The 288,358-nt window shown below is 41.0% G+C and overlaps 3 protein-coding genes and 1 non-coding gene across 8 annotated transcripts; 3 read left to right on the forward strand and 1 right to left on the reverse strand.

The window, feature by feature from the left end:
* Positions 1-448: 448 nt before the first annotated feature.
* Positions 449-83,994, forward strand: MFSD6 (major facilitator superfamily domain containing 6). The gene is made up of 7 exons (XM_065931929.1): positions 449-792; positions 22,847-24,455; positions 54,434-54,531; positions 77,367-77,528; positions 78,370-78,468; positions 79,837-80,117; positions 81,966-83,994. Exons 2-7 carry the CDS (start codon positions 22,900-22,902, stop codon positions 82,167-82,169), a joined length of 2,400 nt encoding a protein of 799 aa, XP_065788001.1. The 5' UTR covers positions 449-792; positions 22,847-22,899; the 3' UTR covers positions 82,170-83,994.
* A 9,440-nt stretch (positions 83,995-93,434) lies between these two features.
* Positions 93,435-118,057, reverse strand: NEMP2 (nuclear envelope integral membrane protein 2). Of its 3 annotated transcripts, none has more exons than XM_065931930.1 (10): positions 117,888-118,057; positions 109,585-109,700; positions 104,408-104,530; positions 103,709-103,940; positions 103,500-103,572; positions 102,001-102,094; positions 101,069-101,183; positions 99,294-99,522; positions 95,402-95,578; positions 93,435-94,696 (listed from the first exon to the last, which is right to left on the reverse strand). In XM_065931930.1, the coding sequence occupies exons 1-10, from the start codon at positions 117,991-117,993 to the stop codon at positions 94,555-94,557; spliced, it is 1,407 nt and encodes a 468-aa protein (XP_065788002.1). In that variant the 5' UTR covers positions 117,994-118,057; the 3' UTR covers positions 93,435-94,554. The 3 variants fall into 3 exon arrangements, with proteins under 3 accessions (XP_065788002.1, XP_065788004.1, XP_065788003.1); XM_065931932.1 differs by lacking the exon at positions 117,888-118,057 and adding an exon at positions 115,717-115,797; XM_065931931.1 differs by lacking the exon at positions 104,408-104,530.
* A 5,017-nt stretch (positions 118,058-123,074) lies between these two features.
* On the forward strand, positions 123,075-123,146 carry TRNAG-UCC (transfer RNA glycine (anticodon UCC)). The gene has a single exon. It is a non-coding gene; the product is annotated as a tRNA-Gly (tRNA).
* Positions 123,147-222,290: 99,144 nt separating this feature from the next.
* NAB1 (NGFI-A binding protein 1) lies at positions 222,291-270,894 on the forward strand. 3 transcript variants are annotated; one of them, XM_065931945.1, is made up of 8 exons: positions 222,291-222,576; positions 233,685-234,522; positions 248,862-248,995; positions 251,512-251,563; positions 260,732-260,821; positions 262,471-262,633; positions 265,065-265,181; positions 266,714-270,894. In XM_065931945.1, exons 2-8 carry the CDS (start codon positions 233,704-233,706, stop codon positions 266,800-266,802), a joined length of 1,464 nt encoding a protein of 487 aa, XP_065788017.1. In that variant the 5' UTR covers positions 222,291-222,576; positions 233,685-233,703; the 3' UTR covers positions 266,803-270,894. The 3 variants fall into 3 exon arrangements, with proteins under 3 accessions (XP_065788017.1, XP_065788015.1, XP_065788016.1); XM_065931943.1 differs by lacking the exon at positions 222,291-222,576 and having other exon boundaries at positions 262,474-262,633; XM_065931944.1 differs by lacking the exons at positions 222,291-222,576; positions 265,065-265,181.
* The last annotated feature ends 17,464 nt before the right edge of the window (positions 270,895-288,358 follow it).

Consider the following 288,358-nt stretch of genomic DNA (forward strand, 5'->3'; position numbering starts at 1 on the left):
GTTTTAAGCTTGCTTCAGCCTCAGCTCTTCCCCGGTGAGTCCGGCCACCCCGGTTTTTTGTCTCCTGCCCGGCTCCCTCTCTCCCGGGTCACCCGAGGACTGTTGGCCAGGCCACGGTCGGTCTACAGACGCTGAGCGAACGCATTAATGCTGTCGGCGTTCTGCGTGGCACTTAATAGACGCTCAATAAACGATGACTGTGCTTGTTGCTGATCTCTGCAATTCCCGACCAGCCGTCCGTCTCCTCTCCGCCCCCTCCCCCCGGAGCTAGGCCCGCGTCGGCCGCCTTGAGGGGGGTGGTCTCAGCCGGGGTCGGGGGACCCGCGGACCGACTCTCGCGTCTGCTCCCCACCAGCGCGGCGCGGCTCCCGGGCTGGGCTGAGGCCGCGGGTCCCCCGGGGCCGCCCGGGCGGGCGGGAGGCCGGGAGGAGCTGCCGCCGACGCATCCGCCGCCGCCGCAGGAGGCGGGGCGCTGCACCTGGCGGCGGATTCTCCGCGCTCGGCCCTGAAACGGGTCCAGCCGGTAGCGAGCGGCGGAGGCCGGGCGGGAGAAGCAGGCAGGAGGGGACAGGGGGAGGAGGTCGGGCCGGCCGGAGCGCTCGGCTCGCCGCTCCAGGTCTCCCCACCGGCTCGCATTCCCCCGCCGCAGCCCCGGAGGAGCCGGCTACCCGCCCGAGATGGTGCGCGCCGCCCCGACAGCCGCCGCCCCGGCGCCCAGAGCCGCCGCCCCGCGCCGGGGGGAGATGGCGCCCTGCGCCCCGCGCAGCTGAGCGCCGCCGCCGCCCGCCGCAGGTGAGTCGGCGCCCGGGCCCCGGGGGCGGGGAGCACCCCTCCGGCGCGCACACCTGCTGTGCCGAGGCGGGTGGGGGGCGCTGGCGAGGACGGGCCCGGAGCCCGGGCGTCGCGGCCAGGGGTGTCACCGCTCCCGGCCCCGATCGCCCGCTGCTGTCTCCCTCCCCGTGGATTCCCCCGTCGCTCGTCATCTTTTGGGGTGCCGGGCCCGGCTACAGCCGGCACCCCGGCGCGGGCAGCACTTCCGCAAACGTAACTGGAGTCAGGAAAACAAAGGCGCTGCCCAAGGGAGCCCTCGCCCGGCGCCGGCAGCAGCCGGGGTGCGGGGTGAGGTTGGGCCCCGGCGTCCAGGCCCTTCTTGGCCCAGCCCCACTCGCGCCCTTGCCAGAAACATCGTCGGGAGAAAGGGAGGCGAAAACCCCCAGCCAGCCAGCGAACAGATACAGCTTGTGTGGCTAGAGGAGGAAATTAACAGCGTCTGCTTCCCCCAGGTGACAAATAGGGAAAAAACAAACAAACAAACAAAAAACCCTCTTTCCCTTGCCTGCTACCATCCTAGAAGAACTGTGCTTCTTTACTTCAACTCGGCCTAACGTGTCCCTAGAGCCATTTTGAGGTAACAGTAGGGGTTTCTAGTCCTTTGGGGTCCTGTTTATCTTCTACTCAGCCCCCTACAAATTTAAGTAGGATGGTGAAAAATCCCAAATGCAACTTTCCCCCTCATTTATCCACCCCCACGTGACCAGGCAGGTGGATTGATTACCCTTAAGGCCAGGACATGGTGCCTTTCTCCTCTCCCACACACATTCGCAACCAAGAACGTTTCCTTTCATCCAAAAATATTCAATAAACATTTTCCAGAGCTACGGGAACAGATAAAACCATACCTGTCCGTAATAGGAAAGAACCTTAGAGAGCTGAGGTTTTCATCCAGCTGGTGTCTAGATATTTGTATGCCGTCAGACGGGTCACATCTTGAGCCTCCGTTTTCTCAACTGTCAAAGGAGATGGTTGGACAGTATAGTGGACAAGCTTCCCCCTAATTGTTCTAGAAGTTTAGGATTTTGTGGAAATCTAACCTCTTCAAAATAAATGAATGCAAAAGGTGTGGTGGATGTCCGTTGGACCAAGGAGGTGATACAAGAAGGCCCCTGGTGTCTGCAGGGCATTCCTTTCCCTAAGATGTGACCACGAGTCTGCTACAGGTGTGTGCATCATTGATGTCCTTGGTAAGGGGAAGGAGGGGACAGGAGGCAGCTTCTTTGGAAAGATTGGCCTTTGACCCTTTAAGCTGCTGGTCATCAGCAGACAAGAGAGGTATTTTCAGTGATTTTGTGGTACTCAGATGACTTGTGTTTGCCACAAGTTGTAGAAAAAACTTAGGATTGCTTTAAGGAGGAGGCTTGAAAATTGCTACTGAGTCCAGAGCAAGATACCCTGGGGGATTAGGAGGAGAAAGGATCATATTTCGATAATGCATTACAGCTACTAGGCATGTTTACAGTAATTTATTTCTAAGACATTTTCAGTGTCTGTACGAATAAAGTTAATATGAAAACATGAAGCCAAACCAAAACACAGCGATAAGCAAAATAGCAAGATTTGCAGGTATTTGGTGATAACGAGGTATCAGATCACCAGGTCTAGCATATATAGTTTCTGGATTATTAACAGTAATAAGGCACTTTTTGAGCACTTAGAATGTTCAAGGCACCATCTTAAACACTTAAATTCTTAAACTCTGTGGGATAAGTCTTTTCCCATTTTATGGATGACTAAAGGAAGCTCAAATGGTTGAGACTTACACAAACCACAAAATCAGTAGGAGGTGGGGTTAGATTTGACCCTGTGTCTCTGCCTCCAGAGCCCCGGAAATTTCCACACAGTGTCCCTCCCTATTCAAGACTCACGAAGCCTCACCACCCACGCAGGTGCCTTCCTTTGCTTCTTGACTTTGACAATTAATTTCATTTTGATATACATACATTACTATGTTAACATTTATCTGTGTAAGATTGCAAGATAATCTATATACTTATAGTGCATATGTATTTATGCATGTACATTCACCCATTTGTTCTCACCATTTGTATGTTGAAGGCAAGTGTAAAAATGATCATAATCAGATATATTAGTATTAGACCGAGAGGTTTTTTGTTTTACTTCTTTTGCTATTCAGTAAATCTTGATTTAGCAATCTCATTGTAGGGAAAGGAAGTGCAATGTATGTAAACATGTCTGTTAGCTGCTTTGGCACATTATCTTAGGAAAAATATCATGATATGGTAAGTGAAAAGAGGAAATTGCAGAAGATATTTATATACAGACCTGCATACAAGCACACGTATGCCTTGTTGTCTCTTCAGGTGGCTTCCTGAAGGAAGTGGGTTCAGATGATAAAGAGAGGAGGGTACTTTTCCTTTTTACCTTATAAAGTTGTTTGGGCCTTAGAAAACTTTTTTCTTTTTTACAACAGGCACTTGTTTTTTTATTTTATAAACTAAATAGAGAAACAGAGTAGAATTGATTCACTTAATAACAGAAAATAAGAAAAAAGTGAATATGCCTAAACTCTAATATTAGAGAAGTGAAACATGGGACTTGGGATATCAAAGAGGAAAGTGGTATTCTGGAATTTGCAGGTAAGGGAGCAAAGGGTGATGAGTCTTGGCTGACTAAGTTTTATCTTTTTTAGTAATACCTATAGCATATTCTATAGTACGCCCGATTTTCCTCCATAATAAGAATGCTTTGGTACACAGACCCCAATTTTTAAAAATTATTTTATTTATTTTTTGGCTGTGCTGGGTCTTTGCTGCTTGCAGTCCTCTCTAGCTGCAGCGAGCGAGGGCTACTCTCTAGTTGCAGTGCACAGGCATCTCACCGCAGCACCTTCTCTTAATGGGGAGCAGGGTCTCTCGGGTTCGCAGGCTGCAGTAGCTGTTCCCAGGCTCTAGAGCGCAGGTGCTTGGTTGCTCTGTGGCATGTGGGATCTTCCTGGACCAGGGATCAGAGCCATGTCTCCTGCATTGGCAGCTAGATTCTTTACCACTGAGCCACCAGGGAAGCCCCCACACGCCCCAGTGTGCCTGCTGGAGAGGGCGGTAAGAACGTCTTCCTGCTCTTGCTAGTGGTGGCTGTCTTTGGAAGCATAATTGGTCTTTATGTGGAAGGTAGGAGTGCGTGTGTTGTGTGCTCAGGCGTGTCTGACTCTTTGCAGCCCAGTGGACTGTAGCCCGCCAGGCTCCGCTGTCCGTGGAATTTCCCCAGCAAGCATACTGGAGTGGGTTGCCATTTCCTCCTCCAGGGGGTCTTCCCAACCCAGGGATCAAATTTTTGTCTCCTGCCTTGGCAAGCAAATTCTTTACCACTGAGCCACCTGGGAAGCCCAGAAGTTAGGAGTAGGAGATATAAATTTTCCTACTGTGTCATTTCTATGAAATGACTTCAGATGTAATTATTTTTATAACATAATTTCATGAGCAGGAAGCTATTATCAAGTTAATCTAGTCTGATGCATATATATATATATATATCCATACACATATAGTTTAGAAACATACATATGTGTATATGTACATAATCTTGTCTGATGTATATATATACAGTCCCACAATTTGGCTTAGTTTTATATAATACTAATAAAAAACACTGCTTAGAATTCTTAAAAATGAATGTATTTCCCTGCTCAGACTTAGAAATCCAGAATCAAATACATTCACATTTTTCAGAATCAAGAAAACACATTCTTCCTTGTGTTTTCTACATGAAGGAAAAGTGAACAAGATTGGTTCATTGTAAATGTAATAGGCAATCCTGAGAAAAGGATAACTGTAAAATTATTTTGCAGAAGAGATATTCTGACAATTTTAGGTGACATCCAACATTTCCTGTAGGGTTCTAATTCTGTTTTGGACTGAGGGAAGTCTCAGTCTTTTGATTTAGGAAACTTTGTTGCTCAGTAGGTTCTCTTTAAACCCACAAATCAAGTGCAAAATTCTACCCTAGTGCAAAGCCAGTTTGGGTAAAACTTTTTCCTCAGAACAAAAGGAATGTTATTTTCCAGGACACAGCATTTTGGATTCTTGTGAAATGCAGACATATACATCTGCTGTGAATTCTGCATGGGACAAAGAAAACACCCTAATGTTTCCATCAAGAACATTCCACTTGGACATGATTCTTCCAGAGTTAATTACCCAACACTAGCTGTCTGTGGCCATTATTATACTTTACTGGCATTTTGGAGGGTGAGAAGGCCAGTGTCAGCTTGATTTATTGTCCTAAATCCTGAATGACATGTTATCCAATACTTAGCCCTATTGTTGGGTTTCAGTAACATTTGCTTTGTAGCTATTCTTCCTTCTTTGTATTTACAAGATACTTATTTGCTACTTTGTAAAATGGCATCATTTAAGTTAGTTGGCTGGGCGACTTTTGGAAACTATGAGAGTTATTTGCTAAGGTAATGGTTTATGGGCTCTCAGCCCAAATAGAAAACTAAACCAAACCAAAACAAATAAAAAATGTGGAACTCCTAAACTGTGAACCTGTGTATTAATATGTGTCTATATTATACTATATATCATATAGTTTGGTTATGATATATATATATATTGCTAGTCTGTGGGTTTAAATAGCATATGCAAACAGACACACATACACACCCCTACCTCAGCACCAACAAAAAATATCCAAAATGTTGTGTATTAAAAGTAGCTTTCATGACTTCTCTGGAGGTCCAGTGGTTACAACTCTGTGCTTCTGCTGTAGGGGGTGCAGGTTCTGTTCCTGGTTGGGGAACTAGGATGCCACATGCCTTGAGGCCTGGCCAGAAAAAAGAAAAAAGTGAAAGTAGCTTTCATCTGCCTGTATCCCTTTGTCAATTACGTTGAAGAGATGTTAAGGTTTGGAAATGTGAATGACTGGCCGTATTACCATGGAACCTGGTGGTCCTGCTGAATATTAAGGATAGGAAAGAATGGGGGCAAAGATGGGAAGAATTCTAGGCTCTTAGAAAAACCATATTCCAGAGATATAAAAGATGATTGAGGAAAGGAGAGCTGAGACATCCTTTCTGACATTTGTCCTGGCCTGTGTTTGAGTAGGGGAGACAGATTCAGAGAATGTCCAGAAAAAGGGAAGTCCAAGTCTGAATGACTCTTTTCTCAACTCTGAATGAGGAAATGTTTTGATCTGAGACCAAGAGTGGAACTTGGGGGAGAGAAAGAGATGGGATGCCGTGAATCAGTGGTGGCCGAGAGAGCTCTGGTGTGGCTTTGTGGGGGGATAAAAGGAGAACTGGAAAGAGGAACTGGTGTTGTCTCAATAAGTCTGATTTGTGTCCAGTGAAGGTGAACAAGAAGCTTAGGCTGGCAGTTAACTCCGAGTGTTTCCATAGAGGGGGGTAGGTGCTCTTACCCATGTGGCCACCATTGGGGGAAGATTGGAGATGGGGTCAGCAGAGCCCAGGACTCCCAGAGGAGGAGGAGGGGGTCCCTATGAGCCACATGCTCAATTCTTATAACTGCTCTGGGCATTTTTAGGAACTAGGTTAAGATAGAATATACTTGGCCCAAGGTAACCAAGGCCTTTCTCAGCAGTTCAGTTCATTCGCTCAGTCGTGTCCAACTCTTTGCGACCCCATGAATCGCAGCACGCCAGGCCTCCCTGTCCATCAGCAACTCCTGGAGTTTACTCAAACTCATGTCCATCGAGTCGGTGATGCCATCCAGCCATCTCATTCTCTGTCGTCCCCTTCTCCTCCTGCCCCCAATCCCTCCCAGCATCAGGGTCTTTTCCAGTGAGTCAACTCTTCACATGAGGTGGCCAAATTACTGGAGTTTCAGTTTCAACATCAGTCCTTCCACTGAACACCCAGGACTGATCTCCTTTAGAATGGACTGGTTGGATCTCCTTGCAGTCCAAGGGACTCTCAAGAGTCTTCTCCAACACCACAGTTCAAAAGCATCAATTTTTTGGTGCTCAGCTTTCTTCACAGTCCAACTCTCACATCCATACATGACCACTGGGAAAACCATAGCCTTGACTAGACAGACCTTTGTTGGCAAAGTAATGTCTCTGCTTTTTAATATGCTATCTAGGTTGGTCATAACTTTCCTTCCAAGGAGTAAGTGTCTTTTAATTTCATGGCTGCAATCACCATCTGCAGTGATTTTGGAGCCCCCAAAAATAAAGTCTGAGACTGTTTCCACTGTTTCTCCATCTGTTTCCCATGAAGTGATGGGACCAGATGCCATGATCTTAGTTTTCTGAATGTTGAGCTTTAAGCCAACTTTTTCACTCTCCTCTTCCACTTTCATCAAGAGGCTCTTTTGTTCTTCTTCACTTTCTGCCATAAGGGTGGTGTCATCTGCATATCCGAGGTTATTGATATTTCTCCCGGCAATCTTGATTCCAGCTTGTGCTTCTTCCAGCCCAGCATTTCTCATGATGTCCTCTGCATATAAGTTAAATAGCAGGGTGACAATATTCAGCCTTGATATACTCCTTTTCCTATTCGGAACCAGTCTGTTGTTCCATGTCCAGTTCTAACTGTGTGCAGGTTTCTTAAGAGGCAGGTTAGGTGGTCTGGTATTCCCATCTCTTTCAGAATTTTCCACAGTTTATTGTGATCCACACAGTTGAAGGCTTTGGTGTAGTCAATAAAGCAGAAATAGATGGCTTTCTGGAACTCTTTTGCTTTTTCAATAATTCAGCGGATGTTGGCAATTTGATGTCTGGTTCCTCTGCCTTTTCTAAAACCAGCTTGAACATCTGGAAGTTCACAGTTCATGTATTGCTGAAGCCTGGCTTGGAGAATTTTGAGCATTACTTTACTAGCATGTGAGATGAGTGCAATTGTGCGGTAGTTTGAGAGTTCTTTGGGGTTACCTTTCTTTGGGATTGGAATGAAAACTGATGATTTCCAGTCCTGTGACCACTGCTGAGTTTCCCAAATTTGCTGACATATTGAGTGCAGCACTTTTATAGCATCCTCTTTTAGGATTTGAAATAGCTCAACTGGAATTCCATCACCTCCACTAGCTTTGTTCGTAGTGATGCTTCCTAAGGCCCACCTGACTTCACATTCCAGGATGTCTGGCTCTAGGTGAGTGATCACACCATTGTGATCATCTGTGTCGTGAAGATCTTTTTTGTACAGTTCTTCTGTGTATTCTTGCCACCGCTTCTTACTATCTTCTGCTTCTGTTAGGTCCATACCATTTCTGTCCTGTATCGAGCCCATCTTTGCATGAAGTGTTCCCTTCGTATCTCTAATTTTCTTGAGGAGATCTCTAAGCCAAGCCCAAAGCCCGTACACTAAACACTTAAAGCAGAACCTTACAAAGTGACATACTTACTCTCTGTGACTTTTACAGAAATGCACTGATCCAGCCCAGTGTAGGCCAGCTTCTGTAGCTATGGTCGAGTGCCTTCTTCTGTTGGAAAATGATATCTGCAAAACTGTGTTTAATGAACGGGTAGAATCCAAACTCACCTTTATGAGACAGTTCGAATAAAAGAGTTTCAAAAGTGTAAAAATGATATCCATTTATCTTTTATTTCCTATTAATGAGGTTCCCCTGTTTTGAAGATGTTTTATCTTTTAAGAGTGTCTCAAAGCTCTTGTAACTGGCCCTTTCAGTTGTTCCTGCAGGATCTACACAGTGACACAGACTTCAATCGAGCAAGTCCCAGTGACCTTTCCGGGATTGCAGGATCAAAGGTGTCCCAGTTATCACTCAGATACTTTGTATTTCAAATAATTCCTTTTAAATGTGTATTTTCAAAGTGATACTTGTTGGGGAAAAAAAAATTCAGTAAAGTAAAAGAAAAAAAATTAAAGTAACTCCTAATTTTACTTCTCAGAGATTACCCTTAGTAACATTTTTATATTATTTTCAAATCTTTTTTCTAAAGTATATTTTGTATAAAGGACAAAATTTACAAATGTAGACTTTTACAGTACATACAATAAGTATTTTTGTGTGTGTCTTGCTTTTTTTTTTCCACTTAATGCTTTTTTTCATGAACATTTCTCCATATTCTATTAATTTTAAGTTATGTTCAGTTCAGTTTTTCATCCTGTGGGTATAAGGTTCTTTTTTTCCTCTCATGTTCAGATACGTAATTCAACTGCTTCTATTACTGATCACTTACTTTGCTTCAGTTTTCATCACTATGATAAACATCCATACACTTAAATCCTTGCCTTCTAGAAAGACTCTGCTACTCTCAGTTAATGAGAGTACCTATTAATATTTATCTTTACCAGCATTGAATGTTTTCATTTTCAAAAGTACGAGTATGGTATGTTTGTTTCTTTAATGGGCTAGGTAACCAATCCTTTTCTGAAAGGAGCTGATTGCACTTGGTAGCTCTGAATTCAACAGAGTCCTAACAGCATAAAAAGCAAGATGAATTAGTTTAGATTACATATGCTGGAATGTGCTCAGTGTATAAAATTTTGTTTTAAACTACAGTGTAGTTAGGGGTTATAAGGAAAAGCCATTGGTGATAGCTACATGCCTATGGAAGAATGTATTTTAAACTGTGAGATCTATATTTTGATCTAGATTGTAAACTCATAAAAGACATGTCTGAGAAAGAAGCAACTATAAATTTTTGTTTAGAATGCCATGTCTTATATATAGATTGTACACTCTTTAAGCCTCTTAACTTTTTCAGTGACTAATAATGCCAGAATAACCAAGTAAGTCTTTTATTGAATAAGCCAGTCTTTTATTGGATAAGCATTTGTCAAGCACTCAATATAAATATAGCATTGTTTTACACAACACACACATGTACTGATGTTCTAACCCAGTGTTATAGAACTAATATTTGGAGTTGTCTTTTTATTTCTCAGTATAATTCTTATTTTTCCAGTCTAATTTTGTTGTGTTTCTAGTATTTAGTATTTTCTGTGTTTCCAGATTTTAGACTCATAGGCCTATAATAATTGTATTTTCTCAAGTCAGTCCTTTTCTGAACAGATTTGGAAAAAAAAATGAATGTGTGTCTGTGTATATAAAACAAGCATTCATATAGGTTTAAAAATAAAAAATATTACCAAAAAGCATTTTAATAGAATTGTAATTCCTTTTATAATCATATATATTCTGTATAAATTGCTTCTGAAGTATAAAGTGGTACTTTACAGAGGAGAATCTAAAACTTTAAATAATTCAACTTTCATTATCAACCTTTTAAAAATTCTTTGTTTTATGCTTTGAAAAGATAAGAAAAGAGAAAGAAAAGCTACGATTTTTCTGTGTTAACTTCTTGGCAAAGAAACAAAGATTGTGTTTATAGTTATTAGAATAGTAAATAATTTGATAATCTGGATAATTTTCAAATGATAAGGGTTGACTTGCTATGGCTCCCACTGTAACAGTTTGTGCTCATGTTGACCAGGTTTCATGCTTTCCTTTTTGTCTCCTCTTCTAACGCAGTACCTGTTCTGTTCCCTCCAAGCTGTTTGAAGACACCGTGGTTCTCAGGCTCTGACTTGAAGCTAATTGTCCTTGTAGGGCCCCTGTCTGAGAAACCGCATAATGTTAGAAAGCTAATCGGAATTGCATAAGCATTTATTAGACAAGAACATGGAACATGTATGTACGATGCATTTATTCAGTGGTTTCAAAGACCACTGGCAGGAACTCCACAGTTTCATAGGTTAGAACTGTTGCCCTGGAGGAAGCAAGTGGCTGGCGGCTCCATGCCCACTTCTGTGGCTCCTGCGTGGAGGAGAGTCGGGGGGAGCCTCTGAGTGGGCTTGTCTTTCAAGACCTGTTGCTTACATTACAGGTTGAAAAGTATTGGGAAAGAATTTCCCCTAATTTAAAAGTTTTGCACATTGTAACTTTTAGCACTCTTGGTTCAGTCATCTGAGTACCACCACTGTTTGTCATATTATTTCAGGGGGGAAAAGGTTTCTAAGCTTAAACTATAGAAGTTCAATGAATAGTGGAAATCCAACCTATTCAGGAGCTTGGTTATTCTAAACAGTTTCATTGATGCATCTGGCTATTGGTCTTGGTTTAGAGAGAGATCACTGCACTGGTTCTAATTTACAAACCTCTGTGACCCCCTTAAATCCTTATATTGTTTTTCTTCTTGACAGGTAAATGCAGAGTGTCACTAACAGCATGTCCAGTAAATTTCACTTCCTATTTTGAACACTTATTGGATTTTTTGGTTGGAGAAATTCACAAGATATAAAAAAATTTTTTTAACATTTTTTTCCATGCGGTACTATGAACCATTGCTTGCACCTCACACTGGGCTTGTTTTAAGACAGGAGGTTTATTTGAAAGATAGAAGGAAACGAGGTTCTGGGCCTTGCTTCAAATTTATACTGTAACCTCTTGACACAATATTTAACCAAAAGCCTAAAAGGAATGAATAGAAATCTGCTTCCGTGATGGCTGATAAGGTCTGAGAATCTAAATTACAATTTTTAAAATTGATATATAAGTGTGTCTTTCACATAGTGAAAGTGAAAATCCACTTGGCTTTAATCACTAGAACCTTTTTTAGGGTTAAAGCCTATTCTACCTTTCCTCCTCCCAAGATGAAAATAATTTGTTCTTTTCACCACCGTAGCAAGTGAAGGGAAATATGTTAGAGATAGTTTCATCTCCTTTCTTTCACATTTACTATGTTACAAATATAATTAAAATGTTCCTAAGGGGGCTGTATTTTAAATGTATAGTTATTTCTTCCCTGGTTTACTTAATTATTCTAGTTCATAATCCAACAATGTGTCCTCTGATGAGCCTATGCACCTCCTCCCCACTCCCCAGCTAGGCTGTGGTCATGGAAATGGTTATGGATGTAAATTCATGAGCAATGATGGATAAAATACTAGCTGGGTTCTGGGGTTCAAGGGTGGTCCCAGAGATTACCACAAGAACACTTGGGAAGGATGCCTTCGGAGTAATGGTAAAATAAGACCTAGAGTTGTAATGAAGTATCATACCCTGGAATAAGATCACAGCCACCACCACCGAATTTTCCTATGTTGCTGTTGAGTTAGAAAAATTGCTTTTTCTTACATTATTTCGTTTAAGCCCCAGAATCCCCCTGAGAGTGAGTTGACTTGGGCTTGTGTTTTCAGTCCCATTTTACATGGAGGAAAGGGAGGCTGGAAGAGGCACTGCTGCGTCAAAGCCAGGGGAGCAACTGGGTCTTCTCTCTGCACTTCCTAAAATAAATGTCTGCCACATTAAGCCTTAGTAAAACCTTTAGAATCTTGCCATCAGGTATTTGTAAAAGATAACCAATATTTATTGTGGGCTGAAGAGTAAAGGGCGTTATACTAAGTCCTGAATTCTCCCCTCAAGGTGTTTATAATCTAGTTGGGGCACACAGGAAATATCTCTTAAAAGAGCAGTAAAATCACCCCTAAGTCATGCAACAGCTCAGGTGTGAGAACAACCTCCAGAAGAGGAGTCAGGAAAATACTGCCAGTTTGTTTGATTTCCAGACATTGTAAAAGATTGCATTAGATTCATAAAGTTCTATCTACAATGGTTCCATCACAGGATATTAGTATTTGCAATTAGTGTTAAGTGCAGTTGTTGTTGTTTAGTTGCTTTGTTGTGTCTGACTCTTTGTGACCCCATAAACTGTAGCCTGCCAGGCTCCTCTGTCCATGGGATTTCCCAGGTAAGAATACCGGAGTGGGTTGCTGTTTAATTTTCCAGGGGATCTTCATGACTGGGGTTAAACCACGTCTCCTGCATTGGCAGGCAGGTTTTTTTTTTTTTTTAATTAATTGATTTATTTTACTTTACAACATTGTATTGGTTTTGCCATACATTGAAATGAATCCGCCATGGGTGTACATGTGTTCCCCATCCTGAACCCCCCTCCCACCTCCCTCCCCATCCCATCCCTCTGGGTCATCCCAGTGCACCAGTCCCGAGCATCCTGTCTCATGCATCAAACCTGGACTGGCGATTCGTTTCACATATGATAATGTACATGTTTCAATGCCATTCTCCCATATCATCCCCCCTCGCCCTCTCCCACAGAGTCCAAAAGGCTGTTTAATACATCTGTGTCTCTCTTGATGTCTTGCAAACAGGGTTATTGTATTGAGCCACAGTACAATAAAAGATCAAATGTTAGGAAACCCTTAGTAGAGGTTGCAGTAGCAGAATGCTGCCGATCTGTTTTCCATACTGAAGTTCTGATGATCATTGCAAAATACAGATGTGATCATTCTGCCCTCCTCTTCTCTTTGGTGGCTCTCCATTATGCTCAAAATAAATAACATGCACATTCTTACAGATCGGACACTGTGCTAAGAGTTCACCAGGCATCATCTTTTTTCACCCTCACGGCTAACCTAATGGGAAAATATCCATATATCTCTCCTGTTGTAGATGAGGAAGAATAAGACTTCGAGAAGTTGAAAGCCTTCCCAAGGCTACAGGGCTTGATGGTGGCAGAGTGAGGGTCTTAGTCTCTGCCCATCTCACTCCCCACTCAGGACGGCCTTGGCATGGTGCTCAGCACCTCCCTTGCGCCTCCTTGGTGGGTATCTCTTACTCATCCTTTGAGACTCCCACTCTGTTAAGGCCCCACCGCAGACGCCTGTGTCATCCGTGCGTGCGCCTGCCTTTGGCTCACTGCCGGATTCGATAGCAGGGACAGCAGGTTCTTCACCGTTTGAATTGTTGCTCACCAAGCATGCATCGCATCTAATAATTGATGCTAGATTTGTATTTGTGGGATTCAAAACAAGAATGTCTTTGTCTTCATTGTTGTTGTTTAGTCACCAAGTTGTGTCCAATCCCTTTGTGATCCCGTGGTGTGTAGCCGGCCAGGCTCCTCTCTGTCCTTAGGATTTCCCAAGAATCCGGGAGTGGGTTGCCGTTTCCTTCTCCAGGGGTCTTGCCAACCCAGGGAGCGAACCCGCGTCTTCTGCATTGGCAGGTGGATTCTTTACCACGGAGCCACCAGGGAACCTTTTATCTTCATTATCAGTCACTAACGTAGTATTTTGTATTCTGTCCATTCGTCCCACAGCTTACTACTTGAGGCCTCCTGTAAGCTCTTACTGTCTGCTCACCTCGTTTGCCCGTCAGCCCCAGGGTTAACCTTGTAAGGATGTCTTGCTGTCTTTTCTTTCCCCCATCTCGGAGTAGCCTTCTCATCCTCTTTGCCTAAAGCATAGCCCTGCACATCTTTCAAGGGTCGGGTTAAGTCCCTCATCCTCTTGACAGCTCCCGTCTGGAATCTGGGCTCTCTCCCCTGAACTCTGGAAGCACCGCTGTTGTCAGGAACATTTTTTGATGATTATTTAGTGTTCTGTGGCTTCCATTATTCTTCTGACTTGTCAGTTAAATCTTCCTTGTGTTTTGGGCTCACCTTGTTAACTATGAAGTCTTTGAAACCCAAGGCCAGGTCTTTGGCTCCCTGGCTAGTAGCTGCCCAGCATGTCAAGAGGCAGTAACTGCTAAGAGAAGAGACTTCTCCATTTGAATCCCAGCCCTGCCACTTATTCCCTTGGGGTAATTATGTACCTTCTTTGTTTCTCAATTTCCTCATCTGAAATGTGGGGGAAGTAATCATATTGCCCCAGAGAACTGTTGTGAGGAATGAGTTAGTCCATTTTAAGCCCACAGCAAGTGGTGTTTAAGTGTTGTATTTTACTTAGTAATAATAGTGAGAATAATATAGCCCACTAAGCACCTATTAAAATACCAGAATGTTGTTTAAAGTGGGCAGCCGCAGGCTGTGAATTAGCCACCATATGGATCAGTTTGTCCCCTCGCAGACACACTTTGCTACAAGCTTGGGAAAGGTCCACCGTGAAAGAAGAGACGGCAGGTTCTGGATTCTGGGGAGGGTTGTGGGGCGTCAGTGGGTAGCACTGAGCACCCACGGGTCTCCAGGTGGACTCTGGAGATTCAGACAGGATTGACAAGCCTAGAAATGCTTTGGTTCTTTCACAATTTCATGCAGCCATAAAGTAGTCATGTCAAAATGCTCCCAGGGGAAGAGGCAGATTCCACAACACCTGTCAACATTCACCTTTGTACACTTTAGTGCCTTTGCAGTCCTAAGAGCTTTGTCTTGTTGAAAGATAATAATCAAAAGCAGTTACTAGTATCCTTCCATCACAAACTAGAAAGAGTTTTCAGATTTGTACAGATCAAGTTCTAACTGCATGAATTCTAGCCAGGTGGCCTTTATTTAGTTATTCTCCATAAATCAACTGCTGATTCTATAACAAGTAGGTCAGAGAAGGACACAAAGTTGCCTTTAAAAAGCATAATTTCTAAATTGTTCAAGGGATGATGAAGAACTAATGCCCAAATGCTAATTCAAAGTTGCAAAATACCTTATATTAGGAGGTTGATTTAAACCTTGATGAGTGACTTTCCCCTAAATCATTCTTTCCTCTCCATCAGATTCAAATGATTTTTGATTATCATAAGGTTATGAAAGTTTTCTCTTGTTACATGAGTCCAGGTGTTAAGTAGTTCTCATAGTATCAACCAAGGCAAAGTAGTGAAGAAAATGTTTCTGTAATATGACATTCAGTACCTGTTATATGAATGTCACATTCAGTAACTTTTTTATATGAATTTCAAATCTAAAAATACAAGCAAAAACTTCTTGTTTCAACTCCGAATATTAGTGTTTAGACTCTAAAAAGGAACTGAGATAATCCACATTGTGAATACAGAAACAAAATAAAGTATATTCCCTTATTTTAGTGGTGCTCAACCTAAGAAAGGATATATGAGAGGTATGTTTGTTTTTTGAGAAATTGCATATATAAAGTGTCTTTTTTCCCCCTATAAACTTGAGTCATAATTTGGTTGGGAATAGCTTCCAGGGTTATTGCTGAGATTCCTGAAGCCATTCTGGTTCCTGGTCCTTCGTATGTGACACATTTTATTCTCTGAAAGTTTGTAGGGCCATCTGTTTGTTCTCGAGTTCTGAAAGCTTGCTCATGTGGTTTGGCTTGGGTCTTCTGTATCCACTGTGTCCAGTACTCCACAGTCACTTCAGACAACTCATGTCTCTCAGTTCTGAGAAATTTTCTTGAATTAAAAAATTTCCACCTCTTCATTTTCTCTGTTTTGTCTCGGAGTTCCAGTTTTTAAGATACCTGTCTTTCTGGGTGATCCTATAATTGTCTTTTCTCTTCTACTTTCATCTCTTTTCTTTTTGTATTTTAAGTCTTTAAGTTCATTTTTTTTCTGTGCTTCACTTTATTTTTTTAATTTTATTTTTAATTGGAGGATAATTGCTTTACAATGTTGTGTTGGTTCTGCCATACAGTAATGTGAATTAGCCATGAATGTGTGTGTGTGTGTGTGTGTGTATGTATATATATCCCCTCCCTCTTGAGCCTCCTTCCCACCCCACCCCCCAAGTTAATTTTCTGTTGAAAAATAATATAGTTCACTGACTTCTTACAAAGTGAACACTTCCATTTAATAAAAGATCCAGATTAAAAAAGAAAACAATTATCAGGACCCCAGAACTTCTAGCTACTACCTCACCCCAGGGTAACTGCTATCTTGAGTTTTTAAAATTAAACCCTTTTATTCTGAGATAATTGTAGATTCACATCCTATTCTAGGAAATAATACAGACATAGCCCATTTATCCAGTACCCACTTTTCCCCAGTGGTAACATCTTGCAAAACCGTTGGTATAATAGCTGACATGGATGCAGTCCAGATGCAGAACACTTTCAGGGCCCCCGTCCCCGCCGTCCCACTTCTGTAGCCACCCCTCCTCCCTCCCACCTCCACCCCTGGCGAGCCCTCAGCCATGTCTCTTCTGTTCTCCACATGAGTAACTGTGTCACTCCTAGGATGATCTGTGAGTGGAATCATGGAGTACATAATCTTTTGAGATTGGCTTTTTTCACTCTTTATAATTCTCTGGAGATTTATTCAGGTTACTGTGTCAATCACTTATTCCCTTTTATTGCTGATCAATTTTCAGTGGTATTGAGGTACCACTGTTTGTAACCATTCATCCATGATGGACACCTCAGTTGTTTCCAGGTTTTGAGTATTACAAATAAAGCCTCTATAAACATTTGTGAACAGGTTTCTATGTGAAAATAAGTTTTCGCTTTTTTGGGATAAATGCCCAAAAGTGCAATTGCTGGGTCATACGGTAGTCACTGTTTAAATTTATAAGAAACTGCCAAACTGCTTTGCAGAGTGGCTGTACCATTTAACATCCCTAACAGCAATGTATGAATGACCTAATTTCTCTTTATTGATGTCAGAATTTGGTGTTGTTACTATTCTTATTTTATCCATTCTTATAGATATGTAGTGGTATATCATGTTTTTAACTTACATTTTCCTAATGGCTAGTGACAATGAACATTTTTTCACAAGTTTATTTGCATCTGTATGTCCTATATATTCTCTTTGGTGAAATGTCTCTTCATGTCTTGTCTGTTTTTTATTTGGATTGTTTGGTATATTTTCTGTTGAGTTTGAGAATTCTTTACATATTCTAGATACTAGCCCTTTGTTGAATATGTGGCTTGCAAATATTTTCTCCCAGTCTACAGCTTGTCTTTTCTCTTTTTTTTGGCTGCGATGAGTCTTCGTTGTGGTGTATGGGCTTAGTTGCCACTCAGCATGTGGAATCTTCCTGGACCAGGAATTGAACCCACTTCTCCTGCACTGGAAGGCAGATTCTTTACCACTGGGCCACCAGGAAAAGTTCTCTCTTCATTCTTTTAATAGTCTTTCCCAGAGCAAAAGTTTTTAATTTTTTAAAAATTCATTTATTTTTTTTTTTTTTTTTTTTTAAATATTATTTTATTAGTTGGAGGCCAATCACTTTACAACATTTCAGTGGGTTTTGTCATACATTGGCATGAATCAGCCATATAGTTACACGTATTCCCCATCCCGATCCCCCCTCCCACCTCCCTCCCCACCCGACTCCTCAGGGTCCTCCCAGTGCACCAGGCCCGAGCACCTGACTCATGTATCCCACCTGGGCTGGTGGTCCGTTTCACCATAGATAGTATACATGCTGTTCTTTCAAAACATCCCACCCTCACGTTCTCCCCCAGAGTTCAAAAGTCTGTTCTGTACTTCTGTGTCTCTTTTTCTGTTTTGCATATAGGGTTATCATTTTTAATGAGAGAATAACTGCTTTAAAATATTGTGTTGGTTTCAGCCAAAAGTTTTTAATTTTGATAATGTCTAGTTTATCAGTTTTTCCTTTTATGAATCATGCTGTTGGTACTAAGTCTAAGAACTGTTTGGTTAGCACTAGAATCTAGGGGTTTTTTTTTCCCCTAAAAGTTTTATAGTTTTACATTTAAATCCGTGATGTATTTTGAGTGAGTGTTCATACAACGTATGAGTCGTTTATTTTTTGCCTACTGATGTCTAACTACACCAGCACTGTTTGTTGAAAAGGTCATCATCTTTCTCCCACCAAACTGTTTTTGCATCTTTGTCAGATATCACTTGGACATATTTGTGTAGATTTATTCTTGGGCTCTTTGCTCTGTCCCACTGATCTATGTGTCTGTTCTTCTGCCAGTATCACACAGTCCTAATTAATATGTGGCTAAGTAATAAATCTTTTTCAGTGTTGCTTTAGCTATTCTAATTCCTTTTCCTATCAGATAAATTTTAGAGTAATCTCACCCAAATTCCCAGAAAGCCTTACTGAGATTTTGATAGGGATTGTGTTAAACCTGTATATAAATTTGAGAATAATTGAAGTCTTTGCTGTGTTGAGTGTTGCAGCCCATGAACATGATATAGCTCTCCATTTATTCAGATTTATTTCTTTTACTAGCATTTTGTATTTTTTCAGCATATAGTCCTGTACATGTTTTGTTAATTTATACTGAAATATTTCTTCTTTCTAGAAACTTTTTAGATTTCTTGGGATTTCCTACATGAACAATCATGCCCCTGTCAACAGAGAGGGTTTCTTCCTTTTTGATCTAGATACTTTTTGTTTCCTGTTTTTCCCTTTATTGCACTGGTTAGAACTTCTGCTACTAAGTTGCCTAAGAGTAATGAGAACATCTTCCCTTCTTCACTATTTTAGAGAAAAAGCATTCAGTCTTTCACCATTAAATGTAATGTTACCTGTGGGGTTTTGTAGGAGATCTTTATTGAGTTGAGGAAGATCGCTTTTATTTCAGTCTTCTGAGACTTCTCAGGAATGAGTGTTTAATTTCGTCAAATGCTTTTTCTGCATCAGTTATTAGGACCATGATACTTTTTTTTCCTTTGCTTGTTTATATGGTGGGTTACATTGACTGGATTTCAAGTACTGCAGCAGCCTTGCATCCTTGGAGTAAATCCTACATGATCATAGTGCACAATTCTTGCTAAATTTTCTTTCTAATATTTTGTTAAGGATTTTTGTGTCTGTGTTCATAAGGGATATTGGTCCATAGTTTCCTGGGTTTTGAACTGTCTTTTTTTCTGGATACTGGTTTCTTGCTTGACAATTTTTCTCTTTCAGCATTTAAAAAATATTGTATTCCTTCTTGTGTCTCTAGTTTCTGGTTTAAAAAAAAAAAACAAGCATACTCTCATTTGAATAGTTTTCCCTCTGTTGGTAAGTTGTGATTTCTGTCTCTGCCCTCAAGATTTTTTGTGTGTTTGGTTTTTGCAGTTTGACTATGTTATGTCTTGGTGTGGGTTTCACTTGTTCAGAGTTCATTCAGCTTCTTAAATCTGTAGGTTTATGTGTCTCTTGCCAGTTTTGAGATGTTTTTGGCCTTTGTTTCTTTGAGTACTTCAGTGCTGCTCTTTTTCTCTTCTCCTTCAAGGACTCTCATGTCATTAATGTTCAATCTTCTGCTATAGTCCCACAGGTCCTTGAAGTTCTGTTAATTTTTTTCAATCTATTTTCTTTCTGTTGTTCATATTTCTATTATACTTGCAGTTCACTGATTCTTCCCTCTCTGCCATTCTGCTGTTGAGTCCATCCATAGAGTTTTTGTATTTTGGTTATTGTATTTTCCAGCTCTAACATTTCCATTTTGTTTTTCTTTATATATATATTTCTTAGATTGCTGAGACTTTCTATTATTTCTGTACTTCAGCTTTCTATTTTTTTCATTTGTTTCAAGCATGTTTGTAGCATGTATGTGTCTTATTTATGAAAATGTTAATATTATATTTAAGAACTATTTTCCTCCTCATAGGACTTCTGTTTGCTCCATATTGATTTTTTTCCTGTCTGTTTCAACTCCATCTTTCCTGTAAGAGCCTTTCCTCAAATGTCTTATAATTCTTGGTGACTGCTCACATTTAGTGACAGGGCTTGTTAAGACCCTGAACTCCTGTGTGGAGTGATTTGGTTGGATTGTTTAGTTGGGGAGGTTTCAGTATCATGATTGAGAGGTCATTTCTCTTGGATTGGTCAAATTCTCCAGGGAAGAACCTTCCAGCCTCTGAGAACCTAGCGTGGAAAGTGGGGTGGGGCTTGGGTTCCAGGCCAGGGCTTGAATCTAGGATGTGCATGTTCACTCAGGGCCCCCCTCTTTTCAGTATGGCACCTGTACGCTCAGCTGTTACTGGTCCTCTGTGACTCAAGACCTCTGTTTTATTCTCTCCAGAGGGATATCCTCTAGTTGACTGGTTAGCTAGGTGGAGGGGAGCAGGGGACTGAGCCTTCTGCGCTGGGGTCCAGACTTTCCGTTAACTCTGTTGTTAGCAGCAAGCCCTGCTTTAAACACATGCCCTCTTACTTGCAGATAAACCTAGTAAGGCCAGCCCGTGAGCCTTTGAGGGACTCTGAGGAATAAATTGTAATTTGTTGTTCTTGGCTTTCCCCACTGTCCACCAGGGTTTCAGTTTTCTCAGATTCACCATTATTTACCAATTTTCTATGTTTTGGCTTCCAGAATTTTGTTTTATTGCTATTATGTACCTGTTAATTTTCACAGCTTGGATGATGGCTTTAGAAGCGTGGGTGTTTGTTGGTGCTACCGTTTTGGTCAGGTTTAAGGATGCAGTAAAACAGATGTGCTCAATCTGCCATTTTCACCAGAAGTGTCATATAATTTTTATACATTTTAAAAACGACCAATATTTCTTTGAAGTTTGAGCTCAAACTGAAATTAATTTGGAAAATAAGTCCAAAGGAGAATTACTGTGTTTTTCAGGTGATGAAATAGAATTGGAGGTACTGATTTGAGCAGGTGGAGGCACTAATGATGAAAGAAAAATAAGTAGAGAACATTGAGGAAAATTTTTTAGCTTGGCAGCAGAAGATTGGATTTTGCTTTTCCTTCAAGTTTTGTGGGAGATGAAAAAAGTTTTCCTGTATGATTAACAAAACGGTGATCTGGGAACTAGAGAGAAATGATGGTTGTACAACATTGTGAATGTGCTAAATTCCACTGAATTGTTCACTGATGGCTCATTTTTTGTTACATGAATTTTACCTCAAATTAGAAAAAAAACTTAACCGAATAAAAGAGAAATATATGAACATTTTCAAAACTTATAACTATGTTGACACCTGGCCTTTGGGGGTAAAAGATAATTTGACTTAGACTTATTACAACAGGCCTCATTAAGTTATATTTCTACTGTCTGCCTGGAGCTAGGTAGAGATTTTTAAATGTTTACAAGCATGATTTTGGAAGATCTTCAGAAATTTACTTTTCGTTTTGGGAAAAGGGAGAGCAAAATGTATTCTGAAGGGTGGAATTATATCTCTCTAGTAAAGAAACTGAAAGGAATTAATAGGTATTTAATATATACACCTCCTACATCCAAATATACTCATTGCACCTTGACAAATCTTGATGCAAGCAAGACCTTTTGACTCTTTAATCATTTGTATAATAGAAGAAAAGGAAATTCTGGGCAGTGTGGCATTGTTCCGATGAGTTTATGCGTTTGTTGTCTTGTTTATCTTTCATATGAAACACGCTGTCTCATAAAAAGATTTAATAGCACTTTATTATCCAAAATGTGGTATTTGGCAGTTTAGTGTGGTATACTAGAGTTTATGTCCAAAAGCCACAATGTCATTGTTTAGTTGCTAAGTCATGTCCGACTCTTTGCAACCCCATGGACTGTAGCCTCCCAGGCTCCTCTGTCCATGGGGTCTCCCAGGCAAGAATACTGAAGTGGATTGCCGTTTCCTTCTCCAGGGCATCTTCCTGATTCAGGGATTGAACCTGCGTCTCCTGCATTGGCAGGTGGATTCTTTATCACTGAACCACATGGGAAGCCTAAAATCATAATATTGGGGTTCAAAATCTTGCTGTGCACATGTGAGCTATTTAAACCTCATTTTTTCTCATCTGTGAAATGGAGGAGACAGTAGAGATATTGTGATGAATATGAATTAACACATTTAAAGATCTTTCAGTGTTGTCTGGGGCAGAGTTTGTACCCAGTAAACGCTATCTGCTATTTTTTTTACATTATCTTAAACTACAGTCTACAAAAGCACATCTGGAAAATGTATGTAATATAAGCAGCGTAAAGACTACTTCCTTATCATGATATCATTGTTATGGCTATAGTGACCAACTGCAGATGCAAATGTGCAATTGGGTCCCCTTTTCTCATCACATTTGTAGTTGTGGTTAAGGGCTTATTTCTGTTTTTTTCCTAGAAACTGAAATGGTTTTAGCTACCTTTATTTTCTAAGCATTCTAGACTTCACAGTGCAGTGGATTTGTTTGAAAAGTAAAACCAAGAAACTGTAAATACTGTTTACCCTCTATTTGGTTTAGGCGTAATCCCTATTATTTGTACATTTTCCCTAGGAATCAGTGAAAAGATTGAGAATGAACCAGAAGAATGAACCATTAGAAGGTGTAATTATAGCCAGTCAGTGGCCACAGAGAGAGCACTTGATTTTTGTAAAGTTATTTCTCCTTATCATTATTGTATGGCTGCAAGTGAATGGTGATGGTTCTCTCTCACAATTATTATTTTTAGTTGTAGTTTGAAACTCCTCCATTTCCTACAAGGTGAAACTCTCATGTTTAAATGTTATCATTTTTATACTAAGCTCTCTTTTAAATTTCACTTTACAGATCAACAGCCAAAATTTTGAAGGTCGTCAACTTTCTGATGGTGGTGATAAGCCATGGCGACAGATGATAAAGTTGCCATCTTAACCGACGATGAAGAGGAACAGAAGAGAAAATACGTGCTTGCCGATCCTTTTAATGGTATTTCCAGGGAACCAGAACCACCTTCAAATGAAACACCGTCCCCATCTGAAACAGCTGCTATTCCTGAGGAGGAAATAGACTGGATAGAGAAACACTGCGTTAAAATAAACAATGATCTTCTCATTTCCAAGGTCTTTTATTTTTTCTTTTACTCGGCATATGGCTCTCTCTACCCCCTTTTGCCTGTGTATTACAAGCAGCTGGGAATGTCACCCAGCCAGAGTGGCCTGCTGGTAGGTATTCGATACTTCATTGAATTCTGCAGTGCCCCATTTTGGGGTGTAGTTGCAGATCGCTTTAAAAAAGGCAAAATCGTCCTCCTCTTTTCTCTTTTGTGTTGGGTTTTATTCAACCTGGGCATCGGATTTGTCAAACCCGCTACCTTGCGATGTGTACCAAAGATCCCCCCGACAGCTCATCCCACCAATTCAAGTCACCCGTTCACTATCCTGCCGACGAATTCCTCCATTGTCTCTTTCATCACCACCTCCCCAAGAATTCGTGAGAAAAGGCACCTGCTTCGTTATGATGGGTCAGTGATGTCAGAAGCGGGGCCCAATGTCACAGAAACTGTCATCTTCTCGACAGCTCCAAACAAGACCAGTGCCCCCACTCTGCAGCCTCAGACTGATGAAGTTACTGACCATACTGTGACCTTGAACCCAAGCACTGCAACCTCCTCTGCCCCTCCAGGAAATGCAACCAGGGAGACAACCACTTCCGTGGCCGCTACCACCAAGTCGGTACCTTCTGACCAAGTCACTCTTGTTTATGATCAACAAGAAGTGGAAGCTATATTCTTGGTGATCTTGGTAGTTGTCATAATAGGAGAATTTTTCAGTGCCTCCTCCGTCACAATTGTGGACACAGTAACACTGCAGTATCTGGGAAAGCACAGAGACCGCTATGGACTGCAGCGCATGTGGGGCTCCCTGGGCTGGGGCCTGGCCATGCTGTCCGTGGGCATCGGCATCGACTACACCCACGTAGACGTGCTCATCGAAGGGAAGGGCTGTAAGCCGCCCGAGTACCGGAACTACCAGATCGTCTTCTTCGTCTTTGGGGTTCTCATGACCATGGCCTTGATTGTTGCCACCCAGTTCCGATTCCGCTACAGCCACTTCAAAAGCAGTGACAGTAAAGGGAAGGAGGTGGAGATCCCGCAGGTGGAGAGGAACAGCTCCACGGAGTCGTCTGAGGAGACACCGACCGCCACCAGCCACTCGCGGGCCTTCAGCTTCTGGGACTTGATCAGGCTGCTTTGCAGCGTGCAGTATGGCTCCGTGCTGTTCGTGGCTTGGTTTATGGGTTTTGGGTATGGCTTCGTGTTCACCTTCCTCTACTGGCATCTGGAGGACCTGAACGGAACAACAACTCTCTTTGGGGTCTGTTCCGTCCTGAGCCACGTGTCTGAGCTGACGGCTTATTTTTTCAGTCACAAGCTTATTGAACTGATTGGCCACATCAGGTAAGATCATGCCTTCTGTTGCTGCCCCTCAGCAGCCGAGCTTCATCTTTTCCTAGTTTCGAGCTCCGTTGAGCATGTTTAAGGATATCATCATTTGTGTTGGGGGTAAGGTTTAGGTGAGAGTGGGGATTTCTGTTGCTCTTTCTCTTTAAAATAGAATCAAAAGGAAGGAAATGATGAACCTAGTTGAATTACCTCAAAATATGATGTTTCCCCTCTGTATGCCAAGAGACTCTTAGATTAAACATTTTCAGGTATAAAAGCACCAATTTAGTCAACTCTATTACTCCATGGACCTTGAAGGGTCCAGCTGTCTAAGGCATTTATGAGGAAGGGTTTAAGTAGATAAAGAGGATTATGTTTTTTCAGCCTTCAGTTATTCTCAGCCACTTGCTGATGCAGAAAGACCTTGAATGTATGGTGTATTGAAGATGTCCGTTATATTTAATAAGGCTGTGATGTGACCCACCAAAATCATTAATCCATGATATTCCATGGAAGGGCATCTTATATAATTTTTTCTGTTTATTACATGGGTCTCTGCATTTTGATCTGCCATGAAAACATGGGATACTTAAAAATCTTTCTCCTACCTAAAATTTCCCATGTAATCCTTTTAAGCAAAAAAATCTATAAATACCTAGTGTTTTTTAGTAATGTTTTTTACCACTAATGTTTGTCTGAAGTTGTTTGAAATGTACCTTGCTCTTTATGTCTTTCTGCTTTGCTGTTGGCTCTAAAATGTGGAGCCAGATACACTTAAACCTTATAGAAAAGCATGGCACGTCTGTCCCTAAAATTTGAAGTTGCTGTAATTAAAAGCAGCCATGTGTGTTTGTGTGTATGTGATAATCTTTAAATCTACTGTTTCTATGAGAAAGGAGAAATAGACACTGGCAAGATCTGAGAAACATTGATCTTTTTCCCTTTAATATCCCTTTGACTAACTGAAGAAAAATATTTTCTAATGTCAAGTTTCAACCTAGAATTTTACTTCTCCCGATACAATTGTGACTGTTTTTCCTTGTTTGATTTTGCTTTGGGAGGCTGTGTCCTGTTCCTTCTCCATCTCAAATCTTTGACCCCTTTGTTGTCACAAACAAAGTCAGGCACTGTACGGACAGCTAGCATCAGAGACACAGGCTCCCTGAGGCACACTCGGTGGGACCAGTCGGCAGAGAGCCTTGTGATGTCACGGTCTGGGGTTGTCCCAGACCTTGTCCCACGGTCTGGGACAAGGTTGTTTAACCTTGTCCAGGTCATGTTTATGTTCTCCGAGCTGTGATGAGTTAGACTCACAGTGATGAATTTCTTAGCTTGGTTGGGTTGTCTGAGCAGGATCTCCCCTCACCTAATAGTGTGTTTAAAAACCACAGCCATTTATTCCCAGAAAGGTACCTTGTCAGGTCTTACTCATGAGTGGCTTTCCTAGACATCATGATTTAATCACTAAATAATGTTAATTGAATGTCGACCCAGTACAGAGTATGCATGTAGGTTTTATTTTCAAAGAAGTTGTTAAGGTCTTCTCACATGCTAAGAAAAGTAATTTCTCTTCTACCTTTGCCTTTTGTCTAAAGTATACAGTTTTATGGTAGAATCCTGGTGGGTTTACTATTGGTAATTACATAAGCTTACACTTGTGTTTTCTTTTTTTAAGAGAGAACTCATTACATAAAAACTCATTACATGAATGCTAGTATCTCATTATATAAAAACAAATGACTCACTTAACCTTGATTTTCTAGTTTTACATACAAAAGCATCTTTTTTCCCTTTAATGATGTAATGGAAGAAGAAAGCTCTTGGGGTCACGTTGTTGTTCCCAGAAGCCTACTGGGATTCCATCAGTTTGTGGTCATTTACTGCTTTTGGATTTTTACCCTGTTCATTGAAATGAATTAACTACTTTTAAAAGATTCTGATAGTTGTGGTGAGATTATGCCCACATATTTAGGTATAATGGATATGTTTCTTTTGTTGAGAATTTTTGGAGCCCGGTTAGTGGTGGTTGAGATTTGAGGGCTTAAAAATGTAGTGATGACAGTTTTACTTTTTAATTGAAAGAATATCATGTATTAGTTGATAAACAGAAATCATCTTTCTATGAATTCATAACCTTTATGTTTTCCTTGTAGGATCATAAGGAGAGATCTGTCTGGCCCGTATATATGCATGCATGTTTTTCAGTATTCTGTGACTAACTTATGGGGGGTTGTTTGTAGGAGTCAGCATACCCACAAAAATTGTAACTATCCTAATGTAGTTAAAAGTTGATGTATGGCAGAAACCAATACAATATTGTAATTTTTCTTCAATTAAAAATAAATTAAGAAAACAACAACAAAAAGAATTTTTAGAAAGTAGATTTTCATAAGTTTGTATAGGTTCATAGTGAAGAAACCATCATACCGGAAAACAGTTTTTAAAACAGCCTGTCCAATTTTGAACCACTTACTACTGTAACAGTTCTGCAGCTTGAGCCCCATTTTTCATTGATTAACATGTCTATACACAGAGTAAATTATTTCTGATTTTGATCTTGGATTTTGTCCCCTCTGGAAAGTGACTGTCTCAGGCAAATAGGATAATGCTTCCTATTTCCACTAAAACAGTAAATTTCTTTTGATTCAAAACCATAAGACTTTGGTATTTACAGCAAGTACATTTCTAGGCTAATTTATGTAATGACAATGACTAGATTTCTTTATCTAGAAATATAAATGTATTTTAAGGCTATATTTACCTTGTTGAATGTTTCAGCAACCATGAGTAGAGTTGTGATCAAAATACATTTCAACTAATCATTTGTTTGAGCAAACTCCAGGAAATAGTGAAGGGCAGGAAAGCCTGGCATGCTGAAGTCCATAGGGTCACAAAAAGTCAGACATGACTGAGTGACTAAGAAGAACAACAAAAATCATTACTATTCATATTAGGGCTTCACCTGTGTTATGTCATTCAAATTGATTTACATTTTAAGGGACACACAAAAATCTACTCAAGCGATTCTGACTTTGACCTGAAATTCTTATACTGAGTCAGTAGTTTCCAAATACTATCTGGAAGCGATAATATGTTAACCATTATTAGCCGTTAATTACTACTAAATAGTTGCTAAGTATCCAAATGAGTTGGCTGGTCATTTAGGGAGGAGAGAAGGAAATACAGGATGCTACTAGCAAGAGGAGGAACGCAGACATTGCTGGTGGGCGCTGCAGAAAGAGCAGGAGCGGATAGCAAGACGCCAGCCAGCCGCTGAGGACGTGCGGGCCAGTGTTAGCAGCCTGTCACCGGAGGGATAGCAGTCAGCGTCGGAAGGGGGAGGGAACTGCCGCTGGCCTGAGCAGGGGAGCTGACCTGGAGCTGGAGGTTTAGGATTGCGTTTGTGATTTTATTGCTTGGTATCCTGTCCCTTGTTTCTGCCTGCCTCTTCGGCCTTGCTGTCGATCCTGGACCCCTTGGCTCTTGGGGCCTCTCCCGCCCCCCATGGCAGGGCGCAGGCTTCTACAAGCTGCTTCTCCCAGCCCCTGGTCTGCTGGGCGCACCTGCGGCAGTGGTGTGCAACTGTTAGACTCACCCTGGGCGAGCTTTTAGAACTCCTAATGCTCCAGCTCCACCTAGACCGATGACCTCAGGCTGTCCGGCGGTGTGTACCTAGGTACTCCAGCCAGGGTGGTGACCGCCGGGCTGGTGAGAGGCCCGGGTGGAGGATGAGCGGGTGTGAAGGAAGGGAACAGCCTTCCCTCTTTCGTCCTGTGTGAACTTTGGAGATGGTTCCCTTTAATCCTCTCACGTGGGTCTTGCCCGGCTCCAGTGGTTTGCTCAGATGCAGGTGTTGACCGGTAATCAGCCGGACCCTGGTCTGCAGCGCTCACCCGGTATAGCATAGCGGGAGTTCCTCCTCTGCGGTGCTCAGCCCCCGCCCAGGCTCGGCCCTGCCTCCTCTCAGCCCGAGTCCCCGAGTCCTGAGCCCCCGAGTCCTGTCAAATTGCCTCTCACCGGTGGCTCTGCCCGCCGTGGGCGCTCAGCCCGCATCCTTTGGAGGCTGTCTGCGGCTTTCTCCAGCTTCTCTGGCTTCTCAGCTCTTCCACCGTCTATCTAAGCACCCTGAATTAAGATTGGTGCCTGTTTCCCCAATTACATCCTGACGTCCACAGTCCTTAACTGCTTAGAACTTATACTGGCAATCGCCACAATGAAGGGAACGAATGGAAATAGAATAACCCAATTCTTGATTTAAAAACAACAACAACAGAGGATGGACCTGAACAGTTTTCCCTTCTCTTTTCTTAATGGAATGTTATTTCTTATTTACAAAATGACTTTACCACAACAGAAAAAAGTGATAAGGCTTCTTTCTCACGTTGTCATTGTTGTTCAGTCACTCAGTTGTGTCCGACTCTGCGTCCCTATGGACTGCAGCACTCCAGGCTTCCCTGTCCACCGTCTCCTGGAGCTTGCTCAAAGTCATATCCGTTGAGTTGGTGATGCCATTCAACCATCTCGTTTGAAATTATACATGATCTAAAGGAGTAACTGTTACTCTATCATTTAAAAATCAAAACTCTGCATACTTGTTAAGTTTAATTGAACAGTTTATTTAGGCCTGGGCAACCCAGTTTAATAGGTTGCAAGGATGAACACTAAAAGGAAGGGGGTTGGAAAAGACAGGGAGATTGGAGGCCAGATAGGAGCTGGGATTAGGAAAGGAACTTTATTCTGGGTGCAGGAGGGCATTGTGGCGAGGTTCAGAGCGGAGGAGAGCCACTGGTGCTGGTTTATCTGCAATGCGGTGGGGACTTTGAAGCAGGAGCCCAGTGAGAAGATTCCTGAAATAGTCCCGGTGAGAGATCACACAGGCCTGGAGAACAGCGACAGCACCAGAAGTGGAGGGATGGAGTGTGTGTGTGGAGGTAGAATCAGTGGAATGGTTTGGTGTGAGGAGTGATGTAGAGACCTTCGTGTTTCAGTTTGGGTGCAGTGGTTCTGCCAAACCCAGGAGGAAATTGAGAAGAAGAGACAGAATGTAGGAGAGAGTGGAAGTTCATCAGAATCCAGCGATGGGTTTGTTTACCTTAAAATTGAAACATCTATGTGGGAATGTCTAGCAGACAGTTGACTGCTTTAAAAGCCCAAAAAGAGGTTAGGTTTGGGATAGTTAAAACCAGGAATGTGAACCAAGTGAGCAAGGAAATCTTGTTGTAGAAGAAGAGAAATGGGCTGAGGAAAATCAGTTATGCTTGTCTCCAAGATTCTATTTTGGGTTTCTGACCTTATTGAACTGTTGGTCTCTGTTTTATGGCTTAAAGTAGGTATCCTTGTATCCTCATGTTTGTGGGGAGTTGTATGATACTGTAGCCTGTTTCTACATCTTGCTTCAGGAGCAGATAACTTTCTGAGTACCCCTCCAATGCCATCACCTGAGCCAAGGTCTTCTAGACATGTTTACAAGTGGACCAAGGGAGACGTGAGTAAGGGAGAGAAAAAAAATAAAGGGACAAGGAATAAAAGGAACAGGGATCAACAGTAAGAAAATAGAGAAAGGAAGCAGCTGTAGTCTCCAGGGGAAGGTCTCTTCCTGTCCTTATTCATGAAAGGCAGTGTCCATAGCAGTTACAAGCATGGACTGGGAGGCATGTTGCCTAGTTTAGAGCTTGACTATGCCTCTTGGAACCATGTGGCCTTGGAGAAGTTATATAACATTTTGTATCTCTGTTTTGTCACCTCTAAGTAGGAGTATCATTAGTATTAACTTTCTTACTTTTTTTCATGAAAACTAAATGAGATAAAACACATTAATTGCTTAGAATAGTGACTTGCATATCTTAGTTCTCTTGATTTTTTAAATTATTATTTACCCAGTCTTCTAGTAGATTATGTTGCTTGATAACCACTCTGGAGACCAATTCAGCAGTCCATGGTAATGTACAAGTTGGACATTTCCTATGGCTTGATAATTGCGTTTTAAGATACTTACCTGCCTAGAGAAACTTTTGCTGTGTGCTGTGCTTAGTTGCTCAGTTGTGTCCGACTCTGTGACCCCATGGACTGTGGTCTGCCAGGCTCCTCTGTCCATGGGATTCTCCAGGCAAGAATACTGGAGTGGGTTGCCATGCCCTCCTCCAGGGGATCTTCCCAACCTAGGAATCAAACCCCAGTCTCCCATGTTGCAGGCAGATTCTTTACCATCTGAGCCATCAGAGAAATTTTACACATATGCAGAAAGACATGTACAAAGATGCTACTTGCTTACTGCAGCTTTCTAACAGTGAGAAAGAGAACTGGTCTAAGTATTCATCAATTGGGGAATAGATGCATTCAGTGTAGGATAGTCGTAAGATGGACTATTATGCAGAAAAGGAATAGACTATATCAATATGTCAACATAGAAAACTCTCAAACCATGATGTTGAATGGGGGAGAAAGCAAAATAATATACTTATGCAAATTTTAGCAATGCATTTCAAAAGTTACACATACTTTTATGGCTATGCCTAATTGTATAGGAAGAAAAGCCACTTAAATTTATGGAGGGAAAATGCATCCTGAGTTCATATAGCCCTAGCTTTCTGGACAGGACATAAAAGGAAGGGACTGGTTGGGGAAGAAAGAGGACAGGGGAAGCCCTCAGTTTATCTGTAACATTTTGTGTCTTTAAGGAAGTACAGCAAAATATTCAGTTTCCTTTCTTGGTGCTAGATATATATATTCTCTCCCTTTTTTGGTATTTTAGATTGGAAAATAGCTTGAAGCTTAGGTCTGTTTATAGTGGATCAGTATAATTATCTTCCCATGAAAGAACCTGATGTGTGTGTGAGAGAGTGAGAGAGAGTGTGTGTGTGTTTAAAGCTGCATATGTTCTAAGGAGACATATCATATCCTCATATATCAGGTAAAATAAACATTGAGATTTTGTGCCACTAATATGTATGTGTCTCAGTTGGATCCAACGCTTTCCGCCCCCATGGACTGTAGCCCACCGGCCTCTGCTGTCCATAGAATTTTCCAGGCAAGAGTACTAAAATAGGTTGCCATTTCCTGCTCCAGGGGATCTTCCTGACCCAGAGATGGAATCCTCATCTCCTGCATCTCCTGCATCGGCAGGAGGATTCTTTACCATTGAGCACCTGGGTTTCCCATTATAGTTTTCCCTAAGTAGCATACATTTAAATGATTAAAAGTCTACTTTTACATAGTTATCATGGCTTCAGGTCTTAGGCTTTAGGTCTTTTTCTTTACAATGATTAAAAGTCTACTTTTACATAGTTATCATGGCTTCAGGTCTTAGGCTTCAGGTCTTTTTCTTTACAATGAAATCAGGTGGAAATTTATAGTACCTTATTAAGAATTAATATCAAAATGTATCAAATAACCCTGATTTGGGCAGTAATTATAATATTTCTTTATATATTAAGAGATCAAGGTACTAAAATGTCAAGGCAAGTGATATCCCACAGATCATGCATTTTGTTGCTGACAGTGAGTTCAAGTATGAGTGTTTGGACCAGCTATTTAATTATCTTGAGTCATACAGTGTCAACTACTGCCTTTTTGTGCAAGTCAAAAGCCTAAGCAGTGTGGCTAACTTATTTCTACTTATTCTTGGGATGCTTGGTAGATTTTAATTATATAATTTCATTAGGATACTTTGAATAGTAGATGAGAATTCTTCTTCAAGTTTCCTTCCTAGCATACCCCTCCAAAACCTTTCCAACTGGATGAATCACACCCCATTCTTATTTCTCAAGTATTAATCATCTTTTCTTTGCCTTTTGTCTGCTGTCAACAACATCTTTGAATAGTAGTCTGGAGGCTGACAAGCAGTAACTTGTTAACTTTTTCCTTCCTTTAAAAAGATAACATGTAGAAGACATTTTCAGAAAAAATCAATGTTGAGTTATGTTTGTCTGGGGACTGTAGTTTTGGACCATGATACTGTGTGGTGTGGTTGACTGCTGAGTGCAGTGAGGACACCTCAGCAATGGATGATTAGCATGGTCCTTGGTTATAACTGTGGATGTTGGTCAGGCATTTCACTCCCCTTAGGAGAATGAACAGGAGCAGAAAGTAGATTGGCCCAGGTTTGACCCTAGTCATCTTCCCAAACCCTGGTAGGAGTGTTGGGTAGTCTAGTAGCTGTCCTGTTTCCTTGTATTCTTCTCTTTGCCAGTTCGCCTGTAAAGAGTGCACGTGTGTGCGTGTGTGCGTTTGACCTGGGTTCAAATCCCACACTTACTATAGCATCTAACTTCGTACCATTGTTAAGATTAATAAGATAATGCATAGCATATAGTAAGTGCTCAGCTGTAAACAACAGGTGGTGTTATTCCTGTTGTTATTAATTCACTTCTTCAACACGTATTTCTTAAACATGCCCTAGGTGACAGGCACTTTTGTAGGTCTTGGGGATATTTGCAATGTGTGATGAGATAGACAAAGGCCAGTCCTCGTAGGATGAGCCTTCTTTTGGGGTAGATAGTGAACAGTGCACAGATTATCTCGTTTCTGATCATGATGAATGACGACGTGGCAAAATTCATGCAGAACTCAGGTTCCCAGAGCAACCGAGAAGAGGCGACTATTTCTGCTTGAGTTGACAGAGAGGCTTTGTCTAAGGAAGAGACATCTGAGCAGAGTGGCGTTTGCACAGAAGCCACTCAGGGAAGATGAGGGAACCACAAGTGTGCATCGCCTGAATGAGGGGTGAGGAGTGGTAAAGGTCAGCAAGGTGGGCAGGGCTCGTGCAAGGGCTCCAGGTCCCACTGAGAGAGCGTGTGTTTTCCTAAGAGAAATGGGAAGTCATTGGTGAGTTTGAGCAAGAGGTGACATGAACAGATGTCTGCCTTGATGTTTCTTTAAAACACTTCTATTGCAGGAAGGGGGACCCCAACACTTGGAAATATATTGTCCAAGGAGACACACGGCGGACAGAGCGTGAGACTTTATTGGGGAGGGTGGAGAGCAGCAGGTTAAAGGAGCCCAGGAGGACTCTGCTGAGTGACTCGCCGGCTTGGGTTTTATGGTTTGTCAGCTGTGTCTCCTTGGACCATTCGTTTCCGGACAATTCATTTCTGAATGTTAGACAAGAACTCACTCTCAGGTCTTGGAAGGGGTCCCCTTCCTGCAACACTTCTCTGGGTGGAGCATTTATCATTGTTTATTCTGCCCTACTTTAGAGAAGTCCCATTTTACTTCGTTCCCTGAGTTTCAGATAAATAATGAGTTGTCCTTTCTTGCTTGAGTCACAAGCTGGTGACTCATGCATGACCTTTGTTGATGTTGCACCTTCCACCAATCCCAGATAAAACTATTTTTTTTTTTCAGCAAATTCAAAATTGCAGAATAGCAATAGAATTGCAGAATAGCAAAAAAATATTTTAATAAAAATTAAAAAATTTAAATTTTATTAAAAAATAAAAAATTTTAAATTAAGAAACCTCCAAACTTAACAAAAATTACAATTATAGTATAATATTGAGAAAATAATAGTAGTTGTTAACACTGTCATTTCAGCACTTAACTACATCCAACTGCTCTCCAAGGCATTGTGTGAAATGCTTTACCTTCAAGCCCCCATTTATCCTTGTAATAGCCTTGTGAGTTGGGCATTGCTATGTCCATCTTAGGGAGGGCAAGTTCAAGGTGCTAAGGTAAGTTGCCCACAGTCATACAGCTAGTAACTAGCAGAGGTAGAATTCAAACCAACCACTCAGACTCCAAAGCCTGTGTTCTCAGCTACCTTGTAGGTTCATAGGCACCATCTTAGATTGGCGAGTATTTTGTCCCTTTATGCAGCCCAGCCTCACATCTTGGACTGCTCTGAGTGACCTGTGTCTGGTACAACTTTTCACCTGTCCCAACCACCCTCTTTTGTCTTTCTGGTAAGATCTCCATTCCTCTAAAATACCCCATCCTCTCAAATTATCTTTTTTTACCCCCAGTGAAATGGTCATTCCTCCGGATTAACTACCCCCAAGAAGTGCAAAACTGTTTTTAATGATGACTAGGTATCATACAGAAATGTATGTATGATGACTAGCTATCATATATTACTAGGTATCATACATCATTAACAGTTAATTCACAATTAAATATTATCTTCTTTCAGTATTTCTTTAAAGACGTCTTTATTAAATGACCAGGTTCTATTCTAGGAGTACAGTGCTGAACTAGACAGATAAGGTTCCTCTCTCATGGAGTTCTCTTTCTGGTAGGGGGTGGATGACCATAACATAAAAGGAAGATACTAGGTGTTACAGACGTGTTCACTTAGGTACCTGAGACACTGGGAGTTGGAAAAGAGTAAAGCAAGTGAAATCAAGAGTTTTGGGGGGGCGGGGCCTAGTGTAGGTGGAGTGAGAAAGAAGAGTTATCTTGTGAATTGGACACCAAAAGGGTGGTGGTACCACTCACCAAGCAAGGAAACCCAGGGAAGGGGTGTCAGTTCTGAAGTGTGGGACTTGTGGAGGTCCTATCAGATGACACAGATGCCCACTAGGAAGTTGTATTTATGACTCTAGATCTTGGGAGAGAGAATGAAGCTAGAGATGTTTGTGGGAAACCTTGGCACATAGCTAGAACAGCTAACTTCATCTCGTGGTTTCTGTAACCATCCTCCTCCTCCACTCTCCTCCCTTCCCTTGAGCTAGTAAATCTGTTTTGGGCAATCACCTACCTCAAACAAGAAACATGTTGCTATCAGTGTTACTTCTGGAAGCTGTGCCATGGAACAGGACTTTTGGGAAGTGACAAGTTCAGTGCTTCTAAGATGGGGAAGAAAACTATATTCTAAAGTCAGAACATGAAGTTGTGGCTCTGTCTTTAATGCTCTTTTGGTGTTACTAACTCATAACTCAAGGACTTCATTCTAAAGTGAGTCTCCATTCACCCTTAGGACTGGGGCCCCTCATTTCTGCCTGGAGAAACGCAATACCAGAGTGCATATGATGCCCCAATCGGCCCTAATGGCTTAAGCTTTATTTTCTGTGCCTAGTGTTTATCTGTTAGGTGCGATTAAACTGGGAAAGAAAACAAACCAAGACTAGACCAGCAAACAAATCAATTATTATTATTTTTTAACACAAATGCCTGAGTGTAGGATTGCTTTTTATTACCTTACCTCTGGAATGCTACTAATAGCTGTAATATACGTTATTCCACAAAGAAGTTTCTTGTAGTTTTTATAGGGGAACACTTTTATGCTGTTTCCTAATTAGGCTAAATCAGAAAATCATTGTTTCCATTTCCAATTTCTAGATCACCAATAGAAATAAATCTAAATGATATTGTTGTAGGCTTTATAATTTGTATTGCTCAGTCATGTTTGACTCTGTGATTCCATGGGCCATAGCCCGCCAAGCTCCTCTGTCCTTGGATTCTCCAGGCAAGAATACTGGAGTGGCTCGCCACTTCTTCCTCCAGGGGATCTGCCCAACCCAGGGATGGAACCTGTGTCTCCCGCACTGCAGGTGGATTCTTTCCTGCTGAGCCGCCAGGGCAATCCCTTCTGCTCCTTACCCAACCCAAACCATACAACTTCTGATTGTTTGATTTCTAGGTCTGCTTGCTTGCGGCAGCCCTTTTCCAGCCTGTGGGTGGAGGCAGAAATTCTGGTTCACCCTGTGTCCTGCCACAGCCTGATACTTGACGTCTCTGGTTCTGCATCAGTAGAAAGGGTCTTTTGATCCATTCCATCTAGGAACCCAAAATTTTGTTTCTGGGTGAAATTTTCTTTTGTGAATCAGGATATTGGGCAGCTGTTGAGTGGCATTTGTTTTTCTACTTTCCTTTTCCTTCATGCCTACTGATTCATCAAAGTTTAAAATCTTAACCATCCTCTAAAGTCAACCTAAATTAAACGTACACGCAACTTCCTGAATCCAGTTCAGAGGTGTTTCTTCAAGCCCATGTATGGGTTTGACTTCATGCAGGGGCCTTGCAGTAGGAACAGAGCACTTTGTTACCAGCCTACAGAGCCACAGAGCAAAGGGCCTTTGACCTTCCACGGGCCTCCTAATGGCGGCCCTGTTCTGCCTCTCTGAACCTCTATTTCCTTGTCTCTGTGAAACAAGGGGGTTGGATTTGATGTTGTGTCTTTGTTGACGCTGATGATCTAATTTTTCATTTTGCTTGGTTTCTCTATGTGAAAAACCATGCGTCAGATCTCACTCCTCCACCCCACCAGGGACTTAGGCTTTCATGGTTTTTGCTGATAAGTCAGAAATGTACACAGCCATTCATGCCAGCTCATCCAGGCCATGCCATGGCAACAGACCATCTAGTCAGTGATAGGGGAGGTGATTTATGATAGCAGTCACTGGGATCTGTATAGAGAGTTTTCTTTCTCCAGCACCAGCTGACTTGAATGGATGTTAGAATCCTAAACCTTAAACATTTCTCCCTCCATGTGCTGGCTCAGATGGAATTTATAAAAGACTTGGCTGCTCTTGCTGAAATATGTGCATTGTATCTAATGGTAGTTTACACATTTGCACAATGTTTTGCGTTTTTCTTAACATGCTTATTTGATCTTTTCAAAATGCCTGTAGTATGACCCAGGCAGTTATGGCCATTCCTGAGAAAAGTCCCCTTCCTGTTGCCTGCGCCCTGGATGCCACCACTTCAGCCCAGGTGCAGCAGGTGCCCTGTTCCACTGCCCCTTGTGAAAATGTGTTAATTAGCACTGTTTGTCAAAGCCTTTCATTTTACATCACCCTCTGGAAGAGTAAATAGCAATGCCCTAGATAACATAAATGAGTCAATACAGTCATTGGGTTGTACAAAATGCTAACAATCCTCCTCTAAGGATGCAGACCTTTGACCTTAGAGGCCCAGAGAAGCTGCCACTGGTTTCACAGGCTCTATTTCTGGTCCACAGAGCACATGGCTTTTTTTTTTTTACAGTCACAGTTGCCAAGTGTATATATTTTTTCTGTTTAGCTGCTCTGGGTCTTTGTTGTTATGTGCAGGCTTTCTCTAGTTGCGAGGAGTGGGGGGTCCCCTCTAGTTGCAATGCGTGGGCTTCTCATTGCAGTGACTTCTCGTTGTGGAGCACAGGCTCTAGGGTTCTTGGGCTTCAACAGTTATGGTGCATGGGCTTAGTTGCCCCAGGATATGTGGGGTCTTCTGGAGCAGGGATCAAAACCGGGTCCCCTGCATTGGCAGGCAGATTCCTAATCATGGGACCACCAGGGGAGTCCTGGATGGCTTTTGAGTAAAACAAACTAGCACTTTTTACTCAACTTTGTTTCATGTTGGAGTTGTAAGTAGGCTTAGAGGTCATTTTTGTGAGCTGAATTGTGTCCCTTGAAAATTTACCTGTTAAAGTCCTAATCTCCAGTACTCCAGAATGTGACTGCATTAGGAGATGTGGCCTTCAGAGAGGTAAATTAAAGTGAGGCTATTAGGGAAAGACTAGAGATCTCTTCAAGAAAATTAGAGATACCAAGGGAACATTTCATGCAAAGATGGGCTCAATAAAGGACAGAAATGGTATGGACATAACAGAAGCAGAAGATATTAAGAAGAGGTGGGAAGAATACACAGAAGAACTGTTACAAGAAAGATCTTCATGACCCAGATAATCACTATGGTGTGACCACTCACCTAGAGCCAGACATCCTGGAATGTGAAGTCAAGTGGGCCCTAGGAAGCATCACTATGAACAAAGGTAGGGGAGGTGATGGACTACCAGTTGAGTGATTTCAAATCCTAAAAGGTGATGCTGTGAAAGTGCTATACTCAATATGTCAGCAAATCTGGAAAACTCAGCAGTGGCCACAGGACTGGAAAAGTTCTGTTTTCATTCCAATCCCAAAGAAAGGCAATCCCAAAGAATGCTCAAACTACCGCACAACTGCACTCATCTCGCACACTAGCAAAGTAATGCTCAGAATTCTCCAAGCCAGACTTCAGCAATACGTGAACTGTGAACTTCCAGAAGTTCAAGCTGGTTTTAGAAAAGGCAGAGGAACCAGACATCAAATTGCCAACATCCATTGGATCATCGAAAAAGCAAGAGAGTTCCAGAAAAATATCTATTTCTGCTTTATTGGCTATGCCAAAGCCTTTGACTGTGTGGATCACAAACTGTGGAAAATTCTTCAAGAGTTGGGATTACCACCTGACCTGCCTCTTGAGAAGCCTGTACACAGGTCAGGAAGCAACAGTTAGGACTGGACATGGAAAAACAGACTGGTTCCAAATAGGAAAAGGAGTACATCAAGGCTGTATATTGTCACCATGTTTATTTAACTTATATGCAGAGTACATCATGAGAAACGCTGGGCTAGAAGAAGCACAAGCTGGAATCAAGATTGCCAGGAGAAATATCAATAACCTTAGATATGCAAATGACACCACCCTTATGGCAGAAAGTGAAGAGGAACTAAAAAGCCTCTTGATGAAAGTGAAAGAGGAGAGTGAAAAAGTTGACTTAAAGCTCAACATTTAGAAAACTAAGATCATGGCATCTGGTCCCATCACTTCATGGGAAATAGATGGGGAAACTGGCTGACTTTATTTTTCTGTGCTCCCAAATCACTTCAGATGGTGATTGCAGCCATGAAATTAAAAGACGCTTACTCCTTGGAAGGAAAGTTATGACCAACCTAGATAGTATATTAAAAAGCAGAGACACTACTTTTCCAACAAAGGTCCCTCTAGTCAAGGCTATGGTTTTTCCAGTGGTCATGTATGGATGTGAGAGTTGGACTGTGAAGAAAGCTGAGCGCCAAAGAATTGATGCTTTTGAGCTGTGGTGTTGGAGAAGACTCTTGAGAGTCCCTTGGACTGCAAGGAGATCCAACCAGTTCATCTTAAAGGAGATCAGTCCTGGGTGTTCATTGGAAGGGTTGATGCTGAAGCTGAAACTCCAGTACTTTGGCCACCTGATGTGAAGAGCTGATTGATTTGAAAAGACCCTGATGCTGGGAAAGATTGAGGGCAAGAGGGGAAGGGGACGACAGAGGATGAGATGGCTGGATGGCATCACCGACTCGATGGACATGAGTTTGGGTGGACTCCAGGAGTTGGTGATAGATAGGGAGGCCTGGCGGGCTGCGGTTTATGGGGTCGCAAAGAGTCAGACACAACTGAGTGACTGAACTGACTGATTAGGGTGGCCCCTAATGGAATGTCTGACACCCTTTGAGAAGAGGAGATTGGGGCCCAGACACGTGCAGAGGAAGCCGTGTGAGCACACAGGGAGAGGGTGCGTCACCTACCAGCCAAGGAGAGAGGCCCCAGAAGACCCGGATCCTGCCAGCACCTTGATCCTAGACATAGAGCCTCCAGAATTAGAAGAAAATAGATTCTGTTGTTTATGCTGCCCAGGCTGTGGTATTTGTCATGGTGTCCTTTGCTTAGATGCTAAGTTGTGTCTGACTCTTTGTGACCCCATGGCCTGTAGCCCACCAGGCTCCTCTGTCCTTGGGATTTTCCAGGCAAGAATACTAGTGTGGGTTGCCATTTCCTCCTCCAGGGGATCTCCCTGAGCCAAGGATCAAACCCACGTCTCCTTCATCTCCTGCATCGGTAGGTGAATTCTTCACCACTGTACCACCTGGGACGCCCATTTGTTATGGTAGCCCCAGTACAGTCACTGGGGCCTAGCTTCAGCCCAGTTGGCCTCTCTCCCCCTAACCCTTGCTAGATGGTTACATAGCCTTTGTTTGGACCCTTCTAGTGATGTGAACTTGCTACCTCACAAGGCAGCTAAGATCTTGGCTCACTTAGGACTCTTTCACTTGAGGTGGCAGAAAACCTTACCCAGGATATCTTAAAAAACAAGGAGTGTATTGTTTAACTGAACAGTCCAGCAGATGGCCTTAGGTGTGGCTTTAACTGGGTCTCAGAAGGTGTGATCAGAGCCTGTGTCTCCTACGAGCTGTCTCCTATTGGGTATATTCTGGGCTTATACCGGCGGCCCCAGGCAGGTCCACATCTTCCCAGGATCAAATCCAGCTGAAAGGACAAAGTGCTGCATTCCCTTAGTTTCTGCTTAGCAGCTGAAACAACATGCCTATTTTGCTGACTGCTCACAGGTATGACTTTGGGCTCACACAGCCCACTCCCTGTTCAGCAGAAAAGCCCTTCATGTATCTGAATGTCCCTCCTACAGCTTTGCTTCTCTAGTTCCCTCAGGGATTTTCCGCAGAACATCTTATCCTAGACTCTCCTCTTTTTATCTTCCCCCTCACTCAGACTCCTTTTTTTTCCCTTTTTTGTCAGTGATCTCCTAATTGTAACCACTTCCTGCTGTGGTCTGGCCAAAGTCAAGAATAGTAGGATTATTATGTCCTTTTGGTTTGGTCATAATATTCCTTCAGCCTGAATTTTGATGGACTTGTTTACAGCATAGGGTCAACTAAAACTCCTGAGGCCTTTTTCAAATTAATTGCTATGACAGATGTCAGCGGTTCTTGTCTGAAAATTACAAAGTTTGTATTTTATGTATACCTCAGGCCATCTTACGGAAAATTTTTAAACAGAATCGTGGTGTGTATGGATGTATATATAGGTGTATGTATATGTATGTGTATTTGGTCATGTGATTTTTACCCAAATGGAAAGTATAACAACAGAACAGCATATAGTATGTTTCAGCTGGTTGGACTCCATTAATCAGGGGTCTCTTTTGGTTTTGTTTTTTTCTATTTTATTTTAAACGTCCTTATTTTTCTAGTATATGTGCTGCCGAAGCAAGCCCTAAATGTCCGTATTCTTCTACCTAGAGATATACACAAGCTGAGAAAAAGTAGACTGATAAAAACTAAAAGAGCAATGGAGAGATATACAGATGGCCAGGAAGCAGCACCGTGACCTGGCTGATGGTTTCCACTATCATTCTCTCAGCTTAGCTTGCTGATCATTTGGAGAAGGAAGATTCAAAACCAGCAAATAAAGAATGACTTATGGCCAGCAGAGACTAAGACCTCACTTTTACCTTTTCTTTTTCTAGCAGAAAAAAATGGAAGGAAATATTAGTAGCTGTAGAAAACGTATACAACTAAATGGATTTTCTTTTCCCCCCCAACTTACTCTTCGGACATATGGTATGAGTCTTATACTGTGCTCTACAAAGATGGGCTAATGGCCAGCTACACTTGACGATAGAAGGTTGGTTCTTCCAGAGTCCCTGTTGGTGATCCGTTTGGCTGTGCTGTGGTTGGCATGGCAGCACCACCGACTGACTCTCTGAGCCTTGTGGCTTGTGTGCTAGTTCTCACCCTGGTGAGATAGGCCCATGGGCGCCCAAGAGCCCTGTTATCTGCTTGTGCACATGTGCTGAGGACCCAGTGAATAGTACTCCAGGATGCCCCCCCAAAATACAAACTGCAGTCAACTGTTCATTGAACTATTGTATGTTCATAAATGACTGGATATTTATCTTCAAGCGTAGCCTGTTAACATTAATCTAAAATACTGCCAGATGTGGACATCCATTGTTTTAATCACCCTAGTTGTAGGCCTCTTTTATAAGATAGTTTATTCTTTCACATGAAAAGAAAAAGGCCTTCAGCCTTTGACTAAGTACACACATGCTCAGTCATTCAGTCATGTCCGATTCTCTGCGACCCTGTAGACTGTAGCCCACCAGGCTCCTCTGCCCATGGGATTTTGCAGGCAAGAATACTGGAGTAGGTTGCCTTCCTTTTCCAGGAGATCTTCCAGACCCAGGGATACAACCCATGTCTCTTGGATCTCCTGCATTCTCTACCCACATACCCATCACTTATTCCTATACCATGATCAAGTATCTTATTATATTATACATATGTATATAATTACAAGTGTGCATATATAATTACCAATATAATGGGTGTCTGTGTTGCAAAAGAGTCTAGACACACTCTTGCAACCCCAAAGATGGTGGCCTGCCAGGCTCCTCTGTCCATGGGATTCTCCAGGCAAGAATACAGGAGTGGGTAGCCATTCCCTTCTCCAGGGGATCTTCCCAATCTAGGGATAGAACCCAGGTCTCCTGCATTGCAGATGGATTCTTTAATCTGAGCCAAGCAGAGAAGCCCAATAGGTGCCTACATGTACATATAATTACAAGGATAGTTTGTGCATAGCTTACATTTATACCTTGTTCGCTGCCATATACCTGGCACTTAGCACAGACTATGTTCAATAAATATTTCTTGTGTGATGTTCTATTCAAAGTATTGATATTTTCCCACTAGTCGATGAGTATTTATTGAGTGTGTACTATGTGTCAAGCACAGTGGATAAATCTAAGTCAACATAATATTAAATAGATATCACCCTGCATGGAGCATACAGTTAAGTTGTCAGTGTAGAGTTACAACTCAGAAAAGGGTTATGAGGAGAAGCACATGATACCATGATCACATATAAGCAGCTGAGTGAGCTCTGAAGGAGGAGTAGGACGTCAGGGCACAGGTAGGAATGGGTGGGGACAGTGGCCCAGTGGGTCCCTTGGGAATTCATGCAGCTAGAGGACAGAGAGCTAGGCGGAGCACTGTGTCATAAAGGCTTCTGAAAAAGGAAGCTTTGTAATAGAAACTTTTTTGTTTGCAGTTTTGATTCAGAGGTTCCTATCGTATTACATATAATACTTTCAGATGATCCAGGTGGCTCTTGAAGCAAATGAATACTTTCTTAAGTTTATCTCTACAGAATGCCAATTTTCTTTGTCCAGAAGGAACCAATCATGGCAATACTGAGTATTTCATGTGCCTTTCTTAACTGTTTGTATGACTATTTGACTTATACCCAATCTCATAATAGATTCAAATAAGGAAGTAATATTGAATATTAATTAAGCTAGGATGTCGTATTGTTTTTTAATTTAGACGTTTTATTTTCTGTTGCAGTATAGTTGATTGACAATCTTTTTTTTTTCTTTTTTTTTTCTGATTGACAATCTTGTGATAATATCAAGTGAACACGGGAGGGACTCAGCTGTACATATACATGTGTCCGTTCTTCCAGGATGTTGTGTTGTTTTTAAACCAAAATAGGAATCTAGATAATGATTCCTTCGGGTCAGACATCATACATCATTTACTGCCTCTGTTTATAGCTACATGAAATGTAGTAATTGATCTCTGCTGCTGCTGCTGCTGCTAAGTCGCTTCAGTTTGTGTGACCCCTTAGACGGCAGCCCACCAGACTCTACCGTCCCTGGAATTCTCCAGGCAAGAGTACTGGAGTGGGTTGCCATTGCCTTCTCCGAATTGATCTCTATTCTTTGAGAAAGTAGATATACACAAGGGGCTTCCCAGGTGGTGCTAGTGATAAAGAATCTGCCTGCCAATGCAGGAGATAAAAGAGATGCAGGTTTGATTGCTGGGTCAGGAAGATCCCCTGGGGAAGGAAATAGCAACCCACTCCAGTATTCTTGCTTGGAAAATCCTATAGACAGAAAAGCCTGGCGGGCTATAGTCCATGCAATTGCAAAGAGTCAGACTTGACTGAATGACCGAGCACACATATATACAAGAGCACTGGACGATAACCAGTGAAGTCTCTCCCACCCTTGGGACAGCCCCTCAGCCCCCACTAAACTGTCCACTGGAGCCCATCAGTGACATGAGGGCTAGCATCTTCTTCCAGAGATATTCTCTTCACATGTAAGTGCACACATGTGTATGTAACTCTCTTCCTCTGACGTGAGGGTTAGAATGCTGTATTTGCTATTCAGCAGTTCCAAAGAATAGCAAGTAGAGATAAGAAAGGCTTCCTCAGTGAACAATGCAAAGAAATAGAGGAAAACAGTAGAATGGGAAAGACTAGAGATCTCTTCAAGAAAATTAGAGATACCAAGGGAACATTTCATGCAAAGATTGGCTCAATAACAGAAGCAGAAGATATTAAGAAAAGGTGGCAAGAATACACAGAAGAACTATACAAAAAAGATCTTCATGACCCAGATAACCACGATGGTATGATCACTCACCTAGAGCCAGATCCTGGAATGTGAAGTCAAGTGGGCCTTAGGAAGCATCACTACGAACAAAGTTAGTGGAGGTGATTGAATTCCAGTTGAGCTATTTCAAATCCTAAAAGATGATGCTCTGAAAGTGCTGCACTCAATATTCCAGCAAATTTGGAAAACTCTGCAGTGGCCACAGGACTGGAAAAGGTCTGTTTTCATTCCAATCCCAATGAAAGGCAATGCCAAAGAGTGCTCAAACTACAGCGCAATTGCACTTATCTCACACGCTAGCAAAGTAATGCTCAAAATTCTCCAAGCCAGGCTTCAACAGTACATGAACCATGAACTTCCAGATATTCAAGCTGGATTTAGAAAAGGCAGAGGAACCAGAGATCAAATTGCCAACATCCATTGGATCATCGAAAAAGCAAGAGAGTTCCATAAAAACATCTACTTCTACTTTATTGACTATGCCAAAGCCTTTGACTGTGTGGATCACAACAAAATGTGGAATATTCTTCAAGAGATGGGAATACCAGACCACCTGATCTGCCTCTTGAGACATCTGTATGCAGGTCAGGAAGCAACAGTTAGAACTGGACATGGAACAACAGACTGGTTCCAAATAGGAAAAGGAGTACATCAAGGCTGTATATTGTCACCCTGCTTATTTAACTTCTATGTAGAGTACATCATGAGAAATGCTGGGCTGGATGAAGCACAAGTTGGAATCAAGAATGCTGGGAGAAATATCAATAACCTCAGATATGCAGATGACACCACTGTTACGGCAGAAAGTGAAAAAGAGCTAAAGAACTTCTTGATGAAAGTGTAAGGGGAGAGTGAAAAAGTTGACTTAAAGCTCAACATTCAGAAAACTAAGATTATGGCATCTGGTCCCATCACTACATGGCAAATAGATGGGGAAACAATGGAAACAGTGAGAGCCTTTATTTTTTTGGGCTCCCAAATCACTGCAGATGGTGATTGCAGCCATGAAATTAAAAGATGCTTGCTCCTTGGAAGAAAAGTTATGACCAACGTAAAAAGCATATTAAAAAGCAGAGACATTACCTTGCCAACAGAGATCCACCTAGTCAAAGCTATGGTTTTTCCAGTAGTCATGTATGGATGTGAGAGTTGGACTATAAAGAAAGCTGAGTGCAGAAGCCTTGATGCTTTTGAACTGTGGTGTTAGGGAATACTCTTGAGAGTCCCTTGGACTGTAAGGAGATCCAACCAATTCATCCTAAAGGAAATACGTCCTCAATATTCATTGGAAAGACTGATGCTGAAGCTGAAACTCTAATATTTTGGCCACCTGATGATGGGAAGAACTGACTCATTTGAAAAGACCCTGATGCTGGGAAAGATTGAAGGCAGGAGGAAAAGGGGATGACAGAGGATGAGATGGTTGGATGGCATCACTGACTCAATGGACATGAGTCTGAGTAAACTCTGGGAGTTGGTGATGGACAAGGAGGCCTGGCGTGCTGCAGTCCATGGGGTCGCAAAGAGTCAGACATGACTGAGCGACTGAAATGAGTGACTTTTCGCTTGCTTTAGGTGACAGCATCAAGTGGTTAGTGGCTGGTGGGTTATTGATGAAACGTGATATATTCACAACTTAAGCATTTTAAAACTCAAAAATACAAAATCATTTGCTAATCTTTGGATGTAGGGCCAAACCTTTTCCTTGAAAATGATTCTGTTATTGGGTTTAGGATTTCCATTGGTTTTGGTTTCTTTAGTGTGGAGCACAGATGTAAAGATACTTTAAAGACAGTCTGAATATGGAATTCTACTAGCCTCTCTGTTATTTTAACCTAGGTTTTTAATGGTTGCTTTCCCATGCCTAATTTTATAGTTTTTTCCCATCTTTTAATTTTTATATGATTATCAAAAAGTACATAACCCACTATACAAACTCAAAATCTACAGAAATGCACTCCTTAGACAGTGAATGATCTATGATCACAAATCTCTAAGATAGCCATCGGTCATGTTTTAGTATCTGTGTCTTCTAGATTTGCTTATGTACTAATATAACTTGAATATGGAGACACACACTCAACATTATAACACAGTGACCAGGAAGCCTTTGTTTCAAAGAGATCTTTCTAATAGTTCCCAAAAGGAGGTTTTTAGAAGTGTATGTGTGTCAGGGGTGGAGGGGAGAGCACTTTAGTTTTCCAGAGATTGACATTTAGTGCCCAAGAGTCAGGATCCTGAACATCCCCCAGTGAATGGGGGTGTCCTGTATGATAAAAAAAATTATGCCATCCAAAATGAAAGTGGCCCATCGAGAAATACTGTTTTCACGAGAATAGTGCAGCTTTTCGTCCTCAGGTTTTATCCATTTACATAGATTTTATTAAATTACTATAGTTCACAGAGCGCTTGAGCAGAGGGGCTCCTTTTGAGAACAAGATGAAGAGGACCCAGTCCCTGCCTCCCAGGAACTCTCAGGCTTCTGTGTGCAGCACTTGTAGACTGTGATGAGCAGGCGAATGGAAACAAAGAGTCTAACAGAACAGGGTGAGATAGGATCAGTTATACCTGGGGACATGTGAGCCGGTTTCTTAGAAGAGATGAGCCCTTTCAAGGATCAGACTCTCGCTGTCAGAGATACTAGTGCCCAATGTCGAGTCTTGGAAGAAGGAAGAAGCGTGTCACTGGCTTGCCACTTCTGGGCGAGCCCCGGGCGTGAGGTGCGGCCGCTCCTGCCGCATGTTGCTCAGCTCCCTGACTCTCGGCCACACCTTCACTCTCTGTCTGCTTGTTTTTGCTACCACTGGAGCATGAGAAGTGTCCCATGATGGTGGCTCGGGTGGGAATTCCCAGGAATGCCAGCTAGGATCCATGCACGCCAGCCAGCCCTGGGTATGGGACAAGAAAGGGGAGGCAGGACACGAGCCTGCAGACAGTGACAGGGAAGCCCTTTTCTACTAGACAGAAGCGAGGACGCCCACAGTGAGGGTACATCCTGGAGGCTGGATGGGAGGAGGGGGATGGATATGAGAAAACAGGAATTCTCGAACTAAAATTTAACTCTTCAGGGCTTAAATCTTCTATTTTAGTTGTCTTCTAAAAAGTCTGTATATATATCTTCCTGCCTTTTAAAGCTGACAGTCGGGAACATCATCTTACTGTAAGGTTGTCAGTATGAACTGGTAATTATACTGGAAACAAGCTTCATTCTTCATTCACTGTTTACACTGAATGCTGACTTTAATTAGTAGCTGGTGTCTGCCTGCTCTAGAAAGACATCTGTCATGGTGTCTGAAGGAATTTGTTTGTTTGTTTTTCTGACAAGTTTATATAGATCATAAAAGAACAACCTGGGAATAATGGAACCCAGCGTTAGGGTGAGCCCATATACTGTTCATCATTCAGAAAACCTAAGCTGATTCATGTATGAGGCAAACCACAGACAGTACTCCAAGTGTCTGGTACTTATGACCACTTCTTCCCCATTAGGAATTGGTATTCCTATGAAACTCCAGCCAGGTGTAGCTAAGGACATTGTCCTAGAGGTTTGTAACCTGTCAAAATGTTACTTTCTGAATCTTAGTTTGTTCCAGTCCTAGAGCAACACTTGTGTGCGTTGGAACACTGTGTCTTTGTGCAAGGACTTAAACCACAGGTTGAGCTCATGTTCAGTTGACATCTGCAAATACTTCATGTCTGGTTGATAAAGAACATCTTTATGCAGGGTATCTTGTTTTCATCCAGTGTTCTTTAAAATTAAATATATATATATATATATATTTTTGGTTGTACTGGGTCTTCGTTGCTACACTTGGGCTGTCTCTGGTTGCAGTGTGCAGGCTTCTCATTGTAGCAGCTTCTCTTGTGGCAGAGCGCAGGCCGTAGACTCTGTGGACTGAGTAATTGTAGTGCTTGGGCTTAGTTGCTCCATGGCTTATAGGATCTTCCTGGACCAGGGATCGAACCTGTGTCCTCTGCATTGGCAGGTAGACTCTTAACCACTGAACCAACAGGAAAGTCCCATCCCATGGTTTTTCTTTGTTGAGAAACTTTTCTGTTTCTCCATTAGAGGCTTGGCAGCATGCTTGTTGCAGTTACTCATTCAGCTGAGAACGGGTTCTCTCCCTGTGGTATTGCTCTTTTGTCTCATTCATATGAGAGCATTTTTGCATAATCCTACTTCAGTCTTTCTCTGCTGCTCCTAACCTGTTTTGTCTCTGGAACAGAGGATAATTTCCAGAGTGGATCTAGACTGGAGAGTTTCACTTATCTCTTCATAAATCCTGGGACTTTGATCCTTCTTATATCTTTCAAACACCCTCTCTACCTACATATGCTTGGGGTTTCATGGTTAACCTTCCACTATTCCCTCTGCCCGTGATGCTCATCCCTCCCTCTTTGTCCATTTGCTTCTAACCCAGGTACCTTGTGGAGAAGGCAATTGGCACCCCACTCCAGTACTCTTGCTTGGAAAATCCCATGGACGGAGGAGCCTGGCAGGCTGCAGTCCATGGGGTCACTAAGAGTCGGACACGACTGAGCAGCTTCACTTTCCCTTCTCACTTTCACGCATTGGAGAAGGAAATGGCAACCCACTGCAGTGTTCTTGCCTTGAGAATCCCAGGGACGGGGGAGCCTGGTGGGCTGCCGTCTATGGGGTCGCACAGAGTCGGACACGACTGACGCGACTTAGCAGCAGCAGCAGCAGGTGTCTTGGAACCTCCCCTTTGTCATAGGCAGCACTTTGGGCGGACCTCTTGGAGTACTGTATTTAACTTAACTTGCCCTGTGTCTGTCTCCCCACTAGACTCAGTTACTTGAAGGCATGGAGGATTTCTCCATTTTTTAAGAAACACTTTTTATTTTATTTTGTTTTATTTTTTTAATTAGATGGGGCAATCATCTCCGTAAGAACTCAGGGCTCTTTCTTTTTTTAATTTTTTTAATTTTTATTAGTTGGAGGCTAGTTACTTTACAGTATTGTAGTGGGTTTTGTCATACATTGACATGAATTAGCCATGGATTTACATGTATTCCCCATCCTGAACCCCCCTCCCACCTTCCTCTCTACCCGCTCCCTTTGGGTCTTCCCAGTGCACCAGGCCCGAGCGCTTGTCTCATGCATCCAACCTGGGCTGGTGATCTGAAGAAACACTTTTTAAATGTTTATTTTTATTCACTTATTCGTCTGCTCTGGGCCTTAGTAATGGCATCAAGGACCATCGACCTTTGTTGCAGCATGTAGGATCTTTTCATTGCAGCAACGGGGGACCTAGTTCCCTGACCAGGGATTGAACTTGGGCTCCCTGAGTTGTGAGTGTGGCGTGTTAGTCATGGACCACTAGGAAAATCCCAATTTCACTTCATTTTTTTAAAATTCCCCTTTAGTCCAGCAGAGTGTATAGCACAGAGTGGTACCTCAGTTAATGTTTATTCAGCAAAGTTCATGTTCTCTGTGGTTTAGAAATGTTCTCAGGGGGCATTCAGCCATGTTATAGATGGTTTGAATTACAAAAGTAGGGCATCATAATTAACCCACAACTGTATTAGGGATTGCAGGATGACTCACAATTATTTATATCTGTATCTTGAATACTGTCTTTCTGGGGGGAAAAAAGTACCAGTTTTATTATAAGATAATCACCAATCAACTTATCTTGTTAATACTGTGGGTTATGGTTTTGTAAGAAATTAGAATCTCAAGAGTACTTTTCTCCCACCATTATATTTTGCTCAAATATTGAATCAAGGAGTTTGACGTGTGATTTGAGTTTTCCATGGTGTGGTATTTTCTGCTGAATCATCTGCACCTTACCAACTGTGTTCTTTATAGATAAATTATCCATGCCACCAGTTCTAAAATTGTCTTTATTTCTTGTCTATTTTATACTTACTGACTTCCTACTGTAAACAGGAAAGCAGTGATATTGTTTCTGAGCTGTTTCACTATAGGTGTTTGGTAGGTCTCCATATCTCACTGAGAGGCATTTTTCAGACTCTTCTGTATTTCCAGACCTCTTAATGCTCAGGAAAATTTTTGGACCTCAAACATGTGCTCTATATGCAGTATAATGAATTTGGTTGTCCAGAAGATGATTTAGTAAAACATTATAGTTTCCTTTTTATTAGCAAGTTCTTAATTCCATGAGTGTACATGTATTCATTTGCTAGAGCTGTCATCCCACAAAACAGAAATTTTATTTCCTCACAGTTCTGGAAGCTTAAAGTCCAAGGTCAAGGTGTTGGCAGGATGTATGTCTTCTGAGAACTTCTTTCCTTGGCTTGTCGTCCACTGTCTTCACCTGGTCTTCCCTCTGTGTCTGTCGCTACCCTAATCTTATCAGGACACCAGTCATGTGGGATTAGGGCGCACCCATGTCACATCACTTCATGGCAAATAGATGGGGAAACAATGGAAACAGTGAGAGACTTTATTTTGGGGGGCTTTAAAATCACTGCAGATGGTGACTGCAACCATGAAATTAAAAGATGCTTGCTACTTGGAAGGAAAGTTATGACCAACCTAGACAGCATATTAAAAAGTAGAGACACTACGTTGCCAACAAAGGTCTGTCTAGTCAAAAATATGGTTTTTCCAGTGGTCATGTATGGATGTGAGAGTTGGACTATAAAGTTGAGCGCCGAAGAATTGATGCTTTTGAACGGTGGTGTTGGAGAAGACTCTTGAGAGTCCCTTGGACTGCAAGGAGATCCAACCAGTCCATCCTAAAGGAGATCAGTCCTGGGTGTTCATTGGAAGGACTGATGCTGAAGCTGAAACTCCAATACTTTGGTCACCTAATGGGAAGAACTGACTCATTTGAAAAGACCTTGATGCTGGGAAAGATTGAAGGCGGGAGGAGAAGGGGACGACAGAGGATGAGATGGTTGGATGGCATCACGGACTCAGTGGACATGAGTTTGAGCAAGCTCTGGGAGTTGGTGATGGACAGGGAAGCCTGGCATGCTGCATGCAGTCCATGGGGTCACAAAGAGTCAGACATGAATGAGCGACTGAACTGATGTTACATCATCTTACCTTAATTACCTCTTTAAAGGTCCTTCCTCCATATCCAGCCACACTCTGAGATCCTAGGGTTTAGGACTGAGAATTTCAGCATATGCATTTTAGAGGGGACACAGTCAGCACATAAGTCGGTGAATAATGTCACAGTTTAAATATCCCATTCAGATAGTAGAGTGCTGCCGTACTGTTCAATGATTATTCAATAAATATGTATCTACTACTTTCTCTTTTCATAGACCAAAGTGCTGTCCTCCTTTCTGCTTTTCCTTTTACCTTTGATGATTTTTTGAGGCCATTGGCTTCTCCAGAATGGTTGGTGAGGAAGGAAAGCTCGTGTCCGCACTCTCTTTTGGAATTCTGGGATCAAAGTTTTATCAGAAAAACAGATACTTGGATACTTTCCTTTAATAAGACTAGTAATAATAATACCCTTTACTGAGTGCTTATTAAGGGCAACTCACTGTGTTGTAATGATTGCAATGAGCCTGCAAAGCTGATGTTACTATCTACTTGATACAAGAGGAAATTGAGGCTCCTGAGACATGGAGTAACTTGCCCTGGATACTTACTTTGTGGTTTTCCCTTTAAGGCACATGTTTGGTCCTGAAGGACTATCAGTTGTGAGATTAGAAGGATGTGGAAAACAAGGATGTATCAACTTGTATCCACTGGGCTTATTGGTGGCAGTCTGAGACCTAAGGCTCCCTAAAGTTACAGACTCCAGTGACTGAATTCCACATGGGCAGAGGTTTGAAGGTATAGCACAGTCTGCCTCTTAAACTGGGCCAGTCGATTCTGGGTTACTTGGAGCCAAGACCTATGGACCACGGCCTAGATTGAATAGTGGTTGTCATGGTAACTGGTTCAAAAGTAGGCTCAAAAGAAAGCTTCAGGATAGGCAATATGACATAAAAGACATGGGTTCGATCCCTGGGTCAGAAAGAGCCCCTGGAGAAGGAAATGGCAACCCACTCCAGGATCCTTGCCTGGAGAATCCCATGGGCAGAGAAGCCTGGTGAGTACAGTTCATGGGGTCACAAAGAGTCAGACACGACTGAAGGAACTTACCAATAAGAACACGAGGAAGATGTATTGCCCAATATTTCATGATGGGATTATGGGCAAGAATTACTGGGAGCTGCCTGGAAAGGGCTAGATCAGTGGTTCTCCATCTTTGGCTCAGTATTTGAATAACCTGGGGAGCTTTCAAAAGCACAGAGCCTGGGTTCAGCCTAATTGAGAGTGGCATGGGCCTTGATGTCTGTAGTTGTTAACAGCTGCCCAAGTAGCTCTGATGTACAAAGTTAATAAGAACTAATGAGTTAGGTCAGAGGTTGGCAAGCTGTGACCCAGGGCCAGATCTGGTCTGCTGCCTATTTTGTAGGGTCCAGGAACTAAGAATTGTTTTTACCCTTTCAGATGGTTGAAAAAAAAAAATCTCTATTTTGCAATACTTGAAAATGATATGAAATTTAAATTTCAGTATTCCTAATTCAATTTCTACTGGAACACAGCCATCCATGCTCATTCATTTACATTTTGTCTATGGTTGCTTTCACGCCACAACGGCAGAGTTGAGTAGTTGCAGAAGAACTTAAAACCTGTTTACTATATGGCCCTTTATAGAACATGTTTGCTGAGCATGAGGGAGGCGAAGCTGATGTCCTCATCAGGGCTGCCTTAGAACCTGGAAGGAAACATTTGTGTAACTTGTCGTTTGTATAGTGTACTTTACATTTTAATCTGTGGATTTTTTTGTTGTTTCCTAGCAGAAGGGCCCTGGTTGATGGATTTATAGCAAGTTTGTTCAGCTGACTTTTTATCAAACAGGTTTGAGACATACTTTTTCCCTCAAAACATACAAATAAAAAGAATACAGAATCCAAAGATTATGGTAACCCAGACCATTTCATTATTGAAGATCTCCTAAATCATGCCTAATATCCGTTTCTTATCCCATACCCACCACCTCAATCCTTTTGTTGTCTTCCCGCATCTTCTGTACATATTTGCAGTTAATACCAGCTGGATGACTCCAAGCATTTCCTTTCCTTAATCCAGTGTTGGAAAAAGAGAACATTGTTTGTAGGAATGATTTTAGTATAAAAACACAGTTGAGCAAAATTAGGAAAATAACTGGTGATTGTCAGATTGGTTTGTTTCTTTTACCTTCCAGTTTTCATTCACTTGGGTTTAAAAACAAGAAAAGTATTAAGCTTGGCAAAATTACCCAAGAAATGGAAAACAACCAAGAAAAGGAACCCCCCCAGGCTGTGTTTTGTAGAGAGAAGAAGCCACCCTTTGCTTCTAAACCAGCCCATCCGGCTCAGAAGAGAGAGATCATAAACTTCTGCTTGGATTTACCATTTTAGGCTTTTGTTTATTTTGTTTTCACTCGTAATTTTGGTGGTGGTGATTGTGAGAGTGAAAGCTAGAGGTTGATATACATTTATCAGTTTCATAAGCATGTGATATGGATTTTTTAAAAATAATAAACTTGTATCAATTGAACTCATAGGAAAAAAATTTTTGATTTCCAAATAGTTTATTATTCACCATTGGAGGATCGTTTTCAATGACCTTGAGAGTCTCCTTGTGAGACTACTTGGTGTACGAATTGCAAGTGAGGCCACATATTCATATGTTCTCATTTTTATCCTGTCCTTCCCCATCATGGTGAGGTGGCTACAATCCTAGGCATATTTACCCTACAGCCACCTGGAAGGAAGCCAGCAATGTCATTACAGATGGCCGTGTGCCCAGACTATCTTAAAAAAGCATCATCTCTGTGACTAATTAAGTTTCAGGAAGGGCGATGTTCGCTTTTATATTAACAAACATTTTGAAAAGGCTGAGAGCAGATATGTTAGAAGCAATCTTCTTAAGAGTTCATGGTTACATTTAATTGTCCTTTAGTTTCTCCATGCCTGAGTTTGGAAAGCCATCTGCTGAATTGGGGATATTTTGGGCAGGGGGAAAAGGAGTTGATGTTTGCATGTTTTGTATTTCTACTAGTGCCTCATTTTTCTTTCTTTCTTTTTTTTTTTTAAGGGTTCTGTACATTGGTCTGGCCTGCAATACAGCTCGCTATATTTATATTTCCTACCTGGAAAACGCCTGGACTGTTCTGCCCATGGAAGTTCTTCAAGGTAAGTTAATAGTTGGAGTTAGGATTATTTTCCTACCTGACTGAGTTGTGACCACGTGAAAGTTCAGTGGCCTTCAGCATCTGACTGCAGAGGAAGGGCAGGCACACTGTTTTGGGTGGGTTTGAAATGCTTGCGACGGAAGACGTGACCGCAGCAGGGCTGGCTCCTCTGTCCCTCTGAGTGTTCTGTGTTTGCAGGCCAAACACAGTTGGATCATTTCCCACACCCTGTGATTCAACAAAGCAAGAGGAACTCGCGATAAACTCTTACCTGCAGTTCTTAGGTGTGCACATCCAGAGGCGGTTTTAAATATAAGAGGATTTAGATTTTAAAGATTTTGGTGTTTTTGTCAATTAACTAATTGATAAAAATGTTTGCCATAATTATTTTATTTCTTCAGTTACTTTGATCACAGCTAGTGATTTGTAACTAAAGCTTTATAGTCAGACTGTTGTCTTCCCGTGAACCTTTAAAATCTTTGCTCAAATATCCTGACCTGAGTTCTTCTCTTTGCTTCACTGGACTGTTTCCCTGCAACATGTAACTTTGAAAAAAATTTCTTGCTGTGTGGTTTAAGAATGGTTAAAACATAGATTTCTATTCGTTAGCTCTATATAATCCAGACTGTATCCTGAGAAGGTCTGTTAGCAGCTTGGCTGTTTCATCTGGTGATTGGTATTATGATTAAAATAAAGGTTCAGGAAAACATCATTGGAATTGAGGTCTTTTGGGCCCAGGCTCCTAAATCATTAATTGTACCAAATAATCTGTGACTATATACAATTTCATTAGCTTTATTGATTGCTGTTATCATTTCCCCTAACCCTGAAGATGCAAATACAGTACCATCAACATAATTCTCTATCATAATATAGAAGATGAAAGATTCACAATTATATATCTAAATGAAATGTACAAAATGCAAAGTCATTCATCAAATGCCATCGTTTCAAGAAAAAAAAATTATCCTAATTAAAAGGTGACATAATTTATAGTCATATGATAATTATAAAATTCAAGTATGTACACACTTTAAAGATGTTTTTCTCAGGTCTAATACAGTGGTATAAATGATGGAAACAGATTCTATTCATAAATGTATGGAAAATAGAAAATGGAAATTTGGTCTATGGTAGGAAATTGTTATTTGTAATAATGAGAACTCTTGAAGAGTCTTAAGGCGGAACATACATCTCAGTGTTCTGTCATATAAGAAAAAGCACAAAATATGAAATGCAGGAAAGAAATGTGCAATGATAACAAGATATATGCAACACAGTTCTTAGGAATTCCACCTCTAATTCCTACTCTGTTCTATGAGGAGGATGCTTACCTGATATAACTACTTTATTTATTGGTATGATATCAGGTGCAGACCCTTAACTAAGAAACAGAAGAAACAAAAAATGGTATACCTGTCATAATAATACACGCATATACTTTTTTCTCTCCTTTTAATTTAATATGAATTAGATGAAAAAAGATGGTTTGCATTAGTGACTTAAGAAAATAGAGCTAATGAGAGAAGCTTTTTTAAAAAAATGATTAAAGAAGATATTTATAACAGAAGAATTTTATAAGAGGGAAGAAAACAAATGTTGTTGCGAATCAAGACACTTTTTTTCCTGTTAATTTATCAAAGACATGTTTAACAGCCAGCACAAGTCAAGCAGGATGCCGGGTGCTGGGAATGTAATTAAAAAACAATATATTAACTTAACCCTCAAGGTCTCGCTGACTGTTCTGGAAGGCAGATGTGTAAACACATACCTGCTACCCTGTGTATTATGTAATTCCACCAGATTCTGTGCCAGGTACCAGAGAAGATGCTGCAGAGAGGAAATGATCAGCTTTGTGAAGCAGAGAGTGGGAGGATGGAGATATTATTAAAAGATTCCCCAAGGAGATCATAGACGAGCAGGATGTTGAAGGGGGACTTGGACTCCAGCCGGGGACCTAAAGAGAAGTGGACGTGTTGGCTTAGAGCAGCGCCCCATGCCGAAGCAGCCTGTGGAGAGCAGGCTGGCCTCCCTGGGAGCCCGTGGGAGACCCTGGCGGGGGCGCGGTGGATTTATCCTCGGCTGCTGACCCAGGACCTGGTTTTATAAAGTGTACTTACATGCCTCTCTGGCGGTCACCCTTGCCTCCTGTGGCAGGCTGCAGTTTATACCTCTGTGTTTGATTTTGTTTGACCTTGTGCCAGCAGAGACCTAGTTACTGATCTGAAGTAAGTGAAAAGCGGGGATCTGTAAATACAGAGAGCCTCCTCGTCTAACAGGGCTCTGGGACTGGCTCCACAGGGCTGTCTGTGTCTAAGCCTGGAGGGGACGGGTCCATCCCCAGCGGAAGTGAGGCCCGAGTGTTCTGGCTCTACACCAAGACTCCCTTGCCTTTGTTTGACCCGTGCCTGCCACGGAAAACAGTGGATTATCTGTGTGGAGTAAACCCTGTGCCTTAGGAACACACTTCTGACCGAATAGGGTTGTTTTCCAGGCTGGATTCTTCCATATTTGCAAGGCTTGTCCAAATGACTGTCAAGGCCTGGTGCTGTAGGCAGCTCTAGCTGCGATGCAGTCAGACAAGAAATGATGACAAAGCAGGGAACGATTTAATTACAGGCCAAGCCCGTCGTTACGACAGATGCCCCGTAGCCCCGTGACAGGAACTGCTCCCTGACAATTTCCAAAGACCCAGCCTTAGGAGGGGAGGGTGGGGTGGGGGTGGGGGTGGCTTTCATCCCTAATGGTCAGGACAGCACTTCCACTCTTTCATTCCTCCCTGCGCCACACGAGAGGGTCTTCTTAAAAAAGAGAGGTGAGGGCTGGCTCCTCATCGTCCCTTTCACCCCTTGCCTCGTTCCCCAAGCACCATGAGAACCAGTACCGTCTGAGCAGCCAAAGGGGAGAGACGCAGGGTGTGCGTGAACCCGTATCTCGGGCTGCTCCTCTCTTCCTTTCTGGGGCTGCCTGTCACTGATGGAGGGGGATGCCTTATGTCCCACACTCCTGGAAGCTCTTTATCATCATCTTAGCGTTGGGCTCCTCAGGCCATGCTGGTAATAATTGGCAGATGGAATGGGGATAAAGCATATTTCTTCTCCTCTAGGCCCCTAGGAAGGAGGCCATGTGGGTAACTATTTGGGGATGGAGGTAAGACTGTTGGACGCTGTTGGGGATTACAAGCACGTTTCTTTTCCACGATCCTTCTCACATTTAGTAGCCAGTGTCTCTTGCAGCAAGCACGTTATTCAGTAGGCAACTGGTGCTGCCATATAAAGAAGCAGGATGAGACATCCCCTGCTCGTAAGGAGCCTGTGTGCTTTAGTAGCTGAGTCCTGTCAGACTCTGACCCCATGGGCTGTAGCCCACCAGGCTCCTCCGTCCATGGAATTCTCCAGGCAAGAATGCTGGAGTGGGTTGCCATTTCCTTCTCCAGGGGACTTTCCTGACCCAGGGATCGAACCCCGGTCTCCTGCACTGCAGGCCGATTCTTTACCGACTAGTATTTGGTAGTAAGGAGACTGTAATTTATTTTAAAAAGAGATGGTGAGTCTGAGTGCCTCAGAGCATTGCTGGTTGCAGTGGAGGGGGTGGGATAGTTTATACTTATTTATAAGATCTCATTTTCAAAACCCATAGGTTTTTCTCCTTTACTTCTGTATGAGAAGCATTTAAATATATTCTTGATTGTGAGCAGGAGTATACACTTTTGATAAAAATCAAGGTCAAATTTGTTATGCTCATTTTTATGTGGGTGGGTGTTAGTTATAAACCCTTGCAAGACTTATAGATGAATGTGATCCAGATTATTCTTGCTTTCAAAATGTGTTTAAGGAGAGTAAGGCCAGGCCAGGGCTGCTGTAACTAAAAAGGACCTTTTGTGGTACTCACATTAATGGCTCAAGCCCTGAAGGGTGAAAGTGAGGTCTGTGCCGGTTCCTTGTCGGCAGGACGCTTGATCAGTAAGATGCGGGTTAAGATTTTGATAGAAGATAGTTTTTTAATGTCACCAGTAGGAAGGCTTGAACTGACATTTATGAAGCTTTTCTTTCTTGTTTAGTATGCCTGCTCAGCCAAGTGAGAATCACGTTTCCCCTCCTCTCATGTTCTGGTAGAGTGCAGAAGAATTATGAAAGCATTAGCTATGCGGTCCTTATCTGACAGTGGAAGTTCTAGCTGTGATTCTACGCTGCTATCATCCATATTGGAAATTTTCTGTCTGACTTAACTCTTGAAACACAAGTAGCTTGTCACATGAATATATAATACATACAGAATGCTTTTGGTATTTCAGTGGGTAGGCTGACATACAGAGATCATTGATGTTACTGTGAATTTTTAATCAGAAGAATCTTATAAATTATAACAGATTATTATAAATTATTCTTTATTGCTCCCATGCTTTACAGTTACTAAAAGTTCTTATTAATATATAACATCTTCAAAATAGACATTATTTTTTCCCTTTAGAATTTATTTTAAATACCTCCTGCCCCAAGAATGCTTTGCTGGCAAATTGCATCTGACATTTAGCTCTTCCTTTTCTGAATTGTTCTCAAACTTACGGACTATGTTACAGTTTAGCACTTACTTGTTACCCAGTTATTTTATTGAACAAATATTACTTCCTGACTTGGTTTTAACCCTAAAGTGCAAAGACCACATCTTACGCTTTTTGAATTCTCCAAAGAGACATGATCATAGGAAGACATACTATAAATGCTTGTTTTTCTGGTTTCACAGTTCCCTGAGAAATGAACTATAGTTGATGTTTTCTAATTATTAAAGCTTTTGAATAATATAGGAGGTTCTATCTCAGAGACTTACAAATATGGGAAGAAAAGCTGAAAACTAAATTTAAAAGTTGAATCTTTAATATGCTAGTTTTTCCCCTAGGATGCCATCCTGCCATCCTTTGCACATTTGTAAAAACATCAGTGCATCTTAATTATTTACTTATTTATGCTCCCACATCGTCCTGTATATTATTTGAGACAGCTTACCAAAATATGCAATAATTTGGAAACCATACAGTGCTCAGCCTCGAATTAGACCATCTTGCCAGCTCCCCTCCCTGTAGGTCTGTGTCCTTTACACAAACTGCTTAATCCCTCACTCTAAGCCTCTTAGACTTTTGTGCTACAGATTAGGCTGAAATGAGTGTTAAATAAATTAACCAATGCAAAGTAGTTAGCATATTACCTGGTACACAGTTAGCTTTCAATAAATGTTAAATAATATGCAATAAAGTAAAATAAAGAATTATCATAAAAATTAGGACCAGGGGAAATACAATTTAGAAGATCCTACTCTGAAATGTTAAATTGCAACTATGCATGAAAGCCTTGCTGTACACAAAGACAGAAATATAGATCAATGGAACAGAATAGAAAGCCCAGAGATAAATCCACAAACCTATGGACACCTTATCTCTGATAAAGGAGGCAAGGACATACAATGGAAAAAAGACAACCTCTTTAACAAGTGGTGCTGGGAAAACTGGTCAATCACTTGTAAAAGAATGAAACTAGAACACTTTCTAACACCATACACAAAAATAACTCAAAATGGATTAAAGATCTAAATGTAAGACCAGAAACTATAAAACTCCTAGAGGAGAACATAGGTAAAACACTCTACGACATAAATCTCAGTGGGGTCCTCTATGACCCACCTCCCAGAATATTGGAAATAAAAGCAAAAATAAACAAATGGGACCTAATTAAACTTAAAAGCTTTTGCACAACAAAGGAAACTATACGCAAGGTGAAAAGACAGCCTTCAGATTGGGAGAAAATAATAGCAAACGAAGCAACAGACAAAGGACTAATCTCAAAAATATACAAGCAACTCCTGAAGCTCAATTCCAGAAAAAAAAAAAATGACCCAATCAAAAAATGGGCCAAAGAACTAAACAGACATTTCTCCAAAGAAGACATACAGATGGCTAACAAACACATGAAAAGATGCTCAAAATCACTCATCATCAGAGAAATGCAAATGAAAACCACAATGAGGTACCATTACACGCCAGTCAGGATGGCTGCTATCCAAAAGTCTACAAGCAATAAATGCTGGAGAGGGTGTGGAGAAAAGGGAACCCTCTTACACTGTTGGTGGGAATGCAAACTAGTACAGCTGCTATGGAGAACAGTGTGGAGATTCCTTAAAAAACTGGAAATAGAACTGCCATATGACCCAGCAATCCCACTCCTGGGCATACACACCGAGGAAACCAGATCGGAAAGAGACACGTGCGCCCCAATGTTCATCGCAGCACTGTTTATAATAGCCAGGACATGGAAGCAACCTAGATGCCCATCAGCAGACGAATGGATAAGGAAGCTATGGTACATATACACAATGGAATATTACTCGGCCATTAAAAAGAATACATTTGAATCAGTTCTAAAGAGATGGATGAAACTGGAGCCCATTATACAGAGTGAAGTAAGCCAGAAAGATAAAGACCAATACAGTATACTAACGCATATATATGGAATTTAAAAAGATGGTAACGATAACCCTATAGGCAGGACAGAAAAAGAGACACAGACATACAGAACAGACTTTGGGACTCTGTGGGAGAAGGCGAGGGTGGGATGTTCAGAGAGAACAGCACTGAAACAAGTATAGTATCAAGGGTGAAAGAGATCACCAGCCCAGGTTGGATGCATGAGACGGGTGCTCAGGGCTGGTGCACTGGGAAGACCCAGAGGGATGGTATGGGGAGGGAGGTAGGAGGGGGTATCGGGAAGGGGAACACATGTAAATCCATGCCCGATTCATGTCAATGTATGGCAAAAACCACTACAATATTGTAAAGTAATTAGCCTCCAACTAATAAAAATAAATGAAAAAAAAAAAAAGCCTTGCCATAACAGACTAGTCAGTGAACAGTTTTTTAAAGTTATCTTCGGGGAAGTGAAATTTTTACCAGCTCTGCTATAAAAGAAGTTCTCCTGCGTGACTTGCTATGAGCAGACACTGAGCAGATAGTACATAGTGTTGTTCAGTCTTGACCTTAAACACACACAGTGGTGTGTCTTCTCAAACTCGTTTTAAGATATGCCAAGGGTGAAAAGAAGAGAAGCGAAAAGCAAAGGAGAAAAGCAAAGATATACCCATTTGACTGCAGAGTTCGAAAGAATCGCAAGGAAAGATAAGAAAGCCTTCCTCAGTGATCAGTGCAAAGAAATAGAGGAAAACAATAGAATGGGAAAGACTAGAGATCTCTTCAAGAAAATTAGAGGGAATATTTCATGCAAAGATGGGCTCAATAAAGGACAGAAATGGTATGAATCTGACAGAAGCAGAAGATATTAAGAAAAGGTGGCAAGAATACACAGAAGAACTGTACAAAAAAGATCTTCATGACCCAGATAATCACGATGGTGTGATCACTCACCTAGAGCCAGACATCCTGGAATGTGAAGTCAAGTGGGCCCTAGGAAGCATCACTACAAACAAAGCTAGTGGAGGTGATGGAATTCCAGTTGAGCTATTTCAAATCCTGAAAGATGATGCTCTGAAAGTGCTGCACTCAATATGTCAGCAAATCTGGAAAGCTCAGCAGTGGCCACAGGCCTGGAAAAGTTCTGTTTTCATTCCAATCCCAAAGAGAGGCAATGCCAAAGAACCCTCAAACTACCACACAATTGCACTCATCTCACATGCTAGTAAAGTAATGCTTAAAATTCTCCAAGCCAGGCTTCAGCTATATGTGAACCGTGAACTTCCAGAAGTTCAAGCTGGTTTTAGAAAAGGCAGAGGAACCAGACATCAAATTGTCAACATCCACTGGATCATTGAAAAAGCAAGAGAGTTCCAGAAAACCATCTTATTTCTGCTTTATTGGCTATGCCAAAGCCTTTGACTGTGTAGATCACAACAAAATGTGGAAAATTCTGAAAGAGATGGGAATACCAGACCACCTGACCTGCCTCTTGAGAAATCTGTATGCAGGTCAGGAAGCAACGGTTAGAACTGGACATGGAACAACAGACTGGTTCCAAATAGGAAAAGCAGTACGTCAAGACTGTATATTGTCACCCTGCTTATTTAACTTATATGCAGAGTACATCATGAGAAACGCTGGGCTAGAAGAAGCACAAGCTGGAATCAAGATTGCCAGGAGAAATATCAATAACCTTAGATATGCAAATGACACCACCCTTATGGCAGAAAGTGAAGAAGATCAAAAGAGCCTCTTGATGAAAGTGAAAGAGGAGAGTGAAAAAGTTGGCTTAAAATTCAACATTCAGAAAGCTAAGATCATGGCATCCAGTCCCACCACTTCATGGCAAATAGATGGGGAAATAGTGGAAACAGTGGCTGACTTTATTTTTCTGGGCTCCAAAATCACTGCAGATGATGATTGCAGCCATGAAATTAAAAGACGCTTACTTCTTGGAAGGAAAGTTATGACCAACCTAGATAGCATATTAAAAAGCAGAGACATTACTTTGCCGACAAAGGTCCATCTAATCAAGGCTATTGGTTTTCCAGTAGTCATTTATGGATGTGATAGTTGAACTATAAAGAAAACTGAGCACCGAAGAATTGATGCTTTTGAACTGTGGTGTTGGAGAAGACTCTTGAGAGTCCCTTGGACTGCAAGGAGATCCAACCAGTCCATCCTAAAGGAGATCAGTCCTGGGTGTTCATTGGAAGGACTGACGTTGAAACTGAAACTCCAATACTTTGGCCACCTCATGCGAAGAGGTGACTCATTTGTTAAGACCCTGATGCTGGGAAAGATTGAAGGTAGGAGAAGGGGACGACAGAGGATGAGATGGTTGGATGGCATCACCAACTCAATGCACATGAGTTTGAGTAAACTCCGGGAGTTGCTGATGGACAGGGAGGCCTGGCATGCTGCAGTCCATGGGGTTGCAAAGAGTTGGACACGACTGAGCGACTGAACTGACCTGAGTTGAAGGGTATAATAACTTCCCAGGTGGCGCTAGTGATAAAGAACCTGTTTTCCAATGCAGGAAATGTAAGAGACTCAAGTTTGATCCCTGGGTCATGAAGATCCCCTGGAGAAGGGCATGCCATCCCACCCAGTATTCTTGCCCAGAGAATCCCATGGACAGAGGAGCCTGGTGGGCTATAGTCAGTGGGGTCACCAAGAATCGGACATGACTGATACAACTTAGCACACACGCAAGGGTAGTATGCCAGCATGTAAAATTCACAAAGGCCCCCAAAACATTGGTGTAGTAACTATAGACCTTTTTTTTTTTTTTAAAAAAAAAAGCAACTTATAAGTCTTTTTTTTTTTTTTTTTTTGCAAAGTGAAGTTTATAGAAGCTCATTTCTTCTTTCCACTTTCACTCATACATGGGAGTTAGTTTTCTCCATCCTTACCCAGGGTACCTTTTTTCCACAAATGCTTTTTCCTCACATCCCAGCCTGCAGGCCACTGCCTGCTGAGTTTCATTTCAGCCCTCTTTTGCTCAGTTGCCATTATGTGTCAAGCCCTGAGCCAGGTCCTAGCCTGTTCATTCTCTTCAGGGAGCTCAGTCAGCTCCTCTTTCAGGTGCATCCTACCTCCTTCCACCCACAAGACTGCAAGCTCTGCAGCAGTTAAAGACGTGTTCTGTGTATTGTCACAGTCTCAGTGCGGAGCAGGGGCTCTGGCACCTAGTCTGGGTGCTCCGTAAGTGCTGGTGAAGGAATAAATGAAGCAGATTCTTGCAGCGGTTTCTTAAGTGTGTTGGTGGGCTTGGGAGCATTGATTGTCGCCTGTCATTCATAAAGTCACCTTCATGCGAGACGCAGAAGGTTTGTGAAGCTTCTACTAGGACCATTGTTCTTTGTGGGGGCCTCTTCTCTTGTTGGAAGGTCCCTTGCTGTTGGTGGCCCTGACTTTGGCAGAGACTGGCTTGCTGTTTACCTGCTCTGTCCTCTTCTTCGGAGACACATGCCGGACTCCCCTTGCCTGTCTCCCTGGCAGTTAGGCATGAGCAGATGACTGATTCTGTCCAGTAGAACGTCAGCGGGAATGATGGGTCACTTCTAAACCCAGCCCGTAAAGGTTTCCCCGTGTCATCCTCTCCTCCATCCTCTGCCAGGTACCACTGCCCAGGTAGCTGTGTGTGGAGGACAGCAGTGAGCCCGCCTCAGGGGCCCCGACGGGCTGGGGAGCAGAGCTGTGCCCTCCCGGCCCCTGGCCCACTGGCCTTGATGTGAGCAGGGAAAGAAAGCGTGCAACGGGCGAAACCACTGAGGCTCCCAGTCTGTCGCTTACCACAGTAGCGTTGCCTTAGCCAGTACTGACTCCTTTTTTTATTGCCCGCCCAACAGAGGTTTTGTTTGGTTTTTCTTTTTATCTTGTGTTGTTTTCTGCGGAAGAGTCTCTTACTCATTTTTATCACGTTGATCTCTCAGAAACTTGTTTTAATCTCAATGTTTGAATGGTCCTGTGATCGCTTCTCGGCCTTTTGGCTAAGATCAAGTGAATGGTCCTGTGAACTAATTGAAATGTATGCATCGGAAAGCTTTGTCACAGTTGATTTCGTGTGCCAGGGCTAAAGGGATATGTATATTTTGTGGAGTAAGTGCCTGTCGACAGAGCAAGAAAAACAAAGCGGCCCTCGTTCCCCAGTACTTTGTCAGTTCTCAGCCCTCCCTGCCGTCATGATGTGATTCCCCCAAGCCAAGCGGCCCTGTACAGAGAGCAGCTGCCTACTTGGCAAGAAAGGACTTTTTCTTGTTCATGCCTGCCATGTACTGTGGGCCAAGACTCAACAACCTTGAACTTCGTGTGGCAGAATCAGGTGGGAATGTTGCATATTATAAGGTATAGAACTCTTTGGGGCATATAAAAAACTTGATATTATGTGTGCTGTGAGCACTTTTAGAAGGGAGGGAAAGAAGGTAGTAAGAATATACATTTTAAAAAATTGATAGGTTGTTGGGCATGTTTGATATTATCAATAAAACCTCTCAAATTAGATGATTACCTTTGTTATAGAATAATAAAGAGAAGGAAATGGCAACCCACTCCAATATTCTTGCCTGGAAAACCCCATGGACAGAGGAGTCTGGCGGTTTCGAGTCCATAGGGTCACGAAGAGTCGGACACGACTGAGCAACTAACACATACTATTATAGAATACTTTTAATAGTTATGAGGATGTACAGTTTATTTCTTAAGCACTGAAGTGCTTCAAATTCTGTCCCACTGATGTCTAAATCACTTTGGAGAAGTCACTTTGATCTCTGTGCCTTGGTTTCCCTTTTGGAAAATGAAGAAAAAAATGGTACCTATTAGTAACAACAACAGATGAGATAATGCTGTATAAAATACTTAGCACAGTTCCTGGTAGAGTAAGCTGCTGTAATAACATTATTAATGGAAATTATTGTTGCTGTTGTTGTTTAGTTGCTAAGTCATGTCTGACTCTTTTTGTGAGCCCGTGGATGTAGCCCTCCAGGCTCCTCTGTCCATGGGATTTCCCAGGCAAGAATACTGGAGTGGGTTGCCATTTCTTTCTCCAGGGGATCTTCCCAACCCAGGGATCGAACCCACATCTCTTGCATCGGCAGGCAGGTTCTTCACCACTAAGCCATCACAGACTTAAAAATTATCATTATTAATGGGAAAAGTTAAACATTAACCTTAATTCTTTCTAGTGGTTCAAAGTTATTGAAATGTAGTGTACGCACAAACAGCTAAGGTCCTGGCAGTAGGTGGTATGAAAGTATCTCTAAGTTTCTGTTAGCCTTGAAGGTGATCCTGAGGGATGCCAGTGAAGGTAAAAAAGGACTGAGAAGCTAAGTTTCCATGACCTGTGTGATCTTGGAGAATCACTAGTTGTCAGTTAACCTGTGGTGTTGAATTGCCAGTCAAACACATTTATTAAGCACCGGTTATGTGAGTTGGTGTTGAACTGCCACTTAAAATTACCAGTGGTTTGATGACAAGTAGTCAAGGAAGAGTAATATATATTGCAAGGAGAATCAGTTCATGTGCCTTTGTTACTGTTATCAGTCAGAGAGGTAACATCTTTTTAATTGTGCTGTTTGATCCACCAACTTAGTTATCTCATACTACAAGGTTTAAAAATGGATGACTCTAGTATAAACGTATTTACCCATGCCACTGAATACATTAGCTTATTTCATTATATAGAGAATAATCATCTATTCCTTTTCATAGGTATCTAATAAAAAGGCAAGCACATAAGAAACATTTTCTTTTTCCTGCTTATGATATCTCTTACCCTTTAAATTTTAAAGGAAAGTTGTTTTATACCTAAAATACAATTTTACAAATATGGGAAATGGTGGGATTTTTTTTAGATTTCTAGATTGCTTTATGATTCAAAATTAGAGGACTAGAACACAAGTGTAGTAAAAATATTGGCAAGCGTTTCAGATTATTGATATAATTACTAGAAGTTTGCATTAGTTTAAGAATAAGAACCACAACTCTATAATAGTCTGTTGTATAAAAGGTGTTGTTATCAACCGAGTGCTCTCTTGTGGATTTAGATTTGCTAGTTCTTGGAAGTAATATGGATTCTTCCATTTACATGATATTTTGAAATAAGGTGTTTCAGATAAACCAATTTTAATTTTACATCTACCTTGGAAAATGTTGGAGCATATAGACAGAATTGCTTTCATTCTTCTGCTTTTAGTACCAGAGAAAATTTTTTCTCTAAATGCTTTACTGTTTTTTCCTTCAGTTAAAGCCCTGAGTTGCTTTAAAGAATATAGTTTCTAATTATCTACTCAGTCCCCAAAAGCAATAAGGAAACTCTAGAATTCTAACTATAAAAATTTTTTTATAACTGCCACCTAATACCAACCAACAAATTTAGTTTAAAAGTATCCTAATTTTAAGTCATCCTGCTGGAAAATGCTTTCATTATCCTAAAAGACTCAAAGTTTTAGAAAGCCCTTAGGACTGGAAAGAAAAAAAAAAAAAAAGAAAAGAAACTCTTTATTATTGAAAGATTTTGTGTGTGTCCAAGCCTTCACATTTAAAAGAATAACTGCTAGAATTATATTTGATATAGAATTATAGCAAAAATATATTTGTTACCATTTGGTCACTTTATAAAGGGTTTCCCTAATGGCTCAGCTGGTAAAGAATCCGCCTGCAATGTATGAGACCTGGGTTTGATCCCTGGGTTGGGAAGATCCCCTGGAGGAGGGCAGGACAACCCACTCCACTGTTTTTGCCAGGAGAATCCCCATGGACAGAGGAGCTTGGTGGGCTACAGTCCATGAGGTTGCAAAGAGACCAACTGAGCATCATATAAATACATAGACCCATCTGTGTCTCCTTGTAAATCCTGCAATTGATTGCTGAAACATAGACATAAGCAATAGAGTTGGCATCACCATTAAAGTTAATTTAAAACCATCTCATGTGGTTTCATGTCTTTGATGATCCATCTTTAAGAAATGACTTCCAAAACCTATGCTGGTTATTAATTAGAATTGATTTTGAATAAATTTCATTTTATTTATGGGAATATTTTTGAGGTTTTTCCCTTAGTGCTAATGAAAAAATAGTCATATCTGAAAAGTTAGCAGCATCATTAATAATTATTGTTTAAATAGATATATATAATAATATTTAAATTGGATACTACTGTCAACATTTATAATTAAGATTCTATCCAGGCATTGTTCAATCCTCAGAAGGCTGGCATTATCTAAGGTACTGTAGTTGGTAAGCCAGATAAAGCAAATATTTCATTTGAATTCTGTTGAAATTAGTTAAGTATGCATACTGCCTCTAATCATCTAGTTCATCTTTCTAGTTAAAAAACAACCTACTTTAAATGATCATTGAAACATACATAAGAAAAATTATTGTGGTATTTCTCAAGGCATATAATCTAATGTACCCAGTGAAAATGTTTACTCTATTATGGTCAACCACTGATGCTGAAGAGGCTAAAGTTGACAAGTTCTGTAGAGACCTACTGTATAATCATAAGAGATTTCATTTAGGTCATACCTGAATGGTCTAGAGGTTTTCCCTACTTTCTTCAATTTAACTCTTAGTTTTGCAATAAGGAGTTCATGATCTGAGCCACAGTCAACTGCTGGTCTTGTTTTTGCTGACTGTCTAGAGCTTATGATTATAAAGTAGAAGTGACAAATAGACTCAAGGGATTAGATCTGATAGACAGAGTGCCTGAAGAACTATGGATAGAGGTTCATGACATTGTACAGGAGGCAGTGATCAAGATCATCCCCAAGAAAAAGAAATTCAGAAAGGCAAAATGGTTGTCTGAGGAGGCCTTACAAATAGCTGAGAAAAGAAGAGAAGCTAAAGGCAAAGAAGAAAAGGAAAGATAAACCCATCTGAATGCAGAGTTCCAAAGAATAGCAAGGAGAGATAAGAAAGCCTTCCTCAGTGATCAATGCGAAGAAATAGAGGAAAACAGTAGAATGGGAAAGACCAGAGATCTCTTCAAGAAAATTAGAGATACCAAGGGAACATTTCATGCAAAGATGGGCTCAATAAAGGACAGAAATGGTATGGACTTCACAGAAGCAGAAGATACTAAGAAGAGGTGGCAAGAATATGCAGAAGAACTGTACAAAAAGGACCTTCATGACCCAGATAACCACAATGGTGTGATCACTCACCTAGAGCCAGACATCCTGGAATGTGAAGTCAAGTGGGCTTAGGAAGCATCACTACAAACAAAGCTAGTGGAGGTGATGAAATTCCAGTTGAGCTATTTCAAATCCTGAAAGATGATGCTGTGAAAGTGCTGCACTCAATACACCAGCAAATTTGGAAAACTCTGCAGTGGCCACAGGACTGAAAATGATCAGTGTTCATTCCAATCTCAAAGAAAGACAATGCCAAAGAACATTCAAACTACCGCACAATTGCACTCATCTCACACACTAGCAGAGTAATGCTCAAAATTCTCCAAGCCAGGCTTCAACAGTACATGAACCATGAACTTCCAGATGTTCAAGCTGGATTTAGAAAAGGCAGAGGAACCGGAGATCAAATTACCAACATTGAAACTGGATCATCGAAAAAGCAAGAGAGTTCCATAAAAACATCTATTTCTGCTTTATTGACTATGCCAAAGCCTTTGACTGTATGGATCACAACAAAATGTGGAAAATTTTTCAAGAGATGGGAATACCAGGTTACCTTACCTGCCTCCTGAGAAATGTGCATGCAGGTCAAGAAGCAATAGTTAAAACTGGACATTGAACAACAGACCTAGACATGGAACTGGTTCCAAATTGGGAAGGAGTACATCAAGGTTGTATATTATCACCCTATTTATTTAGTTTATATGCAGAGTACATCATGCAAAATGCCGAGGTGGATGAAGCACAAGCTGGAATCAAGATTGCTGGGAGAAATATTAATAACCTCAGATACGCAGATAATACCACCCTTATGGCAGGAAGCGAAGAAGAACTAAAGAACCTCTTGATGAAAGTGAAAAAGGAAAATTAAAAAGTTGACTTAGAACTCAACATTCAAAGAAGAAGGGGATGACAGAGGATGAGATTGTTGGATGGCATCAGTGACTTGATGGACATGAGTTTGAGCAAACTCTGGAAAATGGTGAAGAACAGGGAAGCCTGGAGTGCTGCAGTCCATCCATGGGGTCACAAAGAATCAGACATGACTGAGCAACTTAACTGATGAAGACCTATAAAAACTAAGATGATGGCATCCAGTCCCATCACTTCATGCAAATAGATGGGGAAACAGTGGAAATAGTGACAGACTTTATTTTCTTGGGCTCCAAAATCACTACAGATGGTGACTGCAGCCATGATATTACAAGATGCTTGCTACTTGGAAGAAAAGCTATGATCAACCTAGATAGCATAATTAAAAAGCAGAGACATTACTTTGCCAACAAAGGTCCATCTGGTCAAAGCTGTGTTTTTTCCAGTAGTCATGTATGGATGTGAGAGTTGGACTAAAGAAAGCTGAGCACTGAAGAATTGATGCTTTTGAACTGTGGTGTTGGGGAAGACTCTTGAGAGTCCCTTGGACTGCAAGGAGATCCAACCAGTCCATCCTAAAGGAGATCAGTCCTGAGTGTTCATTGGAAGGACTGATCTTGAAGCTGAAACTCCAATACTTTGGCCACCTGATGTGAAGAACTGATTCATTGCAAAAGATCCTGATGGTGGGAAAGATTGAAGGCCGGAGGAGAAGGGGACGACAGAGGATGAGATGGTTGGATTGCATCACCGACTCAATGGACGTAAGTTTGAGCAAGCTCCAGGAGTTGGTGATAGACAGGGAAGCCTGGCATGCTGTAGTCCATGGGGTCTCAAAGAGTCAGACATGACTGAGCTACAGAACTGATGAAGACCTACAACACCTTCTAGAACTGACACCCCCAAAATATGTCATTTTCATCATAGGGGACTGGAATGCAAAAGTTGAAAGTCAAGAGTTACCCAGAATAACAAGAGATGGGAATACCAGACCACCTTACATGTCTCATGAGAAACTTGTATGTGGGTCAAGAAGTAACATTTATTAGATTGGTGCAGTGTGATTGCAGTTTCGGACTGTGAACTTGAAATCATTTTAACTAGGCTTAAAACATCTTTATTAATCAAAATAATAACAACTACAGTCAACACATTTTTGCCAATGAGAAATAAATCTGTTTATTCCTGTAGCATAAAAATCCTTGCTTCAGGATTCAGTGAACTCTTGGAAAGCATTTTCTGTCTCCTGCTGGTTATGGAAGTCTTTTACCTGCAAAAAGTTGTCAAGATGCTTGAAGAAATGGTAGTCGGTTGACGAGAGGTCAGGTGAACATGGCTACTGAGGTGAAACTTGAGAGGCCAATTTGTTCAAATTTTGAGCCCTTGATTACACGACATGTTGTTGGGTATTGCTGCAGGGGAAGAACTGGGCCCTTTCTGTTGATCAAAGTTGGCTGCAGGTGTTGCAGTTTGCAGTGCATCTCATCAATTTGCTGAGCATAGTTCTCAGATGTAATGGTATCACCGGGATTCAGAAAGCTGTAGTAGATCAGACTGGCAGCAGACCAGCAAACAGTGACCATGACCTTTTTGGTGCAAGTCTGGGGCTTTGGGAAGTGCTCTGGAGCTTCTCGGTCAACCACTGAGATGGCCATCACCAGCTGTCATATAAAATCCACTTTTTGTCACAATCTGATAGAGAAACGGTTTGCTGTTTTGTAGAATATGAGAAGACACTTCAGAATGATTTTTTAAAAATTTTTGGTCAACTCGTGAGGCAGCCATTTATGGAGCTTTTTTACCTTTCCAATTTGCTTCAATACTAAATGACCATAGAATGGTCAACGTTGAGTTCTTTCACAACTTCGATGATGGTTCTTGGTGGTTGTCAACTGCCGATGGTGGGCCACTGCACTCATCTTCAAGGCTTTTGTCTCCTTTGTAAAAGTTCTGGAATCACCACTGCACTGCGTGTCCGTTAGTTTCTGAGCCAAATGTGTTGTTGATGTTGTGAGTGTCTTTACTGTTTTATGACCCGTTTTGAACTTGAATAAGAAAACTGATCAAATTTGCTTTTTGTCTAACATCATTTACCTAAGTAAAACAGCAAATAATGTCATTAGCAAAAAAAATGAAGCGAGAAATACCCATTAAAATGATGTATCACATAACCACATATATTTAAGAATGCATTCTGATATCAAATGGTAAAGTTCTACAGTGCAAAACTGCAGTTACTTTTGTACCAACCTAATAGAACCAGACATGGAACAACTCACTGGTTCAAAACTGTGAAAGTAGTATGACAAGGCTATATATTGTCACCCTGCTTATTTAACTTATATGAATGGTACAACATGTGAAATTCTGGGCTGGATGAATCACAAGCTGGACTCGACTGCTGGGAGAAATATCGAAAGCCTCAGATATGCAGATAATATCACTATAATGGCAGAAAGTGATGAGGAACTAAAGAGCTTCCTGATGAAGGTGAAAGAGGAGAGTGAAAAAGCTGGCCTAGAACTGAACATTCAAAAAACTAAGATCATGGTATCTGGTCCTATCACTTCATGGCAAATAGAAGGGGAAAAAGTGGAAGCAGTAACAGATTTTATTTTCTTGGGCTCCAAAATCACTGCGTATGGTGACTGCAGCCATGAAATTAAAAGATGTTGCTCCTTGGAAGGAAAGCTGTGACAAACGTTGACAGTGTATTAAAAAGCAGAGAGATCACTTTGCCGACAAAGGTCCATAAAGTCACAGCTTTGGTTTTTCCAGTAGTCATGTACAGATGTGAGTTGGACCATAAAGAAGGCTGAGCACCAAAGAATTGATCATTTCAAACTGTGCTGGAAAAGACTCTTGAGAGTCCCTTGGACTGCAAGATTAAACCGGTCAATCCTAAATGAAATCAACCCTGAATATTCATTGGAAGGACTGATGCTGAAACAGAAGCTGCAATACTTTGGTCACTTGATGCAAAGAGCTTACTCATTGGAAACACCCTGATGCTGTGAAGGGTTGAAGGCAGAAGGAGAAGCGGGCAGCAAAGGATGAAACGGTTAGACAGCATTACTGACTCAGTGGACGTGAATCGGAGCACACTCTGGGAGGCAGTGGGGGACAGAGGAGCTTGGTGTGCTGCAGTCCATGGGGCGTCAGAGTCTTGCGCAACTTAGCAACCGAATAGCAATGTATTTGACTACATTCTCAACACTGTGAATTTTACCTTAGGTACTAGATATTTTTGCTTTTCTACAAATATTCTTGAGCTCTGTTCTGGAACATAATTAAACTTAGAAATGGTATGATCCTCTTGAGTCTTGCTTTTAAACATCACTTAGATGGGACCAGAACGTTATTTAAACTAGGGTTAACTCTTTCATACTACTAACACAAGACCCTATGTTTGTTTTTATCCTCAGTGGTTTTTTTTAAAAAACTTACTTTGTATTGGAGTGTAGCTGATTAACATTGTGACAGTTTCGGGTGCACAGCGAAGGTCCTCAGCTATATATACACATGTATCCATTCTCCCCAAACTCCCCTCCCATCCCCGCTGCCATGGGACAGGAAAGTTCCCTGGGCGGTACAGCAGGTCCTTGTCAGTTGTCCTAAAACAAGGCCCTTCTGAATACTCTAGCAATCCCAGGAATCATGAGTTTTTCCAGTTTGGCTGGTAGAAACAGGTACTATTCCCAGCCCTGGATGGGTTCCCAGGAGTGTTTTTTGTATTGTTTTGGGGCAGTTCTTGACCTGGCTTTGGATGGTTTCCATTACATGCACTTGCTAATCAGCACTCTGCTGCATGCTTGAGGGAAAGCCCCTGCGGATCTCTGGAGTTTCTGTGAAGCTGTCCCCTCTCTGGTTGTCTGACCTGGAGCTCCGGCTGCCCCAGGCTTCCCAGCCTGTCTGCTCCATCTCCTCGGTTTGCTGGTTCCCCTCTCTGCCTTGCAGCTGTCAGACTGACCCAGTGAGCTGGGGCCCCTCACTGTTTCCCACCTCTCAGAGATCACTCTCCTTATTGCTGATGTCCAGTGTCTTGGGAACTATTGTTTCATATATTTTGTCCAGTTTTTGGTTGTTTCAAGAAGGAAGTAAATCCAGTACCTGTTATTCCAGTTTGACCAGAAGCAGATTGTCAGATTAAATCTTAAATGAATATTAATTTTTCAGTTTAATTTTCCAAAACATGGGTTAAAACTTTCTGATATTATCTCCAAGTGCGATTATTTTCCAGGAAGCAAGTCCATAACTTAATGTAAGCAGTACCAGATGATTTTTTAATCCTTTGCAGCTATCTATAAAACCTGTTGTGACATTATCTTCCTGTTACATGTAAAGCTGTGTTCTAATAAGATTTAAATTCATACAGTGTGTAGTTGCTGTACATTAATGATCAATTTTTTCCAACCTGTTATCTTTATCCTCCTCTCCCTGCCAACCAATGATGATGATATAATGAAACTGGTAATGAGGCATTGTAAATATCCGTGCAGTCTTTTGGAAAACAAACTGGAACTATATATTAAAAGGCAAAAAAGAAAAAATGATTATATCCTTCAAGTCATTAACCCCAGTTATAGAATTATAGCCAATATAAATAAGATACATAAAAGCTATCTCTCTGAAAATGTTATAGTGCTAATATAATGGAAAAGTTAGAAATAACATTTTTTAAAAATTGTACTTGATTTACAATACTGCATTATCTTCAGATGTACAGCAAAGTGTTTTTTTAGATTATATTTCATTACAAGTTATTACAAGATACTGAATTTCCTGTTATACCGTAAATCCTTATTGCTTATCTGCTTTTTGTATAGTAGTTTTATCTGTTAATTCCATATTCCTAATTCATACCCCCCCTTCCCTCCCTCTCCCCTTTGATAACTATGTTTGTTTTCTGTGTCTGCGAGCCTGTTTCTGGTTTGTATATAGATTCATTTGTATTGTTTTTTACATCCCACATATAAATGATATCATATAGTATTTGTCTTTATCTGACTTACTTCATTATAATATTTCTCGGTCCATGCCTGTTGCTGTAAATGGGAATATTTCGGTTTTTTTGGCTGAGTTATATTCCATTGTGTGTATGTGCCACGTCTTCTGAGCCAGTAACGCAGTGATGGGCACCTTGGTTGCCGCTGTGTCTTGCTATTGTAAACGGCGCTGCTGTGAACATTAGGGTACACATGTCTTTTAAAATTAGAATTTTTGTCTTTTATTTATCTCCAGATAACTATCCAGGAGTTGGATTACTGGGTCACATGCTAGCTCTATTTTAGTCTGTTAAGGAGCCTCCAAACCTCTTTTACCATTGTGGCTGCACGAGTGTACCTTCCCACCAAAGAGTAGGAGAGCCCTCTTTTCTCCACCCCCTCCAGCATTTTCAGACCTCTTTAATGATGGACACTTAGAATAGTGTGAGGTGATACCTTACTGTGGTTTTGACTTGCATTTCTCTAATAAAGAGCAATGATGAGCATCTTTTCACGTGCACGTTGGCCATCTGTATGTCTTCTTTGGAAACATGTCTGTTTAGGACTTCTGCCCATTCTTTGTGTTGTTTTTACAGTATTGAGTTTTATGAACTGTTTGGAGATTTTGGATATTAACTCCTTGTTGGCCGCATCACTTGCAAGTATTTTCTTCCGTTCCTTACATTGTGTTTTTATTTTGTTGATGGTTTCATTTCTGTGCAAAATCTTTTTACATTTGATCAAGTCCCATTTAAAAAATTTTTTTTCTTTTTTCCATTTGTTTATTATTGCTTTTATTTACTGCTTTGGGAGACTGATCTAAGAAAATATTGCTACAATTTATGTCAGAGAATGTTTTGCCTATGTTCTCCTCTAGGAATGTTATGGTGCCATGTCTTACATTTAGGTCTTCAAACCATTTTGAGTTTATTTTGTATATGGTATGTGGGAGTGTTCTAATTTCATTGATTTACATGTAGCTGTCCATGTTTCCCAACACCACATGTTAAAGACACTGTCTTTTCTCCAGTGTATATTCTTACCTCCTTTGTTGTAGACTAACTGACTATATGTGCATGGGTTTATTTTTGGGGTCTGTTCTGTTCCATTGATCTATGTATCTGTTCTTAATGTCAAAATAGGTACCCAATAAAAGGTTTTAATATCCAAAATGTATTAAAAAATGACTAAAACAGCAAAGAAACCCAAAGAACCCAATTTGAAAATGAGCAAAGACTTGCATAGATTTTCTCCAAGATTTATAGATGGCTAATAAATGAAAAACATTCAGTATCAGTAGCTATTAGGGAATGCAAATCAAAACCACAGTGAGATACCACTTCATACCCATTGTGCTGAGTCGCTTCAGTTGTGTCTGACGGTCTGCAACCACATGGACTCCAGCTTGCTAGGCCTCTCTGTCCGTGAGGCTTCCCAGGCAAGAACACTGGAGTGGGTTGCCATGCCCTCCTCCAGGGGTTCTTCCCGACCTAGGGATCGAACCTGCGTCTCTTCATGTCTCCTGCATTGGTAGGCGGGTTCTTTACCACCAGTGCCGCCTGGGAAGCCCTCAAACCTGTTAGTATTGCTATTATAAAAACACAGAAAATAACATCTGGTAAGATATGGAAAAACTGGAATTCTTGAGCATTTCTAGTGGGATTGTAAAATGGTGCAGCTGCTGTGGAAAACAGACCCTCAAAGTGTTAAATACATTATTACCATGTAACCTAGTGATTCCACTTTTAGGTTTATACCCCAAAGAACTGACACAGGGACTCAGACACTTGCACATCAGTGTTCAAAGCAGCAGCATTCACAACAGCCAAAAGGTGGAGACAACCCAAATATCCATCAAGAGATGAATGGATAAACAGAGTGTTACATGGCTATATATCCATGGGCCATAAAAAGGAAGGAAATTCTGGTATATGGAACATGGAGGAACCCTGAAGACTTCATGCTAAGTGACAGAAGCTAGACACCAAAGATCAAACCCTGTATGAGCCCACTTGGATGAGGTCCCCAACCAGTCATACTCACAGAGATAGAAAGTAAATGGTGGTTCTCAAGGCCTGGAGATGGTATTGTTTAACGCATGCAGAATTTCAGCTTGGCTGAAAATAAATTCTGGGGATGGATGGTAGTGATGGGAGCACAAAACTGGAATTGTACTTAAAGCCACCGAACCATACACTTAAAAATGGTTAAATGACAAATTTTGTTACGTGTATTTTACCACAAAAAAGTGTACATATTATTAGATGTGTATATATGTAAGGATGTGTACACATACATGTACCTCGTTGGTAACTCACCGTCCACAAGAGAGTAGCATGAGGAGTGCTGATCAGCCCTCCCGCCTGCTCCCCTTTCTCCCCAGGAGTGACACACGCAGCCATCTGGGCGGCCTGCATCTCTTACCTCAGTGCCGCGGTTCCCCCTGAGCTGAGGACGTCTGCTCAGGGCATCCTGCAAGGCCTTCACCTGGGTTTGGGGAGAGGCTGTGGTGCCATGATCGGAGGCGTGCTGGTCAACTTTTTTGGTAAGAATGGCTTGCTTTCTTTCCCTTTCTTCTTTGATGAAACCTTACAACTTTTCAGCAACACCTCCATAAACACTCAGAATATTACTGAAGATTGCCAGAGGGTAGGCTCTCGTTTTCACATTCTTTCTCTAGCTTTCACAGTAGTCAGAATTGCAAAGCAGTGTGCTTCAGCAGTTAAAGTGATTACAGCAGACAGTTAACCACAGTGCTACACAGATACCTCAGAGGAGCCAAACAAAGGAATGAGCCCACGTGCTTTTGGTTTGAAGTGCCCTAAACCTGTTGATGATAATGCTGGAGAAAAGATAATTCATCACTGTTTTTCCATCTGGCTTTGGTAATGTCCCTGCATCTGTGATAACAGTCTGTTTGCTCCATCAGTTCCCCCTTACTGGAAATACAGGGGCCGAGGTGGAGGTGGGATTATTCTGCTCCAGGATCTTGACTAGTCAGTCATCTATAGAAGGTAGGCTCAGAGATGTCTGAATTTATAGCACCTATTAAGCTTGGCTGTTTTAACTACAGATTAATAGGACTGTGTAATAGGTGGATGGCCTTTATGAAGAGGAGAGCCCAGTGCATTTTAAAAAGGCATTCAGAGACAGTCCTTTATTTTATAAATGCAGTTTGAAAATCTTATCAGTGACAGATATCCAATACCAGCCCTTGGGTCTCTCGACAACTCTGCAGACCTGTGTTTTTCCTTCGGTATGAAGCCAGTGGCCACTTGCCGTTCTCTGCTCTGCTGCCTTTGTCAACTTTAGAACATCGACAGGTCTGGGTGAGGGCTACCCACCTTTCCAGGAATTACTGTCTAGAGTGTCGGCTGTTTTCACAGGGGCTGCTGCAACCTTCCGAGGAATTGGCATGGCCTGCCTGGTGATCCTCTTGCTCTTTGCCCTGATCCAGTGGCTGGCAGTACCAGATGAGGAAGAAGGTAGACATGCTCATTGATCCTTAATGGTTTCAAAGGCTGAAGCCAAGGGGAGTTCTGCACATACCCCTGAGAAGCCCAGAGGTGGGAACAGCAGTGTGCCTAGGACCTGCATGGCCCTGAGCTCCCGTGCACCATGGCTGCAGAGACGCCACTTGCTGTGTTGAAGAGAATACCAGTTATTTAAATAGCTTGGGGTTTTCTTCCTTTTGTTTTGCCTTATGGTACACGGTACTGGGGAAAGTATTGGTTTTAAATTTCTCTGGTATTCTAAAGAGATTTAAATTTTAAATACATAAAGGACTATACAGTGATTTTACTATTAGGGATAGGAAGTGGTATTAACCTCTGTGCCTTACCTCCATCTGGGGGGGAAAAAAGCCTAAACGTTAATTTAAAGTTTTCCCTTAATCAGGCATGAGTGGAAGTGGTAGCTGCTCAGTTGTGTCCAACCCTTTGCGACCCCAGGGACTGTAGCCCACCAGGCTCCTCTGCCCATGGGATTCTCCAGGCAAGAGCACTGGAGTGGGTTGCCATTCCTTTCTCCAGGAAATCTTCCCAACCCAGGGATTGAAGCCAGGTCTCCTGCACTGCAGGCAGATTAGGTATGGACCTCATTAAAATTATTATACAGCAAGAAGGTTATATCCAATATAATATGTGGACGAAAACAAGTTTTTAACTTATTTAGGCAATCAACTTTTAAATTTTTTTTGGATGAAGAAGGCCAACCATTAAAACAAATATTATTTCTCAGCTCTTGAGTCCTGGAACAGGCTTATCTTCTATGGTGTCTTGTCCTTTGAGGAGCATTTGCCTCAAGTACTCCAAGTGCTTCTATTAAGAGAAAAACTAACTTGTACAGAAACCCCAGAGACAGATTTTAATTCCTAGTTATTCAGAAAGACCAATACTGACTTTTCTCACTCTTGTTCTTCCATAATCCTAAGCAGATCATCTCTCTTACACAGCTTGGTCCACGCCTTCAGTAAAAGTCTAATAAAAGCATCTGTCATGTGATTTTCCTGTTTTGCTGCTTATTTTTAAAATTTCAGTTCTGTAAGTGGGCTGAAGCTATAACCTATGCCCCACAAATACGATATACTGATACATTAACAATGTATTTCATAAATATGTGAACGTCTCTTAGGCTCTGTAAGGAGACCTGCAAGGCAGACATCACATTCATTTGCTCAGTAGTCTCCCAGGTGGAGAAGCCACCCTTGCTACACAGCAACTTGCTGACATTCCCAAGCACACTAGAATGGGCTTATCGAGGTTGTCTATTTTTTACTATTTATATATACATACATGCATCTGTTTAAATATGTGGAAAACTGACAAATGATTTAAATGCGATTTTCTCTGCAGACAAGACGATGTTGGCAGAAAGGATCCCTGTCCCCTCTAGCCCTGTTCCCATAGCAACCATCGACTTGGTCCAACAACAGACAGAAGATGTTCTGCCACGCACTGAGCCCAGGCTTCCACCCAAGAAAACCAAGCACCAGGAAGAGCAGGAGGATGTGAACAAGCCCGCCTGGGGCGTCAGTTCATCCCCCTGGGTGACCTTTGTCTACGCACTCTACCAGATTAAAGAGATGATGCAGCTCACGAGAGACAGCCGTGCTTCTGAGATACAGCCTCTGCAGGTAAGGTCCTCTGCTGGCCCTCCGTCAGCAGGCCTGGTGGTTTCAGGACTTCTGTGACGTGTGCTATAGAGGTGTATACGAGGCCTCAGAGGGAAAATTCTGCCTTACACAGAAAGGCCTCACTGAGAAGACAGTACTTCTTGAAAGAAATTCATTCTGATTTTCTGTATTTCTTTAAAATGTCTCTGTTAATGGACACTAGTTACTGTGTGGATATACGGTTCTTGCTTTGATGGATTATATATATTAATCTCTAATTTAGAAATTCTAGTGGGGCCTTTCTATATAGTAGTACCTTAGTAAACATCTGATGAATTAGTGAGTACTCTGAGCCACTGCAGGGGTCTTATAGGACACCCAACTGAGTGGACTGTGGATTTGCTGGTGGGCTCACCTGAAAGACAAAAAGTGTGGTTTTTCTTAACCTTAGAGTTGTGGTCTCTCCTGAGTGGAGTTGAATCACATGGATAAAACATTGTAGGTAATTGTCACTGAAGCTATATTAATACTTTGGGAAAATGATTAAGTGTGACTCCTATGAACAGTTTAGCCAAAGTAACGAGTCTAACGTCCCTGTGTTTTTTTTAACCAAATCATTCTCTTTCACGGGATCAATCATGTCAGTTTTATATCTAGAGCAGTTTCAGAGGACACAGGAGGAAAAAAAAGGAGAAAGACTTAAAAGAGTAATGTGATAATTTCTTTACTTTGAAATACATTAATTAAATTTATCACAACTTTGTAAACTAACCTAATACCTCTGTAGCTTAAACCAAATCTGATTCTTTGCTGGTAATGTCTAGTCCATGTATGATCTTACTGGTCTATTAAGATAGTAAACTCATGCACATCTCCTGCTCACAAGTCAAGAGGGAGGGTAAGAAGGTGGGAAGAGCGGATGGGGGGGAGTCAGAGGACAGAGCGGGGCTTCTGCCCAAATGGTAGTTTCCATACTTTGGACACTTAACCTAATTTTCACAGAAGCCTGTGAGGCTTAAGCATCATTAAACATTTTTTTTCTGGTATGTTAAGGTTAATTAAAACTAGCTGGTATAACTTCTTCTTATAAAGAAGTCATCATATGATTTTTTTCTTTCACATTTTAGAATCAATTACAGAAATAAAAGTTTGTTTTTTTTTCCTTGGTCCTCAGCTATTTGAGGTGATGGGTATTAGTTCAGAGGGCAATCCATTAAAGAAAAACAAAAACATTATTTTCTGATTTTCAGAAATCAGGATTGTGGTATTTTACAGACATGGTGTAGATGATGTTTTGGAGTGATAGGTACTCCCTCAAACTAATTGGTTACATAGGTGCTTGTTTACTTTTTTTTACATGGATGTTCTGTCTTATTTGTTTAGTTAAATATAGATCAGGATTCTTCATTTCAGGACCTTTCTTTTCCTGGTCCCATCTCCAAGGCCGAGAATGCCTTCCTCACTCCGTTAGACAAGGTGCCTTCCAGCCTTGAATGCTCTGGCCTCAGCAAGCGGCATGAGTTTCCATTCCATGCTGCTCACCCAGCGGCTTGCCACAATGGCCAGCGGGGGCCCAGTAAACATTTGCTGATGTAGACTGTTTTCCTAGGAGTACAGGCATTGTGGTAGTAATGTATCCTTTATCCACAAGATACATCTGCTTATAGTGTTTATGTTTTTCATGCGGCTTTGGCAGTTGCACATAGGAAAGGAGATGAAAGGTAAGCCGTTCCACCCTTATTCCTCCATTACTTGTTTCCTGAAGTGGTCACTTCAGGATGATCCCCCATGTTTCCTCTATCTCACCTGAAAGCATATAAAAAGTTTGCTAGCACTGACTGTGGGGCACATCCTATCTTTACCTTCCAGGGGACCAGTGAGAATCAGAAAAATTCTCCAGCTGGTGGAGCCCAGCCTGGACCATGTGAGGCTCCCCCTGACCCGCCCAGAAGCCAGCCATCCCCTCCAGCAGCCGCATCTCAGACGCAGAGCAGCCCCGCTCACCCCAGTGTGGACCCGCGCGCAGAGGACAGTGAGGACCGCCAGGCCCCGCCCGCCGCCGGGGGACACTGAGGCGTGCCGCTCACCTCGCGCCCTGCATGGAACCAGGCTCCTCTGCCAGGACACGGGGAGAGGCACCCCGAACCTAGGACACGCCTCACTTGAGGAGCATAGCACCACATACGCTTCTAAACACCTGAACTCATCACCATGGAGACACTCACACGCACACGAGCTACAGTACATATTGGCAGAAACAGGTCACCTCCCACGCCCCACCGGAGTCACAGGAGGAGGACGGAACTCAGTGAGGCCTTTGTAGGTTAAGGACCACAGGACTTCCCTGCCAGGGCAGTAAGAGCTGGAAAGTTACACTAAATGGGTGGAGGGAAAAAAGTGTTTCAAGGTGAATGCTGATATAAGTTCCCTCTTCTGATTCTTTATTCTAATTATTTGGTTCTTAAAGCAAACTGGGAAGAAACAATACATCTATAATTTTGTTTCTTTTAAAAAGAACCATTTAAAAATTATAAGACTTATTTTTAAAAATAACCAGATAAAAGTTGGTAGCATCTATGCTTTTGTTTAATAAGAAAAAAAAAGGAAAAAGTTTCATCAGAAACTCGGGATATCTCTAGGAAATATATTTTTATATGTGTATGGTATATAATGAAAATAGTCAATTCTTGGAGCAGCAAAAGCTGTTACTGACCACTGCAAGCTAAGCTGAGCTTTAAAATGCCTTCTGTTTTAAATGGGCTTTAAGACCAGAGGAAGGAATATTTGAAATAAACCAAACAACTCAGTATGCTGTGGCTTGATAAACAAAGGTTTACTAAATATACTGAAACTGTAAATAGCCTCTATCACTATTTACAGCTCTCTAGTGATTTGGGCTCTAATTGGCTGATGGAATAAAACAAACACAAAATCAATGAATTCCTAAGGGTTTCTTTTAATTAAGCAGTACTACTTACAAATAAGTGCCTGGGGGAGGGATAAAATTTTTTAAAATTACATAATGGCTCAGTTTTTGTTTTGTTTTTGGTGAGGGGAAAAGGTGGTGAACAGGAAGCCAGGAACGGAAAAGACAGAAATAAGAAGTTAAGTACACTTTCCAATGACTTATGACACAAATGTCAGTATATTCTTTCCCATGAAGACACAGTCAGACACTGGAGAATTCAGGTATGAGCACACTACTGTAAATACTACAACTACAGTCAGGACAGTGGCCAGGTGACTCATGCATAAAGCTTGCTGCTAAAAGTGAAAGTCGAGATTACAGGAAGCCTTGCGGGAGGGCTGTGGACCAGGCAACACCGCTTCAGCTGAAGAAAGGGCAGTCATGCAGTGTGTACGATACTGTGGGTGAGCACAGAGGAGAGGAAAGAACAGAGTTAAAAATGAAAAACTCACCTTACTCTCTGACCCTAATTAGGCAGGACCAACTGTAAAGTAAGGGCTTCTCCACGACACCATACTTCTGCCCACGACAGCATCTGGGAGAAGAAACTACACTTGGATATCTAGCTTCACCACAGAACACAGCTTAAAAATAAAATAATGGGAAGGAATAGAATTAAGCAAATAGTTATTTTTGCACTTGACTGAAATGTACTGTACTGTAAATTATCATGACTCATTTTAAGTGACCTTTAAAAATCAGATGTATTTATTATGCTTATGTAACTATAGAAATAGAGAGATGGGTGACAGGCTGAACCTCAGCTATGAATATTCAGTATGTGGATTTGTGAAACTGACTGTAGGAAGTCAAAAAACTTCTACTGTATCTTGTGTTTACAGTTCTGATTTATTCTTCTGAAAAGCCTGCTGCTTTGGAAATGCACAGTTGACATGTTCAAATAAAAATAAATACCATTTTTAAATATTTCCTAAATGATAATGATGTGACTAAACAAATAAAAGTCCCTCGCTCTGTAATGAATGAAATCAAATTCTACAGGCCTTTATTATGAGACATTTACTGTGAGAGCTGATTCAACAATGCAGTAATTTCCATCCTTTCAGAACAGACACCTTCATGGGTTTGTAGACTTTGTGACTTCTTCCTGTCCTTAACGTGCCATTAAAAAATATATTAGAGTGCAAATTAAATTTTGATTTGAGAATTTTATAATGCCTTTTGAGATCCCCTGGAAATACCTAGGGAAGTCACAAAGCCCAGGCTGGCAATCACTGCCTTAATGACCTGTTTTCACAGTTTTCCCTTAATTGTAGAAAAAGTAAATTACACAAAGCGCTGAGCTCATGTGGGATCTGAGTAAGAGATGACACTCACACATATACCTCTAACCTCCCAAAAAAACCTCATGAAAAGTCTAAGGAATTCACAGGAAGAACATCACAGCCTTACTGGCTTATTCATCTTGTCATGGGCCACAGGAAGCAGAATGCTGGCCAAGTGCTTCCCTCTGATGTGCAGTTCCTCCAAAACTGCCAGGGTGGAGGCTGCCAGTGGCGCTGGGACCATTATTTAAGCAGTATTCCTTGCAGTCGATCTGGAGTTAGGCAGTGATTCTGGGAGGTTAGTTACTCACAGGAAGCCACACCCATCGTTACGGGGTGCTTGTTGTGTGCTGGTGACCTTGTCGTTTTGTCCTTACCACCACCCGAGGTGATACGTATCACTGTCTCCACTTTAAGTATGAGGATTCTGCAGGTAACTCAGCTTATGTTATGGGGCCCAGGTCACAAAGCCAGGATTCAAAACTCAAACCCACCAGGACTTTCCCTGACCCCAGGAGGCAGGGAGGCCTTCCCTGCTTCTGTTGTGGTAAAATGAGCCTGAAAAAAATCCCTGGTCATTCTGAATGCCCCCTCATGTGCCTGGTACTCACATGGCATGGCTGTAGCTCCATTTAGGATCGCTAGATATTCTAGATACGTGGAAGTCCAGCGCCTTCAAACTCCGGCTGTTGGTCTCACCTGTTCGTGCCACCCTGGAGATAACTTGGAAGGTTTGGCAACCTGCAGAGGAAACTTGGAGGTCAGCAGGGATCCTGAAGACCGATGCCATGGAGTTGGGAAGGGCCAGCAGACACGGCCGCTGCTCAATGTCCTGAGGCAACAGCCTTGTCGAACGGCGCCCTCTAGTGCGGCAGATGTTAGCCACAGGTGGTCCTTAAGTGGTTGCCATGTGGCTAGTGGATCCGAGGAATTCCATTTCTCCTGCTGTTTAAACAGTACCATGTGGATCTTGGCTATTATGCAGAAACAGAGCAAGAAACCACCTTTGGGAGGTCTCTGGGTCCTAGTTTTCTCATCTTCACTGTGAAAGGCTGGACCCTAAAATTAACATCATCTTGTGAAGAGGGATTACGTTACACCACATCGGGTGGTTTTAAGGACAAAAGGACAAGGTCATCAGCACACAACAAGCACCCCGTAACAACGGGTGTGGCTTCCAATGAGTAACTAACTTCCTAGAATCACCGCCTAACTCCAGATCGACTCTTATGCTGTGACAGAGCTGAATGGAGGGAAGTAAAAGATGATTTTCTCGTCAGAAATTCTCCTGTTCCCAGGTGCAAGAAGCAGAGAAAGCTACTTCTGAAGCCCCAGAGCACTCCTGTGAACACCTGGCTCAAGAATCCCAAATCCCTGGGCAGACGGGAGAGAGGCTGGTATCTGGACAGAGAGAGAATAAACGGGGGAGGGGAAGGGGAAGTGGGCTCTCAAATCACAAAGTGACTTACCTTATGCAAGGACAAACCGTGGTTTAAAATAAGACAGTAGTCAGAAACTTGGTGATGTCCAGAGGGGGAAGATGTGAGCCAGTCCAGGTGAGCAACTTACTCTCACTCAGCTCCCATCTCCATCGGGTGGCGAATGCAGGCCCACTTCCCCCACTGTGGCTCCCGGGAGGGCCCCACTTTCTGACGGCAACCCAAGGACCTTAGCATGCTGGCCGTGGAGCCCCACTGTCTGGATCTGCATCTCACTGCTGCCAGGGAGAAATTACACCTCTAAGTGACCTCCTGTGGCATCAGGGACCTCCTCTGTAAATTTAAGGTGATCACAGCATCTGCCTTACTTCTGATGTTTAATGACATACCTTACATACAGTACACACTCCATAAAAATTGCCATCATTTTTGTGTGGCAAATAGACACAAATGCTGCCTCATTTCTCCAATCAAGTCCTAGCTCTCTGAGTATTTTGTGACATTTAAATCCATTGTATGCTCCCAAACTATAGTACTATGTTACATGCTTACCTACACCCAGTAAGCTGTCTAATAAGAGTTCCAATATGCACTGTAAACATTAAGTGGTTAGAGATATTAGTTAATGGATAAAATTAATCAAAACATAAGTTGAAGAGGATGGGGGGATAAATGACAAGTAATGTTATATGCCAACAAACTGGACAACCAGAAGAAACAAATTTCTAGAAACACACAGCCTGCCAAGACTGAGTCAAGAAGAAACAAGCAATTTGAACAGATCGATCACTAGAAAAGATAGAATCTGAAATAATAAAAACTCCCTGCAAACAAAAGTCCAGGACCAGATGGTTTCATTGGGGAATTAAGAGGAATTTATATAAAGAGGAATTTATACCAAATATATAAAGAGGAATTTATACCTACCCTTCTCAAAAAAGAATTCCAAAAAATCAAAGACAAAGGAATGCTCCCAAATTCATTCTGTAAGGCCACCATTACCCTGAAACCAAAACCAGACAAAGACATTCCAAAAAAAGAAAACCAGAAGATAATCTTTGATGAATACAGATGCAAAAATCCTCAACACAATATTATAACAGCAAACGGAATCCAATAATACATAAAAAGGGTCAAATACCATGATCAAATTGGACTTACTCCTGAGTCAGAAAGATGGTTCAACATACACAAATCAATGTGATATGACACATTAACAAAAGGAAAGGCAAAAACCACATGATCACCTCAATAGATGCAGAAAAAAGCATTTGACAGAATTCAACATTCATGATACAAACTCTCATCAGAACAACAGAACAGATACAACAGCAAGAATAAGCAGACACACCAATGTTCATGCAAATCAAGGTATTATTAATTATCGAGTCTCACAGGGAGAGAGAAGAATGAACTAAGCAGTAGACTTTCACACTCAGGACTCAGTAAAGGATCTTTCACTGGCTGAGGTGGGAAAAAACCTCTCATCAAAGTGGTCTGGGAGGGGATATATTCAAACATAATAAAGGCCATTTACTCCAAAATCTACAGCCAGCATGATACTCAATGGGGAAAAGCTGAAAGCTTCCTGCTAAATCCAGAAACAAGATAAGGATGTCCAAAATAGTATTGGAAGTCCCAGAGACAGTAATCACACAAGAAAAATAAAAGGTATGCAATTAAAAGAGAAGAGATCAAACTGTCACAATTCACAGATAACATGATACTCTATACAGAGAACCCTAGAGTGTCCACTCCAAAACTATTAGAACTAATAAATGAATTTGGCAAGGTTGCAGGATGCAAGATTAATGTAACAATGTAAAATGTTTCTATACACTAATAATGAAATATCAGAAAAAGAAAGTGAAAAAAAAATCCCATTTAAAATCACATGAAGTAAAATATCTAGGCATAAACTTAATCAAGAAGGTGAAAGGCCTATAAGCTGAAAACTATAAAATATTGATGAAGGAAAATGAAGATGATTCTGAAGAAATGGAACGATATCCCATGCTTTTAGATCGGAAGACTCATGATTATTTAAATGGCCATATTACTCAAAGCAATCTACAGACGTAATGCAATTCCTAACAAAACACCCAGGGACATTTTCCACAGAACCAGAACACATAGTCCAAAAATTTATATGGGACTACAAAAGATCCCATATAGCCAAAACAATCCTGAGAAAAAAGAACAATACTGAAGGTGTAACTCTCCCAGACTTCAGACTATCCTACAAAGCTATAGTAATCAAAAGAGCATGGTACTGGAACAAAAAACAAACACTTAGATTAACAGAACAGAGAATCCAGAAATAAACCCACACACCTACAACCAATCTGTGAGAAAGGAGCCAAGAATACACATTGGACAAGAGACATTATTCTCAACAAGTAGTGCTGGGAAAGCAGGACATCAATGTGTAAAACAGTGAGATTAGAACATTCCCTCACATAATATACAAAAATAAACTCAAAACAGTTATAACACCTAAATGTAAGACATGAAACCATAAAATTAGACAAGAACACAGGTGAAACACTCTCATAAATCAGTAATATTTTCTTGGATCACTCTCCCAAAGCAAAAAAGGAAAGCAATGCAGAGCACTGGAAACCATCAACAAAATGAAAACACACTTTGAGATGGGAGGAAAAATTTGCCAATGATGCAACAAGGGATTAATATCCAAAATATATAGAAAGCACGATTAAGAAACATCAAATAGACAACCTAACTTTACACCTAAAACAACTGGAAAAACAAAACAAAACAAAAAAACCAAAATTAGCAAAAGGAAAGAAATCACGAAGATCAGGGCAGAAATAAGTGAAAAAGAAATGAAAGAAACAATAGTAAAGGTTAATAAAACTAAAAGCTGATTCTTCGAGAAGATAAACAAAATTGACAAACCTTTATTTAGCCAGACTCATCAAAAAAGAGAGAGAGAAGAATCAAATCAACAAAATTAGAAATGAAAAAGGAGAGGTTGTAACAGACAATGCAGAAATACAAAGGATTATAAGAGTCTATTATGAACAACTATATGGCAATAAAATGGATAACCTGGAAGAAACGGACAGATTCTTAGAAAAGTTGGATCTTCCAAGACTGAACCAGAAAGAAATAGAAATTATGAGCAACCCAATTATAAGCACTGAAATTGAAGCTATGATCAAAAATCTCCCAAAAAACAAAAGCCCAGGACCAGATGGCTTCACAGGAGAATTCTATCAAACATTTAGAGAAGAGCTAATGTCATCCTTCTAAAACTCTTTCAAAAAATTGCAGAGAAAGGAACACTTCCAAACTCATTCTAAGAGGCCACCATCAGCCTGATACCATAACCAGACAAGACAACACACAAAAAAGAAAACTATAGGCCAATATCATTGATGAACATAGATGCAAAAATGCTCAACAAAATTTTAGCAAACAGAATTCAGCAACACATCAAAAAGTTAATACACCATGATCAAGTTGGGATTATTCCAGGGATGCAAGAATTCTTCAATAGACACAAATCAATCAATGTGATACACCATATTAACAAATTGAAAGATAAAAACCATATGATAATCTCAATAGATGCAGAAAAAACCTTTGACAAAATTCAGCACCCATTTATGATTAAAACTCTTCAAGAAATGAGCATAGAAGGAACCTACCTCAACATAGTAAAGGTCATATATGATAAGCCTACAGCAAACATTATTCTCAGTTGTGAAAAATGGAAAGCATATCCCCTAAAATAAGGAACAAGATAAGGGTGTCCACTTTCACCACTATTATTCAACATAGTTCTGGAAGTCCTAGCTACAGCAATCAGAGAAGAAAAAGAAATAAAAGAAACCCAGATCAGAAAAGAAGAAATAAAGCTCTCTCTGTTTGCAGATGACATGCTACTGTATATAGAAAACCCTAAAGATAGTATCAGAAAATTACTAGAGCTAATCAGTGAATTTAGCAAGGTTGCAGGATACAAAATCAACACACAGAAATCACTTGCATTTCTATATACTAACAATGAAAAATCAGAAAGAGCAATTAAGGAATCAATCCCATTCACCAATGCAACAAAAAGAATTAATTATCTAGGAATAAACTTACCTAATAAGACAAAAGAACTGTACACAGAAAATTATAAGACACCAATGAAAGAAATCAAAGATGACATAAATAGATGGAGAGATATTCCATGTTCCTGGGTAGGAAGAATCAATATTGTGAAAATGGCTATACTACCAAATGCAATCTACAGATTCAGTGTGATCCCTATCAAATTACCAATGACATTTTTCACAGAACTAGAAAAAAAAATTTCACAATTCATATGGAAACACAAAAGACCCCAAATAGCCAAAGTAGCCTTGAGAAAGAAGAATGGAGCTGGAGGAATCACCTTACTGGCTTCAGATTATATTACAAAGCTAAAGTATGGTTCTGACACAAAAACAGGAATATGGACCAATAAAACAAGATAGAAAACCCAGAAATAAGCCCATGCTCCTATGGGTACCTTATTTTTGACAAAGGAGGCAAGAATATACAATGGGGCAAAGATAGCCTCTTCAATAACTGGTGCTGGGAAAACTGGACAGCTACATGTAAAAGAATGAAATCAGAACACTTCCTAATACCATACACAAAGATAAACTCAAAATGGATTAAAGATCTAAATGGAAGACCAGAAACTATAAAACTCTTAGAGGAAAACATAGGCAGAATGCTCGATGACATAAATCAAAGCAAGATCCTCTATGACCCACTTCCTAAAGTAATGGAAATAAAAACAAAAGTAAACAAGTGATTAAACTTAAAAGCTTTTGTACAGCAAAGGAAACTATAAGCAAGGTGAAAAGACAACTCTCAGAATGGGAGAAAATAATAGCAAATGAAACAACTGACACAGGATTAATTTCCAAAATATACAAGCAGCTCATACAATTCAATACTGGAAAAACAAAATAACCCAATCAAAACATGGGGAAAAGACTTAAACAGACATTTTTTCAAAGAAGAAATATAGATGGCTAGCAAACACATTAAAAGATGCTCAACATCGCTCATTATTAGAGAAATGCAAATCAAAACTACAATGATATCACCTCACACCTGTCAGAATGGCCATCATCAAAAAGTCTACAAACAATAAATGCTGGAGAGGGAGTGGAGAAAAGGGAATGCTCTTGAACTGTTGGTGGGAATGTAAACTGATACAGCCGCTATGGAAGATGGTATGGAGATTCCCTAACAAACTAGGAATAAAACCATCCATATGACCCAGCAGTCCCATTCCTGGCATATACCCTGAGGAAATAAAAATTGAAAAAGACACATGTATCCCACTGTTAATTGCAGCACTATTTACAATAGCTAGAACATGGAAGCAACCTAGATGTTCATTGAAAGATGATGGATAAAGAAATTGTGGTACATACACACAATGGAACATTCAGTTCAGTTCAGTTCAGTTCAGTCGCTCAGTCGTGTCAGACTCTTTGCGACCCCATGAATCGCAGCACGCCAGGCCTCCCGGTCCATCACCAACTCCCGGAGCTTACTCAAACTCATGTCTATTGAGTCGGTGATGCCATCCAGCCATCCCATCTTCTGTTGTCCCCTTCTCCTCCTGCCCCCAATCCCTCCCAGCATCAGAGTCTTTTCCAACGAGTCAACTCTTCGCATGAGGTGGCCAAAGTACTGGAGTTTCAGCTTCAGCATCAGTCCTTCCAATGAACACCCAGGACTGATGTCCTTTAGGATGGACTGGTTGGATCTCCTTGCAGTCCAAGGGACTCTCAAGAGTCTTCTCCAACACCACGACTCAGTCATAAAAAGGAATGCATCTGAGTCAGTTCTAATAAGGTGGATGAACCTAGATCCTATTATACAGAGTGAGGTAAGTTAGGAAGAGAAAGATAAATATCGTATTCTGACACATATATATGGAATCTAGAATAATAGTACTGAAGAATGGGCAACAATGGAGAAAAAAACAGAGAGAACAGACTTATGGATGTGGGGAGAGGGGAGGGGAGGGTGAGATGTGTGGAAAGAGTAACATGGAAACTTACATTACCATATGTAAATTAGATAGCCAACGGGAATGTGCTGTATGGCTCGGGAAACTCAAACAGGGTCTCTGTATCAATCTAGAGCGGTGGGATGGGGCAGGAGATGGAAGGGAGGTTCAAAAGGGAGGGGATATATGTATACCTATGGCTGATTCATGTTGAGGTTTGACAAAAAACAACAAAATTCTGTAAAGCAATTATCCTTCAATTAAAAAATAAATAAGTTAAAAAAAATACAATACTAAATGAAAAATGCCAGAAACCAAAGGCTACAAGTTGTATGAGGCTATTGACTGAAGCTACAGAGCATGCGTGCATACACTGATATGAAATGTTCAGAATATGCACATATAGAGAGGCAGAAAGTAGACTACTAGGTGCTATGACCAAGGGAAAGAAGACAAGCAAAACAGTGAGTGACTGGTAACAGGCACAGTGGTTTTTTTCAGAGTGACGGAAATGTTCTAAGATTGATTATGGCAATGGTTGTACAACTCTAAATATATTAAGAATCATGAATTGTACACTCTAAACAGATGAACTATATGGTATATAAATTATATCTCAATAAAACCGTTATTAAAAATATTTATGTAAAAGAGGAAATAAAGAAAATACAGAAAGTATCTGGCTCTTAGGGTCAGCTAAAAATTCCTGTCTCATTGCAAGTGTCTTCAAAATTCCACATCCATTATGTTATTCTTGCATAGGATCCCTCTTTCAGGTGGACCAAAAAAAAAAAAAAAAGTGATTAAAACATTGTACTTCTCTAAACTCTGGAGAATAATCACATACAGAAAAATATAAGATCCTTTGTCTTTTCTTGATGCCATTCTGGGGGTCTTAACTCTTTCAAATGTTTAAATATCAACTATTCCAAACCTCTTAAAATCTAAAATTTCTTAAATTCCTAGATTAAAAAAAAAAAAGTCATGAATTCAAATACTGTCCTAAATGTCAGATGGACACTCTCTTGTAATTCAGCCCCCTAAGTATTACTGGCAAACTAAACAACTAGTTCACAAAGCAATTTTTGTGGTATATGTTTTAAAACCTTTAAAAAATAATACGATTATTTAAACATGGCCACCTATACTACATCTCACCCACATATGTTGGTGTCAAACAGTCCAATTTGCTAACAACAGTGAGCTTTTATGAGGCAGCTGGTGGAAGTAGGAACACAGCAAAGGTTCCTTGGGCTCCACAACTATGCACCCATGGTGGCATGAGGCAGAGAACCCATGCCAACCACCTGCGAGGGGCAGGACCCCTGTACTCAACGCAGATGAGAGATGGGAGGTGCCTTATTCTTTACGCTGCTACTCTTCATACTCCCCCAACAGCAAAAGAGTCCATATTTGATTCTTAAAGAGAATGAATTCAACAACATCTTAACCCTTCGGTTGTTCTGCCATGTTCAGATCTTTCCTCAGACCTATCTTCTGGCCTCTTTTCCACAGGGTCAAAGCTCACGATCAGTCCCTCACTTCACTCCAGAATTAACACCATGAATCAAGAAGAAGAAAGATTTGTTCTCTATAAGGAAGAACACAAATCTGTTTTGTAGGAAATTGTTATATATAATTACACAATTTTAAAAAACAGGCCAGTAAACTTGAGGTTAAATTTCAACATACAAAGAAATACAAAAAGTAGTTTAACAATTTCCACACACACACACAAAAATTTAGAAAGTAATTCTAACTCTTCATCTTTATACATGTCTATAAAAGTCTTGTCAAAACTTTAAAATATAACCGTAGGAAATGTTTCTCTTTATTGCAGTCATCAGTTAGTTGGTATTATTAAAAAGTAAAAAAATAAGTCAGCAATACTCTGAGACCCAAGGCTGTGGAGAGATGGCCCCTCAGCTTGCTTCTAAAGGTCTCTTCTTCTACCTGAACCACAGGAAACAGTAGGGCAGGAGTTCAAGTCCCAGGGCTGCCTCTAAAATTCTCTGTGGTCTTGGACAAGTTATTTAACTTTTTCAAGCCTCCATTCCTTCAACATCAGCATTTTCTGAACATTCTGTCCAAGGAATATTAATCTCATAAAGAAGGGTTCTGTTTTCAAATTAAGTCAGAGACTGCTACACACCATTTCTCCTCTTCAGGAGGTTCACACAACATGCATTAGCATGACTAAAGGCTCTGAGAAGTCCTGCAGAATGTTTGTCTAATCGTGTATCCATCTTGGTTGACCTCAGGATCCCTTACCTGCTAACACTTTAGCATCCTGTGGATTACACTTAGGAAAACATTGGTCCAGCATATCCCAGGTCTCTTCCAGTCCTTACACTGATAACACGCAGGAAGAGCAATGCACTATTTTGTTGCAGGTTCTGGGGTTTAAGAGTAGCTTTAATGCCCTGGAGTTGACAAGGAACTTATTCACATTAATTGGTCCTTTGAAGATCAACACGATTCCCTTGTTCCTAACGAGAGTCTTCATTCAAGGAAAGAGATGATGACCGTCACACAATCTCGGCGGCCACCTACAGCACAACACACAGAACTGAACAAGAAGGATCAGTTATCTTCAATATAGTTTAGCTTTCCTTTCCAGTATGGTGGTTTGATGTTTCTCTGTAGCAAATGCTTTGGCCACTGTTCCTTGGAACAGTTCTGCCCACCTTTCACAGGATCCCTGCCCATCCTCACTTCCTTGTCCAGGATGAAGTCACTGTGCAGGCAGACTGTCACGAGTCCTCAGGTTAAAGAGCTGCTCTTCCAAGAAGGCACCCCCAAGGCCATATTGTTCTTCATGGAGCCTCACTTCTTCAGGCGACAAGTGGCTTCCTCCGAGAACAAAGTCTGCAAACCTAGTATTTGTTTTAAATAAAGTTAATGTTATCACGGAAAGCTTTATTTGGAAGATAACATGTTCCCTGGCTACTTATCCCCTTTAATTAAATTTGTCTTTGCATCAGTAGAGGATGGCATTTGCACAGTGGGTGTAAAAACAGGGATGGCTTATGTGCTCCTCCAGACATTCGGGAAAGGATCAAGAAGTAGGCAGACTTGGAAGCACCAGGTGCTGCTAAATATACCCACTCCTGTTTCCTAATTCCTTTTCTCTCTTATTAAATGTATTATTTATTCATTACTTTAGTGTCTTCCCCGCTTCAATTTTTAAGTTGAGGGCACTGCTATTTGGATAAAGCAATGAAGAAGGAAAAACAGTAAAGAAAAGAGGCTAGGGCAGAGATTTCTTTCTTGGTGAACTTTATAAATGAGTTTCCACCCCTAAAGCACGAGAAGCAGACGACGCATCCCATTCTATCTCCCTTCTCCTCTGAGTGGTCTTTATGGCCTTCCTGATACAATACATCAGATCAACATTTACTCCAGCCCTGGCTGTTCTACACTGCATCAGAGCGCTGCAGCAAAGGAAGCTCTGACAGCTTCCATGTCACGTTACCCGGGAAGCTGTCTGTTTCTGGCCTTAAGTACCTGATCCAAACTGTCACGTTATTTCCAGGGTAACTGCGACCCAGCTGTGGTGTGGGCAGTGGGGCGAGGCTTACTTTTTCGGTTCCTGGAGCCTGGAGACAGCCAGCCAGGACGGGAAGCCGGGGCTGCGGCAGGCCTGGCGGAGCTCCTCCAGAGAGCAGGTTGTGGCGGCATCAGCTTGTTCCCTGTATTCGTCTTCAGTAAGAAACTTCACCTCCGGCTTCTCTGATGTAAACCATTTCTTCATTTTCCTAAAACAGGCAGCATTTGGTTGCTAGATTCCTGGCCATATCTGGTTGCTCAATTCAACTCTTCAGATTTATAAAATTACATTTCTTAGAAAATAATAATTCTTAACTTCCTCTATATCATACTATACTTATTTCTATTGTTATCCCAATTGAGGTTTATAGAACGTGTAATTTGGGCCTAACTGTACATTCCCCCTCTTCCTGGACCAGCTGAAATAATATCTTAAGGCACTGAGGATCCTTTTTTTAAAATTTATTTGGCTGTGGCATCTTCATTGCAGCCCACGGGATCTTTAGCTGTGGCATGCAGACTTAGTTGTGGCATGCAGGATCTAGTTCCCCAACCAGGGACTGAACTTGGGGTTCCAGCATTGAAGTGTAAAGCTTTAGCCAACTGAATCACCAAGAAGTCCTGAGGATCAATTTCTGATAGAGACATAATTGTATTTTTCTTCCTTGGTGATTTCAAATCAGGCAATTAAAAACCTGGCTTCTTTTTGCCTGCCCTGCTGATTTTCTTGGGTATCAACAGCAGCAAACCTTTGAGATGTCCTTTTTTTTTTTTTTTTTTTTTTTTTTTTTTTTTTTTTTTTAATATTATTTTATTAGTTGGAGGCCAATCACTTTACAACATTTCAGTGGGTTTTGTCATACATTGACATGAATCAGCCATATAGTTACATGTATTCCCCATCCCGATCCCCCCTCCCACTTCCCTCCCCACCCGACTCCTCAGGGTCCTCCCAGTGCACCAGGCCCGAGCACCTGACTCATGTATCCCACCTGGGCTGGTGGTCCGTTTTATGGAGACCCAGCAGAATCACTCGCCACTGAGTCTAAACAGAGAAGCTGGGAAGATCTGTGGGGTATGGCCTCCATCTAGTGGTGGAGACGCTGACTAATCTCAGAAGAAGTAAACACACTTTACAAGGGTCACGTACACACAGTAATTCATAATATTAAAATCATTATTCTTTTGCTACATATGGAGGGGCTCACGATTGGAACTTTTTTCCAATCAAAAAAGTCCTAGAGAGAAGAATCTCATAGAGAGCGGTAATGATGAAGAGGTTTTAACATGTGTACTTATCAGTGAGTTTTAAAAAAATGTTTTAGGTGGTTTAAAATTTAACCAGAGATTCCCAAATACAAATGAGCAACAAAATCACCAGGAGGTGTTTTAATATATGTTTTCTTGAGGTTTGGGGCCTGAAAATCATTAAACTTTTACAGATCATCTGGTGGTTGATAAGCTGGATTAGGGAACCACTGACATTATTTCCTCCTCCTTTTCTGAACACCTAGCCTGGTCTCCATGGAGGAAAATGCGGGGCTCTGAGCAGAAGACGGGCATACAGTTTCAGTGGTGAGGTTCACCCACTGTGCAAACTGCGCCTCACAGTTCTGAGCCTCATGTTGCTCACATGAAAGAAAAATGAAAGCAACATCATCAACCTCAGGAGGTCACTGGACAATGAAAAACATTACTTTGTGTCAGATGCTTAGCACAGTGAACAGCCTACAGTAAGTGTTCTACAGAGATAAAATAATAACTACCATATGTTATCAAAATGTATTCAAACAGCTCTTTGTAAACTAGAAAGTACTATACAATCAAAGTATTATTTCTTTGGCTTATTATTTAACCTATAAGTTCCTATTTTATTTCCTAATGCTTCACAAAATTACTCACCAGCAATATGAACAGTTGAGAAAGTTACAGTACATTTTGATCATTAGGTCTGTGTTCAAGAGAATGCACAGCAAATGCATAAAAGGATCACCGTGCAGGTAACAGAACACACTTGGCTCTTGGCAGGGTAGTGGATGTTGACAAGGAAAGTGGAAGGAATTCTCTTGGGTTCCTCAGGCCACAAGCCAGACAAGGGACTAGAGGCCTGAAGGGTGTGCAGTGGCCAGTGCCCTCGTGGCAGAGGGAACTCGGAGAGCCCGAGTCCCTGTCTGCCTCTGAGACAGGGCAGAGAGAAGCAGCTGGCATCAGCCTTGCCAACATCCCCTGCAGAGCGGCCCTGCCCCGTCTCTGGTGCCTTTTCAGCCCTGTGACGTCACCACCCGTGGAGTCAGCAGATCCATAAACCATCAGCTGTCAGAGGCTCCCCTCTCACAGTCAAGCTTACCTCGTAAATATTCACTAACTCCCTCTTCTCGCCTTGATCTCACCGCCCTGCTCCAGGCCCTCCTCCCCTCTTGCCTGGGCCACTGTGACATCTGATGACTGGTCTCCTGCCCCCAAACCTGCCCTTAACCTCCACCCTCTGCACCTGAAGACAGACAGGCCCCATCCCACCACCCAAGGAGTGACTGTGGTTTCTGCTTGGATTCTGGCTTGTTGACTGTGTTTTCATTTTCATATTAGTTGCCAACATTTAAAAATCCTAAGACTTGACAAATTCCATCCATGTTCCCAACTTTTCTAGAAAACGAGGAGATCTGGCAAGGCCCATATTCTCACATGGCAATCATGAGCTCAAGCTGAGTGGTAACTGACCCCATTTCACTGGGGCAATGTTGCAGAACTTTCCACAGTCCTCACCACTGCCTTCCCTCTGCTCAGAATCCTTCACTCAGTACCTTCTGGGGCCCCAAGCATTTGACTTCTAACTCCTGTCTGGGCAGCAGTCAGAGTGCACTGCTGGAAATGCAGAAAGGGCAGCGCCTCCACCACGTACAGGATCAGATTAGATTCTCCAGCACTGCCTGCGAGGCCTCCACATCCTGGCGGACACCCACCTCGCTCGCCTGCTCTGGGATGGTAGCAAACTGGGCTTTCTCCCTCTCAGGAAGGCCTTTCCTACATTTATTCATCTGGCTATTTTGATTCATTAGGATTCAGCCCATTAGTCTCTTCTCAAGAACTTTCCTGAACTTTTTCTACATGCTACGCTTTCTGGGTGGGTTTCTCCAATGGCTCAGTGGTAACGAATCTGCCTGCGTTACAGGAGACCTGGGTTCAATTCCTGGATCGGGAAGATCCCCTGGAGGAAGAAATGGCAACCCACTCCAGTATTCTTTCCTGGAGAATCCCATGCACAGAGGAGCCTGGCGGGCTACAGTCCATGGGATCGCAAAGAGCTGGACACGACAGTGACTAAGCGTGCATACTTCCCGGGCAGGCCTATTTGAACACTTGCTCTAGCAACAATATGCCTATGTCTCAGCAAGTACACCTCCAGGGTAGGGGCCGTCTCCTTCACCTGTGCACCCAGCACAAAAACAGGTGCTCAGACTCCATGGCTTAAGGACATTTAAGCCTTATCTTAAAACCTAAGAAAAAAGAAAGTCCTGATTATATAAATTATAACTTTCAACAATTTGTTATTCAATTCTGTTCCCTTGTATCTCGTAAGCACAACAAATAGCCCCAAAAGAAAGGAAATGTAGAATGAAAGTAGAAAAGTTAGGTGACACCATGCCCAAGTAATTTTGTCACTGATTTCAGTGAATTCTGGGTGAGCTGTCATTACCTGGTAACTGGTGGCTCTGGAAGATTAACAACAGCTAGCAATGGAGTTTGGATCAGGCGCTTACATTCTCTAACTACCCCCTTCTCAGAGGGAAATCTGAAATCTCCAGATGAAGAGGAGTGAATTGTGATATCAAGTAGGACATGTCCAAAAAATTCCCCCAAAGAATAAATAAAACCAGAACTCAAAACATCGAACTTATGATGGAGGAAAGACAGGAAGCTACACACCTCCCGACACAGGCGAGCGCGCTCCGCAGATAGCGCCGACTCCCGGATGACAGGGTGAGGAGCAGGGCGGCCGTGTAGGCGAACTGGGGCGCGGACACCCCCGCGTACACCAGGAGCAGGGACAGAAGCCGCAGCAGCCACGCCAGGAGCACCACGCTCCTCTCCTCCACCAGGGGCCCGTGCTTGTAGCAAACAGCAAAGCTGACACAGCCAAGTGTCAAGACGTAGCCTGTAAGAGCAGAAAGATGTAAAATAACTTAACGCCAAATTTGCAAAGTTATGGGAAAAACCTGGCAGACTTAGAGCTAAGAACATATCAGAACACCTGCATTTTTCTTTCCCCAATGAAGCTGAAAAATGCATTTAGAGCTAGTTATTCCTCCCCTGTGAGCTGCTAGGTGGACTCTGCAGTACTTAAGGATGCATAATAAAACATTATTATAATATATAAGTATACCTGTTTTCTGGCCCAGAGTCGTAGAGGGCAGATCACAGCTGCTTTGGTCAGGAATAAGCCTTAGTGTACGTCATAGTCTGCCACAAAACCTGTTTTTAATTTTCTAATCACTAAATCACAGTGTGATTTTATGGTGGAGGGATCGGGCTGTCACCCTTGCAATCTGGGGCTGTTTCTGTCCTACTAACAGAGGGACAAGTGGTGATCCAATGTCGAGAGCACGTCACCTCTTAGGTGCTCACCAGGCATTTCATTTCTATCTAAGCAAGTCTCAAGGCCTAATTTCCAGCTTATATAAGATGTAGGAGAGAAACAAGTTAAATTATACCACAAAGGAATAATCAGAGAAATCCAGAAAGTGGAAAATTCTGTAGGACAACTAACCTGGTCTCTTCAGTATATCACTGAGATGGGGAAAAAACCCAAAACCAGAAACCTATTAAGGATTAAACGAGACTTATGGGACACAACATATGCAAAATGTCATTCTGGACTATATCCTACCTTATAAAACCAAACATCAAGGATGCTTAGGAAATTTGAACATGGCTTAGATAACAGATAATCTTATATATTAATTTTTTAAGATTTAGTAATTGAACTATAGAGGAAAATGTTCTCGCCTTATAGAACTGTTAAGTCAAGTACTTAAAGAAACACACCGTAACAGCAATAATTTACTTTGAAAATACTTTAATATAAAGAGAAAAATGGACTAAAAACATAAAAGCTTCAAATGAAACAAAAATCGGTTGCTTTTGCTTTGGGTGGGTGTACTTATATGAGAAATTGGGTACTAACAGGAGAAAATGGATTCTCCCATTCTCTGTTATTTCCCAATTAAAACTCTAAAAAGTTGAGATATTTTTGTTCTTTTAAATGACAAGAACAAGCCTCTCTGTTTCTAAAAGTCAAGTTTTCATTGGTCATTTATATTTATAATTTCTTACCTTTTGTAATAAATACATTAAGAAAAAGAAATAAAGAGCCACATTTTAGAGCAATTTTTTCATTACAATTTAGAGGTGGTTAGAGCTTAACTGCAATTTAAAAACATATTCAGTCAAAAAGAGCAAATACTGCTTTGCTCTTTTGAACATCAGAGTAGAAAACTAGGAAGAATGTCAAAGAGAAATAGTCTACAATGATATCTGATGAACTGAAACCACCAACTATGGGAATAAAATGTTATTTTTAACAATTCTTCTCCTTAGTTCAAAATGAAAATCTGAATGCCGGAGCGTATGTCAAGAGAAGGCCCCTGGCTGTACTTTTCGCTTTACCAATAACAGACTGTATTTTTTAAATCGTTACCTACCTAATACACATATTCTGCTTTCATACCACAGTCTCTTCAGCTCTTCCATCAGTTGCCCCACAACATAAAGTGAAGCAAACCAACAACCGAGCATTAGAGCCCAAAAGGTGCTATACTGTGTGTGGAAGAAAATAAATCACATGGGTTTTGGTTCATTCACTCTCATAAAAGTAGAAGTAAACAAATAAAACCCTTTGTATTTGAAATCTGTATATCAAACTACACTGAAGTCAAGACAAGACCCTCTTCTCGAGTCTCACTAGAGGTATGATCCACGCACCAGCAGCTTCAACGTCAGTAGGAATCTGGCGGGACTAAGACTCTCAGGCCCACAGCAGACTCCTGAGTCAGGGACTGTGCTTCAGTAAGACCCCAGGTGACCTGCATGTACATTACAGTTGCAGAAACACTGTTCTAAAGAATAAATTCATCTCAAAATAATGCTGGTGTTTGAGCTTTCATCAGAGTAAACGCAACGTTAGCATCATGAACTGATACATGGGTATCCTCAACTAGGTGTAGGCCATTCTTTTACTGAAGGTGCTCTGGGGGAACTAATAATGGTGAAGAAATCCCTAGGTGTTGCAACGTTGTTATTCAAGGCCCTGGTGGTTCAGCATCATGACATTCCTCAACTATGCCAAGAGAAATTTTCATTCAGCATAGGATGAGTCCCCACCACTCATAAGAAAGATGCACTATCTAGAAAATAAAAAGGGTCTCAAAAAAAGTATGGCGAAAATGTAATACTGAAACCTACACATTGTAACAAATGAAAATAGAATCTCTAAGAAAAGACACAATTTAAGCCAGTTTATACAATGTAGAAATTAGGAACTGTCATAATAAACATGAATTAATTTTAATCAATTTTTCATATTTATGAGATCATGATTTCCATTTTTTAATTCATCTGTACTTGATATACCTACCTTAGGAATGAACTTTTTCACCAGCAACAGGACAAAGACTAATGTCATTAGAACACCTAGCACAGTCCCCGAAGAGTAGAAGAAAGCAGGGCTTCTGTCAAGACGACCAGAAAAAAGCCATGTAAATGCCAAGTCACACTTTCAGTATCAGAAATGCTGAATTTGACAGAAGCCATAAAGAATATTAAGAGCAAAAACTAAGATGGCAGCTTTAATTATGTCCTATACTCTTAAAAAGTGAAATCTCTACTTGAAATTTATGGTAAATAGCTTGCCACTGACTCAGAACAGAAAGTCTGAGTTATCTTCTGTGTTCACAATCTGGTCCAATAGTAATTACTGGCGCGCCTATCATGTGGCAGGCACGTGTCCGAGAGTTGTACATGCATTCACAATAGCCCTGTATAGGAGCTACATGTGTGCTCAATTGCTCACTCATGTCCAACTCTCTTGCAATCCCATGGACTGTAGCCTGCGAGGATTTTCCAGGCAAGAATACTGGAGTGGGGTGCCATTTCCTACTCCATGGGCAATAGCTAACCATGTCTCAATTTTACATGGCAGGAAAAAGGCGCCAAAAAGTTAAACACTTTCCTCAAATCAGTATCTGCCAGTTGGGAGGAATTAGGCTTGCAGCCCAGCTCCTTGGAGTCCAAGCTTTACTCTTCAGTTTATGCAAGCAACATATAGTTTATTAAAACCACGGAGGACATTAAAGACACACTCTTAAACTCTAACAAAAAGCTCAAAAATAAACAATGTCCAGAATAGCAAGTCAAGAAGTAAAATATTATTGAAAAGAAATTTTTCAAAAAAGAAGTTATAAGAAACAAAACATCAGGAAAATATCTTAAATTCAACCTTCCATATCAGAGTCACAAATCTAGGAGGTAGTACAAATACAAGAGAGAAAGGCATGGCATCAGAAAACCTGAGTGTGAATTTCAGCCCTGGCAAGACTAGCCTTGTAATGAAGGATGTTGGTTTTCTCATCCATAAAATGCGAATACTAATCCAGAGCTCGCATAGTTTTTAAGGGAAACAAATCAGTTAAAACAACGTATACTGATACATGATACAAAATAATGCATGTGAAAGCACCATGTAACCAGAACATACCATGTTATACAAATAACTCTCGCTGGTTTTAAAAACTTTTTCAAAACTATCTTGAGACCTGTTGTTGGGAAAACCTAAAACTCTCGCTGGTTTTAAAAACTTTTTCAAAACTATCTTGAGACCTGTTGTTGGGAAAACCTAAAGCAAGAGCTACAACTAGTATGGAAATATTTAGCACAAGGTCAAAAGGGTCCTACTCTTTTTTTTTTTTTCTTCCCGGCTATGCCCTGTGGCTTATGCCATCTCAGTTCCTTGACCAGGGATTGAACTCTGGCCCTTGACAGTGAGAGCCCAGAGTCCTAACCACGGGATCACCAGGCAATCCTCCTGTTCTACTCTTTTTGACTCACAAAATTAAGAAAGTAAAAATGAATACTTACTGACTCAAGGTCTTTGCATAAAAGAAGAGGAGGATGCCCACCACAAATACAAAGAACAGTTTGAAATCCACAACTGGAGCAAAAAAAAAACACAGACACACAACAAAGATTTTGTGTTAATGTAGTTAGTGAAAGACAGTCAACTTACTTGAAATGTCACTCCAGAAAAGCTGAACCCAGAAAATCAAGTGTAATAAAAACAGACTTACTGTTTTGTTTCACACTTATTGTATAGATAAATGTCTTCCTGGCTGGCTTCACAGAGAAACAGACAGTCTCTCCATATGGATGGATGATTATGGTTATATCATTAGACTCCTCTGGTGTCCAAAAGTTATGAATCATACATTTGATGATGGATAGAATGGTTTCTGGATACTGGCAATTATACCTTTCTGTGATATATACAACACTGAGCAGGCCTGAACTGGTGATTTTCACCTATGAAACGAGAATCAACAAATTCACAAACAGTGAAGTTAAAACTTCTTATCAGCTTCTTAAAATCATGAGCAAAGGAAGAGAGCGAGCCCAGAACTGGCTGAGTAAAGAACACTCAGAGAACTTGGTCACGTTCTGATCCCACGGACGGACCTGGCTTTCTGGGTTTAGTCAACACATACGGGAGCACAGACACTTCTGAGAGCGGATGTTTCTCCCCGAGTTGTGGTTTATTTAACACCCTCTTCCAGCAGGTTACTGTGACCAAAGGCCACATGCAAACAGATGAGAGGAAATAATGGGCAGCAAACTACTGGGTTATAAACCTCAAGAGAAGAGGATTTATCTCTCCACGGTTTCCACTGTGATTGAGAAAAAACATTTCTATCTTCCGGATCAGCTGAGCATATGTGCTTCAGGCTTCTGTCACCATGTCCTCTGAAGACGGACCCAACCCCAGGTCCTACCCAACTCTCGCAGCAAAGCGCCATCCATAATGCCAAGCAGAGGCCAACAGCCCAGGGACCATTAAACGACACTCTGCTGCTGCCTTTATCCCTCTTTCTTCTGTGTCCAAGGAGAGGGCGCGCCTGAAAAGGGGAGTGAGAGCACCAGCCCTGAATCTCAGGCATCAGGTGGCATCACCCACAATCTACCTCCACCCCAAACCTCTTGGGGCTTCAGCTCTTGGCTCACCGTCACTCTCCAAATACTACTTCCTGTTATATGTCTCTGGGATTAAATTTACATAATATACACATCCTGTCCTTCCAATATCCTGGCTTCTTGGTTCCCCGAACTTCTCCCCTCTTACAGCTCCTGTTCTCCACACACCTCAGGTAATCATTCTGGCGGCCACACACTAGATCTCGTCAGTCCCAAACTGCAGCCCCAAATATAGGCTGCATGAAATGCACCCCAGTAGACAACCACCACCTCCTATCTTTCCAGTGTGCCCCGCTGACTCCCAGACGCCAGCAAGTATGGACCCCAGCACTGATCAAGCATCTTTCCCCTCCTCCCCACCCTGGATGGCCTCAGCCCCTTCTTTTCCAGCTGAGTTCCATGATCAGTCACCATGAAACAATCCCTCACATGTATCCTTGTCTGTACCCCTCCTGCTCTGTCATCCTCACTCGCAAAATTCAACCCTCCACCTGTCCCACTTGTGCATTCGCACCACTGTGCTGGAAAAACCAGCAGGGCTCTCTTCCCACCCGTGTCTGGGGACCTGAAGTGGGGCCAGAGAGGGCTGCCTGCCATCACACCACACATTCCTGTCCAGCCACTCTTCCCTTCTCTTCAACCCCAACCTCACAGCTTCTCTGTCTTCAATACCCCAGTAACTCCTCCCCTCCTCACTCTTGGCGGAGGATCCTTCCAACTTCACAGAGAACGGAAGAGATCCAAGAGAACCCGACGGGCTCCTATCCCCGTTATCTCCCCACGTGTCAGCACTGCGGGCACATGCGCTGCTTCCAGCTTGTGCATTTCAGAGGAAATTCCCACCACAAGGAGACTGACATGCTCCATTCTAAAGATAAACTCCCAACCTGTGCCCTGGATCCGACCCACTCGGCTGCTCAAGGACATCCCACCAGAACCTCCTCCCACTTTACTAGACCATTCCCGTCAGCTTATAGACACACCAGTATTTTCCTCATTTAAAAAAAATACACACATGAAAACCTTCTATTGACTTCCTTTCACCCTCCAGCCATCACCCCTTTTCCCCGCTTCCCGCTGCAATAAAATTCTTCTGCATTCTCCAGTTCCTCTCTCCTCTTTCTGTCTTTAGCCACTTCAATCAGCCTTTCGTTCCCAACAGGCTGCCCCTGACAAGGTCACCAGCGACCTCCATGTTGCTAAACCGAATGGTCAGCGTCCTGATCCGTCCACAGAGTCCGGCACGGCTGGGCCCTCACCCCCCGTCCCTGCTGCACTTCCTGGGACTTGCGGGGTACCTCCCCACCCTGCTCATCCTTCTCTCTCTCCTCTGCCGCATCCCCCCGATCTCCTAATAGCAAACTGGCCCAGTCTCGGTCATTGGTCCTTTCCTTTTCTCCATCTAAACTCACTGCTTAGCCTCATGGCTTTAAGCATGATCTATAAATATGCCTCACTGCTTCTTCTGCAAAAAGAAACACAGGAAAGAGAAGAAAACTGATTCCCTACATGTATCGAGTGGGAAAGAGTTAGAGGGATGAGATGGAGGGACACTTCTCTGAGAACATCTTTGTGTAGTTATGACTTTTGGGCCTTTAATATTGTACCCTTTTGACTTGAACATTGTACACGCTAAAAAAAAAAAAGACAATAAAATCCACTAGGATGAGGAAAAACTCTGAAATAGTAACAAATAAGAACAAATGTATCCCAAATGAATAATATAACCAGATTTAAGGGAGATGGGTGGGAATGCATGAACCCAAGTAACTTTTGAGCACAGTATTTAATTTAGATTTGTAACCCCATTAGTATTTAGATGGTGCAAACTATGAGGATAAGACCTTGTAAACAAATGCTGAGTTCTTGTTACTAGGCTTGCTTTTCACAACAGTATGGCTTAGCAACTCTGAAATTACTCCAGGAATAGGAAAATAAATCAATATACTGAGGATAATGGAAACCAGGTTTCTCACAATCCGAGAAGAGAGCTACAGAGACGGAAAGGACGAAGACTAGAATGAATCCAGTGGTACTGGAGAGGTAAGAATGCATGGTTTTTGACAGACAGATAGGAAGGAAGGAAGAGTTATGTGTACAGGAGTACGGATGTGTATGTGTGTGTACACACACATTTGACAATGATACCCAGTAGTAATACCTAACACTTAGACTCCTCAGAAAATGTACGACTCCAGAGCTGGGTCTAAGAAATCACAGGGTAAGCCAGGGAACATATTATTTGCCAGAAGGTAAAGAACTGCTCAAATAATGATAAACACAAGGTGAAAGTCACAGGAGCTAGTTTGAAGGGGCTCTTACTGGCCAAATCCAGGACAAGATAAATATGAAAATAAACAACAGAAGTAATGAACTGTAGTCCAGTGAATGAACTGGCAATCCACGAGACTATAGGGCTCTAAATAAATTGGAGAAGTAAATTCTTCCTTACAGAAGAATGCCAATGGCTGTCGAAGGAATAATGGAATTAGAAAAGCACCATTTGATAAACACTGTGATGATAACTGATTTAGGCAAGCGTCATCAATGGATAATAAAACTAGAGGGTGAAAGTTTGACGAGCAACAGAATATATGCCTAGTCTCAAATTATCCCCTCAAAATATTCATTCATGCCAGAGGTGAAAATAGTCATTTTGTAGCAGTAAAACTGCAAACCGACAGACACCACCTTAAGTGACCAAAGTGGTGTTAAGTTATCAGGAACGGTACAAAGCAGGTCATGTGCCCACCGACGCAGATGATGTCCCAGCTCTGCCCCAGCTGAGAATACCTTCCTCAGATTTCCTGCTGGGTGACTCACATCACTGAAAGTGCACTCGAATGTCACCTTTCCGATGAGAACTCCCCCAACCGCTCTTTTCAATACTGCAACTTGCCCCTGCTTCTGTCGTTCTACTTATCTTACTCTACATTTTCTTTCTTCATAGCACTTAGCAGTTTTATAATTATCTCCTCTTTTACACACATGGCGAACCCTGCCCCACCGCCCCAGCTACCCCCACATTCCTGAGAGTGTTAACATCACAGGGACAGAGATCCATTTTGCCCACTTATGGATCCTGAGAGCTTAGAATAATTCCTGGCACTTCAGTTTAGGTCAGTTGCATCCAACTCGTTGCGACCCCATGGACTGCAGCATGCCAGGCCTCCCTGGCCATTACCAACTCCCAGAATTTACTCAAACTCATGTCCATTGAGTCAGTGATGCCATCCAACCATCTCAGCCTCTGTCGTCCCCTCTCCTCCCGCCTTCAATCATTCCCAGCATCAGGGTCTTCTCAAATGAGTCAATTCTTTGCATCAGATGGCCTCGGTATTGGAGTTTCAGCTTCAGCATCAGTCCTTCCAATGAACATTCAGGACTGATTTCCTTTAGGATGGACTGGTTGGATCTCCTTGCAGTCCAAGGGACTCTCAAGAGTCTTCTCCAACACCACAGTTCAAAAGCACCAATTCTTCGGTGCTCTGCTTTCTTTATAGTCCAACTCTCACATCCATTCATGACCACTGGAAAAACCACAGCTTTGACTAGATGAACCTTTGTTGGCAAAGTAATGTCTCTGCTTTTTAATATGCTGTCTAGGTTGGTCATAACTTTTCTTCCAAGGAGCAAGTGTCTTTTAATTTCATGGCTACAGTCATCATCTGCAGCGAGTTTGGAGCCCCAAAAAATAGTCAGCCACTGTTTCCCCACCTATTTGCCACGAACTGATGGGACCAGATGCCATGATCTTAGTTTTCTGAATGTTGAATTTTAAGCCAACTTTTTCACTCTCCTCTTTCACTTTCATCAAGAGGCTCTTTAGCTCTTCTTCACTTTCTGCCATAAGGGTGGTGTCATCTGCGTATCTAAGGTTATTGCTATTTCTCCTGGCAATCTTGATTCCAGCTTGTGCTTCTTCCAGCCCAGTGTTTCTCATGATGTACTCTGCATATAAGTTAAATAAGCAGGGTGACAATATACAGTCTTGACATACTCCTTTCCTATTTGGAACCAGTCTGTTTTTCCATGTCCAGTTCTAAATGTTGCTTCTTGATCTGCATACAGATTTCTCAAGAGGCAGGTTAGGTGGTCTGGTATTCCCAACTCTTGAAGATTTTTCCACAGTTTGTTGTAATCCACATAGTCAAAGGCTTTGGCGTAGTCAATAAAGCAGAAGTAGATGTTTTTCTGGAACTCTCTTGGTTTTTTTATGATCCAACAGATGTTGGCAATTTGACCTCTGGTTCCTCTGCCTTTTCTAAATCCAGCTTGAACATCTGGAAGTTCACGGTTCACGTACTATTGAAGCCTGGGTTGGAGAATTTTGAGCATTACTTTACTAGCATGTGAGATGAGTGCAATTGTGCGGTAGTCTGAGCATTCTTTGGCATTGCCTTTCTTTGGGATTAGAATGAAAACTGACCTTTTCCAGTCCTGTGGCCACTGTTGAGTTTTCCAAATTTGCTGACATATTGAGTGTAGCACTTTCACAGCATCATCTTTTAGGATTTGAAAGAGCTCAACTGGAATTCCATCACCTCCACTAGCTTTGTTTGTAGTGATGCTTCCTAAGGCCCACTTGACTTTGCATTCCAGGATGACTATCTTGACCATATGTGAGATCAGAGGTAACTTCAGAATTTCTATAATATATATATATATAGAAAGGTTTGAGATAGCAATTATTTTGGAAAGTATGTGAGAGGATGTTGTCCTGAGCCATGTCTAAACAGCAAGCACACTGCATCATATAGTATATTTACTTGGAGCGGATGGAGAAGGGCTGATGAAGAGTATGGAGAGTTTATATTTCTACCACATCCCTCTGCTTGAACTACCGTGTGATTCTCTAGGCCGCTTTCCTACTGGTAATAGCTCTATGTCATACAAAAACTCTATGTCTATTTCTACTCTTGAAATAATACCTTTAAACTCTCTGTTCCTAAGACATAATTTGAAAGTAAGCTCTTACCTGCACAGTTGACCATATATACTTCCATTTCACTTGGGAATTTTGATTGTAGCAGTAACAGTCTGACAGAGAAGCTTTAATTAAATCCATCTCCTTCAAAGTTTTACACCTAGAAACTGAGAGATGGAAAAGAGAATATATTTCCTAAATATATAATTGCCCCAAATCTTCTTTTTTATTCACAGGGTTAATGATGGCTGCTTTTATAATTCATGAGCATTAAATTCTTCTATGCAGTAATTATAGTCCTTCAGTCTTCCCAGCCTAGCGGGAGACAAAAATATTCCAGTCCAATATCAGTAGTCACATGACAGATGGAAGGACTATAAGAGCAAAGAGAACAGGCATGTCTTCAGTCTTGAAAGAGAGGACAAGGACTCAATAGGCTTCCCAGAGAGCAGGAAATGTGAGTGGACCACTGATCACAGTTGGAGGCAGTGACCTAGAAGTCAGGGGGTGGGGATGACAAGTGTGCACAGATCCACAGAGATGAAGGGAATGATGGAAGTGGTCTAGCCATTCACGAGGATGGAACGCAGGGAATCCATGAGGACGTTTTAACACCGGCAGCTAGAGAGCTAAGCAGCAGTTATCACTACAGTGAGCAACAGGGACTTTTGGCTGAAAGCGGAGCACTGAGGAATTTTAGGTAAACAAAGCTTCAGCAGGAAACTGCTCACATGCCAGAGGGTTTAACTGGGAAGAGTTCAGTGAAGACGTGGACAGGGTTAAGGCATCAGCAACAAGGAACACGAAGTTCCCAGGCACCAACAACGGCAGAAAGCCTTCAACATTCCTAGGCCTGAGATGGCAAAGGGGGCCCGCTGTCACTGGAGGTGAGAGAGCTGCGAGTACAGCAATCCAAGGGAACACAGACACGATCGGACTGCTGCCCACCCCCCCCACCACTCTCAGCGGCCAGACCCCGTGGGAACCAGAAGGCAAAGAAGCCCAGGGGCCAGCTTCCTGGCACTGAGCAGGCGAGAGAAGGGCAGAGAACGCATCTGTGGGAACAGAGAACACAGTCGGGTCTTGGAAAGAGCATTCTGGAAGCCATGTGAAACGTCAGAGGGGAAGAACATGGCAAGCAGAACAGTGGAGGTTCCCGAAGCAATCTGAATAAGAAATGAACTAAGTTAGAGGGAGAAAGAGCAGATCAAAGAACACCTAGGAAGTGGAATCGACAGACTTAGAGATTCAGAGGTAACCTGATGGTTCTGGTGAGCGGGGAGACGGGGAGGCCCCTTATCCACATAAGGAAGAGAAGAAGCAAGTTTGTCCAGTGTAAAGGGCCTGAGTTCAGTTCTAGATGTGCTGAGTCTTGGTTGATGGGACTAAGTAAAGATGACAGGTCTGGAGCACAGGAGAAGTCTGGCTCAAAACAGATGCAGTACATACATATGTGTGTGTTCTAGGCAATATATAATATATAGTATGTAATATATAATACAGCAAAACACAGTAAAACAGAGAGAAGACAAGTGCTGCGTTACAGATGGTAAATGACTGTAGTAAATGCCACAACCAAATTAAGAAGTAATGGGGTTCATTCTACTCTGCAGCTGCTGCTGTTGAATTTAAATAAAGGGAGATGAAAATCAAAAGCCAGTCCTGGACCCAGGACAGGGTACCACCACTGCATCTGTCAAATACGGAACATCAACAGGGCACATAGAGAAACCACAGGCCAACCCCTGACTCCTCTAAGGAGAGTGTGATCAGCTGTTTCTCCAGGAAAATCTGAAATGAAGCCAGAACCACCTGCTACACCAAAGCTGGGGAAGGACTGGGTAACCAGTAATGACCAGGGAGGAACAGCGTGGAATCAGTCAGCTAGAGCGGAGATCTTTATGCTGGGAGTCTCCAATAAAAGAGGGGATCCCTGCCTGTCACTGCGGAGGGAGTGCACTCAGAGGCGGGGGAGAGGCAGGTGAAGAGTGATCTGGAGTCCCCAGCAGTCCAGACCATCATGAGAATGTGAACCCCGGCCTGCTCTTTCCTCAGAGTTCCTCCTCAAACCACATGTGTGCCCACTGTAGGGCCTCTGCAGTGGTCCTCCCAGGGTCCTTGCTCTCTCTCAGAGAGTTCCACTACTTCACAGGTTGAGTCAGTTCACACAAGTATGGGAACTGCTAGCGGGCTTGTTAGTGGGCAGGGGAAATGCTGAAGCCTGGACTTCACAGGCAAACACTACCTTCCACTGAGGTGTTTTTTCATTTTGGTCCTAAGACTGTCTCCTAAATCATTTGATATCTGTAACTCTTCATCTAAGAGCAAGATGATGCAGTCTGGGTGCAATGCAATAGCTTGACTTTAGGAGTAAATGCTCCTGTCGTCCAGATGGTGGCTTCATGCACCTGGATGAATGTAAAGGACTGCTAGCTGGTTGGCTCCCAGAACCAGCTCAATTCCCGCCCCCCCCTCCCCCCCCAAATCTATCCTCTTACCAGCATATGGACCTTTTAGAAACATCAATCAGAGCGCATCGTTTACCTGCTCAACCACCCCCTCCCCAAACGACTTCTCAAAGCAAAACCTGCTCTCCTTTCCTGGGATCCAGGCACCTCTGGCCTTCCCTCCGGCCATACTGGTCACCCTGTCCTCAGGACAATGAGCTGCCCCTGCCTCAAGCTTTCCTCCGCTTGCCACTGCTTTCCCCAGACCTTAGCAGAGTTTCTCCTTCCAGTAGATAACATTTGTGTGCTCAGACGTCCCCTTCTCAGCAAGGCCTTCTCTGACTCTGCTGTCTGAAACGGCACACTCCAACCCCTCCCTTTTTACTCTGCTTTCTTCTCTTCATATTACAAACATAATTTTTAGTTGACACTCTCCCTTCATGAAGTTCAGGACACGGCATGTTCATTACTGGATCCCAGCATTGAAGTATTCGTCTTTTACACCGTGCTGTAATTCCAGAGGACTGGTGGGTTATTTGGGCATGCAGAGTTGACCTAGGGAAGGCAAGGCTGTCTCGCTGTATCTCACTGTGCAAACTGTTTGCTGAACCCATGGGAGGCAAGGCACGAGCAGGGAAGCCAGAAGAAAACTCGAGGAGCCATAGGACCTACAGACACGCCGTATTCTCTCCTCTGGTTGACCCAGCAGACACAGACATAACGCAGTGGACACAGACATAATGCAGCCACAACGCAGCCACGAGGTCTTTTTCAGGTGGAGCTTATATATGCTTACAGAACAAAAGTAGCCCGTGGCTAACTGGGTACCTTGTGATAAGCAGTGCTATAAGTGATCTCAGCTGTTACATCATCATTATTTACAAAACGCGGGGCAAGAGAGCCTAACTACGCCATCTCGGCTAGTTTCTCTTTCCCTATAGTGGCCAGTCTTCACAAGAGCCTGGCCAGTACTGACCATAAGAGAGGGTGCTCTCCAGGCTCCCCTTGAAGCAACCTGATGCTGGACACCTGTCCAGCCTGCACCGCGGCCATCCCACCCACAGAACCCGCAGGCTCCACCGCCTCTCCCTACCCCAGCATCCATGTGCCTTGAACTAAAGGGTGAGAGCTCCAACCCTTAATATCCCTCGAGCTGGGAACCATCTTATTTCTCCTCACCAGGCAGAGGAGGGCAGCGGGAAGCAAGCGGTGGGAATCCGCTTGCTGTCATTGGACTTGACATGGTACATCAGCGCATTCTGTGTAAGGGACCTCCCAGCTGGAGGACGAGAGCTTGCTCTGATGTCACCTGGGCTTCAACTGGATTAAGGAAAGCACAGATAGAGGCAGGCTGCCCTGCTTTTTGACACCTGCAGACCCACTACTAAGAGCATGCTGCAAACAGCGTCTCCCCTGGAATTCTCCAGAGCGACGTCTGGCTTTGGCGGTGAGACTGACGCTGAATTCACACAGCACAGGAGACATCACAGACGAGGTGCTGGCATTTCGTGATATGCTCTGGCTGCTCTCACTGTTACCACCTGTCTCCTGAGGCGACTGCATCGCAGTCAACTCACACAAGAATTCCTAACTGTCTAAGGAACTAGAAACTCAAGCCACGAGAAACCGCAACCCTCGCTCCAAGGGAATTCACTCCAAGGAGTCTTAAGTCATGGACTAGTTGGACCAGCGTAAGACAGCAACTTTGACAACTAAGGTTCTGAACACTACTGGCCTACTGCCTTCCTAGAGGGAACCAGGTCTTCTCATTTGAGATCATTTATAAAGGTCATGTCCTAGGACTCGCCTCCTTTCAGTTATCTTCTAGAGACATTTCATTAGGCAGTTTCTACTTCCTCTACCTCCGCCTGAGGGTAGGAAACCAAAACTGTAGCCAGCTTGACTATCAGCTGAACTCTGTCACCTGTCCAAGCCCTGACACAAGGCTATGAGGCTGCGGGCACGTCTGCAGGTGTCATTTATTCATGCAACCTCGGTCTCTGCCCATTCATTCAGGTAACACTGGAACTTCCTGGTGGTAGATCGGGCAAATGGAAATATACCACAATAACAGCAGCATGCCCTTACAAGGCAATCCAGAAAACATAAGGATTCTATTCCAGGGATTCATACAAATGTCATAACAATCATTCACTGGGTCAGATGAGAGTAACACCTGCCCAGAAAGAGCTGCTGCTTCCCCCGGAGCTGAAACACATCTCCTTCCCAGCGGGTGTCCCCCACCCCCGTAACCTGGGTACTCACTTCCTCAAGCCTGATTCAGGTCAGGAGAATGGTCTGCAAGTGTGGGCCGGCCCAGCCCTGCCTCAGCTCCCAAGCACTTGGGAGCATCTGCAAGACCTACCCCAAGTGCCATCCTGACTGTGACGACCCGGCAAGGCCAGCACCGAGCACGGTCCTCCTGAACCACCTGCAGTCCTCAGCAGGCTCTCCTGAACCTTCCGACAGCCCCGACTTCCAGAGAACAGTGGGTTTCAGGCCAGTCGTGCCCAAACCACTGTGACGGAGCTCAGTCCTTTAAATTACCAAAGGGTTAGAGTCAGGGTTCCCTTTACCACTGAGATCCCTTAGTTCACTTAAAATACCACTCAATTTGAAAATATTTAATCTAACGTTAGGACCACATATCAAATATAAAAGAGACCACTTCACATCACTTGCTTCAACCAATAAATTTAAAATTACTTTCGTACTACATCTGTCATTTATTAGTTTTCCTAAAGGTATAAAATAAAATTAAAGAGATTTGTCGTAAACTAAACTTACCTTTTCTTTTAAGGTAAAAATATTCAGTCAAAACTTCAAAAAAGGGCAGGTAGTACTTAAACCTACTTATGGAATATGCTAAAAATAAAAAGCACAAACTCTTCACGTCTTTGCAGATTTTAAACAATCTCCAACGTAAAAATATTTCAGCAATGTTCCTTCTGAAAATTTAACCTAACATGCCCTTATGGGAAAAAATATCTTCAGATGAAATTATAATAGAATAATAAAATCACTTATTAAATCAGGCTGCCACTTTCCCCATCTGGCCTAAATGACTGCTTTTCTTTTGGGGTAAGGAAAGGGAGGGAGAAGAGTTAAAAAGCAATAAACTTGAACTACTGAGAGTTCACAGGGCAGAAGGAACTGCCTTTTGGGGGTATTATTTTGTAAGCTCAAATTCAAACTAATTAGCAGGTAGTATCAAAGTTACAAAGGAACTTCTCTATTAACCATACTTGTTGTTTTTCTAACCTGTCTTGAATATGAATCTTGATTTTCATTTCTCCAAGAAGGTGCACAGAGAATGAAACCGAAACTATCACATGCAAATGCACATTCCGGTCTGATTTTAACTGCAAGTATTGATTTTCTTCCCCAGGGATGAATTTGAAAGCTGTGGTTTCAAATGGCCTATCACTATGGTTCAATCCTGGGAATTCATTGCAGTGGTCTGAACTTCGTCTAAGGAACTTGCCTGCTGGTTCCAAACTCCTGGTGACTTTTGGTTTGAAGGTCCTCTTCCTCTCAGGCAGACAACTATCTGCCCCTCCTGCCTCTGACTTTCCTGCAAACGGGGAGCCAGAAAACTGTTCTGGCCTCAGTCTGGATGTTCTCCATTCCATGGAAGGGTATGTGTTTTGAAGACAGATTTCTAGAACAGGAAGTATCATCTAATCCAAGCATCTCACATTATAGCTGGGCCCTATTTTTGATAACGAAGTACCACCTGTTTGATTTCAAGTTTCTCATAAACCTGACTATTTGAGCAGCAATGGTTCTCAGACCCAGACAGTCTAGTCCGGGGGTTCCAATACCACAGCTGTCCAGGACACTTCAGTTTGAGCTGTAAAGTCCATCTGAAACAGCAAGTGTTACGGTAAGGATATAGAAGTTGCCATTTTTCTTAGCTATGGGCTAGAATTTTATCAACTCAATGGACATCCTGTACATCTTAGATCAAAAGCATTTATAGATGATCTGATTAGCAAAATAGAGTTGACAGTGTCAACACTAAAAGTGGTAACAGTAAAAACCTGAAAAATAATGGGTTCACTGAGGCAAATAAAAGTAAAGAAAAGGTAGCGCGCACAGTGTATGAGAGTCTGCCTGTCAATGAGAAGATGTGGGTTCAACCCCTGGTACAGGAAGAATCCACATGCCTCAGGGTAACTAAGCCTGTGAGCCACAACTACTGAGCCTGCATTCTAGAGCCCATGAGCCACAACTAAAGAAGCCTAAGTATCCTAGAGCCCGTGCTCCACAACAAGAAAAGCCTTCACAATGAGAAGTCTGCACACCTCAACGAAGAGCAGCATCCACTCATCACACCTAGAGAAAAGCCTGAGCAGTGACAAAGATCCAGCAAAGCCAAAAAAAAAAAAAAAAAAAAAAAAAATTTCCTTATAAAGAGAGAAAGGTAAGGAAAATATTGGAGAACATTCAGCACAGAAGATTTTTGTTTTACTGATGAGAAAACTATAGCCCTTAAAGATTATCTGCCTGGACCAAGGTAATTGTACAAGTGAGCGGCCGAATGTAATGACCGAAGAAGAAATCCAAGTTCTGGATGCTGGTCCAGGCTACTTACAATGTTCCGGCTGCTGCCATGCTCCGAAACTCTTTATTAGACAGATCTGTGCTTTATTTTTTTTTATCAGTATATACTGGTTACCTCTTTTACTACCAAGCCCTCTTCTGTAAAATGGGCATATAAATGGTTCCTACCCTATAGGGCCACTATGGGTATTAAATAAGATAACGCAATCAAAGCACTTTTAACACTGCCCAGTACAAAGTAAACACTTGACAAACTTCTATTCAATGAAAGCGGATCTAGAATAGCCCCCCAAGTACCTCACTGTGAGATTACCAGGAGTTGGCAACTCCAGCTGAAAATCTGGTAATTGCCTTCATTCATACACAATCCGAATTTTACCAGAGGGGGGCAGCTTTCCCCACCTATAAGCCCAAACCCGGTTGCCTCCCTTGCAACCGAAGGTGGGCAAAGAGGAAGAGAAATTAGTGGACAGTAAGTCCAGGAGATCTTTTAAAGGATTTAACGGGGAAAATTAATGAAATAGAAATGTTAAGCTCATAGCAGAACTGAATTTAGAACTCTTGCCCTGCCCAGAGTCAGGATCTTGAGAGCACTCCATAGACAGCCCATACCACCACCAGCAGCAGCTACCATTTCCTGTTTTCTCTGTTCCAGGCATCGTGCACACGTCACATATCCCAACAATCCTGTGAAATATTATTATCCGTGTTTTTTTATACGTGACCAGTAGTGGCTTGACTGACTCAACGTCAAAGAACTAGTCAGGGCAGCAGAATCTCAGTGTAGTTCTAAAGCTAAGCTTTTACCATCCCTAATCTTGAGTCCAAAGTTGCAGCTAGACAGAGAAAGATTCTTCGACCTAAATTGATATATACAAATGTCCTGTGTTGAAAACCTTGAGACAAGGATCATCTGTAACAATGACCTGTCTTCAGGTCCTTGGACAAATCCAAACTTCTCTGAGCTTTGGTTGCCTCTGTAAAACGTGGGCAATTAGCCTCCAGCTAATAAAAATAAAGGGGGGGGGGGAATAAAAAACCATGGGAACTGAGCCAGAATGACCTCTGCAGCGGCCTCTAAGCCTGAAATCCAGTCCCCGGCAGAGTCCAGGGAAGCCCAAGCAGGCGGTCAGGGCGGCCGCGCTCGCGGAGGGAGCCTTAAACCAGGAGGGAGACGCCGCCGCCGGAAGCCGGGCCGGGGTGCTGGGCGGGCGCGGGCGGGCGCGGGCGGGCGCGGGCGGGCGCGGGCGGGCGCGGGCGGGCGCGGGCGGGCGGGGAAGGGCGACAGGAGCCGGAGAGCGAGGCGGCGTGCGCGCGCCCGCAGCCCGTGCCCGCGGTTACCTGAGACGGCTGCCGCCTCCTCTTCCCAGCGCTCGGCGCCCGCGGGCCGCGCGGCCAGAGGCGGCAGCCAGAGCAGCAGCCAGCACGTCTCGGGGCGCAGCCTCATGGCGCTCGAGGGTCCGCCGCGCGCGGCCCTGGGAGGAGGGGGACGGGGCTCCTCGGGCGAGAGTAGCGGAAATGGCGCGGGGCGCAGGAGGAGGGCGGGGGGCGGCGCGGCCTGCCGGCTGGAAGGGCGGAGGGCCCGCCTCCCCCGGCGGAGGAAGAGTGCGGCCGCCGCCAGCCCCCGCCCCGCCGGGCTCCGCCCGGTCTCACCCTGGAGGGTGCGGCCCGAAGGGACCGTCTGTGGATTGTGCAGAAACCTGCCCTGACCCCGACTGCGGGGTTTTAGGGCTCCGTGTTCAGAGTACCCTTGCGTGACGTCCCAGGAAGGCTAAGGCCCTTCAGTTCAGTTCAGTCGCTCCGTCGTGTCCGACTCTTTGGACCCCACGGACTGCAGCACGCCGGGCTTCCCTGTCCATCACCAACTCTTGGAGCTTGCTCAAACGCCTGTCCATCCAGTTGGTGATACCATCCAACCATCTCATCCTCTGTCGTACCCTTCTGCCGCCAATCTTCAGCAACCCCCTTACTTTAAAAAAAAATAAAATCAATTTAAAAAATAAAAATCAATTCATCTTTCATTTTCCGTTTTGTTTATAACAATAACAAATCGGGAATTTGGTTGCTTAAATAGACTGACTTCTCACATTTCAGTATAAAGAGCATGTAAAACAGTCTCTCAAAGAAGACTCTTGAGAGTCCTTTGGACTGCAAGGGGATCCAGCCAGTCCATCCTAACGGAGATCAGTCCTGGGTGTTCATAGGAAAGACTGATGCTGAAGCTGAAACTCCAATACCGAGGTCACTTGATGCGAAGAGCTGACTCGTTTGAAAAGACCCTGATGCTGGGAGGAATTGGGGGCAGGAAGAGAAGGGGACGACAGAGGATGGGATGGTTGGATGGCATCACCCACTCGATGGGCATGGGTTTGGGTGGACTCCGGGAGTTGGTGATGGACAGGGAGGCCTGGCGTGCTGGGGTTCTTGGGGTCGCAAAGAGTCGGACACGACTGAGCGACTGAACTGAAAACATTCTCTCACCAATGTTAACATACCCCTTGAAATTAGATTTTGTGTGTGTGTGTGTGTGTGTGTGTGTGTATTTAAAAAGATACAGAGAATAGATTGGTTGCCGGAGAAGGGGTGGGGAGATGAGGGAACTGGGTGAAGGTGGTCAAAAGGTCTAAACTTCTAGTTGTAAGTTCTGAGGATGTAACGGTGACTAAAGTTAACAATACTGTACCCTATATTTGAAAACTGCTGACAGCAGATGTTAGAAGTTCTCATCATTTAAACAAAAGCCTGCAACTATGAGGAAGTATATGTTAAACAGATTATATTTACAACATATACTTTATCAAATCCCTTTGTTGTACCCCTAAAACAAGCACAATGTTATATGTCAATCATATCTCAATAAAACTGGAAAAATATCTTGAGTGGTTTTAATAGCAATAATGAGTAGAGAACTCCTAGTCTGAAACATCTTTAAACTGTACTTTTTTTTTAAGGCACAGATCCTCTTCAGGCCTTGGAAACCCATTAATGTGATTCAGTATTTCACACTAAACATTCAGTAGAACAACAGCTCATTTCCTCTTTTGTAATTTTGGGCTTCTGCTAAGGTACTCCAGAGAACCCAATTGTGACAGAAATCATCTTCTAAAAATAGTTTAACCTCATTTTCCCCAAAGGTCTGAGTGGAACTCACTCACTAGACCTTCCCTGGCTTCAAAGTAAAGTTAAACCAACTGCCTTCAAACCCCTGGTGCCATGCGTACACCCAAATATCGCTTTTTGCAAATTCAGAAATCTTATAAAGAACTCTTGAGTTCAGAAATCTCCTTGTAAGGGCTGTTGGGGAGGATGATTTTTACAAACTGTTATTATTTGAACTCATACCTTGTCTGACCCTGAAGACTACCTCCAGAGAAACAGCAGAGACCCTGACCCCACTCGCCCCTTGCACAACCTTTTTTTCTAGTCATATTTATTTTGATTTAGTCTAATTTTGAATGGCATTATGAAATGTGGCTAAAAGAAACAGGTATATTCTCAAATGACAGAAATGCTTTCCTATACCTGTATCAAGTAGAGGAATAAAAGAACAGGAAACAAGTGTGTATTAAATTAATATTTTAAGTGTTCTTCATGTAGAATATCCCTAATAAATATCTTTAGCTTCTTATTAAGGAAGCTAAATCAAAACACCACATTCTGCTTTAAAGAATAGCAATAAATATTTTCCTAGAGATAACAGAATCTTAGAAGGTGACCATTTTATCACTGGGAGACTATGATGAAATTCAACTAAACCTCCCCAAGCCTTTCTCTCTTATGAAAACCTCTCATGAAAATAGATAAGCTTTGTGTGACAATGGCAATGAAGGGGGGAAAAGATACTGTGGAGACTATCTCCACAGTATGTAAAGAACTGTGGAGAAAGAAATACAAGAAAACAGAATAAGGAGAGTTGTCAGATTTAGGAAAACTCATGGGTTCTTCCACATCATTATGGAACACCGCTTCCTTTTCATGAGAAGCAGATGGGATTAACAATCTGTGATTAGTGCAGCCTATTGTTCTTAAATTACATCAGTATTTGTGGTCCCTCTTTCTAGCAGACAACTACACTGATTAAACAAACCAAACCCAAACCAAATCTATATAAACAGGACTCCTGCAGAATCTTCTGTTCAAAGCTTTCTGGGATATTATGCAATTTGCTTTCTGTCTTTCTGTTAGAAAACAAAGAATATGTTTGCCTATCAGTGGATCAGTGAGGTAAGAAAGTTGTAGTTGGGTGTTGCCATGATACTTGCCCAGGTGATGTAAGACAATTAATTGTACCTGGATTTTAACACCAGCCAATACTTTTCTACCCCAAAAGAGATGCTTGAAAAAGGACAAAATTAATTGTCTATTTGAAGAAGTTGCCCAATTGTATTGCCTACAGATTTCAGCTATGGATTTCCAGCAAACACTCCGTGGCAAACTCTAAGACAAATGAAGCACTGCCTGTCTGGATCTCACAGGTAAGAAAGAAGTTGGAACTCTTGGCAGAATGCTAGCGGTGTGGGTAATATATAAATGTTTAACGCTGTAAAGGCAGATTCCCAGGACATACCTTCCTGAGACTGAGTCAATCCATTTGGCATAGAGACCCAAATGTCTCTTCTTAATATTTACCCCAAGTGATTAAAAAAGATTAAGACTATGAGTTTTACAAGTTTCATGCTTGAATGGAAGTAGAATTTTGGGCAAGTTTGTAATCATACCTAAAATACTCTGTGCATTTTATGTAATTTATATTGCTAGAATATAACATCTACTTATTTTTTTCAAAAACCAATGCATAATAAAGAGTTTCCTTAATATTATTTTGGTGACCCAAGTTCTTTAATTCCATTTGACTATTTTCACATGGTGTGTTAAAGATTACAATTCAAATTTCAGCCTCTGCGTTTTTATTTCTGGAGTTCTCGCTCCTGTAACTAATTAATTTTCTGTAACTGTCACAGGGTTATAATCAGTCATTATGAATCAGAAGTAAAATTTAGTTCATGTCAGAAATTATTTAGGAGCTTTCACTTGGTTTCTAGGTTAGTAGAAGGTTTAATTAAATGAATTAGAAGAAAACAGGCAAAGTTCTGTTACTTTGGATTCTTCCATAAAAGAGGATTTAGAAAGACTGTAATGATACCCAGCAATGCCACAAAGATTACAGAAGCTGTATGTTACCATTTCTTTAACAATTCCCACTTTTAGAATTTTATACATCAAGAGAAAAAAACAGGTTGTTCAAGACTTCTCATAAAAGAAAAAAAAAAAGACATTGACTTGTTGGATCATGTTTTTTTGTAGCATATTTCATGTAGAAAATACTTTGAAATTGACTTGCCATATCCTAGCTCAGTAACTTTAATAATTCACATCAGATAAGTAGCTTTTCAGTATGAATAAATGATGTTGGGAGGGATTAGAATAGCTATAATTTATTAAGAAATACATCATATGTTCTCTAAACTAAATTGCTAAAGACCTTGATAAAAGATAATTGGTCAAATTCAAATCTTTCTGTTCAAATTGAGAGCTGTGGAATTCTTTAAAGTAGTGGTTCTCACATTTTGGTGTGGCTAAGAGTCACGTCTCCAAAGATCTTTATTTATTAGGTCCGTGCAATGACGTGGGAATCCACGTTTACAATTCTGAGGCAAACAGTCTCCTGACCATGCTGTACAAGTCGTGGGGAAAAAATATTCAAGTGATTGATGATTAGTTGATGATGGCCGGAAAATAGTTATCTATGGGAAACGATGTTCTTGGTTAATCTGAGAAAAAGAAGGTAGAAGAGTTGAAGTTTTCTAAGAGTTAACTGAAGGAACTAGGATATAGGAAGATAGTCACCAGTTATCTGTTATGTTTTCAAAGAAATGAGCAAAAAAGAAATAGGTTTAAATTGCAGTGAGTAAGCTTAAGATTGCGTGTGTTAATAGATACATTTTCCCAGCACTGGGATCCTAGTTTATCTCTTACACGGATACCATCCAATCCCGCACTCCAGTTGACTTGTTCCTAAAGAATCTCTGCCAAAGTATTCTTTTCTGCCAATTCACCCTTAGGAAACTTTTTTTCTTAATCAGCTATTCTCTACAATCTAGGTGACCCACCCCCCTCCACCCCTCTGGAGTAGTCACTATGAGAACAATTTATAGTGAGATAATTAAATGTTGAAAGGCTTTTCTTCTTTCAGGGAAAGCTTTAAACTGCAGATATCCTTTCAGATGGGTTTCCTTGGGTGGCACTAGTGGTAAAGAACCCACCTGTCAGTACGGGAGACAAGAGAGACCCAGGTTCACTCTCTGGGCCGGGAAGATCCCCTGGAGGGGGTTGCCACCCACTCCAGTATTCCTGCCTGGAGAATTCCCATGGACAGAGGGGCCTGCTGCTACAGTCCACAAGGTTGAAAAGAGGTGGACACGACTGAAGTGACTTAGCACACATGCGCCCATCCTTTCAGTTAAGTTCTTTAACTGCCTTTATTAGTCATTTACTGACAATGTAGAAGATCTGTGTGTAATTTAAGGAGCATTGGTGGTATAGTGGTGAGCATAGCTGCCTTCCAAACAGTTGACCTGGGTTCGATTCCCAGCCAACGCAGCAGGCCAACCTTTGTGACTTCTTCTCGTGGCTCAGCCAGTAAGGAGTCTGCCTGCAATGCAGGAGACCCAGGTTCAATCCCTGGGTTGGGAAGAGCCCCTGGAAAAGGAAATGGCAATCCACTCCAGTATTCTTGCCTGGAAAATCCCATGGACAGAGGAGCCTGACAGGCTACAGTTCATGGGGTCTCAAAGAGTCGGACATGACTGAGCGACTTCATTTCAACTCAAACAGAGATTTTCCTCTTGTTTTCAGTTTCCCACGAGGTACTTCAGAACATCCCCAGTGGTCAAAGGCTACTCAGAAAAATCCTTCTATCAATATTCTTTCATGTGTTTTTGGAAAGAACTTAAATCTTTTGTAAAAAGAGTATATGGGGCTGGGACATGGAGATAAATAGTCTCAGATTTTGTTCTTCTGCTGTTTCTCTCCCCTCTCCAAATCAGACCTCAATAGCCTCTATTTCCAATATTTCTGTCTGTCTGTATTCTGTATCTGGCTGGACCCAAGTGTATGATGGAATTGTTACACATATTTTTGACTTTATTTTCCCAGGATGTTATAGTGACCGTGGGCGTGGAAAGATAGTGTAAGAAACTGCTAGGAAAATATTTATGTTTAATTTATAATAAAATAATACTTTATTTTTTGAAGAAAATTGACACAAGAAAGTCTCTTTCTTCTGAGTAGTCTCTATAACAAACCATAATTTCTAGGTTGGTCACGTTTCAATAGAGTTTGTAGAAAGTATAAATAATTCAACTAATGTACTTCTAAGTTTTGCTAATGTTATTGATCATATTTTGCTGATAAGGGTCTATCTGCCTGAAATTAAGTAAAGTCTGTAAAACTGGATGAAAAAAGTAATAACAATTCAGGACATTTAGCAAGTTTTACCCTAAATTAATCACATTTGTTTGCTTTGATTTACACTCTGTCCTTATAGACTGGTTCAAGAAGTCTATATTATTATCAGAGTATGTATTAGTTAGGGTATTTCCAACTACAAGTTACATAATTTCCAAATAAAAGTGTCTTAAAACAATGAAGACATTTATTGGGTCACATGGAAGTGCCATGACAGGTTGATTCAGCAGCTTGAGGATCCCATCAAGGTCTCAGGTTGTTTTCAGTTCTCTACCTCTCAACTTGTTAGACTTTGCTTTCAAGCTCTTCTCCTCAAAATTGAAAAAAAGCTGCCATTGCCCCTGACATTGGGTCCTCACACAACTGTAACAAAAAGCAGGAGCATGTTTCCCCTTCCATCTCTTGAAGAAAGAAGTAAAGCCTCGATGAGAAGCTCTCACCCTCACCCTCTCAGCTGACTCTCTTGCTGGTCCCATCAGCAAGCGACTGGTCCCATAAGCAAGGCCGATGCCCTTGCTAAACTTGAGTGGAGTGAACATTTGCAGCCTTGATGGTGGGAGGCACTTTCATAGAAGACAAAAACTGGAAGAGCAACAGATAGAAAAAATTTATTACACTGATATTTCTACAGTTTCCAAAAGCCCTCATAAATGTCTGACAATGGTAGTCTGAAATTCTATGCTGACTTAATAAGTGAGTTTTACACATTATCCTCAACTTTAATAAATGTGTTTTCTTTTTGAAATTTACACACTAACTCAAAATGGGAGTTGCTTCTACACCGGGGCCGCCAGCCTCTGGGACCTAATGCCTGATGATCTGAGGTGAAGCTGACATAATAATAATAGAAATAAAGTGCACAATAAATGTAATGTGCTTGAATCATCCCCAAACCATCCCCCTCCCTGATCCATGGAGACGCTGTCTTCCACAAAACTGGTCCCTGGAGCCAAAAAGCTTGGGAACTGCTGTTCTATACAAATCACATGTTTTTCCTTCTATTGGTCTTGTTTAGTGGACTTACATAACATCCTCATTCTTAAGCATTCAGTTTCCAAAATAGCACATATTTTCTGTTAGAATGATGAAAAAGGAAAAATTAGACAAAGGAGTGTGGGTTATAATGGGGAAAATGAGGAGAGGATAATAGGAATGGTAGGAGATGAAGAAGGCAGGGGAAGAAAGGAGGACTAGAGTGACAACTAATCTGGATGGTCTAATGTTCAGTTAACTAGGTCACTTGAAATGATGGGCAGGATAAGCCAATAAGACGCTGGAGCAAATGGAAGGAAAGTAGAAGGAATCTAACTCTTTTTCCAGGAATGCATTTTGCAAGTTAGAATTTGCCTGACCTAACCACACTGCAGGTGTGTCCCTAGAAATGCATGTTCATGTGATTTGGCAGTCGTATTCTGATGACACTCCTTTATTTTTTCATTTAAAGATAATTTGCTGAACAATGATGTGTAAAATAATCCATCTAAATGTTTAAAGGTTCTTAACTTGTCTCAGCAATAGTTAAAGTAAGGAAATATTTAGGCTCTGAGTCTCAAAAGATCAGAATTTCCAAATGATTCGGGCTTTGTGAAGATTTATTTTTCTGTGTAAAACCTAAACCCACTTTAGAAAAAAACAGCTCACCTAAACCTATCAATATTGCTTGGGTTTGTTTTAGGATTAAGAGGTTACTGTCCTTGCCTTTCATTTCACCATCTTGCCTGGTTCTTTATTGACTTTTCCTTGTTTTCCCTCTACTTGTTACCAGATATAATAATCACTGGAAATATTATAGATTCTTTTTGATACTTTATCAATCTTGAATAATATATGTGAGAGGATCTTGTTGAAATTCTCCTTTTTGTGTAATAGGTATTCTTTATGTTAAACAGGTTTTCTTTTTATTACTTTTAATACTTATATCCACTGTAAAGTAAAAAATGTAGAAAGCAATGCAAAATAAATGTATACCCCAACGAGTTGTTATAAGGCCAATACTCTCGTAGCCAAGACCTGAAGAAATAGAAATTTTCATGTATTTCAGAAGTCCTCCATGTGCCTCATTCTATCACCTCCTGCCCCTCAAAGTATTCACCATCCTGATATTCATAGTGATCATTTCCTTTGTTTCTTTATGGTTTATGACACCCAAATGCAAATTCATAGACATTTTTACCCATTAAAATGTTGTTTTGGATATGTCTTTTAAGTCTCTCTTGTTGTACTGTTTCACTCTTCCATCCTTGGTGTTTCCTGCAAACTGGCACCTGGATTCAGAGACTTCACTGGATTTGCTTTTATTCCTTTGGGTAAGACTAGAGGTGTGTTGTGTTCTTTCATGAGGAGTCATACAATGTCTGGTTTATTCTTATTTTGTGATATTTCTAACTATTGATATCTAGATCCATTGGGGGTTATAGAATGGTGACATTCAAATTCCATCATTTCTTTTTCACTATGAGCTGATATATTTTGATAAGAAGACATTATCTCTCATCTACTATTTGGTTACCCAGTGATACATTTCACAAGGAAAATGTAGGATAGGTGCTCAGGTTTTTTTCTCCACCAGTTTATTGTCCTCCTCTGAAGGTCACCAATTCTTTTGTTTTTAAAAATATTGTCATGAACCCATGATTTCAACATATCTGATAAAATTTCAATCAATAGCAATTATTACTTTTTTTTTTGCTCATATTGTCCTATCTTGGCCAGCAGGATTCTCTTGAGGTTGGCCTCTGAGTCCTTTCCATATGACTTGATTTGATAACTTCCTTGATTTTTAGTAACAGATGTCTATGTTCATCTTATATGCATCCTGTGCCAGACAAGAACCCAGTCCTGTTTCCAAAAGTCTTGTTGATTTCTTCTATGATTTCTAGACCACAATCTGGGTGGCAATGCTTATTGCTCCTGAGTTGGTTGCTTATTGCTATTTGGCCTTTTCAGTGGCAGTGTTAGGGAATCTATCTATTGATTAGTATACATATAGGTATAATTTTACAAATAAAATACTGACATTTCCAATTAAAAGTCAGTGCTCTGTTTAGTTGCTCAGTCGTGTCTGACTCTTTTTGGCCCCAGGGATTGTAGCCCGCCAGGCTCCTCTGTCCATGGAAATTTCCAGGCAAGAGTACTGGAGTGGGTTGCCTTTTCCTACTCCAGGGGATCTTTGTGACCCAGGTATCGAACCTACATCTCTTGCATCTCCTGCATTGGCAGTCAGGTTCTTTACCACTAGCGCCAGCTGGGAAGCCAAATGTCAGTACTGTGAGATTTTAACCTAGCCAATTTTATACTTTTACTTCATCTATATCTCTCTTCCTCCATAACAAGATTTCTAGTTCCCAAGGGTACAGTAGATGATGGAATTGTAATATCCCATAATACTCACTTACAGTATTCCACACTGTATACAGAACAGGCTTAGAATAACTATACACATATTAACACTACCAATATAATTACAAAGAACAGTTCAGGACTTCCCTGGTGGTCCAGTGGTTAAGACTTTATCTTCCAATGGGATATACTGGTTTGGTCCCTAGTTGGAGAGTTAAAATCTGACATGCCTTGCAGCCAAAAAACCAAAACATAAAATAGAAGCAATATTGTAACAAGTTCAATGAAGACTTTTTAAAATGATCCACGTTAAAAAAAAATATTTTAAATAAAACAATGGCTTAATTTTTTTCATATGCTCTCCTCACCCTCATCCTGTTTTTATAGTTATACTATATCTACATTATGTGAAAATATAGCTTTTACATATTATATTCTTTTAACTCTCATTTAGCATTAGTTCTTCAGATAACTGTTTTAATGTCTACCACCAATTCTACTGATGTCTATCTAATCATTTTGGTGGTTTAAAACTCATCCTCCTCTAGATTCCTCAGGAAGGGTTAATGAGAACAATATTCTCTGAATCCTTGCATACTGATAACTGTTGTTCTGTGCCTTTTATAGTTGAAAGTCGGTTTTGCAGTACATAAAATCCTTGCTTTACATTTTATTCCTTATGTCTCTTAAATACATTATTCCATTTTTTCCTGGCATAAAGTATAGCTGTCAAAAAAGCCTGATGATAATCTACATTTTTTTAACTTTTTAAGTCACTTTCGGTTTTGATTGGATACTCAATGAAAGTTGTTTCTTTAAAGTTCATTCATTTTGCTAGACATATGTCTTGGTGTTGATAATTCTGGGTCAACATTCTCAGCTACACAGTATGGTTTTTTAAAAATATGTAACTTCATATTTTATTAAAGAAAATTTCTCTTTAATTATAATTTTTAGTATTTGTTTTGTCCCCTTATTTTGCATTTCTTCTTCAAAAATCAGGGATATTATCCTGCTCATTGTTTCTCTTAGGCATAACTTTGCAAGACATTTGGCCTCAATACTTTTCTGTCCCTCATTTTTATGTAAAAATGGCTTTCCAGAACTTTTAGCAGGAGACATGGCTTTGAGTAACTTTTCTAACTTCACAAACTCTCTCTTCTGGGGTTTTCAAGAAGTATTAAGAAGGGTCACCTTGCTTTACGAGATTTCCTGATTCTGTTCCCTTCCACCACTGTTATCTGACCTCCTCTCTGTTGTTCTCTGCCCAGTTCAGTTCTGATTCCACTCTCAGCATTTCCCTTCAGTGTGACACTCGGTCCTGGCAGGCAGCTCAGCCTCTAGGCAGCTTAAGTGTCTTCAGGCTTTGTAGCAGACCCCTTGCACTCACCACCTACTGGACAGGGCAAAACCTGCCCACTTGCTTTCCAATAAACAGTCCTTGCTATCTAGGGATTCTCTTTTCAATTCCACCAAAGTCCGTCAAACTTCACTGCTTCTTTCGGCTTTTCCTGCCCGCGTGTTGACAGGATTCAGACCAATTGTTGGTGGTCTGCCCTCGCTCACATTTATTTTGAAGTTTGTATGGATGCCTTGTAGCCAAGCATCGGTATAAATGTTGTCCATGGGATTTTAATTTTTGCTAAGTTGTTGTTCTCTATGATTTTATGTTAAGATTTAGATTAAAAATTACACTGCTGCTGCAGTCATCTCCCTAGAGCCCACCAAATAGATTTAAACTACTCTCTTTAAGTAAAGCCCACATTTTCACAAGAATTAGAAACAAAAATTATTAATAACTTCCTAAGCTTTGATAATTTCATTATAACTTCAGCAGGGTTTAGAAAATGTATTCTCCATGTTATAAAATCCTAAGAACTTTGGAGCAGTGTAATCTTTGTTTTACTTCTGGTGCAATTAGAGAGACAACATTTCTTTGTTCCTGAACCGGTTAAAAAAATTAGGTGCTCCATGTATTAATGAAAACCAACTTTATATAAACCTTTGGTATAAGGCAAGTATAAGCTGATGATCAAAAAAATGATAATTTTCATTGTAGTAAAAGAGGAGGTGTGTTTGCACAGTGTTTTCACATATGTTATCTTATTTCATCCTCAAAATAACTCTCTTAGGGAGGTACTGTTATGAGTCCCATCTTTTGGAAGAAACAGTTGAGCTTAGAAGACTTAAAAGATTTGTCTCAAAAAAAAAAAAAAGACCTGTCTCAAGACACTGGCTTCGGGAATCTTAGCCTGTCTATGTGTTTACTCGTCCGCTGAGGGCTTGGTTTTGGGAGAGAATCCTGTGCAGCCACGTGGGAGGAAGTGAAAACTGCTTGGCAAGCTGAATGATCAAATACTTCTTGAGGACCCACAGGGTGACAGGTGCTGCAGGCAGATCTCCCTCACAGGCGGGCTAAGAGCCTTGTCTGGCCCCTTAGAGCCTCAGGAGACAGAGTGGCATTTGAACCTGAGTTTCTGAACTCTAGCGCCCGTGGTTTGCTTTTGCCTGCTGGCGAAGGTCAGGGCCAGCAGGGCGCTTTGTGAGACCCGCAGCACTTGGAGTGGCTCCATGTGGCATTGCAATACCTGCATGTTGCTGGACATGAGTTGCTTCACTTTGCGGTAGATGTGAAAGGACAGGGTCAGCATTTCTGGAGCTTGTAGCACGGCTCTTCCCGGGTTTACTTGGCATACTCTGAACGGCAGAGAGGAGAATCCTGTCCCAACCTCCAGGCAGCCTCTTATTGCGTGCTAATCTCTTACCGTAAAATCCATGCACTTTTTATTATTATTTTAAAAACTGTGTTTGTGCTGAGTCTTCACTGCAGCTCACGGGCTTCTCTAGTTGTGGTCCTTGGTCTTCTCTTGGTGCCCAGTACAGGATCTAGAGTGTGCGGGCTCAGTAGTTGCAGCGTGCTTGGGTTTAGTTGCCTCGGGGCATGTGGGATCTTAGTTCTCTGACCAGGGATCAAACCTGTGTCCCCTTTTAATAAATTATCTTAGGAGAGAAGGGGGCAGACTGCAAGAGAATGAATGGTCCTGAGGGGAGCAGAGAAAATCTGGCCCCAGGGAAAGGGCGTGCAAGCTCCCAGGAAAACAGTGGCAATGGGTCCTGGAAACCTCATTGCCTCATCGCCTAGAAGGCAGGTTCTTAACCACTGGACCACTAGGGAAGTCCCCCTCGTGCAACGTTTACATTCCACTTCACAATATATTTGTGCTATTGAATACAAAAAGCATAGTTTCCATACACATTGGCAAGTAAAAGTTTTGTGATAAGGAGACACAGGCTGTTCTCGGATGGCTGTCAGTGCCTCCTGGCATATTACATACTCTAAAGTGCTCCTCGGTTTGAAAGCATAAGAAGAAATACAGACATGTAGACTGGGGCTCCATCTTGGGAGTTTGAAGATTTTGCTAAATCTTTGGACTTTGTTCTGTAGACACTGAGGATCCAATGAAGCATTTCAAGAATGAAAGGGAACAGATCAGTTTTGTCTTGGAGGAATGGTTCTGAATTTCCTTGATCACCATCTATAGTAAGAAATACATGTTACATGCCAATTCATATGCATATTACATATTATACATAATATAATGCATGTGTAATATGTGATTATATATCTACATATATACATAAAAATTTGATGAAACTTTACTTACCTTTATATTGTCCACCCTAACCTCGTTCATCTAGGAAAAGTTAATGCAATCCACTAAATTGGTTGCACAACCCCTACTGCACTGCACTTAAGGTAACCAGAGAATTTATATACTTCATTAATATTTCAAATGGAACAGAACTGTACTCATTAAGAAACACTTTAACGCTTCTTCCAGGAGGGTTAGAAACGTTACTGGGAAGGAAGAGGCAATGAGGTTCCCAGGACCCATCAACCCATTCCCACCGTTTCCTGGGAGCCTGCACGCCCTTTCCCTGGGGCCAGATTTTCTCTGCTTCCCTCAGGACCGTTCATTCTCTTGCAGCCTGTCCTCTTCTCTCCCAAGATAATTTATTTCAAACAGAACCTTCTCCAATCATCCCACTTGAGAAGACCCTATAAGTGGGAGAGAGTAATCTCTGTCTTGAACTTCAACCTCCTCCCAGAGAGAGAACACCTGAGTGCAAAATGTAGCACAGAGTGAAACCGTACGCAGTAGTCTGCTAAGGCTGCCGAGACCGAGTACTGGGGACCCGGGGATCTACACGACAGAAACTGATTTTCTCGCAGCTCTGCAGGCTACAATTTAAGATTAAGATGTCAGCAGGGTTGGTTTCTTCTGAGGCCTCTCTAACTTGCTTTAGACGGCTAACCTCTCCCTGTGTCTTCATGGGACCTTCCTTCTGAGTGTGTCTCTGTGCTAATCTCATAAGGAGACCCAACCGGACTGAATCAGGGCCCACTCATAAGACATCGTATGCACTTAATTACCTCTTTAAAGGCCTGATCTCCAAATACAGTCACATTTTGAGGTACTCGAGTTCAGGACTTCAACATATGAAGGGGAGACAAAACTCAGCCTGTAAAACATTAATGAACAGAAATCTCAGTTAAGTAGAGTCGAGAGACCAGAAGGGGGAGCTCTCATGCCCTCGGATGAGCCCAACAGGAAGAAGAAAGGCTTCTTCCCTGGTAAGAGCCTGGCCTATGACAGTCAGAACTCACCCGGTGAAAAGCCGTGGACTCTCTGCTCACTACACCTGCCTCCCCCGGCACTGCTTTCCCCTCTATGAAAGAGCTCTCCTCTCCATTTCCGTGGGGCACTTGCATGCGAGGCTCACCATGGTTGCGCGCTGTGAACTGCAACTCACTGTCAGTACTAAATAAGCCCATTTTTGCCGGAGAAGTAACTAGCAGTCTATTTGTTTTAGGTTAGTCCATAGCACCATTTGTGTTTGTTTTTTATAAAGGAATCAAATACAGTAATTTTTATGTTCCACAAAATAAATGCCAAAATACCAGCATTACAAACAACATCACGGGTATTCTCATAATATAATGAGTTCAGTTACTTAATTGCATTTTCGATAGATAGATTTTCTATTTTAGTGTCCCCCACCCCCACCTCAGGAGCGTCTTGGAGGCTACCAACTTAACTTTTTAAAAAATAAGGTCTTAGTTTTTTATTTTACTTAAAATAGATAACTACTGTATACTTAATTGCTGCCCAACTGTTTCATCTTACCCTTGACTGGATGTCCTCAACACATTAAAAAAAATTGCATGAAAAGCTGATAAATGGTAATTAAAGGATTTCAGTAAAAGAGAAGAGAAAGACAAGAAATCTTTTATTTGGGATTCACTGGGCTGACTGAAAAGAAAAAAAAATCTGAGAAGCCCTTTCTCTCTTTGGGAAGTTCAGCAAGAAGCAAGCCCAGCAGATGGGAATCAGCTCAAAGGAAAAACACAGGCTAAGGGCAGTGGAAATGGGACATGAACTCTTCAGCTAAGCTCTGGTCTGATAAGGCCACTCTCAGCCAGGAAGCTCCTGTGACTCCAGATGGACGGGGTGTCTCCCGCCCGGCTCTGTGGTCCACAGACGTGCCCTGGAGCCCCAGACGGGGCTCTTCCTAGTCTGCATCCTGCAAGGCCAGTCCACGTGCCTCTCCTCTTGCCTCTTACCTTCTGCCTCTGAGCTTCCCATTTAACATTTATTTCAGGAGGCTGCTGTGGGTGGGGCCAGTGCCCTTGTTTCCGATTGGTTGATTGATTTATCAAACTTTCTAGACTCCTCACTCTGTACCTTGGCCGAGTCCTTCTCAGCTCTCTGAATCTGTAATTCATTCTAGAGATGTGGTTGTTCATCAAGATGATCTCTATGATTCCTCTTCACCCTAATGTTACATGAGTCTATTCTTCAGTTTCACACTTTCATGCAGATCAAAAAAAAAAAAAAAAAATCACATGTACAGGTACAAAAGAAAGTCAATATAGATGCCTTTGCCTAACAGATAGGAGGAGAAAAGTACTCCCTTTCTTCTTTAAGCTTATCTTAGGTAGAAAATTTAAGCATATCTCATGATTACCTATGGGTCTTCAACTTGCTCCTCTGTTCTGCCTTGGGCTACTCATTTATAGAGGCAACTCTGAGTGAGTTCCCTGCTGGAACTACAGGTAAGCTGAAACATTCTCCTTCAGTGACACTGGCAGGTTCACCACTAATTATCAGGCTAATTCAGTTCAGTTTAGTCGCTCAGTAATGTCAGACTCTTTGCAACCCCATGGACAGCAGCACGCCAGACCTCCCTGTCCTTCATCATCTCCTGGAGCTTGCTCAAACTCATGTCCATTGAATCAGTGATGCTGTCCAACCACTTCATCCTCTGTTGTCCCCTTCTCCTGTCTTCAGTCTTTCCCAGCATCAGGGTCTTTTCCAATGAGTCGGCTCTTCTCATCAGGTACCCAAAGTATTAGAACTTCAACTTCATCATCAGTTCCTCCAACGAATATTTCCTTTGAATGACTGGTTTGATCTCCTTTAGGATGGACTGGTTGGATCTCCTTGCAGTCCAAGGAACTCTCAAGAGTCTTCTCCAGCACCACAGATCAAAAGCATCAATTCTTTGGCACTCAGCCTTCTTTTGGTCCAACTCTTACATCCATATGTGAGAAAAACCATAGCTTTGACTATACGGACCTTAGTTGGCAAAGTGATGTCTCTGCTTTTATATATGCTGTCTAGGTTTGTCGTCGGGCTAACACACATATAATTCTGAAAAACATCATTTAAAAAATTCAAAATGACTATTTGTGAGATGGAATTATCAGCAATGCGTTGTTTTTCAAAATTAGAATTGCTAATGAATTGTTTTCTAATTTTTTTTGGTACCATCCTATGGATGTTTTCTTAAGATATTCACATTTGCAAAATGGCCTGGTACTGTTTTCTCTGTGCGCCCACTCATGGCCCACACATACCTGGCCTCCTACTCCGTGCTGACTCATGGGCCCAGCCTCCGCCCACACTCATCCTCAGTGACCCGGCACCCACTCTCGACCCTCTCCTTTGTTCTCCTACAAGCCCACCCACGCACCTGCTCTCCTTCACACAGGTAGACTCATTCACACTTCCACTGCTCAGCTTCACACACAAAGCACAATCATGGCTTAAGGGAGGGGAAGAATAATTTTTCCAACTATCAGTATGTTTTATTTAATTAGCAAGCTCTATCCACACATGAATAGTTGACAAACAGTTCTTTGATTCTTAAACTACTCTTCCAAAACTCCCTCATACACAATAATTGGGTTTTTTTATTTTAAAAAACCCTACCAAAATATAAGTGTATTTTCATGTTGCAATTTTTTTCACTGACAGTCGCTGTCCTTATCTTTTGTCCACACTGAAATATTCTACCCAAATCTTGAAGTGAATGGGTATACCAATGAGACAGTGGCTCGTTGGGATGGTTATTTATAATGCCAGTACCTGAGCTAAAGCTGGAATCAACAGGCTGCCTGATAAGATTAATTGGCCTTGGATCATGCCAGAGCAACTCCAGAGCCAACACCCGAAACAAGGGTCAGCCCACTCATTAAAAACCTGCCAAGGCATACTCTTGGGGAGGCAGGACCCCAGAGGAGGCGAGGAGGCCAGCCTGCTCTCCCTGTGTGTGTTTATAAGACTACTAGAAAGGTCCTCCCCAAATTGCCCTCAACCTGATGTTGCCATGCCTACAATTCCAGCATTAGAGTCATTCCTGAACTTTCTCAGTATTTGAAGTATGAAGAATTAGAAAGAGGCTGTTGGAGTTTCTTCCCATTTGTGATAACTACTTTTATCTTTTCAAGGAGCTCAGATTATATGCCACATGGTGTGAACAGAATCTATTCTGCAATATTACAAATCTACTCTTTAATAGGAAATATGAGCATTAGGGTGGATTTTAAGTAGCACACAATTGAATTTGTGTTGATACTTTTTGGTTTTGGCTTGTTGTTTGGCTATCTCTATATTAAATTGAAGTGCACTCCTTGAAGGAAGGCTAGGACCATTTCTCTTTCTTATTTATATTTCTGAGCTGTTGTTCAGTCGCTAAGCCATGTCTGACTCTTTGCGACCCCATGGACTGCAGCACACCAGGCTTCCCTGTCCTTCACTGTCTCCCTGAGTTTGCTCAAACTCATGTCTATTGAGTCAGTGATGCCATCCAACCATCTCAACCTCTTTTGCCTCCTTCTCCTCTTGCCCTCAGTCTGTCCCACCATCAGGGTGTTTTTCAATGAGTTGGTTCTTTGCACCAGCTGGCCAAAGTACCATGCCTAATAAGGCTGGAAAATTGCTACCTATCCCTGGTAATTTCTCTTATCAATACTAAACCTTTAGGGTCAATTTTATTTTACTTTTCATCCACCATTATTTTACTCTTTATGTTGAATATAACTACTTTTTTCCTTTAAATTTCCACAATGTTGGGTCTACTGTCTTACATATTTAATCACTTTCTCTCTTGTATCATATTTAATGTTAGAGCTCATCATGGCTCATAAGGACTTTTAAGTTAATCTGTATATAATTTATATATCCTATGCAAAGATCCCTACATAAAAAAACTCCTCACATAGAAAGATGCAAGCAAAGTATGAAAAGCAAGAAATAAATACCTCCTAGGCCATTGCACAGCTACAGTGGAGATTTGACTGCCACCAAGTTATTCCCAGCTGTGAACTTCTAGCTAAAGACGGCGAAATGAACACAGGCATATTATCTCTTCTCAGTAGAGATCAGAAGAGGGGTTATAAATAGATGCAAGATTTCAATACATATTTGGTGTAAAGAGAATGGAGGAAATTTAACTGGCCCAATGGGAAAGAAAGTCACAATCTAAAGTATGTGTACTTGGGGATGCTAAAGATAAGCAAGATATTTCACCTTGAAGAACCTGAAAGAGGCTCAGGACCTGGAGTCACCACATTTGGCAGAAAGTGAGTGTAAGGTGTAGGATGTAAAGCAAAAGTTGAAACCTTATATATGGGTCAGTCACCTACTCTTACAACCCCAGGCACAGAAAATCAGGAGTCAAGCTACCCTTTCCTTCTTCGAGGAGGAAAGTGAAGTTGCTCAGTCGTGTTCAACTCTTCACAACCCCATGGACTGTAGCCTACCAGGCTCCTCTGTCCATGGGATTTTCCAGGCAAGAATACTGGAGTGGGTTGCCATTTCCTTCTCCAGGAGATCTTCCTGAGCCAGGGACTGAACCCAGGTCTCCGGCACTATAGGCAGACACTTTACCATCCGAGCCACTAGGAAAGTCGAGGAGGAGGAGGGATTTATTTCCTGGAGACACACAGTAGGAAAGGCCTGGGTATCAGAGAGATCAGGTCTCCAGAAGACATGGGTAAGGCATGGGCATGTAAGCAGCCAAGTGACCTGGAGGCCTGCGTTGGGAATGGCTGGGTCACCTCTCTCCACTGCCGTACCATCAAAGCCCTGCTAATCAGGAAACTAACCCTGAGGCCAGGCTTCTTCAACCTGTGGCTTAGGAAATCAGTTATGATGAGTGGATTGGGAAATCAGTTTAATGGGTCATAACAAACACTGTCATTGGTTGGGCTCCCCAGGAAGCAGATTCTGAGACAGAACTGAGAGTTTAGAATATTCATTGTATGCTAAGTTATTTCGATCATGTCCAATTCTGCAACCCTACAGACTGTAGCCCATCAGGCTCCTCTGTCCACGGGATTCTCCAGGCAAGAATACAGGAGTCTGTTGCCATACCCTCCTCCAGGGGACCTTCCTGACCCAGGTATCGAACCTCTTACATGTTTCCTGCATTGGCAAGCAGGTTCTTTACTACTATTGACACCTGGGAAGCCCAAGAATATTCATTAGGGAGAGACTTTGGGATCAGAACTTGTAGAAGGAAACAAGAAGTAGACAAAAGAGAAAGTAGAGTTGTGATTCAAGGTCCAATGACTACTTCAGCCACAGAGGACACAGAAGCTAGAACAGCTCTTCAGAATTGTCCCAAGTCAGGCCAAAGTGGCCAGCCTTTATCCCCTTTATCCTTGATTGGGAGACCAGGTCTTTAAAGAGGTGGTTAAGCTAAACTGAGGCCCTCAGGGAAGAGCCCTAATTCAATGTGACTGGCATCCTGATAAAAAGATAAGGAAACATCCGGGGTTGCACAGAGAAGAGGCCATGTGAGGACACAGGGAGACAGCGGCCATCTGCAAGCTGAGGACAGAGGCCTCAGGAGACAAGATCCCACACGCAGCGCAGTGTGTCTAAATAACAAAAATAAGGAAAGGAATTCTGTGCTGGTCCAGTGGGTAAAACTCCGTGTTTCCATTGCGGGGGCACGGATTCGATCCCTGGTCACGGTACTGACATCCCACACGTCACACAGTGCGGCCAAAAAGAGAAAACAAAATGCTGACATCTTCACCTTGGCCTTTTAGCCCCTAGAAGGCTGGGAAAATAAATTTCTGTTGTTTAAGTCACCCAGTCTACAGTATTTTATTATGATAGCCCTAGAAAATTAATATTCCTCCCTAATTGAACGTATGACCTTGGGCATGTCAACTCTTTGAACTGAGGGGATCCCTGGAGGGGCTGACAGCTGAAGCCTGCCCACCAGCAGTACTCAGCGACTGGGGCAACCAGGCTGTCATTGCAGAGGATATGACTGGTAAAACACAGGGCCTGTCACAAACATTCAAGGAAATAAAATTCAATAGACTAAATAGAAAATATCAGAGTGCATGTAGAAGAGATAAATACTGTTTCATGAAACTTTTCTGCATAAACACACACACACACACACATAGGCATGCCTTGTATAAATGTACATATATATATATGTGAACTAGACATGATGAAAAATGATTTCTTTTTGTCAAAAATGTTTAAAAGTCACTTCCTGAGGCAAGAAATTACAGGAATGTTTTTCTGAAAAAAAGCTAAACAGACCCAGAGAAGAAACAAAATGTCTTCTCTACCACCCAAAAGTGAACTATCACCCTATAAACCCCATCCACACACACAGAGTTCCTCATCAGAACAATGCCAAAGAATGTTCAAACTGCTGTAAAACTGTGCTCATTTCACATGCTAGCAAGGTTATGTTCAAAATCCTACAAGCTAAGCTTCAACAGTACATGAACCGAGAACTTCCAGATGTACAAACTGGATTTGGAAAAGGCAGAGGAACCAGAGATCAAATTGCCAACATTCAATGGATCATGGAGAAAGCAAGGGAATTTCAGAAAACCATATACTTCCGCTTCATGGACTATGCTAAAGCCTTTGACTGTGTGGATCACAACGAACTGTGAAAAATTCTGAAAGAGATGGGAATACCAGACCAGCTTAGCTGTCTCCTGAGAAACCTGTATGCAAGTCAAGAAGCAACAGTTAGAACCAGATGTAAAACAACAGACTGGTTCAAAATTGGGAAAGTAGTACTTCAAGGCTATATACTGTCACCCTGCTTATTTAACTTATATGCTAGTATATCATACAGAATGCTAGGCTGGATGAATCACAAGCTGGAATCAAGATTGCCAGGAGAAATACTGACAACCTCAGATATCCAAATGATACCACTCTAATGGCAGAAAGCAAAGAGGAACTAAAGAGCCTCTTGATGAGGGTAAAAGAGGATAAGCGAAAAAGCTGGCTTAAAACCCAATATTCAAAAAACTAAGATCCTGGCATCTGGTCTCATTGTACCCGTGTGCTTAGTTGCTCAGTCATGTCCAACTCTTTGCGACCATTTGGACTGTGGCCCACAAGGCTCTTCTGGTTCATGGAATTTTTCAGGCTAGAATACTGGAGCGGGTTACCATTTTCCTCCTCCAGGGGATCTTCCCAACCCAGGAATAGAACCTATGTCTCCTGTGCCTCCTGAATTGCAGGCAGATTCTTTACCCACTGAACCATTGGGGAAATCCCATTTGCCATGCCCTTTCATTGCAAATAGAAAAGTAAAAAGTGAAAGCAACGACAGTTTCTTTTCTTGGACTCCAAAATCACTGTGGATGGTGAATGCAACCATGAAATTAAAAGACACTTGCTCCTTGGAAGGAAAGTTATGACAAATCTAGACAGTGTATTGAAAAGCAGAGACATCACATTGCTGACAAAGGTCCTTATAATCAAAGCTATGGTTTTTCCAGTAGTCATGTAGGATGTGAGAGTTGGTCCATAAAGGCTGAGGGCCAAAGAATTGATGCTTTCAAATTGTGGTGCTGGAGAAGCCTCTTGAGAGTCTCTTGGACTGCAAGGAGATCAAGCCAGTCAATCCTAAAGGAAATCAACCCTGAATATTCATTGGAAGAACAGATGCTGAAGCTGAAACTCCAAAACTTAGGTCACTTGATGAGAAGAGTCAACTCTTTGGAAAAGACCCTGATGCTGGGAAAGATTGATGGCAAAAGAAGGGGCCGGCAGAAGATGAGATGGTTAGATAGCGTCACCGATTCAATGGACATGAATTTGAGCAAACTCCAGGAGACAGTGTAGGACAGGGGAGCCTGGCATGCTGCAGTCCATGGGGTCACAAAGAGTCAGACACAACTCATTATATAAAAACTGAACAGTAACGTGAAAAAAACATTGTGATATAACTCTATTGGGAGAATCAGAGGAGGGTCTAAGAGGCTAAACCCACATCTTCCATAGAAAAGAGTCATAGATAATACCCGGAACTTTGAAAAATCAAGAAACAGCATTAGAAATGTGGAGATAAATACCAGAAGAAACTGCTGAAAGTGAGTGTGGTTGCTCTGGGGGTGGAATTAGAACTAGAACTTTCAGATGATTCAGGGAAAGGTGATCTCTTTTTCTTTTAGACATTGAAGAGAGATTTGGCTTTTTAAACTCTGTACATTTGTAACTTAGATGAAAATAGAAACAATTTTAAAAGAAAAATAATAATATAGGCATATTATTTTTGAGTTATGGAGGCAACCATTTTAAAAGCTCCAGGGAGTCACAGGGATGTAATGAATGCACAGGGAATACAGTTAATAAGATTTTAACAACTTTGGTGATGGGCGGTAACTGGACTTACTATGGTAATTATTTTGTAATGTACAAAGTATGAAATTATTATGTTGTATACTTAAAATTAATATTGTATGTTAAGTATAACTTAACAAATAAAAACTAAAGGGAAAGTCTGAAAGTTTTTTCCAGGGGGTTGGGGGGATGATAGAACTGGAGTTGATTTTCACTATTAAAACAATTTGATTTTGTAGACTTGTGACAATATTACATTGAATAAAATTTTTAAATAAAAATAAAATAATTAATTTGCAGGAATGATTTCAGGCGTGCAGACACTTAGGAAGGGCTTTGATTCGTAAGCCTTGCTGCTTGCAGTTTCCTCATCTTTGAAATCTTCCACATCTTCTTTACACAGTGTAAGGAGCTGATGAGAAAACATATTCTGGAAGCTCCTAGTGGATTGAAAATGATCAATAAAGGTTCCCTTCTTTCCTCTTATAGATGAAGAACTCAGGCACTAGTGTTCAGGAGCATAAACTCACTCTTTGAAACCCCTCTTTGCTTGGACTCACAAGGACCCTCCCATTACACTTTGGATATAAAAGGAATACTTAGTGTGAACATATATAGTGAAGTCATTAAAAAATATCCTATGTGAAATAAGAAATACCCTTTGTGTAATCTGACTAGCTTTGCAATGAATCTATTTTTTTCAACAATAAAGTGCAATACATACTTTACTTAGGTGACATTTCCCAAGCCTTGCTAATTTTTGAAAAAGTTCCAGATCCAAATTTTATCTAATAGTAATTAGAACCAATTTATCCATTGTGGTTTCCCATTAAAGCTCAGCTTTAATGCTTAGGAAGGTGGTTGAGAAATTGATCCCCGCATTGCTTAGGGTAGGCAGGCACCCTGAATTAGTAGCCTCTGACCAAGAATAGCCTGTTTTATGCAGATCTGAATGCTTATTATAATTTTTCTTTGAGTGCCCTGTCATGAAAAAGGTTGGGAAGCATTTCCTTAACAGGTGCCATAAAAATCCATTATAAGGACTGACAGCTCTTTAAAGTCTGAAGAAAGTTGTTTACTTATTAAATTTATAAGAATCGTTTAATTTGCATAACTTCAGACGGTTTTCAGTGTCTTCCACATCTGACTGGAAATTATGTGACATTAGGTTTATGTATGATTTTTAATTATTAAGTTCAGTTACAAGTGACTTAATAGAGACCCCAAGATAGTTGTTTAAACAATCAGATTACTCCCTCTTGCAAAAAGAATTCTGGAGAAAGTAACCCAAGGCTAGCATGGTGGCTTCATAATCATCAAAGGTCCTGCTGCTTTATTGCTAAGGCTCAGGGAATGCAAGTCAGAGCATCCACACCTCAAGGAGCAGGATGGAGGAGGAAAAGGGTGTGCCTTTTCTTTTAGGAAGACTTGGTAGAAATCACTGTCCTATCCCCATTGAAGTCTCCTTATGCAGAATGCAGTCACATGACCAATAGCTGGAAACTCAGTTGCTAGTTATGGTCTTTTAGGTAGGTGACATGATGTCCAGACTGAGCTAGGAGTTTCATTAATTTGACAGAGGAGGATATGTATTTGGTAGGGAAACAGCAGTCTTTACAGCATGGTTTTAGAAACTGCTGTGTAACTCATTCCAAAAACAATCTGTCAATTCATCATTTCATATATACTGCCAGAAAAGCTGACACAATATATATTAAGCAAGGCTAATTAGCAAGTTCATTATTTGAAGTTTTGATTATATATTTTTGTTGGATTTAATAATTCGATGATTAAGGGAGAGTAGCTAGGAGGTAAAACAGATTTTGAGGCAACTGCTTGACTTCCATCTATTAGCTGTGTGAACTTGAGAAGATTGTTTAAGTGCTCTGTGCCTTAGTCTCCTTTTCTGTACAGTGGAGATAAAAATAATCATACCTATTTAATAGGAATTTGGAAGAATTAATGAGTTAAAATATATAATGTACTTGGAATAACTGGCATATAGTAAGTGATCAGTAAATGATAGCTATCAATATATCTTTTGCTTTGTTTGTTTTACCTGCTAAGTCGTATCCTACTCTTCTGCGACCCCCTGGACGGCAGCCTGCCAGGCTCCTCTGTCCATGGAATTTCCCAGGCAAGAATACCAGACAGGGTTGCCATTTATTTCTTCAGGGGATATTCCCCATCTAGGAATAGAACCCATGTCTCCTGCGTGGGCAGGCAGATTCTTTACTACTGAGCCACCTGAGAAGCCCAGCATATCTTGTACTTAAATTAAAATCTTTTCCTTTAAAGCCAGAGGTAGCTATGACAATCTTCTCTATTAAAGAATTTCCAGGCTTGGGGGTTCCCTGGTGGCTCAGTGGTAAATAATCCATCTGCCAATGCAGGAGACATGGGTTTGATCCCTGGTCTGGGAAGATCCCACATGCCACGCAGCAGCTAAGCCCATGCACCACAACTACTGCATGTACACTAGAGCCCCAGACTCGCAACTCCTGAGGCCATGCACCCTAGAGCCCACGCTCTGCAACAAGAGAAGCCAGCACAAGCCCACCTACCACAGCCAGAGAGCAGCCCCTGCTCACCACAACTAGAGAAAACCTGTGCGTGGCAACGAAGATCCAGCAAAAACATAAATAAATAAATAAAATTAAAAAAAGAATTCTTCCAGGTATGCAAAATTTGCCAGGTTTTGCATTGGTAGATAACTTAAACATGACGATCCCTGAAGACAAACCACAGGGCTTTGAGCTAATAAATGCTACATTCCACAGTAGCATTATGAAAGGAAAGGCAACACAGTAAAACTGAACAGTAACTAGCATTTCTCTTTTTCCCTCCCTTTCTCCCACTTTCTCCCTTAATAACTTGTACTGATGATATCACCGCCTCTCCTCTCCCCGCCACAGCCTGACAGTCTCACGTTGCCCCAGGGTAGTACAGATTCTTGGAATCTTTACCCCTAACACTGAGGCATGCTTTCTGCATCCATAGTCCTTTCTAGTCATTCCTGGTGGTTCAAAATTATAAACTGCCCAGACTGAAGCAAAAACGTCATTTGCATGCTGAGTCGCTTCAGTCGTGTTCAGCTCTTTACGACCCCAAGGAATGTACCCCGCGAGGTTCCTCTATCCATGGGATTTTCCAGGCAAGAATACTGGAGTGGGTTGCCATTTCCTTCTCCAGGGGATCTTCCCTGATGTGGGACTGAACCCTTGTCTATTATGTCTCCTGCATTGGCAGGTGGGTTCTTTACCACTAGCACCACCAAAGAAGCCACTAGAAGCCACCTGAAACAAGTTTCCTCAAACAGCTCCACAAATATGAGATCTATTTTCCTTTTAGAAAAGCAATATTTAAGTTTTGATTACTAATGACATTAAGACTATAGCTAAAACACTTTCTTACCTTGTAAAAATAACAAAAATTATATTAAAGAGGTTTTCAGTTCAGTCTGTCAGTCATATCTGACTTTTTGTGACCCCATGGACGGCAGCATGCCAGACCTCCCTGTCCATCACCAAATCCCGGAGTTTACTCAAACTCATGTCCATTGAGTCGGTGATGTCATCCAACCATCTCATCCTCTGCTGGCCCCTTCTCCTCCTGCCCTCAATCCTTCCCAGCATCAGTGTCTTTTCCAATGAATCAGTTCTTTACATCAGGTGGCGAAAGTACTGGAGTTTCAGCTTCAGCATGAGTCCTTCCAATTCAGGAATTCAGGACTGATCTCCTTTAGGATGGACTGGTTGGATCTCCTTGCAGTCCAAGGGACTCTCAAGAGTCTTCTGCAACACCACAGTTCAAAAGCATCAATTCTTCAACGTTCAACTTTCTTTATGATCCAACCCTCACATCCATACATGACTACTGGAAAAACCATAGCTTTGGCTAGAAGGACCTTTGTTGGCAAAGGAATGTCTCTGCTTTTTAATATGCTGTAAATTATATTAAAGAATTTTACAAAACATAAAAAATTCCTATTTCCATTAATGTGTTATTTTCATTTTTGAACCTAAGGCAACTGCTTCAGTTGTGACCATTTCCTTCCTAGAAAGGGGGTAAATAAGGGATGGAGAACATTTCTGGTCAAAATTGGGGACTGTACACATATCTTCGGCTTATGTTCTACTGGTAAGAACCTAGTCACAGGGCAATACCTAGATTCAAAGGAGGCTGGGAAATGTCTTCCATGGCTGGGACCAGCTAAAACTGGAGGTGGGGTTTCTTTTACCAGAAGGAGAAAAGAGAACCAATGTGGAGTGTGTAGCTTTGTCACACAAATGTGTCACATAGTTGTGATACAGTAAAAGCAATTTTACTTTGCTTTTTACTTAACATTATATCAATCAAGTGCTTTTCCCCCATGTTATTACATGGTCTTCAAAATTATAAAGCAACAGCTTTATCATAATTAATGTGTGTATAATCAATAATGCTTTGACTGTTTCTATTATTGAGAATATAGATTCTTTCCAGTTCTTTACAAAGTCACAAAAGATTTTTCCATAAGTATATATATATTTTAATCTTCCTGGAATGATTCCCTTAGGAAAATTCCCAGAACTGGGAATACTAGGTCAAAGGGTATGTGAACAGTGTATGACTCTTAATGTTTTTGTTCCAAATTGGTTTCTAAGAAGGCAGTATCAATTTGTTCCCAAAGGAAATGTGCATATTTTTCTGTGAATGTGGGGAGGAAGACATATTCACACATCCTTGTAGGTAGAATATTTTCCGTTTTCAGGGTCTGGCTGGAATGATCAGGAAACACAAGAGTTGGGTTTGAATCTCTTATTCTGCCACTTCCTAGTTAAACAGCTGTAGTCAAGTTCCTTGTGTCTCAATTCCTTATTTTAAAATTGATGATAAAAAAATTCCTCATAAGATTGTGATTCTTGACACAATCTTGTTTTTTTAAGGTTGTTGACAAATATTGTTTTATCATCTGCTATGCACAGGGTAAAAATGCCATTTCCTGCTCCACTGAAGAGAGAGATAGTCATGTGACTTTCTTTAGCCAGTGAAACAGAAACAAAAGCAACAAGTGTCATCTCCAGGCACACATTTCAAGGATCTGTGTGTTATATGCCACATTCTTTTTTGCCTTTGCCATATGATTGGAAATACTTCAGATCATTTGTTGTTGTTTAGTTGCTAAGCCATGTCTGACTCTTTTGCGACCCCACGGACTGTAGCCCGCCAAGCTCCTCTGATAATGGGATTTCCCAGGCAACAATATTGGAGTGGGTTGTCATTTCCTTCTCCAGGGGATCTTCCCAACCCAGGTATAGAATCTGCATCTCCTGCACTGCAGGTGGATTATTTATTTCAGATCATACCAGCTCTTCAAGTGAGTCCTAGACTAAGGGTGGCACAGAGCAAAATCTTAAGCCAACCTGTGATGGATTTGTGAATTCAGTAAGAAATAAATCTTTGAGTTTTTTTTAAGCCACTGAGATGTTGATATTGTCTGTTACTGCAGTATAACCAGGCCTATTCTGACTGCTGCACATTTTCTCAGGATTAATAAAATAACATGAATGAGATGCTGGGCCCATGATTGGGATTCAATATATGTCCTTTACAATAATAATTACTACCCTCTATTCAATAATTCAATGCCCTCTATTTGCCAGGCAATTTTATACATTATGTCTAATCTTCAGAATAACCCTGAATATGATAAAAGCCTCCATTATAAAGGAGAAAAACAAAGCCTGGAATGGTTAGTATTTTGCCTAACATCATCCAGCTAGAAAGCTGCAGAGTTGGGATTCAAATCTGTTGTGTTTCCTTCCATCTTTTTTTCCTTGCCTTTGGAAGTCTATGGCACAATTTTTAAATTACTTACATCATTATGTGAATTTTTTTTACTTCTGTTTTCTAAATTTTATATTTAATCCTGCAACAAAACCTCTGTTTTCTCAAACTTATTGAAAGATACACAGAAATTGAACCAAAGACACAGTAGCTTGCTATTCAAGCCCCTGTTTGTTCCGCAGAAGAAACAACATGAACTCAGATACCCTCTACATGTTTCCTGGCTTGACCACACCTGACAGAAGTTAAGATTTATATACTCTTTTATATACTTTTATATAAAAAGAAAACGATGGTTTCACCAGTATCCTATCTACACGGTAGGAACAGAGATGCAGATGCAGAGAATGGAAGGGAAGCAGAGGCTGGGATGCGCTGGGGGAGCAGCGCTGATGTGCACACATCCCCACGCGTGGCACATTCAGCCAGCGGGAAGCTGCCTACAGCGCATGGAGTCGGCTCCGTGCTCTGTGATGACTGCGGGGCAGGGCTGGGGGAGGCTGGGAGGGAGGCTTATGCACACACACAGCATATTCACTTGGTGTACGGCAGAAAATAACACATCATTGTAAAGCAATTATACTCCAATTAAAAATAAATTAAGAAAGAAAAGAATGGTTTCAAAACTGGAGTGGAATGAGTCATTAGAATGAGTTGGATTAAATTCTCAAACCAAACACTGACTTTGTCTGTCTCTCTCTGTTTTTTAACAATTAAGATACAATTCACATACAGTTCAACTCAACCATTTAAAGTTACAATTCAGTGACTTTTAGAATTGTCACAGAGTTGTGTTATCTATCACCCCCATCAATTTTAGACAATTTTCATTACCTCAAAGAGAAATCCCACACCTCTTACCCATCACTGGAATCTCTCCATCCACCCCACCTCACCCTCTAGCCCCAGACAATTATGAACTTACTTTCAGGACTCTAGCTCTTTTTACAGTGCTTCCCAGTCAATTTCCCTCCATTCCCCCAAAATGGTTCGCCCTACCGTCTCACCACCCTAGCCTCACACCTAACTCTGCAAAGCTTTATTCAATTATTTTTTAATTGAGGCTTAAGTTCTTAGACTTTCTGTTTGTATCAGTCATTAAAGTCCTGCAAGGTATCCAGAGTTCTATTGATCTTAGCTGTAGGGACTCTTTCAGAGGTCTGACATGCTGCTTCAGATGTACCTCCTGTGATCAACAGTGGATCACATGAAGTGAAAGACAAATCTTTCTGCTTAATGTAGAAACTTTTCCAACAGGAAGCACTGCTATCTCTAATAAATATTGCTGAAGACAGAAAAAAAAAAAAAAAAAAAAAAAAAACCACCAAAGCTAAAGTATCTGGTGTAAGAAACTAAAATTCTGTTTACTTTGCTGTTGTTGATCAGTTGCTCAGTTGTGTCAGACTCTTTGAGACCTCATGGACTGCAACACACCAGGCTTCCCTGTCCTTCACCATCTGTTGGAGCTTGCTCAAACTCATGTCCATTGAGTCGATGATGCCATTCAAGCATCTCATCCTTTGTCATCCCCTTCTCCTCCTGCCCTCAATCTTTCCCAGCATCAGGGTCTTTTCTAAAGAGTTGGCTCTTTGCAACAGGTGGCCAAAGAATTGGAGCTTCAGCTTCAGCATTAGTCCTTCCAGTAAATATTCAGAGTGATTTCCTTTAGGAGTGACTGGTTTGATCTCCTTGCAGTGCAAGGGACTTTTTACTTACTCTACTAAAAACTCAGAATTTCCTAGTGATATATTACTAAAGATTCACAAAATACACAATTTTTTAAAAAGCTCTCATCTGTTCATGACCTGATCATCTAGTTCAAAGAATTTTCAAAACTTTTTCTTCTCTTTCATTATTCCCTTATGAGCCATTTCACAGTTTGTAAATACCTCTAGCTCATGACATAAGGTGGTCAAGTAGGTGAGATGAAGTTAAAATCACTCTCTTATGATTCTTATTTTTAAAAAGTGTTGGTTAGGAAAAGGCAAACGTTGACATTAATGGCTAAAAAGAGTACAGTAGTCCCCCCTGACCCACGGTTATGTTTTCTGTGGTTACCCATGGTCAACCAAGGTACAAAGACATTAAATGGCAAACTCCAGAAATAAACAATCCATATGCATTAAATTGTGTGCCAATCTGAGCAGAGTGACAGTCTCTCGTCATCCAGCTCCATCCTGCTTGGGACGGGACGCATCCCTTGGTTCAGCACGTCCCTCCTGTCTGTCACGGAGAGGCCACCTGGGTGGTCAGACCAACAGCAGTGGCTGCTGCTGCGGGTGTGACCCTGTGGCCCTTTAGTTCCGCTGATGCCCCAAGGCGCCAAAGTAGTGACGCCCGCAACTTCTTTTAAGTGAAAAGGGAGAGTTCTTGACTTAATGAGGAAAGAAAACAATCATATGCAAAGGGTCCTGACACCCACGGTAAGAATGAACCCTCTACCTGTGAGCTTGTGAAGCAGGAAAAAGACATTCGTGCTAGTTGTGTGCTGGCACCTCAAACTGCAAAAGTTACAGCCATGGTACATGATAAACACTCAGGGAAGACAGAAAAGCCTTAGCTGTTTTGAGAGGGAGACCACATTCACACAACTTTTACTAAAACATACTACTGTAACTGTTCTGTTATTAAATCATCTTTAATTTCTTACTGTGCCCAGTTTATAAATTTAACTCTATTATCGGTATTAAATTGATAAATATAGATATTAAATAAAACAGGAAGCAAATAAATAAATAAAACAGGAAGCAACAAAATGCACCAAAGCATTAAGAGGATGGGAGAGATGAACTGTTCCCTTGGCGGGAAGAAATTAAGGAAAAGTGAATGCTTAAATACCCCTGAAAACCGTGTTTCTAGGATGGACGGAATTGAGGATGAGTTAACCAGTTTTGGGGGTCTGGTTCCAGTCTCTACTTCTACTGTGCTGAGTTGTTTTCTACGCATTTTGGATACACGTGGCGATAGCAACCTGTTAGGTCTCTGGTAAAATCTAGTCCAGAGATATGCGAAGCCTGGACATGTGGAGCTGAATAAGCACATATTAAAGCCATGAAATGTATTAACGTTACTGGGCAGTTATGACAACGGAAAAAAACAGTGTTGGTGAGTAAGAATGCTGAAAGGGCGATGGCTTAATGTAAGGAAACAGCAGGCACTATGAAAGTTCAGAGGACATGACGTACCTTTCTTTGACTCAAGGAGCTGCCAAGTTCTACTTCCGCCCCCCCCCCACCCCCATATACAACCGCACTATTCTCATGAAGCTTACCCTCAGCAAATATTTATTCAACAACTGTAAAATGAAGTGTGACTTGGTGGCCGGGAACTGGGAGGGATGTAGAAACGACAGGACCCCAGGAGTGTGTGGGCAAACACAGATGATGTTTATGAAGCAATGAGTCCAGTGTGTAGACTACTATATTGGTGGGGAAAATGGAAGAAAGACAGAATTGAAGAGCCTGGGACTCAGATCAGTAGGTTCTTGAATACCAAATTTATGTTAGGACTTTATTCTTTGGAAAACACAGACTCATGATTTTTTTTCCTTTTAATGTGAAAAGAAAGTGATCAAAGCTGTTTCTGCCTATTTATTCATATTTTTTTGTCCTACTGATACCTTTTTTTAGACAGTAAATTTTCAGTGAACAAAAACAATATCTATTTTACTTGCTTGCTTAATGTCCAATGCAATGTGGTAGGCTATTGCTTAATATTTAGCTGATGTAAACACCAGCTGTTATTAAAAATTCAAGAGTTCTTAGTATAGAAGGAATAAAGGATGCCCATTGTTCTTAACATTTATTTAGCTAAACTACCATCTGCCTCACCAGGAAAAATAAGAAACCTAAGCAACTGTGGCAAATCATTTGCCCAAGAATGCCACTTTAAAATCCTAGTGAAGATATCAGGTACTACAAGCATAGAAGTTCTGTAAACTGATACATTTTGTATTGCATTGATTCAGCATTTCTTTCAGTATTATAACTGTGGGTAGATTCCAGAAGACTAGCATATATTTAAATTATCTAAAGATCTGGTTAAACATGATCAAACTAATTCCCCTCTTTCATTGCCCTTGATAACCTCTGTAGGGTCTCCCACCCTGAGTGATTGTTTATAATGGACAGGATGTGACAGATGCCACCCCCAGGTCCCATAAGGTAAGGGCATCTGAAGGAGGGTTGGGAAAGCCTGCGACAGAGTTAGAGGGAAGGAGGGATGATGGTGACTACAGTAGAGCCAGCACTGGTCCCTCCAGTAATTTCAAGAGGGAAAACAAGAGTTCTTGCAGTTTCCAGAAATAGGACTGACTGCCAGCTCCTTGCCATCACTGGTCTTAGACTGGCTATGGGAGAACAGGCAGGCACATGCAGGCTGACTACTCTCTTGCCTGTGACAGCGCCAGCTGACACATGTGCGGAACAAGAATACAGTGCCAGCCTTCCCAGGCCCTGGGAGCCAAGTGGGGTGAGCTGGGATGAGGTGAAGGAAAATCCCGAAGTAAAACAGAGATGATGTGAGAACTGGAAGTAGGGCTGGTAAGCGTGGTATACGGTGCCCTGCGGAGGCTGAGGGGAAGCGAGGATGAGGGCGTGAGACAGAAAGCCTCGGGCTGCCTGGTGTGCCTCCTAGGGGGTGTGGGGTGTTTGCAGAGGAAGCTGCGGGGGCCTGTGTGCGTACAGAAGGTATGTGAGGGAGAGGTTTTATTGATGTAGGAGTGGGAGGGTGTGTGCTGCAGGGTGTGGAAGGCGGGGGTGGAGAGAAAAAAGAGTGTGGAGGGCGGGAGGACTTTCATGGAGTGCCAGGAACACCCATTTCACAAAGGAAAACTGCCAGCTGCCAGAGTCAGATCTCCTTGTGGGAACGATCAGCTCCCCACGCTGGACTCTGGCCACAGATCCTAGCCCAGGGTGGCTGCCAGATTTCTGACCCCAAAAGGGAGGGACAGTTTCTGGATTTTTACCACACCCTGATCCATGATCTTTCCCAGGGACTGATGTTTTTGCTTGCGTTATTATCATAGTGTTGGTCACAGAGCAGTATTTCTTGGCAGACAGTCTGGTGAATAGAACTATAAATTAAAAAGAAAGGAGAATTTCTTGTCTTGGTTTCTTTCATGTGCTTTTTGATGGCCGTTGGAACCGTGCTGTAATATTTCTGTGTCTTGGTTCCCAATTTTCTTAGTAACAAGAAAGAACACATCAACCAGCTTAGGGAAATATAATGTAGAATTAATACCTGCAATGAATAAATAACCATAAAGACAATTAGATAATAAATTTTAATCCAGTATGAGAAAGAACTTTTATGAATTACAACTATTCAAAACCAGGAGGAGGTGAAACAGGAGGGAAGGGGACAGAGCATAACCTTTAAAAGAATGACATAGTCAAAGATTATATGACATAAATTGGTTAAAACCAACTAGGTCCAAGATGGTGGACGATCTGACTTCCCAGTGGACCTTGAGCTTCTTCATATCCTCACTGTATGTAACGCACTAGCGTGATAAATGACACATGCGCCAGGGCCATGACAGTTCTGACCGCAAAATGCCAAAATCCTGCAAGTCCCTGCCCCTTCTCCTAAATAGTTGGGATAATACTCCCATTCATTAGCCTATGAAATTACCCAGTTCACAAAAACTAACCACTCTATATTTCAGTGCTACTCTTACCTTTTGAGACAGACTGCATTCTCTCTAAGGGATGTGTATCTCTGTAGATAAATCCACTTCTTAACCTATCAAGTATCTGCCTGCAGTGCAGGAGATCCGGGTTTGATCCGTGGGTCAGGAAGATCCCCTGGAGAAGGAAATGGCAACCCACTCCAGTATTCTTGCCTGGAGAATTCCATGGACTGAGGAGCCTGGTGGGCTACAGTCCATGGAGTTGCAAAGAGTCGGACATGACTGAGCGACTTCACTCACTTCACTTAACCTATCACTTTGTCTCTCACTAAATTCTTTCTTCAATGAGACATAAGGAACCTGGGTTTCATTAAGTCCTGAGACCAGGTATATGGCTTCAACTAAAGGACAGGGGATTCAAGGCTCAATCTGAACTGTGCAGTTTCAGCGGTACTTGTCTGTCATGTCATTACAAATGTTCAAACAGAGGGAAGAGGACCAGTTGTTGGGTGTCTAGCAGCCAATGATATATGTATTTAAGATATCCTGAAGACTTATGTAAAAAACCCTGTGATGTTATGATTCTAGGACTACCCAGTGCTTTAAGCAATACAGAATTATTTCAAACATTAAAGTGCCTTAGATATGAAATGGTCATGGTATTATGGTCAACTAACAAAGAATGTCTCTGTGTGATTAGCACTGTTATTGGACAGGCTGTATCTACAGCATAGAAATGCAGAGAGAACTTGAGGCCCAAGAACTCCACAGTAACCCTGAAGCAAACTGAATATAGAGAAGAAGGCCCTGTGATATACCAGGGAAAAGTAGTCAATGCAGACAGGCTGGAACTCTTAGCAGTCACTCCTGAATAGCCTCGATTCTTACGAGCCATGCAGTCCAACGTTGTGTAGGACTGAAAGAAGACCAGGTGGTGTCACCGGTAAAGAATCCTCCTGCCAATGCAGGAGATTCCGGAGACAAGGATTTGATCCCTGGATGGGGAAGATCCCCATGGCAACCCACTCCAGTATTCTTTCCTGGAGAATCCCATGGACAGAGGAGCCTCGCGGGCCATGGTCCACAGGCCTGCAGAGTCGGACACAACTGAAGCGACTTGGCAAGAAAGAAGACCACAGGTTTCTCTTCAGTGACTAAAAACCATTCAGATGTCTGCAAAGCACCAAGTACAGATACCTACGAAGTGCTCATTTGAGAGAGAGTCAAGAAGTCCTTAGAGCTTCCTTAGCTTTCCGAGTACTGCTGACAAGTCTCCTCAAATGTCAGTGTGCCTTTTAATTACCTGGGGATGGATCAAAATGCAGATTCTGACTTAGTGGGTATGAGGTGGGCCTAAGATTCTATTCAGTATATGAAAATACTTCCTTTTTTTAAAGTATGCATGAAATGATGCATTTTTTAAATTATTAATTAATTCATTGTATCTTTGGCTATGCAATGCAGGGTCTTTTTGCTGCTGCACCCAGGCTTTCTCAAGCTGCAGCAAGCAGGGCTACTCTCTAGTTGCTGAGCACAGGCTTCTCATTTCGGTGGCCCCTTGCCAAGCAGCATGTGCCCGGAGCACATGGGCTTCAGTAGTTGCGGCACCTGGGTTCTAGAGCTCGGGCTCAGTAGTTGTGGTGCTTGGGCTTAGTTGCCCTGCGGCTTGTGGGATGTTTGTTTCTGGATCAGGGATCAAATTCGTGTCCCCTGCATTGGCAGGCAGATTCTTGACCACTGAGCCACCAGGGAAGCCCCTCAGTATATTTCAAAGAGACACCAATGATACTTGTCCACAGGTCACTCGGAGAAGCAAGGCTGTAGAGTCTACAATGTAGCTGAAAGCGCTGAGGGAACTGCAGGTATTCGCCTATGTGCCTAAGCAAGAGCACACACCGCATTAGGAGGGTAAGACTCAATACTATCCCACGCATGGAATTCATAGTATACAAGGAAAGGAGCCTTGTGATGCCATTTGAAAACCGTAATTCAGCTTTGTTCACTGGCCAAAATTTATTATGTGAGGGAGGGTGAAATCTGTGTGGAGCTGGATTGGCATCTCCTTCCCTGGTGGCTCAGATGGTAAAGAATCCACCTGCAATGTCGGAGACCCAGGTTCCATCCCTGGGACAGGAAGATCCTCTGGAGAAGGATGTCAACCCACTCCACTATACCTGTCTGCAGAATTCCATGGACAGGGGAGCCTAGTGGGCTACAGTCCGAGATCACAAAGAGTCTGACACATTTTCAAATTTTTCAACTAGAGCAGGGATAACGTGGTCTCTTAGGGTAAATGTCAGCAAAGTCTTGAGAAAGCCAAACTACACTGACAAGGAAATGATATATTTTAGTCCCTTCTTACCTGTCTTTTCCCTTCTTAGAACATGCTTTTCCCTAAGAGGCTACTTTGATCTTTTCTCTCAGGGCTTTGACCTCAACTAATTGTCTTAATATCCTCCATTGAAATAGATGGTAAAGAATTTAAGGTGCAACCTTTCCCCGCGAAATCTGTGACTCCACATTTTCAGGACACAAAAGGATAAGTTGCTATCAGGAAAATGTCAGACCCTGTGACAGGTAGAAAAATATATTTTAATAGATGGACTTGCTTTAAATGACCTTTTCATATCTCTGCAGATTGACATTACCCAGGATGAAAGGAGTGGGGGAAATTACAGTGCTGGGAAAAGTCTCGAGAAGGGTCTCAGTCTCATTCTGACTCCTCAGGATTGAGAAGGTCAAAAGATTGAAGCTTCAGTCCAAAGGAAAGACATTTGAGCACATGAACTAGCAAAGGTTGTTAACCATCTTCTGAATGGTGACTGATTTATTTTGCATCAATGAATCAGAACTAATTAGATTCCACCCTGTTTCTCACCTCAGAATAGACAGTAACTAATGTTGTACCATATATTTTTAACTATATTATAAATGTAGGAATTCTTTGCTTCAGCCATCCACAACTTAGCTCCCCAGCAGTACTGTCCATCTGGAACACAACTATAAACCAAGAATTATGCAAAAAGTTCCCCGAGTAGGCAAACAAATGTCATTAAATTCATATGGAAGCTCATAAGATCTAAAGCTCTTACAATTTACATAATCGACATCTCTGACCGCACAACAGTAATTAATTACTGACAATCAGCTATTGTACATGAAACAGACTGGACTCCTGTTTCCCATTATTTCAAATGGGAAAAATTATAATGTGTCACACATCAGCCCTGAACCACCAACAAATTTCTAAAAACATAATGAAACCATAGTAAGATGTGTCCATGTAAGTAACAAATGACATATGATGTGAAATGACTAAGCAAGCTTATTGATTATAAAAGAATGGACACAGGGGGAGGGAGGTGGGAGGGGGGATCGGGATGGGGAATACATGTAACTATATGGCTGATTCATGTCAATGTATGACAAAACCCACTGAAATGTTGTAAGGTGATTGGCCTCCAACTAATAAAATAATATTAAAAAAAAAAAAAAAAAAAAAAGAATGGACACAGAAGCTATCAGCTGCTCTTAGCATCACATCTCAGTACCAGTGACACAGAAACTCATCTCTATTGATGATGTGCACTGTTAAAAGTCTGTGCTCATGATTCTTGACTATTGGTTATTTTCCCTGTATATTTGCTTTTTAAGAATGTTCTATTGAGGTTTGAGTATGTAAACATATATTTTCCCCAGAAAAATATCAGCCCCAAAATGATATGCTGAGAGTGATATATGTTCTGTGAGGCTGGGTGTTAAAAACCAAGAGATAGTCTATGAGAAGATATAAATGGGGAGGTTTGTAGCATATGTCTGGTGGCATGCTGGAGTCCACTTATATTGGTTCACAGGAGTCAATTATTAAATTTGCTGGCATTTATAAAGCTGGTTGATGTCACATTGATAACTCAAAATTGGACATGATGGAGTACTTACACCACACCACAAAAACAGACGGATACTAGACGTCAACGACTCCTCTCACCCCTGTGAGTGCTTGCTGTTGAGCACTTGCACACGGAGTATGCCTGGACTGCATCCCACCAAGTGTGAGCTACCACTGGTTATTATAGGTTATATTACAGTAAGGATATGCTAGACTCAGGGTGCAGTGAAAGCAAACCCCACACATCAGGGGCTTACGCAACAAAGGTTTGTTTGTTTCATGCTACAAGGAGGGTCCTTCGAGGCTTCTGTTCGACTTGGTCACTCAGGAACCATGAGTGATAAAGGCGTCATCATCTCTATAAGAGGTTCAGGGTTGACTAGGTGAGAGAAAAGTGACCAGCAATCAAGACCTAGTTTTCCTATGCTTGGATTGCAAAAGAATGCAAGTCATTTTCCAACCACACCCTCTGGCCAGAACTAGTACGATGCACAGTCTCCTTAAAAAGAGCACAAAGACTGGGAGACAGACAGGCACATGAACCATTCATTTTCGTGTCTCTAAGCAGGGAACACTGTCAAACCATGACTTTAGGCTTCTGTATAAAACAGAATGAGTTACTTGAGACCACAGATTTTAAAAAATCTTTTGTCACTTTTTTGCATGCTAAAGAGGGTAAATTAATCAAAATAAATCAGTTAAAGCATTTCATACGGCTTCCCTGGTGGCTCAGAGGTAAGAATCTGCCTGCCAGTGGAGAAGATGCAGGTCTGATCCCTGGGTTGGGAAGATCCCTTGGAGTAGGAAATAGCAACCTACCCCAGTATTCTTGCCTGGAAAATTCCATGGACAGAGGAGCCTGGCAGGCTACAGTCCATGGGGTCGCAAAGAGTCAGACACAACTAAGCAACTCAGGGTGCACACAAAGTATTCTATTAAAAAAAGGAAAATCAAAAGTACAATGAGGTACTGCCTCACACCAGTCAGAAAGGTCCTTATTAAAATGTCTACAAATAACAAATGCTAGAGAGGGCATGGAGAAAAGGGAACCCTTTCACAATGCTGGTGGGAATGTAAGTTCATACAGCCCCTGTGGAAAACAGTACGGAGGCTCCTCAGAAAACTAAAAATAGAGTTGCCATATGATCCAGCAATCCCACTCCTGGGCATGTATGTGGACAAAACTCTAATTCGAAAAGATTCATGCACTCCTATGCGCATGGCTGCACCATTCACAACAGCCAAGACATGGAGACAACCTAAATGTCCATCAACAGATGAATGAAGAAAGATGACGAGGTCCATACACACAATGGAACACTCCTCAGCCATTAAAAATGAAACAGTGCCATTTGCAGTAACATGAATGGACCTAAAGATTATTATGCTAAATGAAGTAAGTCAGAAAGAGAAAGACAAATATCATCTGATATCACTTACATGAGGAATCTAAAATATGACACAAATGAATACATCTATGACACAGAAACAGACTCACAGACAGACAACAGACCTGTGGTTGTCAAGGTGGCGGGGGATAGAGCGGGGGGTTGAGATTAGCAGATGCAGACTATTACATACAAAATGGATAAACAAGGAGGTCCTATCATATAGAACAAGGAACTATATTCAATATCCTATGATAAGACACAATGGAAATGAATGTGAAAAAAATGTATACATATGCACAAATGAACCACTTTGCTATTCAGCACAAATTAAAACAACATTGCAAATAAACTACATTTCAACAAAAAAGTATTCTCTGAAACATGTGCAGAAGGCTTATTGTTCTGAATCACTTTTGAAACAGTAACTGGTATCTGTGATTTTTCTACAGACACCGTGCCACCAAGAGCATGGGTGAGGAAGCATTTCTTAAAAGTGTTCCATTTTTAGCTCAACAACTTTTCCCAAACCAGTAACACCCATTATGCATGTTTTAAATGTGGAGCTTTATGAATCCTCCTGGGAGTTGCTGGAAGGTTTTCAGACAACAGGTCTGTACTGTCTCAGATAGCCTCAAACGATTTGCTGTCTGAAGCTCTGCAGTTGTTCAATCAGGCCCTGATGGGAACAGCCAAGTCATGATATTTTCAGGAGGCTCATTTTTTAATGGACTAATTTCTCATGGATGTAGGCAACTATGTCATGACTGCTTTTGCCACTGTTTGGCAAAGTGTGGTTGTTAAAGTGTGACTGTCGTAGATTGCATCCTGATTTCAGAGATATTGAAACGTAAAAATTAAAATGAATAAGATAAAATAACTGTGTTTTAGAATCTATTAAAAGACACTTACCTAAGGGGGAGATTGCGCTAAAACTTAGCCTTAAAGATCTTTGAAAACTTGATGGACAGAGGATGGAGAAAAGGGATTTAAAAGCTATAGTCAGTTTTTTCCTCCCTAGAGATGACAGCTAGAATTCACCTTCTGGGTAGACTGTTCTCTTATTTTGGGAAAATCAACAGAATGAGTCATTTAGGTGTCAAATCTAAGCAAAGGCCTTATTCTGAGCTGGTGATTTTCAATCACGGTGACTCTGAGTTGCTAAACATCTTTGTTTTACAACTCAACAGCAAATGTCTGTTTTGTAATCTGAAGAATTACATCTCTGCACATTGTATTTCCCTTGATAAATGTTTATTATCATCAAAGAGTGAATTTAGGCTTTATTGTGCCTATAAAGTATCACTAATTCATTTGGAGATCTGTGTACACCCTTGTTCAGAAGCAAAATCTGGAGACTGCGTGGAGGAGGAGTAGGCAGGTTTGCATGTCACTAGTGGACAGTCCTGCAAAGGACAGAAATGCCTTTGGCAGGACTCAACCGGGCCCAGACTGTTCATGTCTGTGGACTATGTGTGTGATAACTTGGCTTCAGTCGTGTCCCACTCTTTGCAACCCCATGGACTGTAGCCCACCAGCTCCCCAGGGTCCATAGGATTCTCCAGACAAGAATACTGCAGTGGGCTGCCATGCCCTGCTCCAGGGGATCTTCCCTACCCAGGGACTGAACCGGAGTCTCTTACACCCTGCATTGGCAGGCAGGTTCTTTACCACTAGCGCCACCTGGGAAGCCCTGTCTGTGGGCTACATAATGTCAAATAACCTAGAATGTATTGATATTGTACTGGTGTGTTCTGATGCATTATCCTACAGGGAACCATGAGACAAGTTCATGATTCTGTTGGTCTGTCATCTTAGGAAAAGTAATCAGTCACTGGACCAAAGATAACTGGAGAAATGGGCTCCAAACCGGGGGAAGGAAACACCTCCTTCCCATGCCTGGAGCTCGGCAGCGGGCTTGTGCTTGGAGGCTTGGAGTTGTGGATACCTTTAACCCGCCTCTGGGGTTGGCCTGAGCAGGACCAGGGATGGGAGCCACAGAGGTATATCTTTGTGGAGGACTCAGAATGGCTCTGAGCCTTGCTGGGTGTGGGGTAAGCTCATCTGGTAGCTCAGGGGTTCCCAACTTTCTTGGCACCAGGGATTGGTTTCGTGGAAAGCCATTTTGCCATGGACCAGGAGGCAGAGAGGGTGGTTTCAGGACGATTCAAATGCATTACATTTATCGTGCAGTTTATTTCTATTATAATTATATCAGCTTTCACCTCAGATCATCAGGCAATAGATCCCGGAGGTTGAGGGCCGGGGGGCCAAATCCACCAGCGGTGCTACCATGTCCTTCTCTTCCGTCACTCCCCATGCTTCAGGAAGCTTGTTAAAGGTGCAGCCTGGTCTCTGAGTGCAGTGAGTTAAGGGGAGGTCTGTTGCACAGCTGAGATGACAGGATACAGAAGGGAATAGGGCACTTTGCTCTGAAGTCAAGGAGGTAGGAGTTGCATATTATGAGTGAAAGGGTTTTCCCTGCAAGCCCGCTCACAGGCTGAAAAGAGAAGCCTGAAGGAGAGAAGATTTAAAAAATCTTACATAAAGTAAGCACAAATACTGAAAGAAATGAAAAAAAACAACCACAATAAGTCTGTGGGTCTAGGTGAGAGTCAAATAGTGCCACACATCTGAGTTGGGTCCTAACATAGCACTCTCTTACAGCCCAGGACAAAATGCACATTTGTCACGACAATTCCAAGTTCGCAAGGAAAGGTTTAAGATCACACGAAACTTCACACCCACCATTGAGAAAAATGTTTATGTAATTTGTTAATGTAAAGAAAATCCTTATGATACAGAAGCTTAGCCCTCAGTTACTTAAAATCTAACCTGAGTACTGTGGGTGCTAAGAAACTTGGGGAGTTAGAGAGCTGCCTGTTCAATTCATGGCACTGGTACTCCAGGACATTTCGAAGACAAACACAGTGATTTCCCTGAAAGCATTTGGAGACGTTCCCTGTGTGTTTCTAACAATGCTCTAGCAGCTCATATGAATCTAACAAGCATGAATTTATCTAAATCTTTCTTTATCCTATTTATATTTGTGGACTACGCAACATCTTGAGGATAATGAGTTCCATATGTTTACTACCCACTGTATAAAGTAATGCCATCTTTTATTTGTCTTTAAACTACTTTCATAGAATTTCAATGGATGCCCTGAAACATTCCAGGCTTTGAGATGCTCTCACTCGAGAGCCACAGCTAGCACAGCCAGGGCTTTAAGCAGGTAAGGAAAGCCATGCCCTCTGGGCACTCTGGGGGAGGAAGGGGCTCTCCCTTTTTGGAGAGGTGCAAAGCGCAGTGAACAGGGTTTCCGTCCCAGCTGGGTCTCTTCCCGGCTCCCTCCCCGTCACCACACCCTTACCTGGTGCCCTGCTGGGTGCAACTGGTACAGAGATACAGCGCTCCTTGGCTTCGTCAAGGTTGTACACATTTTGATAAAATCCTTCCTCAGTGATCATCTTTCTAAGGGATCTTAGTCTTTCCATTAATTCTTAATTTAGAGCCTATTGAGCCTTCTCTGTCTTTATCCTGGGATATGGGGTTGTGGCAGCCATAAAACAGGGGTCAGAGGAACAGGGCAGTAACGATTCTATTTCCAGGATTTCTAATGATTTCAGTGATTCAGAGAGGACCATTTTATAATCATAGGTTAGGTTAATTTTCTCAAGACTCACTTGCTGTCTGCTGATGGCCCATGCAGAGAGTTACTATCTACTTTTCTAAGCATTTCCCAAGCTTGATGAGGTATCATTTTGTTTTATCTGTATCAGTTCAGATCTGTACCACCTGTATATGTCCCCTTTCAGATTTCATTCTCTACTTCCTTTCTGTAAATATGTTTAAATCCTAATCAAGAACTATCACAATATAAGGATAATATAATTTTAAGAAAAATACTGAAGATGATGAGTTCACTCCCCTTCTCTTAAAAAGTAATCTTTCAACCTGTTCTCTTTTTTTCAGATAAACTCACCAAGCCCAGTGGTGGTACTCGGTTGATGCTCAATGAAGGAACGAATGACTAGAGTCCTCCCACAGTCAGTCTGGTTTTGCTCCGTTTGTTATATGGAAGCAACCTCTGCTGCAAGCATTTGCAAGTTCCTTCTTCTTCTTGTTCTCAGTGAACACTGAAATCTTGGTGATGTTTGGTTTAGATGCCAGATCACTTCAGCAGTTAAGTCTAATAATAAAATTCAATTCTTCACTTTTCTTTCATCCCAGGTCTTTGTCCCCATATTTAAAATACTTCAAGCATTTCTAAAACTAAAATTTCAATAATATCTATAGATAAAATACATACTTTTCTTCTTCCTACCACAGTAGATATTTTCTGGTGGAGAAATATTCTACACCAACTTCAACTATTAGAGGTTTTTATCTTGAGCATTTTCTCTTCAATGGAGAATTCTGTTATTTTCATATTGTTTAAAGAAATTTTTAATTAGTACAAAAAACTTAAAAACACATAGTTATAAAGTGAGCAGTAAAAAGCATCCCCAGATACCTATCATACTGCTTCAACAATTTTCAATAGCTCTTGAGTTTAATCTAGTATTAAAAAAACCACCTTGACTTCTGATGTCACTGCGATGTCTGGAATTCTCAGATTCTTCCTCTTCTTGTGAGGATTTTTATTTTATTCCACAACCTCTTGTGGAAGGTTGAAAATTTATTTGTGTGATCATAAGCTCCCAATACCTCCAGGTGTATAATCCACAGAATGACCTGAGCTGTGGACGTAATTCCTAGTCACCAGGTGCTTTGAGTGCCACTCCCCTATTGTTGTTGCTGGTTATTTCTTTTTGCTAATGGAGACAGTTCTCTGAGGGTTTCTCATATTTCTGCACACCTGTGAGCAAAGCACTGAGGTATCCTTTGTTCTTTTAAAAGGATTTTGTACAGCAAGCAGCCTTGGAAGTGAAGGTAGTTTCTCTCTCTGGAACAAAGGGGAGGCATACTTCTTGGCATTATAAAAATATCCTGGTTCCCTGAGCTTGGGGTCCTTCTGTAACATGACCTACTACATGGGTACATGTCACCTGATCCTATTCTCATCCCCCCCATGGGAATTGGGAACTGATATAAAAATGCTGATGCTCAGGTTGTTGCTAGTGCTGTAATAAACCTCATCTTTGACCTAGGAATCTCAAATCTCGGGCTTTCATCATGATACTATGACAGGCTAACTTTTGGGTTTACAAGGAAGGCAAATGTCAGACCCTTTAGGGTTCTTGAAAGTTTTGGCAATGATGGTGGGATGATGACAAAGATGTGGCTTTCTGAAACAGAAAGCATGAGGGCCTCCCAGGCCAATTAACGGGATTTAAGGAAAGTCCAAGGGAATCAGTTTTGAACTGCAAATATTATGGCCAACTGGGAAATAAATGTTTTTTTGCTTGTCTTTTTTTTTTTTTTTTTTTTACTTTATTGCCTGCTAAATTGAAGGAATTTGGTAAGTACTTGCAGGCTGAATAATCAGGAAGGAGTTTCAGAGACAGTTCCTGACCAGTGAGTGCCCTGCTTGTTGCTAACTCGTCTCTGGGTGAAGGAACTTCCTCACCAACCCAGGGGCCAAACTCTAATCTACCCCACTGTAATAGCCAATAGATGGGAATACAAGACCACCTTATCTGCCTCCTGAGAAATCTGTATGCAGGACAAGAAGTAACAGTTAGAACTGGACATGGAACAATGGACTGGTTCAAAATTGGGAAAAGAGTACTCAAGGTTGTATATTATTACCCTACTTATTTAACTTATATGCAGAGTACATCATGAGAAATGCCAGAATGGATGAAACAGGAATCAAGATTGCTGGGAGAAATATCAACAACCTCAGATATGCAGATGATACCACTCTAAGGGCAGAAAGTGAAGAGGAACTAAAGAGCCTCTTGATGAGAGTGAAAAAGGAGAGTGAAAAAGCTGACTTAAAACTCAGTATTCAAAACACTAAGATCATGGCATCTGGTCCCATCACTTCATGACAGAGATGGGGAAAATGTAGAAACAGAGGCAGATTTTATTTTCTTGGGCTCCAAAATCACTGTGGATGGTGACTGTAGCTATGAAATTAAAATATGCTTGCTCCTTGGAAGAAAAGCTATGACAAACCTAGACAATGTATTCAAAGCAGAGACATTACTTTGCTGACAAAGGTATGAATAGTCAAAGCTATGGTTTTTCCAGTAGTAAAAATGTAAAGATGTGAGAGTTGGACCATAAAGAAGGCTGAGCACCGAAGAATTGTTGCTTTTGAATTATGGTGCTGGAGAAGACTCTTGAGAGTCCCTTCCTCAGCAAGGAATCAAACCAGTCAATCCTAAAGGAAATCAACCCTGAATATTCATTGGAAGGACTGATGCTGATGCTGAAGCTCCAATACTTTGGCCACCTGATGTGAAGAGCCAACTCAGTGGAAAAGACTCTGATGCTGGGAAAGATTGAGGGCAAGAGGAGAAGGGGGCGGAAGAGGTTGAGATGTTTAGATAGCATCACCGATACAGTGGATATGAGTTTGAGCAAACTGGGAGATAGTAAAGGACAGGGAAGCCTGGCGTGCTGCAATTCATAGGGTCACACAGTTGGACGTGACTTAATGAACTGAATAACAACAACACTAAGATTCATCTCGGTTGGCAGAAGGTTCCACTTGCATTCAGACAAGTTACAGGGACCCATATCCACACTGAGCATGAAAGGAAGAAAAACTGCTATCATTATGGGCAAAAAACCAGACAGTTATAGAGCTTTGGCTGATTTGCTTAGGAGTTGAGGATGTGGAGTGTGTAATGCTTATTAAGGAAGAATGACAACTAGGCTTTCTCACAACTTAAATCCTCCTGCAACCTCTAATGCTAACTTTTGATCCGTTTGGAGATGACAGGAAAAGGTCCCAGACTTTTTCTGCAGTGGATTCTGGCTTCTATAAGAGAGCACCGGCCTTCATGGGGACAATTTTTTTCTGACATGGACAAACTCCATGGGAAACCATAGATGTGGCATTGACAATGAACCAGTACTCTGGGGTGGTATCTAATGTTGATGAATGAGGAAATGATGTCCTCCTACCTCTTCAGACCTCAGCCACACTGGGGAGAAACAGTTAGAGATGGGGGTCAATATTTCCCTGTCCCTAAGGAGGGCTGAAGGTCATACACATCTATCTCAGTAAGCTGGGAATCTCGGAGTGAATCAAACTTTTACGGCTCTGTTAAACACGGGAGTCTGAGTCACTGCTCTACCTGGACATGTGGGAGGAAAATGCACACAGATCCAGCCAACGGGGTTTGGGCAGCGTTCACAGAGGGGAAGGAGAAGGTAGTCTGACTTTGTGGGTGGGGCACTTTGAGTCAATTCAATGTACAGATGTTGCTGCTTTTACATCTTTATGTCAGTAAGAATTGATGCTTTTACTTCCCTCTCTCGTAAGTGCCAGAGAGGAGTCTCCACAATTGAGGAGAGCTGCCTGTAGAGAATGCTAATAAGACATGAGCAGTTTTAGTGGTGCTGAGGGAATTATGGTATCGCTGGAGAAGCACTTAGCACATATGGAGCCCTTGCCACGCAGACGAGACTGATCTTGATCTTCAAGTGCCAGTGGTGTGGGCTCCTTAGTCTGTAATGTTCCATCAACCTGTAAAATGGATTCGGGTGCAGTCACAGCGTCTAGCAAAGTTGATGCTGTGGGGCAACACTGCTTTCAGTTGCCAGGACATTTTTCAGCATTTAGTGAGTGCCTCTACCCTCTGATGTCCAAAGTTTTCAAAACATAAGTCAGTAGTCCCCAACCTTTTTGGCACCAGGGATAAGTTTCACTAAAGACAATTTTTCCACGGACAGGGGCGGGGCTGGGGGGAGAGGGCTGAGGGGGCAGGCCAGGGGGATGGTTTCAGGATGATTCAAGTGGATCACATTTATTGTGCAATTTATTTCTATTCTTATCACATCAGCTCCACCTCAGATCATCAGGCATTAGATCTTGGAGGGTGGGGACCCCTGTTATACATGATGCCTTGTCAATGGGCAAGTCAGAAGCCTCAGTTCAACTACTCTTATTGCAGTATATCATATCCCTATTGACAGAAGTGGTAATTTTATTGATAAAGTGGCAATTTATTGATAAACCCGGACAAAAATTTAGGAGTCTGATGACCAATTAAAGTTTCTTGAAACAATGAGGGTGGATTCACAATACTCAGTATCTCTGGCAGAATAAAACAAAACCAAAGAAAAAACCTGCTGTCTCTTTGCCCTTCTATCACCAAAAAGGAGGCCCATATGGGACAGTTTGAGTATTGGAGATAGTATCTGCCTCACCTGGGGACTCTATCTGGTTCTTTACACGAGCTAACTTGCAAATTGGCATCCTTTGGATGAGACCCAAACCAAGAGACTGCATTGGAAGCTGTATGGAAAGTTATTGAGATAACACACTCTCTAATCTGGGGGCCCAAATCTCTAATGACCCCTCTGAGTTACAAAATTCTGTGACTAATGGTTTTGTTGACTGCAGCCTCTAGCAAAAGGAGGCTGTCTCCACCCAGGGATGCTCCAGTGGGGTTTTAGATTCATTATGTGCCTGATGCAACTACCGAAGATCTTCTTTTTAAAAAGTAGCTATTAGCTTACTACTGTGCTCTTATCAAAACTGAATGCCTGACCCATGGACACCTTGTGACTCTCTGATGTGATAGTCCTATTTTGGGTGAGTCAACTCAGATTCAATGACTAACAGAGGGGGATAGCCCCAATAAGTTTCACTTGTCAAATGAAAACAGCACCTTCAAGAACACAATCAGCTTGGCCTCCACAGCACCTAGATTTTACATATAGAAGTGGTACCTTCTATAAAAAAAAAAAAAGACCCTATTTTTAAAGGAAACCTCATATATATATTTTATAATTTTTGTGACTTTGTTTTTTGTTGTTGTTGTTTGTTTTGGTTTTTTTGTTGTTGTTTTTAATATTGCATTTTTGAGAATCTAACCTCTACTCTAGATTTTTAATCTTTCCTTTTTGGTACTTGTTATCAACTTTGTACCTTTAAGAACCCAATCTCAGTACCCATTTTTACTTGGGAGCGAGATCACTGGCCTGATTGCTCTCTCCCCCTTTTGACTCTCCTTTTTCTCCACCAGGTTGCCTCTATCTCCCCCCACCCCCTTTTCTTCTCTACCCAACTTGGTGAATCTCTTTGTGTGTCCTGGGCTGTGGAGAACACTTAGGGAACTGATTACTGGCTGGATCTGTCTCTCTCCTTTTGATTCTCCCTTTTATCCTCCTGGCCACCTCTGTCTCCTTCCTCCCTCTTCTCCTCTCCGTGTAACTCTGTGAACATCTCTGAGGGGTGCAGACTGTGGAGAGCATATAGGGAAGTCATTACTGGCTAGCTTGTTCTCTCCCCTTTTGATTCCCCCTCTTCTCCTCCTGGTCACCTCTATCTCCCTCGCCCTCTTCTCTTCTCTATATAACTCTGTGTACCTCTCCAGGTGTCCCTCACTGTGGAGAAACTTCATCATTAACCTAGATGTTTTATCATTGGTGCTATATAGATGGAGAAGTCTTGAGGCTACTGTAAGAATGAGACTGAAAACCAGAGGCAGGAGGCTTAAGTCCAAATCCTGAGAACACCAGGGAACTCCTGACTCCAGGGAACATTAATCGATAGGAGCTCATCAAATGCCTCCATACCTACACTGAAACCAAGCACCACCCAAGGGCCAACAAGCTCCAGAGCAAGACATACCACGAAAATTCTCCAGCAACACAGGAACATAGCCCTGAGCCTCAATATACAGGCTGCCCAAAGTCACACCAAACCCACTGACATCTCAAAACTCACAACTGGACACTCCATTGCACTCGAGAGAGAAGAAATCCAGCTCCACCCGCCAAAACACAGACACAAGCTTCCCTAACCAGAAAACGTTGACAAGCCACTTGTCCAACCCAACCCACAGTGAGGAACCTCCACAATAAAGAGGAACCACCAGACTGAACTGCCAGAATACAGAAAGGCCACCCAAAGACAGCAATGTAAATAAGATGAAAAGGAAGAGAAATACCAAGCAGGTAAAGGAGCATGATAAATGCCCACCAAATCAAACAAAAGAGGAAGAGATAGGGAATCTACCTGATAAAGAATTCTGAATAATGACAGGGAAAATGATCCAAAATCTTGAAAACAAATTGGAGTTACAGATAAATAGCCTGGAGAAAAGGATCGAGAAGATGTGAGAAAGGTTTAACAAGGACCTAGAAGAAATAAAAAAGAGTCAATATGTAATGAATAATGCAATAAATGAGATCAAAAACACTATGGAGGGAACCAACAGTAGAATAACGGAGGCAGAAGATAGGATAAGTGAGGTAGAAGATAGAATGGTAGAAATAAATGAAACAGAGAGGAAAAAGAAAAAAGAATTAAAAGAAATGAGGACAACCTTAGAAACCTCTGGGACAATGTTAAACACCTCAACATTCGAATCATAGGACTCCCAGAAGAAGAAGACAAAAAGAAAGACCATGAGAAAATACTTGAGGAGATAATAGTTGAACACTTCCCTAAAATGTGGAAGGAAATAATCACCCAAGTCCAAGAAACCCAGAAAGTCCCAAACAGGATAAATCCAAGGCGAAACACCCCAAGACACATACTCATCAAATTAACAAAGATCAAACACAAAGAACAAATATTAAAAGCAGCAAGGGAAAAACAACAAATAACACAGAAGGGGATTCCCATAAGAATAACAGTTGATCTTTCAATAGAAACTCTTTTGTTTCTATTGGCCAGAAAGGAATGGCAGGACATACTTAAAGTGATGAAAAAAAATAACCTACAGCCCAGATTACTGGACCCAGCAAGGATCTCATTCAAATACGAAGGAGAAATCAAAAGCTTTACAAACAAGCAAAAGCTGAGTGAATTCAGCACCACCAAAACAGCTCTCCAACAAATGCTAAAGGATCTTCTCTAGACAGGAAATACAGAAAGGGTGTATAAATGCGAACCTAAAACAATAAAGTAAATGGCAATGGGATCCTACTTATCAATAATTACCTTAAATGTAAATGGGCTGAATACCCCAACCAAAAGACAAAGACTAGCTGAATGGATACAAAAACAAGACCCCTATATATGTTGTCTACAAGAGACCCACCTCGAAACAAGGGACATATACAGATTGAAAGTGAAGGGCTGGAAAAAAATATTCCATGCAAATAAAGACCAAAAGAAAGCAGGAGTAGCAATACTCATATCAGATAAAATAGACTTTAAAACAAAGGCTGTGAAAAGAGACAAAGATGGACACTACATAATGATCAAAGGATCAATCCAAGAAGAAGATATAACAATCATAAATATATATGCACCCAACATAGGAGCACCACAATATGTAAGACAAATGCTAACAAGTATGAAAGGGGAAATTAACAATAACACAATAATAGTAGGAGACTTTAATATCCACTCACACCTATGGATAGATCAGAAAATTAACAAGGAAACACAAACTTCAAATGATACAATAGACCAGTTAGACCTAATTAATATCAATAGGACATTTCACCCCAAAACAATGAATTTCACTTTTTTCTCAAGTGCACACGGAACCTTCTCCAGGATAGATCACATCCTGGGCCATAAATCTAGCCTTGGTAAATTCAAAAAAATTGAGATCATTCCAAGCATCTTTTCTGACCACAATGCAGTAAGATTAGATGTCAATTACAGGAGAAAAACTATTAAAAATTCCAACATGTGGAGGCTGAACAACATGGTACTGAATAACTAACAAATCACAATGTCAAAATATGCATAGAAATGAATGAAAATGAAAACACAACAACCCAAAACCTATGGGGCACTGCAAAAGCAGTGCTAAAGGGAAAGTTCATAGCAATACAGGCTTACCTCAAGAAACAAGAAAAAAGTCAAATAAATAACCTAACTCTACACCTAAAGCAAATTGAAAAGGAAGAAATTTTGAACCCCAGGGTTAGCAGAAGGAAAGAAATCTTAAAAATTAGGGCAGAAATAAATGCAAAAGAAACAAAAGAGACCACAGCAAAAATCAACAAAACCAAAAGCTGGTTCTTTGGGAAGATAAATAAATTGACAAACCTTTAGCCAGACTCGTCAAGAAACAAAGCGAGAATATTCAGATCAACAAAATTAGAAATGAAAATGGAGAGATCACAACAGACAACAGAGAAATACAAAGGATCATAAGAGACTATTATTAGCAACTATATGCAAATAAAATGGACAACTTGGAAGAAATGGACAGATTCTTAGAAAAGTACAACTTTCCAAAATTGAACCAGGAAGAAATAGAAAATCTTAACAGACCCATCACAAGCACTGAAATTGATACTGTAATCAGAAATCTTCAAACAAACAAAAGCCCAGGACCAGACGGCTTCACAGCTGAATTCTACCAAAAATTTAGAGAAGACCTAACACCTATCCTACTCAAACTCTTCCAGAAAATTGCAGAGGAAGGTAAACTTCCAAACTCATTCTGTGAGGCCACCATGACCCTAATACCAAAACCTGACAAAGATGCCACAAAAAAAGAAAACTACAGGCCAATATCACTGATGAACACAGATGCAAAAATCCTTAACAAAATTCTAGCAAACAGAATCCAACAACATATTAAAAAGATCATACATCATGACCAAGTGGGTTTTATCCCAGGGACGTGAGGATTCTTCAAAATCCACAAATCAATCAATGTAATACACCACATTAACAAATTGAAAGATAAAAACCATATGATTATCTCAAGAGATGCAGAAAAAGCCTTTGACAAAATTCAACACCCATTTATGATTAAAACTCTCCAGAAAGCAGGAATAGAAGGAACATACCTCAACATAATAAAAGCTATATACGACAAACTCTCAGCAAACATTATCCTCAATGGTGAAAACTTGAAAGCATTTCCCCTAAAGTCAGGAACAAGACAAGAGTGCCTACTCTCACCACTACTATTCAACATAGTTTTGGAAGTTTTGGCCATAGCAATAAGAGCAGAAAAAGAAATAAAAGGAATCCAGATAGGAAAAGAAGAAGTGAAACTCTCACTGTTTGCAGATGACATGATCCTCTACATAGAAAACCCTAAAGACTGTACTAGAAAATTACTAGAGCTAATCAATGAATATAGTAAAATTGCAGGATAAAATTAACACACAGAAATCCCTTGCATTCCTATACACTAACAAAGAGAAAACAGAAAGAGAAATTAAGGAAACAATTCCATTCACCATTGCAATGAAAAAAATAAAATACTTAGGAATATATCTACCTAAAGAAACAAAAGATCTATATCTAGAAAACTATAAAACACTGGTGAAAGAAATCAAAGAGGACACAAATTGATGGAGAAATATAACATGCTCATGGATTGGAAGAATCAATATAGTAAAAATGAGTATAGGACCCAAAGCAATCTATAAACTCAATGCAATCCCTATCAAGCTACCAATGGTATTTTTCAGAACTAGAACAAATAATTTCACAATTTGTATGGAAATACAAAAAACCTTGAATAGCCAAAGCAATCGTGAGAAAGAAGAGTGGAACTGGAGGAATCAACCTGCCTGACTTCGGTCTCTACTACAAAGCCACAGTCATCAAGACAGTATGGTACTGGCACAAAGACAGAAATATAGATCAATGGAACAAAATAGAAAGCTCAGAGATAAATCCACACACCTATGGACACCTTATCTTTGACAAAGGAGGCAAGAATATACAATGGAGAAAAGACAATCTCTTTAACAAGAGGTGCTGGGAAAACTGGTCAACCACTTGTAAAAGAATGAAACTAGAACTCTTTCTAACACCATACACAAAAATAAACTCAAAATGGATTAAAGATCTAAACATAAGACCAGAAACTATTAAACTAGAGGAACACACAGGCAAAACACTCTCTGACATAAACCACAGCAGGATCCTCTATGACCTACCTCCCAGAATATTGGAAATAAAAGCAAAAATAAACAAATGGGACCTAATTAAAATTAAAAGCTTCTGCACAACAAAGGAAACTATAAGCAAGGTGAAAAGACAGCCTTCAGAATGGGAGAGAACAATAGCAAACGAAGCACTGGACAAAGAATTAATCTCAAAAATATACAAGCAACGCCTGCAGCTCAATTCCAGAAAAATAAAAGACCCAATCAAAAAATGGGCCAAAGAATTAAACAGACATTTCTCCAAAGAAGACATATAGATGGCTAAAAACCACATGAAAAGATGCTCAACATCACTCATTATCAGAGAAATGCAAGTCAAAACCACAATGAGGTACCATTACACGCCAGTCAGGATGGCTGCTATCCAAAAGTCTACAAGCAATAAATGCTGGAGAGGGTGTGGAGAAAAGGGAACCCTCTTAACACTGTTGGTGGGAATGCAAACTAGTACAGCCATTATGGAGAACAGTGTGGAGATTCCTTAAAAAACTGGAAATAGAACTGCCATGTGACCCAGCAATCCTGCTGTTGGGCATACACACTGAGGAAACCAGATCTGAAAGAGACACGTGCACCCTGATGTTCATCACAGCACTGTTTATAATAGCCAGGACATGGAAGCAACCTAGATGCCCATCAGCAGACGAATGGATAAGGAAGCTGTGGTACATATACACCATGGAATATTACTCAGCCATTAAAAAGAATTCATTTGAATCATTTCTCATGAGGTGGATGAAACTGGAGCCTATTATACAGAGTGAAGTAAGCCAGAAAAAAAAAACACCAATACAGTATACTAACACATATATATGGAATTTAGAAAGATGGTAACGATAACCCTGTATGTGAGACAGCAAGAGAGACACAGATGTATTGAACAGTTTTTTGGACTCTGTGGGAGAGGGCAAGGGTGGGATGATATGGGAGAATGGCATTGAAACATGTAAATTATCATATGTGAAATGAATCACCAGACCAGGTTTGATGCATGAGACAGGGTGCTTGGGGCTGGTGCACTGGGATGACCCAGAGGGATGGGATGGGGAGGGAGGTGGGAGGGGGGTTCAGGAGGGGGAACACATGTACACCCATGGCAGATTCAAGTCAATGTATGGCAAAACCAATACAATGTTGTAAAGTAAAATAAATAAATTAATTAATTAAAAAAATAAACAGCACCCTCTGCCTGCAGCACTAAAAAAAAAAAAAGAAGAAAAAGAAAGCAAGCAAGCTGTGGTACATATACACAATGTAATATTTAGTCAGTCAGTTCAGTCGCTCAGTCGTGTCCAACTCTTTGCGACCCCATGAATCGCAGCACGCCAGGCCTCCCTCTCCATCACCAACTCCCGGAGTTTACTCAAACTCATGCCCACTGAGTCGGTGATGCCATCCAGCCATCTTATCTTCTGTCATCCCCTTCTCCTCCTGCCCCCAATCCCTCCCAGCATCAGGGTCTTTTCCAATGAGTCAACTCTTTGCATGAGGTGGCCAAAGTATTGGAGTTTCAGCTTCAACATCAGTCCATCCAATGAACACCCAGGGCTGATCTCCTTTAGGAGGGACTAGTTGGATCTCCTTGCAGCCCAAGGGACTCTCAAGAGTCTTCTCCAACACCATAGTTCAAAAGCATCAATTTTTCAGCACTCAGCTTTCCTCACAGTCCAACTCTCACATCCATACATGACCACTGGAAAAACCATAGCCTTGACCAGACGGACCTTTGTTGGCAAAGTAATGTCTCTGCTTTTTAATATGCTGTCTAGGTTGGTCATAACTTTCCTTCCACGGAGTAAGCGTCTTTTAATTTCATGGCCGCAATCACCATCTGCAGTGATTTTGGAACCCCCAAAAATAAAGTCTGACACTGTTTCCACTGTCTCCCCATCTATTTCCCATGAAGTGACGGGACCAGATGCCATGATCTCAGTTTTCTGAATGTTGAGCTTTAAGCCAACTTTTTCACTCTCCTCTTTCACTTCATCAAGACTCTTTAGTTCTTCTTCACTTTCTGCCATAAGGGTGGTGTCATCTGGATATCTGAGGTCATTGATATTTCTCCCGGCAATCTTGATTCCAGCTTGTGCTTCTTCCAGCCCAGCATTTCTCATGATGTACTCTGCATATAAGTACTCAGCCATTAAAAAATACATTTGAATCAGTTCTAATGAGGTGGATGAAACTGTAGCCTATTATACAGAGTGAAGTAAGCCAGAAAGAAAAACAGCAATACAGTATACTAACGCATATATATGGAATTTAGAAAGATGGTAACCCTGTATGCGAGACAGCAAGAGGGACACAGATGTATTGAACAGTCTTTTGGACTCTGTGGGAGAGGGCGAGGGTGGGATGCTATGGGAGAATGGCGTTGAAACAATGTAAATTATCATATGTGAAACAAATCCCCAGTCCAGGTTTGATGCATGGCACAGGGTGCTCAGGGCTGATGCACTGGGATGACCCAGCGGGATGGAATGGGGAGGGAGGTGTGAGGGGGGTTCAGGATGGGGAACACATGTACACCCATGGCAGATTCAAGTCAATGTATGGCAAAACCAATACAGTATTGTAAAGTAATATAAATAAATTAATTAATTAAAATAAATTTTTAAAAAATGTCGTTTTGAAGTGTTGTCTTCTCTTATTCTATGCAACAACAAGAAAACATTTCTCCATTGGATTGTGATATATGACAAAAAGTGGATTTTATATGACAACTGGTAATGACCAGCTCAGTGGTTGGACCAAGAAGAAGCTCCAAAGCACTTCCCAAAGCCAAACTGCCACCAAAAAACGGTCATGGTCTCCTTTTAGTGGTCTGCTGCTGGTCTGATCCACTACAGCTTTCTAAATCCTGATGAAACCATTACATCTGAGAAGTATGCTCAGCAAACTGATAACTGCAATGCCTATAGCCAGCATTGATCAACAGAAAGGGCCCAATTCTTCTCCATGACAGTGCCAATTGCATTTTGCACAACCAACATGTCAAAAATTGAATAAATTGGGTGATGAAGTTTTGCCTCATCTGCCATATTCGCCTGACGCTAACCGACTACTTCTTCAAATATCTTGACAACTTTTTGCAGGGAAAAGCCTTCCACAACCAGCAGAATACAGAAAGTGCTTTCCAAGAGTTCATCGACTCCTGAAGCACAGATTTTTGTTACAAGAATAAGCAAACTTATTTCTTGGTGTCAAAAATGTTTTGATTGTAATGGTTCCAATTTTGATTAATAAAGATATGTTTGAGACTACTGTGGCCCTTGAAACTAATCCAGGTGAAGTTTTTGGCTCTCTGGACCATCTACAGTCTGACAACAGTGTGCTTTTTATCACAAGCCACTCAACAGCGGGCTGACAGTCAAGGTATCTGACGGACCTTCCATGCTTCCTGCCATCCACAGGCATCTGGTATTGTTAAACTCGGAAATGGGCTCCTAGATAATTGACTCAACAATATTTCCTACTCTACCTCCCTCACCTCCTCCCGGTCCACACACTTCAGGAAGATAATTAGATCACTAAATGCAACTCTCCCCAGAAAGGGATTACTTTCTCTCAGTTGCTTCCAGGGTAATGATTAGGATGAAAGGGGTAGGAAGTTACTAGGACTTTTGGGCTTCCCATGTGGTGCAGTGGTAAAGAATTCACCTGCCAATGCAGGAAGTGCAAGAGAATGGTTCGATCCCTGGGTCAGGAAGATCCCTTGGAGTTGGGCATGGCAACCCCCTCCAGTATTCCTGTCTGGAAAATCATGGACAGAGGAGCCTGGAGGGCTACAGTTCATAGGATCACAAAGAGTTGGATACAACTGAGCATGTGCACACACACACAGAGTCCTAATTAAAAATTTTAGGACTCTTCCCTGACCATTCCCAGGTAAGATGATTTTACTTTTCTCCTAATGGCAACCCCAGGCCAAAACAGTTGGTTCGCCCACTATTGCTATGAATAATAAACTGTCCTTTGTCTCTGGTTTCTTCTTCTTTTCTTATTTCTTCTTACCAGAACACCTGAAACTATGGCAGGCTAACTTGTCATCTCGCAGAGCACAGTATCAGACTCTTCAGACTTCTTGACACTATGCCAGCACTGAACAGCAATCACAGCACAGAGCTCTACAGAAATGAGGCCGACTTTCTAACTTTCTTCCTCATGTTGTCAAACTGAGAGTGACAACTCTGTTACATGCTCTTGTGGACTCAGCAAGATTGTACAAAGGACATTTTGACAAAAAAATGAAAATGAGTAGAATCCAGGCACTATTTGTTCCTTCTGCATTACCATGCAGAGGAAGAAACCGTGTATTTTCTTTGCCAGTTGCCGTCACGTTTATTGGGCCCAGGGTGTGATTACCCATTGGAGAGTGTGCCTCTTAAGGACCTTTCCTCAGTGGCCACACAATGTGTACAACAAAGAACCTAATTACAGTGAAGATTGTATGCAGCATAACTAAGGGTGGCCTAATTAAATCTCGTATCATGGCTGACAGCTGTGAATTTGTTTAAAGAATTTGTTGTGAAAGCTCCTCTGATGTTTACTATTGTTGCTCAGGCTTCATGCAGTGAGATACTGATACTGGAGGGTTAATGCTAGCTCTCACTGTGTGTATGGATGTGTGTGTGTGCACGTGGACTGCCTTTCAGAACCTTTTAATACATCAAATCAAGGCAGAGGGAGAGAGCTCTTTTCTCATTTACTGAGAAAGGTTTCTGCAGTTACCATAAAGCACAACTTCAAGAGGCCTTTGTTTATACTACCTGACGTGTAACAATTCTGACACGCAGTGCTTCGCGTGTTTTCACACATGTGTGACAGCTGCTAACTCATGGAAACCTTGAGGCTTTCCTCAAGGCTTAGGGGCCTGGGTTGAAGATAACTCAAAGACAGACCTGAATATGGTCATGGACAACTGGATGATGATACATCATTGCTGCTGGGGAATCTGTTGATGCTTCAGTAAACATTCACTAGGTACCTGCTATCTGCAGGTACTGAATGAGACACGAAGAATACACACATGTCAAAATGTTTGCCTAAATGTTTGGTGTAAAGCTGTCAGTCTATGGGAGGCAACCATGAATAGGTCTGTAAACCAATAATTACTCTACATATAAGATATATAAGATGTTAAATGGGGGCTTCCCTGGTGGCTCAGCGGTAAAGAATCCACCTGCCAAAGCAGGAGACACAGGTTCAGTTCCTGATCCGGGAAGATCTCACATGCCAAGGAGCAATGAAGCCCCTTCGCCACTGCATTGAGACTGTGCTCTAGAGCCCGGGAGCTGGAACTGCTGAAGCATGCATGCCCTAGAGCTTGTGCTACACAGCAAGAAAAGTCACTGCAACAAGAAGCCCATGCACTGCAACTATACAGTAGCTCCCACTTGCCACAACCAGAGAAAAGCCTGCGCAGCAACGAAGACCCAGCACAGCCAAAAATAAATAAATATAAATAAAATTTAAAAAAAAATTTTTAAGATGTTACATGGGAATAGAGAGGAGAAAATGATTAATTGTGTCTGGGATTAAAAAAGAAAATTGAGAGTAGAAAGTGGTTTTGGGGTCTACTACTACATTTGGACTAGTGCATACAACCCTGCATTCTGTGCTCTGTGAGGCTCAGACACTACAGAGGTGCAGGCAGAAAGGTAAGCTTTCAAGCCACACAGCTCTGGGTTTGAATTTTAGCTCAATGATTAACAACCAGTTATCAGTTATATGATTGAGTAAGGAATTTATTAACTTCTGTCAAACCAGATTCCTTTATTGTTAAAATAGGAATGGCGTTTAACCCTCTGACATAAATTGTAGCAATATTTTCTTTGAGCAGTCTCCCAAGGCAAAACAAATAAAAGCAAAAATAAGCAGGTGGGGCCTAATCAAATTTAAAAGCTTTTGCACAACAAAGGAAATTCATTAAAAAAATTAAAAAACCTAGGGGATGGGAGAAAAATATTTGCAAATGGTGCTACCAACAAGAACTTAAAATTCCAAATATATAGACAGTGCATACAGTACAATATTGAAAATACAAACAACCCTATTAAAAAATGGGTAGAAGACCTAAACAGACATTTTTCCAAAGAAGACATACAGATGCCCAACACACACATGAAGAGAAGCTTGACATCACAAATTATTACAGAAATGCAAATCAAAGCTACATGGAGACAGCTCCTCACACTGGTCAGAATGGCCATCATTGAAGAGCCTACAAATAATAACTGCTGGAGAGGGTGTGAAGAAAAGAGAGTCCTCCTACACCGTTGGAGGGAATGTAAACTGGTGCGGCCACTATGGAGAACACTATAGAGACTCCTTAAAAGCCTAAAAACAGAGCTATAATACAATCCAGCAATCCCAGGCCTGGGTATACATCTGGAAAAAACAAAAACTGTAATTAAAAAAGATAAATGCACACCAGTTGTTATAGCGGCACCACTGACAATAGACAAGACACAAAAACAATCCAAGTGCCCATCAAGAGATCACTGGATTAAGAAGATGTAGCATATATATATTAATATATACAAAATATATACATACACAATGGAATATTACTCGGCCATAAAAAGGATGAAATATTGCCATCTGCAGCAACATGGATGAACACAGAGAATATTATGCTTAGTGAAGCAACTCAAAGAAAGATAAAGAAGATATCACTTATATTTTGAATCTAAAAAATGATACAAATAAATGTATATACAAAACAGAAACAGACTCAGAGACATAGAAAAAAAGAGGAAAGGAAAAGAAAGAGAAAAGGAAAGAGAGGGAGGAGAAGGAAGGGAGGGACAAATTAAAGAGTATAGGATATGATATTGTTTATATGTGGAATCTAAAAAAAAGTACAAATGAATTTATTTACAAAATAGAAACCGTTACATACACCACAAACTTACGGTCATCAGCGGGTAAGCAGGGGGTAAACCAGGAGAGTGAAACTGCCATATACACACCGTGCAGGGCTGTGTGTAGTCGCTCGCTGTGCCCGACTCTTGGCGACCCCCAGGACTGTAGCCCGCCAGGCTTCTCTGTCCATGGGAATCCTCCAGGCAAGAATACTGGAGTGGGTTGCCACGCCCTCCTCGCCATATACACACTACTATATATAAAATAGATAACCAATAAGGACCTATTATATAGCATAGGAAACTCTGCTCAATACTCTGTAATGATCAATATGGGAAAAGAATCTGACAAAGAGTGGATGTGTGTGTGTGTGTGTGTGTGTGTGTGTGTACATAAATCACACATATATATTACATATATGTATTCACTTCTCTGTATACCTGAAACTAACATAATATTGTAAATCAACTATATTCCAATAAAAATATGAGATTAACAGATACAAACTACTACACATAAAATTAAATAAATAAGCAACAAAGATTTACTGAAGAGCACTGGGAACTAGAATCATTATCTTGTAATAACTTTTAATGGAATATAATGTGAAGAATATAACTGAATCACTTTGCTGTACATCTGAAACTATACAGTACTGTAAATTAACTACACTTCAATAATTTACCAAAAAAAAATGATGGTATCACCACATTGAATTATCAGAAGCAGAGGAAATAATCAACCTAAAGTGTCTACATGGCAGATGCTCCATAGATGTTACTGTCCCTACACTCCCACCTTTCACTCCAATCCTATACTGAGAAATGCAGAAAAGCCAAATTACCAGCTTACTGGGAATGATCATTCTTTCAGGGATTCATGGCAGATTTCAGAGTATGTTGGAATTTGAAAGCCAAATAATTTAGTACATATAGGAAAGGGAGAAACTAACAACATTTTTTGCTGGTTGCTTAACATATACTCCCTTTTTTAAGTCTCAAAAAAACCCTCTAAGGGAGCTTGTGTTTCTTCCATGTTGAAGAGTATTTCCTTACCTAATGTAATATCAGTATTACTTAATTCACTTTGTACACGTGTAAAGCTTTATAATCTTGATACAGGCTTTTTAAAAAAAACTAGTAAGGTTCCAAATTAAGGTACCCTGTAACCAGATGACAACAGTTGGCTGCAGCCACCCGGTCCAGATGTAGGAATAAGGGCTCGTGTGGAAACAAGCTCCATTGATATAGAACTTGGTGCATTTTCCCTTTATGTGTCATCTATACATACTTCTTCACTTGGAATCATTAATTCAAAATGTAAAGTTTCTTTAAAATAACTGGTAAAGAAAACAAGCCTACTTTATTTTTCAGATTCTTTTTTTTAATCAGTTTATCATAATTTTATACAGAGTTCATGACTGGAATGTTCCTTTATTACTCACCCTAAATCTTAGCTGGGTGTCAGAACTCTCCCAAGGCTTGGGTATAGCCCTAGGGCTTTGGAATAGATGGAGTAGATTAGTATCTAAATATAGTTTTTCTTATTTGGTTATGCTTTCTTCCTATTCCAGACAAGAGGGCACTGATCAGCCTAAAAAAATATGCTTTCTCTGATTTCCCTGATTTCTCTGCTGTAAATACTTCTTTTGGCTTCCCCAAAGCACCCCATTTACTGAAGGTGTGGGATACGGATGATTCTAACCAAAACGCCCTAGAATACAGAAGAGCTCTAGGAAGAAAAAAGTTTCTTTTGCTCATGTGATACAGATTGAAGGCGAGCGTTGAGGCCAGGCAGAGGGCTGTCCCATGAGGTCATTCAGGGAAGTCTGTCCTTGCAGCTGGTGCTCTGCCATGCACTAGGGTGACATTCTCACACTCTGGGGTCATGCCTGCTGAGTCACGTCTGAGTTTCAGCCCAAGGGAAGAGCAAGGAGTTTACCAAGGGGCTGTGTCCTTGAGATAATCTAGGCTGAGCATACATTACTTCATTTCCCAATGGTCTAAATGGTCAAGGTCCCTCCCAGTAACAAGGAAAACTGGGATATGTAGTTGACAACCCAACAGACATGTGTCTACCTAGAACTCAGGGAGTTCATAACAAAAGTAGAAGAGAAAGGATACCGCGAGATGACAGCAATCTCAGCCACACGCTGACAAAAGTCCAAACAGAAGAGTAGATATACAATGGTAGAGCACTTTTGTTGTTGTTGTTGTTCCAACCAGGAGGTTGCTGTTGTTCAGTTGTTAAATCATGTCCGACTCTTTGTGACCCCATGGACTGCAGCACACCAGGATTCCTTGTCCTTCACCATCTCCCAGAGTTTGCTTAAACTCTTGTTCATTGAGCTGTGATGCCATCGGACCATCTCATCCTCTGTCGGCCCCTTCTCCTCCTGTTTTCAATCTTTCCTAGCACCAGGATCTTTTCCGATGAGTTGGCTCTTTGCATCAGGTGACCAAAAATGGGCACTTCACTTTCAGCATGAGACCTTCCAATGAATATTCAGGGCTGATTTCCTTTAGGGTGGACTGGTTTGACTTCCTTGCTGTCCAAGGGACTCTCAAGAGTCTTCTCCAGCACCACAGCTTGAAAGCATCAATTCTTTGGTGCTCAGCCTTCTTTATGGTTCAACTCTCACATCCGTATATGACTACTGGAAAAACCATAGCTTTGACTACACATACCTTTGTTGGCAAAGTGATGTCTCTGCTTTTGAATATGCTGTCTCCATTTGCCATCACTTTTCTTTCAAGGAGCAAGAGTCTTTTAATTTCATGGTCATTGTCCACAGTGATTTTGGAACCCAGGAATATCTGTCTGTCATTCTCCCATTTGGAGTTTTTAGTATCTCTCCTCCACTATTATCCTTAGGCAGCAACTTCTAGCTGCATCCTCAACAGCACCTGGCCACCACTTCTGCCTCCCCCAAATTAACTGTTAACCCAGAAACCAGCAGGGTCTTTCTCAAATGTAAATGAGGCAACATCACTTCTCTAGTTAGAACTTACCATAAACCTCTCGTTGTGACAGAGAATAGCATCTAAATGCTGTACTGTGGCCTGGAAGGCTGCCCTACTGGCTTCAGCTTACATCTCTTCCTTCTCGGTACTCCGCCAACTTTTGTTGTTTTCCCCTAACAAACCAAGCTTGCTCTCATTTTGGGTCTTTCCCTTCCACTGTTCCTTCTGCTCAAGGTCATATCTTCACAAAGCCTCTCCTTCTAATATCTAGTTTCAACACAAATGTGACCTTTTCAGTCACATTTGGGTTGAAGGCCATCAGTTGAGGCCTTCCACAAACTCTCAGCTAAAGCAGCTCCACCCTCCTAGTCACTATCTGTGATATTACCCCCAAATGTTCTTCATAACATATGTCTTGGATACTATGATTTATTATCTGTTTACATGGTTATAGCATATAAGCTCCTGGAGACAGAATACTCTCTTGTTCACCACTGGATCCAGAGCTCCTACTGGGCAGCTATGAACACATCGCAGGTACTCTGTGAATATTTGTGAGCTGATGGGCTTGGGTTTTGTAAAACAGCAAAAGTATCTAACAGCCATTAGCACACGACCTTGAACCTGACAGGTATTTATTACATATTGAATGAATAGGTACAAACTCCAGTGAATCAGAGACAAGGAAGGCCATTTGAAAAGGCTTTACATAAACATTTTATGTTTAATTAGCAATTTTCTGATTATTAAAGAAATCAATAATCTTTGTAAAAAATACAGATGAGTATAAAGAGAACTCATACATACTCTTGAAAGAAAACCATCATCAACATCTTGGTAAACACACATATAGACTTTTTTCCCCTATGTATGTGCACACACACACAATATTTTAAAATTGGTATCATACATAACATGTAATTTAAATAGAAAACTTCTCAAGTATACTCTCCAAGAAATCATGCTTATTTTAAAGCATGAAGATGAATATTATGATACATTAGACTGTGGTGTACTTTACTTACTGATTTCAGATGGTGATTATAGAAAATAGAGAATAAGATTTGCATGGGCACATTTTTCACTAGTCAAACTCATGTCCCATGTTAGGGGTTCTCTGCAGAGAAAGGAAAAAAGAATTCTTAGAAAATCTTGTCAAGCCTGAGATGCTGCTTATTCTTATGTAGGTCTAACTTTCCTTCCTTTCTCCAGAAAAGCATTGATTGATTGCTTGTCTTTGAAGGTTCCTCTGTCCATGGGATTCTCCCGGCAAGAATAATGAAGTGGGTTGCCAGTTCATTCTCCAGGGGATCTTCCCAACACAGGGATCGAACCTGGGTCTCCCACATTGCAGGCAGATTCTTTACTGTCTGAGTCACCAGCAAAGCCCTTCCTAGCAAACGATGATGACAGTCGGAATTCCTGGCAGTGAGAGCTCAGTGCTTCCACTGCCAGGGGCCCAGGTTCAATCCCTGGTTGGGGATCTGAGATCTGGCAAGCCTTGGCACAGCCAAAAACAAAACAGTAAGTTTTTTTTTTTTTTTTTTTTTTTTTTTTAAGATGATTTGTATCACTGGAAGAAAACTATCAAGACCTAATATTTTTATCTTTATCATCAACTTATATATAATACAAACTCCCATGGCGGAACTGCTATCAAAATATCAGGACTGGTGTCTTCCCTGGAGGTGAGAGGAAGCAACTAGACTTGGAAACCTGGTGTACAAACGTATATGAATATACAAATGACATATATAATCCATATCCACCCATCCTCCCACGAACATATGTAGTTGGCATAGATTGGAGCAGCCCTCATTTTCAACAAAAGAATCTGAAATGAAGTATTTGGGTGCAGTCTAAAAAATGACACAATGGCCTCTGTTTGTTTCCAAGGCAAACCATTCAACATCATAGTAATCCAAGTATATGCCCCAACCACTAATGCCAAAGAAGCTGAAGTTGAATGGTTCCATGAAGACCTACAAGATCTCCTAGAACCAACACCAAAAAAAAAAAAAAAAAAAAAAAAAAAAAGATGTCCTATTCATCATAGAGAACTGGAATGCAAAAGCAGGAAATCAAGAGATACCTGGCAAGCTGGGCCTTGGCATACAAAATGAAGCAGGGTAAAGGCTAACAAAGTCTAGCCACAGGAACACACTGGTCATAGCAAACACCCTCTTCCAACAACACAAGAGATAACTTTACACATGGACATCACCAGACGGTCAGAACACTGAAACCAGATTGATTACATTCTTTGCAGCTGAAGATGAAGAAGCTCTATACATTGAGCAAAAACAAGACCTGGAGCTGACTGTGGCTCAGATCATTAGCTCATTATTGCAAAATTCAGGCTCAAACTGAAGAAAGTGGGGAAAACCACTAGACCAATGACCTAAATCAAATCCCTTATGATTATATGGTGGAGATGACAAATAGATTCAAGGGACTAGATCTGGTAGACAGAGTGACTGAAGGACTATGGACAGAGGTTCCTAACATTGTACAGGAGGTGGTGAACAAAAGCATCCCCAAGAAAAAGAAATGCAGGAAGGCAAAGTGATTGTCTGAGTAGGCCTTACAAATAGTTGAGAAAAGAAGAGAAGTGAAAGGAAAAGAAGAAAGGGAAAGATATGCCCAGCTGAATGGAGAGTTCCAGAGGATAGCAAGGGCACACAAGAAAGCCATCTTAAGTGAACAGTGCAAAGAAGTGAAAGAAAACAATAGAATGGGAGAGACTAGAGATCCCTTTAAGAAAACTGGAAATACCAAAGAACATTTCATGCAAAGATGGGCACAATAAAGGACAAAAATGGCAAGGACCTAACAGAAGCAGAAGAGATTAAGAAGAGGTGGCAAGAATATACAGAAGAAATGTACAAAAAAAGCTCTTTTAATGACCCAGATAACCATGATGGTGTGGTCACTCATCAAGAGCAAGACATCCTGCAATGTGAAGTCAAGCATTGCTACAAACAAAGCTAGCAGAGGTGATGGAATTCCGGCTGAGCTATTTCAAATCCTAAAAGATGATGCTGTGAAAGTGCTGCAAATTTGGAATACTCAGCAGTGGCCACAGGACTGGAAAGGGTCAGTTTTCATTCCAATCCCAAAGAAAAGCAATGCCAAAGAATGGTCAAATTACTGTCAATTGCTCATTTCACATGCTAGCTCAAGATTATGTGCAAAATCCTTCGAGCCAGGCTTCAAAAGTACGTAAACGGAGAACTTCCAGATGTACTAGCTGGATTTAAGGCAGAGAAACCAGAGATCAAATTGCCAACATAACATACAGCGAATCATAGAAAAAGAAAGGAAATTCCAAAAAAAAAAAAAAAATCTACTTCTGCTTCACTGACTACACTAAAGCCTTAGACTGTGTGGATCACAACAAACTGTGGAATATTCTTGAAGAGATGGTAGGTAATACCAGGCCACCTTACCTACCTCCTGAGAAACCTGTACATAGGACAAAAAGCAACAGTTAGAACTGCACATGGAACAGACTGGTTCAAAATTGGGAAAGGAGTATGTCAAGGCTATATACTGTCACCCTGCTTATTTGACTTATATGCTGAGTACATCATACAAAATGTTTGGCTGGATGACTCACAAGCTGGTATCAAGATTGCCAGGAGAAATATCAACAACCTCAGATATGCAGATGATACCCCCTAATGGCAGAAAATGAAGAGGAACTAAAGAGCTCCTTGATGAAGGTGAATGAGGAGAGTGAAAAATCTGGTTTAAAACTCAACATTCAAAAAATGAAGATCACGGCACCTGGTCCCATCTCTTCACAGCAAATAGATGGGGAAAAAGTGGAAACAGTGTCAGATTTCATTTTCTTAGGCTTCAAAATCACTGTGGACAGTGACTGCAGCTGTGAAATTAAAAGATGCTTACTCCTTGGAAGAAAAGCTATGACAAACCTAGATCGCATATTCAAAAGCAAAGACATCAATTGACTGACAAAGTTCTGTCTAGTCAAAGCTATGGTTTTTCCAGTAGTCATGTGTGAGCTGGACCATAAAGAAGGCTGAGTGCTGAAGAATTAATGCTTTTTAAGTGTGGTGTTGGAGAAGACTCTTGAAAGTCCCTTGGACAGCAAGAAGATCAAACCAGTCCATCCTAAAGGAAACCAACCCTGAATATTCACTGGAAGGTCTCATGCTGAAAGTGAAGCTCCAATACTTTGGTCACCTCATGCAAAGAGTTGACTCATTGGAAAAGACCCTAATGCTAAGAAAGATTCAAAGCAGGAGGAGAAGGGGCCGACAGAGGATGAGATGGTTGCATGGCATCATTAACTCAATGGACATGAGTTTGAACAAACGAAGGGAGATGATGAAGGACAGGGAAGCCTGCCATGTTGCAGTTCATGGGGTCCCAAGAGTTGGACACAACTTAGCGACTCAACAACAACAATCAAGTCACAAAACATAAAAATGTTGTGGGAGTTTACAGCTTCTTTTAAAAAGGTATTATTTGCATTAAAAGTATGTCTTCTAATTTCCAAAATATGGGAAATTTCGGTTAAAAGATAATGGGGGAAACAGGAAAGTACTGGAAGCAACTGGAAAAGTATGCATATACATACCACAGTCTTTTTTGTTTTCAGACTTAAATATGTGGAAGAACCCGCACATTGTGTTTCCAGTTCTGACTTTGCCCAGATGCCTATGTGACTTTCACAAGTCAATTTCCCTCCCTGGGTCTTCAAGTTGTCATCACCAAAATAAAACAAGAGAGTAAAAAAAAAGCCAGCACTTGTTACACCAGGGAGCCCACCTAAGCAGCAAAGAATGTCCCATCCAGCTCTAACATTCTATGATTATTACTGTTAAAAAATACATTGACTGTGTTATTTTGTACAGATTAATTACACAGGGTGTTGCTTTTTTCCCTCTTGCATTTTTGTTTGTTTGTTAAAAGGATGTTGGTAGGTAGTTTTGCTAAATGGTGCTTTATCTGCTTAAAATTTCTGGTGTGAAGTGACTGACGTTTCTAGTGTCTATCAGTTAAATTTTGAAAGGCTCTGATGCTGGTTGACGTTTTAGTTGAGTCAAAACCCTCCTCAGGTGGGTTTACCATGGGTGGTCGTTGTTCCTAAAAGGAAGTTGTGACTTGGCTCAGCAAGCCCGTGGTAGAGAACACAGTCATTTCAGAGCCGCGGCCAGTGAGACAGGGGGCTGGATGGGGAAACAGAAGTGTGCTATATGGTTTTCAAGAGAGAAAAGGAACTCGCCGTAAGGGATTGTTGGTATGTGAAGATAAAATTATGCTGAAGCCCTCCAAATCCTGTGAATGCTAAAGACTCCATTGCTATCCGAAACAACTCTCTGGAAAGGAAACATGACTTGAACTCTCCTGCTGTCTTGGACCAGGGCCCAGAGGGTGAGAAGGAAAAACCAACAACTGAGTATAAAAGAGATGAGAGAGAATGTCCCCATGGCAGCCACTGTTAAAATCCTCGGTTAATACTTCCAGGACAGAAGCAGCAAACTCATGAAGGTGACCCATGTAGAAGTGGAGAATTCCAGCCTAAAAGGTCAGCCACCATGCTAAAACCCTACAATAAAGTCAACAGGTTTACCATGGGTTGAACCTTAGAATAAAGCAGTTCCTTGGCTTGTTTACCACAACACTTCTTTTAGAGCGTCTACTTGAGGAATTGGGGTGGAGCAAAGAACAAAAAATATCCTTTCTGAGCTTGCCTCACATCTAGCTTGAAAGTAGAATGTATTTATTGGAACTGCTGACTGGTAAGGCCACCAGTTTACGTGGTTTTCAGCGAGCTTTCCGAGTCCAAGCATGGGTATGGTCTACTTGTCTGTGTGACAATCCTGCACAGACATTCACACATACACATGAACACACACACACCTGCCTCATTCATCCCTCTCGGTCAGTGTTTCTCAGTCTCTGAACTCTCGATATTTTGGTCTAGATAATTCTTTGCTGTGGGCCTGTCCTGTGACTTGTAGGATGGTTGGCAGCAGCCCTGTACCCCTTCCTCCCCTCCCTGCCTCCTCCCTTCCCCCACCAGATATATTAATAAGAACCAACAATGTCTCCAAACAGTGCCAAGAGTCTCCTGGGGAACAAAATCTCCCTTGGTGAGAATCTCTGCTTGAGGCTGAGATGAGGACATTTAGCGAAGGGGAAGAGAAGACTGCGACCTTTCCCGTGGAAGAGAGAGTGAGCAAAGATGCAGATACTTCTTCTTTAAGCCATTCTGTTTATGGATGTTATTCACAGATGCCTACAAGTGTTTTCAGGAAACCGGTCTTATTCTAAGCAAGCCAGTGTTACAAATACCATTTTAAACTGTAACTTAAAACTGCTTTTCCGGAGAATGTCTTATTGGATTCAAATATCTGTCTTGAAGAATGCTACTGATTCAGTCATCGTTTTTATCACTTGTGGTACTTCCCCGTGGAGAGCATCAAGTGATGTTTTGCTTTTGTCCCCAAAACTTTGCAAATTACTCTGAAATGCTGTTGAAAACACATTTTAGTAGAATGACTTTTTTTTTTTTTTTTTTAACTGTGAACCTCAAAGAATCCACCTTGTCTACTAGCTAGGAGAGCAATTCTCTTTATTCTGAATGTAACTGAGACAGAGTTATCTAGATCCATTTTATTATGTGGCTATGTAGACGTAAACTATTTTGCCACCAGCACAACTGTAACTTGCAGGCAACAATGACCTTGCTGAATAAACTTATGACCAAAAGCTCATAACTTCAGAGTGACTAAGAAGTAATGTATCTTAACCTGAAGCTTAAGGATACACCCTTACTTACGGTTTATATCTTATCTTGACTTGTATTTTGCTCCTAAAGAATAGGAAACCACCATAAATGGTGAGGTTGCGTGTGTGTGTGTGTGTGTGTTGGTAGCAGCACTCCAAGCCCCCTCCTTCTACAATTTATTTAAACCATCATTACTGAACACTGATTATGGGCCAGGATTTGTGCCAATTTTAAGCAGATTTGTATTTTGAAAAAAAAAATCAGCTGTATATCTTTTTAAATTGTGTTGTAATGAATACTTTCTCCATTATTTTGATATTAGTGAAGATTACCACAAAATTAGTTTTTTTCCAGCTATAAATTTTAGGACAGAAATCAAGAAATAGGAAAGGGACCCTATAAAAGGAAGGCTGGGTTTTTATAAAGCCAAACATCCAGCTTTATCAGATTACAGTATGTGGGGAGAATTCTGTTCCCTATTGTTTCACTATTTGTAGATAAGTAGGCAAAAAAAAAAATGCTCTTGGGCTAAATTTTTATTTTCAGCTGGATGGATGGCAGGCCCAAGAACATTGCAGGTAAAATTCTCGAAATGTGTAATTTCAGAGAGTTTCTGGGAAAAAATTTATACTTTCTGGCCTATAAGTGAGTCATCATAGTTTTCTGAATTTGCTACTGATTTACAAGAAATATGTTAAATATAAGTAAATAGGGATAACATGAATATTGCTAGTGCATTTAAGCGTCTTAACTTTAATTCTTACTTGCTTTTAGATTCTATCTTCTGTGTTAGCTGCGGGGCCTCTAATCTGGTGTTGATTTACTTGGCTGCATAGGAGTTATGTAAAATCATCCAAGTGATATAGGCCAGGTGTTCACAACTGTATGCATCAGGGACTACACTGAAAGCTTTCCAAGAGTAGGTGGCTCTGACCTATAGCAGGCAGGACAAAGACAGCGCGTGGGCCTATCCTCAGTGTCCCTTAGCGAGTTTTCTCCACAGACTCATCAACCTCCTCGAGGCTCCCTGCACCCCCGGGGCCCAGTCGCGTCCCCTCTCCCCAGTCATCTGAAAGAACTGTCCCTGGCCCCCAACGCACTGAAACGCAGGGTTTGAGGCCACACAACGGCCTTCGTGCTCTTCCACTGCCGAGCGCCCTCCTAGGAGCTGCTCCGTGGGCCCCCTCCTCCACCGCCAGCTCATCCGAGCACTACAAAGCCCCTGGAAGCTCAGAACATGACTTCTTGAAGCTTTCCAACCTCAGCTCTACATGTCACAGAAAATAGTACCTTTGCCCCCTTTACCAGTGTTATTTGTAAAACCTCCCTTGCTCTTCCTCTCAGTCTTTTCATGCTGTTTCAATTCTCGTTTCTTGGTTATTGTTTTCTAAGGAGGGAGAAGAAACAGACTGAAAACCAATTAGAGGATATTAGAGAAGGAAAGACGATCCATTAGAGGAGAGTACAAGAGGAGGATGATCAGTATTAGTTCTGGAACAAAGCTGCTGCTGCCAGACAGAAATCATTGTTTGGGGTGGGAATGCATGGCTGCAATCAGAGCCACTGAGTGGCCTGAGTCTCAGCAATGTGTTCCCAGCACTGGTGCCAGCATTCCCATCCTCCTGTCACTCATGGCTCTAGTGCCTCCGTACAAAGGCTGCTCAGACATTAGTTGAGGAAGCACAGACAATTGTTATGGGTTGAAACATGCTGAACTCCTAACCCCTAATATCTCAGAATATGACTTTATTTTTCTATTAATAAATGCAGATGTAATTAGTTAAGATGAGCTCACCCCGGAGTAGGGTGGGTCTGTGATCCAAAATGATCGGTGTTCTTACAAAAGGGGAAATTTAGATATGGACATTCACAGACAAGAAGAATACCACTAGAAGGTTGGAGTCACGCTTTCATAAGCCAAGGAACTATCAGAAACTAGAAGAGAGGGTTGGAAAAATCCTTCCCGTTGCCTTCAGAGGAATTAAAGCCCTGCTGACACCTTGATTTCAGACTTCCAGTTTTCAGAACCACGAGAGAGTACATATTTGTTTAAACCACCTAGTCTGTGGTAACTGGTTAAAAGACAGGCCAAGACAACTAATACTACAACATAGCAATGATGGAGCTGTCCTGCTTTTGACTAGGGATCTCCCTGCATGGGTACTGGCTTTGATGCAGCTAAGAAATGTGCACCATTCAACCCAAACACCTAGAATGAAACCCATGTGTGTTGATAACAGACATACACATGCAGGGACATAAATAAAAACACACTGCAACAGTTTCCAGGAAACTCCATAAAAATAATAATTGCTGAAGCTACCTGTTCTGGCCATCATGTGCATGTGTGCTCAGTCATATCCGACTCTTTGTGACCCCATGGACTGTGGCCAACCAGGTTCCTCTGTCCATGGGATTCTCCAGGCAAGAGTACTGGAGAGGGTTGCCATTCCCTTCTGCAGGGGATCTTCCCAACCCAGGGATCAAACCCGTGTCTGCTGCATTGCAGCAGGTGGATTCTTTACTGCTGAGCCACCAGGGAAACCTCTATGGCTATCATAACCAAATGATAAAAATCTGTGGTATTCTTGGTCTTTTTGAATGTCAGAGGAGCTATATTCCCACGTACCTGGACAATTTCATGAGCTGAGCATTCCAGGTCACCTCCTTCTATAACTCAGCACTATAGGCAGATTCTTTACAGTCTGAACCACCAGGAAAGCCCATAAGTCAGCTCAACCAACATTTATTAACATGACGATGTATCAAGAACTCTTAGCAAGGGCAGTAGAATAAAGCATCAGACACAATCTCAGTCCTTAAGTAGCTTACTGTATAGTAACTAATAAGGCAGAATTCTAGAATAATCTTTCATCTATCAACCTATAAGACACTCTAATTATAGCCAAGAATGTTCAAGATTCTTAGTTATAGGCGATAGAAACACAACTCAACTTGGCTTAAACAAACAAAACCCTGTGTTTTTGGAGGGTGAAAATATGACTTAGTGTAATAGTCAGGATTCTTCAGAGAAAGTGAATCGACAGGAGAGAGAGAAACAGAAACAGAAAAGGCAGGGGAAGAGTGGAGGAAAGGAAGGCGAGAGAGACAGACAGAAGAGATTTCTTTAAGGATTTTGCTCATGTGATTGTGGGGTAATTTGTAGGGCAGGCTGGCAGGCTGGAAAATGAGGTAAGAGACTTGAATCCGAATTCTGCAGGTAGTCTGGAAACTCAAGCAAAGTCTCTGTGTTGTAGTCTTGAGAAGAATTCCTTCTTGGGAAACCTATTTTTGTTCTTAAGGGTTTCAACTGATTGGATGAGGCCCACTCGTATTATGGAAGGTAATCTGATTTAACCAAAGTCTGTTAATTTAAATGTTTTGTGGTTGTTGTTCAGTTGCTAAGCCTTGTGCAACTCTTTGAGGCCCCATGGACTGCAGCACGCCAGGCTTCTCTGTCCTTCACTATCTCCTGGAGTTTGCTCAGATTCATGTCCACTGAGTCAGTGATGCCATCCAACCATCTCATCCTCTGCCGCCTCTTCTCCTGCTGTCTGTCAATCTTTCCCAGCATCACGGTCTTAGCCAACAAGTTGGCTTGTTGCATCAAGTGGCCAAAGTGCTAGAGTTTCAGCTTCTGCATCAATTCTTGCAATGAATATTCAGGGTTGATTTCCTTTAGGATTGACTGGGTTGATCACATTTTAAAGATACCTTCACATAGACATCTAGACTGGTGTTTGACTAAACAACCGGGCAAAGCCTAGAGAAGCTGACAGAAAGTTAAGCACCACAAATGGAGTGCAATCCAGGGAGTGTCCCAGAGTTATCAGGAAAATCCACCCCTCCCATCTTCCTTGGTGAAGACTTTGACTGGCTTATCTTCCAGTTCACTGGGGAACCAATCACTGTGGCTGAGGGAATATAATGCCTTGGTTGGGGTGGGAATGGGGAGTCAGGCTGCAGTGTTAAGAAGGGATGTTGAACAGGTATCAGGAGCTGTTCAACTAGAAGTACCTCACCCACCAAGGGCATGGGGAATGTGGTTTTGAAACAAAAGAAAACATTTTGTGCAAATCCAGTCCTTGGGTACTTAAAGGTATGAAGGAGAAGGGAGAAAGAAGAGACCCTTTGGGAAAAATGAGTGGTTCTTGCAGGATTGTCTTATATGCTCCTGCCACTGGAGGTGGGTAGTTACATCAGTGGTCTCACCAGAGACCATATGCAATTAACAGACTTATATTACATTAGCTAGATCTACACAACCTTTGAATCTCAAGAGATTTTCCTTTGAGGAAAATTTAATTTTTCTCATTGATTTGAAGTCAGTAATTTCTGTTCCTCTGAGCACAGAATTGCTTTTAATTATAAATGCATGACATTTAAAATTATTTAAATACAAATATTTTTACACCAAGGGGTGTGGAATGCAGGGTGTGGGATGTGGGGATGGAAGCAATGAATTTTTTCCTGTGCAGAAACTCTGCTGGAAAAATATTTTCCCTTAGTCATCGTTCCGAAAAATTATTCCTCTCAGGGATGCTTGTTATTTAAAATTAAATGGAATTGGCATTTAGAGATTCTTTGAATAATTTAGCTGGACTTGTTTCAGTGATTACATAATGGTTGCAAATGGGTCAAGGTCCCAGTTACATTGGGGAATTAATAAATGTTATCTGTTTATGTGGTCATTATTCATCTGCCTCCCCTCACCCTCATCTGCTTTCACCATCACGGCTGTTACCCCACTCCTCTCCACACTGGAAGCTCCTTGAGGACAAAAACTCCTTTTCATTTCTCTCACTCCCAGGGTGGTCTCTGAAGAGTTTACTGCCTAGGTGCATGTTGAGCTTCACTCAACATTGATATCTGGGGAGCCTGGGCTGTTAGGAAGTCAGAGTCCTGTGAATCCTCAGGGAACAAAGCTCCTGTTTTTTTAAGAATAAACGTCAACAACACTGTAACAACAACTTTACAAATTTCTAGATGTACAGCCGCCACTGTTAGCAGCCATGGACAAGTCTTACATGCAGCTAATGTCTGCCTTCCCTTGTAGCTCAGTCGGTAAAGCATCTGCCTGCAGTGCAGGAGACCCGGGTTTAAACCCCTGGGTTGGGCAGATCCCCTAGAGAAGGAAGTGGCAGCCCACTCCAGTATCCTTGCCTGGAGAATCCCATGGACGGAGAGCCTGGTTGGCTGCAGTCCATGGGGTCGCAGAGTCGGGCACGACTGAGCGACTAACACTTATATGCTCCCTCTTGACATTAAAAAAAAATTCACTTCATAAACAACTCTCTCAGCTATCCTTCCCTTTTCTATGGTCAATTCTCCCCTATTCTCTTCATTCCTTCCTATTATTGAAACAGGAAAGACCCTCCCTTTTATCCTGTTTACTTGTAAATTAGTGGACTGATTAGAATTTGGAATTAATGAATCTCATTTGAGTTTCTTTCTCTACTGTAAAATGGAAGAATGTGTTAGACTCTGAAAGGAAATTCAGGTGTGAATAAGCATATGGCGACCGTCCCCATCCATCCGCAGGAGCCTCCTTCCTCCTCTCCTTCCCCTTGGCTTTCCTTCTTGGGGAGTGGGTGGGAGAGGGGCAAAGGCAGGGTGACTCTGAAGTGCAATGATTTTAACTCCTTGAGGGTGCCGGAGGGAATCAAATGGAAAAGGTGGCTATGCTTTTTTTTACCTCTAACACCTACTTCTGGAACCTGAGCAGGGCTATGGATCATAACGACCCATTTCTCTACAGAGGGTAAGTCCATCTTGCCTTAGCCTAGCCACTTTAACTAAGTCCCTTCCCTGGATTTTTTTCTTTCTTTTGAACACAGACCAGGCCCCTCTCCTGAATTTAATCTAACTTCTTCCATTCACGAACTTTAACAAAAACTACCACTTCCCTGATAGCTCAGTCGGTAAAGAATCCGCCTGCAATGCAGGAGACCCCGGTTTGATTCCTGGGTCCAGAAGATCCCCTGGAGAAGGGAATGGCTACCCATTCCAGTATTCTTGGGCTTCCCTCATGGCTCAGCTGGTAAAGAATCTGCCCGCAATGAGGGAGACCTGGGTTCGATTCCTGAGTTGGGAAGATCCCCTAGAGAAGGGAAAGGCTACCCACTCCAGTATTCTGGCCTAGAGAATTCTATGGACTGTATAGTCCATGGGGTCGCAAAGAGTCAAGATATGACTGAGCGCCTTTCACTTCCATGTGCCAACCCAGAATAGCATTGTTAGGAGTTCACAAACGTCATTGCTAATCTGAATACAATGCTGCAAAATGGGTTAATATTGTTTCCATTTTACATGTGAGATTTCCAGAGGCAAGGTAACATCCCAAGGTCACAGCACTAAGAGACCAATCTGGAAGCCTGAGTCATTCAGCTCCAAAGCCCATATTGACTCCCAGATGTGTTCTAACGCCATCTAGCAGTTTGGCATTCATTTCTCAAAAACTGACAATATTTCGACTCTGCCTCCCTAACCTGACAACTTGGATCATAACCCCATGCCTCTTATATTATTTCTGCCCTCACTTCAGTATCTCTGGGGTACCTCACATTCCACCTGAGCAAAACTGAATTAGATACTGCTCCTGAGGTTCCAGTCTTCAACTCAGTCAAGTTAGTTGCTTAGAGACGTAGAATCCTCGATTTTCCCCTTTATCTCTTTTTTCCAAAAACTGGTTACCAAGTCCTACAGATCCTTTCTGTCACATGCACACACACACATACAGTGCAGATCTACTCCAGGATTTTCATTTTGTCAGAGTTCTAAGTGTTCTCTCCTTCACAGCTCCAGCAAAGTACGTTTTTTCTAAAATGCATATTTAATCCCATCACTCTTGCTTTTAAATTCACAGGATAAGGTCAGATCCCTTAGCTAGGCATAGGCGACCCTGTGCTCCTCCCACCCCACTAGTCCCTACCATAACCTTGACTCCTTAACCCATTCCCACCTATTATGTCTTTGGAATTCTTGCTTTCACATCTGCTGAACTTTCATGCTCTTTTTCCACGTGGTCTTTTCCATTAACACACCAAACTCAAGTTCAAATGTCAGTTGTGCTGTAAAACCCGCCCTGACTTCTCTGGAAACCTTGGTTGCCCTGCACTTCTGCGGCTGCAGACACACACCTTGGAAATAAAAACATACACCTTTGCACTTGGAGTGACTGCTAACAGTGCACCTCTTTGCCCTACCAGAGCGAGAACCATATATGAGCAAAGATCCAGCATCATCTGTGCTCAGAACGCAGACCTCTCGCACCGTTTGTCTCTGGTGTGGGACAGATCCTCAGTGAACATTGCTGGGCTGAGCTTAACTGAAGTGCATCTGAGGAATGAGGGGCCCACCTTCCAGCCGTGTGCTTGTCATTTAAATATCTCCTCACAGTTAAGCTGAGGCCTGAGCAAAAGAGGTAAGATTTTCAACATTCGTCATTTCTGTCTGTGACCTCAATTTTTTTTTAGTTCCCTTTTCCTACCAGTAACAGTCTCTCTTCTTGTTTTAGATTACCAGTGACCTCCTACATTTCTGTTCTGATTTCGCCAAATCAGGAAAGACCTAGAATCATCACTTGTATTCTAGCTGAAACCCCCAGCTCTGCAGTACACTCACTGGGATCCTGGGCAAATTCTTTCTTTTTTCTTTTCTTTTGTGAGCTCACATTCCTCGGAAATGTTCTTCCTAAGCATGAGACTTAGGTTTTAAGAGACATTCTTTCAGAGAAGATTTGCATTTCTCCTGTCGAGGACCTGGGAGACTATGAACTTGCTGCCACTTTTAAACTCAAAATTTGCCCTTTTTATGATGGCTACAATGGGTTACCTGGTAGGATTGAGCTTAGGCATTTTTCAAAAAATAATTTATTTTGGGTGCGCTGGGTCTTGGTAGTTTCTAAAAAGCTGCACAGGCTTTTCTCTAGTTGCAAGGGTCAGGGGTACTGTAGTCTCGGTGCACGGGTTGGCTTCTCATTTCAGGGGCTTCTCTCGTCGCAAAGCACAGGCTCCAGGGCACGTGCGCTTCCGGAGCCGCAGCGTGTGGCCTCAGGAGTTTGGCTCCCGGACTCCAGAGCAAGGCTCCACTGTCCACACTCGGGCTCACGGGCCCAATTGCTCTGGGGCACGTGGGATCTTCCCGGACCAAGGATCGAACCCGTGTTCCCTGCACTGGCAGGCAGATTCTTAACCACTAGACCACCATGGAAGCCCCTGGGCAAATTCTTGACCTGTCTGAAATTGGTTTCTCATTTATAACATGGAGAGGATAGTACCTGCCTCCTAGGGTTGTCACAGAGATGCAGTAAGAAATTCTAGGTAAAGCTTTAGCACAACCCCAGAAACATAGTAATGGCTCAATTAATGTTAAAAGAAAACTGCCTTATTTACACTGACCTGGTAGTTCTTCCCAAAGCATTTACTTCAAAGAGGTTCAAAAGCGAGGGGATATATGTATGTTGAGGTTTGACAGAAAACAACAAAATTCTATAAAGCAATTATCCTTCAATTAAAAAATAAATTAAAAAATAATGAAGACCAGATTCTTCAAAAGGAGGAAGTTTCCTATTTCAAAAAGTAATAAAGTAGCCCAAATGGGTATCAAAGTTATCATTAAAATGTTTTGTAGTGGCACCGAAAAAAAAATGCTATTCGACTGTGGGATGAATTACCTAGTAAAGAAATCTATTTGTTCAGCTGATGTGTACTGTTAACTTCCTCGGTGTCTTGCTTCACACGTGGGAACAGAGAGGAAAGACTGGCTCCCGGACCAGGTGGGGGGGGGTCTCCTGCCTCTGTGGTCGGGGCAGCGGTAAGGGGGTCTGCACAGGGTTTAGAGGAGGGCAGCTCGCACAGCCTCGGGAGGGTGCTGAGGGCAGGTTTCTCAAAGAAGGGGCCCACAGGGGCTGACAGCAGTCAGATGAGGGCAGGCTTGCCAAGGAAACTGGAGCAAAGGGATGACAGTCAGACAGGCTCTGATGGAAGAGGACAAATGACCAGTTGTTGGGTTCAGCTGTACCCTGGCCACGTGCAAGAGCAGGTGAGTTGGAAAGATAGTCTAGAAAGATATGCAACTGGCCAAATCCTCAGGAGCAAGAGCAAGTGGGTGGGGAAGGTGTGGGCTGCAGTTCTTCTCGCTCAGTAAATCTCAACTGAGTTTTGCATATTGGAACCACCAGAAGCTTTTAAAAATACCCAAACCTAGGCCCCTAGACAATTACATATAAATCAGTATGGAGGTACTGAAGCATCGTTTTTTTAAAGCTTCCAAACTGATTTTCGTTTGCAGTCAAAATTGAGAACTACTCTATAATCTAGCCCCTGAAACCACACCAACCCAAACTGGGCTGGAAAAGTAACTTAAGAGAACTGGAGTGAAACTGAAAGCATATCTGATCCTACCCCTCCCTGTATTTTCTCAATTAACTTAATGATTGACTTCTTATTGTGGTAAAATGCATATATCATAAAATTAATCATTCTTACCATTTTCAAGTGTACAGCTCAGTGGCATTAGGTACACTCCCATTATTGTGCAATCATCTTCATCACCATCCATCTCCAGAAATTTTCATTATCTCCAAATGAAACTCTACATCCATTAAACACCAATTCCTTGCCACAGTGAAGCTGAGCTAGACCTTCAGAGAGGTTCATTGTTTGTTAGGGGTGAAGGAGTGGCCTTTGATTCTGATCAGTCACTGGATACAAGGAGCTGCAGGAAGGGGCTGTGACTGAGGGCAGAGACAGCTCCCTTCAGCCCAGGCAATTCTAAACAAGGCAGACAGTGGAAGGCTGCTGGCTACCAGCACTTCTGGCATTTGGAGAAATAAGAAATACTCCTACAAGGAGATGTGGGTGACATATTGCACCAGTCACCACATCCCAAAGAGGTCTCCTCCTGCTTGCTTTGGCCTCCTGGTGCTGGGGTGCCATGGGCACTTTACTATAATTGAGAAAGGAAGCAACCTACACTTTCTAGGCCCACCCCATCCCTTCCCTTCTTCACCTTCCACTTTGCCATCCCTGGTCCTTCTTTTCCTCACTCACAACCTAGTATCAATCCTGTTGCCCTTCTGTTGAAGACGGCAGTTTAAGTCTTAGACCAGAGTTCCTGCCACGTCAAGCCTCTTGCTGCCCAAGACACAATGAGCAGGAATGGAAGTGGAAAGCGGTTGCCCAAATCCTGGAGACTGGGTGGATGGGATGAAGGTATAGCAGAGGGATGCTGGGATAAAATACTTAAGCACAGAGAACCCCAGGCCAGGAGCGTGGATTCAGATACCGAGGGGCAGATAACAAACCAAATAAGCAGGTACCTGATGAGAAAGTTAGGACCAAAAAGGACGATAGTTAAATTATACTTGGCCTTAGGGACATAAGCATTGACCTTAGTTTTTGCATGTTGAAGAAATGGCAAAATGAGAAGACAAAAATACAAATTTAGTATTTATGTCCGTGGCTCAGAGGGTAAAGCCTCTGCCTGTGATGTGGGAGACCCAGCTTCAATCCCTGGGTCGGGAAGATCCCCTGAAGAAGGAAATGGCCTGTATTCTGGCCTGAAGAATCCCATGGACAGAGGAGCCTGGTGGGCTACAGTCCACAGGGTCGCCAAGAGTTGGACACGACTGAGTGACTACACACTACACTATTATGATGCGCAATAATTCAGTATATAATAAAATGTGTTAACACTTAAATATGTTAAAATTAAATCCTATCTCAAGCTTCATTTGATTAGAACAGCAAATGCTTATATACAAATGAAGGGCTTCATAAACTGTAAGATAACATGAAGATACCTATAACTTGGAGATCTGCTCACATCCTCAGAACATCAGAGGGCATGTCCTGCCGTGTGTCCTCTTTTGGGCTGAAGGACACTGTACCTTGGGTCCTTCCTGTGGCCCCCTTGGCTCTCACAGATGCACAACCCATGTACTGAGTCCCTAACTCTAAACTCCGGGACTTCTTTCTCATAAAAACTTTTTCTTAATAATCTTACCTGTGCATCGTAACTATATTTTGTGACTTTTCTCCTACAAGTAGTTTTTAGACAATTTGAATAATTGGATTTATGAACATTTCCATTCTGAATCCTTAGGTACTCCACTCCACTTCAGCTTTAACTGAAGTCCACTACTTCCCAAGGTCTTTGCGTCATCTGAAGTTAGACTCCATCTGGAAGCTCAGTAGTTCTTCGCTTTTTTTTGCTGAGAAGGCATGATTTGTTTGAAAATTGTTTAATATAATCCAAATGGAGGAACAAAAGGTATTCTTCCTTTCCCTTTCGGGTCCTGTGGTTCTAAAACACAATTTCTCCCCACCTCCACCCCACCCATCTCATCCCCACTCTCACCTAAAACTAAATTACCCCTATCAGAGAGATTAGGAAAATATACTAGTGATTGAAAAACATTTCACCTGCACAGTATTTCCATTTGGGCCCTATTTAGTTTCTGAGTGTCATTTCCATTTCTGGTTCTGACACTGTCTGTACTCTCTATATCCTCAGAGTAAGGGACCATAACATTTCTCTGGGGAAACTCACTCAAAATAAACCTCCAAATGCAAATTCTCTGAAAAAATAACAGGATTATGCACTCAAAAAAAAAATTTTTGATATTTCCTCTAGGCTAGAGTCTCTTTTCTCTTAGGACAATCATATGGGAATTGAATGACTTCTTTGGTTGGATTACAGTCTTTATCCTCATCACCATGATTATCGCTATTAAGTTTTTAGTGTACATTTTTATGATTCAGTCTTGGAAATGGTTCTTAGAGTTTTCATGATCATTTCCTTAATTGTTTCCTTTTTTTCGGGCTTTTACGAGGACATTAGCTTTGTCCTTTCTTTTAACTGCCTGCAAATCAGGACTTAAATTTTATTATCAAGTAGCTGAGTGGAAAATCCCTCTTCTGGACTCTTAGTGAGGCCACATAAGAAGCCTCTGAGGATGCGCTATGTCATCATAGAGCTAAGTTGGAGCCCAGGATCTGAGCCGGTTCTCCTCTTTGTGCTCACATTAGTATAACAGCTCATAAAGACTTGAGCAAACATCACCCTGCCTTTCCACTGTTTTGCCTCACTGTTTCCGTGGTGTGACCCAAACTACAAATCAAATCTCATCTCCTCTTGTCTATCAGTTCTTCACCCTTGGCCAGCTGTTCTGGGTGGTTCCTTAGTTCTTACCGTCAATCTCTAGCAGTTCTTGGGATGCTCTAAGCTAGCATGGACCACTATAAACACATTTCTCATAGGGATCAATGGCATTTCCCAAAAAACATGAAACTCCTCCACGGAGAACCGAAAAAGTAAAACACTGTTGTGAGTTTTCATGCATCCCAATCCATTTTTCTTCCATCATTCTTTCTTCCTTTCCCTCCATCAAGGAGAAGTTATTACATAGAGATAAATGATGTCATCCTCAGAAGAAACAATTCCCAATTACCTAACTTCTAACTTACTCTGTGACTGGGTTACAGTTTCATCTGAAAGCAAAGGAAGACTCTTTGTTCTTTTAAAGTTCTTTTTATCCAGACAATTCTTGCCTAAAACGAAGGGAGTTGGCAGAATGGAAATAAGCATAACACAACATTGCAAATCAACTACAATCCAACATGATAAAAATAAATACATGAGAATGCTTTAAAAAAGAATGAAAATAAGCAAGAAATAATCTCTCTTCTATCAGAGGCAGCAAAGCTGGCTCCCAATTCAAAGAGCAGAACTGGTCTTGCTGTTAAGATTTAAAGAGCGCAACACTTTTGTTACTTGGCTCTGAGAGCACATGATGTGGACCATAAAAACTTTTTTCGATGTTATGGTTTGCTTTTCAGATTGTAACTGTGATACAGATATAATGCAAGGTTAAGCAAAGTCAAACCTAGGGTGTTGCAGGGTCAGTTCCACCCAGCTGTTCTGGGTGGTTCCTTAGTTCTCACTGTCAATCTTTTTTAGCACAGGGCTAAAAGTTGACAGTGAGAGATTAACACTGATAACTAGGGAAAACAGCCATCTAATAGTCAACAGGAAGTTAGAAAATAGAGAACAGAACCAGAGCCATTCAATTAATTCTGCCATACTGGTCGTCCCTGACTGTGATTGCTTTCATCTGGGTGGCCAGTGCGGCATTGGTTCTTTGGCTTCAGCTTCTTAAAGGTACCACTTAGCACCTGGCAGTTCTTATACAGTAAATCGGTGCTTCTGCATCATCATCACCTTTATCACTGTCATAATCGTCATCAATCAGCAATTCTTTTTCCAGGATGCAAAGCAAATCCTAATTTGCCAGATCCCATGAGACCTAAACTTTCAGTTGGATCTGATATCTTGTTTCCTTAGAAGTTTGTTGAGACGGTTTTCTGGAGTTGATACTTTACTGACTTTTCTGTAGTTAATTTCATATACCATCCACAGACTGTCTGCTATTGAAATCTGGGTACAAATACACTGTCCTATAAGCATAAGGAGAGTATGGAGAGAAGCTAGGATATTTACTTGTCACAGTCAGTTTTTTGCTCTCATGCAGTGGGAGGTAAGGAAGATGCTTAGGGCAGCAATCCCCAATCTTTTTGGTACAAAGGACCGATTTTGTGGAAGACAATTTTCCACAGACTGCAGGGTGGGTGTTAGACAGGGGAAATGGTTTCAGTTTTGCTCACCACTCAACTCGTGCTGTGTGGTCCAACTCCTAACAGACAGTGAACCAGCATCAGTTCATGGCTCGGGGGTTGGGGACCCCTGGGTTAGGGGATAGGAAAACTGAAATATAGAAACTGCAACATGCAGCCTTTTCCGGGGGGGCGGGGGGGATAGATAACTTGGCTCCAGTGGGCACTGTTTCCATATCTTATTACACCATTAAAAAGGACATAGAGTCCCAGAAGAACTTTTAGATCTCATTAGTTTTAATTATTCAGTCTTGCCCATCAATGGCATTAAAAGAGAGCTACACAGGGAACTTCATGAACCTGACAAGGGTCAACTACAAAAAATCCACAACTAATACCATACACGATGGTGAAAGACCAGATGCGTTCACCCTAAGATTAGGAAATAGACAAGGCTATCCATTCTTACCACTTCTGCTCAATACTGTACGGGAGACAGGAAAATTAGGCAAGAGAGAGAGACAGAGGCATCTAAGTTGAAAAGATAAAAGACATGCTCTTGTATATAGAAAATCCTAAGGAAGTTACTAAAAAAATATACTAGAACTAACAAACAATATTAAGGTTATGGGATACAAGATCAATATACAAATGTCAATATATTTCTATACACTGGCAATGAACAATGTGAAACTAAGAAAATTTCATTTACAGTAACAGAAAAGAAGAATAAAACAGGAATAAATTTAACAAAATAAGTAAAAGATTTGTACACTGAAAACTTTTAAAACATCACTTGAAGAAATTAAAGATCTAAATAAATGGAATTGACACCCTAGGTTCAAGGATTCCAAGACTTAATATTGTTAAAGTGGTGGTACTCCTTAAATTGATCTACAGATTTGATATAACACATATCAAAATTTTAGCTGGACTTTTTGCAGACATTTTCTCACACTCCTCCCATTTCAAAACTTATTACAAAGTTATATATATTACAAAGCTATATACAAGACAGTGTGATAGTGGCATAAGGACTGACATTTAGATCAACAGAACAAAACTGGGAATCCAAAAACAAACCCTCATATGTATGGCCTACTGATTTTCTACAAAGGAGCTAACCAAGACAATTCAAAGGAACAACTAGATATCTACATACAAAAGAAGAATGAAGTTGGATTCTGACCTTGCATTATATAAAATCATTACCTCAAAATGAATCAAAGACCTAAATATAAAAGTTAAAATTACAAAATTCTTAGAAGAAAATATAGGAATAAATCTTTGTGACCATAGATTGGGCAGTAGTTTCTTAAATATGACACCCCAAAGCACAAACAACAACAAAAGAAGATAAATTGGACATCATCAAAATTAAAAATTTTGTGCTTCACTTCAACAAAGTAAAAAGACAACACATAGAATGGAACAAAATATTTGTAAATCACTTATCTGTTAAGGGACTTATACCAGAATACATAAAGAATTCTTAAAATTTAACAATAAAAATTAATCACCCAATTAAAAATAGGCAAAGGACTTTCTTTAGAGAAGATCTACAAGTGACCAGCAAACGCATGAAAAGATGGTCAACAACATTTGTCATTAAGGAAATGCAAATCGAAATCCTTTCATTCTGGAATCACTTCAGACTCACTAAGTCTATAATCAAAAATTTGGACAATCACAAGTGTCAGCAAGGATGTGGAAAAATTAGAACCCTTATTCTCTGTGAGTGGAAATGCAAAATGATGCAGTCTTCTGAAAGACAGTCTCCGTTCCTCAAAAAATTAAACATAAGACTTACTATATAATCTGGCAATTCTAGTTGAAAATACACATTCACACAAAAACCTGTACACTAATATTCATAATAGCTAAAAAGTGGAAATAACCTAAATGTCCTGATGAATGGATAAGCAAAATGTAGCATAGCCATAAATGGAATATCATTTGGCTATAAAAAGAATGAATATGAATGAAACTTAAAGCATTATTCTGAGTGAAAGAATCCAGACACTGAAGGCCACTTCTTGTATGATTCCATTTATATAAGACGTCCAGAGTAGGCAAATCCACAGGGATAGGAATTTGCTTAGTAGTTATTTGGAGAAGGGACACTGGGAAGTAACTATTAATGGGTATGGGGTCTCTCTGGGCTGATAAAAATGTTCTGGAATTTTGGCTGACAATTGTACAACTTTGTGAATATACTAAAAACATTGAATTGTATGCTCTAAAAGGGTAAATGTTTTGTTATGTGCATTACATCTCAATAAACCTATTATAAAAAGAAAAAGAGAGAGAGAGAGAGAAAGGATGAAAGGAGGTAAGGCAGGGAGGGAAGAAGGGAAGAAGAAAAATAAAGAGAGCTACATAGACACTAATCTGTGATGGTTAGGTCACCATCATCCTTGACAGCTTCAATGCTGTCAGGTATTTAGATGTATTAGATTGTATTTAGTTGTGCTTTTTCTTTCTTTCATTCTTTTTTTTTAATATTGAGGTTTCAGTCCAAGTCATCCAGCCAAATAGATTCTCAAACATGTGTTTCCAACATATCAGAGTCCCTGGCCAAATGATCTGGATTCAGCTAGGAAATCGTAACCCAATTCATTTTAGCTACAGATTAACAAGCGCAGGAGCCTGGAGAGAATAGGTTCCCTTTAGTGCCAGATTAATTGTAATGGTGACTGCAGTCATAAAATTAAAAGACACTTGCTCCTTGGAAGAAAAGTTATGACCAACCTAGACAGCATATTAAAAAGCAGAGACATTACTTTGCTAAAAAAGTTCCATCTAGTCAAAGTGGTTTTTCCAATAATCATGTATGGATGTGAGAGTTGGACCATAAAGAAAGCTGAGCACTGAAGAATTGATCCTTTTGAACTGTGGTGTTGAAGAAGACTCTTGAGAGTCCTTTGGACTGCAAGGAGATCCAACTAGTCCATCCCAAAAGGCAATCAGTCCTGAATATTCCTTGGAAGGACTGATGTTGAAGCTGAAACTCCAATACTTTAGCCACCTGACGTGAAGAATTGACTCATCTGAAAAGACCCTGATGCTGGGAAAGATTGAGGGAGGGAGGAGATGGGGATGATAGAGGATGAGATGGTTGGATGGCATCATCAACTCAATGGACATGAGTTTGAGTAAACTCCGGGAGTTGGTGATGGACAGGGAAGCCGGGCATGCTGCGATTCATGGGGTCGCAAAGAGTCAGACACGACTGAGTGACTGAACTGAACTGAATAATAATAATCAGTGTAAAAGTTAGAATGAATAACAAATGGAATGAAACACACAGACATTCAAACATATCTTGAGGAATATCCCTTTATATCACCACATTAAGAGTTCAGTTCAGTTCAGTCGCTCAGTCGTGTCCGATTCTTTGTGACCCCATGGACCGCAGCACGCCAGGCCTCCCTGTCCATCACCAACTCCTGGAGTCCACCCAAACTCATGACCATTGAGTTGGTGATGCCATCCAACCATCTCATCCCCTGTCATTCCCTTCTCCTCCTGACCCCAGTCTTTCCCAGCATCAGCGTCTTTTCCAATGAGTCAGCTCTTCGCATCAGGTGGCCAAAGTACTGGAGTTTCAGCTTCAACATCAGTCCATCCAATGAACACTCAGGACTGATCTCCTTTAGGATGGACTGGCTGGATCAGTCCAAGGGGCTCTCAAGAGTCTCAGGAATATAAAAAAGGAAGTGTACCTGTATAGTGATTTTGGGTGGTTATGCAGCACCCTTCTTTTGAATTGCTCAGACTGCTTAATAGCATTGACTTTAGCAATTGTCACAGCATCCTTTTAGGTGGCAAGCATTGTGCTAATAGTACCGTTCAACTGCAGGTCAGACAACCAAGGGACACAAGTTATCACAAGTCTAGAGGACAGGTATGCATGAAGTTCTGATGGCCCATCTAAAAACACTTCACCCACACCTGACCTAAGTGGCATCTTCTTGAACTGATCATCTCTCAAACCAACGGCAGTTCTGAGTTCCTGTTACTCCGGATTTTCCGAGTGTATCTGCCATTTCCTAAACAGATGGTCAGTATCACACTGTATCACTGTTTTTGATGGTAATAGAAATCACATAGCTAACACTTCCTGAAGAAACTGGATTAGATATTGAAAATTGGACCCTGGGCTTTTTTAAAATTTGATTTCCTGTTTCATTTCCAGAAAGTCACAGGAATATTGAAAGTCTATCAAGCATATTTTGAAATAGATTAATAGCTGCATTTGTTACCGGACATAAACTCTGAACATTTTAGAAGTACCTATGGTACAAGACATGCTTCTTTTTGATAGCAAAAATAGAGAGGCCAAGAGTATAACATGGCTTATACATTTTGGGGCTCAGTTTCCTGTGTAAAATAAAAGTTAGGACGAACTCACCTCTTAGGTCCCATGCAGCTATTTGATTTGGTGACTGTGATGGTGATTTTCTCTGGTCAGCTCAAAACTTAGGCAGCAGTACCTGTGGAGGTATTCAGCTTATTAATAAGCATTCAGCTTATTTACCAGTATGTTCCCCATGCTTAGCACAGTGCCCGGCACATAGCACATGCTTAAAAATATCCTTTGAGTAAACACACATCTACAGTATTTTGTTTTATAGAATTTTCTCTGACTGCAAAGCACCACAGTTGAAGTTGAATTTATCGTAACAACCTCTCCCAGAAATATATCTGTTGTATTGCTAATGTGCTTTTTCCCCCCAGATTTCTTTCATTCCTAATTACTCTGACTGACCATTCACAAAAGGGTATTAAGCTTTGAAGATTTCCAAACCCCTCTGGTGAAGGAATGTCTATAAGTGTTCATATGTTTCTCACTAAATTTTAAAAGGTTATTCATATCTGCAGTATTTTTTGGCATTTTAACGAATAATAACATATTCATATTACATCAACACTTACTTCATTGTTTTTCCTTTAAAAATTCTTTTTAAAAAATGTCAACATCTTCCCTGGCTTTATTTCGTTCATCTCCATTAGTTACCAGTGCTGACTCTTTTTTATGGCCAGTTTTTCTCCAGGAAACTTAGAGGAAGGAGATGACCTATTTGTCTTTGATTTTTGCTTCCAAAGATGCTCCACCAAAGAACAGAAACTCCTTATAGAATGCATATGCTTCAAGGGCATCTGGCTCTGCTTTAACTTGACAAAAATAAAATAATAAAGTTACGTTTTTCCTTCACACATTTAAAAGCCAGAAATAGATTCAGACGTACATTTTTCAATCCATGTGCCAACCTAACAAGCCGAGCGAAACAGACTGCAGCGAGCAGGGCCACCTCCAACCACCCCCGCCCACGCTCTGCCTCCCTCCCGGGGCCCAGCCTCCCACAGCCCAGCCCCCGAGCCCACCAGCTGCTCCCGCGGCAGATGCACACCCGCCTCTGGGGCTGTTCCTGGGAATCATTGAAACCAGAGCATCACGGCATGACTGTGGACCAGCTCCTCTGACACCACGGCATTTCTGAAAATTATTTACTCTTCAGGCTCTTCACACTTAACCGTCAAGAATGAATTGGGGAATGCCCCGGGACAGCTAACCGTCTGCTGTGATGTCTTGGGCTCAGTCAGTCTCCTCTGAGAACAGAAGTCAAGCACGTGTTCTAGGTTCCCAGAGAGACGGCCCAATGTGTGCCCGGGGACATCTATTACTGTTTTTTCACCCTTCCAAGATGTTTTTCTCCCAGGCTTCTGAGAATTTAAAGCTCAGCAGTGTAACATGGTTTTAACTAGCAACATATATGATTCACATTTTTTCCTTCGAAAATATAAAATCAGTTCTATTAAGTTTGTGATCACACGAGTTATTGAGTGATAACTCTGGTCTGAGCTGGGCAGATTAGTCTTCCTCACCTGAGTTTGAAATCAAGACAAAAATGTTCATCTCAGTCTGTCCTGGTTTCTCCAACAGAAAAGATGCACCAAGGAACTGTGGATCAACTGTGCTTGGGGCTGTGCACCCTGAGTCAGTAAAAATACCTGCAAAAAAAGAGGAAAGAGAAATCTACAGAGAGAAAAGCAGAGAGGAGAAAGGCAGCATGCTCCCCAGCTTCCTACTGGCTCCCCGGTTCTTGATTCTAGTCTCTCAGGAGACAGGGCTGCCTCCACCCTTGGCACACTTCTCTTAAATGCAATGTTAAATCTGTTATTGTTATGTATTCACCAAGTCATGTCTGACTCTTGGTGACCCCATGGTCTGGAGACCGCAAGGCTCCACAATGTTAATAATCATTCCTAAAATATTGACTCCACAAGTTTTCTGACAACAAAGCACAATTATAGTCCTTTTTATCAAATTCAGTTATTCAAACTCTCCACAATTTTACAATACAAACATAATCCTACAATATATCTAAATAGAAAAAGGTATGTTTTTGGTTAAGAATGATGCAGAGCATCACTTGCAGCTGTGCTAACCTACCAAATCTCACCTCCTCAGAAAAAAACCACTTAATTCACCAAGTATTTACTGGGCAGCTGCTATCCACTCTATACCAGGTCAAAGGTTGGAGGCTTGAAAACCATTCAGACACAGGGTCCGTCCTAGGAGCTCTGGGTCTAGGGTAAGTTAAATAAGGGAAGTGTACCACATTGCCCTGAGGTACACTGGAGAAAGGATTCATTCTCTTTTAACTGTTTTCAGTGAATGTCTCAGTGTTAAGAAATGATAATCCTAGTTTGCAGATTTTATTTGATTCCTATTTCAAGAAGCCAAGCATGAGCATCAGCTATAAAAATCTCAAGAATGTTTAGGGTTTGACCAAAATTCTTTCAAAGATGTTGGATGAGTGTTGTAGAGTTCTGGATGAGGAATAAACAGCATCTTCCAAGATGTTTAATACCCAGCCAGATGAAATAGATTACACACAGTTTAATTTCCCTCCTCTGATTGTATAGAATCAGCAACTTTGATATGAAGTTGAACTTTTTAACCAGGCTATGTTGACAGTAAAGCAAAGTCCTATTTGTCAAAATTCATTTAGACACTGTCAAAGTCCAGTTATAATATGTTATTTTCAAAGATTAAAGTATAGAAATCTTTATATTAATATTTTTACCACTTTTATGTACTTTTATATTGATTATGCATTGAGGATCATATGTTACACTCTTAAGTTAATTTGGTGTTTGGAATAGAACTCATAAAAGTAACGTCTAGCTAAAAATTAACACATACTTAATACATAACATTTGCATAATACAGATGAAAATTTTCTGACCTAACTCACAAAGCCATTTTATTGCTAGAGTCATATTTTTATTTTTATAATAATTTTTTTTAGACCTTTACTTCCTCTCTTAGCAGAAGGTTTAACACAGACTCTCCTCAAATTATCTGAGACCTCAGGACTTAGTCCAAAGGAAGACAAGGGTGAATTGTGTTTCCAATGCTAGGCCTAGAGGGAAAACTCCAGATTTTTTCACTCGTACATAGTCCATTCTGCAATAATGCCTTTGCTGGTTTTGGCCCCTGCCCAGCCACAGTGAGGCCTTGACCTAGGGATCTGTAGTTACAGTTCTGTTCAAGTCCTTCACACACTCCCCAATAGGTAACCATCTTCCCCTAAAGGACAGAATTGGGCCAGCGTGGCTGGGACCCAAGTACTATACATCAAATTAAAAGTCTTTGGCACAGTGAAGGAAACCACCAGAAAACAAAAAGAGCCTGCTGAATGAGACAAGATAATTGCAAACACTACGTCCAGTAAGGGGTTAGCATCTTAAATAACTCATATAACTCAACATTAACAACAAGTACCAGGCTGGGCAAAGGATCTGGGTTGATATTTTTCCAAAGAACACATACAGACAGCCAACAGTCACCTGAAAAGACGCTCAGTATCGCTAATGACCAGGGAAACGCAAATCAAAACCACCGTGAGATACCACCTCACACCTGTCAGAATGGGTATCGTTAAAAAGACCACAAATAACAAGTGCTGATGAGAATGTGGAGAAAAGGGAAACCCTGTGTGCTGTTGGTGGGCTTGTAACTCGGTGCAGCCACTACGGAACCCAGGAAGGAGGTTCCTCAAAAAAATAAAAACAAAACTACCACACAATCCAGCCACTCCAATCCTGGGTATTTACCCAAAGAAAACAAAAATACAAATTCTATAAGAAATACACACACTAATGTTCATAGCAGCATTATTTAAAACAGTCAAGATATGAAAGCAACCTAAGTATCCATTCACAACTGAATGGATAAAGATGTGGTATGTATACAATGGAATACTACTTAGCCATAAAAAATGAAACCATCTGTGACAACATGGATGAATCTAGACGGTACCAGGCTAAGTGACATTAAGTCAGACAGAGAAAAGCAAATACTGTATGATCTCATTTTTATGTGTAATCTAAAAAACAAAACAAACAAACAGAAAACAGACTCATAGATACAGAGAACAAACTAGGCGGTCGCCAAAAGGGAGGGGAGGTGGGCAACATAGTGAAGAGTATCAAGCAGTAAAAGCCTCTAGCTATAAAACAAGCAGGTCGCAGAAATGTCATACACAGCATAAGGAAGACGGTCAGTAATGCTGCAATAACTTCATATGGAAACAGATGGTCACTAGACTTAACAAGGGGATCATTTTTGTAATGTATGCAAATGTCAAATCACTATGGAGTAGGCCTGTTACAGTACACTATGTAATATTATATGTTGATTGTATTTCAATTAACAAAGAATACTCAGTTCTGCTTTAGAAAATAAGAGAAATGAATCCACAGGGAGAAAAGTAAAATGAAGAATTAAGGCAAATAGCTTATGAGACAGGCAAATTTTATAAAATATGTAAGATAAGTCAGGAACTTGAGATGTTAGATATACATAAAGTAAGTAGAGTGCTTAAATAATGAACTATAACGAACATACCTGGAAACGGATGGAAAGAGCAAGAAATACTTAATAGTCACAATACGCTAAATACCTATGAGGCTGTGAATCATCAAATACCCACGACACACTTAAGATACAGGGGGCAATCAGCAGATGAATGGATAAGGAAGCTGCGGTACATATACACCATGGAATATTACTCAGCCATTAACAAGAATTCATTTGAATCAGTTCTAATGAGATGGATGAAACTGGAGCCCATTATACAGAGTGAAGTAAGCCAGAAAGATAAAAACCAATACAGTATACTAACGCATATTTATGGAATGTAAAAAGATGGTAATGATAACCCTATGTGCAAAACAGAGAAAGAGACACAGATGTACAGAACAGACTTTCGGACTCTGTGGGAGAAGGTGAGGGTGGGATGTTCAGAGAGAACAGCATTGAAACATGTATACTATCAAGGGTGAAACAGATCACCAGTCCAGGTTGGATGCATGAGACGGGTGCTCAGGGCTGGTGCACTGGGAAGACCCAGAGGGATGGGATAGAGAGGGAGGCGGGAGGGGGGGATTGGGATGGGGAACACACGTAACTCCATGGCTTATTCATGTCAATGTATGGCAAAAACCACTACAATACTGTAAAGTAATTAGCCTCCAACGAATTAAAATAAATGGAAAAAAAAATACAGGGGGCACAAGAGGCGTCCACTATTTACGAGGTTTTAATTCAGCCAACCACTGGCTCCTCACATCCTCTGCACAATGGATGCAAGATTAAATCCATAACTGCTCATCAAGCTAATTACAGTGCAGCTGTCAGCCAGAAGCACTTGCTCCCAAACCTGTAGAGCAAGTGTGTATTTTGACTCCAGGCACCTTCTATGAATTGGGTCACTTTGTTCAAATCTCAATTCTGGTCCATACCCTTATCAAGAAAGATATGGACAGGACTGAGTATTTAGGTAGTGTCATCTTATGAGACTGCCACACGGTACCTAAAATGTACTAACCTACCCCATCTCTTTCACCTTGCTTCTTGCTGTGTGTTTTCAACTGATTTAATAAGCCATGAGATTCAAGCATCTCGTTTCTGTCTGTAAGCCCTTCTGATTTGTGAGCTCCTGGACAGCTTACCTGCTGTTATACTTACAGGCCTCCCTTTTAGCAAGGTAATTTCCCAAACAACAATAATATTTACAAGTTTTTAGCCTGGATAATAAATGGCATCATCTTGTACACATTTATCTGCCACTTGCTCTTTTATCCAACATCATATTTGTGACATTTTCCCATGGGAGAGTTGTAGATCTATTTATTTTCACAGCTGTATCCACTGTATGAATATATCATAACATGCTTATAAATTCTCTTATTGATATAATGTAGGTTGTTTCCAGTTTTCAAGTACAGCAACTAGTGATGCTATGATTATTCCTGGGCACACATAAGAGAGCCACTCTCAGAATACACCTGGGAGTGCAAATTCTGGGTCAAAGAATTTGCACACCTTTAACTTGATTAAATATTGCCAAACTTCTCTCCAAGATGACGGTATCAATTTACACCCTTACAAAAAGAATATGAGTCCCTACGCTCTTAATCCTAGCCAACACTTGGTGTTGTCAGACTTATACACTTTGCTGATCTAATGAATCAACAGACAAACTCTGGTTACAAGTAATAATTCTGGCAATTTAAAAGCCTTGTGGCATTTCCTCATGAGAAAAAAATCTGGACACATTTTGTGTCATATCTTTGGACTTTCCTATCCTCTGTTTAAGGCCAAGTAAAGTTTCCTCTTTATTTTTCCAGCTCTGTGAATACCAAAGGAAAAACAACTCTGCAACAGAATGTGTTTTTTTTTTCCCATAGGGATTAGGGTTTGGAAGAATACCATGTTGGCTGTTTTATATCACAAAAATAACCCTCTGATTATAAAGGGGCACAAGAAAAAGAATTTAGCAGCACCCATGCAAATCAGTCATTGCTAAGTACATGACATAATGATGGTGGGTCAGTAGCTGGACAACTATTACTCATAGGCTGAGAATGCACTCATTTAAAAAATTCTAGAAAGTTGCTCCTTGCCCCAGAATATATACCCAAGGGGCTTGTTCCATATGGTAAATTTGACTATTTGAAATTAATTGTACTGGGGTCGAATTTTTTTCATATTTAAGCAACGCCCCCCAAAAAATCTCCAAAAATAGTTAGTACTTATATATTATCATCACCTTATTTGTCACATTTTTTTTTCAAAACCACAAAGGGAATGGGATATAGGGCCTGCAAGTGCTACTGGGTACCAGATGGAAGCCATCCTCAACGTACTCCTCTCCCTAACCCAGCCATCCGGACAGGCGAGTCTGTGTTCTTCATTTCTTGCTTAAACCTCTTGGATGACTTCACAAGAGCCCCAGCAGTGTTCTCAAAGTGTGGTCGCAGGGTCCCTTTTGGCTTCAGATGCTCTAAACTAACTTTAAAACATGCAGATTCCAGAGTCCCAGGCCTTACACTCAGAGTGTGAAGCCCTAGAATCTGTGTTTTCAACAAATTACCCAGTTTGATTAAAAAGAAAACTCTTTTACAATTGAGATGGGTAGCTCACATTAAGTACTGAAATCATAGACATTTAATGATTTAATAAATAATTACAAAGTGAACAGCCATATAACCACAGCCTAAAACAAGACACCAGCCTCGCCAGAACTTCACAAGTACAAGGCTCCTTTCCAATCACCTCCCTCTTCCCTAACTGTAGCTACTCTTCCAAAGGTGAGCACCACTGGCTTGATTCTTGCACCCAGTGAAGATGAGGACTGCGGGAACAAGATGAAGTGCACGTTGCTTAGAGGATCGTGTGCGGATGCTGCATAATTTGTTCTCTGCAACCTCGTCTTCTGCCTCTGCCCTCTTCGCATTTCATTCTGAAGCCATTTGGAATCAGTTAGGTTTCATTGTACAATTACTGCCCTAATTCACTGCTCTTGTTTCCTGCTGTTTCTCTGCCTCAGTACTTGCTGGGGAGTGCCTGTACTTCCTGAGTCTTTCTATTAAATTCATCCTTCAAGACCTGCTCACCTGTCACTTTTGTGTAAACCTCTCCTGACTTTCACCCCTGCGCCTCATCCAAGGCAGAACCTCACTCCTTCCACTGTGTGATGGAGAACATCTTACAATGTGGAACGACTATTCTTTTACATGTCTATTCCCCTTCTTAGACCAGGAATTAGGGCAGAGGTTTATTTACATATTTTAAAAATTCCCTTTGGTACATAATACAAGCTTCAGTAGGTGATCAATTGTTGTTCAAACAATCTCCAGGTATGCACATCTTTGGAAAAGTATCACACTGCACAATTAAAGTCTCCAGGTATATTTGGATTAGATTATATTCTTCCTTTGCTATTCTTGTTGTTCAATTGCTCAGTTGTGTCTGACTCTTTGCAACCCCATGAACTGCAGCATGCCAGGCTTCCCTGTCTTTCACTATCTCCTAGAGTTTATTCAAACTCATGTTGAGTCAATGATGCCATCCAAATATCTCATCCTCTGTCACCCCCTTCTCCTCCTGCCCTCAGTCTTTCCAAGAATCAGGGTCTTTTTCAATGAGTTGGCTCTTCATGTCAGGTGGCCAAAGTATTAGAGCTTCAGCTTCAGCATCAGTCCTTCCAATGAATATTTAGGGTTGATTTCCTTTAGGACTGATTGGTTTGATCTCCTTGTGTCTAAGGGACGCTCAAACCCGCATCTTCTGCATCTCCTGCATTGCGGGCGGATTCTATATCCACTGAGCCATCCACTCGTCAGGAAACAAACCAAGCTCAGACCTCAGGAGAACCGTGGGAGCCTGAGATGGGGGTGGGGGGTGGTGATGGTGAAAGCAAGCAAAGGAAGCAGAATGAAATGCAAGGTGGGGCAAGTGGGGAAGCCAGAATGATGTCTAGACCTCAGGGTGGGGTAGGCCATGCAGAGAAAGGAGTAGTCATGCTGCTCCAGCCGGCAGCGGGGAATCTGTCTCACCAGAGTCCTCCTTTCTTCCTCTGACAAGACACCTAGCTGTCAGAATGCCCCGCTGCGTGGAAAGCCCAGACTATTCTGACTTCTTTACAACATCTTGTCCTGCCTCCAGTCACCCTTCCACTGTCCATCTGCTTCTGTGTGTCCATTCTTGTGTGAAAAATGCCCCTTATAAGTAACCTGCCTATTTCTTGACCTTAGCATACAGGGAAGGTGGAGCATTCAGTTCTTCAAAACTCCTACCCATCCACAGTGTGTGTGAGGAGGAGTGGAGGGCGACCAGGAGGGACACAGAGGGGCCTTGTGCAGCGGCCCTGGCGCGCAGAGGATCTGGATCAGAAGCATCTGGGCAGCCTGCCACGGGAAACCTTCTCAGCAATGTAAATAGTCCTTACGCAAATGCACCTCGACTGTTAGGCAATCTGAGAGGCTGGAAGGACAGGCGTGAGAAGAATGACTCAAAATGCATATAATCCAGAAAAGGTACCGTAAGACAAAATTCAGACCTGTTGTATCAGAAAGTAGTCTGAAAGGGAGCCAACACTGCCAGTGTGATCCCTGGGATGGGGACAGGACCGGCTTTGAGCATGGAGAAGGTCAAGGTCAGTGTGGAGGCAGCTCTCTCGGGAGGTTTGCTTGTGAAATGAAGGAAGAGGGGAGTCCTGCGAATGGCAGACTTGGGGAGACTGGGCTCCTCTTTCCTCCCCTAAAGGACCACACAGTCTGCAGAAGGGTCTCAGCAGTACTGCACCAGTAATGTGGCTGGAGGGCCCAGTTCACTGCAACGAAACAGGGGCAGTGAGACACGGGGACACCAGAGGCTGCCCAGAAGCCAATTCTGTCCGTCTGGCTGTGGAAGCCCAGTGGAAGAACTACAAAAGTCCCGGAACTGCATCCGTTCCTAGAGTAGGGGCACCTTCAAGAAGATACAAATTTATATCTGCCTTAATGATTAATCATAAAAAGAAAAAAGGTATGACTGTAACATCAGATTAAAGCTGCTCCTAATGTTATAAATATATAAATGGTGTATGTGTGTGTGTGTGTATGACTTCCCTGGTAGCTGAGTTAGTAAAGAATCTGCCTGCAATGCAGGAGACTGGGTTTGATTTGATTCCTGGGTTGGGAAGATCTCCTGGAGAAGGAAATGGCAACCCACACCAGTATTCTTGCCTGGAGAATCCAACAGACAGAGGAGCCTGGCAGGCTACAGTCCATGGGGTCACAACTTAGCGACTAAACCACCACACACACACACACAAACACACACACACACTTAGCGACTAAACCACACACACACACACACACACACACACACACACCCGCCGCCCCCCCCACCCCCACCCCGACTGGGCTCAGAATATATATTATACATTCACATCTCACACATGGTAGGCTCTCAATATACAGTTCAGTATAGATAAGTAACATACGAAGTGCTCCATACATACATATTCACTGAATAAGTTCCTGATTTTTGTTGCTCTTTTCAAATAGATAAACATAGAATTTTGTTTTTATTTTTATTTCATTGTAAACTGCTTTTGAAGCAAGATCCTTTTTAAACAAATAACAGTGCAACGTTCCCTCTGATTCTTAAAGTTAATGCATGTTTATTGTTGAAAGGTCTGATTAATAGAAGGATAAAAAATGATCTATAATACCGTCACCTAGAGATAACTGCTGCTAAGATTTGGTAAATTTCCTTTCATATTTAGCTACAGTGATAATAGTTTGTTCAGTTTTGTCCTATTTTGACTACTACTATTGTATCATGATCATTTCCCAAGGTTATTAAATATTAATTTAATGTATTCAATCACATCGATGTACTATAATTTCATCAACTCATCATCTCAAGTGTCTTGGTTTTTCAATTTTGTAAATAAAGTTGTGATAAATATCTTCTTCTTAAATGTTTATAAACTTGGATAATACCCTAGAAATGAATCTGCTGGATCTACTTGTATGATTACTTTGAAACTCTTGGCTCATTTTGCTGAGTTACTCTTCTAATGCTTGTTTACCTTTTGACCAGCAATTTACATAAGAACTCCTAAACTTACCAAAACCAGAAGTATTTGGAAAATTTTATTTAAGAAATATATTTATGATCGGAAAAAACTCACACTCTGTCACTATTAGAGACTGTTGTTACAGTACAAGATGAAAAGAAAAGGCAGCACTAGTTTCTATTATTAAGAAGTCAAGGTCTTTAACATTCTTGACTCCCATACACTATTGCCAGTCCTGGGCAGGCTGATGAGTCATGATGTATAAATCCCAGTAAGATAACAATAACTCCAAACTGTAACTTGGCAATTGTATGTGAACATGATTTAGTTTTATGTCAATAGCTCTAAGTCTCTTATTGTACAATACGTGCATTGTCCTTTCCAAGCATCTGCTCCTAGAAGGCAGTGTTGAGTAATTTGTTGTGACAATTAGCCCAACTCATTAATATTAACAGATTCGCTTTCCTCATATCTGAACCACGGTGTAGTGAAAGCACTTGGCACAGAGGGTGTTTTTTGAACCCATTCTGCTTTTCTTTCCTTTTCCTGATATGCACTTTTACCTGATACGCACTTGTGTCTGATACAGTCACCACCTCTTCTAATCCAGCTTAAGGGGAACGAACATGCAGGCTCTGTGCAAGTCAGGAGAGGACACCGGCTCTTTCTCCGCCCCTTCTTCCGGCAGCTCTCCATCCATCACTGCCATCCGTCCCAGGTCAAGAGCACGGCTTTGTGGTGAGCTTAGAGGAATTTATGTTGGGGTGATCACTTTTCTGTCTCTTCTTTTTCTCCTTTAGGAGAGCTATGGATTTGGGTACTTTTTCCTTGATTTTTCACTTCTTCCAAGAGTTATGTCCCCTTTAGTTAACTTCTCACAAGTGCACTTCGCTTCTTTTTGTCTCATCTCCTCCCACTTTCTTTCAACGCTTGCCCATTTACTTCAAGAAAGTTCTTCTTCTTACATGCTCTTTTCCTATTGCTTTACTCCACATCTTGGTTAACTAGTCATACACCTTTGTTAAGGGAACAAACAAAGTCTTCCATCCACTCTCACGGCGAATGCTTTAAAAGGGGGACTTGAACTGGGGGGTTGTTTACCTGTACAGTGTAGACCTGAAGAGACAAGGTGGAAGAGTGAGCACCGACTTGCTGTCAATCTCAGCAAACCAGGGGGAGAAGAGTCAAAGCCAAACATGGGACTGTAAGGAACAAGAACAAGAATGGAGTGTGCGAATGGAAGATGGTTGGATTAATTTCAGAGGCTAAGCAGAGTATTTTTTTGACCTACTCTCCACTTGGCCTTGTATAGTTAGCTGAGAGTTATTAATGGCCAGAGCCTTAGTCCATTAGGCTGCCATGACAAAAAGTACCATGATGGCTTAACAAACATTTATTTCTCACAGTCTGGAATCTGGGAAGTACAGGATTCAGACACTGGCAGATGATTCTGTGTCTGCTGATGGGCCACTTCCTGCTTCCTATATGGTTGTCTTCTCACGATGCCCTCACATAATGGAAGGGTCAAGAGAGCACCCAGCAGTCTTGTTTATAAGAATACTAATCCTATTCATGAGGGCCTCACCCTCATGACCTAATCATCTCCCCCTGGCTCACCTTCTAATAGCATCACACTAGAGGATGGCATTTCAATACATGAATATGGTAAGGTCACAAGCATTCAGTCTGTAACAGCCACGGATGAGTGGACAGTAGGTAGTGTGATGAGGCCTCAAACAGTGTCATGGAACAGTTAACCATACAGGGCCGACACAATGGAGGCCAGAGAAGGGGAAAGAAGTGTTAGTCACTCAGCTGTGTCCGTCTCTTTGTGACCCCATGGACTGTAGCCCACCAAGCTCCTCTGTCCATGGAAGGGTAGCCAGTCCCTTCTCCAGGGGATCTTCCCAACCCAGGGATTGAACCCAGGTCTCCCACATTGCAGCCTGAGAGGACCGAGGAGGAAGACAAACAGGGCACTAATCCCTATAAAATGCCCATAAATTCTCTGTAGCTATCTTTTCAATAGTTTCCATTTACATTATCTTCTGTCTTAAAGACAAACCTTTAGCTTTTATTTTTTAACATTTAATGCTTTTTTCCTCTCATATTCCAAAATTCTTTCTTTGTAAAATGTGAGGACTATTGTCCCTGAATACAAGTTGTTTTTTAATTTTTATATTAGAGCATAGTTAATAAAACCAGAATTACTCAATTAAATGTTTGGTTGTATCTCCTGCCTAATATTATATTAGTATTTTTCTGCTCTTATATCAGCAGTGTATAGCATAAATGTCCTTATCTGTAGAAGTCAATTGAATTAGATGACTTCTAAGATCCTACTTGGCTTCCCACCAAGACTGTAATTGGATGTTTTCATTTGCATTCTATAAGGACTTATAGCCCATCCTGGGAATCTAACTATTTTTTTTTTCTTTTCCAACAAGAATTGCAATATGAGTTCAAAATAACCAACTTATTGGAAACTAAACTAGTTGTATGATGAATTTCTGAAAATTATTTGAAAATATTTTGAATGTATAAAGGCGGTTGAACTAGGTGAACTTCATAGTCCTTTACATCTTAAAATTCTATATTGGCCTGTGATGAAGATTTGTTTATTTTTAAGAAGAGCAAGTGTCTTTAAAGTCATGACTCTTGAAATAATCAGTTATATATTAGCATACCTTTAAAAAACTTGTTTATAATCTTCATATATTTTAAAATATTCAAATCTCTACAAACTAAAAACACCAATTTAATCAACATACACATCCAAAAGTTTAAATTTCACATTGCAAAATAAGGGAAATTTAAATTATATTTCTTATAATATGAATATAACACATGACTCAGTTAACTGTAGGGCCACCATCACATAGAGTAGAAAATTAGGTATGGAATGGAATGGTTCTGGGCTTCCCTGGGGGCTGAGAGGTAAAGAATCTGCCTGCAGTGCAGGAGTTGAGGGTTTGACCCCTGGGTCGGGAAGATCCCCTGGAGAAGGAAATGGCAGCCCGCTCCAGTATTCCTGCCTGGGAAATCCCATGGACAGAGGAGCCTGGGGCTACAGTAAATGTGGTTGCAAAAGAGGCAGACATGACTGAGCAACTAAACAACAATGGAATTGTTCTAAGCAACCACAGAAGAAAAAGAGGACAAAATTATACAACATTTCAGATCTTAATGGTCAGAAGCCAATGTTATTCCTTCTCTCCTCTAAGAACACGTAAAATCATTTGTTCTTTTGTTTTGAATCACTGAAGCATTTTAAAGGAATCTTTCTAAAAGTAATAGAGTAACACTCTTCCAGGGAAATTTTCATTCTAATGTCAGAACCACTATCAACTTTCTACATCATTTTTTATTCAAATCTTTTAGTTTCACAACACAGAAATATTTTTTTGTCAAAAAATTCATTATTTTTGCAAATGCACTAATCATTCTAAAAATCATTTTTTAAGATCCTATTAAACATACATTTACTGAATGCAATGGATGTGTAAAACACACTTACAGAATAATACGAAACCAGAATACAATGGAATATAGACTAATCCAAAACCAGAATTGTTACCTTAAGGGATGGAATGCTTTTCCTTAGCAAACTACCAGGACTGGGGCATGGCAGAAGACCATGCTTTGTGAGGGAGATGTCAAGAATGGCACTAGCAATGAAAATGGTAAAGGGATGAATTTATTTAGAATCGATGCTTCTTTATCTGCGTTGTCTCAGGTACAGGTGAATGTCTCAACTCTCTTTTTGAGCAGCCATATTAACTACAGTGTTGTCATACAGACATACAGAATTGGAAGCTAAAAGCTTAAAATATTTTCTTTTCTTCATTTTCCTTCCTCCCACCATTTCCCTCAGCATCATGGGTGTTTAAAGCAATGCAAAGTGGGCCAAAAATGCCATTCTTAATGTGGGAAGAACATACTATCTAAATGTGCTCAGAAAACAAACAAGGAGAGACTTCCATGTTTAACTGTAGAAATAACCAGTTACAAGTCAGAAGAAAAAGTATCTGCCCTGACACATTTCCTTTTCAGCATTGTGTTCTATGCTGGCCAGAGATTCAAGTTTGGGAAGAGGATTTCAAGTCATTTCTTACAACTCTGGAAACAATTCTACTGGGAGGCTCAACAGTTCAGGTAAGACTACTCATTTCATGACTGATGAATCACTGATTATACACCTTTAGGGAAGTAAATCATTTTTCTCTAGCTGTTCAGAACCAGTAATGTGTGTAAAACATCAAGATTCTAGAGAGGAACTGGAAGAAAATAATCATGCAGATTTCATTTGTTCATTTGAAAACTGAATAAATTTAACCTATATCTTCACCTGTATCTTTCCATGAAGTTGTTTTTATTACAATCCAAGTTAACTTTCTCTTTGGAACAGGGTCCAAAACTGCAAATCTGAGACAATGAGGCTAAGACACACTTCCAGTAGTGATTCTTCAGTTGAAGAAAAATTTAAGGAAGCATGCCTATTCCTATGATACACTAACACAACTATTCCAGACAGAACCTTCCACTAATAAAGGAGATTTAATTATATATATTCCATTGTATCATTACTCATTCCTATAACATGCTTTTGCAAAAAGAAAAAGGTTCAGTACTTTAATAAGGTCTTTTTCTTTCAATGTTATCAGCCCATCCATTGCTGCAACATAAAGATGTGGTATGAAGAATTTCCCATCTCAAAGAATGCCTTGTATAGCCATCAGCAAAGTAGGCACACTCTGGGAGGCCAGCCAGGATGTGGGAATGGCCTCCTATAAAACCGAGTTTGTATATGAACATTAAAACGGAATTTTACCTGTATTTGCAGTCGTTCTATATCTACTAAATGCTTTCCAGCCTTCAAGAACACAATCCTAAAATTCGAGGAATTCTTTCCTTGTCCCATTTCTGCAAAGAAAGGAAAAATAGATTCTAAAACAAATTTCCGAATTTTTTGGCAATAGTTTAAGTATATTTTTGGAGGTGTTTTAATACCTTCCTTTGGTTATAAAAAGTTCACGCAAACCAAATTCAAAAATCCTACAGCGTGCCCTGGGAGCTCAATTTTAAGATTTCTCAGGGCTGTTCTAGCGCCGTCGGATTTTTACAACATAGAAATAGAAAATATTAACCAGTAAAATAATAGGCAGGTTTTCGGGAGCGTTGACAAGGTTGGACTGAAGCTACCCAGCAAGTCAGACAGTTGTCAAAGTCGCACTTCGGCTTCGTGGGTTCCCATTCCCTCCCACCTTCCTATGCCAGGGCGGTGGTGGGGAGGGGGCAAGATGGGCGAAGCAGAGATTCACAACAACTGCCAGTTTCTCTTCCAGGCCCGCGCACCTGCCAGCCCTCCCCCCTCGCCCCCGGCTTCGCGGCCGCGGCCAACTTCCAGCAGGACCCAGGGGCCGGCCGACCGGGGGTGGGGGCTGCGGGCGGCACCTGGCCCCCTGCCTCGGGCCGGCGGGGGCCGGGCGAGCCAGGCGCCCAGATTAGTGGGCCGAGCGTGCTATTTCTTTCAACGTCAGCCTCCCGGGGGATGCTGGATTTGGCGGGGCGTGCTCTTTGAAATACTATATTGGGAACCTCACACATTAAACCTTTTTTTTTTTTTAATTGCAAACCTTCCCAGTTCACTCGGCAGCTGGCAAGCAGGCCCGAGGCGGCCTCCCCTCTCTCCTGCCCGCCACCCCCGTTTTCTTCCTTCCCGCCCCTCGCCCCGCGCTGCGCTCGCGGGAGCCGCCCCCTCCCAGGCGCCCGTTTGGTTCCTCCCAGCTGCCGCGTGAATGGGCCGCCCTCCGGGTTCCGCGGGGCGGGGGCGGCGGGAAGAGGCCGAGCCCGGGCCCCGGCGGCCGCCGCCCCCGCCCCCGCCCCGCGGCGGCCCACGCCGGGATCTGCGTCACTCGGCCGCGCGTGGGCGGGAGCCGGAGCGGCGCATGTAGCAAGAGCGGAATCTCCCCGTGTGACAGCGCGCGGGGGGCGGAGGCGGCGGAGGCGGGCGGGGGAGGGGAGGGGAGCGCGCGAGGGGCGGGGCGGGGAGTGGGGGGAGGGCGCGGCGGGGGAGGCGTCGCCGCCCCAGCCGCCCGCGCGCCCGAGCCGGGAGGAGCCGCCGCCGCCGCCGCCGCCGCGGCCGAGCGAGTGCCGTCGGGGCTCGCGGGCGGGAAGGAGCCGCGGGCCCGAGCTGGAGGGGGGAGTAGGGAGAACGCGCCCACCACCTTCCCTTCCCCCCCTCGATGGGAGCGGGGGCGTCCCGGCCGCCGCAGCCGACTGAGGAGACCGAGCCCGGGGCCGTCACTTCGGAGTTGGGGCTGAGGCGTCCTCTGGGGAGAGCGCGCCAAGACCGCTGCAGCAGCTGGCCGCGTACGTACCGACTAGCTGTCCGCCAAGTGCCAGATGCCTCGGTGCTCGGGCGAACTTGGGGCGGCGGAGTCACCGGGCTGCGCCGGCACTTGGGGGGCGGGCGTCCAGGGCAGCGGGCCCCGCGCGGCCGCCGCCGGAAGGAGAGGGCGGCCTCGGGCTCTCGTGGACGATTCCCGGAGAGAATCGGTGCGCAGGGGCAGCGAGCAGAGGGCGAGCCGGGCCGCGGGGCCGACCTGTGCGTTCCGCTCCCAGAAAGCCGGGGGTGCGGCATCCACTCTTCCCACCCGGCTTTGGCCGTCGCGCGCGGCGCGGAGCGCTTGTGGGTTGTGCGCGGTGGGAGCGCGCGCCGGCCCCGGAGTTTTGCAGCGTCTTTCCGCAGAGGCAGAGTCTTTTTGTTGGTTTGTTTACTTTAGAGTCTTAATTTTCGTCCTGAGTGTCCTCTCCTACGGAATGTAGTCGTTTTCATTTTAAAGGCGGAAGGAGAGTTTTGCTTGAAAGTGGCTTACAGAAACTTGGCACCGAGGTGAGCTGGAAGCGAGAGACTCATTTTTGCTCGCTAAGGCCGAGTGTGGAATTTGCCAACACATGTGGGACATACAAGCCTTGGATGCAGAAGTCTCTGACCTTATTTATGGAGAAACGGTGCGAGTGCAGTCAAATGCTTTGGGACTGCAACTTCGCGGTTTACAAGGCTCAAGATGTGAAAGAACACTTCGAGTGAGCCTAAATTTTGTAAGATCTTGGGCGAAAGGATAATTGAATTGAAATATGCATTTATAGGTTCTGCAGACCAAGTTTTGCAGCAGGTGATCTGGAGGAATCCTTGACTTGCATATACTTAATTCCTCACTCAGAGAGATTCGGGAGGCAGGGAAGGTTTGAGGGTAGCTGTCAATTTAAAATTTCCTTCAGAGTTGATTTGGAGTAACCTGTCACTGCCAGTTGGTTTGCCAGTGACATGTCTGCAAACTTAAGGAGTGCAAAGATCAGAGCTGAGAGGGAGATACTCAGATCTTGTTTTAAAATATTTTGGCAGTTTTAATAGATAATATTAGATAGCATAGGAACAGTGAAACAGAATTTTAAAAAGATTAGTCACGTAGGAAATGCTAGGCTGTTTTGTTAGAGAAGTGTGCACACAATGAAATACTTTCTTAGATTTTCACTTTTTTGAAAAATTTCCCTGTAAACCATACCAGATTATGACATGTCGGAATTTATGTGTGGGTTTTAAGAAGGAATAGTGGGAGAAAAGATGCATAGGATTTACTTTCTCTATTTTGGATGGGAGCTGATGTTTTCCAGAAGACCTTAAAAAGCTTCTTCTAGTCTAGCCTAAGAGCCAGTAAAAGTGTCTCTTAGATTCAGGGGTAGCCTTTTTCCTCCACTTTACAGTACTTGAAACATTAAATACTGTCTTTTCGTTAAGTTTTAAAAATTATATTCTCCTTGTAGGTATTATTGTGCATGTTAGGATTCTTTTTGGAGAAGGAAATGGCAACCCACTCCAGTATTCTTGCCTCGATAATCCCACGGACGGAGAAGCCTGGTGGCTGCAGTCCATGGGGTCACAAAGAGTTGGACACGACTGAGTGAGCAGCAGGATTCTCTTGAGAGTTTATATATATCTGCAAGGTCAACCTACTTTATTTCTGTTTGGGTATTAGGTATTGGGAAATCAGGTCATGAAAGAAAATACAAAAGAACCATTGGAAGGTTTCTCCTTTTAATTTTATTATTTTTAGCAGCTTGCATAAAAGTTAATATGCCAGCCTGGTATTAGGAAAATTTTGTTTTCCTTGGCTCTGGTGATTTCCTATTATGTGTGAGTAAATCAGTGATAATAATAATAATAAAAACATTGAGGCATTGTAGATTTTTATTTCACTCTTCCTGCTAATTATGGATGTAGCAAACATGACAGAAATCCTTAGGAATACTGTAGCCGATACAAGGAAATTTAGTGAGCTTATATAGCTAATAAGTAATTTGCTATATCCAGTGAATATATCTTGCCTTGTTTGAGAATTAACAAAATTGAATAATCTTGGTTAAATTAATGAAAAATTTTCCTTCTTTGTTGACTAGTAACATCCATTGCCCTGTAGAAAATTAATATATTTCCAATTCTCGTTATTTGGAGATCAGTTAAAGCTTTAGGTATCTTCTTTTGATCACATTTTAAGAGCATATTGGCTTATTATTAAAGATTTTGGGGATTTGTACCATGACTGTTTTGAAAGAAAAAATCATAATATATGACAAAGTGGTGGAGACCTTTGAAGAATTTATTGCAGGAACTTTAAATATTTAAAGTAAAAAATGGTTGCATGGAAACAGAAGTATATCAGGTTTTTGTGTCCTAAACTCTGTCCTAATACTTGGGCTTCATCTGATCCATTATAAGTCTAATTGTTTTTGTTGATGCTATGCATGTACATTATTGGGAATAAAAGCTTTGTAAAATTTACCCTTAAATGTGAAGCCGTATTCTGGATACCACAGAAGTATGATACATTTTATATTACTTCCACGGAAATGACCATTTTATAATACTTTTTAAGCAGGTTAAGATCTTCCTTAGTATAATCGTCTATGTATGCATATTTCATAAAGTTTATTAAAAGTAATAAGGAATACATAATGCCCACTTAAGGATAATATAAGATTCCTAGCCCCTTTGCTATTTTAACTGTTTCGTTCATTCCTTTTAGTAGAATGAAGAATAGTACAGTTGTTATATTAAATGCAAATTTACTTTTTGATCTGACATTTTCAATAACTAGTACAATAGTAGAATATACTCTTTTAAACTTAACAATGAAACAAGTGGGAAGTTGATGTTGGGGAAAAAATAGTAATCCTTGTCAGAATTCTCACAGCTAAAATATACCATTAAGCTTTCAAATAGTTTGTCATTTATCAATACATTGTATTTAGAGTTGTATCTTAATTTATACTGTATGTTAATTTAATAATTTTTAAAGAGGAATTTCTGAAATAAAATTTTATATGTACTGTGTGCACACCACATGCTCAGATGGCACTTAATTTTGGTGACTAATTTGACTGTTAGTTGACTGAAGAATTTCCAGTCATATTATATGAAATACTAGTGTTTACCTGTTGTTATCACAGTTAATGCATACTTATTGTTTAATTGCAAAAAATAAGTCTGATTTTCCTAATACTGATAAATATAAGCTTACACCTTGAATAATTAAAATTTTAAGAGGTTTATAAGAAATTTTTTCCAGCTTCATTCAGAATTCAGAAAAAAAATCAGGCGAGAACATTTTAAGTTTGCTAAATTATTGTTAATGTGTTAGAAGATATATGTTTACTTCATAGATATTACAGTAATAAGATCCAAAGATATCTTTTTTTGTTTCAGCTTTTTAAAAAAATATTTACTTTTAACTGGAGGATAATTGCTTTACAGTATTATGTTGGTGTCTCAAAAATATCTTGCCTTAAGATACATTCCTGAATGCTTAATAATAAATATACCTGGTTAAATCATTTGATACTTGAAACACATTCATAGGAGTTAGTACCTGGACCACCTTGCAATCTTAAATAACCCATGATGTAACTAAGCCACACTTGATTATTTTAGGTTGAGCTCTGGGACTAGGAAAAAATAAATGAGAATAATTCACTCCTAGGCTTAAGGGTCGTCCAGATTCTGGCTTGTCATCAGCCTTTTCAGTCTCAGCCTGCAAAGTACCCACTGCACCCTCTCCCAGGCTCCCATACCTCAGGCTGTGTGTGCCTAGTCACTCAGTCACGTCCGACCCTGCGACTGCAGCTCTCCAGGTTCCTCTGTCCATGGAATTCTTCAGGCAAGAATACTGGAGTGGGTAGCCATGCGCTTCTGCAGGGGATCATCCAGAAATCAAACCTGCGCCTCCTGCATCGCAGGCAGATTCTTTACCATCTGAGCAACCAGAGAAACCCATATCTTCAGGCTACATTCTCCCAAACCTGGCCATACCTCAGAGGTTTTAAATGTAGCCACCCCTTCAGATTTCCTGTTTCCTTTCTTGCCATTTCCTGTCTCTACCTTTCTTTCCCTTGGTGTGTACCTGATCTCATCTAGGTGTTAGAGGAAAACAGTCCGGTGGAACTAATTCACCTTACTCTGTAAATGACTCATGAGCTAGCTCTTCCCAAGTATTTTCACATTTTCTTTTTTAGAAGTCTGGAAGAGATTGGTGTTAACTTAGATAATTTCACAGTAAAACTTTCAGGCTGTGTTGGGAGGCAGGAATTGATAGTCCTCTCTGTATAAGTCAGATTTTACTAGATTTTTGTCCTTGGTTTCTACCCACTCCTGGAAGAGTCTCTTCTTTGGAATGCCATAGACTTCGTAGAAGTGTGTGTATGCATGTTTTTATTTCCTGCATCATGAAGAGGAGGATTCAAGAGTAGTGTTTGTGGATCCATTTGAATCTAATGATCATTAATAAGATTGATATTTGTTATCTGGAGATGACATTTTAATTAATAGAAATCAAGAGGGAAAAGACCTAGGATTTCTCATGATTGAAACTGACTTCCTAAAATGCTGCTTTTGGGGCTAGGCTGATAATGATATATTCTGGTAAAGGGAGCTCGTTCGGTCATCTTACAGGAATCCACCATATAATTAAAAGGGAAGTAGTGAGGATGAGGGAATGAGAAAGGTGGGAGATAAAGTCGCAGGATGGGCTCTTGTTAGATTGGACAGCAGTTAACACAGAGGGAATCCCTTTTGGAATACAAAGTGAAAGTCCCTCAGTCGTGTCCAACTCTTTGTGACCCCATGGACTATACAGTCCATGGAATTGTCCAGGCCAGAATACTGGAGTGGGTAGCCTTTCCCTTCTCCAGGGTATATTCCCAACCCAGGGTCGAACCCAGCTCTCTCACATTATAGGCGAATTCTTTACCAGCTGAGCCACACGGGAGGCCCAGGAATAGTAGAGTGGGTAGCCTATCCCTTCTCCAGAGAATCTTCCAGACCCAGGAATCGAACCAGGGTCTCCTGCTTTGCAGGCAGATTCTTTACCAGATGAGCTACCAGGGAAGCCCTGATATATAAAAGGAGGCTGCTAATCAGATTCTGACTCAAATGTTGGGTTTCATTCAACAGAGGCTTTTAACAGAGATGTTATTCCTCTTTAAATACTTAGAGAGGGATAAAAGCTGAATCCGACTCAAGTCCCTACATCTTGCATGCTAAGTTACTTCATTCGTGTCAGACTTTTGCAACCCTATGGACGGTAGCCCTCCAGGGTCCTCTGTCCATACGATTCTCCAGGCAAGAATACTGCAGTGGGTTGTCATGCCCTCCTGCAGGGGATCTTCCTGACCCAAGGACCAACCCACCTCTCCTGCATTGATTGGCAGGCGGGTTCTTTACTGCTAAACCATGAGCTGATTCTGCCGTCAGGGAGCTTAAAGCCTGCGGTAATCTGTTCCACAGAGCCGTGTAAGTTTGCTTCTCTGTTTCATGGCTCCTTATGTTTAATACTTAGCGTAGCATTTAGCATACTGTTTAAGTGTGTGTTACTTCTCTGTCTCCTGGTTCTTAACTATGAAGAACCACTGGAGCAAAGTCCAGTGTTTGGCACAAGCATCAGGGGAAGGTTAAGGGCTACAGAGGAAGATGGATAGGTCTAGGATACCTGTATGAGTTGTTTGGATTTTTTCCTCCGTCCAGTGGGGAAATTTGCATAAGCGAGTGAAGAGCCACATCTGTACTTTAGGATGATGAAGTCGACATTGCAGTATGGCATATATTGAAGGTGAGGAGGCTGTTTTCAAAGTTGGGGCAAGAAGCAAGGGGAAAATTAGAATTAGGTGCTTTTGAGGCAGAGAAAAAGGTTGGTGATGTGGCCTAAGGACATGTAGATTTGAGGAAGGAAGAGGAAAACAAAAGCATGAGTGGATAAAGAAGATATATACACACACACACACACACACAATGGAATGTTACTCAGCCATAAAAAAGAAATTCTGCCATTTGCAGCAACATGGATAGAATTGGATGGTATTCAGGCAGATGATGACAAATACTATATAACATCACTCACATGTGGAATTTTAAAAATAAAACTAGTGAATATAACAAAAAAGAAATAGACTCACAAATATAGAACAGACTAGTGGTTACCACCTGGAAAAGGGAAAAACGGACAGGCAAGATAGGAGAAAAAGGGGTTAGGAGGTACAAACTGCTATGTATAAAATAAATAAGCTACAAGGATATATTGTACAGCACAGAAAGTAGAGCCAGTATTTTATAATGACTATAAAAGAAATGCTGTGCTGTGCTTGGCCGTGTCTGACTCTTTGCCACCCCATGGACTGTAGCCCGCCAAGCTCCTCTGTCCATGGGATTGTCCAGGCAGGAATACTGGAGTGGGTCGCCATGCCCTCCTCCAGAGATGTTCCCAACCCTGGGATCAAACCCAGGTCTCCCGCACTGCAGGCGGATTCTTCATTAGCTGAGCCACCAGGAAAGCCCAGAAAAGAAATACAACCTTTAAAAGTTGTGAATCATTTTTAAAAAATTGTGAATCATTATAATTCGTACATATGAATCTTTTGTATAATACTGTACATTAACTGTATCACAATAAAGTTAAAAAAAAAAAAAAAACCCCTACTTTTATTAATCCAGAAAACTGGAAGAGTAGTGGTACAACTAAAAGGAATGAGAGTTGGGAAGAGATTTGGGAATCTGGAAGAAGGGAGGAAGATGATAGCACATACTTGCTTTGGGGCTTACCAGATTTGAGAAGTTTGACAGTCTCCATGTGAAATGCTGAATTATCAGAAAAACAATTTGGGTTCTCACATTTTTCAGGTTTGAAGATCACTTTCTAAATTAAAAACTAGCAAGTACTCATTTATTTTGCTTTTAGTGTTTTATCAATAGAGAAGACTTATAATGACAACTTGAATTTGATCACACTATTAAATGAGATTAAATCACAAAGTTCTTTTTTTTTTTTTTACTTTGCAAAGTAGATGTATATGTATGAGTCAGCACTTGGCAGTGACTCCATAAACCACTGGTCCAAGCTACAGATAGCGGTTTGGAGGTCAGTCTGCTATAGGGAATATTGAAGCCTAGGACATCATCAGGGGAGAATATGGAAAGATAGTAGAAATGGGATATAATATAAAAATTTGGAGAATTCCTGCAGTTAGAATTCTGAGTAACAGAAGGCAGCATAACATAGTAAAAAGTCAGGTGAAGAGCATTTCAAGGAGTGATGTCAAACTGCAGAGAGGTTAAAGAGAAAAACTGGTGATCACTCAGTATTTACTTGGGAGCTTTGATGGAAGAGTTGGGACAGAAGGCAGGCTGAAGCTTCTTGGACTAGACTGAGGCAGGTTTGAAGGAATGGTTCTTCTTTTCCCTTGTGACCATTAAAGATCTCTGTCTTACCCTAAATCCCCACAACCCAGCTTGGAGAAAGAGAAATTTTGTTTCCCATATTTATACTAAGTTCTGTGTTGTGGTTCAAGGACAAAAGCAGGAGTTGACCAGTAAAGCTTTTGGACCCAAACCAGCTCCTTACTTCACTTAGCATAGTTTAAATCTTGGCAGAATGACTGATCCTACCCCAGAAGGAGCCAAAGTGAGTTTGTCTTTAAAAGATTCTGGAACAAATTATTACCATTTAAAATAGATCATTGAATTAGCAAACAACAACAAATGGCCTTAAATGAATCACTGTTTTATTCCTCTTCCTTTGGTACTAACTGGACTGAAGAACATTTAAGCTGGTGCAAGTGGAGGTTTGCTGTATATAGGCAGCAGGCCCTTGGTTTAGTTTTTGAATGCAGTAAAAATGGATAACTGATTTCTCTTAATTGTGGAATTCATAAAAAGGTCAGACTCAGCATGGTTGTTCCAGCATCTCTTGCACAGGCCAGGTAACTGGAGTTTTCAGCTGAGTAGACTTACTGTGCTGTTAGCTGCCTATGTTATGTTGCATTGTATTAGAATCCTTTTGTGTTCACTTCCGATTAGAGAGATGCAGCTTTCTTTTGATTTATTTGACCTTCATGTTGAAGCGTGAATAGACACAGAGTTTGTAAAAACAGAAAATCTTGTCTTATAAAAATTTTCTTTTAAATCAAATTAAGTTAATGTATGAAGTGGTGGGTGTTTAAATGATCGCAACGGGCTTTATGAGAAACTGAAACGTGCTCTTAAAGCAGAAAGCTTAGGAAGAAAAGTCCTTTCCCAGCAGTAAGTGTGGGCCTTTAGCAAGTCTCCTGGGACTCTAAATAGTTCACTTATTTATCTTTCATCTGGTATCCTGACTTCGGAAACGTACACTTGGTCTACTGGTGGAGATGTTATAATGGTAACTACTTTCTTACTGGAACATAAGAGCTTTCTCTTAGGAAACTAGGGGGTGTCCTTTTTTTTTTTTCTGGGTAAAGATGAGAAAGGATAAAAATTGAAAATTAAGATTTTCTAAAACCATTGACTATCTCAGGAGAATAAAACCTAAGTGTGAGTTTTGAATTCTCTTTTTCTTAAATTTCTCTTTTATATTTGTCCATGATGTATTCTTTGTTATTGCTCATAAGAAGATTCAAGAACTCTGTTCTAGATTTTCTCAGGTAATTTTTAGCTTACTCCATAATTTGGGGGAGTATAGATGGTGAGGTCATTGATGACGCGATGAATCTTGCAAGGTTACAGCCCTCTTATAAAAAAGCTTTCGCGTGTGTATGCGTATACATATGTGTTTATGTATGTGTATACTCTGGAGTTGAAAGCCTGTGGAATTACTGCATTAAGTGTGTGAAGGGAAAATGGGTTTCCTTCCCTCTATCTCATACGCTTTCTAGAAACCCTTCTATTTGGTATAGTGTTGTTCAGTATAGACTTGAACTTGTGTCTGTAACTCCCCAGAGCTTGTTTTTGTGGGTTAGTGTCCAGCTGGATGATCGATTCTCTCCCTCAGAGGTCTCCCTGTGAGTGGGAGGATAGAACACATCCTCTTATGAGTGATTCAGAAGGTGCAGAAATGTTTCTATCCAGAGAACTAACATGGCATGAACACAAAGGTGGTCTCAGAAGCTGTAAGAGTTTGTGGTGCCCAGGGGGTACACTAGGGATCTTCCAGTGTAGTTGGCCAGTTTTGCCAAATCACAAGAGTCTTCTGAGATGCAACCCTAGGAAATTATATTTTTCAAAGGCGTCCCTAGTGATTTCCTGGCTGTCAGCAGAAGTTTAGTGGTCCCAAATTGAATTTTTTTAAAAATATATATCTTGGGAAGTCATCAGGTCATGACTTAAAAAGAGCCATAAAATTTGAGGAGGTCAGTAGTTGATGAGAGCAGATTGTGGATGACACAGGGGTTCCAGGAGTTGGGGTTTCCTGGGAGTCAGTCCTTAAGGTGGTAGGGAAATGCATTCTCCTTGGATGGGATGACAGACTAGAATTTGGTATAGCAGTCTGCCCAATGATGTAAAGCAGAAGTCCCAAATTTGTTGATCTGGCCTTCAGGGCTGTTCCCAATATTCCTCAGCTTGCCGAATCTCCCAGTTAACAATTGCTCCTGACTTTCTTGAGTTGAGAGTGTACTTGCATTTTCTTCCAATGTATGTATTCTTTTGGCTTTCTGTAATTTTTGCTATAGAGGGCTGTAGGAGCCTTTTAATCCTAAAGGTGCATTGATTACAAGTTTGTTTGTCTTAACTGGAAGTACTTGGCCAGCTCCTCTATATATGTGGGAGGTCTCCAGGCAACTGTGAATGACTTTTAAATAAAACTGCTAAGAGGTCAAGAAGTGCTTTGCTGGGTATTGTTCTGTCTCTTTAAAGGGAGACTTCTCTGCCTTCCTTGGGCTCTAGGAGTATAACTTCTTGGCTCTGTCTTGGGCTCCTCCACACCCGCTGGCTTCATCCTCTCTCCTGAACCCTGAGACAAACTGAGTTTCCATGCTGTTATTTTGCAAACAGGACAGCTCTGCTTCAGCATTATGTCTTGTGCTACACTCTTAAGTGCCATGTGTTTGAAAGGGAATTCCAACATCCCTAATTTTCTGTATCCCTGATGCCTGTTGCAGTTCTAGACTCTCGCATAGGTAAGCCCATAGTCACCTATTAGTCTGCTTCTGGAATCACAAAAAGTATTTCTTAAAAAAATGGTAACTGTTTCCTCTCTCTTCATCGCTTACACCTGTGATCTCCAAGTCTTGCCATTTATTTGTCTGAATTTTTCCTGCCTCTTTTTTCTCCATTCTTAAATATACCACCTTGTATCTTATCAATTCAAGTTCATACTGAAATTTCTCATCTTCTGCCTGCCAGGCTAATCTTGCTACTTTTTCTTTATAAAATAAGAACTAACTATACCCATCTCACAGGGTGTTGTGAGGATGAGATGCAATGTTAAATGCCTGTTTATCACATGGTCTGACACAAGTGTTCGGTGCATAGTAGCAGAGTTCACCTCTTACCTCCTTCAGAATTTGTTATCCTTCACTCTACCTCTGTGTGCACACCATGGAAGTAGCAAATTGCATACTCAAAAATACAGGATACAGAGCCCGGTGAGCCGTGTTTGGCTTAAGTCGCTAGACCTGTTTAGCTACCTATGAGATCTCAGGCAAATTACTGATCTTTGAGCCTTCATATTTTTTTCCTTTACAACGGAAACTATTACTGACTATTGATCATTATGATTGTTAGGAGAGTAAGATAACTTACAGGTACAGAGGCTTCCCAGATGGCATCAGTGGTAAAGAATCCCCCTGCTAATGCAGGAGAGACAAAAGACTGAGGTTCGATCCCTGGTCAGTGGCAAACCACTCCAATATTCTTGCCTGGAAAATCCCATGGACAGAGGAGCCTGGCAGCTACAGTCCATGGGTCGCCAAGAGTCAGACATGACTGAGTGCACGCACATACACACATACACAAACATAGCATAGAGAGAATGCTTCCTTAACAGTCAGTTGCTGTGCAAATGCTCCTTGTTTTTTATTCTTCCCATACTGCAATCTTAAACCCTGTAGTGTCCGACAAAGAGGCTTAAGAAGTTTTTTAGCAAGTGTGATGAGCGTTTCCTCTCTTCTTTTTGCAGGTTAAGCCCATCCACAGTGATGGCTGCAGCTTTACCCAGGACCCTGGGGGAGTTGCAGCTGTATAGAATATTACAAAAAGCCAACCTGCTTTCTTATTTCGATGCCTTTATCCAACAAGGCGGTGATGATGTCCAGCAACTCTGTGAAGCTGGAGAAGAGGAGTTCTTGGAGATCATGGCACTCGTGGGCATGGCTAGCAAGCCCCTTCATGTTAGAAGGCTGCAGAAGGCTTTGAGAGACTGGGTTACAAACCCCGGCCTTTTCAATCAGCCCCTGACGTCTCTGCCTGTCAGTAGCATACCCATCTATAAGTTACCAGAGGGCTCACCGACATGGCTGGGAATATCCTGCAGCAGCTATGAAAGAAACAGCAGTTCCCGAGAACCTCATTTAAAAATCCCCAAGTGTGCTGCCACCACATGCGTGCAGAGCTTGGGACAGGGCAAGTCAGACGTGGTAGGCAGCCTAGCGCTGCAGAGTCTCAGTGACTCCCGACTCTGGCAGGGCCACCACGCCTCCGAGAGCGAGCACAGCCTCTCCCCAGCTGACCTTGGCTCCCCGGCGTCCCCAAAAGAAAGTAGCGAGGTGCTGGATGCTGCTGCCGCCCTCTCTGTAGCCGAGTGTGTGGAGCGGATGGCCCCCACGCTGCCAAAGAGTGACTTGAACGAAGTTAAAGAGCTGCTGAAAACCAACAAGAAGTTGGCCAAGATGATTGGTCACATCTTTGAGATGAGTGATGACGATCCACACAAAGAAGAGGAAATTCGAAAATACAGTGCAATATATGGCAGATTTGATTCGAAGAGGAAGGATGGGAAACACCTCACACTTCATGAGGTAAAAAAGCCCATATTTTCCTTTGTGTGTATGTGGTGTGCTGTCTCTTAAAGAGATTAACTTGATAATAGCTTACAGCAGAGATGATACACTCCCTGGATTAAAGACATTTAGGTTCAGCAAAAGGTAACTCTTTAGTGAAAATTGACTGTATTTATGGTGTTAAGGTATTTCTGTGTTGAATTCAAACATGTTTAACTTTAAAATTGTAGTGTAGAGTGACTCTTAGAATACTATCAGTTTAAGTAGTGAAAGCATAAAGTCTGCATTTACAAGGCAGTTTGTCTTAATTAAGAATTAAAATAAAATTTTAAATCTAACTTAAATATCATTTTTGTAGACTTTTTAGAAAAAAAGTTGTAAAAAAATAACCAGAACTTAAAGTGATTTTCACATAGCATAGAAAACAAAATTATATTAGATGAATGTTAGAAGAATTATTGTAGCTTTGAATATTGTTTTGTTGTAACATTTGACATTAAAAATCCTCATTTTATTTTTGTAGCAGTCTATCTAGAAATATTTTGCTTAAGTAGAAGAATAGATGTATGTATATTTCTTTCACATTTGCTCCCTTTTTCTTGTCTGTCTGGCCAGTACATCATCTTTAAGACTCAAGCATGAGCTTAAGTCTTTTATAGTGTGTTTTCCCCTAAGTAGAATGACCTTTCCTTTCCATTTTTACCCCTATGCATACTTCTATCACAGTAACTTCAACACTTTATTGTACTTTTTAATATATTGGTCTGTCCCTCACAGTATACTTTGGGATTCTTCAAGGTAGAAATTGTATCTCATTCATTTTTATATCCTCTGAATCAAATGTACTCAATAAATACTTGAAAAATAAGTGCATTTAAAAGTTACCTTTTTTAAACAAAAGCTGTTTCATAGCTAAAATTTATATCCATTTATCCATTAGAAGAAAGAGAGAAATTCTGCTTGAAAAAAATTTTCAGTTGAATGCAGTATTTCATTACTTAGAAACATAAGATCATTCCCCACAGACTTGTACTTGAACAAAAAAATAGTATATATTCATTGAAAAAGTACACAGTACCTAAAGAAGGATGTGAAGTAATTGAATCTGTAAACATCCAGCTACTTTCCTTTACATATACAAATGTGGGGTCATATTTTGCACACTCTTCTCCAAATTCTTTTTTTTTAAACTTAATAATATACTCAAAGTACAGTATACTATTATATTTTCAAGCAGTTACATATAGAGCTACTGTATTCATTTATGGATTACATTATATTTCACAGTATGTATGTGCTGTTATCTTAGCCATTCATTTTTGATGTCACTTAAGTTTTCATTTTTTAAAAATGTTATATATTTTAAATATATATATTATATATATAATTATATATATTATATATATGTAATTATAGAAAATATTTATATAAATATAAATATTTTATATATATATAGTTTAAAATTTTTTATATTAAAACATTATACACATATACCTTTACAGATTTATACATCTTTTCCTATAGAATAGATTCCAACATGTAAAATTATGGGCCCAAAGAATATGTAGATTTAATATTATAGTAGATAGTGCTTAATTGCCATCTAAAAAAACTGGAACAATTTATATTTTCTTTATCATTATCATATGCAAATGTCCATTTTTCCACACTCTTGCTAATACTGCATTTGTCATTTTTAATTTTCGTCAGTCTAAGAAAAATTTCCATTGCTCAATGTAACTTTCATTATTGAGGAAGAGCATCTTTTCATATGGTTAATAGACATCCAATTTTATGTTCATATCCTTTGTTTTATTGTTGGAGTTGTCTTACCTTTAAAATATTAGTAAAAACTTGTTATGTTGTAAATATATTAACTTTTTGTCTTAGATTGTAAATATTTTTCCAGATGGTCATATGTCCTTTGGCCTTTTAGACTGGATGCCATGTGGAAATTTAATTCTGTATAGTAATGGTCATTGATTTTGTCCTGTGTCCTTTCATTCATCTGATTCTGTGTTCCTTCACCAGTATAAAGTTACAACAGTTACTGTAGCAAAATACTGTATTTTATATATGGAAAGGCAAGTGCCCCTTCAATAGTATTCTTGTGCAGCGTCTTTTTTTTTAGGTAATCTCACACATTTCTCCTTCTCAAATGAAGTTTTTAGTGTATTTGTCAAATTTCCCCAAAATTTCTGCTGGTGTTTGATTAGAAATGCCCTAAAGGTATAGGTTAATTTGGGGGGAAAATGATATATTTACAATAATGAAAACTCCCATACAATAACATAGTATGTGCATTTACTTAGCTCTTCTATATTCTTCTGTAATTTTTTAGTTCTTTATTCACAGTTTTAAACATTTCTTGTTAGGTCAAATACTGTGTATTATACATGTGTATATTAAATGTTTGTATTATAAGCATTTACATTTATTTTGCTTTTATACATACATGAATAAGATATAAAAAGGATATAATTGTAAATGAAATTGTTTCCTTTTTAAATTACTATCACTGGCCAATTTTTATATATTAATCTTCTTTTCAGCAGTTTCACCATCTGATATTTTTAAATTACTATAGGTATGAATGTCTACTGATGCTTAATATCAGAGAATTGGTTAGCAAAATTAGTCACAGGAATTCTATGATTTGATCTCCTTTGGGCATGTCCTTGTGTAATTGTTATGTATTGTTGCCATACAATAATAAATTCACAAGAACTTGTGAATAGATCTAGAAAATACAAGTAGCATTATAATTCAGCTGCACTTTGACACTTTCGTTACCTGTGGCCCAGTGTAGAGGAATCTGCTAAAGGCTCTTGCGATAGGAAACGAAGGGCGAAACGTATTGGCGGTTTTAGGTTCATGCTTTCTTCTAGCTTTCATATAGTTCTTAAAACATGGCAGATGAAACATAGTCAAGGACCTGTACTTTTATTAAAGCAAAAGTATGTTAAAGAGATGACTTCAATAAACCCTATCAATCTCACTTAAAAAATTTCTAACCTGCTTTTAAAAAATCCAAAATGAATTATTTCACACTTGACTTTTCCTAAGGGGCTCTTTGCTTCTTTGAATAAATAGGCACAGGTGGTATTTAAGTAATGAGCCCATTGTGGGTTTCCCAAAAGAAGGAAACAATCAAAATGAATGCTAGTAGGCGGAGATGTGGGGGTGGAGCTTTGGAAAATGTGGCTTGTGTTTTTGAAACTTAACTTAGACCACTTATTATTTGTAAGTCAAGTGTGTGAATCTGGTCCAATAATATATTTTAGGATAGAAGTTTATGCATCAGAGCACTTTCTTCAAACTAGTAACCATCCAAGAATTTGGTAGAAATTATGAAATCCTGAGGGAATTAAAGAAGCTACTATCAAATGTACCGTTTAGGTATTGTGATAATTTCACATTTTTTAATTTGACTGTTTAAAATGAGAGAAAGACTTGAGTTTTTCTAAATTCCTAAGACTAAAGAAGGTTACTAGTTTGTCCTCAAGTTCTAAATAAGGAAAGATATGACTTATTCTTAATCCACTTTTAGTAGTATTTCTGACCCTGTGTATAGTATTACAAACTCTGTGGACACTATTCTTTTCATCTTTCAAGACATATAGGTAGGTCACAAGTAGATGAACATCAGGAAGTTATCTATACCTGAAAAATAATTTTCAACTCACGAGTACATAAAATTCTCATTTTTATATGCACTTTATATTTGTTTCCCAGTATACATTGTAAAATTTATAATCATTCCATTTTATTGTAAAGAATTGTAGAATGAATCATTGTTACAGACACTTTCTTTAAAGCTAGAGAATCAGTGATGGTCTTAGGACATGGCTCGGTATGGCCTGGTCATAGGGGTCAGACCATGAGCATAATAATGTAAGAGGCTGAGGCACTCGTTAACTGGTGTGGGGCAGGTGCTAACGACAAACCCAGGAGCAGGATTACAAAGAGGTCCAGGCAGGCAGAGTTCCATCTGTCCAGATGTGTTGGTAGAGTGCGTGGTAAACTAGGTGAGCAGAGTGCATCAAACCTTAAAGCAGTAAGTGGATAAAGAGAGAGACTGAAAGTTGAGAAGAGCAAGGCCATGGAGAATGTAGGGGCTTGTGGTATTCAGAGATAGAAGCACAGACAGGTCGGCATTATAGAGAATGTTTGTCAGCAGATAGCAGCTTCCAGCCAAAGAGCTCTGGGACTCAGACAGGAAGGAGAAAAAGAGGAGAAGGTAGAGTTAGTGGGTAAGTTGTAGATGTAGTGGAAATGCTGTAAAAGCTGGAGTGCTAAGAAGATTGCAAAAACAAGGACCTAGGCCCATGGGATACATGGTGTCAGGTTTAGGTCAGCTACCACTATAATGTTAAGAATGCAAGGCTGTGGGTGTCAGAGAAGCCCAACGGTTTTAGTTTTGAGAGACAGAGATTGTCAACTCAGGGAACCTGATAGACCTGAACATACTACTGCTAGGTACAATGCTTTATTCTGAACTCTGAGCTTGAGTGGAACAATTTCACCATCGCATACTTGAAAGAAATGCTGGACATTTCCTTTCAATCATTTTAAAAAGTAGATTAGACTTTGCTAAGTTTGGGGTTTAATGAAATCTGAAGAAATAATGGAAATATATTTCTTTCAGTTCATTAATGTTTAAATACTATCTCATGTATAATTAAAATGATGTTGGTTAATGAAAAAAAAAAGTAGATTATAGGGCTATCAAGTTAGTGTCCCTTCTTGAGTCACTTTTGATAATTCACAATTTTTCTGAGAATCTGTCCATTTCATCTAAGTGTTCAAACTTATTGGGGTAGTTTGTAGTTTTTAAGACCTAATATTGTTTGTACCTTTGTCTCTTTTCCCCTGATCAGCCTTGCCAGAGATTTGTCAGTTAGATTAATCTTTTCAGGGATCTGCAGACCGAAGCCTGTGGGCAAAATTTTGCCCACTTCCTGATTTTGCAGATAAACTTTCTTTGGAATACAGACATGCCTTTCTGTTTATGTATTATCTGTGGCTGCTTTTGAGCTACGGTGTAGGGTTGGGTTTTTGTTAACACAGACTGGCCTGTAAAGCCTAAAATATTACTAGCTGACCTTTTACAGAAAAGCTTTCCACCTTCTTTATTGGGAAGCACTTTTGGCTTAATTGAACTTTGTAGTTATGTTGTGTTCGTTTACATCTGCTTTCGTGTAGTTTATTATTCTAACTTACATTTTATCCTGAGTTCATTAATGTTCAGTTGTTCTTTTCTAATGTAAGCAATTAAGGCCATGAATTCTCACTATCTATTGAATTAGCATTATTCCCAAAGGTTTTAATTCTGATTATTTCTCTTTTTTATTTATACTTTCTGTTCACAAACTATTAAGAAGTGTTTTTTTTTTCATTTCCTAATGTGAGAGGTTTTTCCTTAGTTCTTTTTCCTAATTATTTCTAACTGAGTTACATTGTGATCAGAGAACATGGTTTGCCTGTTGCCAGCCCTGTAAAATATGTTGAGATGTTGTTATGGCCCAGTATGTGGTCAGTGTTTTAAATGTGCTTCTGCACTTGTTGTTAGAGTATTCTCTATGTGTTTGTTTTAACAAGCTTATTAGGTCTGTTATTCAGACCTTCTGTAGACGGAATTTTTTATTATTTTGTCTGCTTGCCCTATCAGTAACTGAGTCGTGTGTTGAAATCACCTACTTTGATTGTGGAGTTGTCGCTTTCTCTTTGAATTATGTAGTGGCCTTATTGATTTTTAATAATGCATTTTGCTTTTTAAAACTTTTTTGTGTTGATATTAATACATGTGCTTTCTTTTTGTTAGTAATTGCTTGTTACTTCTTTTTTCCATCGTTTTACTTTTGGTTTTTCTGAATCTATATTTTTTATATACCTCTTGTAAATATGATAGTTGGGTATTTAAAAAATTCTGTCTTACATTCTTTGTCTTTTAACGGAAAGATTTGGTCCATTTAAATTTATTACAGCGACTGATGCTTTGAATTTATTTCGTTTATTTGTATTTCTTCCCTTCCCTTTTTTTATATCTCACATTTACCATCTGGAACTAGTGTCCTTTGGCCTGAAGTGCATTATCTAGAATTTTCTTAATGAAGGCCTGCTGTAGGCAAACTCTCTCCTTCCCCACCCTGTTGGAGAATATCTTCATTCCGCCCTCATTTTCGTTGTTATTGTTGTTCAGTCTCTAAATTGTGTTCAACTCTTTGCACCCCTCTGCACTGCAACATGTGAGGCTACTCTGTCTGTTACTGTCTCCTGGAAGTCACTCAAACTCATGTCCATCGAGACACTGATTCCCTCCAACCACTTCATTCCCTACTGCCCCCTTCTCCTCCTGCCTTCATTCTTTGCCAGCATCAGAATCTTTTCCAGTGAGTCAGCTCTTTGCATCAGGTAGCCAGAGTACTGGAGCTTCAGCTTTAGCATTAGTCCTTCCAATGAATATTCAGGGTTGATTTCTGTTAGGATCGACTCGTTTGATCTCCTTGCGGTCCAGGGGACTCTCAAGAGTCTTTTCCCGCACCGCAGTTTGAACATACCAGTTGTTTGCTGCTCAGTCTTCTTGACCATCCAGCTCTCGCATCTGTACATGGCCACTGGAAAAACTATAGCTCTGCCTACACGGACCTTTGTTGGCGAAGTGATGTCTTTGCTTTTTAATGTGCTGTCTAGGTTTGTCCTAGCTTTCCTTCCAAGGAGCAAGTTTGTTTGTTTGTTTTTAATAGTAAAGCAATTTATTTTCTTGGGTTGACAACAGATAAATCTCACTTGAAATGTGGCAGTAAGTTTGGGTAGAGAGGAGGATATTGGCTGCATTAGTACTGAGATATTGATGGATATACATCTGAGGCAGCATATTTTCAAGAGTATTTCCTTATTACAAATCATCTGCCCTATTTCCAGACTGTGCATCTTGATTTTTTTAATATATATATATTTTTATTAAAGTATAGTTGACTTATAATGATTCAGGTACAGCACAAGGTGATTTGGTTATACAAATACAGATATATTCTTTTTGAAATTTTTTCCATTATAAGTTATTACAAGTTATTGACTATAGTTCCCTATGCTATACAGTAAACATTTGTTGCATATCTATTTTTTAATTAGAAATCTAGCATTCTATTCATACTGAGTCAAACAAGTGGAATCAAAATGTCGTAATTTTTTAGTTAGGCAAAAGTGTGTAAGTTTTCTAAAATATATTTGTTGTACATATTTATATATATGTATACAAAAGCTTTTCTCAGTTCATTTCAGTCACTCCAACTCTACGTGACCTCATGGATTGCAGCACGCCAGGCTTCCCTGTTGATTACCAACTTCTGAGCTTACTCAAACTCATGTCCGTAGAGTCAGTGATGCCATCCAACCATCTCATCCTCTGTTGTCCCTTTCTCCTCCTGCCTTCAATCTTTCCCAGCATCAGGGTCTTTTCCAATGAGTCAGTTCTTCACAGCAAGTGGCCAAAATATTGGGAGTTTCAGCTTCAACATCAGTCCTTCCAATGAATATTCAGGACTGATTTCCTTTGGGATGGACTGGTTGGATATCCTTGCAGTCTGAGGGACTCTCAAGAGTCTTCTCCATCACCACAGTTCAAAAGCATCAATTGCTCAGCACTGAGCTTTCTTTCTCATATAGTCCAACTCTCACATGCATGCATGACTACTGGAAAAACCATAGCTTTGACTAAACGGACCTTTGTTGGCAAAGTAACATCTCTGCTTTTTAATATGCTGCCTACGATGGTCATAGCTTTCCTTCCAAGAAGGAAGTGTCTTTTAATTTCATGGCTGGAGTCACCATCTGCAGTGATTTTGGAGCCCAAGAAAATAAAGTCTCTCACTGTTTCCATTCTTTCCCCATCTATTTGCCATGAAGTGATGGGCCAGATGCCATGATCTTAGTTTTCTGAATATTGAGTTTTAAGCCAACTTTTCACTTTCCTCTTTCACTTTCATCAAGAGGCTCTTTAGTTCTTCACTTTCTGCCATAAGGGTGGTATCATCTGCATATCTGAGGTTATTGATATTTCTCCTGGCAATCTTGATTCCAGCTTGTGCTTCATCCAGCCTGGCATTTCGCATGATGTACTCTGCATATAAGTAAAATAAGCAGGGTGACAATATACAGCCTTGACTTACTCCTTTACCAATTTTGAACCAGTCTGCTGTTCCATGTCCAGTTAAAACTGTTGCTTCTTGACCTGCATACAGATTTCTCAGGAAACAGATAAAGTGGTCTGGTATTCTCATCTCTGTAAGAATTTTCCAGTTTGTTGTGATCCACACAGTCAAAGGCTTTAAGCATAGTCAGTGAAGCAGAAGATGTTTTTCTGTAATTGCCTTGCTTTTTTCTATGATCCAGCAGATGCTGCCAATTTGATCTGTGGTTCTGCTGCCTTTTCTAAATCTGGCTTGTACATCTGGAAGTTTTTGGTTCACGTACTGCTAAAGACTGGCTTGAAGGATTTTGAGCATTACCTTACTAGCACGTGAAATGAGCACAGTTGTACAGTAGTTTGAGCATTCTTTGGCATTGCCTTTCTTTGGGATTGGAATGAAAACTAACCAACCACTGCTGAGTTTTCCAAATTTACTGGCATATTGACAGCACTTTAACAGCATCATCTTTTAGGATTTGAAGTAGCTCATTTGCAGTTGCATCACCTCCACCACTAGCTTTGTCTTCATTCTTAATTGCTACTTATTTTGGGTATCAAATTCTATATTGTTATTTACTTTCTGTTCGTAATCAAAGGTATCATTTCCTTGGCCTTTGGCTTTCATTGTGTTTAGAAGCCAGTGGTTATGTGACTACTGTCTGCTTTAGAAGTCTTTTTTTCCTATACCCCAATTCTTATTCCTCCTTAATTCTTCTCTCCGTCTGACTTCTCAATTTTTCTCGGTCATTTTTACTATATTACTCTTTTGGTCATATTTTCAACTCCTTTTATCTCTTTAAATGAAGTCCTTGAGGGACTGTTTCTGCTGGTTTTTACTTTTGATTCCTTCTTCCTTTGACTCTTTAATGATTTCTGTGTATGAACTCATATTTCTTGAAACTGTGGAAATGTTTTGAGAGCTAGGAAGAAAATGGACTCTCCTAGAGGTTTTTTGTTTTTGCTTCTACCAGACCCCTGTGCCCCACACTCTACAACTGTGGAGCCCCCGGGAAGTAAAGTCTCCGGCTGTCAGTGTGAATCAGGGCTGAAACCCATGTGAGGAGCTGATTTGGGTTTATGAAATTCTCTCCCAGTTAGTAATAAGGCTCAAGACTGGTAATTCTCCTTGCATTTCCCTGGGGGTGAGGGGGAACCGTGTCCAGGTATGTTTCTGATTCTGTCTTACATTTGGCTGTAGTACTTTTGTATTATTTTTCACCTTTATGGAGGAAAGGTCTTTGACTCTTCAGCCTCTCCTTTGATGGATTCTGGGGTTTTTCTGTTACTCTCTCCGCATACTCACCAGCCTAACAAGGCTGTGAAGATTGAAATTCTAAAAGTTCATCTGGTTTAGCATCTGTCCTCAACTTAGTCTTTGAGATACTGTCTTCATTCATTTTGGCCTCAGTAGTTCTTACTGTCTTGCTGGCTTATTAATGTAAAGATATTTTTTCTTCCTATTTTAGCCGCCATTTTTCCTGTGAGAAATGTGAGAGGGCCAGGCATAGTACATAGCCCTCCCTCTGCTGGAAATGGAAGTCTTGATTGCCCTCTGAGCCTCCCTGTTACATAGCCTTCATGTTGTAGTGTTATGCTAACCCTTATGTGAAGCTTAATTGAAAGTCACAATCGTTTGATTGTTAAAAGATTATCATTTTAAATACTGCCAGCAAAGACATTAAATCTAGTTATAAATAATAGAAGGCTAACTTTAAGAAATCTTTTCACAAAGATCTGAATGGAATTTTGGTATTTTTAGCTATGAAAGGAGGAAGTGGAGGAAGTATGTAAACCAATGAGGGAGAGTATCTTATTTTATACTTTTAACAAAATTAGAAACTTAGAACTTTTAAAAAGCTAGCTTGGTGCTGCAGTGACTGACTACTGGTTTGGATAATTTTTCTTTTTAAAATATATCATAATTGTTACTGATTTAATTATTAGCAACTAGGATTATGAAATCTAGAAGATACTTACAGAAAATAATTTTTGAGGGGAAAGCTTGATGAATTGGCTTCATATTACAACTTGGAGTGAGCTACCGTTATTTCTCTAGCCTCAGTTTTTTTGCCAGAAGGCTCTCTGAGGACCTGGGGAGTTCAGTATAGTTTTTGGTCTGTTAGAGCCTGAATTCAGTTACAGAGATTGTGTTCTGTTTGTTTTTCTTGGTTTCTGGTAGGATGATGAAAGGAATACTAGAACACTGTTTTTAATTTATGTTGAAAAGTTTTTATTATCTATGGCTGTGCATGAGCTGGTACGTCTGAAATGTTGTCAGTTAAAATATCTTACTGACAACCAGAATTTCTCCATACGTACTTAGGTTTATGAGCACAAAAAAGAACTAGCTACATAACAGGCAACTCAAAAAGGATATTTAAAGGTCACTGTAGCTACCACTAAGCTGCAGTTGAAGCTAAGTTATTTAGGAAATTATTCTTTGCAGTATGTTTTACTTTTTGCTCCTGTAACATTGTGCTTATCAAAAGCACTTAGGGAAGAAATTGATCTACTGATGATTCTTTAGGAGGGGAGGGAGAAGGCTGAAAATAATTTCTTCCTATTATGTTTTTATATTCAGCCATGGGTTTAAAATAAGAAACCTGGCCTTAATTGCCAGTAGCCACATTACAAGCATTTAGTTCAGTTCAGTCGCTCAGTTGTGTCCAACTCTTTGCGACCCCATGGATTGCAGCACACCAGGCCTCCCTGTCCATCACCAACTCCCGGAGCTTACTCAAACTCATGTCCATCGAGTTGGTAATACCATCCTCTGTCCTCTGTCGTCTGTCCTCATCCTCTGTCATCCCCTTCTCCTCCTGCCTTCAGTCTTTCCCAGCATCAGGGTCTTTTCCAATGAGTCAGTGCTTCACATCAGGTGGCCAAAGTATTGGAATTTCAGCTTCAGCATCAGTCCTTCCAATGAATATTCCAGGTTGATTTCCTTTAGGATGGACTGGTTGGACCTCCTTGCAGTCCAAGGGACTCTCAAGAGTCTTCTCCAACACCACAGTGCAGAAGCATCAATTCCTTGGTGCTCAACTTTCTTTATGGCCCAACTCTCATATCCATACATGACTACTGGAAAAACCATAGCTTTGACTAGACAGGCCTTTGTTGGCAAAGTAATATCTCTGCTTTTTAATATGCTGTATATGTTGGTTATAACTTTCCTTCCAAGGAGTAAGCATCTTTTAATTTCATGGCTGCAGTCACCATCTGCAGTGATTTGTGTGTCTAGTTAGTAAAAATTACAATGTAAAGAATACTTATATACATTCATTAGTCAATATTCATTAAGCTCACAACCCATGCCAGAGACTGAGAAGCCAAGTCTCTGGCTTAACATATGAAAAAGTAAAAATGCAGCATATGTCAAGTGAAGGAAGGGAGGTTACACACCTGTATTCACATGTATGTACACAAAGGAATATTTGAATAATATGCATAAAAATATTAATAGTCATTCTGGATGGAATGCATGTTGCATTTGTTTTCTTTTGCTTCTCTGTGTTTTAAAAACTTTTTTAAAAAAGTTATTGTGAGTAAAGTGGAATGTCTGGGTAGGGAGGAAGAGTAAATGCCTGATTGCTTATCAAAGGAAAATGAGAATTGATACTAAAACAACTTTGTGGCAAGTGTGTCTTCTCACTTCTTGTTAGAGTCCTTGGAGGTAGTGATATTATCCGGTTTTGCCGCAGAGAAAACTGAGGCTCTGAGACGTTTTTACATGTCCAAAGTTACACAGCTGGTAAGTGATGGAGCAGACTCCTACGCCTCTCTGCCTTCAGGTCCCGTCAATTTGCCGTCAATCATGCCTGGAATGGGTTTCTTGCTTTTTAAAAAAGTCTGATATAGCCCTTGGCAGTTTCTTACATCTATTTAAATTGACAACATTATATGAAAAACATGCTCTAGTCTATTAAGCAAATTATAGAGTTGGACTTTAGGATAACAATTGATACTGAGATTTTTAGAACTGGTGTTGCGTCAATGAGCAACTCTCTACTGGCAATATTTAACACTTAGATGAAAGAATAGAATTACATGAAATTAAAACACATTTGCTCCTTGGAAGAAAAGCTATGACAAACCTAGACAGCGTATTAAAAAAGAGACATCACTTTGCCAGCAAAGGTCTGTATAGTTAAAGCTATGGTTTTTCCAGTAGTCATGTATGGATGTGACCATACATGCTTTGGACCATAAAGAAGATTTGATGCTTTTGAACTGTGGTTCTAGTGAAGACTCTTCAGAGTCCCTTAGACAGCAAAGAGATCAAACCAGTCAATCCTAAAGGAAATCAACCCTGAATATTCACTGGAAGGACTGATGCTGAAGCTCTAACACTTTGGCCACCTGATGCAAAGAGTCGACTCATTGGAAAAGACCCAGATACTAGGAAAGATTGAGGGCAAGCGGGGAAGGGGGTGACAGAGGATGAGATGGTTGGATGGCATCACTGACTCAGTGGACATGAGTTTGAACAAACTCGAGGAGATAGTGAAGAACAAGGAAGCGTGGTGTGCTGCAGTTCATGGGGTCGCAGAGAGTCAGACACAGCTTAGTAACTGAACAACTGAATCTTAGAGATTTGGTAACTCTAAGACCTTGTTTTTCCTTTTTAGCCCTCATGTGTGATGATACTTTTTTATTATCTTTTACTAAGTGATTTTATAAATATTTAATGAATATAATTTAATTTTTATTCCTAAGAATTTGCATGTCACTTCACATTATCAAACCATGTATATTCAGTTTTGTAAATTAATTTATTTATTTTAATTGGAGGCTAATTACTTTACAATATTGTGGAGGTTTTTGCCATCATTGACATGAATCAGCCACAGGTGTACATGTGTCCCACCGACTCAAACCCCCCTCCCTCTCCCTCCCCTTCCCATCCCTCTGGGTTGTCCCAGTGCACCAGCTTTGAGTGCCCTGTCTCATGCATCGAACTTGGACTGGTCATCTGTTTCACATATGTTAATATACATGTTTCAATGCTGTTCTCTCAAATTGTCCCACCCTTGCCTTCTCCCAGAGTCCAAAAGTCTGTTCTTTACATTTGTGTCTCTTTTGCTGTCTCACATATAGGGTCATCGTTCCCGTCTTTCTAAATTCCATATATGTATGTTAATATACTGTATTAGTGTTTTTCTTTCTAACTTACTTCACTCTGTAGTAAGTTTCATCCACCTCAGCACTGACTAAAATGTGTTCTTTTTAATGGCTGAGTGATATTCCATTGTATGTATGTACCACTGCTTTCTTATCCATGTGTCTGCTGATGGGCATCTAGGTCGTTTCCATGTCCTGGCTATTATAAACAGTGCTGCGATGAACATTGGGGTACACGTGTATCTTTCACTTCTGGTTTCCTCAGTGTGTATACCCAACAGTGGGATTGCTGGATCGTATGCCAGTTCTATTTACAGTTTTTTAAGCAATCTCCACACTGTTCTCCATAGTGGCTGTACTAGTTTGCATTCCCACCAACAGTGTAAGAGGGTTCCCTTTTCTCCACACCCTCTCCAGCACTTATTGCTTGTAGACTTTTGGATAGCAGCCATCCTGACTGGTGTGTAATGGTACCTCATTGTGGTTTTGATTTGCATTTCTCTGCTAATGAGTGATGTTGAGCATCTTTTCATGTGTTTGTTTGCCATCTGTATGTCTTCTTTGGAGAAATGTCTGTTTCGTTCTTTGGCCCATTTTTTCATTGGGTTGTTTATTTTTCTGGTGTTCAGCTGCATGAACTGCTTGTATATTTTTGTGATATATTCAGTTTCAGTTAAGGAAATATTATCACCATATCATATAATCAGATCCCTTGGTTTCTCACAAGCAAAAAAAGATGCAGAACATTTTTAAACTTTTTATTTTGCTTATTTTCCATAAATTCTTCTACTTAAAAATAAATAAAGTGTGTAAATAAAACCAAGGTGACCGTTTTGATTAGTTTGAGTTCTGAGAGGTGTAGGTGACTTAATTTTCTTCTGTAATTAGGCAGTAGGACTAATTAGGAGTAAAGGCTATCCTGATTTTCATAAGTTATGATTTAACTACATAATGATGTGACATTTTTATGTTCTCAAGTGAAACATTTTCTACATTGATAAAATAAAAATGCTTATAACTTTGGAAACTTTATTTTGAAATACAGCTCACTGTTAATGAAGCGGCTGCTCAGCTCTGTGTAAAGGATAATGCCCTGCTGACAAGAAGAGATGAACTTTTTGCCCTCGCCAGGCAGATTTCTCGAGAAGTCACCTATAAATATACTTACAGAACCACCAAGTAAGTGTGTAACTGACAGTGCTTTTGCAGTTTGATAAAGTAGAGCTTGAAACAGTCCACTGATAAGAGTATATTTGAGAAAAGTAGAAGTGTGGTTATAATTCTATCAACAGTGAAATGAATTTTCAAAACATTGTTGCTGAAGTTTGTTACTTTGTCTAATCCTCTTTTATTGTCTTTTGAAAGATAGTTCCCTAGCTCTGTAGTGTTGGTTTGGTAGTGGTTCTCAGCATTCTTCTCTCACATAGATGCTTTGGTTTTGAGTGTGATGAAAGGATTTAGTTAAGCAGCATTTATAGACTTATTTGTATACTATACAAACTACATGAACTCTCTCTGAAAGGAGTGTGTTTTCTTTTGCAAAGTGTTTGCCAATCTGAGGGGCTTCCCTGGTGGCTCAGACTGTAGAGAGTCTGCCTGTGGTGCGGGGGACCTGGGTTGGATCCCTAAGTTGGGACGATCCCCTGCAGAAGGAAGTGGCCAGCCCACTCCAGTATTCTTGCCTGGAAAATCCCATGGACAGAGGAGCGTGGCAGGCTACAGTTCCATGTGGTCTCAAAGAGCTAGACACAATTGAGCAACTTCACTTTGCCATCTGATGAGATTAACTAAAGAGATAAAGACTTCATTACCCAGTATGCAAAGGCAAATTGGAAAATACTAGGTTACTAGTGAGTGAAGTATGGAATATATGCTTGAAATAAAAAACCTCATGTTGAAAAGCAGCGGTGATTTTAAAATTTAATGTAAACATACACATAATATATTCTTCATCTTACCCTCACTTAAACTCTAAGCATTGTCTGTAGATAGAGGAACATTTTGATCTTGTTCACTTGGCTTCATATGGACCCTGATTTCCAGTGCGTGCTCAGCTGTGTTTGCCACTGCTTCTGTGAGGAGATGAATTAGCGTGACTGAGTGTATATTGAAAAAACCATATCTTGAGTGCCCTTCCCAGCTCTAATAAATCACATCCTCTGAGGATGGAACCTTAGAGTCCAAACTTTCACAAGCAGCTGGTATGATTCTTGTGCGTGTTCAAACTTGAAAACCACCTAGACAGGCATTTGCTTTCATTACCATTATTTTCCCTAACTCCTAGTAGCTTTGTCGTCTGTTCCGTCAAGAGCCCATGTACTTAGAAATCAGCAACAAGTAAAATTATGCAAAATAAATGATCAGGGTAAGAATATACAGCGACATTAGAGGATTATTTACAAGATTTTTTTTTTGGTTGAATGTTCAAAAGCTGATTTTTGTGACGTTTTCTTCACTGTGTCATACAAAGTTTTCTGACATTTACATAAATAAATTTCTTTAATCAAAGTAGTACATGTACATGGTATATGAAGTCTTATTTCACACGTCTTAAGTACACAAGGCTCATTACAAAGCAGTTACCCTGCTTCCCCTTCTTTCTGAATACTAAGACCCAGAAACCACTGCTTTCAACAATTTTTATTTTTTATAGTATTTATTTACATTTGTATATTTTAAGTTAAATCATTTTGCAATACATAAGACTTTCACATTATAAGTTGAAACTAAGTAAAAAGCTGATACCAGAAGTTGCACTCTCGTTTCTGTCTTTTTTACTCTGTTCCTCTTCTCATTGTTGGTAGTTTTTATTAGTTTCTTTTTCATCCTTCTAGTGTTTGTCTATGTGTATGTATTTCTCACTTATACCTTTTCTTTTTCTTGGAAAAGAAGTAGCATGTGTCTGCATTATGTTGTATTTCATTCTTAGTTTAACATGTCTTAGAGATCTTCGTCACTATGTTTTTAACAGCTGCAGGAAACTGCATTATGTGGATCTACCATGATTCATTTAACCAGTCCCTTGGTGGACACATGACTTGTCTCTAGTCTTTTGTCATTATAAGTAATACCACATTAACCTAATGCATATTTTGTTGATTCTGAGATGTGTTTTTCCACATTTTAACATCTTTTGTGTTGAGGTATAACTTAAAAATTTATGAGTTGCCGTAGTTGAATTGGCGGTTATATTTGATGTTTGTGTATGTGCTTCTGTGGGATAGATTCCCAGCAGAGGGATACCTAAAGATCAAGGGAAGATGCGTGTATAGTTCTGATAGATAGACAAAATGTACTTTAATCTCATGTAGCCTTAAGCATTCATCTTAAATGGTCGTTATTGTCGTTTTATTCTAAATTGTACTGATCCATGAAGGATCGCATAGAATACAGTCCTCGATTTTTTTCCTTTTTTCATTTTGTGGTACTCATTAATACTGAGTATTTTCTGTTTTAGGCATTCTTAGGTAGTGGCCTTTTAAAATGTATAATGTAGTTGTGTTTGTCTCTTTCCCCATTGTTAACTTAGAAATTATGAAAATTTCTTTTTCATTATTTAATGTTCATTATGAATGTCTTATTTCTGGTGGTAGGGTTCCAGAGTTGTTTGTTTTGGTGGAAGTTTATAGATTTAGATGCCTTTAGAAAAAATTTGTTACCTTATCAAATTTTTCTCTCTCCCTCATTCCCCTCAGGTCAAAATGTGGAGAGAGAGATGAATTATCCCCGAAGAGAATTAAAGTAGAGGTATGATTATGTGTTATCTTTTCTTATGCTAATAGTGGTTGCTTACTAGTTCAACTGAAAAAGAAGGAATGGTCCCATCAGCTAGTGAGAAAATATGAATTGTGGAATCTGAAAAATTAAGTATCTGTAGTAATTTGAACTAGGATACTCAGAAAACTCCTAGAAGGAAACAGCAGTGATGAGCTTGGGGCCCAGTCAGTTTATCAAAGGTTGATTTGTAAATAGTTGTTTCTTACAGATTTAAAACTCCTTATTGGTTAAACTGTCCCTTTTATAATTTTATTTACATCATCAGTCATCTTATCAAGTAGACTCAAAGTAGCTAAAGTTTAATTTCTTTATATTAAATATCTGAGAGACGTGACACTTCGGTAGCTTAAAGTTATGAAAACTTTACTGTAATTAAAAGCCTCTTTAAGGGTATAACTGCTGAGGCTGTCTTTCTGATTTTAGACCTGTGAGTGGTAAGGTGAGTTGAGCAAGAAAAATATGTTTTTCTTAGGACTCTCAGAACTAGTTTCAGAATGAAACTCTTTAATTTGGATTGATACTTTTCTAAAGGCCAGTCTGAAGCAGAGCAGGCAGCTCCTTTTTTTCTTGGACAGGGGAGAGAGGTCACTACTCTTGGTCATTCATTATTTAATTTCTTGTTAAGGAAAACAAGCTGTGTTTAACTACTCTAAATTTCCATAATCAGGTTATTCTTGCTAAGCATCTGATTGCCTGCAATAATCTTTCATTTTTACCAAAGCCAGAGTTAATCTTTTAAAAACATACATCCCTTTTCTTGCTTAAATCTTTCTAGTGGCTGTCTACTCTGCCTAGAATAAAAGCTACACTTTTTCCTGAGGCTCCGAAGACCCTGTCTGAGCCGACTCTGACCTGACTCTCTAACCTCATCTGCTTCCCCACTTCCCCATTCTTACTGTGTCCCAGCTCCACTGACCACCTTTCTGTTCCTGGAACACGTCAGACTCAGGTGTGGCTCAGTGCTGGCTGGCTGTTGCCCTCTAGGTCTTCACACGGCTTCAGCCGTTTCCTCGGAGCTCCCTGCTTCCCTCCTAAAGAGGCACTGTCACCCCCCATCACATCTAGGCTCTCTGTCCTGGCGGGGCGTGTTTGTTTTCATAGCGCTTACCCGTGTCTGAAACTCTTACGGATGTGTTTTTAATTTGTTACTGGTCTGCCCCATTAGGTGAAAGTAGAGCTCTTATCTGTCTGTCCACTACTTTTACTTAGTTTATAATAGTGCCTTGTGTAGGACTTAAAATCTGTTAGATGAAATCATGACTGGCCATGAGTAAATACCTTTACGTTCTAAAAGCTTTAGCTATACACAGTGGGTCTCACAGAAGAAAAGTGTCCAAAATGAGCACCTTTTTAAAAAGTGTGTTTATGTTTGTAATCTACTTCAGTGTTAACTCAGGAGTAATGTTTAAGATGGGTTAACCTCACATATAGTACTCAAAAAACTTACTGAAATGACTTAAGGCCATTGAAAGAGCTAGCTAGTGCAATATTTTCTCCTGTTGCCTCTCAAAATAATGAGTAAGAGAGGATCTCTGTGGATTTATCTGTTAGTGACTCTGCCTCTAGAAGGGAAACTGGATAAACAAAGAAACTACTAAAGGGTAGTGGAGGAGTTAGAGGCAGGAAGGTGCCCTGTGGCCAGGAAAGGTGATCAGTCAGCTACTGGGTTATTAGAGAATACGTCTGCCTCTCTTTCTCACCGTTGACCCTCCATGCCATTGTGACTCAGGCTGTTCTCACGTTTTCAACCCATGGTTTCCTTTTGTCTAGCTTCAGAGGTCACTGGTGAACACTGAAGTCTGAGATCATGAATCTCATGGACTGTTGGAGCTATAGTGTTTGCTTGTTATGCTGTATTGATAAGTCTTTCTGACCCTCTCCGTAGCCCTGATCTGAAATGTAGGCTGACTATTTCTATATCCAGTTACAGTGTTTTGGATTTCTTCTTAGGAGCTCACAGTGTTAGGTTGAAGTTAGATGTGACCCTTCCAGTCCTTTATATTCACTAGAGATATTTGAGTTATGCGTGCGTTTTAAGTTGCTTCGGTCGTGTCTGACTCTTTGCAGCCCTGTGGAGTATAGCCCACCAGGCTCCTCTGTCTATGGATTCTCCAGGCAGAAATACTGGAATGGGCTGCCGTGCCCTCCTCCCGGGGATCTTCCCGACCCAGGGGTTGAACACGCATCGTTTAGGTCTCCTGCGTTGTCAGGCAGGTCCTTTACCGCAGCGCCATCTGGGAAGCCCCAATTGAATTATAGTTCTATATGATTAGTTTATTACTTTACTAGACTTCCCAAAGCCATTTGTACAGTTGTGGATTTAGAATTAAGATAATCATTGTTTCCTTTTTCTGTGAATAACAGTTCTAACCCTTCCTAAACAGACAAGTGACTAATAAACCCCAAGTGTTCTTATAGACACTAAACTCTTGATTTTAAAAATGAATAGGGATTTATGGTTTTGAATTTAGGACAGATGTTTACTTTTGTTGGTTTATTTTTTGTCTTGTTTTTGCTTAGTGTTTTTTTAAAAACTTGTGTATTGCAGAGCATTGATTTATGCAAAATGTGTGTTATGCCTGTGTGTACACCTACACGTGTATATAGTGTAATGTGTAATGCTTTGTAAGATACACAGTACTCGCGTAAATGGTGTTATATGCCTGTCCCTGCTAGGCGTTTGAAATTCTCTTGTATAAATTCTCTTGTGTGCTCTAAGTCAGATTTGAGGCCCTGGAGCTGCTCATTGGGTTTCGGAAGCTGACCCTGAGGGAGTGAGTGTTAGCAGTACAGGGTCGCACTCCCCTGAGAAGACCACCGAGCATCAGTGCTTTGTTTGTGTCTGCCTTCCCTGTGGCTGCTGGGGATTAGGGGAGGCTCCATGAGGAGATACCATCTGAGCTGGATCTTAAAAGAAGGGTAGGATTTCAGAAGGTAGGGATGTGGGGTGGAAGGTGGAGGGGCGTTGCAAAGAAAGACTAGCATGGGCAAAGACACAGAGGTAAGGAAATACTCTGTGTGTTTAGAGAACAGTAAGACCAGTTTTTCCAGAATATTTGGCTGTCACAAAGGACATCATAAGTAAATGAGAAAGATTTTAGAATTCTTTGAGTATACTGTTTGTCTTATTTCATTTGAGTATTGTTTTGTGATTCTTAGCTCATTAATTCTCTATTAAGAAAAAGTTATATAAAAATAAGCTTAGCTTATTGTACTGTAAGATTCTTAATTACTAGACTCAAATTAATGAGTCCTTTTTTTCTCTCCATTTTTCCAAAATTTTTGTCAGCAACCAGTGAGCATACTTGCCAAGTTGCTGAGTTTTTTCAATCTTAAAATGATCGTTTTTAAGATCTGTAACATCGGAGAACAAAAAGAAATGTAGTGTCTGATAGATGAAATAGAATTAACTCAGAGTAGACATGGAAAGGAAAGAGAAACATTTTCTTTTGCGCCATTTTCAATGCATGAGAATACACTAAAAAACTAGTGCTTTATTCGCGCTCAGTAGTTGCCATATTTTCCTGATCTGTTGGTGAGAGGTGGAGTGGAACAAAATGTTAAAATCATTGTCTGATTTTTCTCTCATTAGATAGAGAATATTATCCATCCATCCATATATATATATATACATATATATATATATATGGTTGTTCCCCCTAAGAAATAGTTAACTATTTATTTGATTTGTCAGTGTTGAGTGTCAGTATACATGTTGTGAAGTACTCAGGATAATCTCTTATTCTTAAATAGTGTTCCTTCCTGTAGGGATATAAGACATTAAGAAATGTAGAAGTTTGGAACTTTATAATTCCTGGAATATATGAGATAGTCACGGAGAAAAAAGGCTGCTGACTTCCGGAGGCCTTGTTAGGGCAGCCTGTCACTTAGTATACAGCCTCTGGGGAAAGCCTCTTTGGCCCTATATGTTAGTTAGTGAGGTTTGGCAATATTTCTGCTGTTGAGGCTAGATCACCGTCCTCTGTGAATCCACTTTCAGCTAAAATGCTAATGGATTACATTTATTCTTTTTCATTAGAGACCTCAAAGCTAGCTCTGGGTCATTTGTGGAAATAACTGATTTTATTGAGTCTGTTATGTGCCTGTCCCTGCTAGGCATTTAAAATTCATTATCACAAACCTTGTCTACTCTGTATGAAGGCTTTATGAGTTCCACTTACAGCCAAGGAGAAACCCAGAAAGGCTCAGACACTTGCCTGCCTTTTAACATTACTATCTAGTAGCCAGAGCCTGGCCTTCAAATCTAGGTCTGACTTGTAAACTTCAAAGCAGTACCACTCTCCTGGGTGCTGATGATCATTCACGAAGCACCTAAGGTGTGAAAAATGCTTTCCTCCTGCTAGAATGGTAAGAGTGGCAAAATGTGCACGAGACTGGGAGTCTGAGCAGAGGGAAAGAATGACAGTTATTATCTAATTCAAGGAAGTTATGCATCTTGAGTAGAAAAACTAACAATCTAAGTTACAAAATGTAATAACACCATTTGACATACTCATTTTTTTGAATGAAGAAGAAACAGTGCATTGGGAAGATTAGCAGAATAAATCAAGAAAAATTAGTTACAGTTTTTTATACTCTGTGACAAATGTATTTAAGAGGGCTTGATTGCAAGTTAAAGGAGATGAAAAATCAAGAGCCAAAGTCGCTGACTCTCTTGCCTTCCTCTCAGTTATAGCATTAGTTATGAGTGGATTCAATTGATATCTTTTCTTTTTTATCAAGAGCGTATCCTGTGAACAAACCCTGTCCTTTCTTCCAGTGTAATAAGCATTACGGTAGGAGAGAGGGAGGATGAGTGAAACAAGCAGTCTTAGCCCTGGTGATGGCAGCTGACTGAATGGACTGTTACTGTTTAGTCCCGTCTCTCAGCTTTCTTCGCTCCCTGAAATCGCCGGAGACTAGGCGAAGGGATGAGAGGTGACAGCATTCTTGGTCCTATGTGGGCTGGGAGTGCACAGCAGTCAGGGATAACTGGAGGAGAGAAATGAAGTTTGTTAACAGAGACCAGAAAGTCAGAGGATTGGGGCTTGAAAAAGGACTTAGAGGAAGCATCTGCTAGCAGTCCCCACAGGGTGGGGGTGGGAGAGTGAGGAAGGAGGGGGAGGAGGGTCAGAATATCCACCTACGCTGTTACCAAGCTTGCTGAAAGGAAAGCTGGTCTAATTTGATGTAGACTCTTCCCCTCTGGATCAGAAAAACAGAAGCATTACAATCTGCTATTCATACAGAAAGTGTGAGTAGGAAAAGGGAAAATGCACGTGTGAGACTAAGAACATCTGTTGGAACGAGTCTTTTTAAAGATAGCTAAGCAGTGGTTTTAAAGCGAGTTGCTAGTATTTGGTGGAAAAGGATGAGGAGGGATGGGGGTGGAGACCAATGAGATGAGAGTAATTAGATCAGGAGCAGCATCCCACCCTGCATATTTTATTTTCTCAGGGCTCAGACTCAGACTCTCTCCAGTAAGGGAACACAGTGATTAATGACAGCAGCCAAAAATGGCAGGAAGACACATTGCTCATAGCATGGTACAGCTGGTTCCTGGGGAAGGAGCTTCAGAAACATGCTAAGAAGAGTCCTGTACCAAACATGATTTGGAAAGAGACCATTTCCTTGGGAAGGTTCTCAGTTTTATTTCTAAGTTGTATGTTTTGGGGTACCTTAAACTTACTTTCTATGTCATGAAGTGAAAACTACTCAGTCCAGTAGTTTTCTCATCCATGATGGACTGTCAAAAGACTGGGACAAAATTGGAATGAGTAATGAACCCAGCTGAGAGAGACCACTGACCTGTGTTATTTACTGCTTATTGCATGCTTTTCTTTCTCTTTATTAATGATGGAGCAGTGTCCATTTTGTAAAAACTTTGCCCATGTCGAGTTTGAGGTTCTCCCAGCTTTTCAGAATCCTCAGGGTTAATAATCCTGACAGTGGTGCAGCCATATATTTCTGTAGCAATGTGGATTTTCCAAACCTTTACCATTTGCATTATTTTATTTAATCCCCACAAATTTCCATTGTCATTTAATCCCCACAAATTTCCATTGAGTAGTTAAGCTATGTTTTAGTCTCTATTTAAAAAGAAAACTGGAAGCAGTGAGGCTAACTTTCCATTCATCTGTTGATGGACATTCAGGTTGCTTCTTGTGTTTTGGCAATTATAAAAATGTTGCTGTGAACACTGGGATGCATGTATCTTTTCAAATTAGTGTTGTTGTTTCTTTTGGATATATATACAGGAATGGAGTTGCTGGGTCATGTGGCAGTTCTGTGTTAGCACACAAAAATAGACAAATAGATTAATAGATTAATGGAATAGGATAGGGAGCCCAGAAATAAACCCACACACCCATGGCCAGTTCTGCAGGAAGGAGGCAAGACTATACAGTGGAGAAAAGACAGTCTTTTTAATAAGTCATGCTGGTATATATTATCTATAATGAAACAGATCACCAGCCCAGGTGGGATGCATGAGGCAAGTGCTCGGGCCTGGTGCACTGGGAAGACCCAGAGGAATCGGGTGGAGAGGGAGGTGGGAGGGCGGATTGGGATGGGGAATACATGTAACTCCATGGTTGATTCATGTCAATGTAGGACAAAACCCACTGCAATGTTGTGAAGTAATTAGCCTACAACTAATTTAAAAAAAAAAAGTCATGCTGGGAAAACTGGATACCTACATGTAAAAGAATGAAATTAGAATATTCTCTAACATTATATACAACAGTAAGCTCGAAATGGATTAAAGACCTCAGTGTAAGACCAGATGCTGTAAAACTCCAAGAGGGAAACATAGGACATTCTTTGACATAAATGATAGTAATTTATATATATATCTTGTATCTGTCTTCTAAAATAAAGGAAATAAAAGAAATGCCTCTAGTAACTGTTGTTAGTTTTACAAAGGTGGCAACTCAAGGATTTTATGGTTCGGACATAGGCTTTGAAGCCAATGTCTGTAGCTATAAAATGAGGGAACTCTAGGGTTGTTTGTGGGATTAAATGAGACAGTACAAGTGAAATACAGAACATAGGTAGGAAACTGGTTGATTGCAGGCACCGGAAAAGTGATAGCTGCTCTCACTGGTGTTATTTTCTCCTGGCTTACCTCATTGAACTTTCAAAGTTAAAGGAGGATTTGTTAAAGATAAAGGTGGGTTTTAGGTCTAAATAAATTCTTAGGTGAAAAGTGGAATGACTAAGAAAAGTGTACTTTTCGTTTAAATTATATACACTTCTATGAAATTCATTCTAGTTCAGTTAATGATTGTATTCTATGCATTCCTTTGAGCCCAGGGCCCTTGGTCTTGTACAGGCCTAGAAAGGTGGCTATTCTTAGTTTAGAAAGGCTGATTTGTATATCAACCCACCATGGAGCTACCTAAGACTATTTCAAGATGTTAAATTTACTTTCTTTTGACTCTAAATTACTTTATTTCATGTCTTTGAATTTTTAAAAAATGGACAGTTATTAATAACTACTAGGAAATGAATTCGAGTAGATGCAATATTTGAAAACATGAGATTTGCAGTGGAGAAGCAATTTTATGCAAAGACCCTGATGGGGAAAATCTGAATCAGTATTTCATACTTGAAATAGTATAATTTGTTATTATTACATCTTTTTCTGCTCTGTTATTATGTAACAACTTTAGTTTTTCATTATTCACCCTTTGCTACAAACATAAAGCTTTATCAAACAAGGAGAAAAATGTTTTGGAAGTTAATGACAGTATCTTGAGTATCTCTTGAGTAATTTTTAGTAGAGTTAGTAAAACCATGTTATCATGATGTTTGTAGTTATAAATTTTATATGGAGCACTAAACAGGCAAAGAAATTTGATAAAATTAGTAAACAGATTTGCATATATATAACATGTATATATGTATGGTATAAAATGGAAATAAGTTGAAGTGTTATCCAAGAGGAGAGTGCCCCAAGTACACTCTACTTAATAAGAATAGATAGAAATAAGTATACATAAGAATACCAACTGATATATTTATTCAGTAGTTATTGTATGCTAAAGGCAGTATCTCATTTGCTTTATCTCACAACAGCCCTGATAGGATAGGTTATCCTAATTCTCCATATGAAGAAACTGAAGTTCAGAGGGTTAAGTTACTCATCCAGTGTCATGTAGCTAGTAAGTGGTGGTGGAATCAGAACACAGGTATAGGTCTTTCTGATTCCTCACCTCATTGTCTGCCATGTGAAATGGTAAAGGAGAAATGTCAAGTCAGCTTGGAAGAATTCTGCAGAAATCCGGGTTGGAAGTTTACTTTGGATCTTTACCACATTACGTATAACAAAATAAATTCCAGATAGGTTAGAGAGTTAACATTTTAAAAATGAAAGAAACAATAGAATAAAACTTTAGAAAACTGGGGGGTAGATTTGAATACCTCTCAAATCTCCAAAAGAGAATGTCTTTTGAATTGTATAGTAATAGAAGAAATCACAAAGTAAATAAGTGTATATTCAGTATAGCTACAATATGTAAAGTTAAATTTTTTTGACTATCAAAACAAAAATATAAATTGGCAAAAATTAAGAAAACAACACCCAGTACTGGCAAGGAAGACTGTCATACTTTGCTTAGGATACAGTAAAGCAGTAAAGGCCCTTGAGGAACATATGTGATGGACATAAAAGTGTTCATCCTTTTGTACCAGTTCTACTTCTGATAATCTGTTGTATTTTAAACTATAGAAAATGCTATTTCCATGAAAAGTATTTTTGCAGTATTTTTCATAAAACCAAAAAATAAGGCAAATAATCTAAATGTCCAATATGAAGATGGTGATTAAACAGTCAAACCACCAGATGAAATGTTATATAATCATTATTATCAGTGATCATAAAATCTGTGTTTCAGTGTAAAACACTGTGAATGTATAAACTTTTTCATCTTTTTCTCCTGTGTTTTTATTGAGGTTGCAACTGTGGAAATAAGGTAATTAATTCTACCATAAAGACTGAAATGAAGTATTGTATGTTAAAATCTTAATCTTGATTTCTCAGGTATCAGGATTAAGGTGGATTTCTTTGCTTCATCTTCTGAGTTTTTGATAATATGGTTATTTTAAAGTAAAAAGTACATATTCTTTGACCCACAGGATGGGTTTCCAGATTTCCAGGACTCTGTGCAGACACTCTTCCAGCAGGCTAAAGCTAAGAGTGAGGAGCTCACTGCCCTTAGCTCACAGGTAACATCAGCCATTAGTTAACACTTCATAACAGCTTCAGTGGGTGAAAAACTCAATGGCCGCTAGCTTCAGTTTTAAATTCAGTTTCATCCAAAGACTAAATTTATTCCTGGTTGTTTTTACAATGTCATCTGATCCACAGCTGTGTCAACAAGATAGCAGTATCAGCTAGGTTTGGTCTGCTTTGTGAGCAGAACCCAGGATCTGCTACTTCTTTATTCTTTGAGGTTTTGTAGGAAGTAAGACAGATTCTCTACTTAAGAAAACTCAGAAGCAGCAACTTGATATCAGGAAAACAGCCATGTTGACGCTGCATGTATTATAACTGTGAGATAAAGCAATTCTAGTTCTCAGTAAAATAGTAATAGTCAACATTATAGCTCATGTTGAATCATTTCAGTTCATGTATAATGAAAAACTAGTATGTACTTTCAGGTGCTTTCGCTACTAAGTGATTTTATTGTATACACAGAAATTAACATTTTTAAAAGGCATTTTTGCCTTGTAGTAGGTACTGTAAGTTTTATTCTGATTGATCTTCTCACTTCTAATCACCAATTTGCTTTTGGTCAGATTTAGTGGTGCCAAGTTTTGTATTTTCATGTGAAGAGGATGAAAAATAAATTTTCTTCCTCCAGAAATCTTATTGAAATTTTATTAATTAGTAATAAATGAATTGGAAGTTATGATTCCTTTTAATCTGGTTTATTTGAGTCAGAAAAATAGTCTAAGCTTTTATTCTGTTTTATGAGTAATTTTATGTGTTAGCATATTTCACCTATTGATTTTTACTATTGTGAATCAGGATTATTGTAACTAATTTTATATAGCATATTCCTTGTATGAGTCTCCTGTGTATGAATCCTCTATGTAGCATAGCAACGATTCATATCTGTGCCGTTGGACTATTACCTCCTTGGCAAAATACCACAGATACAGTGCTCTGAATAGCACACACAGGTAATTTAGAACAGTGCATAGAGAAGGGACTTAGAAAACACACGTAGAGATAAATTTATATGTCAGCCAACTAATTGTGTATTTTAAAATATGTCATTTGATGAGTGGTTGGAAAATACTGCAGTTTCATTCCATGATGAAGGTGAAGATCCTCGTTGGCACTGAGGTTCTTCTGCATAATTTGCATTGTTTAATTTTGGTGGGAGGTGTGTTTGTCTGGTTCTTCTAGACAGCCGTTTTACACCTTTTCTCCCCCAAACATACTGTCATCATATCGGAGTTTGTGTAGTGCCAAATCCTAAAATAAAAACGCCAAGATTTCACCCTGTGTTAGAAGCAGTTTATAGCAGATGGTGCTGTTGCTGTGAGGTTCTTTTTTAAAAAAATCTTTAAAAGGACTTGGTACCTTGGCAAACAAAGCTAAGGTTATTCTGCTTTTGAGCTAGAATGGAATTCTCTTTATAGGACTGAGCAGAAAGCTTTTTTTCCTTTTGTACAAAATCCAGCATTCTGTGTTTTAACATGATGATATAGACATCAGTGCATATTTATGGAACGTGTATACCGCATGAAGTGTGAACTAATTTTAATGAATACTAAATATATTTGCTGGAGTCTGAAATTGGCATCTTTAAACCATTAAAAAATCTAGGATGTTTTAGTTATTTTATTTTCTCTTTACTTACTAGCAGTCTGAAAAGGTGATGGCAAAGCAGATGGAGTTCCTTTGCACCCAAGCTGGCTATGACAGGCTGCAGCATGCTGAAAGAAGACTGTCGGCAGGACTGTTTCGGCAGAGCTCAGACGAGCAGAGCCCTAACGGTCTGACCTCAGACAATGCCGAGGGACAAGGTACGTCCTGAGAGCGACCCGCGCCTTTAGTGCCAGCTGCTCTGTGCACTCTGAAGAGAAACAAGCAAAAATGCGCTTATAGTTCTCTATCAGAATTGTTAAATTGCCCCTTTTTCTAAAGAGGAAAGAATTCTTCCTGCAAATTTAATTGGTAGGTTTTTTTTTTAACCTTGTCGTTTAGTTGCTAAGTTGTGTCTGACTCTTTGAGACCCACATGGACTGCAGCACGCCAGGCTTCCCTGTCCTTCACTGTCTCCCGGAGTTTGCGCAAACTCATGTCCAATGAGTTGGTGATGCCATCCAGCCATCTCATCCTCTGTCACCCCCTTCTCCTCCTGCCCTCAATCTTTCCCAGCATTAGGGTCTTTTCCAATGAATCGGTTCTTTGCTTCAGGTGGCCAAAGTACTGGGCCATCAGCTTCAGCATTTGATTCATCCTTCCAGTGAATCTTCAGGGTTGGTTTCCTTTAGGATTGACTGTTTTGATCTGCTTGCAGTCCAAGGGACTGTGAAGAGTCTTCCCTAGCACCACAACCCTAAACAAGAGCTGGCCCATGTAATTGACATGTATTTTGTAGAGCGTGGATGGGAGATGTAAACAGTATAAATCATTTTTCCTCAAGAAATGAATTCCATGGGAGATGTTAATCATTTTTTAAAAGACTAGAACTGCATTTTTTTAAGAAACATATGCAGATTTGTCTGAAATTTATAACATTTGGTTCCTAACAGAATGTGGTAACTGTGTCTAAAATACTATGACAAAATAAGAAATTTGAAGAGAGTATAAGAAGGGAGAGACTTGTAGAAATGTCATCTTCTTTCAGGCTTCACGTTGTTCTGTAGACTCTGAAGATATTTTGTGTGGCATGTACTTCGGAAATTGTTCTCTTAAACTCTTTAGATGTAAAAGGCTTTGCTTCTTGAGTATTTTAACCATTTTTAAAATTACTTCATTTGTGTCTACACATGAAGAAAATTCCAAGTGACTGTCATGCACCCATTCAGCAAATATTTTTTTGTATCTCCTGTGTGCCACACTTCTAGATACTGAAAATGTAGCGGTAAATCAGATAGACCCTGCTCCCTTGGGGCTTATGCTCCAATGGAGAAAGATGGATAGCATCCAAGTATCAGAGTAGATCCTCTAATTTCAAATAGTGATAGTGTTTGAAGAAAAGCAACTTTGTAGGGCCTTTTTTATGTATTACTGTTACACCTTTTTAGAGAGTGGTTACTATAGTCAAAAAAATAAGATTTCTAAATAGGAATACCATCCTAACCAGCCTTCTTCAACTATAGAGTAAAACATTACACGTTAGCAGATCAGAGTAGTGGTGAAGAACATTCTTCCTTTAAAATATTACAGAAACTTTAGTGGAGGTCTTGTTTAACTTCTCCAGTCATCCTTGACAGTTAAGATTAGAGTTAAGAAATGTTAGTCACTCAGTTGTGTCCAATTCTTTGCAACCCCGTGGACTGTACTCCACCTGGCTCCTCTGTCCAAAGAATTCTCCAGGCAAGAATACTGGAGTGGGTAGCCATTCCCTTGAGGGATCTTCTGACACAAGGATCGAGCCCAGGTCTTCTGCCCTGCGGGCTGATTCTTTACCATCTGAGCCACCAGGGAAGCCCGAGAATTAAGAATCAAAGACATTAATGAAAGATTTGATTACTCTCATTTGTGACACCAGGATACTCCAGTGCAGGGCAGCAGTTTGCTAAGTGTGATGGATTTAGGTTTATGATAGGGAATATGATTTGGTGTATGAAACATTTTTTACCATATCTGTGCTAATTACATCTTTTCCTGGCTTTGCCACAGGTTTTGCTGTTCTAGTAATTGGCAGTTGGCCTGAAGTCATCTCTGAGTCTGTGTGTGAAAGTGTTAGTCGCTCAGTCATGTCCAGCTCTTTGCGATCCCATGGACTGTGGCCCACCAGGCTCCTCTGTCCATGGGATTTTCCAGGCAAGGATACTGGAGTGGGTTGCCATTCCCTTCTCCAGGGGATCTTCCCGACCCAGAGATTGAACCCAGGTCTCCTACATTGAAGGCAGATTCTTTACCATCTGAGCCACAGAAGAGATTTCTGTGTCTATAGTATTTGTTATTATGTGGTTAATGACCTACCTTGGTAAAACGGCTACACTAATAAGAAAATGCCTAGAAATCTCAGTCTTTTGTTTCATTTGTGATTAGCTTGTCGAAATGTCCTGACAGAACAATAAATTGTGAGACTAGCTTGAATTGCCATTTCCCTCCTCAATTATTATCTTAAATATTTCTCCAGCTAGCATTTAAATTCTTCAGTGCCTGTTGACTTTCCTTATTTATTTCTTAAGGCGTGTTCAGGCAATTCATGGAAACTTATTTTTAAGAAAGCCGGGATGCATTTTTAATTATTCATATTCCTTTTTGCCTTTTCATTAGGAGAAAGACCTTTGAATCTCCGAATGCCTAATTTACAGAACAGACAACCCCATCATTTTGTCGTGGATGGGGAGCTGAGTAGACATTACTCCAGTGAGGCAAAGTCCCACTCATCAGGTAAAAATGTAGGATGTGATTAGAGGGAGTAATACTTGAATAAAACATATGTTGATTCTAATCTCCTAACTTCTCTTTGTCCCTCCTTAAAAAAGGGTCATTGCTAATACTGTTACTAGTCAGTTTTCTCGCCTTGGAAATAATAGATTGCCATATTAACAGCCAGTTTTGCTTTGTTTTGTTTTTTTGAAAACATGGTATTCCAAAGAATAGACAGGGAAAAGCTCTTGAAGGTTGAGATTATTTTGATTACCTATTACATGAGCGGTGGCTTTATGCAAGATTGTAAATCAGGTAATAAATGACTGACTTCAGATATTATATTCCCTTTTCCAGCCTTTCATAATATGAAATTGATTATATGTTTGCTGTCTTGCTAAGAGAACCACTTGTGTTTTTCTAAAATCTAAACTTCTCATGCAACTGCATTTGGGGGGTGATATTTTTATTTCAGAAGTAAACTGAACTCCATAAAAGGGCAAGCCGTTCCTCATATAGTTGGTGTTTTCATGTTTTTATGCAAGTAAAGTGAGTTAGAGTTAAAGGTATTAGAGACCAACACCATTTGAAAGAATCCAGTATTGTTCAGTCTTTGAGTTAAAATAACTTTAAGAGTCACTTGAAGTCAGTTGTCTTATCTGTAAAACATAATTTCTGCCTCATTGAATAGTTAGGAGGATTAAACAGGATAACCTATATGAATTGCCTGGCTGATAGGAATTCAGTAAATGGTAGCTACTATTACTCTTGGTATGCTGAATTTCTGTACAGAGAGGGACATTCATAAAGTCAACTTCCTAATCTCAGATAAGCTATTAATGTTGGTTACTTTTCTAGAATCCTTTTTACAGTGTATGTGTGTATCCCCCAGTATTAATACTTCACATAAATAAATACTGCATTTTATTGTCATTCTGTAGCATGTGTTTGAGGTTCAAATAATTATTCATGTAAGGAATGAGTCCTTATGAAAAATAGAATCTTCATTGTTTTATCCCTGTTTCTCCCACATTAAGGTTTTGTGACTAGAGAAACTTAAAAGTAGTCCCATGTTTAAACATGGAAAATGTTTTTCTGCCTCATGTCTTCATTGGTAGTAAATATTTTGGCCAGTAACTTTGTTGTTTGTGAGTGACCAGTTTTATTTTAGATATTTTATTTATCACTTTGGACCAAGCATTAAATAAAAACCAGTACGTTCTACATGCTGTGTGCTTTACATGAGTTTTGTAATTTAGATCTCATACTACCATGTATAGATCCTATCCACATTTTATAGATGAAGACACTAAGGCTTAGAGAGATGTGTAACTTGCCTAAAGATGTATACAGCTAGTAATGGGTAGAAATGGAGTATAAATCCAGAATCCAAAATCTTAGCCACAATTTTATAAACATAATTTTATACAGAATTGCAGTTACGAATAGTTGATACTGCTTGCTTTGGGGTTTGAGTTTGGGGGTTTCTTTTTGTTTTTTTTTGTGACCTTTGATTTAAAGTATTAATATATTTTGTGTTTCCATTCTTATAGAGAGCCTTGGGATTTTAAAAGACTACCCTCACTCAGCTTTTACTTTGGAAAAGAAAGTCATCAAAACAGAGCCTGAAGATTCAAGATAGCTGTGATTCTTCACTGTTCTCTGAAAATGGCATCAGAGCTAAGGATAATGCTCCATCATAGAAATAAGCCTTAATAACCAATGTTGCCTCATTCAACACAAACAGATTTCATAGCCAAAGCATAAGGACTGATACAGTAGTCTGTGGAAACCAGGAAGACAAAGCTACAGCCACAAAGGAGTAAACTGAGAGAATGTTGCAATCTGTAACAGAAGTACTGATCACATTCCTGTGTAAGTCATTTTATGTGGAAAGGCTTACAAATTAACACTGTAAGCGTTCACTATTTAAGAATGTACAATGTATTTGTGTAATTTATAGAAGTAAAACCTAGATGTTGAGACCTGTTTGGACCAATAGATGTGGATAAAGTTTATTTTACTTGAAATTTCATTGTCTGCTTTAAGTGTTTTACGTAAATATTATTGTATGTCAGAGTTTAGAATCTTTGCAGTCATAAAAAAGAAAGTTTAAGTGATGTAGTTGTTGGCAAGGTTGTAATGACTTTGGAAAAATGGAAAGCAGATACTCAATTTAAGCCAAGGAAAATATTGTAGTTTTAATATCTGATAAAACTGATTTTGTTTAAATAGGAAATGTCTCATTTCTTAGCAGTCAGATGTCATTTTTACTGGCTTAATTAGGCAATAGTTAATAAATACTGGAGTAAAGTTAAAAAGATGAGCAATAGAGTAGAAAAATCTTGCCTGGTTGATCCAGGTTGCGTTCTGAGATAGCTACTTAAAGGGTAACGAAAATACGAAGCTGCTCCTTGGACAGAGAACCTGAAATAGATGGACCGATGCACAAAAGCCTTGACTTAAACACTGTTATTTCAGAACGTGTTATAGATTGAGACATAGTAAGTTAATCCTAAATGTGATAAGAATGATGACTGTTAACAAAGGCTATATATATAGTAGAGTAAGCACTGTTTTATATCCAGAAATTCCTGTACGTAGAAAACCCTTTTCTACATACCAGAGTCAGAGAAGCTAGATGGTTCTCCCTGGGGAACGTCTTCCCATCCAAACTGTTCACAATTGTGGACGACCGGTGCATCCACATTTGCAGGCATATTTCTATGGAGGTTTAGTTGACACCTATATTCATTATTTATTTTACAATTTCATTTTTGTATACTTTTTGGATTTATGAATGCAGTTTTTTCTTAAAACTCATTTTAACTTGAAAATCGGTTTTAATTCTCCCTGTTTAGTTAGTGGGCTGTATACATATATATGAGGGTGTGCTTAAATGTTAATAACATACTTGCATACTTATCAGAATTTCCCTTTGGAATCCATAGTGAAAAACAAATACTACTTCTACCCATGTATATTTTTTCTGTTGGCTTAAGAGGAGAAGATGTTTGACAGCTTTACCTCCTTCCTCCAGATTTAAACCCAGATATTGCCCAGGAGAGTGTATTGACTTGGAATATGTGTTTCTTGTTTTCAGTTCTGCTCTAGGTCATAACTGAATAAAGAATGTTAAGTTGTAGTCTGTTATATTAAAATTCGTCAGCCAGATGTCAGATGAAGTGTCTGCACTGTAGTCCCTGACCACTGTCACGTATGTAATTCCTTTTCCGTGTGGATTTGTAGAATAGCTTTACAGTAGAGACACCAGTAAACAACTTTTATACTGTTAAGAGGCTTTTTCCCCTTCTTAAATGTTTTAATTGTACCATAGTGTTTTGCCCACTGAAGAAGCTTTCTGTGGACCTTGCAACTTTGTTGCTAGCTTGAGGTTGATAATTGTGGTTGTTCACTGTATGTAGAAATAGTATGAATATGATTTACATAGATTGTTCAGTTTTTAATATTAGCCATAGAACTGGTTAGTATCTCAGTAGTTTCATGAAACGTTTCCTGTATTCTAATCTATTTTGAGAAATTTTGTGGGGTTTTTTTTAATTGTGTCTTATAGTTCAAGTTTGTAGATTTTAATAAGCAACAGTTTTTAAAGATGTGATAATCTTCCAACTAATATTTATCTGTCTTTCATGACCACACAAACTGCACCTTTAAATCCGTGAATAAGTTTCCTTAAGTATCATACTTCTCTGGTCTTCCTGTGCTGGGTGATAGGGGGAAGCACAAGAAAAATTTCAGTAGAATTCAGTTTTTATTTTGTAAACACTAATGTATTAAACTTGCTATACATTGAAGCAAATAATATATATTTTTATTTGAATTGTATATATGAATTGGATGTTATAACTAGTCGATTTTTTTCATTGTGTTAGAGGTATTTTCACTGAACAAGGTCAATTGGTTACCTCAGTATTACAGCCAATATAGTCCAAGGGACCATCTCTCTCAAGTCTCGTGTTGTACTTTATTATGTGAAGCCCTCGTTTCTGTGACTCTAAAGCTGTTGGTGAGGTGGGATGAGTGCACCTGCTTCCTGTGGCAATAAAGACTTCGTGTGCCTCACACATCTGTGTTTATAGAGCTCTCTGCATAGCATTCCTCACAGCAGTGCTAGCCTACCTGTCTCCCCTCGCATTAGGGCCGGGGGCTTCTGTCTTAAGACTTCTTGTCGGCTGCCTTCATTTCTGTAGGGTTATCTGGCAGGCAGGTACTCAGTTTACTCTGGCTCTCAGAGAATTTGGTTTATATTGTTCTCACTTATAAGAAGTTTACAAAGACATTTTGAAAACTACCCACCGTATCTAACCAACTAAATAAATAAAAGGGGGAACATCAGGATTTAACACTTTGCAAACATACTAATATTTGCAAAGTGTTAATGTGACTTGGCCTCAGTATTAAGGGCTATATATGAAATTGAACTAACCTGTGGTAGAGAATTAGCAAAAGCCTTGCTGTAAAATTGTAACAGGTGAGTTTGGTAGATTAATAGCTTCAACCCTGAGCCAGTGGCTCGGGTGAGGGTGGAGGCCACAGAAGAACTCTAAGACGTGATCTTTGCCCTTTGGGAACCCAATACTTAGTTGAGTGGGAATTATTGTCACTCAGATAAAATCCAGATTCCAGTGTGTTACAGAGGGATAAATAAGGAACTGACATTTAAGTGAATTCTGTGTTCAGTAGGCGTTATGGGAGTAAAAGCTTTACAGGTGAAAGAAAGCACATTTAGTGAGTGAGACTGGTGATGAGCCAGGACTGGAAAGGTGTGGGGTGTGCCTATAAAGCTGTAGTGGGCATGCATTTCACTTGGAGGTCACTTTTTTTAAAGTTACAAAGCTGAATGCTTCAAAATAATGCTTGCCATGGATAATCATTCTTTTGACAGTCCCAGTGAACTTGTGAAAAAGCAGGGGCTTAATGTGTGAAAACTGAGTATTATTGTCAGCGGCCTTCATTTCTGTGAAGTTACTCGGCAGGCAGGTGCTCAGCTGGCTCTTCTGTCAGAAAGAGAATTTGGTTTATATTGTTCTCACTTAATGAGAAGGTTACAAAGACATTTGAAAACTACCCACCGTATCTAACCAACTAAATAAATAAAAAGGGGGAACATCAGGATTTAAGACTTTGCAAACTTACTAATATTTGCAGTGTTAATGTAACTAGGCCTCGGCATTAAGGTTTATGCCTTTTTCTGTCCTTAATTAGTAAAACCGCCTAGGGAAAAGCTCTAGGATTTGGTGATTGTGAGCACCTAGTGAACCTTGACAGTGTAAGAGCTGAAGCCTAAATAAGCATGTAAGGAGTTTCCTAACATGGTCTGCTCACTTGGCTACTCAAATGTTTGAGTATTACTGACACAATACCCATTGTGCTTGTGACTTCACTTAATACTGCGCTGACTCTTCAAAAGAAAATCAACCGAGGTATTAACCTAATGAAACTAGGAGGTCTATCTCATAGGAAGTGAATTCATCAGTAAATAGCTGAAGTTAGAGTTGAGCAAACATGTTTGTGTTTGTAACAGCTTGAAGCATAAGACCAAATATGGTAGCTGCTATTTAACTAAAAACCACCTTATGGTCCAGCTGTGTGCATGGGTGGTGTTTCAGGGAACCCAGACTTATTTATTTGTTATTATCTGTGGGTGTTCTCATAAATGAGATTCTTAAGTGGGCCTCCAAACTTAATAAAAGAATGATCCAATGTCAAGAAATTTGTTTTTTATTGTAAATATGCTTAATTTCAGAAAACCTTACTGTTGATTATTTTCTTAGTGGCTCTATAAGATGATTCTTATTTTATACTGAAGCGATCAAAAGCTAAATGTAGTGTTTTTCTTTGAGTATGCAGCAGTTACAGCTTTAAAATCTCTTCTTTGGCCTCTGTTTCTACTGACCTACGAAAATTTTTTTTAAAAGAAAAAACCACCTCTGTGGTGTTTGAAACTTTTTGTGCAGAGAAAGCTTATCAGAAATTTATTTTGTTAATTTGCTATCAACTTATTAAAGTTAGAATCCAAAAACTTATGGTGTTTTAAGTTTTAAAGTTTATCTTATAAATTTTTTTCTGTCTATAAGCTTAGTGATTTTTAGGGAACTATGAATAATTGGTTGGTTCCATTTACAAAATTGGTTTAAAAATCCCTTATATTTTTATTCTTTCATACTCTTCCTGTCTTCTAAGGGCCACAATTTTGAATTATTAAAACAATATCCTGTTGAATTCTAGGTCTCCTGGTTGTGTCTGTTTGATCACAGCTTCCAAGGTTATTTTTCTGACAGCTAAATAATCTACTTCCAAGTATTGCTCCCAATAAGCATAAAGGTCTAGTTTTTACCAATTCATCTTAATTAGTGGAAATTTTTATGACATTTTTGTAGCAACTGCATAAAACTCTCAAGGAACATCACAAATGAATTACAAAAAATACTGATCTTAGTTTTATTGCAACATTCAGATCAAATATTTAGTTATGATCCTTTTTCTGTTTTATTCTTACTGCCTGATTCCAGACACTTAAGTGAGAAGTTACCTCGAATATTTTTAGTCTACTATATAATTGCTGTCTATTTAAGTTTTCCAGTGTAGCTTCTCAAAAGAATTGATTTCTTCACAATATCAGAAATAGAGTTAGTTGAATGCTGCCATCAAACATAATATTGCAAAATGCAGCTTAAGTACATGTAACACTGGTTTAAGATGATACCACCACACAAGTGTTAACAATCAACCCAAGAATTTTTCTCATCAGCCTATTAAGAGGGACAGATTTTTGTCAATTTCCTGGTAGTCCAAACAATTTGGTACTCTACCAAGGCTAGTTTTGCTGTGGGTGAGCACCAGTGACGGTATAAGTTAAGATTGTGCTTCATATTTACACATTCTGAAACTTTATGAGTCATCTTTGCATTAAAAGTTTGCACCTCATAAATTTATGCTTAAAAGTGCCATGTTCAACACCCACACACAATCCTAAGCAAGTAAGGCCATTCTCTTGTAACTGTCACAGACACCCTCTGCTGACAGGTCATTTAGGCTCAAGTATGTAGGAAGATATTTAAGTAGTGCACACGTAGGTGGAATCTTACTGGTAACTGGCTCGGCTATGAAGATTTTATAGTTTTCTGAGACTCCATACCGTCCTCAACTGTGAACTCTTAAACCAAACATCTGTGGTCTAGCCCCATACCCTGTTATTTAGTAGCCTTCCCAGAAGACAAAGTGATTTTTTTTTTGGGTGACATGTTCTTGTACTGTAAGCCCTCCAGAGTCCCATCATTTTGGTTACAATTCTAAAGAAGAGGTACAACACGCTTTCTACCCTTAAGTCTCTGACAACATAATGTGGGCATGTTTTCCATTAGCAGTTAAAATGGACGAGGTCATCTTTTTCCTTTCTGAATTCAGCCAGTTATTCTATCAGAATATGCTCATACATTGATTGATGGAACTTCTGCACGCATCAGCTAATTCTCAAGTTGGAGCACATCTTTCTGATTGTTATCAGTGAGAAGACAGCTTGACTGATGAAATAGACCTATCACAGATATAACCAGATACTTAATTCCAATTCTTAGAGTTTTAAAAAACCATTCACTTGTTAAAAAAAAAAAAAAATATATATATATATATATATATATATATATAAAATTGTGAAATCTAGTTTATTCTCCTTTCCTGAACTGAGTGGAAAAATTCTGGAAGTAGCACCTTTATTGAAAGCTTGCAGGCTATCTTTATCATTACAGTTGTGACCTAATTAATCCCTTTCCACAAACCAGCAAATTTGGCACTGATTTCCTCTTTTTATGAAAGAAAAACTACATTGAGAGGTTTGGAAGCTCACTGATAGCTTGAGAAGGAATTAATTTGCAGGTGACAATTGTTTCTGCTTTGGTTTCTGTCCTTAAAGAAAGAAAACCTCTGTGCATTTTAAACCCCAAAGTTGCCTCCAGCTCCTTTATGTGGACCAATGTGAGGGCTCCAGTGAGACAATTAAAGAAGGTTGAGGAAAGAAGCAGCATAGGACTGACAGCCTCAAGTATAAAGATTGTTACTTTGTTTCTTTAATGGACAGTCTTCAGAGAAATCATGTGTCCCAGCCTCAAATATAAAGATTGTTACTTTGTTTCTTTAATGGACAGTCTTCAGAGAAATCATGTTTCGTTTTGTTAAGTATTTTCTTAAAACTCCAGGGTTTTCTAAATACGGCAAAAATTACCATGAACATTTTTTAGTCATGCGTCTGAGAACAAGGTGACTATCAGAACAAATTAAGGTATGGCTTCTGAACCTGAAACATGTATAATACTAAACAGATGACATTATTCAGGACAAATTCAAAGAATAAGAGAATTACAAACAGCTGACATCCAGAGCCCTCACTGCAGGGCACGTGTACCAGGCGTGGGTATCGTTGCCAGCTGTCTTGGAGGCTGCTTGCGGGGCCGGGGGTGGGAGGCGGACCCTGAGCTCTGCCAGACACGGAGTTTGACAGGCCCTCAGTTTGTCTTAGTGGAGCTGGGGATCAGGAAAGTCTGGAGCTCGGATCAAGACAGGGTTCATGGATTTGGGCGGTAAACTGTATCATGAATGGTGGGTGGAGCGATCAGAGGGAGAGAGCACGGGAACAGGAGAAAGAGCCCTGGGAAATACTAACACGGAGCGGGCGGGGTGAGAAGAGCTGCCAGACACGCAAGAAAGGGCAGTTAGAAGAGCGGAGAGGATTAACACCCAGGGCTACAGAGGGGGTCGTCAGTCACGTCAGCGTGGGTGAGAGCAAGTAGGATGAGAACAGGCTGTTGGGCCTGATTGTTAAATAGGTCTTTGTTAACCTTTTAAGAGAGTGCTACCAAACAGGGTAATGGGGGGAAAAGAACTGATGCAACTCTTCAGTGCGATTTACCAAAGTAAACAACATACTGATAAAAGTAATTGAGTATGAAAATTAGTAGTGACTTTGATTGATGGCCTCTTTCATCCAAACATAAGGTTTGAATAGACACCACATTCCTCTCTCATCACAGACTAGACGGCATTACTTGGGGCTGTTTGAAATCCCAGCTCACTATGCAAGCCAGAAATCAGTGTACCTAGATCACTTAAGCTCAGCCCAAACCCTGTCACAGCCTGCACGTCAAAAGGTTGAAGTGGAGGGACTTCCCCGGTGGTTCAGTGATAAGGATCTGCCATGCACTTCGGGGGGCGTGGACCTGCTCTCTGGTCTGGGAACTGTGATACCACGTTCCGTGGAGCAGCTGCGCTCTGCACCTCAACTGGAGAGAGTCCCTGCCCCACAGTGAGGATGCAGCGAAGATCCCACACGCCGCACCTGAGACCTGATGCAGCCGAATTCTTGTTTGTTTGTTTTTTTAATTAAAAAAGGTTGAGGTAGCATCCCACAATACCCGATCAGGAACACCAAACTTTACAGCAGAAGAGTTTGGTGTAGAAGAAGACATTTAGGTTTTTTGTTTGTTTTTCTATGCATCTCAGTAAAGCAAGCTTTTAACTGTAAACTACTAATGATTGGACCCGTGATGAGAAAGGTGTAGAAAGTTAAGATCACCTACTCTATTCCCCAAATGAACCTGGGCGCAGCAGTTGGTGACTTGTCGAAGGACTCACAGCTGACAGGTGGCAGAGCCCCCGGGCCCCTGTTTCCCTAGTCTGGTGCTCTCCTATACCACCCTGCCTGTCCACTAGGTGAGATTTTTAGTACTTCCCCAAGCAAAACGGAGAACTCTGTACTGTTAGTGGCCAGAGAAAATTCAGGAAACATGAATTTGAGTTCTGACTCATCTACCGTTTATTTGCCACCAAGTCATTCATATCTCTTCATCTATAGCTGCATTTCCATCATCCAGAGAAGTACAGTTTGGTACTTCAAAGCTCAGTGCTACAGATGGAAGGACTGGGGGTCAGAAAGTCTCTGTTCTATAAATGGTTTTATCTTCAGGCAACGAGGCATTCAAGTCATTAAAGCTTTTTGACCTTTAGTTTCTCACTTGTAAGAAGTGGATCATGAGATGCTCTCCAGACCCCAGGGCTGTGGTGGAATTAATTGAATATAAAAGACATAAAAGCTGTAAAATAGTCACAGACTTTTATAAAGTACAGATATTGCCTTACGTGATTCCGTGAGTATCCTCAAGAATCCAGGAGGCTATCCTGATAATGTTTAAGTTATAGCTAATATTTACTGGGGGAAAAATTTAATTAGAGTCTGCAAACTTTCTTTCCATTAAAGAACATACTTCTTTGCTTATTTGTTGCAAGCCGACTAAAAAGGCTTTTATTCAAACTCCTGGGAGGGTCTGTCACGAAGCATGGGAAGGCTGAGTAAGGTTAGGGATGCTGGACTTCAGTCCTGGACTCTGCTAGTGTCTTTCTGTGTGACTTGTCAGATCACTCCTTTGCTGTACCCTGATTTCCTCTTCTGTGAAAAGAGAGTTGGGCTTTCATGGGTTGTTAATTCCTTGTGCCACATATCCTTCTGATAATCTTATTTAAATGTATTGATCCTCTTCTCATAATGCACCCAGGCCTTAACTTTAGCATAAATTTCAGTGGACTCAAAGCCTAGACAGACAGCATATTAAAAAGCAGAGATGTTACTTTGCCCACAAAGATCTGTCTAGTCAAAGCTATGGTTTTTCCAGTAGTCATGTATGGATGTGAGAGTTGGACCATGAGAGTTGACTGATCGAGGAAGAATTGATGCTTTCGAACTATGGTGCTAGAGAAGACTCTTGAGTGTCCCTTCGACATCAAGGAGATCAAACCAGTCAATCCTAAAGGAAATCTTCCCTGAATATTCATTGGAAGGACTGGTGCTGAAGCTGAAGCTCCAATACTTTGCCCACCTGATGTGAAGAGCTGACTCATTTGAAAAGACTCTGATACTGGGAAAGATTGAGGGCAGGAGGAAAGGGGGACAACAAAGGATGAGATGGTTGGATGGCATCACCAACTTGATGGACATGAGTTTGAGCAAGCTCTGGGAGTTGATGATGGACAGGGAGGCCTGGCGTGCTGCAGTCCATGGGGTTGCAAAGAGTCGGACACGATTGAGTGGCTGAACAACACAGTCTAACCTAATACAGAACGGACTCCAGGTTAAGAATCCCTAACCTCATTGGTCTCTTCTAAATTTAATTGTCTAGGAAAGCTCTGACCAAGATGTCTATGTCTATTTGGGGCACAGATAGCATTCCATTTTCAGTTAGCTTTTTTATTCATTAGAGTTCAACCTGGATCCTACAGATGGTAGGAGATTTCTGGCACAACGCCACTCCATAAGTAGTTGAAATTTGTGAAGAAAAGGGTCTGAAGTCCTCAGTATTATTTAAAATGGGAACTCCTGAATCTGTCATCCCATATCTTAAGCATAGATAATTTTTGGCTCACACATCTAGGCCAGCAACTAAAATACAATGGCACTTTATATAACAAGTTCTTAAATCTGTTCATATTAAAAAGAAATTGAAGAAATTGAAGACCTCCTCTTTGCTTGAAAAGATACATGCAAAGGCAATAAATAAACTTGGATTATGTTCTTTTTTATCTATTACCTGTTCTGAGAATCAGGTGAATGGGTGACAGACCACCTACTCTATCAATTATATAATGACAGCCCATTCAAATTAGTTTAAGCACATAGAGAAGTTTATTTTGAAGAATACAAGTATATCTCAAGGAATCCTGGACAGGATATCAGTGCGGACTCAGGAAGAACTAGTGCCCAGAAAGCTGGGGGTTCAGAAGTGAATTTATTTGTTTCCAGCCTCTCAGAGAAGCTAAATGTTTTCTGGTTTCCCCTTCCCTCTGCACATCTGCTTTTATCTGTGCCACCAGCAGTGTCTGCTTCAGAATACTCATGGCCAGCTAACTGCAGCAATGACTTTCCACTCAGACCCCAGTCAAGATTGATGGAGTCATGAATGTTCAAATTCCCTCCAGGGAGATTTGATTGCTCCAGCTTAAGGGAGGAGAGTCATGAGAGCAAAATTTCTCTTAAGCTTCCCTAAAAAGAAGGTGTTAGGAAGAGTGAAAATGATAGGTAAAGGAATTGACTTTTATGGGGGACCGGGATGGGGAATACGTGTAACTCTATGGCTGATTCATATCAATGTATGACAAAACCCACTGAAAAATAAAAAATAAAAAAAATTTTAAAAAAAGGAATTGACTTTTATACCTAGCATATTTGTTGTTCCTGTTGTTGAGTTGCTAAATTATGTCCAACTCTTTCGAAACCCCATGGATTATAGCCCACCAGGTTCCTCTGTCTGGAGTTTCCCAGACAAGAATACTGGAGTTGGTTGCCACTTCCTCCTCCAGGGGATCTTCCTGACCCAGGAATTGAACCCCTGTCTCCTGCACTGCAGGCCATTCTTTACTGCTTAGCCATCAGGGAAGCCTCTCTAGCGTATGGCAGACCTCAAATCAAGGCGAAGGAATCAACAACATCAGGAGCATTTGATAGTAACTGAGGATGGATCACTGTCACTTGCTCCCAAGCTCCAGTCTCTTCCTGCTACTCCTCACGCTCAGAAGGAGCCTTTGTCTGGAGAAGACATCCATAGCCCACAGCTACCAGTTAGCATCGGGGAGCTAGTCTGGTATGTCTGTATCTCTTTCCAGATGGATACCAACACTTGAGATTTTATGTTACAACCACATTCTGAAATCTTCATCAAGAAAATGTTAACCACGGAGTTGCAGAAATAATACAGACTTTCCTAACAAAAATTGTAGGACCGTTAACTATTAATGTTTAAGAATTTTTTAAGACAGAAAAATGTAGATTAACTTCAAAACTATAAAACTGTATTTGTTATCACTGTTCTGGTTGCTCAATATGTAAGCTCATTTGAGCTAGCTTAAGGAAAATTAGAAATTTATTTTAGAAATACAGTGATGTTTAAGAAAATGAGGGTGAAAGGGTAGCTCTGACTGGGCAGGAACTAGGAAACCGAGGAGTATCAGGCACCCACACAGTTCTCTCCTCAACTGTCCTCTCTGCTTCTCTTTGTAAGTACACTTGCTTACCATCCCTGCCAACTGGCTTTTGCCTGTTCCCTCATTCACAAAGCAGAATATGACCTCCAAGAATAGTGAGTTTACCTGCTTTGGAGGTGATTGAAATATGAAATTTGTTTCTATTTTGTACTTCTGCTCCTCCAGAGCCATCCACACTGCCTCGAAGAGAATTAGGAAAGTTCCAGACAGTATGCAAAGACAGTCAATGCTTGCTTTTTTTTTTCCTCACAAAATAAGTGTTTTTTTTGCAGAAATAGTAGCTCTGGAAGCTGAAACTCTTTGGGTAAGACTTCACATTTTAGAGTAGTTTAAGATTCATAGGAAGATGGAGAGGGAGATACAGAAGTTTCCTGTATGAATATACAGGAAATGTCTTTCTCCCCCTTTCCCCAAGGAGTTTTTATTCAGACAGGTTTGGGTGGGGAGGCTTTGCAACTAAATGAGGGTGTTGACAGACAAGAGAACTGGCTTGTGTTTGCTAAGGGGGAGGGGGGAATATGAGGAAGATGGATTGGGAGTTTGGTATGAACAAGCTAATATATATAGAATAGTGGAGAGGGAAATGGCAATCCACTCCGGTATGTTTGCCTGGAGAATCCCATGGACAGAGGAGCCTGGTGGGTTATAGTCCACAGGGTCGCAGAGAGTCAACACGACTGAGCAACTAACACATATATAGACTGGATAAACAACAAGGTCCTACTATATAGGGAATTTAATATCCTGTGTTCAATATACTGTAATAATGGAAAAGAAGGTAAGTAAGAGTGTATTGAGCCTCTTGATGGTGAAGCATGATTCCTTCTGGTGACGCAGGAGCCTATAGGGCAGTGGGAACTTGGCCTTGGAGTCATGGAACCGTTTGACCACTGCTGGGCAGCACAGAGGTCTGGATCGAGTGGGCCTGGCACGGTAGCACTGGGTGAGGGCATCCATGGTGGTCAGGCCCCCAGACTCCCAGTATGGCGGTGGGGGCCACCGTAGGAGTCAGCACAGCCAGGCGCCAAAGTGCCTCACCTGCAGGGCTAATTTCTCAAATACCTGCCCACAGCAGACAATTGCCCTTGAGTATTTCACAGAAGTCTTGCAAAGAAGCCAAAGTCTTCGTGAAGACATGCATAGAAGCCAAAGTTTTAATTTGAATGAGGTAGGTTTTGTTGAAAGTAAGAGGGATTGTAAGAAATGAGAGAAAAGACCTTAAATGAAGCAGGGCATAGAGTTTATATCCTAAAAATAATACAGTGGAAAGAAGCTGGAATAAGACCCTGAGTGTAACTGTCCCTTACCCCGAGAAGAAGGGAGGCAGGTCAGTGAAGCCTGGGTTGAGGGACCAGGACCTTCCAGGATCCACATAGATGAAGGCAGAGTTGGCCTAGAGAAGCTATGAGTACCTTAGTCAGCAGGGCTGGGAGCCACGTGGGCGATCCCAGCCAGGCCCGCAGATGGTGGGTAAGCGCTGGAGTGAGCCCACACTTGTCCTTGTTTCAGGGAGCCACAAAGAGCTGGCCTCTGTTGCTTTGCTGCCTGTAGAGGTCCTTCTGCTGACAGCAGCTAGTACATCACATCCCCTTGGCGCAGAAGTGGGCCTCCTGGATTCAAGAATTTAAGGGTATCCATCTGATCTGCCCATGTGGGCCAGCCATTTCAATGGAGCAGGACATGTCTAAGTCTTTCCCCACGGAGGGTGGGCCCTGACCCCAGAGGTGGGGAGCAGCAGAAGGAGAAATGGCCACTGTCCCTGTATTTGGACAGTACTGGCCATGGAGAGCGTGACCTCTGCATAGGCTCACACAGACTGCTGCTTTCCATCACCAAGTTCAGTTCCAGGTTCCCAGGGAAGGAGTTCTGATCAGCATAGCCAGGGTCAGTTGTCCACTCCAGTCCAACTCACTGTGGAAAGGAGGGTAGAGACTCATCCACTTTAGGTGGGTGGGTGGGTGGGGGCATATTTTAGGGGGATGTCATGAACCAGGCAAATACTCCAAAGTGTTTTCATATGAAACTCTCTACACAGTTATAACTCATGGTATCAGATCATTAGACAACATGTCAGCATTCAGACTTATAAAATATAATCTTTTATGAACTATTATGTAAGCTTGGACACAATATCTCTTTTTCCCTCCCAATTTTTTCACATAAACTCTAAAGATAATGTGTGTGTGTGTGTGTGTGTGTGTGTGTGTGCGCGCGCGTGCGCACGCACGCTCAGTCACTCAGTCATGTCCAACTCTTTGGGACCCCTTGGACTGTAAACTTGACAGACTCCCCTGAACTTGGAATTTTCCAGGCAAGAATACCAGAGTAAGGTGCCATTTCCTACTCCAGGGTATCCTCCTGACCCAGGGATCAAACCCTAGTCTCCTGTGTCTCCTGCATTGCTGGCAGATTCTTTACCACTGGGTGCCACCTGGGAAGCCCATAAGTGTGTGTGTTTTTGTATGTATGGACAGTATTGATTATTTTAGCACAGAACTTGATTTTTCAGTTTTAGTTCTCTGAATGATTGGCCTGTCTACCGACATTTACAGATGTGTTAAGATAAAGAGAATCATGGAATATTAAATAATGAGTTTTAAGAAACCTTACAGACATGAACATTAAGACATCTGTAAATGTTGGTAGACAGGTGATTGGAGAGCTGGGACTGAAAAATCAACATCTGTGCTAAAATAATCAATACTGTCCACACATACAGGCACACCGCACACCTTCTCCCCGCCTGCACAGCAGTGCACCACCCACCCACCCACACTGCCCACCCTCGCCACCCACATACATTCATGTGCCAGAGGTTGCTTGCTTGCTTCCCTCAGAATCCCTGCCCTGAAACTGAGAGGACTCTTTGTAGGACTGATGGGCTGAGGCGGAGTGGGAGGAGGCTGCAGAGGGCAGAATAAAGTCTCTCCCACATCCCTTGGACGGTTTGGGGTCCTCTGTGTGGTGAGGGGTTGGAGGCTAGAAGCTCTGAGGCTTCAGGTACAGGCCAGCTGCTTCAGATGGCCGCAGTGGTGGGGGCATGGCTGTGGCGGCCCAAGGCCTGGCAGCTGTGGGAGCAGGGCCTGCACCCTGTGCAAGGACTTGGGGGTTCTTCTGGGCTGGCGGCCACAGGAAGAGTTCTCTCAGGAGCCTTGTGAGGAGATGATGTGACGAAACTAGAGCTGAAGTAAAAGAAGTAGAAGAAAGCAAGCCCGGGGTCCACGTCAGGTGGTACATGTGATCTGGGGACACGTTTGGGACTCACTTTGCCTGAGAGCCAGTGTCTACATGGACTCAATCGGGGGCTAAAGGTCTTTAAGATCCATAAAACCTTGTCTCTAGATGTTATGAATTGTGCTTCCCTACAAATGTCACATGTTGAAGTTGTAACCACTCCCCCAACCCTGGTACCTCAGAGTGTAACCATATTTGGAGATAGGGTCTGGAAAGTGTGAAAGTATTAGTCCCTCAGTCGTGTCCGACTGCGACCCCATGGACTGTAACCCACCAAGTCTCCTCTGTCCATGGAATTCTCCAGGCTAGAATACTGGAGTGGGTTGCCATTTCCTTCTCCAGAAAAAAGATCCTCCAGGAAGATCCCTTCTCCAGGGATCTTCCCGACCCAGGAATCGAACCCAGGTCGCCTGCACTGCAGGCAGATTCTTTACCGTCTGAGCCACCAGGGAAGCAGGGTCTTGAAAGAGGTAATGAAATTTACATGCGGTCTTATAGGTGGGCCTTCATCTGACTGCTGTCCTTCTAAGAAAAGGAAGTTCAGACACAGACACAGTGCACAGAGCAAACAGCGTGAAGATGCAGGGAGCGGATGCCCATCTACAGGGCAAGGAGAGAGGCCTGGACCAGGTCCCTCCCTCACAAGCCTCAGAAGAAACCAACGCTGCTGGTACTCTCATGGTGGACGAATAGCCTCTAGAACTGTGAGTAAGTACATTTCTGTTTTAAGTCACTGAGTCTGCGGTACTTTGTTACCAGAAAACTAACATACCGGAACGTTGGTTTCCAAAGGAAATTTCTTAGTCTCTGAATTCTATGGATTTTCTAATATCACATATTGAAAGATTCATTGAATTATAACTCTAGCTTTTTAGAGATGGGGAGAAGGTATTAGTATTCATGTAAAGCTAAGCACGTTGCTATAGAATAGAAAGCAAGCTACAGGTTCAGCCCAGCTAGTGACCGATGGCAAAATGGCCACATTTTTAAGTGATTTTTTAACAGAGTTCTCTGAAACAAACCAGTTGACTGTTTAATGATTGACTCCTATGTAATTTCCCACAAGAGAAACTATTTGAAACTCAGAGTTGGTTTAAAAGGTAACTAGCTTGTTGACTATCTTGGGATTCCAGTCAATAGGGATTCACATGGACACACTGGAACTAATTGGGAATATCGTGGTGGTTAATTAAGTAGCTCCTTGAATAGTAGGTTAAATATAACTTGTCTTGCTCCTGTGGTGTTCTTGGGTAGAAATACCAAACAGCAATCTCTGGTGAGAATCTTGCAACCCATAAATGCATGCTGCACCATGCAATTATAAGTTGGATATCAAACATGAGATCAGCTGACAATCTCCTGAAGTCTCAGTCAGCTAAAACTGTGGCACCTTACACTGCAGGGCACGGCGCTGTTACTGGGAACACATGGTTTGCGTTATTGTCTAAAGGTTGAAACCTTCATAGGACTCCCAAGAAATGGGCTATTTCAAAATACTGCAGAAGAAAACTGAAGGGAGAGGGACCCAAAACAAACAAACAGCTACAGAAATGTGGAATATTTTGGCCATATCGTTTCAGTCTTGATTTTTGGCTACAGGAGTAAATCCCTAAATGAATGTTTCTTTCTCTTGTTTATGTAAACATTTTTTTGTGTGGAATACATTTCATTTTCTGAGTATGATGTGGAAAAATCAAATAAAACAGTGTTGGATGTCTTCTGTGTCAGATAATGACTGAAGATTCTATAACTGAAAGCTGATTGAAACTAGAACACTGCTTTTCTAAATAAAGCAAATTCCAATGGGTTCAGCAAAATAAAATTTGAATGATGTTACTTGGCAGGAATGATTTTAAAACTATAAAATGTGAAAATGTTGTTATGTAATCATGTAATCAATTCTTTTTAACAAAAAAAACAGCTTTTGTTAATAAAAAATAGTTTATTCCCATTCTTAATAAACACTTTTAGAACAATATTTAAAGAATGTTAGCTTGAGTTTATGATATCTTCAGAGAAGGCAATGGTAACCCACTCCAGTACTCTTGCCTAGAAAATCCCATGGACGGAGGAGCCTGGTGGGCTGCAGTCCATGGGATCGCACAGAGTCGGACATGACTGGAGCGACTTAGCAGCAGCAGCATGATATCTTCGCTGGACTCTGCTTATATTACCTTCCTATCTAGCTGGAAGAATTTTGTAATCAGGAAAGAGTTTCATTCTTTCTCTTTCTTTGCTCAAATTACCTGATACAATTATTTTTAGCTTATGGCTTCCCTAAAATGAGTTATTTCCACCAAAATATGCTCAGGGAGAACTTGAAGGGGAGACAATGGAAAGGCTAACTATTCTTATTCCTGATTGGTGCCAACACTTTCATCTTCACTGAGATTCAAAACTTGTCATTGTTGAAACATACCTTTCTCTGTTCTTCATATTTGGCCAAATACCAAGTCCTGCTGATTTTTCATTTGTGTCTTCTCACACATACATTCACTTCTTTCTAGTCTTATTCTCATCCTATAGTTTAGTCCCTTATCATTTCATGCAGTTTTAACCTCGACTTTTTTTCTGTCCTCCATCTCATTCTGTATTGTTTCCAGAATAATTCCCCTCAACAGTACTTTCTTCATTCGTTGCCGTTCTAAAGAAAAGCAAAACAGAGCACTACAAACAAATTCCCATGATTTTCTATTGCTAATAGCGTAAAATACAAATCCCTAGGCCAGCATTTGCAGGGTGGAGGGGCCAGTGAGTGCTGTTAGGAGTTTCCTCCCCATTCAGATAGCAGTGCCCCTGGTCACCAGAAGAAAGCAAAGTATGTTCTCTGGCTCAGAGGACCCTCCTACCTGGCTCTTCAGACCTGTCCTGTGTCCCATCACCAGATCTCTCATTGCCCTGCTCTATCCAATTGATAGTGAATTTGGACACCTGCTTTGCTTTGGATTGAACTTTTTCCCAAAAGGTGCCTCTCATATCTAGCTTCATACGGTGCAGCCGGTGAGGTCTTCTGACAAATCCAACTCAGCTGGATAGGAAAACCCTGGCATTCACCAGCTGGGAAAGGGAGGTCCGATACCCTTTAATGCTTTTTTCAGGATGGCCTCCACATAGATTTTTTTGCCTTCTCTCTATATGCAAATGATTTATTTCAGCAAAGAGTTCACCAAGAGTTCCCTAAACCTCCACTCATCCATTCTAAGCCCCCAACTACGAGAAATTTTTCCTTATCAGAATCCCTATTACTCATCACCTGTTGGTTTTTAGGATGCCCTTAAACTCCAATACTTTGGCCACCTGATGTGAAGAACCAACTCATTGGAAAAGACCCTGATGCTAAGAAAGATTGAAAGCAAGAGAAGGAGACGACAGAGGATGAGATGGTTGGATGGCATCACCGACTCAATGGCCATGAGTTTGAGTAAACTCCAGGAGTTGGTGATGGACAGGGAGGCCTGGTGTGCTGCAGTCCCTGGGGTCACAGAGAGTCAGACACGACTGAGCAACTGAACTGAACTGAACTGCTGATATATCAATACAATCACCTAGAAGTCCAGTGTGACCATCTCTATGTCTCATGTTCTCGGTTTCTGGAGACAGTGGGTCTCCTTATCACTGCCACTATTCAGGTATGACCACTCTCAGTGATCCAGTTGGGGTCAAAATTCCTTCCAGCTCTGTCTTTGCCTGACCCGTTGGCCTGCCTGATCAAACAAACAGAGCCTCAATCCAAGTGTGTGAAGTGTGTGGTGGTTGTTTTCCATGGATGTGTCAGATCTCAGGGTAGTGGGGCAGTGTGAAAGAAGTTCGATTGTGGCTGAATCCGAGGCATTCCTTTGTCCTATCCAAGCAAAGACTCTGTCCCACTCCAGTATTCTTCCTGGAGAATCCCATGGACGGAAGAGCCTGGTGGGCTACAGTCCGTAGGGTCGCAAAGAGTCAGACACGACTGAGCGATTTCACTTCACTTCACTTCAGTCATGATATATAACATGAAATAACTGCTTTGACAGGTTGGAGGGGTGTTGATTTTAACTGAGGAGGGTTGATTTTGATCAGAAAAAGTTTTTTGGGAGTGGTGTTATTTAATATCCTTCAATGTGAAGCAGGAGGGTTTTGACAGGTGGACAAGGCATTAGAGTCAGAGGAAAATTACATAAACAAGGCCTAAAATATTACTGAATATGGCATTGCTGGGGGAACAAACGGGTAAAGAAGCCAGCTAGAGATTCAAACTTTATTCTATAAGCAACAAAAATGCACTTCCAGTTTTTGAGGAGATGAATATTCTCATTCAACTTTTGGTTGAGAAATATAACTCTGTGTCAGTGAGAAAGCTGAGTTGGAAAGGTATATATCAAATACTTGATAGGGAGGGCCAGCTTTGCTTAGACATATCATATTTCCTTAAGGTCATCTGCAGTCAGAGGAAATTCACTTCTACCATTTCTTATGCCTTAGCAGGTCTTGTCTGTTGCTTGAAGCCTGTGTCTCCTGTCAGTGCTTTTAACCAGTCTTGGTTACTAGTAATCCATAGAGTGAGTCAAAGCTCTTCCTTGTGTTGTGTTACATGAGAAATACCCTTGGAAGTACATACATAGTAGAAACATAGGCAACTTGTTTGTAGATTAAAAAAAGAAAATCCATTAAAGCAAATGTATAATGTGTTAATGCCACTTTAATATATAACTGTATTATTCATGATGGTTATTATGTATGTTTGAAGATCCATATAATTGATTTTCTACCCACTGGGGAATAAATGGGCTATTTAAAACCATAGGCCACAAACAAATCTCCTGAGGTGCATGAGAGCACATTCCCTACTGAAAATTGCCCATAATTAGAGCAGATTCTTTCAGATACATAAATTAAAGCAATAAAATGAGTTCCCTATAAATAGCACCACTTGTTCACACTGAAGGAATTGAGCTGTAAACTACAAATCCTTGCTCAAAATAACTGTTCTGTAGTTGCAAGCATTGATAAGAATAGGTTATGGAATCACCAGATGGGAAGAAATCCTAGTCTAATGCAAACCTTTTCTTCTAAACTAGATTATATCAAACCTCCCAGAGGTATAAGACTCTGTCTTGCTCTGCTCATCCATATCAGGGAGTATGCACAGAATAGACTGAAAAAGAATTGAGGAGGCTTGTGTGTTCCTCACTTACTGTTGTTCAGTCGCTAACTTGTATCTGACTCTTTGTGACCCCATGGACTACAGCACTCCAGGCTTCCCCGTCCTTCACCATCTCCTGGAGTTTGCTCAAACTCACGTCCACTGAGTCGGTGATGCCATCCAACCATCTCATCCTCTGTTGCCCTCTTCTCTCCCCCTGCTTTCAATTTTTCCCAGCATTCAGGGTCTTTTTCAATGAGTTGACTCTTTGCATCAGATGGCCAAAGTACTGGAGTTTTAGTATCAGTTCTTCCAGTGAATATTCAGGGTGATTTCTTTCAGGATTGACTGGTTTGATATCCTTGCTGTCCAAGGGACTATCAAGAGCCTTACTTACTGACCACCGCTATACAGCATCCATCCCATAGGAGGTAAGATCTGGACAAAACCTGGCAGATTTCACATGCTGTGGCAGATCATGCTCAGGGGCAGAGCATCTCTTCTTATCTGTGGTCAGGATGATTGAGACCAGCTGGCGGTACCTGGGAACTCTGTCCTGAAAAGGCTTCTGACATGCTAAATCCAAAATTGGCATACCAGTCTCGGGCCTGAAGGGAAGCTAGCATGAAGGCATGAAACCAAAATAGGACAAAGAGTCAAAAATAGGAATTCTGAAGGGCTTCAGTGAATGGGCTGGGCTGTTTTAAAAGATTGGAATGAGGTGAACAGACAATACTTCCATTCATGGATATTAAGTACAGATACTTCTTCCTCAGAGCAAGTTTTGTTTAACACTAATTGCTTAAGAGACAATTGACTGATTAGGGAACATGTTTTGTGTAACACAGATTTCCTTTGATTATAACAATTGCAATCAAGAACTGGCACCAAAATAAGAAAAATGAAAATTCTGTGACTCACACAGGCTAGGAATACATGCCTGCTTCGTGCAGCTGGCTACTCATTTAACTACTTTCTTTTGTTAATCTCTTACACCAATTTGGTCTTCTTCATAATAACAATGAAAGTGATAAGAATTTTACATAAGACTCTCTAGATCCTAACTCCATCTCACATGGAAATTAAGTTTATAACAACATTTTTGATAGCACAAGCTTTCCATAGGAATATGATTTTTGCACTATGGCAGAATAGACATTTTCATGTACATTTCTTTGCTTTAAATTTAATACTACTCCTTTCAAATACAGAAAATGACAAGAAGTATATGTAGGAAAACACATCCCCAAGGACTTACAATCCAGTTTAGATGAGACCCGCCCATTTCTCCAGCTATCCAATCAACCACACTTTCCTCAAGAAGTCTTAGCCACCCAGACATCTTCTGGCTTCAACTGTCCTCTCAGGTACCTTTAGAATAATAATAACAACCCAAGAGAAACCAATGTATGAAATATAGTAAACCATGAGTAAAGGGAATGCTGGGCCACTGAGAGCTTGGGCAGGAACTGCCAATGTGGGGTAAGAATCGGGCAAGGAGATTCTCCAGGGCATTTCAGAGGTGGAGTCAGAATGGGGATGAGCTTCCTTGCTTGCTTCATCCAGTGCTATAGAGAAGCCACTCTTTACTACACTAAAGATTTAATCATACTAGAGTTACGATTCCTAGAAAAAATGTGTTCACCAACTTCATGCGTAAATGCCATTTCCTTCAATTATATGTTTTTTGCAACCTAAATTTTGTATATTCCTTTGGGACATGTGTCAGTATAGTTCTGATGACTTAAAAATATGATGAGGAAATACAGCAGACAAACATAATACATGCTAAAAGGAT

This window comes from Muntiacus reevesi, chromosome 3 (genome assembly GCF_963930625.1).
Source record: "Muntiacus reevesi chromosome 3, mMunRee1.1, whole genome shotgun sequence".
Classification (NCBI taxonomy): domain Eukaryota; kingdom Metazoa; phylum Chordata; class Mammalia; order Artiodactyla; family Cervidae; genus Muntiacus; species Muntiacus reevesi.

Excerpts from the sequence above, each read along its gene's own strand:
- MFSD6 (XM_065931929.1), top strand. The coding sequence starts at position 22,900 with ATGGCGACAGATGATAAAGTTGCCATCTTAACCGACGATGAAGAGGAA. Across the intron at positions 24,456-54,433 it reads GAACTGATTGGCCACATCAG|GGTTCTGTACATTGGTCTGG; the intron begins GTAAGATCATGC and ends TTTTTTTTTAAG. Across the intron at positions 78,469-79,836 it reads AGTACCAGATGAGGAAGAAG|ACAAGACGATGTTGGCAGAA; the intron begins GTAGACATGCTC and ends TTTTCTCTGCAG.
- NEMP2 (XM_065931930.1), bottom strand. The coding sequence starts at position 117,993 with ATGAGGCTGCGCCCCGAGACGTGCTGGCTGCTGCTCTGGCTGCCGCCT. Across the intron at positions 103,941-104,407 it reads CGCTTTGCTGCGAGAGTTGG|GTGAAAATCACCAGTTCAGG; the intron begins GTAGGACCTGGG and ends CTCGTTTCATAG. Across the intron at positions 95,579-99,293 it reads GCGCTCGCCTGTGTCGGGAG|GAAAATGAAGAAATGGTTTA; the intron begins GTGTGTAGCTTC and ends TGCCTGTTTTAG.
- NAB1 (XM_065931945.1), top strand. The coding sequence starts at position 233,704 with ATGGCTGCAGCTTTACCCAGGACCCTGGGGGAGTTGCAGCTGTATAGA. Across the intron at positions 234,523-248,861 it reads AACACCTCACACTTCATGAG|CTCACTGTTAATGAAGCGGC; the intron begins GTAAAAAAGCCC and ends TTTGAAATACAG. Across the intron at positions 251,564-260,731 it reads CGAAGAGAATTAAAGTAGAG|GATGGGTTTCCAGATTTCCA; the intron begins GTATGATTATGT and ends TTTGACCCACAG.